This window comes from Hemicordylus capensis, chromosome 6, assembly GCF_027244095.1.
Source record: "Hemicordylus capensis ecotype Gifberg chromosome 6, rHemCap1.1.pri, whole genome shotgun sequence".
Classification (NCBI taxonomy): domain Eukaryota; kingdom Metazoa; phylum Chordata; class Lepidosauria; order Squamata; family Cordylidae; genus Hemicordylus; species Hemicordylus capensis.
In genome coordinates, this window is record NC_069662.1 from 155,374,362 (window position 1) to 155,662,719 (window position 288,358).

The 288,358-nt window shown below is 43.0% G+C and overlaps 3 protein-coding genes and 1 long non-coding RNA gene across 7 annotated transcripts in view; 2 read left to right on the top strand and 2 right to left on the bottom strand.

The window, feature by feature from the left end:
• Window positions 1–33,582: 33,582 nt before the first annotated feature.
• DNAJB6 (DnaJ heat shock protein family (Hsp40) member B6) lies at window positions 33,583–104,213 on the bottom strand. Of its 4 annotated transcripts, none has more exons than XM_053262579.1 (10): window positions 104,056–104,213; window positions 96,404–96,495; window positions 94,712–94,821; window positions 92,824–92,880; window positions 92,217–92,327; window positions 81,663–81,794; window positions 80,263–80,404; window positions 79,636–79,706; window positions 39,332–39,526; window positions 33,583–35,518 (listed from the first exon to the last, which is right to left on the bottom strand). In XM_053262579.1, the coding sequence occupies exons 2-10, from the start codon at window positions 96,466–96,468 to the stop codon at window positions 35,436–35,438; spliced, it is 966 nt and encodes a 321-aa protein (XP_053118554.1). In that variant the 5' UTR covers window positions 96,469–96,495; window positions 104,056–104,213; the 3' UTR covers window positions 33,583–35,435. The 4 variants fall into 4 exon arrangements, with proteins under 4 accessions (XP_053118554.1, XP_053118555.1, XP_053118556.1 ...); XM_053262580.1 differs by having other exon boundaries at window positions 103,925–104,063; XM_053262581.1 differs by lacking the exon at window positions 104,056–104,213 and adding an exon at window positions 103,121–103,758.
• A 170-nt stretch (window positions 104,214–104,383) lies between these two features.
• Window positions 104,384–137,124, top strand: LOC128330168 (uncharacterized). Its single transcript, XR_008309986.1, has 4 exons — window positions 104,384–104,710; window positions 108,220–108,367; window positions 132,234–133,890; window positions 136,332–137,124. It is a non-coding gene; the product is annotated as an uncharacterized LOC128330168 (long non-coding RNA).
• Window positions 109,897–202,146, bottom strand: UBE3C (ubiquitin protein ligase E3C). Its single transcript, XM_053262578.1, has 23 exons — window positions 201,752–202,146; window positions 192,536–192,589; window positions 187,930–188,004; window positions 186,770–186,916; window positions 185,367–185,482; window positions 184,858–185,015; window positions 183,858–184,011; window positions 183,249–183,469; window positions 181,309–181,463; window positions 178,790–178,977; window positions 168,827–168,913; window positions 167,275–167,432; window positions 165,996–166,228; window positions 155,460–155,564; window positions 154,185–154,272; window positions 151,171–151,268; window positions 145,474–145,606; window positions 142,729–142,976; window positions 125,845–126,057; window positions 123,465–123,653; window positions 123,287–123,353; window positions 121,875–122,005; window positions 109,897–111,584 (listed from the first exon to the last, which is right to left on the bottom strand). Exons 1-23 carry the CDS (start codon window positions 201,815–201,817, stop codon window positions 111,414–111,416), a joined length of 3,255 nt encoding a protein of 1,084 aa, XP_053118553.1. The 5' UTR covers window positions 201,818–202,146; the 3' UTR covers window positions 109,897–111,413.
• Window positions 202,147–281,910: 79,764 nt separating this feature from the next.
• The window catches only part of MNX1 (motor neuron and pancreas homeobox 1), a 9,511-nt gene continuing 3,063 nt past the window's right edge, over window positions 281,911–288,358 (top strand). Inside the window, exons 1-2 of the mRNA XM_053264954.1 lie at window positions 281,911–282,677; window positions 288,209–288,358. The exon at window positions 288,209–288,358 is cut by the window's right edge and continues 11 nt beyond it. Of these exons, the coding sequence (XP_053120929.1) occupies window positions 282,041–282,677; window positions 288,209–288,358 (787 nt within the window). The 5' untranslated portion in view covers window positions 281,911–282,040. The remainder of the gene's footprint in view (window positions 282,678–288,208) is intronic.

The window sequence follows — 288,358 nt, forward strand, 5'->3', positions numbered from 1 at the left end:
AGGTGCAGAAGTACACTTCCATGCATTTGGAAGGCTTGTATCCAAGTTCACTTTTTAAATGAATACAGTAGCAGGGAAGTAACATGTCTAGGGAGCAAGAGGTTGCTGGTTTGCATCCCTGCTGGTGTGTTTCCCAGACTATAGGAAACACCTATATTGGGCAACAGCAATATAGGAAGGTGCTGAAAGGCATCATCTCATACTGTGAGGGAGATGGCAATGGTAAACCCCTCCTGTATTCTACCAAAGAAAATCACATGGCTCTTTGGGTTGCTGGGAGTCGACACAGACTCGATGGCACAACTTTACCTTTAAGACCCAATGAAAGCAATGGGATGTGAGTGAGTCTTGACTAACATTTTTCAATGGGATCTACACCACAGCCTATTGCATTGCATGTCTACTCAGAAATAAGTCCCACTGAAGTGGGGCTTACAAGTAAATACACATAGAATTCTAGCTGTACAGTTCTGTCCTATTGATGCTTACTTGGAAATAAATCCTATTGTGTTAAATGGAGTAAGTTGGTTATGATGGCAGTCGTTGTTACTACCGGTAGTAATTTTACTTGGAGTGTTTATCCCGTTTTAAAAATGTTTGACCATTAAGCAACTACACGCTTGCTGTGCCATTTAAATAGTGTGCACTAACTGCCATAAAACTCCCTTATTCCAACCATCATGTTGTTCTGCTACTGTAGGCAAGTATACCATTGCAAACAGATACAATTGGGATCAGAACAGAATTGACAGTTTATTGTTATCACTATCCACCTTCTTCTGTGATTACCTTTCCTTTCCTATTTGCTGTCTCTTATTTTCCAAAACCAAAGCTCTGAACATGTATACACAGGTTCCATTTATTGCAGCTAGTTTAGGCTGAGCTGGGATTAACAAATGTCTTAAATGCCAGTCTATTAAATGTAATTGTGTAAAGGCAAATTGTACTTTTTAGCAAGCAGGTATTCTCCCAGATTAATATGTATCCAGTTGCAATTGATGTAAAATATTAATTTATTCTTTGTGCTTGCTTTTGGGGACGCTGTAGCCCGTTCCAGTGAAAAGCGCCTATTTTTCTAATTTGATGTGAATGTTAATACTGAGATTGCAAAACAGAATTTATTTTAATCTCCAAGGATTGACTGAAGACTGAACACACATTTAATTTGCATTGTATATTACTGATGAATATATATTTAAGATACCCTTTCTTATTTACATTTTGTTTTTATTCTTCGTTTTTGGCACACGCACACACAAATAACAAACACCCCACCTTCAAGCAAAACTGTGAAATTAGCCTGGAGATTTGTCTAGAACACACACACATATACACACACGGAAGATGCATTGTACGTGTGGCCATGTACAATGGCCACTCAATCACTGAGTGGTTGAGTTAGTGTGATGTTGCATGCCGAATCTCAATAAACATTCCAGATTCTCAGGGAATGGAGTTGCCAGCATCAAAATGTTCACAGGACAGCTTCTTTGAGAAGGGATAGTTGTCAGTTTGCTTGGGGGATTAAAATGTCATACTTGTTCTTTGGAAGAAAATAGGCTATGGATTAAAAAGCTGCCTTGGAAGGGGCCTCAGAAAGTAGGGGACCTATAAAGCAGAGGGCATAGGAGCAGGGCAGCTAAATGAAAAGGGCAGAGTGTTAATGGAATGTGATGAGATGAACTTCATAAGAAGAATGGTGCAAGAGACAAGCCAGAGGAAAAATCTTTAGGACTATGTATTAAGGAACTGAGCAGATTAGGTTACAGTACATCAAGACGTTGGAACTTGGGAGGACTCCTGTGCTTTAAAGTCACAGGCAAGGGATAATTCAGCCAGGAATTATGCAGCCACTATAGCCCTGAAACCTGGCAATCTGCAGATAAAGTCCAAGAAGGAAAGGCATCGTGTGGAATGCTAAATTCCACATATTAATTTGAACTAACTAGCCAATTGGTTGGCCGCAGGCCTTTAATATAGTGTCCTTTTCCTCCTCATTCCCTAAAGCAGGGGTGGGGGTGGGTGGGTTCCCCAGGTGTTGGCCGGCAACTCCCATCATCCCCAGCCATAATGGCTAAAGGATGATGAGAATTGTAGTCCAATAACATCTGGGGACCCAAAACTGGGAACCCCTGTTGTAGAGATTGCATTTGCTCCAACAGTAAAATGCCCACAAGGTTCAGGAAACGAAGACAGATATGGTAAGGAGAGCAAGCCCAGGCAAACAGACTTCCCATGAATGACAAGGCCGCTGTTTCCCTTCATACACTGTGCAATTCCACCACAGCTCAATCAAGCAGCTAAGATGATTAAAGTAATTTAGCAGCAGCGCATCTACCACAGACTGTTAAAAAGTATATCAACAACTAAACATAGCAGTGAAATTAAAAATATATACATTGGTCTTCTTTCCCTTTCCCTTTTGTTTCTTTGCCTTTAAGAGACCTGCAATCATATTCCCCAAGCTCTGTTTGTTGCCAAGATAACTAAAGCATCAAATGAAAACGGTGAATGTGGTGGTTTATCTGCAATCTTGCATTCCTAGGCTTTGAACCCTCCCCTTCAATCCTGAGACTTGCGATAAAAATCAACAGGCCTGGAAAGCTTGATAGAGTTGCAAACTAGCAGCAGAAAACTGCACGTGGACAAGAAAGATAATTTAAGTTGGAATCCTCAGGTCACCTTATTCCAAAGCAGCCCCATTGGTGTGAACTGCTACCAAAGGACGTTGGGAGTCCTCGCTCTTTGGCTATAAAGCAGTTACTGCCTCTGAGCTATCAGCAGGGAGTTCTTCTTCACACAGCATGCTTTCCTGCGAGTTTTCTGTGAACCCGAAGTTGTCTCCCCAAAATGGAGCAAAAAGTGGATTTTAAAAAACCCAACCCAGATATAAACCGGGCTGCACTCTAAGGCACAGTGAAAAACCCAAATTGTGTGTGAAGTGCTCCCCGATAGCTCACTGGGACTTTGGGGTAATTCTGCCCAATATGTGAATGCACACCCTCCACTCTGGAGGGGATGAAAGCTAAAGGGCTTTCAAAGTCCTGTGTGAAAAACTCCCAGGAGCGCTTTTCCATGAAATGTTGCTGACTTTTGAATTATAATGGCAAAGCAATTAGATAATTAAATTTAGGAGACCAGGGAATATGACACCCGGGGAAGGGAGAATCCAGGTATTGCATCCTAGAGGCAGGGAGAACCACCATAATCCCCTTCCCCAGGCAGGGAAAATGAGGTAAATTATTTTGGCTTTAGCACATGCTGCTTAACCATTTAGGGCTTGTTTACTACAGGAGTGGGCAACCTTGGCTCTCCAGCTGTTGCTGAACTTCCGGACTGGGAACTTCCGGACTGGGAACTTCCGGACTGGGATGCTGGGAATTGCAGTTCAACAACAGCTGGCGAACCAAGGTTGCTTTTTCCTGGTTTACAACCCTCTTTTCAGTAACCAATGAGAACAGGGTGGACCGCAAGATAATGGGCAGTAGCAATGTTGATATAAGAGCCATTCTTTATTATTAAGCACAATCCTGGACTATACCACTTCAGACTGCAGGTATGTGTGAGGGTTATATTTGAATATTCCCCCACATCAAAAACTCCCTGCATATAGTAAACTAGTGCATCAGGGAGATAACTTGATGCTTGGTGTGGTAGCATCAATGTGCAGGAAATTCTTTATCTAATGTGGATGAAATTAAAGAAACAACAACAAACACCTACCATGCCTCTTCGGCAGGGGGCAGGGCCAACTTATCCAGGAAGCAGACTGTTTTTTATTATAATTTATTGTTTACACAATCAGACAGGTGTTATTGACTGGTTTGTTTTATCCAGACATCGAGTCCTTCCCAAGGACCTGGGATGGCTGAATTTTATTGTCAGTTGTTAAAGATTTATTATTATTATTATTATTATTATTATTATTATTATTATTTCGATTTCTATACCGCCCTTCCAAAAATGGCTCAGGGCGGTTTACACAGAGAAATAAAAAATAAATAAGATGGATCCCTGTCCCCAAAGGGCTCACAATCTAAAAAGAAACATGAGATACACACCAGCAACAGTCACTGGAGGTACCGTGCTGGGGGTGCATAGGGCCAGTTACTCTCCCCCTGCTAAATAAAGAGAATCACCATGTTAAAAGGTGTCTCTTTGCCAAGTTAGCTGGGGTGCTTCTCTCACCAACACAAAGTAATCTTGTATAGATTTAAAGTAAAGTACAGTGTGCCATGGAGTCGATTTCAGCTCCTGGCGCCCACAGAGCCCTGTAGTTGTCTTTGGTAGAATACAGAGGGGTTTACCGTGGCCATCTCTTGCACAGTAGGAGATTATGCCCTTCTGCATCTTCCTATATCGCTGCTGCCCGACATCGGTGTTTTCCATAGTCTAGGAAACATACTAGCGGGGATTCAAACCAGCAGCCTCTGGCTTCGTAATGAAGTCATTTTCCTGCTGTGCCATTAGGTGGCTTATATAGATTTAACTAAGAAGTTATTCAGAAACAACTCCATTTTCTCCTTCTCCTTTCTCTCCCTTTGCATTTCTGACTCCACCCCTGACACTCTCTACAGGATCCCCACTGGGACAAACTTCTAAACAACGAAACATAAAAGATACTGGATATAATACAGCATAGACCTAGGCAGTTGCCTAGGGCACCAATTTGGGGGTGGGTGGGGCATAAACAGTGCAAGAAGATAGCACTTGCCCATTATTCTTTCTCTCCCTCCTCTTGTTTTGCACCCATGTAGTACTGCACAGTGGTGTCAGAATGTATTACTGCAGTCAACTCCCCACAGTCAAGTGTCAGCACATTCTGCACCCCAAAATACACAGATTTCTTTTCTCTTGCACCTCGGCCCCAATAAACAGCTAATGTCATAAGCTGTACTTCCTCTCTTGAATATGAATTGTCTGCCTCAGCATTCATTTCTAATAAGAAAGCATATCAGAATAGAATTCCAATTTAAAAGCAGCATATTTTTGTCTCTGAAGTGTTAAGAGTTTTGTCCCCATAATAGACTGGGAACTCTCTCCCACTGTATCCTCAAACCAGCGTGAGCTAGTCATCTGTGTGGGCTCACACACAAATGAGCAACCTGCGCAGCTCAAGTTAAAGGCAGGGCTTAACACTTTTCAGCTGGGAAGGTGCCAAAGTTAAATTTTGCCTGAGGCACTACAAATTCTAAGGCCAGCCCTGGGTAGGGATCTAAAAGAGCTCAAGTACTCTGCAAAGTCATTTACCCCTTAATCCTGCGTAACATGTTGACTAGCTGACCATATCAGAAAAAGCCCCAATTTCCATGCATCACCACTTCAAAAGGAATCTGTTTGTAATGTCATGCAAGTGTAATGTTGTGTAATGTAATGTTGTGCAAGTTGTTGCCTTCTCTGCACGAAAGTTCCTGCATCTCCAGAATTGCATCATTTCTAAACTGAGAGTTAAGTAAGCCAGAAAGCTAAAATACTGTCGTTTTCAAAGTATTGGACTGTGGGGGCCCAGGTTCAAATCTCCATGCTACCACAAAGTTCACTGGGTGAATTCGGACCAGTCACTGAGCATATCCCAATGCACATAGTGGATAAAGGGGTGAGGACATGATGCAGTAATAATTCCCTCCATTTACTTAGCTGGTTTTATTATTGCATTATTTTGCTTTAATATTGTATTGTATCACTCTTCTATTATCTCCTCCCTAAAAAGTGGGAAAGACTTTTTGTGTCAATAAATACTAACTCTTCATTCTCTCTCTGTAAGTTCATGTTCAGTATATTGGCATACTGGCCTTGCATTTATGCCTAGACATGGCTTAAGGACAGTTTATATACTCAGCAAAGTCAAGTAGTAAAGCTTGACCTGGACTGTACCACTTTGAGCCACAGTTGTGCGCTAGGTGTGGCTGTGGTTCACATGAGGGAGGGCCAACTGGCCTGACCAGCGCACTGAATGGATTGAGCATGCCCTTTAGAACATACCCGGAATCCTTTCCATCACATAGGGGCTGCGGGTCAGAAGGCCAACGTGGAAAGTGTAGGGAGAACATTTGAAATCACTGGACTTGGTAGTAGTTGAAATATCTTTCCACCTGGCAGCAGGGGTTCAAATAACCTGGGGGCCCCAGCTCCTGAGGGCCCCCCAGCTTCACCCTTCCCTATTTTCTTCATTATCTTCCTCACTCCGAGGGCCACCGGGGAGAGAGGCGAACATGAGGCCCCTCTCCCCTAGCTACGCCCCTGCCTGGCCGGTCTTTAATTTTATACAAAGCATGTTTCTTCAGTGTTAGGGTTTCCTTCCACCAATGCTGTTCAGCTAAGTCAACTCGCTTTGCTTTTATGTTCTTCCCTGATGCCCATTACCTGATAACATTTATCCTTCAGTGACAAACAGCCTTACTGAAAGACCAAGAGATAGTCATCTGTTAAGGAGGAAATGCTACATGTGATTATTCTTGGATCTGCTCTTTCTGGCCTGCTATAAATTGGTGACAGAAACGCCTTTTATGGCTGTCTCCCCATTATCATTCTCTCCCTCATCTTCCCTCTTTTGGGATAAAGATGTCTATGAGACACAGGCAACACTAAGTTCAGGTGCAAGAGACTTATGTGGCTTTAGTGTATGAATCACAGCTGCTGTGCCTTTTTCATAAAGAATGGGGATTTCCCCCCACCCACCCTGTGAGGCAGAGCTTTTTATATCAACATGGTCTTTTCAAGAGGAATGAGATTGTTCAGGCTGTGGTAATAATAATGAAAAGACTTTCCTGCTTTGGGGTTCATTTTCGTTTTATGATTACCCTCCTGAAATGGGTATCAGTCACATTTGCAGGAAGGTGATTTCTGCCTCGTTCGTTCTCCCCCCGTCCCCTCAATTCTTCGGCTGGTGCGTTACCCTCATTAAGGCCAATTGATCATCCGTGCCACATGGAAATGGGGAAAAAATAACAGACGACAGGTCACTGTGCATGATAGACTCAACAAGGAACATGGCTGGCAAGAGCAGCTTGGCTTTTGTGGGTTAGTTGGCTCATACGGACAAGTCTATCAATGGGGAAGGTGTCATATACAGATTTCTGTTTAGCAGACCTTTCTGTCTCAGGCTCCTCATTTATCATCATCTCCCTGACAGGAGCTCTGCCCTGTTATCCTGACTTGTATGTCATTTATCAGTGTTAAGTACAACAAAAGAACATCCCTTTAAACCCTCTTTAACTTTTCGCATGCTTTCTACCCTTGACTAATGGTAGCTGTCTCCACAGACCCACATATCCCATTTGGTTGCTTTTTGTTAGCTGCTCAATAATTGATTCAAATGGTCATAATGGCTCCTGGAAATCTGAAAATGGTTATATTCCTGCAGGACTCAAGTATCCTCCAAAATGAAGAGAGATTTTAAAAGAATTGTGCTGGCCTGGTTTACACAATTGGTCGAATTGAGGTTTAATATGGGTGGCCAGAAGAACAGCCCTGCTGGATCAGGCCCAAGGCCTAGCTAGTGCAGCATCGTGTTTCACACAGTGGCCCACCAGATGCCCCTGAGAAGCCCACAGGCAAGAGCTGAGGACACGCCCTCTCTCCTGCTGTTGCTCCCCTGCAACTGGTATTTAGAGGCATCTTGCCTCTGAGGCTGGAGGCGGCCTATAGCCCTCAGACTAGTAGCCAATGATAAACCACCTTGAGCCATTTTAAGGGTGGCATATACTGTATAAATTGAATGAATGAATGAATGAATGATAAACTTGTCCTCCATGAATTTATCTAAGCCGAATTTTCTTAAAGCCAATCGGGCTGTTGGCTGCCATCACATTTTGTGGCATATAATTCCATAGGTTAATTATATGTTGTGTGAAAAAGTACTTCTTTTTATCGGTCCTAAATTTCTTGACAGTCAGTTTCATGGGATGACCCTTGGTTCCAGTATTATGCAGGAGGGAGAAAAACTTCTCTCCACACTATGTATAATTTTATAGACCTCTATCATGTCTCCCCTCAGTCATCTTTTTTCTAAACTATAAAGCCCCAGGATTTGTAGGCTTGCCTTGTAAGGAAGGTGCTCTAGCCCCTTTTCTGCACTTTTCCCAGTTCTATAATGTCCTTTTTGAGGTATGGTGACCAGAACTGTCCACTGTACTCTAAATGTTGCTGCACCATAGATGTGCATAAGGGCATTATGATATTAGCAGTTTTATATTCAATTCCCTTTCTAATTATTCCAAGCATGGAATTGGCCTTCTTCACAGCTGCTGCACATTGAGTCGACACTTTCAACGAGCTGTCCACCACATTACCAAAATGGGTTACCAATATGAGCATGATTGTGTGAGCCCACACCAAGGTGTTTTATGGCCCAAGATGAATCTGAGATTTCTCCCTTGGCATGGGTTCACACAATCACTAATGTTGGTAACCCACATTAAACCTAGATTCAAACAACTGTGTGAACTAGACCACTAAAATGACCTGTACTGAGGGCATATAAACCAAGTAACATTCTGTAGGCCTAGCTGGGCCTGAGTTACTTAGAGAGCTGGTGGTAACTCAATGACAGAACACAGGATTTATCTGTAAAGGATACCAGATATAATCTGTAGTATTTCCAGGTAGGGCTGGGAAAGACCTTTGTCTATATTTCAGAGTTGCTGCCAGTCAATGTAGGCAATTATCAGCTGATCTGATTCAGTAGAAGGCAGTGGACTATGTACTTAAGAAATATTACATAGGGAAATGAGGAAAGATACATGTAAAATACAAAATGTCAAAAATATTTTTAAAAAGAGAGAAATATTACATATACAACTTGGTAGTATTAATTACTACAAGAGTGCTAAATAGTTTTAAGAAGCTAGGTATTGGATAAAACAAATATTTGTACCACAGAGGGATTATGGAATTAATATTTGTTAAAGACATGTTCCAACAGAATTGTCCAATGAGAAAATGCACATGGAATTATTTACAGCAACTGTCCTTGCTAGCCACTTGGCTTGTTATTTTGAGGGTTGTTTCCCCCCCCCTAATCTGAAGGATTTATTCTCTAAAGTCCCATCTTTATACTAGAATCCAGAGCAGAATCAAAATATATGAGAGAAATTGCAACAGAAAACAGACCCTTTAAAAAAGCACCCTACATTATAGCATCATTTTCCCCTCTCTCAGTCAGATATTTCCTATATACCAGCCATGTTTTATGACCTGCTGTTCATGTTCATTCATATGTTCTGTGGCAGTATTTTAGGAAATTAAATTAGAGCTAGTTTTACCTGTTAGCATGCTGGGGAAATGTGTGATAGTGTTCAGCAGGGGAAAAGGGCTTCAGTTCTTTTGGGAGAATATCCATATGCATTCCATGTCTGTTATTGATAAAGGTATAGTAAGGTGTTTTGCTCATTGCATAAGCCTGCATGCAAGTGCACAACCAGAACAGAGGGTTGTGAGCTTTACAATTGACCCTTGCAGCTGTGTCCTTAACAACAGCTTGATCTACAACAATTAGCAGGTGATAACATTCATCTTGAGACTGTAAGAAGCTTCAGCTGCTAAGTCCTAAATATTAGGTACAGTTATGGCACTGGCTGAGTTCCAGGAGACACTCATTTTTCCTTGTGGAGGGAGTATAGTACAGTGATAAAGCACATGCTTTGTACAGAGAAAGCCTCGGGTTTATTCACCGGCATCTCTAGGTACAGATGGGAAAGGTATATCTGAAATCCTAGGAAGCCACTGTCAATCGGGTTAGACACAGTATTGACCTAACTGGATAAATAGTCTGATTCAGTACAAGTCAACATCATATCACACCACATAATAAGGGTATTCACACAACCTACGCGGCAGATGGGTGGGCGGAAAGGCAAGGTTTTACCTACCTTCCCCCCAGATGATGAAACAAGGTTGCCTGGAGCGTGGACTGTACTCCCAGATGATCGGCGCTGTGCCAAGCAGTGAGGATCTCCAGTGGCCGGGACAATGTGTCCAGGCCTCTGGACATCCCAGAACGCACCACTCAATGATGCACCACTCAATGGGTGCTCTAGGCACCTGTCTCTGTGTGCTCGGGCTGCTTGCACACACAATCCCAGCACCAGAGTTAAGGGTGTACTGACGCCCTTAACCTCGGCTAAAGGACAGGCTAGGGAGTGGAGTTAGGCAGGCACTTAGCACCAAGATCTGTGCAGTTCCCAGCACAGCACAAGAGCAGCCTAACCCAGGCTGGGCTGACCTAGCCTTGGTGAGCCTGCTTGTGAGAACAGCCTTAATATATATAACTCTTTCAGCCCTGGAGAGCTTTTTGGCCTTGATTCATATGGTGTGTGTGTGTGTGTGTGTGTGTGTGTGTGTGTGTAAAATGGCATATTCGATTGAACATCTCAGAACTGTCAGGACATGGCTTTTTAATAAGCTCCACCCCTCAGAAGCTATTGTGGAGGTAAGGACCATAGCTCAGTAGCAGAGCATCTGCTTTGCATGCAAAAAGTCCCAGGCTCAATTCCTGACATCTCTAAACAGAGCTGGGAAATACTCTTCTGAAACCCTGGAGAGCGGCTGACAGTCAGTGTGCAGACAATACTGAGCTAGGCAGACCAATGGTCTAACTTGGTATAAGGTACCTTCTTATGTAACCTATGGGATTTCCCCGCCTAATGCAGGTCAGTGCGTTCCCTGGCCATGCCTCCTGGGCCCTGCCCCATTCAGCACTTGCCTGCAGAGGGCAGCACTGAACGTGAAGAGGATTCCTCAATATAGTGTGGAATACAGGTGATCAAGTGGTGTGGTCAGTGAGTATAGCCTGATCCAGACATTACACTGTACAAAAGTGGAGATGACTGTACACTCATACACATGTTTGTGTGAAGGACTATAAAGTAAAGGTAAAGTTGTGTGCCATTAGGTGGCTCGTCATTGGGTCTTGATTGATTGATTGATTGATTGATTGATTGAGTGCCATCAAGTCGGTGTCGATTCTTAGCGGCCACATAGATAGATTCTCTCCAGGATGATCTGTCTTCAACTTGGCCTTTAAGGTCTCTCAGTGGTGCATTCATTGCTGTCATAATCGAGTCCATCCACCTTGCTGCTTGTCGTCCTCTTCTTCTCTTTCCTTCAACTTTTCTCAGCATTATGGACTTCTCAAGGGAGCTGGATCTTTGCATAATGTGTCTATGTATGATAGATCTTCGCATAATGTGTCTATGTATGTAATGTGTCTAAGTATGATAGTTTGAGCCAGGTCATTTGTGCCTCAAGTGAAAATTCTGGATTAATTTGTTCTATGATCCATTTGTTTGTTTTCCTGGCTGACTATGGTATCCTCAAATGTCTTCTCCAGCACCAAAGTTCAAAAGCGTAAATGCTTTTTTTATCTTGCTTCTTCAAAGTCCAGCTTTCACATCCATAGAGTATCACAGGAAAAACCATTGTCCAAACTATTCTAATCTTTGTAGGTGTAGATATGTCACGGCATCTAAATATCCTTTCCAAGGCCTTCATTGCAACTAATTTTAGCTAGATGAGACGCTTGAGATATTAAGACTGTATTTAATTAAAATACATATACAAATTCTGCCTGACGACTCCACAAAACAGTGTGCAATATACATCTTCCAAGTTTCATTGCTAATGAATCCAACAGTTTCCATATGTTTTCCTTGGGAATCCAATTAAATTCTTCATTTTCAATATTGTATCAACAATTTCCTGTTAATTCTGGAAAATTTGTTAGCAGACAGGTTGATAAACAAAGTGGCTCTCATACAGCACAACAGTATGTGAATCCAGTACCACTGCAGGCACACTAGCTGCGCAAATGTGAAAATACTGTTACATGAGAGTTAGACCTTTATTTCCAATTGGCTTACTCATATGTAATTGACTTTGTGCATTTGTGCATTTTTTGTGCCTACAGCAGTAAAAGCATCACATACCGTTGTATGGAATGTGAGCCAGTAATTACTAATATCCGATTTACATGTGTTCTCTCGTTTTTTACTTTTCATATGTTCCCCCCACTTCCCAAAATGTATAGACTTTTAATTTAACTGATTCATTTTAAGTGAAACTGAAAATGGAAACTATATTTAAGACAGCAGCAACAGGTGGTTTTGTATGAGTTAAAGGTTTGTATGTTTGGTCTTTAAAAAAGACTTTGAATGTACTGCATACACTAATATTTGATAATTAATAGTTCATTGTAAGATGCCCTAGATATCACATTCAGGTTAAGTGGAGTTAATTTTAGAAATATAAATTTTAATTTTAATTCAGATCGCTATATATTTTATAGTTAACTTTCTTGTATGAACTTGTTTAAGAGTATTCCTACTGAGAGAAGGTATATATGGTAAATGAGCAAACAAACAGAATCTTCAATAGGACTGCCACATGTCCAGGAACCGGACTCAGTGCCCAGAGCATAGGAAGAGGGTCACATCCTGGATATGAAATGTCCAAGAGTTTGAGCAGGAGGATTGCTTGAACTAATTTTATACATTTTTCTGGTCTGCTCTCCAGGGATAGTAGCTGCATGTTGTCAGGATTTAAAAGCCCCATATTCTTACCCTTTTGCTGGCACCAGTGCTGCTTACTGGCTAGGCTGACTCTTTCTTTATGGCTCAGTAACCCCTTTCTGGATCATCCCTAGAGTTAGCAAGAGTGCTAGTAGGCCTCTGGGTTTAGCTGTGAAGTATACGGACAGAGAAAACCCCTTTTTCTCTAGTGGCCCTGTTGGGCACTCTTTCCAGTCCTGGTTTTAAAAAAAGCAAGCAAGGTTTTGTGTTCCCTCCTTTTATTTTGTTTGTCTATCTTTCACATTCATATTTAACTTATTTGTATACCACCCACTGCCGAAGCCTCTTTTATATACCACCCCATATAAAATGTCTGGGCAGTTTGCAAATTAAAACACAACAATTAAAACCTTAAATCATTTAAAACAAATTAAATAACTACCAACAAAACTTTAAAACATGATGAGCTAAAAGCCTGATAAAATAGGTGCATTTTCAAGAGTTGCATAAAACCATCAGAGAAGACAAGGTTCTGATTTCATTTGCGACCGTGCATTCCAGAGCCCTGGGGCAACCCTAGAGAAGACCTGTTTTGGGGTCACCATCAGACGAGCCGGTGGTAGCCGCAACCAGACCTAGTCCCATGATGATCTTTTGATGCTTGTGTCCAGGATTTCTTTCCAACGAATGTGGCAACCCAAATCTTAAAATTAATAGAAGCTGAGGTATCTTTTAAGGATTAAATTAACCCAGTGGGGTAGTCACACATTCAGAAGTCTAGTCATCCTTCATGACAGCCCCATAGCCACACCCACCCCAATGGCCACATTCCCGAATTCAATATTCAGTAATGTGGGGCATTCTGTTACAATAACTCAAGGAGAGATTCCTAATCCCACAAAGCCTAATGTGGTTATTCACTCAGAAGAGTGGTCTGGACTGTCACCCATAAAGGGCGGAGGATACTCCTTGGAACAGAAGACGGAAAGAATGGTAATAAAATCAATTGTAGTCTGCTATATAGGATTCCAAGAAGCCTTGGAGGGATTTAATGTTGGCTCTGCTGGTGATCCTGTTGACACTCTGGTGGAGAATTGGAATAATCAACTCACCAGGGTAGTGGACATGATCACTCCTGAGCATCCTCTCCGACCCGCTTCGAAACTGGCTCCTTGGCATATGGAAGAACTACGGGGGCTGAAGTGGTGAGGCAGGTGACTAGAGCACAAGTGGAGAAACACTCAACTCGGATCTGACAGATTACTACATAGAGCGCATTTGAAGATCTATGCTCAGGCAATACATGTGGCAAAGAAGCGATTCTTTTCCTCCCGTATCGTGTCCGCAAGTTCACGTCCGTCGGAGTTGTTCAGAGTTGTGAAGGTGCTTTTTAATCAACTCCAGCTGATATGCCAGCTGCAGCCGTTTCTTGAGATGAAATACCTCGGAACAGTGGTCCATATGCTAGTAACCTCTAGGCTAGATTACTGCAATGCATTCTATGTGTGGCTGCATTTGTACATAGTCCAGAAACTACTGTTGGTCCAGAATGTGGCAGCCAGGTTGGTCTCTGGGTCATCTAGAAGAGATCATATTACTCCTTTGTTGAAAGAACTACACTGGCTGCCAATACATTTCTGGGCAAAATACAAGGTGCTGGTTATTACCTATAAAGCCCTAAGCAGCTTAAGCCCTGGATATTTAAGAGAACGTCTTCTTCACCACAAGCCCCACCACCTGTTAAGATCATCTGGAGAGGTTCATCTCTGGTTGCTGCCAACTCGTTTGGCAGCTCTCCGTTGCTGCCCTTGGACTTGGGCATGCGCTCCCTGTTGAAATAAGAGCCTCCCCATCTCTGGCCACTTTTAAAAAGGCACTGGAGACACATTTATTCACCCAGGCTTTTAATTAGATTTATAGTTTCAAATTTCTAATGTTGGTTTTAAATGGTTTTAATGTTAATGGTTTTCATGTTTAAATGATTTTAAGTGTTTAATTGATTTAGTTTTGATTGTAATGGTTTTGTTTTTATTCTGATGTAAACCACCCTGAGCCATTTTTGGAAGGGCGGTATATAAATCAAATCAATAAATAAATATTCAGTTACGTAACAAACTGTTGGAATAGCAAGAGCACCATATTATTTCTATTTAGAACGCAAAGGGCTTTGCGTCCCTGCTGAGACCCTGGAGGCGGGCGGGGGGGTGGGACATTGGAATTGCATCCCTGCTGTACTACACCACTGAACCGACATTTATTGCTCCCAGTTGTGACTAATTTCTATCCTACCCTTCCTCCAAGGAATTTAGGGCAGTGTAAAAAGACTGATATTTTACCCCTCTATTTTTATCCACATAACCTACCTGTGAGGTAGGTTAAGCTGAGGGATGGTGATTTGTTGCCCAATGAACTTCACAGCTGCACAGGAATTTCAATCCAGGTGTCCCTGGCCCTAATCGAATTATCTAATCACTACAGCATTCCTCTTGTGTTTCCTTCTATGCCATGAAAATCAAAGGCTAAAATTGTATGACGTGCACACTATCAATTTGCATTGCACAAATATGGGTTGTTTTTACTGACTGAAAATGAGCAGTGAGTGCACATTAATTAATCTGCATACAATTCATATAAGAAATATTAATGGAAGAAAATCAACATGATCACAATCTCATTCAAATTAAAACACATACAGCAAATATTGATTTGCTCTATAGTTGGTGATATCTGCCAATATCCTACCTTATGTCTCAAAGAGGGAATGAGTTAGTTTTGGCACTGAAATATGATTATACAGCTACAAACATTAAGGCAGAATCCTTTCCCAATGTTCATTATCTCACTTCAATGCTGTATTAATTGTAAAATCAAGATAGTTTATCCTTTGGGTATTAGATTTGTCTCAGATAATCTACCACAGGTATGGTATAATCTGGTCTAATTTTAGAAATTTTTTTTTACAAAATGGCTGAATTATAGTAGCTTTAAAATGTCCCTTTAAACTATAAACTTCACCATGGCCTGCAACTCAATTTTTGCTGACCCAAAATATATCTTTACTTTAGTCTTTTGCCCATTCATTCATTCATTCATTCTCTCTCTCTCTTTCTCTCTCTCTCTCACCCACACACACACAACACACACCTGAGCCTCACTTATGAATTCCACATGGTTTAAGGTCAAACTACACATGGCAGAAAGTCCTGCGATTCTGTCTCTGACATTTCTTAAATTGAAAAGTAGCCATGGGAGGCTGAAATCCAACGTGGAGAACAGGCACGAGAGAGGAGCGACTTAATATTTTCTCCTTCTGCCATTTCTCTGCTTGATATTACCTCTTCTGATCCACTTTTCGCTCCTAACTTACTTTTAGGAGGCTCAAAAACCACCTCTCCTCTCTTACTTTCTTCTTCTAACCTGCTTTTCTCTATCATATATTTTATTATACAATAAGAAAAGCAGTTTGGAACGGCCAGTTTTGAACATAAGAACACTGAAAAAGCCTTTCTTGATCTAGTCAAAGCTCCATCTGATCCAGCAGCCTGCTCCCCACAGTGACCAACCAGATGCCTCCAGGAAGCCCCCACAGGCAGGGCATGAAGGCAATAGCCTCTCCTGCTGTTAGCCCCCAGCTACATATCCAAAGGTATACTGCCTCTGAACATGGAGGTTCCCCATAGTAATGACTAATAGCAATACATAGACATTTTCTTCATTCATTCATCTAAATCCCTTTGAAAGCTATCTAAGCCAGTGGCCATCATCACATCATGTGGCAGTGGGTTCCATACATTAATTCTGCATTGTGTGCTTTCTTTTGTCTGCCCTGAATCTACTTCCAGTCAGTTTAGTTGGATGACTCACCACATTCTAGTATTATGAGAAAGGCAGAAGAAACCCAGAACTGCATGTCCCACTCTTTCTATTGCAGTGGCAATAAATCTTCACTGGAGGTTTTCAAATAGAGGCGGAATGGCTGTCTATCAGGGATGCTGCAGCAGTTTTCTTCACAAAGCAGCAGGGTAGAAGACCCCCAAGGCCCCTTCCAACTCTAAAATTCTGTGATGCTATTCTACACTTTACTTTAAAGAAGTGTGAGCACTGCAAGATATTCCCCTGAGGGGGTGGAGCCACTCTGGGAAGAGCAGAAGGTTTAAAGTTCCCTCCCTGGCTTCTCCAAGAGAGGGCTGAGAGAGATTCCTGCCTGCAACCTTGGAGAAGCTGCTGCCAGTCTGTGAATACTAAGCTAGATAGACCAATGGTCTGACTCAGTATATGGCAGTTTCCTATGTACACATAGCTTGACCTTTAGGAGGGAAAATGTGCTTTCTAGTCCAAGCCACCTGAATTGCCACTTTTATGGTTTACTCTGTTGGGCTTCTGTGTGTATGTATTATTATTGTACTGGTCTGTGACTGTAATGAAGTATTTGAATTGAATTGCCACACCCCCACAAAGAAATTGTAGGCTTTTATACATCTTTTTCCTCTAGATGGTGGTCATTCAGACAATCAAAAATCTTGTTCTACCTAGGTTTGGGAGCTGTGTGTGCTCCCAGTTTTTGATTGTGTGAAAGCAAGGTAGGAGGACAACTTGGGTAGAAGTGATTGTGTGGAAGTACAGTAGGAGGAAAAGCTACCCAGGTTTTCCTCCTACCTTGCTTCTACACAACCGAAAATTGGGAGCACACACAGCTCCCAAACCTGGGTAGAACATGGTTTTTGATTGTGTGAATGATCTCAAAGTGTATCACAAAATGGTGAAGGTACTTCCACACCGTTTGGAAAACTTGATGCAGGTGTTGTTCATGACTCTGATTACTAGACATTTCTGAAAATCAGGGATTTCTATATCTGGCAGTAAAAACTCTTAGCAGACGACAGCATTCCAACAGAGAGCAATCAAAACCACATATGGGGTAGAATTTTGTCCTCTGGAGATTCCATTGTCCCTTGAAGAAGCCTAGAAGTGGGCAATTTCTAGCAAGAGCCAAGAATATGCATCCACATTTGCAGAATGTAAGCTGAATTTACCAGTACTTCAAATATTTAGCTGGCAATCATATTTTAAACAAAAAAAGGTCTGGAGCCCTTGTTGCAGACATCTATCTCTCCTGTGTGAGGAAAATTACATGTTTGCCACATAGGATTAATGATGAAGATTTGGTGAATACATCCTGCTGTCTGGAAGGAGCAGCAACACTTGAATATTACTCGGCACGTACCTTTGTGTTTGGTATAGAGAAGAGAAAGAGAAACGTAAATATATATACACAAGAAATGGAGCTTCATTATTGAAAGATGCCGAGTTTGACTAAAAATGAAATTTGTTTTCATTTAACTATCCCACCTCAAGACCTCAAAGCAGGTAATGAAATTACCATCAGAAAATAAAGCTTATAAAAACACCTATTATAGCTTCAAAAAATAAAGCTTATAAAAACACCTAGCTAAACCTTCCTCATGTGTGCACCCCTCCCCAGTCAAATAGGGCTAACATTACAAAAACTACCAGGACAATCTTAGGGATGTGCACAAACTGGTTCTTGAAGTCCCAGGTTGGGGAGGGGGAGTCTTTTAAGGAGCTGGGAGGGTGCCCTTACCTCCCCCACCGCTTTTCCTCTGCCGGTGCTCTCCCCAAAACCGTTGCCATGGGGCTGCAGCATACCTCCTTGCAGCCCTATTCATCATCATACTGGAAGTTGCTGATACACGTGCACACGGTGCACATGCGCATCTGCCACTTCCGGTATGACAATGAACCCCCTCTGCAATGATTTTGGGGAGAGCGCCGGCAGAGGAAAAGTGGAGGGGGAGGTAAGGACACCCTCCCAGCCCCTTAAAGGACCCCCTGCCTCCAAACCAGCTCAAACGCCGGACTTCGGAACTGGTTCGGCATGCCACTAAAGGAGCGCCAAACCGGTTCATGCACATCCCTATTGGATCTTGCCTCCCTATTCAGCTAATAACCAAGGTCATATAACACCCTCTGTTTTTAAACAGAGCTGGTTAATTTACTTAGGCTTCCATTCTATCGTGTGTGTATTGAATGTAGCTGGTTTTCCCTGCCTTTCTGTAGTAAACATGTCCCTCCAGTGGCCTCTCCAGAAACTGCACCGTAACATAATGCATCCCATATATCTGCTTGCGTTAAATAAGAAAACAACATGCTGTGGAATTTTTCCAAGAAAAACTGTAGAGTTCTTTTTCCATTTCAGGTTCACTGGCTGATGAACACCAAAGAAGAAGGAGTCTCCTATTATGAAGATGGTATTCTGAAGTGAGGAATAATGGAGTCCAATCATTCCATCAAGGAAGCAGTTATAAAAAGTTGCTCTCACGGTAGTATTGCATCTTGTGCTAATATAATTGTGTGTGAATACCTGTGGCCAGTAATCATGAATGACTATATCAATCTTATGCTGTCTCCAGTTTCAGAGGCAACATGCAGTTGCTAGGAAGTTACAGCTGTGCCCTATTCAGACATTAGGATGTATGTGCGCATCCAAGTGTCTGTACACATGCACATGTTATAAGAATGCCTTCACACTTGTTCATTTTAAAAGTGAACCTGGGTAGAGACCCCCATAAAGAAGTGAATGCTGTGCTGTGCTGCATTGAACATAATGTGTGAATAACTTCACATGAGTTCAGATCTGTATACTGTATGCCATACACTGTACACAGCTTGTTGAACGTACTGTCTGAATAGGGCTCAAGCGCATGCAGCAGTGTCAAAAAAACATCCATGGGGGTGCTGCACAGTATGTTGGCCTCTGACTTCAACAGTTTTGTCCATATGGAAACAAAATGTGCTTCGGATATTTGTCAATGAAGGAGAAGCAGCCACCACTCCTTTTCAAGCCCTGTTCAGACATTACATTGTATGTATGCACATCATGTCTGAATAACTGTACATGCATTTACTGTACACACATGGTATATGAGCTGAATGTAATGTGAGAACAATGCATCTATCACCTCCATTGAAGATGCCCCAAGCTAGGCAAAGAAGAAAACCTAGCTGGGCCATTCCCTTCTATGAGAAAGGCAGAAAATATCTGCTTAATTCTCCTTGTCAGTGGTCACACTAACATGCAGTACTAGAGCATCTTAAGATGGTAGTAAGCTATGGATTTATGAGAAAGGAAGACAGCTAATCACAATTTGACAAGTAGTTAAGGATATAACTGGAATTCAAGTCTTAAGTGTTTGAGTAGATTCATGCTACTTATAAAAAGACTTAATTCCAGTTCATTATCAACAGCAATTGGCTTGATTTGTCTCCCATTGACTTCCATAAAGTTACTTTAGGTTCAATATGAAGCAATTAAAGTCTACGTGTAATTCATAAGAATTGAAACAAGCCAGTTTGATCATCCATGGAATTAACCATGTGATACCAAGCACACTTACTCAGTAATAAGTCCCACTAAATTCAGTGGGATTTACTTTCAAGCAAGCGTGCATAAGATTGCATTCTAAATATCTGAATATACTTATTTGGGATTTATTATACTAGTGAGATTATTAGCTAATTTAACTTTAAACATCTGTTGAGAATCAGTTTGCGGGGGCTATTTCACACATGCATACTTATAAGTTGATTGGATGCAATATCTGGCAATGACTTTCATTTGTGAATGGGCTATCATAGCTCTACACTACACATAGAACTTTTAATTTAATCTCACATGATTTTCAGTAGGGTCAGTTCACACACGTTCAGTTAGCTTCCATGTGCAGAGAAATTATGGGATATACACTTGTTAACCAGGCCTCAGATTATTATGCATAGTTTAACAACAGGAGATATGATTATAAGTATTCTCGGATGCCTTCCAAAGCTTAAAGCAACAAGTAGTAGTTCTAGCTGATTATTCATCCTCCAAGTGTAATATGTTTACCAGGAGCTTTCGCGGAGTGGCTTTCTCCAGGCAGGATCTGGAGAGGGTAGATATACCCAGCTCCACCAAAAATCTTCTGGATTCTGTACAATGTCTTCCCTCTGGTTTAATGTTTGCTTCATTACTGTCATGAGCCTGACCTTGTGTCAGCCAAAACTCAGATCCTGAGGGAGATGAGCCCAGCAGCAACGGTGAACTGGGCAATGAGGAGCCCTAGGAACCTGGATGCCTGGAGATGGTCTCCTTGAACTGGATTAACCCAATGCATCAAATGAGAGGTGGCCTAGATACTGTGGAGTGCTCAGCTCAGAGACTGCCTCTTTAAGAATCCACATTCTGCAACAGATTGATGGAGACACTCAGGGCAAAGAAACATAACAGGGCTCAGTTGGAACTGGGACTCCTTGGATCAACTTATTCTCATGGAGCTCTCCAAGGTCCTGCAGATTACAGTAAACCAGACTAGATTGTCTTTGCCTTGTCTTGTCTTTCAGGCCCTTGTGAGAGACCAAGACAGGATAGTCTTGCATTGTTAATTGTTTTTATTTTTTGCATGGTTTATTTTAGTTTTATGCTTTTAATTTGTTTGCACATGGCAGTTCCGACTGATTGACAGTCTTTTCTGTGGGTCAAAGTGCTTCACCTTGCCCACAATGTGTCTTGAACAAGATTCTTTTATGCCTGCATGGATGGATGTACTTTACAAAGTAATGTACAAGAAGGAACACTATAACTGTGAAGGTTGCAGGCTCTAAATATAGATCATGGCCCCATCTGGAAGACCTTGTCTTAAGAATTGCAAAATGAGAGAGATCCTTTTCTTCTTTCAATCTTTTCCACGGCTGGGAATTAAGGTGGGGAGGCAGAAAGCCTTGCAAGTCACTGTAACAAACCAGCAGACACACGTGTTTTGATAGGCAATCGCCTAATCCACTTCTTGCCTGAGTGGGCTCTCCAATTTCTGCCTTAGAAGTGACAATTCCCTTTGGCTTTATGGAAGGTTCGTTCTTGTTCTTCTTTATTTGCTGAATTTGTCTCCAGGGAAATCTCAGAGGATCAGCTTTTTGCTATAAGAAATAACTCCCCCCTCCTTACCGTTTTACTCATTTAGATAAGCTACCCAATTCCATTAAATGTTGCTTTTGTGAAGGCTCCTTTTGGCTTCTTTGGACTCCAAAGTATTTGGTGCATCTTAACAGCATGATTTAGTGAGGTCAGCCTCTGCTGTTCTGGGCCTTAACTGGCAAACAACAAAAATGGCTCTCTAAACTGCTCTTAGAAGAAGAGTTGTGGAGGCTGCATTTTATCTCAAGGCACAACTGTGTAGAAGTTCTGGAAGGGTTTGGCATTGCCTGCACTTCCTAACTCTGGAATATGCTTGGAGTGGAACTGGACATCCATCCAAAGAAAAGCAATAATGTGCACTTCCAATCTCTGCCCTTCTCTGTATCATACCCTACTGGAGGCAGATACAATGCTAAAGGGGATACCAGAAGCATGAGTCACTTATGCTTCCTGTCCTTGCCCTCCATATCCACAATGCCCAAAGCTAATCTAAATGGGTGGAAGACTACTAATGCAACTTCAGCACAATGTTGCACTCTGTACAACCAGCTTTCTGTTATCACAGTAGATGGGCTACAAATGCCTTCCTCTTCTAGGATTCCTTTGGTGTTTTCAGTTTCATACTATGAGATAAATCAATAGTGCTAAATAGTGCAGTGTGTGGATGTGCTATACTAGTATGAATACATCTTCTCCTTGCTGGTCTTCCTACACAAAATGAAGGCAGGAAAAGCCGGGGTTTCTAGTCAGCTATATGGCTCTGTCACAAACCAGCATCCATAAAACATCACAGATGCCCCTCATTTGAATGAAGCTTTTGACCATTCTAAAAGTTGAGGTAGTAGACTGGAAATTTGCCTGGATTAAGAAAAAAAGGGCCTTTTTTACAAGGTGGGGTTTAAAATAGACCATGGTTACATAATGGTGTAACTGTAATGAACAGCTCAAAACATGAAAGGACCAGATAACAGCCTTGTCTTGACTAACATGCTGGTGAACTCCAGGGCAGCCAATCAGTACACCAGGTGGGTGGGACCTAGAGAGCAGTTATGGGGAATACTGGGAACTAGAAGGGCAGTTTTTGTTGGAGAGAAGCGTGTGCGGAAAGGCTTAGCGAGGGGCAATGGAGTTTGTTCCCTCATGGCCGAAGCCAGCATGGAAGTTTCTCTCATGAAATAACTCTGCAGATCCTTGAAAGACAGGAGGACAGGAAGCTTGAATTCTCCTCCGGAGTTTGGTGAGTTTGAGAAAAAGGGAAGTTTAGTCTAGGGAAAAGTTTGTTTAGTCAGACTTTGTGTTAGAATTTATATTTCTTTGGTGTATGTTTATTGCATATTCCTCATACTGTTTTATTATAGTTACCTGTAACGTAATTGAAATAAGAAACACTAGCCTATGTCTATCCTACATAGGGTGTTGCAAAAGACTCTATAAACATTTAAACGTGCCTAAAACAACCTATTTTTGTAATCTACTAAGTATTCTTAACTGTATCTAAGAAAGCTAGAAAGCCTCAGATGGAAGCAGTCTGCAGTACTTGAATAAAACTTTTTAAAGTCTTATATTTACAAGCCTCTCCAAGTTGGTTCTTATCTCAGGGAAATGGGGGCCAAAGGGGGACTTCTATGGTGCAATCATGTCCTCAAATGGTCAGAAGCTATCAGTTTTCTCAACATGTGTAGGCTTGCACATGGAAGGTTTTTGTTTTATTTATCCGATAGCAAAAGGGATTCCACCCCAAGCCCAGAGAGGTTCAAGCTCTGTCGATAAAATGGGTGGTGGTGACAGCAGCCTTTTGAACCTTACCGATAATACAAGATAGTTTTAGAAGCCTAGCCAAGCAGCTCAGCAAGGATGATCCAGCATTTATTTCCCTCATGTGAGCTTGCTCTGAGACAAAGGCTTTAATCAGCTACAATTGCTCACAAACATTTTGGATCTTGCAACATGTGTTAAAGACTAGATGCTTACCTAAGATGGACAGCTTCAGCTGTTCTGGTCTTGGGAGTCTTCTGATTTCAGGAATGCTGGTGGTGGTAGTGGTGGTGGTGATGCTCCTCATTTCCCCAAGCCGTGAGAAGAGTCAAGGGTTGTCCTACTGGCTATAGTTTATTGTAGAAGAGGGAACAATGGAGACTTAAAGGTGTCTTTGTAATGTTTGCTTTCTTTACAAATGTACGAGCACAGAATCAATGGGGAAAGAGGCAGTCCCATGAGGAAGAAGAGCATGCAGAGAGTAATTGGGCAAACCTCTAAGCCAGTGGTTCCTAACCTGGGTTCCTTCAGATGTTGCTGAACTACAACTCCTCTCACCCCCAGCCACAATAAATTATAGCTGGGAATGATGGGAGAATGATGCCCTAGGCGTAGGGAAAAATGGGGCTACTGGTTAGTAATATTGTCAGTACTACTGAGCTAGATAGACCAATAGTCTGACTCAGAATTTGTAAAAGAGATAAAGGTATCTCTTTTGTACCACTATAACCAAAGCACATAATCTTTTAACAGATAGTTAACATCATAACCTTGGTGACAACATAACCCCAGCACATCATTCTTTGTCATATAGGCCAATTCTTTCACAGTTGCTTCACGGATTGCCAGTAGATGGTGCTATGCATATAATGAAACTTCCTCTTCCTTAGTGTGGATTCCCTGTGGGGGTTTCCCCATGGTCATTTGCATGTGTGTTGGAATAGATCAGTGTCTGGAAGGATCCTGAGTTTGTGTCAAGTCCAGTAGACACTACAGTGTGGCCATGGAAAGATCCACCTCTCCCTGCAATAAACCACATACCTGTAACACCAGCCCATCAAGACCAACATGTCATGCTTTAACTTTGTTCTTGTTGCATAATTGTGTGTGAGTGATGAAAGCCATAAACAGCCCAACAAATAGTCAGATAAAAGGAAGGAGAATGCCCACATTAGAACTGGGACAGTAGTTCAAGATACAGTCACAGATACAATCCAAGAAGAATCCATGCATACATACAAGCAACCTTCTCTTCCTTCAGTGACCAGACTTCCTTATGCCTGTGCGCCAGACCTTTTTATTACAAAAAGTGTTGTTACCATTTTATGGATGCCCATCAATATTATTTCTGAAAAAACAAGCATATCAAAATGGAACTGCTGAACCAAACCAAAGTCCCATCCAGTCTAGCACCTGGTTCACATAGTGGTCAACTAGCTGCTTCTGCAAAACGCACAAGCCAAGCTCCATTGCCCTCCAGCAACTGGTATTCCGTGGTATATTGTCTCTGTGCATGGAGATTCAATCTAGCCATCATGACTACTAGCCAGCGATAGACCCTTTCGCTAAGAATTGGTCTAATCCCATTTGAACACTGCCTAAACTAGTAGTAATTGCCACATTTGTGGCTGTGAACTGAATTGTATAAATTAATTGTCCTATAAATGGATTATTTTCTGAATTGTATGAGAAATATGGACAGTTTTAGAAATGAGAGAGGGAGATAGCATCTATCAAGAATAGGATTTTATCTCCTTCTGGGCTTCTGTATTTCCTTTCTCCTGTTCTGTTCTCTCCTCTCCTCCTGAGCCTGACCTACACTATTCTCTCTTTGTAAAAATTGCATCATCACTTGTCCCATTTTTCATACATTCATTTTTCATATATTCATGGCTTCCCCTTTGAACCTATGAATATGTAAAGCTGTCTTAATCCAAGCATTGGTCCATCTAGATCAGTATTGTCTACAATGACTACCAGTGGCTCTCTCTAGGATTTCAGATATAGGTTTTCCAGCCTTACTTGGAGAAGATGCTGCCAGGGACTGAACCAAGGCCTTCCTGCATGCAAAGCAGATGCTCTGTCACTGAGCTATGGATCTCAATCCACATTCCCCCAAAGGAGTGAATGCCAGAGCAGTAATTGTGTCCACTGAACTAGGCTAGCTGTTAAAGAAAGAACCTTAAATGTGGCTGGTATATAAAACGCTCAGGTGTTTAGATGTAAACTTCTCCATTCTACAGTCTCTTTTAGTATTGTAGGCAACAGCAGCTGTGATGGAAAACTTCACTGGCAAAATTCTCTCTTTCCCGTCTGTACTTTCAGATGGAACCCAAGATGCTGAGCCAGTTTTATCCCTTTGAGTTTTGCAAACTTGGCCCAGTCTTTTAAAGAGAGCTGGAGATCTTCGACCCACGTGAAGAATATATGGAGGTAGCATATGGCCTGGGACGCTCGGAAAAGAACTCCAAAAGCACGGGTGCTTTCCTCTAAAGTTGCCTTCCAGTTTGTTTTATTTTCTTCTGGTACAAGCAAGATTGGGTGAGCGCCACCCCTTTTATGCTGCCAAGATGCAGCCTGCTCTTCCAAGAGAAGGGGAGAAGTCTGCTTTGTGCCAGTTGCTTAGGATGATAGCAGTCAGGAAAAAACCTAACCTAGCATCTGTGTGCTCACTAATATGTAAGAATTATAAGGGAGATGGATGTATTTATAATGCTTAGCTCCTAAATGCTCCAAAATTAGGAGCTGACATTCTCATACAGGGCCAGCCTAAGACATTTCACTACCAGCTCCATTCCCCCACCCCCTCCCCCCTATGGCACTGTGCGCGCACACCCCACACTGCTGCACACACACCTCAGCATGTTTTCTGCCTCAGCTTACCTGAATGAGGAGGGAACGCAGTGAAGGTAAGTGGGTGGTGGTGGTGATGGTGATAGAGAGGCCATCAGGTATGCTGTTCCTTCCCACACTCCTCCTTGGAGAATGGAGATGCAGGATGCAGAGTGGCAGTCGCACTGCCACACTGTGAGGAGTGCTGTATGGACCAAAAATCTTAGCACACAGCGAATCCAGCTTTCCAAAGAGGTAGGATAAGAATTTTTAAGCCCGATTACTCACAATCTGCCTCACATGCATCCAGTAAATACATGAGGGTGTAGTTCGACCTGCCACCCTCACCCCTTTGCTGCATATGCAGCATGCATAGTTAGATGCATGCATGCATGAATGAATGCATGTATGTATGAGGATACATTGGGCTTCTCGCTGGAACCCCAGGTGCTCAGGAGCCTTACACATGTCCAGCTAGGCTATGCATGCATATGGTCCTTTTCTTGTGCATGCTTATTGGGGTCAGGAAGGATTGAGGAATGTTGCAGGCTGGTGCAATCTGGCTGCTACCCCCTCATATTAACTGAATGCCCTATGGGTCTGTTGGAACAGCCCCCGGTTGTCCTGAAAAAATGCATATCTCTTTTGTGCTTGCAGTTGATTTAGTTGCTGACCTCTCTTGTGTTCTGCTATTGCTGTTGTGGCATTGTTATGCTATTTGGTTGCTTTGATGTTCGAGTTGGGAGACACCCCAAATGCACTCATCTGCTGAAGGGCGGGATGGTACTTTATTCAATAATTAGATAAATATTTGGCTACATTGGGAACAAGGTTGTGACATTTCACACTCTGCATTTGTTTGAGGCACACATACATTTGGTGCCATTTTGGGTGGAAGAATGGGATGTCTTCAGTGGGGGGGGAATCATTTTGTATCTCATGTCATCAAAACTTGTGGGAAACAATGTACTACAATGTCCTTGGCCACTGTTGCTGGGGATGATGGGATTTGTAGTCCAACATCTGGAGAACCAAGATTGAGAACCCCTGTGTTATTCACCTTTGTATACGATTGGAGAGAAAGGCTTAACACACTAGTAAAGCACCATAGTCACCTCTCTTTACATTTACCTCTCTCAAGAATCAAAGTACTGCCAGAATTATGTTTTGGAAACTATATACAATCTCACTGTTTAAACTGTCGATAGCAAAATCCTAGACTCTCACAATGTATTTTTGCATTATCGGCCTGAAATGTGTATGTTCGCCACACGGGGGCACATTGACATAAAACAACATCGCAGAGAGATATTGCAGATTTTTCTAACATGGTGGTTGGAACAAACGGAGGAAACTGCCTGTATTTCAGTTTTCCTTGATGACTACAGACCATCAAGTACCTGGCAGCCAACACATGTGCAGCTGTAAAAAAATCAGGAATGGTTCATATAAGCCATATGACTGATATACAAGGATTTTGTCTGTATATAATCCCTTCGAAATGTTCCAGGCTACAGGATTTCACAAGGGGAAACAATTGTAACATGCAAACCGACAATGAACTACCACTAGGCCAATACCATTTTAGGGTGGCCAGATCTACATAATCCAACAAAACAAAACAAAAACAAAAAGAACAAAAAATAATGAAAAGACGACACTGACTTGCATAAAAGCTGCATATGTTAATTCATATGTATAGATGTACATATGAATTAACATATGTTGCAACAGCAACATTAAGAAACAAACAGGCATAAAATGTCTGTCTAATCCTTTTGTGTGTCGTCCCCCCCCCCCCACCAGACCAAACTACCACAATCCTGGACAAAGCAGCAATCCGGATAAATTATGCCATATTAGATGTATTCCCTGACTCAATTGTCAGTAGGATGGCCAGGTCCACATTGCTAAAAAAGTGGATGGGGTGCAGGGAAGGGCATGGCCCCAAAAGAGGACTGTCATCTATAATACAGGACATATAGGCACCCTCTTTTTTACAAGTTTGGGGAATAATAATTTTTAGGAATTGGGTTGTATTATTTGTTTATTTCTCAAATGTGTAGATCGCCCCAAACTTCTGTTTCTGGGCGGTTTACAACATTAAAAAAATTAAAATGAAAACCTTAAAACAATTTAAAGTCACAGTCAAATTAAAAAGCTTGGGTGAAAAAAATGAATCTTTAGAGACTTTTAAAAAGTTGTCAGAGATGGGGAGGCTCTTATTTCAGCGGGGAGCATATTCCAGAGACTCGGGGGAGGGGAGGGGAGCAACAGAGAAGGCCTGTCCCTGCATAACCCCCAGACGAGCTGGTGGCAACTGCAGACGAACCTTTCTGGATGATCTTAATGAGTGGTGTGGGGCTCATGGCGAAGATAATGTTCTCTTAAATACCCTGGGCCAAAGCTGTTTGGGGCTTTATAGAGATGAAAGTTTGGGGCGGTGTACAAATTTGATAAATAAATAAATAATCAGCACCTTGCATTTTGTCTGGAAACTTATTGTCAGTCAGTGTCTCTTTTTTAGTATAGAGTTACCATAATTAATGGGAGTCTGCTTTTTGTGAGGGACAAAGTTTGTGAGGGACTTTCTATGGTTGGCTGGTCCCAATGGTTGGAATGAAAGTGAAACCAACAATTTTCTTTACAGGTATTAACCCTATGCAGCCTTAGAGTAACTGCATTCAAGACTGTGTTTCTGTGGTTGAGACGATACAGAAAAGTGAGTTCTCCTTGGCTGGATTCCCAGTTTGGCCTCTTAAGCAGTGAATCATTCTCAGGTGATTTTCCATTTTACCATTCTGCTAACCACAGGTAGAAAAGGCATGCTCATTAAAATACTACAAGAAATTTCCATTAACCCAACAGAAATTACGATGTCGGTAAACAGAAACACCCAATTCTTCCCCAGTTTCACAAGACATGATCCTGGACTGATTCACTTGTCTGTTCCTTCATGTCCCGTTGCTTATTTTGGCAGCAATTTAATACAAAAGATACAGAAGAAATTCCAAAATACACTGGGGTTAAAACTTTTTTTTAAAAAACAGGTCAGTGTTTCCTCAGACACGTAATATAGAAACCCAACTTCCTCATACCCATAATCTGAATTCAAAAGATTACTACTCCTGCCATTGCTGACCACATGCTCTGACCTCTGACCACATGCAATGTTGAGGACCACAGTAGTTCCTCAAGAGCACCTATAGCCCTATTTAGACATGATGTTGGCCAAGAGAGCATTGATCTCTACAGTATCTCCCTTGGGACACCAGTTAGCCAATGGAAAATGGGGGATCCTGGAGGCCTCTTGCCCTCTACTTTTATAGCCATGATGGAGGGGGAGGGCTGTCCTCCTCTTCCTGGGATAGGCAGCTTCTGGATCCAATGAGAAGGCCTGGTGCATCTCTGATGTCACACTGGTTGCGGGCCAATCTGGATTTGAGATTTCCCCCTCCAAACTTTATGCTCCCTTCCTTAATGGGCTTAAACCTACATGTCTAAAGGTGAGTAAACTCTCAGAACCCCTCAGACACTGAAAACTCTCAGAACACCTCAGACAGTGCCCCATTGGCTTGTCATTCTGGGGGTGGTTGGCACCCTATGTGCACTACACCACAACCTGCTCTGGGCCACCCTGGTGCCCCCCACATGGAGCTATAAAGCTGCGGAAATCCCCATTATTCCCTATGAGAAGAAGCTTAAAGATGCACCAACTTCAAAAATGCTTTTAAAATCACCCCTTTGCCCAATTTCTTTGAAATTTGGGTGGCAGCTTCTACCCATTTGGCACTATCATCCACCCCATGACCTGGAACCCCTTTTTGTCCTGAATCAACTTGGATTCAGAAAATTCAGGTACAAATCGAATCTGGGTTGATTCGGGGGGGGGGCAGATTAGGACCCAAAACAAATTGGGGGTGATTCAATTCGGGTACAAATTGAATAGGAAAAATCAATTCGTGCACATCCCTAAAAACAATAACCAAACATGTGCATAGCCTGGAATTCTTGCTTTGATTTAGAAAAAACAAGTTCAAAACAAGAAATCTAGACTAGGTAGTGTTTCCACCCTAGTAGTGACTGGAGATTTGTATGACTCATCTTGCTCTACAGTTGGGTTGGGTACAATTCACACATGAATGTTTGTCATGAATGTGTTTCCGTGTAGGTAATATTGTGAAACCCTGTAGCTCTCCGTGTGCTACAAAGAGATGCTTTTACATTGTGCATCAGGAATTGGCAAGAACAAGTAATACCTGCTAGTCAGCATTGTGTAGGTACTTTCCATCATGCTAATCAACTGTACAAGCAGTCTTCTCAAAAGTACTTCTCTGGGTTTAGAATATTATTATTATTATTATTATTATTATTATTATTATTATTATTGCTTACCTTTGCCAGGAGGAAATGTTCTGATAGCTTAGCCATTTATAAAGCACTTTGAGGGGGTCATACAGAGCCCGGGGTGGGTGTGTTTAGGGCCAGGCCGTCAGGCTAAATGTAGTATTTCAGCAACAGATCAAATCACTGGGAAGCGAGACCCTTGACAAGCAGTGTTAGGAACACAGGAAGCTGCCATATACTGGGTCAGACCATTGGTCTATCTAGCTCAGTATTGTCTTTACAGACTGGCAGCAGCTTCTTCAAGGTTGCAGGCAGGAGTCTCTCTCAGCCCTATTTTGGAGATGCTGCCAGGGAGGGAACTTGGAACCTTCTGCATGCAAGCAGGCAGGTGCTCTTCCTAGAGTGGCCCCATCCCCTGATGGGAATATCATACAGTGCTCACACCCGTAGTCTCCCATTCAAATGCAAACCAGGTTAGGAAAGAGGACAATTCATGCTTGCTACAATACTAGCTCTCTTGTTGGTCAGAACATTGCAGGGCTGCACAACTTTGACCCTCCAGATGCTGTTGGACTACAACTCCCATCATCCCTATTGGCCAGCCACTGTGGCTGGGGGTGATGGGAGTCGTAGTCCAACAATAGCTGGAGGATCAAAGTTGTGTGGCCCTGCTCTACAGAATGAACTGTATGAATAAAGCATTTTCTGATTAGATTAAAAAGGGGGAGAAAACTAGATCAGGTGATGAAAAAGAGAAAAATCCTCAAATGCCTATGAAGAGAACTTTTATTACTGACCGAACGTATTTCAGAAAAGCCTTTATCAAGGGCTCTTATTCCAATGTCTCTCAATAGTCAGAAGAGGCTTTAAAAAGAGACTTCTATTGCTTGTTATAGTTGAATTCTGTTCCTAAAGAGGACCTGTGCCAGTTAACTCCTGCTAACCAGGTAAAGAGCAACCTTTCAAATAGATGATTTCCCTTATATTTAGAAAATGGAAAGCAACTGGCCCTATTCAGTCGCAGCACAGCATTGCTCTACAATGCCTGAGGAGAGGGTGGTCTCTAGCAGAGAAGAGCTGTGGGCTTCAGCAAGAGATACCCATGAAACCTAAGGCAACAACGAGAGCTGGTCTTCTGGTAGCAAGCATGACTTGTCCCCTTAGCTAAGCAGGGTCTGCCCTGGTTGCATATGATTGGGAGACTACTTGTATGAAGACTGTAAGATATTATTTATTTATTTATTTATTTTATATTCCCCTCGGGATGGAGCCGCTCTGGGAAGAACATCTAGGTTCCAAGTTCCCTCCCTGGCTTCTCCAAGATAGGGCTGAGAGAGATTCCTGCCTGCAACCTTGGAGAAGCCACTGCCAGTCTGTGTAGACAATACTAAGCTAGATAGACCAATGGTCTGACTCAGTATACGACAGCTTTCTTTGTTCCTGTGGAACAAATGCAACATTCTACCCTCAGCAATGGAGCATGTCAAAGATCTACAGCCGAGGAGCAGCTCGGAGATGCTGCCTGTCCCTTGACATGCAAGAGGAAACAGTCAGAGGACACAGCCGTTCCATCACCACCCACCTTGCTGCTCGGCCAGGTGCTTCACACACCCAAGATGTTATCAAACAGAATTGATTTTGGTGTTGTGTGAACTAATGACATTCTAATAATGGGATCTTGCACCTCCTTCTTTTAGGTGTATGTTATATGTAGACTTCTTTGTCCCATTTTACATGGGTTGATCATTATCTTAATGAATGGTTATAGGTTACAATTCCCATCGGTATATTAATGTTCTGTACCAAAAGAGGGTGCCTTTGTAATGTGCACTTTATAGAAGACAGGCTTTGTGTTTGCTTTTATAAACCGGAAGAAAGGTCTTTGCCTTGAAATGCATTGGGCCTTGATATCAGCTGCCGTTCCCAATACATTTCATCCACAGGCACATCACTTGTGGATGTATATAGCTCAGTCCAGCAATTCTCAAAATGAGCAATAGGTTTGTATCATTAAGACACAACCTCCTCCCATGTTCTCTGTTTTAACTTCCACCCCCAGCCACAATTGACCTATCCTATATGTGTGCCATATGCACAAAATCAAGACGGCTCTACAGGCCAGAGGCTCCAGCTAACTCAAGCAAGGGCTCATCCACAAAGTGAGAGCCCCTCAATTAAGCATCCCTAGTTAGTTATACCGGCTTCCAAATCATCTGGCACACCTCTTAGTCCATCTCTAAAGCTCCAAAGAGAGACTGAGCAAGAACTCTTCCTCCTCCTCTTGTTATGTCTTGTTTTTGTAAGCCAAGCAAATAACTCATTCAATACCAGCGACTCATGGAACATGCAGATATAAAAGTCAGGGTAAAGAATGGTCTATAATGCTTGTACATTATAAGAGAGATACAGTTTTACTCAAATCAATAGAATAACAAAAAAATTGCCTAGCTCTTCTTTAAAAGTAGTATACTGACCAATTAGTATACTGACATTTTAAGCTTTTAATATTAATATTTTAGAGCCCTAAGCATCACTTAGGAATATATTTGTACATGGATTCTAACACATTTGCTGGGATTATATGTATTATTTGAATACATGCTTATGTGATTATACTATAAAAACATTTTAGACTTTAAAAAGGGAAATTTCTCTTTTTGTGGCAGCTCATGAAATACAGTGACAGGAATATCTGAACTCCAAAATGTGCCTTGCAGCAGCTACAATTGCAATATTCTATGAGTTGCTGGCTTGTAAGTTACGGTGTTCACATGAGCTGGGCACATAAGAACATAAGAGCAGCCCTGCCGGATCAGGCCCAAGGAGGCCCATCTAGTCCAGCATCCTGTTTCGCACAGTGGCCCACCAGATGCTGCTGGAAGCCACCCTAACCCTCTCCTCCATGAAGTTATCCAGACCCCTCTTAAAGCCATCCAGGTTGTTGGCTGTCACCACATCTTGTGGCAGAGAATTCCACAAGTTGATTTATGCATTGTGTGAAAAAGTACAAAATAAGTAAAATAAGAACTACATGCAAAGGCAGACCCTGAAAAGGAAGAATGCCAAAGAAAAAAATGTATGCAGAACTTCCTGTTCATTCAGTGGCCTGAATATTATTCTTTGGCGCCAGAAATAAGTCCGTACCTTTTGAATTGAAAACGAAACGAAATGTGGAATCAAGGGGCTTACTTTATTTCTTTAAATATTACTGGTTAACACTGCACAACACAATTCAGTGGTATTTATGTAACAAACAAAAAAAAGGTACAGTACTGCATCTTACTTCGACATACCATAGTTTAAATACCCTAAAGAGTTGCATTAGATTACATTTTTATAATATAAGCAAAAAATCCAAGTAAGTACCCCAAATCCTCTCGTATTGCCACCTTCCTGACCTAAGCTTCATTAATCAGGGACTAATTAAAGATTCCTCCAGGAAATTTGGGTTTCCAACAGTGCCAAGGAGAGTAAGTGTCGCCTAAATTACTGGCGAAGGGATGAGAATAATTATAATAATTTTTAAAAGGAACACAGGAGACCAAAGCAGCCGACAACCTCTACTCATGGATTAAGCTGCAAAAAGGCAACGTACTCACAATAACCATGCGTGGAAGTAGTTAAGGCAATGGAAGACTCCAACTTAGTACTCAGTTATGAAGTTAATGGAAGCCATGTAACATGCAATTAAACATTGATGGGGGGGGGAATGAAAAAAAAAATTCAAATATTTAATTTTTGATGCAAGTGTGTCCATGCCCTCCCTGCAAAATTTAACCGGAACTTGAGCCAACCAACAACATATATGGACACACAGGTATTCTAGATGAAAGTAATAAAAGGCCCATCAGTTCTATCTGGCTCAGCAAGACTCCACCCAGCTTATTTAGTCCTGCGTGCTGTGCAAGAGAAAGGGAGTTTTGGTGGGCAGGATGTAGCCCTAGATGCTGGGCAAGGGAAGGATGTGTTCCTTACCCACAATCCAGATGTTACTTTTCTAGAACTCTACCTGCAGCATCAAAACATGTTCATGACTGCTGATTTTCAATCAGTGGAAGCAACAAGCTATTTCAAAGTGCAATTGGCTTATTTGGAGTTTGGGGAACTATGATAAACCCACAAGGACCAGCATCATTAAGCAGTTCACTGCAAACCTCTTTCTGATTATTACAGGATAGTAAAAGTTTTTCCTGATGCAATGTCCATAAATCACTGGAAGAGAAGTCAACCTTTCCCTCCCCCCCGCCCCCCATTGGGGAAATGCAGGTGTCTGATCAAGTAGCTCAGCTGTTATGCTCACACAAGGTTTAACACAATTCTGATCTCATCCATGGGAAATTTTAAAAAAGAAATACAGTCAGGTAATTCTTACAACATGTCAATATACTCCCTGACCAATTGTCATGTAAAAAGCAAAAAGGATTCTGGGCAGCATCCGGACCAGTTATGGCTAAGCACATTTGAAATCAATGGGACAAGTTAGTCATTATGAAGTCCTATTAATTATTCTTAATCATTATTAACTGTTAATTTCAATGGGACTTAGTCATGACTATCTTAGTCTGGATGCTGCCCATTGTTTTACAACCTCATTAGACCTAGAAGAAACAAACTACCCTAATGTAGTTTTAGCTCCAAGAAAGGAAGAAGCCAAAAGGTTCCACAACGCAACATATCCCAAACTTCAAAAATACAAACACGTTTCTAGCCGGAATCTGCTTATTGTCATGTCTCCGACATCCTGGTCCTAAACACATTCCTCAGAATTCAGACCCACTAGTCCTCATGGGATTGGCTTCTAAGGAACATGCTTAAGCCTAGAGCATCGTACCGAAACCTTAAGCAAATCTGTGGTGCTGCTCAAGCATAATAGTGCAACTTTAGTGTACTTTAAGCAGGAGTCCTCACCTCCTTTGCTAAGTGAGAATAATCACAAGAAATATGCACCAGGTGTCAAGGGACGGGGAGGGGGGTTAAACCATACGACAGTACAGGGTCAGTATTTTAGGGCATCGGAGTCCGTTTTAATAAGGCGCCTTAGCCGACTTCTTCTTCTTCTGTTCCTCCCTCAGCTTCTGCTTCTTCCTCTTGCTGCCTTCTTTGTGTCCTGAGGAGACATGGCTCGTAAAACATTGTTCACATAGCAGATTTCCTTTCATTAAAGCTGAAGCACCCCCACTTAAAATGAGCTCTTCTTTAAGAAGGAAGGCACAAGCAATTGCTTAGGTAAGTGCAAAGTTCTCCCTGACCACTCACCGCTTCCTTAACAGTTGGTCTACAGGTATGCTTCTTTTCCTGGAGGAGGCTACATATATCAGGGAACTGCTCTGTGGCCTCCTAACCATGTTAAGGGTCCCCACCCCAGTGCCATTTGGTTTCCAAGGTGTTCTCAGGGCAGGTTCACACAGTTACTCAACAGGAAGGCAACTGGGTACATGTTGAGCACCCTCCTGGTCTAAACCCAAACAATTCCAGCTCCCAGGCCAGATTCCTGACATTTGCCCGAGAATCTCCCCAGATTCTCCACCCACTTGTCACCTATATTTTAGTTTGGACAGCGAATCTGGGAAGAATCTTGGGCAAATAATGGGAATCCAGCATGAGAACTGGACTTGGGCAGATTCAAGTGTCACCCCCAGTGCCAGTGTACACAATCACTTCCCTTTATCCACCCAGCTTCCTTGATGTTGGGCTGTTGTGTGAACTCACCCTGTAAGATACATTGTAGGCTCTGCTTCCTTCTTTCTCCTGCAACCTATCTGTCCCTTGCCATCAGCTGAGGTGAGTCTTTTAAATAGTTTTAATTTGGTTCTATTGTGACCAGCAATGTTCTGTTTTAAGACCATCTTTTAAAGCAGGATGCCTCTGAAGTTTGAAAAGATGTTAACAGAACATTTAAGGGACTTCAAAGTCATTCAGACTAACTCATTTCTGATCAAATGGGAATAAGTTTAAATAACAGTGTGATGTGAGTGTGTGGCAGGTGCATTTTGATCTTTGGCATTGGGAATCTTGGGTGTTCACAGTTGTGAGTATGGCATATGCAGTGCATAAATGCTATTCTCAAGTGTGAGGAATACACCCACTGATTTCAATTACATTTAAACAGCTGTAGGCCAAGGACACTGTGCCCAAAGCCAACCAGGTCTCTGAGATTCAATGGCATTGGGAATCTTGTGCTGCAGAAGAGCCACATCATCACTTAGATTAAGCCAATGTGCCTCACCCTTTGCCAGCAGCAGATCAAAGTCAAGCCTAGTAGGGCTAATTTGGAGGAAGTGACCATCCATGGGGGACCAAGTGGATTTCCATTTGAATAAATAAAACTCTGCTAAAATCTGTAGTCTTGAAAATTCTCTAGTGTAGAGTTTGCCGACTTTGGGTGGAAGCTCTATTCTTCAGACAGGCGTCCACGTTAGCCTTCAAAATTTAGCTCCCTCTTCCATGAGTACTTGTGTTTTACTATAACATATTTGAGTAGCTATTGGCCTGAGGAACACATACAAAGCCCAAAGACGAGAGGTGCAGCATGAAGCCTGGCATTGATCTCAACTTCTAAACACAATTACCTTGCCCTTACAAGTCAAATTCTGATTTAATCCCAAACCTGATAGGGCCACCAGAAGCCAGATAAAAGGGCCACATCCAACCCACAGGCCCCAATTAGCCACCTCTGCCTTTGTGTATCACATTATCTCCAAGCTCAACTGTTTTAATTAGTCTTTAGGGATCTCTGTCACTTATCACTTCAGTCAATTACCCAACCAGGGGAGTAAAGTTTTAAGGCAGCACATCTATCTTGAGTTGATCATCACCAGATGTGGCTATTACCAGAGCAGAACCTGAGGCCATATTGGGAGGTGGCATGGCCCATGGAACAGGGACTCCAATAACTATCAACAGAATGCAGGAACGTTGTAAGTGGGTCACCAGGTTGCCAACAGGGAGCAGCGTTAGCAAGGCAACAGAGTGAGATTGGATCAGACAGATGGATCTCATAGGCAGGGGTGGGGGCGGGGAACCACAGCTTTCTATCTTAGTAAAAAAGAAAAGAAAAGCGCACACACACACACACACACACACACACACACACACAGAGAAGGGAGCCAAGAGGGGCAAACACATGCTGGAGTTCTCCAGCAACATGAGTTAGAGCAGAGGTACCCAATCTGTGTTTGGGGAAAAATGCCCCACTGATTTGTTTATTACACTAATTATAACAATTACTGCCTCCAGCAATTGTCAAGAAGAGGGAATCTGTTGTTCACCCATCTATTGCTCCTTTTGGCATGTCAGTCCAGGCCGTGCAGTATCAAAAGCAACCGTGCCTGATCAGACGGATGTACTGACGAGCACCCTGAGCAGCACTGAAATTACAGAGGTTATGTAGGGGAGGTGGGCCAGGAAGAGCCCGGGGTTTAAAGAACCCTGAATAGGACTTTTCGATAAAAAGGGGCTCCAGAGCAGGGCTGCACAACTTTGATCCTTCAGCGGCTTTTGGACTAGAGCTCCCACAATCCCCAGGCCCAGTGGCCAATAGCTAGGGATTCTGGGAACTGTAGTCCACCATCTGCAAGAGGGCTGAAGTTCTGCAGCCTGCTCTAGAGCTTAATTCTAACCAGTTTCCTCTCACATTCAGTTCCTTTTAAGCCCTGCCAGGCAAAACCCATGCCCATGCCCACACACTTCCCTTTCCATACTGGGAACAAGGTGAGCCTTCACAGAACTCCTAGAGCAGGGCTGTTCTTGGACTACAACTCCGATCATCCCGAGCCACACTGGCCAATAGTCAGGGATGATGGGAGTTGGAGGACCAACGTTGTGCAACCCGGCCCCAGAGAGTCAGGGCGGTTTCTCACATGATCTAGGGCAACCGAGTCAGCCGGTCCCAGTTCTGGATGAGTGTCCTGGGATGAGACATGTATTTGTTGCCGTCAGTGTTTATATTTTTAAGTATAAAGCCATAAAGGTGGGAACTGTTCCTCTTCTCAGTTTAGCAATTCCACAAGCAAATTAATTGAAAATACATGATTTGTCCTTTACCTCAACTCTAACAAGAGTCCTGAAAGAGACCGGGGGAGGGATCTCTTGGGTGCACCTGCATGGGAAATGGCTAAGGCGTCCTTGAAAACAAGACACACATTTCCCCCAGAAGAATTCTACGCAAATACTAAGAGATTCCGCTTGTGCAGCCACCACTAGAGCTCTGCAATGTCTTGCTTTTTAACATGCACATGAAACAGACTGGGCCAGCGACTTCATACGTTATCCTCTTCCATGACGGCAGCCAGTAAAAACAAACATGGTATGAACAATGGATTATTCATGTTAAAGGTGCTTGTTAATACTGGATACCAAGGTAAATGTGACTCTTGCCATATTAATCTGCAAATTAGACGCTTTAGATCTGGCACTGATTGAAATGAATGAAATGCGGAGCGCGTCCACCCTGCGTCAGCTTCTCAGCTAAGCTGCGGACTTGCTAATTAAATTGAAGGGAGGTGAACGTTTTGCTGAGAAGATTCCATCAGTTCTCAGCATGAAAAATTCTGATTATTTGACAGTGGCCGGGGGGGGGGGGGGGGCGGCAGCGGAATCAATCCACCGAGTGTGATCTCTCTCTGCTTGCTGAAACCTGGATTTGAAGCCAGGTGAGCAAGCATAATGTCAGCAACCATGCAGCACTTCAGTGAGTTTTCTGCACCTCAGGGTGTAAGGCACTTGTGTTTTAGTCCTGGGACTGGGTAGGGTATTGTGGCCCAGGAGATTATTAAGCTGGTCCAAATACACTGGGGGGAAAATAAGAAAAGAGCCCCTGCAGTGCTATAGCATTAGGTCAGTATGCAGCAGCATGCTCTCGCTGGGCTCTGCGGCTTGGGCTTTTGGCCAGCAGGTTCTTGGCCCCCCCTTTTGTGCACACCTGATGAATAAAAGGGAGACTCCCAGCTGGTCATAACCAAGTCATCGTCCTCATCGCTATTACAGTGAAAGACGTGCTTGGGGTAGGCGGCAGGCTTGAGGGACTTTGGAGAGCGGACGCTGGCCGGCTGGAAGGGCAGGGCGTTTTGTCCTCTGCGTCTGCACTCCTCTGCAAAGGCTTCGTCATCAGCTACACCTGAAGTTGGGGGGAAAGCAGATCATTCAAGAGAGAAATGAGCTGGTCTTCCAGGAAGGCTTCACGGAAACAAGGAAAAGGCAGAAACAATCAAGTTTGTAACCCAACCTCAGTAGCCACCTTGAGCAAGGCACTTGAGCTCTTTACACGTCAGTTTCTCCATTTGTAAGGAAGGAGCCAATATTTCTCTATCCATCTCTGGACATAGCCGAACTCTCTTCATTTACCACAAATTATGACTGGCTTGCTGCATCTTATCATATTGAGACTACCATACCTGCAAGTCAAGATCCTTGGCAATGGTTAGGAAGCGGCCTTATACCGAGTCAGGTCATTGGTCCATCTAGATTATTTTCTAGGGAGGAAACTTGTAACCTTCAGCAAGCAAGCAAGCAAGCAAGCAAGCAAGCAAGCAAGCAAGCAAGCAAGCAAGCAAGCAGAGGCTCTTCCCAGAATGGCTTCATTCCCTAAGGGGAATACCTTACAGTGCTCATATGTAGTCACCCATTCAAATGCAAACCAGGATGGACCCTGCTTAGCAAAGGGGACAATTCAAGCTTGCTCCCACAAGATCAGCTTTCTTCCTCTCCATGGATGTGAAGGATGGTGAGGCGTAAGGCAGAGCAGGAATAGCCCATTTGCTTTCCAAAAGGTTCCATGGCCTGAGCACAGCACCCATGTGTGGAAATGCAAGAAGAAAAGTTTTAGAACTTTTCTAGAAAAAAGCCACACTAAATCTACCATGAGGCAAGATATTCCTGGTGAATTCTGCTGGATACAGATGCAGCAAGACTTGATTAAGTGATCTACTTCCCCAAGTATTCAGAAACAGTGTGTTGGGTGATCCCCACTAATCCGTCAGATGCGGAGGGAAATGGTGGTGATTTCACCCTGCCTTACTGAGCGTCGCCACCCCTCCTGGGCCCGGGGGGAGACAATGTGCCCCTCCTGCATGCTGGGGTCGACTGCGGCTGGCTCCTCATCTGCTGTGAGCTTTCACCGGCCCCAAACAATGAATTTTCGTGCAATTCGGGGCAACTCTCGCAAGACTATGGATCAAAGTCTCACAAGACATGGAGGTCTTGAGAGACTTGCCCCACGTGTCAGGGGCTATATAAAGGAGGCCCAGCTGAGGATGAGGGGCCAGATAAGGAGGGCTGAGGAGGCAGGAGCCTGATGACTCCTTAGGAAAACAGGCAGGACATTCATCAAGGGGCTCGCCTGTGAGAGTAACCGATGATGCCCAAAATGGACAAAGGGCTTGCCTGTCTGTGGGGGCCAAATTTCTGAGGCCAGACACAGGCCGACCCAAGTAGCTCCTGGCCAAACCCCTTTACACAGTGTCAAGTCAGGTGCTAGCTGAGGGCTCCTGAAGAATAAGACCAGCAGCTAGGAAACTGTGGCCGAATTCAGATGTAACATGACACTGGAGTTTAACAGGGTAGAGGTTGGAACTCCATTATGTTTGAATTCATGCAACTGTGGTTTCGAGCCCAAAGCAAGCTGTGGTTTGGCTTGCCAAAATCCAATTTGAACCTTTGGTTTGCACAAAGGTTCGCAGCTGAGACCTCTAGTTTGGCCGCCAAAGCATTATGTCCAATCCTGGCCAGAACCTCAGTTTCGTGCCGATTTTCAAATTGCAGTCATAGAGACGGCAACGCAGGGAACATGGCTGCTCCATGGCTGCAGTGCTTCTTGCTGGCCACCTCTCCGAGCAGCAGTCCCGCCCCACCTGTCACCTATCCAGCTAAGGAGTTGCCTGGCAACAGGGATGGTGCCACATCCTATCCCAGGCTGAAACAGAACATAAGCAGGGCACCCCATCATAGCAACTGGAGGGGAATAAACGGCTGTGTGTGTGTGTGTGTGTGTGTTGAGTTTAAAAGGCAGCCCCAATCAGAGAGCCCCAGCACCTTCCTCTTGGCGGTTTGCGCTCCCTAAGCTTACTCATGAGCAGGGCTGGTCACCAGGGTCAGCAGTGCTCCAGTGAAAAGGAGCAATTTGACATATGTGATGTTGACAGATGATCCAGGGTGGACTGCACTCGCTCAAGAGAGTGCCAGGCCATGTGGACACCCCATCACAACTCATGAGAAGAACCATCAGAGAGGAGGGGAGAGAATTGCCAAGCAAGATCTCTAATAATGTGTGGTGACAAAACCCCTTCTCCCATGGCTGCTCTCTCACAAGAATGCCAGGCCACTGGGGCTCTATATCAAGCCAAGTTGCTCTATGGAGGAAAGCCATGGGGATGAGTACCCCAGCGACGCACTCCTGTCTTGGTGACTGCCACTAAGTAGCTGTCAAAGCTTGTCCCCTGCCAGCCCTGGCATTTAAAGGTATCTAAGAGAGTGTCTTCTTCACTACGAGCCCCACCACCCATTGAGGTCATCTGAGGAGGACCGTTTCCAGTTTCTGCCAGCTCGTTTGGTGACTACACAGAGATGGGCCTTCTCGGTCGCTGCCCCGAGATTGTGGAATGCGCTCCCTGCTGAGATACGACCCTCCCCATCTCTGGCAATTAAAAAAAACACACCTGAAAACCCATCTTTTTGCCCAAGCTTTCTCAGCTTCCTAAATTTTTTGGGTTTTAATTTCTGGTTTATTTTTAAATTGTTAAATTGTTTTAAAGATTTTTGTATATGTTTTAAATTGTTTTTGTGCTATTGTTAACCACCCAGATACGAAAGTTTGGGGCGGTGTACAAATATGATAAAATAAATAAATAAATAAATAAATAAAATGCCGTTTTCGTGCCAGGGGCAGGCGGATGGCTCAAAAAATGCATGATTGCGCTTGGCACATCCCCTTCAAGATGGTGGCCATTCGCAACCACTCCTGATGCTTTACCCAGAGTCTGACCATGGAGCTTGCTGGAATTGGCCAGGGCAGCTAAGGAGCAGTGAAGGGCTCCCATCTCCTGGAACCAGAGGTTGGTGGGCTGTGGCTGGAAGAATGTCTGTGGTGCGATTTAGTTTCAAATTGAAACCGTGGATTCTCCAACCTCCAGTTTCGTGTTACATCTGAATTCGGCCACAGTCTAAAAGGCAACCATGACAGCAGTTAAGCACCAGCTCTGAGGAGAAATAACACTGGAGAAGCGAGAACTAAGATTAATAGGAAGAAGAGACAGAGATCTGCAGAGAGAGAGAGAGAGAAAGAAAATATACCATTGCTTGGGATATTTCTGAGGCAAGACGTTAAGCAGGGCTTTGTATTCAGTTTTTATGGCTCCAAAACACAGGGTTGAGAGTACAGCACTGGGGCCAGGATAAATATTATTTTGACATTAATTATGTATCAAGGTTGACATGACTTTAAGCTATACCAGGGCTGCCCAATGTCGGCCTTCCAGCTGTTGTTGGACTACAATTCCCATATTCTGCAGCCATGGTGATCAATTGTCAGGGACGATGGGAGTTGTAGTCCAGTAACAGCTGGAGGCTCAAAGTTGTGATGCCCTAGCTATACCACGCGTTAAAGGCCACAACAAAAAGCCACAACAAAAGTGGCTATCCAAGAAAAACAACACTGAAAGTCAGAATTTCAGAGATGTAACTTTTAAGTTCATGCTAGTTAATTGTAATTCGCACCCACAACTCTATTTAATAATGGGCCTCCTGGCAGAGCAGTCCCATGTAATATGCACTATGCTCCTAGGATGATGCACAATTAATCTCTTTAAGCAGAAAGAGATATATACTCGGGTACATATGCTTAGACATATGCTGTATAAAGCAGCTGCTCTGTACTAAGGGTGGGGTTCTCAAACTTGGATCCCCAGATGTTGTTGGACTTCAACTCCCATAAGCCTTTGGCCATTGTGGCTGGGGCTTATGGGAGTTGGAAGTCCAACAACATCTCAATCAATCAATTTGACCAGCAGAAGATAAAAACAGAATAGTAGCATTAAAAGCAGTATATGCCTGTCAGTAAAATTTAAAGCTAAAATCTTATAGTTGAACTAAAATCTATGAGGTGTTAAAATATTAATTAAAATATGATAAAATGTGAACATAAAACTAAAATCTATGGGAAGTTGTAAAACTGGAGTTAAAAATATGATAAAATGAAAACTGTATAACTGAGTAGCAGGGGCGGCCGTGCAGGCATGGGTTGTATCAGGCCACTGTGGCTGGGGATTATGGGAGCTGAAGTCCAACAACATCTGGGGACCCAAGTTTGAGAACCCCTGTACAAAAAGGTATCAATATGGATAGTTCAGAGCTGTGCCTTGACTTCTCAGTTCATTGAGAATGTCACCATATTTGCAGACATCATTCCCCCCAAAAGAGTCAACTCTCTAGTAAGCTGTCCGGTCCTTAGAGATCCACATACACTTGGCAAGGTGTTTGCTTTTATGAAGGCTGAACCTTAAGAGGCTTCATTCAGAAGCCTCCCCCACTTAAAGTTGATATTTCAGACTTCCTTGCTTTTGGATCATGTTACCATTTTTGATTTTCAGAAGTTACATCCGGTTGGCTGTAACCCCGCCCCGCCCCTCCACCCCTGACAGGTTGAGCTGCTGCAGGAGTCTAACTAGGCTGAGCACTACAAGACAAAAACAAATTACTTAGATGGTCCTAACAATAGGAATAAAATCTTCATGGGGCCAGCTGTACAAATGGACAAACACAACTCCGCAATGCTCTAATAACGGAAAAGCTCTCACGTAGGAAAGCTCTGTTTTTAAGGGTTTGCATCACCCCTTATAGCAAGATATGAGGCCAAAAGGAACAAGGTAGAAGGAGTAATACAGTAAGAAAACAAGTTGCCAACACAGCGACATCAAAAGAAATGGAAGAGGCGTTGGAATGTCTAACACAATGCTTAGTTCATCTTGTTAATCATTTTTAATAAGTACCCATTATACATGGTGTCATCCAAGGTGGTGCCACATTCTCCACGTATTTTCCCTGCTGCCTCACACACCAATGGGGGAGGAGGTAGTGAATGACTGGGACATTTTGAGATGAAGAGCAGCAGCAGGAGGGAGTTAAGGGGAGTTTTATCAGGGGTTTTCCCATCTCCAGCATCCCTTTTGGCTGCCCCTCTACCTTAATTTTATGATCAACTGCATACGTTTCTTAATTAGCTGCTTTGCATATGGCCTCATCAAAAAGTGAGATAAATAATCTCAATAAAATATTTATTTTATTTATTTACATCAGGGGTTCCCAAACTTTGGGGCAGCAGATGTTGATGGACTACAACTCCTATCAACTATGATGGGGACCGCAGGCCAACAAGCTATGACCCAAGGTTGGGAATCCCTGATTTAAATAATGTATTAATCACCTAAGCTCAAGGCGGCTTTTACAAATATGAAATAAACACAAATCAAATCCATAAAACACTAGAAACAATGGTGCAGAAACCAGACAGCAATACTAACTAAACACCAACTGAAAAAGGTGAGTTTAACTTTATACCTCTTCTAAGAGGCCAAAAAATGAGCGCTGCAAACCTAGGAAGATTGCCCCACAGCTCTGGGGCAACCAACAAAATCCTGGCTTCCAATGACAATTACTCTCACCTCATCTGGCATTGAAATCTGAAGCAGGACCTGCCTACATGATCAGAGGAGATGTGAGGGACAATACAAGGCAGAAAGTTTCTGAGAAATGTGGGGCGCAGGCTGTGTAGGGATGCAAAGGTGAGCACCAACACCTTGAATTAGCCTTGAAGCACAATGGTTGCCAAATGGATGGAAAATGTGATATCTAACCCACACTTACGGGAGTGCTGAGAAAAAAGAGGAAAGCGGATCCTTAAGTACTAATTCCTAAACAGATTGTGGACCACAGCAAGTTACAACAGGGGTCCTCAACCTCATTGACTCTTCATTCAGAGTCTCCATGGTTGCTTAGAAAATAAAGAGCCCATGTACCTGAAATACACTGGGAAATCGTCAGTCTTTTGTAAATTAAGCCTCTATGGCCTTAGCCCAGACATTTTGTTGAAAATGGGATTTTTTCGTGTGTGATCGGTATTAAAGCAGCAGATCTATGATATGGAAACACAGATCAACTGGTCTTTAATCCCTAAGGAAGTTTTCTTGGGATTGCATCCCTATAACACCAAACCTGTGCACTATTTAGACAAACTCTCAATTGCTAAATACCGCAGGATGTTTACACTGGCCTTATTTAATGTATTACCTTCAGGTGACCTGGAGGGTAGATTTAGGAAGATACCTAAAGAACAGAAAATGTGCCTGTGTGGTTCTTGAGACTGTGAATCAGTCTTTCATATTTTACTCTATTGTTCCCTTTATAGGGACTTTTGCCTTTGTTTTATTGCTCCATTACTGGTTGATTTCCCAGGGCACACAGACGTATTTTATATAAATTATTTGCTCTCAGATCAGGAAGAGATAACGACTAAGGTCGCAAAGTTCTGTGTGGCAGCTAGGAAAGTCAGACAACAGGTCACAGATCAAACTGTGTAAACAGGGTTTATTGGTTAGGCTGGAGTGATATATTAAATTTTGTAAATATTCCTGATTATTACATGTATGTATGTTCTAAATTTTTGGTCTTTGACCATAAATAAACTTGACTGACTGACTGACACTGGGGACGGAATATTGCTTCCATATGCTGCAACAGCTAGGTTTCGCCTCTCTATAATCAATGCACTATGCAGCCACCTAGATTTTTCTAAAGCTATCCCTAGAATGAGCCCTCAGCCTAGTCAGTTAATATATAAGACCATTCCTTAGGCACACAGTTGAAGCCTGTGGCTGCACCCAGATATCCCACTTCCAATCCTCCAAACCAGAGTATCTGAAGTCACATCCTTGCATGCTCTCTCCTCCCCTTGTGCTCTAACCTTCATAGAGTTCTTCCTGGCTTCGATAAAACCATGGTTTCCCAATTCATCTCAACCAGCAAACTGCCGTTTATGTGAGCCCTCCAAACCAGGATCGCAAACCTGGATCCAAGTGTGGTTTGCAAACTGTAGTTTCCTGGTTTAGATGCAATGGTAGCCTGTGGTTTGATCAAAACCAGGAAATATTCCATGAAGCCAACTGCACGGAAGGAGGAAGCAAGCAGGCACATAGTATCTATTTTATGGTTGTGAGCAACTCTGAGCAGTAGAAACCTCCACCCACACCTAGAACAAGTGCTGTGACACTCACCAAAAATCATCATTAAAATGTACGGTTAGAACCTTATCTTGTAATATTTCATCATAATTAAAGCATGTTAATGCTAAAGCATCATAGTGATGAACAGCTATTTCTTACAGTAATTATACTGAAATTCTTTACAGATGTTTTCCAACAGCATACTGAAAACAAAAAAAGAAGGAAAAGGTGGGGGGAAACCCCCCCTCCCCACCACATTGAACAGTATTGGCTTAATTCCTTTCTAACCTACTTAAAGTGCTCTTCTGAAAGTGTTATCAGGCAGAACTACCAGAATTCAAAGCTATCAGGCAAGCAATGGATAATTTGGATCCTAGAACTAGCTGCTTATTTGATCAGATTGTCCTTGCCATCGTCCACTGGAAAATGGCTTAAAGGCAATTCTGATCATGCTAATGTGTTAATTATTAACTGCAAAGCTCTAGATTATTTTCTTCAAGAAATACTCACAAGATGTTAGATACAAACTACTGAACTGCAAATCTCTTTTGGAAAATAATGTGCACTTTAAAAAAGAGAGAGAGAGTTGACATTTTACTACTTTGTTTTATCCAGATGGCCCAGTCCAAAATAAAGGTATATCACAAAGATGCAGAGGAGTTATTCTAAGGCAGCAAATTCTTGCTGAATTTGTCCCACAGCATGGTTTGAAGGCACATGATACACAACTTTGCTAAAACTAAGCATGTCTGGGTTTGGCCTATGCCTGGAGAGGAGACCAGGTAGAAATCCCATGTAATGTTGCCTTGAGTTCCATGATGGAAGAAAGGCAAAATATAAATGAAGTAATAAATGCAATTATTCTACTAGCTGACCTGGCACAGACCATCTGTGCGGCACTTTGGGGCCGGCTGTTTTCTCCTCCTTCTCCCTCCTGCCCTGGTCTCTCCTCTCTTCCCCTTCCCTCCAGCCCCGCACTCTCTAGCCCTCCCCCCTCCCATTCCTCCCCCCACACAGAGCCTCACCTGGAGGCGGGCGACCAAGAAGGGCACTGCTGCCCACCCACCTCCACCGTTTTTTCCTCCCTCCCGTCCGCCTGCCACCGCCACCGCTTTTCTCTCCTCCCTGCCCACCCGCCACTGCTTTTCTCTCCCCCGCCCTCCACCGGCCTGCCGCTTTTCTCTCCGCACCCACTGCTTTTCTCTCCCCCGCCCACCGCCACTGCTTTTCTCTCCCCCACTCCTCTGCCTGCTGCCGCCACTTTCTTTCCCCTCTCCTCCTCCCTTGGCCAGGCCTCTCGCCGGAACTCTCACAGTGTGTCACGAGAGTTTCACTGCCAAATCCTGGACACGCATGCCGACTAAGATAATTAATTATATAGATGAGGCTCTTACAATACAGCCTTAGAGAGAATCACGGTATCCTAGGTTCTTAGGGGAACAAGACAATGCTGCTGGTATGTGTGTCCTCCCCTGTTAACATCTAGTGGAAGACAACAACAAGCACCATGATGTGTGCTCAACGTCTCTTTCTTCCTGCCAAGCTGCAGCCAATGAAATGGAGCCAGACAGCATCACTTCACGCAACTTTCCATTTGATTGTACCAGGGGGAATGTGTGGGTCAGCAACAACCACACACTCTTGGTAATGGCCAGTTTGGGCCATAGATAGTTTCAGTGCCATGGAAGCATTTGGAAGACTATAGAAGATGTTGGACAACTTATTGGCCTGGTCTGCACAATTGTTCAAATCCAGGTTTAATGTGGATTATCACCCTTAGCATATGGTGTGAACCTACACCAAGGTGGTTTATGGCCTGAGATGAATTTGAGATTCCCACCCTGGTGTGGGTTCACATAATCATGCTAATGTTGGTCACCCACATTAGCTCTAGATTTGAACAACTGTGTGAACCTGACCCTTGTGATTACTACAAAAGAAGCTTCAGTATTTAAGGAGGCATAGGAACATAGTCTGCTCTTTATACTGAGCTCAGTATTTGTTCTGTACTGACTGGGAGAGGCTGCCTAGAGTTTCAGACAGGATTCTTCCCCAGCCTTACCAGGAGATTCCAGGAATTTAATCTGGGCCTTTCTGCATGCAAAGCAGGTGCTTACCAGTGAGCTATGATGCTTCCTTAAATGACTTTAGGCAATTAAATTTGTGCTCTAAGGAACAAATGCAACTTTTTTTGATTAAGGTTAACGTATCTCAAAGTCACAACAATGTGAATTCACTTAAACATCATGTTTGTCACAACCAGTAGAACAACAACAACAACAAAAATCCAAATTCCCTATGTTGTACTGCTTCTGAACACAATCCTCTTGCCTAGGGTGGAAGAAGAGAATGAAGTATACATTTTAGGCAGCAGAGGGCAATATTGCACTCTGAGAAACCATCGACAGTGAAGTCATCTGTCAGCACTTTCCTAGGAATGGGTTTTCAACATATGCCTAATAAAAAGGATAAAAAGGGTGTTGACTTGACAGCACATTTGCTGAAGATGCCCACTTCAAAAATGCAAACGGCAACTCTCCACAGCCGGTCTCAAAACAGTGCATACATCGATGGAAAGAGAAAAAGGCAGTTATCCTACAGGATTGGATTCGTGCTAATTAGATATAACTGCTGTGCGCTTGCTTCTGAAATAACATTCAACATGTGCTGTCCACACACTATGCGGCAGGGTCTGAGCCAGCACAGGCTGTTCTTAGCAAGCACCAGGAGTGCTGGCTTAGGATCAGAGTGCAGTCTAGCCATAGACCAAGCGGGTCTCTGTTCTACAACTGTACAATGAGTATTTCACAGAATTGCTTTGGAAATCAATGAGAAAGAATTTTGCACACTTGAAATGCTAGATAAGGAACTCGATTTATGGGGAGGGGGGATGAATAAATTAGCAGGAAGAAGAGGGCCTGTATGGCATTAACGTATTTTTGTTGCAACAAGATTAAGTGTTCTGGCATTTTAGTACATGTATGGTAAGCAACAGTTTGGGGATCCCGTGCATACATGACATTATTTATAGAGCACCATCTGTGAACATGATGCTGTACAAAGAATGAGAGGAGGGGTCCCTGCCCCAAGGAATTTACAATCCAGACATAGGCAAAAGAGAGAAAATGGAGGAAGGGCAGGGAAATGTAGGCAGAGGTAAGCGGGGGAAATATGCTACTCTAGTTACAGATACTGGTGGTATGTTATACTAGGGAATGGAGGCTAGGGGGTTATGTCAAAGGCTTCACAGAAAAAGTGGGTTGGGAACTGGAGGAAACAAGAGAGGGGGCATCACAGAGGTGTTTTGGGAGGCACAGGAATTTAGGAAGTTGCCTTTATACTGAATCACACCGTTGGTCCATCTAGCTCAGTATTTTCTACACTGATTGGCAATGGTTCTTCAAGGTTTCAGGCAGGAGTCTTTCCCAGCCCTACCTGGAGCTACCAGGGATTGAACCTATAACCTTCTGCATGTAAGCGTGAAGATGTACTGAGCAATGGCACCATCCTCTAAGTGGAATATTTACAGCACTCACATGCAGTTACGTACCCCAAAGCAAACCAAGGCGGACCCTGCTTAACAAAGTTGGTTCACGCTCGCTACCACAAAACCAGCTCTCCTCCGCAAGCATAAGGCTGAAGGGATCAATAGCAGGGAGGATCAAGCCTAGGATCCACTTCACAGAGAGGAAAAATACTTGTTTCTGCCTGCATGTGTTCTGTGGTACGGCCAACACATCATCAAAACAGCTTGGAGGGAAGATACTAAGCGAGTGCCAAGCTTACAGATCCCGGAGTATTTTTAGCATGGGCACGAAGTGACTTTTCAAAACAGATTTACTATCAACATATACTTTGGGGAGCTGCATTTTACACTGCCAGTGGCAGAGAGATTATATATGCTAGGAGGGCATAAGGTTTAGCATTGTCAGAGGAAGCTTTAAGGGATGAAGCAGCAATACATTTAGGCCAGCACAAAGCATGACAGCAGTTGGGGGTGGGGAAACACCGGCAGTGGGAAAGAAGGCAAAGCTCTCGCAAGATGGCACAGCTTCCTTTTCTACACCCTATCCTGAGGCTGCATCTCATTTCATTATATTGTGAAGAGGAAAAAAGAGCAAGCTTGTTTGCCCCGTATTGGGTAAGAAAATAAATGACAACCTTTGTGCAGCCCAGTTAAAGACACACACCTTTTGGCTCACAGTCCTTATGTATCACTGACTGGCAGAAGTGTGGCAACAATGCTCTCTAATTGTCCAACAATACTGGGCTTAGGCTTGAAAGGAAGGAAAGGAAAAGGAGGTGCAAAGGGCAGCTTAATCGTTTTCTCTTCACCTCCCCAAGTTACACACTACCAAGAGATCTTTCCATGTCCCTTTTTCTACCCATCACGGCCATATCAGTTCTCCACTGGGGAAAAACAGGGTGGCTGAAGAAGTGGCTGGAGCTGTATATACAGCCAGAGCTCTCACTTCGGAGTCTCCAACCAGCAGTTACTCCTCCCTTCAGACAGATGCATGCCTCATCACTGCTGCCATGCCTGACAAGACATGGGTACTAATTCCAATTATTAATGGAAAACGATCGATCCAGGAATTCCCAACAGATGTAGAATTCATTGCCACTAGATGTAAGGCACCCGTGACTTAAACTGACTGGACACACAGATAACCTCCACTTTCACTGACCAACCCAAATTATTTCAGGTACAACTTCTTTGGTAATGATCATCTTGCTTTAACAGACCATGCATTCTAAAACGACATGTAGGCATTTTGCCTTGTAGTTCTGGCTCAATCTGGACTGTGATTCCAGAAACTACGACAACACTTTATTGTGAAAATGGAAGGCTGAGACTTGCCTAACAAGAGTGGCCATATTCTTCCCCTCTCAGGCACTGTATTTTTGATTTTATTATGCTGAATTTTAATTATGTTTTATATTGGTTTTATTGTAAACCACTCTGACCTTTGGGTATAGGGCGGGCTAGAAATGCAAATGAATGAATGAACATTATGGTCAGAGATTTAACTGCCAGGTGTCTCTCTCTGAGCTATTTCACAAACACAGCCAAAGATATCCATGGATATGTAGCTGTTCATGGACAGATATCCAAAGATGTCCAAATGTCCACAGATATGCAGTTTCTCAAAGATGGGACGCCTGCTCTGAAGAACCATGAATGTTGGCTAAATTTCTACACTCTCTCAAAAATGCACCTTATCAGAGCTCAAGAGCAGTTTTTGCTATTCCCATTGACAGTCCATGGCTCCTTGATGTATCCTTTCTCTTGGCCACAGCATTTAAATTAGCAGCAGAGCCATCAAAAATTAGCTGATGCACAATTTAAGAGGTCAGCATCAATTAATCTTATACCAGGGTATGTACACTCTATGAGACACAGTTGTGGTAAATATGGTATTAAACGAACTTTTAAGGAAAGGAAAGACCCCGAGGTAGGGATTGGCAAACATGCAAAGAACACAGAAATGTGCATCAGTTACTATGCTTGTCATGGCACTGTTTGCAATTTATAAACAGAACTGGGAATATTTTGCCCAAATCTTTTGACAAGATTAAAAATAGATGAAGACTTACATAAATCTCACCTATACACACATACACACACGCATGCAGCACAGCTGAGCAAAGTGTTTATAGTAACACCAGCAATGCTATTTGCAAAGACGCTTCTGAATATTAAGATTTGTCTCTTCAGCTGGTATTTGAATTGCCAGGAAAACCCACCACACTGCAGCAATTCCAAATAAGGGAACACTATAAAAATCCATTTGCTTTTTAAAAAAACAAAACATGTACACACAAATGTGAATTTTTTTAATCATTATATAAATTCCTGACCCCCCAAAAACATGCCTCATAGATAAGAGCCAGAAAACATTCAAGAACCATTATGGAATGCCAGAGCATTTGTGTTTTAACTGGCTTTTTACAAGCTGGGAAGCAGCTTACGAATTCAATGTAGCATTTTAGCTGTCCTAGTGCAAAGTGAGAACGCTCAAAGATCTTTGGTACAAATTTAGGTGGGGCTTCTTGCTATTTGGGGTAGATGTTTTCCTTCAGCTGCAGATAACGGAAATCTAGAATGTTCTATGATCTTTCTTCACTGAAGGGTTCAGTGGACTATGGTTAGGTACAAGAGATAGCTGTTATTATATTTGTATTGTATATTCTTATTGAAGTTAGCCACCTTGAAGAGGTGGCAAAAAAGATGGGATATAATATATACACATCACTGTTTCTATGCTGCTGCTTCTTCTGGGCTCCTTTAAATTCCCAGGAACATAAAAGCTATGCTTTTTATCACAAGTCTGCAGTTGTCATTCTTTTAGCTGGGGATGGAGCACGGGTGTGTGTTTATAGTACAGTTGTTTGACCAACATGAAGAGTAGAAGATTGTAGTCTCTAGAGCTGAAGGTTTCCAGTGCAGGAAAGAACATCCACCTCTGAGGGTGGAGGATTTTTAGGAGGAGGACTGTGGAGATTTCTAACCCAGTGTTAAATTCTTCCTCTCAGTGTTCCGCAAATAAATTTTTATTGAGCACAAAGATGCAATATTCACAGTTGCAGTGCAACTCTGGTTCAACATGCCACGGACCAGTGACCTTGCTCAACATTCTCTCCAGAAATGTAAGTGAAACTCAAGTTATGCCATCTACATTCCTGCTTCTTCTAAGCTTCATGGGGTTCATGACATGTCCATTAGCTCCAAGGGCAAAGGGTGGTTACATTAACTTTCACTATTGCCTCAATTTTGTTTTTATGTCGTTCTTATACCACCCTTCCTCCAAGGAATTCGGTAACATGCATATCTTAACTACTAACCTAGTAAGTTGAACATATGGAGGTAGGAAATTGCCATGGACCAGTCAGACCATTGGTCCATGTAGCTCAGTATTGTCTATGCCAGGGGTGGACAATCTACAACTCTCATCATCTCCAGGTACAATTTATTGTGGCTGGGAATGATGGAAGTTGTAGTTCAATAACAGCAGGAGGGCCAGGTTTGCCCACCCTGACTCTACACTGACTGGCAGCTGCTCTGCAGGAGTTTAGATGTCCTCTTCCTCCATCTCTAACGACTTATAAATAGAGGAGACCACTAGGGTGGTCTCGGGTTGGGTTACAGTTTCCAGTGATAATTATGAAGACTGATTAGCGTGAGAGCAAAATTATATCAGGAAAGCATGAGAGATGAAGATGAGAAACAGAAAAGAGTATCAAACACTGATACCTGCTTCATGCATCAGGGACATTCACTGCTAGCTTGATGGATACCAATGATCTCTTTTTAGGACTTTCAAGGCGACTCATTGTGTTCCTATAGCCATGAGCAGCCCTGAAAGAAGCGGAAAATTCCCATTCTATCTGTGAGGTTTACTGCCTTTTGCAAAACAGTCTTAAAAGTCTGGTCGGCCTGTTAGATTATCTCCAATTAGAGATTGACTGGGGAAGTGTGACTCTGTTGATCCTTTTGGATCTCTGGGCAGTGTTTGATATCATTGACCATAGTATCCTTCTGGAGCACCTGAAGGAGTTGGGAGTGGGAGGCACTGCTCTGCAGTGGTCCTGCTCCTTCCTCTCAGGTAGGTTCCAGATGGTGTTGCTTGGAGATTGTTGCTCTTCAAAATAAGAGCTGTTGCACAGGGTCCCACAGGGCTCCATTCTATCACCAATGCTTTTTAACATCTACATGAAACTGCTGAGAGAGATCATCAGGAGGTTTGGTGCAGGGTGTTATCAATATATGGCCACCACGTGGCCAGCGTGGTGTAGTGGTTAGAGTGCTGGACTAGGACCGGGGAGACCCGAGTTCAAATCCCTATTCAGCCATGATACTTGCTGGGTGACCCTGGGCCGGTCATTTCTCTCTCAGCCTAACCTACTTCACAGGGTTGTTGTGAGGAGAAACCTAAGTATGTAGTACACCACTCTGGGCTCCTTGGAGGAAGAGCGGGATATAAATGTAAATAAATAAATAATATGCCAACAACACCCAAATCTATTTCTCCATGTCAGCTTCATCAGGAAATGGCCTAACTTCCCTAAATGCCTGCCTGGAGACGCTAATGGGCTGGATGAGGGAGAACATACCCAGGCTGAATCCAAGCAAAACTGAGGTACTCGTTTGCCTGTTCTGGATGGGGTTACACTCCCATAGAAAGAGCAGGTATGTAGACTGGGAGTACTTCTGGACCCAAACCTTTCCCTGGTCTCTCAGGTTGAGGCAGTGGCCAGGAGGGCTTTCTGGTAGCTTTGGCTGATATGCTGACTGTGTCTACTTCTGGAGATAAATGACCTTAAAACAGTTGTGCATATGCTGGTAACATCCAGACTTCACTACTGCAATCATCCGAGCCAATTCTACAGTTCCTTGCTGCTCTCTGACTCTAAGCCTGCCATCACATATAGTGTTGCCAGGTACTGTGTGGCTGCGATCAGCATTCGTCGACAGATGACAGGCAGCAAATCCTATCAGTCAATCTGACCTTCAGTGACTTTGGGCAGGCCCTAAAATTGCTCACGCACCTCCCTCTTTATTCTTTATAACCTTTAATCTGGCTGTTTTCCAGTTTTATTACTCAGCCTTTTAAGTATTTCTGTCTTCTCATGTCTTTTAACCTTATTACATCCACTTTAGCCCCCCCCCTTTTATGCCTTTCATGTGTTTTTATGACTTTTACTATTTCTCAGGCTTTTAGGCCCTCATGCTTTTGGTGTATTATCCAGTATTTTTTTTTAGTATTTTATAAAGATTGATTGACTAATACAATGCACTCGGTGTTGGGCTGCTTTTGTACATAGTCCAGAAACTACAACTGGTACAGAATGCAGTAGGCGGGTTGGTCTCTGGGGTGACCCGAAGAGATTATATTACACCCATTTTAAAAGAACTAATATACTGTCTCCAATACTTTTCCAGGCGAAATACAAATACCTAAAAAGCCTTGAACGGCTTGGATCCAAGGTATTTAAGAGAATGGTGCCTTCTTCATGAACTGTGCCACCTATTAAGATCTAGGGAGATCCAGTTGTGGTTGCCACCAGCTTAGTTGGTGGCGACTCGAAACTGGGTCTTTTCTAGGGTTGCTCCAGGACTTTGGAACACACTTCATAACGAAATTAGGGTCGCCCCTTCTCTGGATGTTTTTAAGAAGGACCTGGAAACATACCTGTTTAGTCAGGCTCTTAGTTTTAAGTTTTAGAGATTTTATCTGTATTTCAAAATGTTTTAATTGTGTTAATGTTTTAATTGTTGTGTTTTTAGATTGTGAATCACCCAGACACTTGTGTATAGGGCAGTATAAAATGTGTTAAATACATAAATAGAGAACCTCTTCTAAAAATTAACTGTGTCAAGTAGTCTCTACAATACTTAATCATGACGAAATTAGAAAGGGCCTTATACTAGCTAGTTGCCATGAGAGTTGTCCTGCAATAAAGAGAATCTCACATCTCAGCTCCGAAGAGCACAGCACTAACACACTCCTATTTTTGGAAGATTTGATCTGGCAGACCTAAGCCTTGGAATAACTATTTGGAAACCAAGCTAACTCTTATGATTAAAGAATGCCTAACAGTTTGCCAAACAAAAGCTCTGTGGGACCAACGAAGGCAATGCAGTTTGATATACAACGTGCCAAAGGTCACCGCCTGAACAGGACAAGCTTAGTTTCAGTGTGTTCCTCTCAGCTCAGTTCTTCCCACATGTTGAACAGACTGTAGCAGTGCAAACAAAATAAGCGTGGCTCTTGCAATTCTAGAAAATTATGTGTTACTGGGCTGCAACCCTATCCAATGTTAAGGACTGGCCAAGCTGTAGGGGATGCAGGCTACTGTAGATGGCCTTGTATTGATGCAATTCTCCATCTGGCACCAATGATTCCAGCAGACCACTGAAAAAAAGTTTGGCAGCTACAACTGGGGAAATCTCAGCTTGAACATTTGTGAAAGACCTTCACTGGTGGGCTGAAACAGGGCATAGTGTGTATGTGTGGGGGGATATGTGAGTGGCGAGGTTATTTACTTAATAGATTTGCATCCCACTTTTATTGATTTGTATTTACATCTTGATCTTCCTCCAAGGAGCCCAAAGCAGTATACATGGTTATGTTATATGGTATACAACAATCCTTAGTTCAACACTAAGCACTGCACCACACTGGCTCTGTCTTTTCAACCGAGGTCCTTAAGACAGCTTATAACATTAAATGGCTATTTCAAAATGAGGAGTTAGTATGCTTGCTAATCACTGCCAGAACATAAGACTATTATACTGCATTTGAGAGAGTAGTGGTTAGAGAAGGGGTGGGCAAATTTGGCCCTCCAGCTTTTGCTGAACTACAACTCCCATCACCCCCAGCTACATGCCTGGGGGAGATGGGAATTATAGTTCAAAAGCTAGAGGGCCAAGTTTGCCCACCACTGAGTTAGAGTGCTTGTGCAGGACCAGGGAGACCAAAGTTCAAATCCTCACTCATACCATAAAGGTCACTGGGTAATCCATTTTATCCTTGGGTAGATTAGGTTGAGAAAGTGGAAGGGCCACCCTGGGCTCTTGGATGAAGCACAGGATATGATTATTAATCAGGGTAGGGTGCACACTAGAAATGTGCAACTCCAAAATGCAAGGTGGCTGTGCACAGCCCATCGAACAAATAATGCAGTCGCTCCTGGCCACACACAAAGGTATATATGTGGTAGAGATACCAGAAAACTATGACTCACCCATATGAGTCATCTCTGGCAACTCTCCCAATCCCCAGACCAGTGTTTTCTGTAGTAGGGATTCCCAGATATTGTTGACTACGATTCCCATCACCCCTAGCTGCAATGGCCCTTGGCTGAGGATGATGGGAATTTTAGTCATCAACCCCTGGGAATCCCTGTTACAGGGAACACTGCTCCAGGCACACAGCTGTTCCCTGATCCATGCATCACAAAATCTCTTCATGCCAAGCAGGAACACTCCAAGACATAACTGGTGCCCAAGGAAAAGGACAATAGGACACCCTCCTCATCTGACACAAGGTGGCTGCTTGGTCTTCTCAGGCCATGCAGTGGCAGCAAAATACAAGCACACAGACTGTGACACCAAGCCAGGTATTGGTGGCCAAGGTGTTCTAGCTCAAGGGGCCGGGGTGGGAGGGAAGAGGGAGGAGGAGAGAAAGAAGGGGTGAAGTCTAGCAGAGCAAGGAAGGAGAAATGAGCAGTGTGCCCCAGCAGGATGAGGAAGGGTGGTGGCGGCAGCAAACGAACAGGATGTTGCCATGGTTGCAGGAGCCAAGCAACTGCCACCCCCTGCATCTGTGCCTGAGGTGACCACCTCACCCTGCCTCGCGGAAGGGCCTCCGCTGATGCCAAGACACAAGGCAGCATCAATACAAGGGGTCCACATGCAGAATGAAGGATAGGATATCTATAAGACAGAGCACAGTAGCTGAAACAGGCACAAGACAGAGAGCAGTTGGTCTCCTAGCTCTGGAAAACAGGGATGCTATTTTGTGGCTAATAAAAATATAAGTTAACTGGGAAGTCTTGAGTTCAAGTCTCACCCCAGCCACACCAAGTGGGCCTTAGACAAACTACTAAGTCTCAGCACCACCACGATCGCCCATCTGTAACAGGAGGATGATAACATTGATCTGTTTTATGTTACATGATTATAGAGCACTTTGCTCACTTGGAATGTTCTATGCAAATGCCATTTATCAACAGTAAAGCAGGTTTTATCTTTAGATAAACCTGGGCCATGCTTAATCATTTCCTTTGCAGTAATTTCATTGACTGATATTTGGCATTCAAATTACTGCCCACTGCCAGGTCAACATGTCCCAGAGGGATTTCTAGGTTTACTCTGCAGCTTGCTAACTGCAAGGTTTTCTGATTGGGGATTAATACGTCTGCAAATCCTAGAAGCACCCATTTTGGGAAGTTAAGGGCACAATTCCCATTCTAAACACAGCAACAGGACTTTCAATGAGAACTTTCAAAATCTGAAAGCAGACACCTTGGTTGCCCCCAGAAAAGCAACTGAGGTTATCTGGACTCTATTTCTTTAAGGAGCAATACTGAGATGGGAGTGGGGAGAGAAGAAGGGAAGGCAAGTGGGTGGGTAAGCAGCACTGTACTGAACCTTCTCACCATCAATAAGAGATGCAGGTCCTTTCCCGGGTATATGTCCAGGCTTCTTCATCTCGTGCTATGAGAGAAAAAGCCTGGAAATATACCAGAAACAGGACCTGACCACTCAGCCTTACATGCTCTCTCATCACCACAAGCCTTCATAGTAGCCGGGAGATCTGATGCAGCATAGATGTCCACAGCCAGCCAGTTTACGTTAAGCTTGGACTGAAGTGCCATGGACCATGGCATACCAGCAGTTTGCATTTAACAAAGTCCTTCTATGTTAGGTTTCTTAATCCAAAGATTTCCCACGACCCCATGTGTAATATGCATTTCTCCCTTTACGGTGATACGTGTGCATGGGAAAATAGTGTGGAAGGGCTACATCGATCAACCATAATGGGAAATGCCCCATTAACCACGGCAGGTTTGCTGTTATTCCTGGACTCTCTATAGGAAGAGGTACACTTGTCTATAAAGAGGCAGTTTTCCCTTGCTTCAAGAACAGAGACTGGACAAGCGGGTTTCCCACAAAGAACTGTAGGGAAACACTGTTGTGTGATATAGCTGCAGAAGTAGCTTGTACTCCAGTCCAATCATACTATTTGAACAGTATGCTAGCACAGTTTTGAAATTCCTTAGTTCAGGTTATGCAAAGTCAGTAATCACAAAATATTTGCCATTTATAGTCTAAATATTACTGTCTTCCAAGAGAATTAGTGAGGGCTCCTACTGGACCAACTAACAGTTTATAATGCAAGTTTTTTGGCTATGGCACTTGGGCTCCATTCTCACTATCATGGCAATCCAGATTAAAAAGTCAATTAGGTTGGTTGTGAGAATGCAGATATCCCAGGCAATCCTGGTCAAACTGCTGTGGTGAAATGACATCAGGGGAGGCTCGTCTGTGGCTACCTTCATGTCATTTGGTGGCCACCCAGGGACGGGCCTTCTCTGTTGTCGCCCCGAGACTTTGGAACGCACTTCCCGTGAGAATAAGAGTCTCCCCATCTCTAGTGGCTTTTAAAAGGGATTTAAAGACTCATCTTTTTACCCAAGCTTTTTAACTTTTTAGCTTTTAAATTTTTGATTGTTTATTATTTGTTTTAAATTGTTTTTAGTATTTGTTGTTGTGAACCACCCTGAGACCTTGGGTTAGGGCGGTATAGAAATGTGTCAAATAAATAAATAAATAAATGTAACCAGGACTGGTTAAATGTGGTTTAACCACAGTGGTTTGACCAGGATTGCCTGGTTTATCTGCATTCTCACAACCAGCTATGCGAAGCTCAGCAATTCTGGTTAACTCTTTAACCAGGACCGCTGTGATTGTGAAAACATAACTTTGGTAACAGAAATTCATAGTTACATGAAAGGAGCCTGCACAATGGCTCCTTCTCACATCTGTATTGCCCCTCAATAAAGTGGAACAGTGCTGCCATGGTGAAAAACTTTGGCGTGACAGAAGCAAAATGGCGTTCGGAATGAAAACTTTTGCTTATTTTTTGTTATCTTTTATTTTGAATACTTCTATGTACTTCGCCAGAGAGTTCAGCATTCCAATGCTATTAGTTCAAAGTTTCGTTTTGAAGAATCCTTTTAAAATGTTAGAGGCTACAGTAATTATTTATTTTATCTTGATCTTTAACCTACATGTAATCTGTCAGAGATGATCATGAACTTTGTATTTTCTGAGAAACCCCCTTGAAATTTTCAGCAAAAAAGTGTGACACCTGCAATGGAGAAGAGGAATGGCGAAGAAGATTGGCTTGAAGAGAAAAGCAGCTCTTCCATGGGTCTTTTTAAAACTGTCCTGCAATGCCTCATATTTACACATTTAACCAGCTTAAGTTTTACTTACAAAGTCCCAACTGGAAAGACTTAGTTTACCTGCATTTGGGAGGATCTGCCTCGCAGATCTTCCTTGAATTTATAGTTCCTTCTGTTTGCACAGCTGACAAAGTGTTTTATGACTGGACAATTATCTTCCTATTACCAACTATTTGAAGCTCTGATGGGGGAAATGAAAATGACTGGTGAGAATTGGCTGACTGTTTCGGCAGAGGAAAAGGAGGACTGTTTTCCTATGTTCTATCTGTTTTAGTGGAATCAGGACTTCTTCGTAGTTCAGTACCACTGATGGAACTGCTATTCAATCACAGTTAATGTCAATTAGCATTTTGTATTGGGATCTTAACTTTACTTTGAAGAATTTCTAAACTTGTTACTCAGCTGAGTTGGAGTGATGATGATTTTTTATTCTGGTGTTGCACCATGGTACTTTTGTTAAACACAGGGAGGGGAAATTGGCATGGGGGGAGACTGTTAATTGGTGTTTCACTTTAAGATAATTTAAGAAGATTTTACAAAAAGGGGTCTTTTTAGTTAGGTATCTAAATCTTATTTAAAAGTTTATTTGCTTTGGCTATATGTCTTTTGGGTGTGTCCTAGCAGAACTACTTAGTTTTTGGATAGGTAGCCACAGCGAGACTTACGCGGAAGAATTCTAACTGAAGGAATTGTACAGTATAGAAATTTGATAACCCTTTGTTCCCAGGCATAGAAGCTAAAGTCCAGGCACTGTTTATTAGTCTTCCCCTAAATGAGAGAGTGTCCTTGGACACTGGTTTTAAGATTTGATATTAACCCTATGTTATGTGAGTCAGCTGAGATGTTTACCAGCTTTTCTTTCTTTCTGTCTTTGTGCTGGGATAAATGAAAAGCTCAATATTTTTAGTGATGTATCTATCAGTATTTTATTTCTCTTTGCTGATATATTTTCAATATAATGGAATTATCTTTTCTCTTTTATTTCTCTTTCCCCCTGAGCTTGTTTTTTTCTCTCTCCCTCCCTCCCTCTCGCTCCTTTTTGAGGTCTCTTTTTTTTCTTTGTGGCTCCTTTTCTTGAGATATTTGACTTATTTTAGGGTTCATATATAGGTTTTGACTTAGAGTATAATTAAATATTATACCTTTTATTGCATTTCAATGTATTCCCTGTGATGATTGTTCCTTTTTTCTTCCTTTTAGCCATTAAGATTTAGGGAACTCTATATAGGAGTTTAGCATTGAAATAACCTACTCAGAAACTGAGATTTTTTTTTAATGATATACCCGAATGTTCCAATGACTTAAGGAACTGCTATATACCTTTATGGAAGAAACAATAATTAATGTAACTAAGTTAAGGTTTCATATATAGGTTTTAACTTTGAGTATAATTCAATATTATACCTCATTAATCGGCCTTTCCATTAGGGGGCTCTATATAACGGTTTAAAACAGATAATAACCTAGTTAGGAAATGGGATGTTGTATGATAAACCCGATAGTTTTAATGACTTAAGGAATTGCCACATATTTTTGTCCTTTGCTTCTTTATGTTTCTCTTTCATAGAAGAAACGAGATATATTAAGAATGGGGGAATTTTAAGTTTAAGGCATAAGATTATTGGCACTATTTTATTATATGATATTATAGCTTTAAAAAGACTACGTGTCGAGATATTTTATTTGGAAAGCTCAGTGTGACTTTTTGGTACTCTTAAGTCTTGGTTTGAAAAATTTATTAGTTAGCCTTAGCTTCTAATTGAAACCAAATTTCAACTTTTAAAAATATATACCTTTATCATATCTATTTTCTTCTTCTCAGTATCTTTTTTCACTTTCATTTCCTCCTATGGGCTTTTACTGGTTGTTATGAAAACTGTATAACGATAACTGTTGAATGAACTGCTTGTGATGCAAACAATCAGAAGGAAGCTGAGAAGGGGGAGAGATCTCGGTGTTATAGCTTGATAGCCTATTCTCCCAGTGGTGGGTTAGAGAGACCAGTTTTGGCTGAAGTTAGTCTATTTCTTCATGAAAGAATCTCTTTCCATTTATCTCTCCAGTTTTTTGTTTGCTTAATGAATAGGACTGCTGAAGTTTTAACTGGTTTCTGTCACTTACATATCTGGGGACAAGATGGGAATTTTGATTATAAAATATTGGTGGATAAGTGGTTCCGTATTTACAATATATGTACCTTTTCCTTATGGCAGAATTTGTGTTTTAACGCTTACATTTTCTTCTCCATTGAATTTTTATGTTTTAAATTGTTCTTTTGAGGCCAAGGTGAGAGTTCTATGGGAGGTCTGAGGTTCATTTTTCTCTCTGATTGGATTTAGTTTTTTAGACGTACACCCTATTTCTTACAGATTATCTTAACTCATTCAAGTATATGTAAATATTATTACTCTGCACACGTCTTTTTCCCTTTTCTTTTGCTTTCCTTGCTGTGGATGAGTCATTGCTCTAATTCATGTATGATTATGTCAAGCTCAGAGATGTAACCGGTCTTATTTCTATTACTAATAAAAACCAAAAATTCTATTTTTAAAAAGAAAAGAAAAGAAAAACTGTGGTGTGGGCTCCTTCCACATAATTGTGGGGTTCCAACATTATTGAGAGTGTCTGAAGGAGCCCCACTGCAGTGCCACCGAGAGCAATTAATCTATGGAATTCTTTGCCATGGGATGTGGTGATGAACACCAGCCTGGATGGTTTTAAAAGGCGCTTAGACAGATTTCATGGTGGACAGGTCTATCAATGGATACTAGTCTGGTGGCTATGGGCCATCTCCAGCCTCAGAGGCACAATGCCTCTCAATACCAGTTGCAGGGGAACAACAGCAGAAGGGGCATGCACATACCTCTTGCCTGTGGTCTCCCCAGAGGCATCTGGTGGGCCACTGTGTGGAATAGGATGCGGGACTAGATGGGCCTTGTGCCTGACCCAGCAGGGCATGTTCTAACACCACTAGACAGAGCTCTTCACACTCATAATGCAACAATGTAAGGTTCTCATCAGAGAGCTTCAAGCAGCCAGTTTGGTTCTAATATCTCACCTATGCTTTATTTTCATAATACTGATCCAGAGAATGGAAGTTTGGCACTTCAGTAAACTAAATAAAAACAAATGGTGTGGTGTATTTGCAGAGTTTCAGACAGGGAGCAGGTTTCTTCATCGTTATAGTAAAAGTATAATAGCACCCTAGCAAGGGAAGCATTGTGTTGAGTCACACCATTGCATTCTGGTAAAAAGAAAAGGAAACTTTTCCTGACAGGTCTCTCAGACCAACCAGTTCTCACCCTCAAGGTCAAATATTACAGTAATTTTCAAATTCCAGAACAGACTATACTGAACACTGTTGAAACAGAAAGTTACTTCAGATGTTGTTTAGCTGAAGTGTAAAAACAAAAAGAACTCAAAACTAAACCCATATACAGCTTTTCTCCTGGCAAAATAAAATAAAAATATCCTGGGTAAGTTTAAGCCCAATAACCAAAGTTAGGCCCAAACAAACAAACAAACAAACAAAACGGTTAAGGAGATTTTTTTCAGGGGAGAAAAGATAAAATTATAGTAATTTTATTAACACATCTCCTTGGCTTGTTAGTGCTAAAGAGGTACGTTTTCCAGAGCGAAGAGAAGCCAAAACCTGTGGAACTGGGTATGGATCTATTGGAAGGACACTTTTTAGGGCACAACAGAAGGCTGATTAGAAGCCTACAAATTTTGGCTGGCCTGGGAAACCAAATGAAACTGACTTATCAGGGCTTGTCCCTGACCTCATGCTGTGCCTTCAAAACCCAGTTTGAGCTGGGGCAATCCACTTGCTCCCCTCCCTGTACTCCAAGTTTGGAGCTGAAGAGGGAGCGGTTAACCACCACAGTGGCACAGGGCAATGAGGACAAATCCCAGCCTCTCCTTTCAAGGCTGCAGCTGCAGTGGAGGTAGGGATGGTCTCAGAAGTTCCATTTAGTACCCAAGGCCCTCTGAGCATGTCTGAAGCACAATGCAATCATTGTGATTACCCCTACTCCATCTCCAATATCAGGAGGAAGGCTGGGGGTTGTGCCTGTCACACTGATCTACTGTGGTGGTGATAACCAACCCTTCCCCAGTTCTAAGGCTGAAGCTCATCATTGTAAAACACAGAGCTGTGGATACTACTACTACTGATATTTACATACTACTTTTCAACCAAGTTCTCAAAGCGGTTTGCATAGGAAAAATAAATAAATCAGATGGTTCCCTGTCTCCAAAGGGCTCACAGTCTAAAAAGAAACAAGGTAGACACCAGCAACAGCCACTGGAGGAATGCTGTGCTGGGGTTGGATAGGGCCAGTTGCTCTCCCCCTGCTATACAAAGAAAACCACCACTTTTACAAGATGCCTCTTTGCTCAGTTAGCAGGGGTGTTGATCCCTCTCTTATGACATTGCAAGACTTGATTTTATTATAAGTAGTGTTAACTCTTGCTACTGTCGCTAATCCATACCAATTAATGAGACCTCAGTATGACTGCACCTATATCTGGGGAAATATTTAATAGGAAAAGACACACAAATGGGTCACAATATTCTGTTCATCCTGTGGGGAAGATGCAACTAGGAGAGGAAGACCCAGGCCATCAAGAGCTTGAAAAAAAAAAGCTCTTGGCTGCTTATCAAGTATCTCTGCTTCAGCCAGAGAAACAGGCCAGCCAATACTTTATCTCTGACTGAGCAGTCTTTATTTAGTCCGGCAGCTTTCAAAAAGGCCCCTTGGAGACACTTCTCAGCAGCACTAGTTATTATAATTTTTCACTCCTACTTGGATAATTATCTTAATTGCCTTTACTTTCATGATTACTGCTCCAAGCAGACAAGCGTTTGCCTCTACTTTGTATGTATTTGTGGCAGATATTCCTATTTACGACTCAAAGTAGAGGCAATGAGCACACTAAGCTCCTCGTAAAGACAACTGACTGCTCTGCCATCTCTCTGGAGCCACTGGAGAGAGAGGGGCTTATATAATCTTCTCCATTTTCTTCCTTTGGAACAGATGATTTTACTTCTTCAGGCAACTGTCATAATCTGAGGGGTAGGTGGGTCCAAAGTAACTCTACAGTGAAAGTGGAGTTGCTCTTATCTGCCAGAAAGTGTACGGATTGCAGATGTCAACTAGTCCAGAAACCCTATTTTAATGTAACCTAGACATCAGCTGACTGACAAAGCCTTCAAGTCTTAGCTTGCACTAAATGCCCTAGATCACTCACTCTGACCAGATATGCATCCTCCATTGAACATTCTGCAAGCAAACAGAAATAAGGTCAAATACGTTTCCTCAATAGCCTTGTACAGCCTTTAGGGCAGGCCTAATAGCTGTTTACCGAGGAACTGGCAACATATGTCATCCTGTCCTACTCCATGTCACCTGCTGAAATGGTAATTAAGAGGTGACATGAGACAGTCGCCTGTCTATGGCAAAGTTGCTACTGCGTAGGAACACAATGCAGATATTTCTAAATGTCACTCGCTTTCCTGCCTACAAGCTAGCCAAAGCTATCAAACTGCTGTGTGAACCCTGTGTGGATTTAACCCCTATCTCAACCTTTCCATCTGTTCATTTGCAGAGTCCTGCTCTGGGATTCATTTTTGGTCATGCTAGGGGGTGGCAGAACTCAAGGAGTGTAGGGGTGTGTGTGTATGCGCGTGTGCGCACGCCCACACCCACACAGACAATTAAATCTCTCATATTTCAGAGTACAAGTAGATGGATGTTCAGGAGAGGTAAGGTTAAGCATTTCCTTTCCTTTATCTACTTCCACATCTCTCATTTGCCTGAATGTGGTACAGATGCACTCTGTACCTCCACTCTATTTTGATGCATTGCCTCTCTCCACCCAAAACCAGATCCTGGGCAAAGGCAAAGCATGGAATGCACTGGGGCTGGAGTTCAGTGACAGGGTATGTGCTCAGCATGAAGGTCCTAAGTTCAATCCCCGGCATCTCCAGGTATAGCTGAGAAAAATTCTTGCCTCAAGCCCTTGAGAGTGGCAGCCAGTCTGAGCAGACAAGGCTGGTAGGTAGCCTCCTATGTCTCCTCGCTTCAGAGACTGAACTTTCAAAGATAGTCTCTCCATCTTTGGGGGAGAGGTAACTGAAATTACGGTCTCCTGCCCTTCCCCCAAACTGGTCCCCACTCACAGTGGCGCTCTTGTCCCTGGACTTTGGGAGCGAAGTCCAGGGCCTCCACACACCCTGGGGCCCCCCAAATCCTCTTTAGTCTGTCCTGGGTGGTGTCGTCACCTCTGGCCCACGCTCTGCCAGGCAACCAAGTGTGATTGTGACCTGCGCCGGGTGTTTTAGAGACCGAGTGGGGAGTGGGGAAAGAAAATATATGGGATGGGGATATGTTAAGTTGCGTGTTGAAATGTTTCTGCTAATGCATATTTGCATAAATATACCTGTTTTATATTCTTATATTCTTGTGAATTCAACTGCTGTTTGTGCCCTCAAAAACATGTTTAAAATAATGCATGTGTCAAGGTGTGTGTGTGTGTATAGGGGGGATGATGCTTAACTTGAGGAGGGGGAGGGGGGCTCCAGCATGGGATGGTGGCCTCCCAAGGACTTTAGGTCCAGGCTCCGAAATTACCTAGATGTACCTGCCCACTCAGTTCTTACTTGAATGTTGAGAAGCACACACACTCAGGCTTGTTCCCGCTGACATGATAAGCACACTAATGCTTTGTGATCTCATCTGTGACCGCTGTTTCATACAACCAAAGTACCACATCACATGCAGATGATTGCTGGTAAACACAGTAGCAACTTTCAGACTTAACACAACTATACTTCCTCAGCCACAATCAGATTATAAGCAGATGCCTGCAGCACAGATTTCAAGCTAAAATTAGAAGAAATTGGGTAGAACAATTCCTACTCTGGGAGTAAGTGAATGTGCAACAACAAAACCTATTCATGTGCTCAAAATGCACACACAAAATGTGTCCTTTAAATGACTTATTTGGTCCAGAGTTCTGTACATACACCAAATCAGTAACTGTGACAGCTTCCAAATTTTTTTAAAAAACACATTTCCAAGTAGAAATAAATTTCTTTCTTTCCTACTTCCCACGACAAAACTACCATCTGCATGACAATGTACTAGACAGCCAAATCCAAAATGAGCAATTTGGCTGTGCTACCATAGATTAATCCTTCTCCTGCTTCATTCAAGGAATCAAATCTTCATGCACTTTCAAGGGTTAACGAAGAACTAGTTTAGTGGGTATTCTGTCACAGCATGATCACCAACACCAATAAGGTGCCTTGCTCAACATTTTAAGCTATACTTATTATGCAGTGAACCATTAACTAAAAAGCCCTAGAATTTAATGTTATAAATAGGTTTGTACTGTATACACTGTGCATCCTATGTTGTATTCACAGATACTGCACCCCTAAGTACACTGATCCAAAGAGACATCAGCCTTAACTAAACTTCAGAATATTTTGGTTCCCATTTAAGTTTTCATGTGGTATTGCATATGATTCAAGTTCCGATCTAGTTAAGCATGTTGAACTGATTCTATCAATCTTTAGAAATATTTTTAAAAGTACATAAAAGCAGACTTGGGCAACCTGTTTTTGGATTACAACTCCCATCATCCCTGGCCTTTGGCCATTGTGGCTGGGGAGGATGGGAGTTGTAGTCCAAAAGCCAACAAGCTACCCAAGACTGCATATAAGCATTATTACACAGATGTGCTATAGGGAAAAGCCTAGAACAAATGTGGTTTCCTGGTCAGTGTTTTAATCTGTAAGAGTCTGATATGAGGTCAGGTAGCTCAGAAACAAAAAGAAGCTACCCACATGGGGATACTAGTATCTGGAGCACCCAAAGCCCAGTTCCTTCTTCTTCTGCCAAGTAAGGAACAAAATATATGTTCAGTGTATACACATCACTTTGGAAGATCACTGAAAGGACCATTAAGTTGTAAAGGACCATTAGTTGTTCCAGAAGTCAATTCTGCCCATCTAGATTAGGAGCCTATGGGCAATTCCAAGGGTAACGGAATCAGGCATGTTACCACTTTTTCAGTGATTGTAGCCATAAGCAAATTTTCAAACTGGTATTATATATACCCTCTGGCAAGAGAAAAAGGTAAAATTGTGCCCTCGAGTCGGTGTCAACTCCTGGAGACTACTCCTGGCAACCACAGAGCCCTGTGGTTTTCTTTGGTAGAATACAGGAGGGGTATTTATTTATTTATTTATTTATTTATTTAATTTTTATACCGCCCTGTCAGCAGTTTACCTTTGCCTCCTCCCATGCAGTGTGAGATGATGATGCCTTTCAGCATCTTCCTATATCTGGCAGCAGTGATATAGGTGTTTCCCATATTCCGTACTCTGGGAAACATACCAGCAGGGATTCGAACCAGCAAACTATTGCTCACTAGGCAAGTCATTTCCCCACTGGGCCATTAAGTGGCTCTGGCAAGAGAAAAGAGAAAAAATATATACACACACACACACTTTTATATTTCTCTAAAGTGTACCCGTGGCTAATCCCATGCATGGCAGCTCTTGTTAGAGTTCGCAAGCAGAAGCACCATGGTGATTGGTCAATGGGGATTCCATATGCAGATAGGGAGGAGGAACCTGTGACAGTTAATGTCAGTTGGAATGCAACTGTTACTGGTCAGAAGATGTTCTTGATTGTAGAGGAGAGAAATCTATATCTATCTATATAAAGGATAGTGGGCAGGGGTCTGTGAAGAGAGGGGCCGTGAGGGAGGAAAGGGCCCCTTCAGGAGGAGGCGGCTGCTGTTGTGTGAATTAGATGAGGCAAAAAGACGAAGATCTGTTAACTCAGGAAATAAGGGAGAGGGAGGGAGGGGAAGACAGAGGGGGAGAGAGAGTGGAGGAGAGAGAGAGAAAAAGGGAGGGGAAGAGAAAAAGAAGGAAGGGCGAGAGGTGGGCCTCAGCCCATCAGTGGCCGGAGGGAACGAGCGGCCATGGTGGTAACTATTGGCAGCAAGGGTGGGCCCAATCAACCACTGCTGCTGTTTGGGGCTACCAAGGCCATTGGCGGAGTGACACAGGCAGGCAAGGGATGGGCCCAGTCCTGTCAGCAGCCTGAGGGGAACGAGCGGCCATGGCGGCAGCGAGGAAGGGCCTGGTCAACCACTGCTGCTCCTGCTCCAGTGGGGAGGAGCACGAGTGGGGCTGAGGTGAGGGTGGAGAGGTCTCTGGGCATAGGGGGCTGCAGCTTGGCCAATAAGCACCAGCAACGCTGTGGCCATGACCAAGAGGGGTGAGGGGGGATGGAAGCAACCAGATGGGGTAGGAGGAGGAGCATGAGTGCGACTCAGGTGAGGGTGGAGAGATCTCTGAGGTGAGGGAGGCTGTGGCAGGGGTTGAGGGGAGCAATCAAGTACTAGCTGGCAGATGCTCTGTGCAGGTTAAGCTAGTTTTAACAAAATGCTTAAATATTATAGTGTATGAGATGTGCAAAATACGTTGGTAATGGATTGGTAATTCCATCACTGATGTATTTTTCACATTTCAGATGCTATCTATAATATTTAAGGATTTTAAAAAATGGCCTTATAGTAGTAGATCTTCTCCGGCCAGTAGGTACATATAAATATCAACTTGAAAATTTGCTTATAACTATAGTAATTGAAAATGCTAACACGGCCAGTGCTGTTACTCCTGGAATTGCCCCTCTGAGCCTGGGGATTGGGTGCTGGTAGAACATCTGCTTTGCTTAGGCCCAATCTTTGGCATTTCTAGGTACGGGTGGGAAGACTCCTGTCTTTCTTTGGGGAGTCATTGGCAGTCAATGTGGACAATACTGAGCTAGACAGACCAATGGTCTGATTTGATACAAGGCAGCTTCCTATGTTCAAGCCCATCTCCTCATAACTAGAAAGGAAGGGCCACAAAGACAGGTTGCGCCACCCAGTTCCTGCCAAGGAAGCATGCCTCTCTAGGCCTCTTACCCTCAGCTAGTTGAGCAAGGAGGAAGTATACACGATTCCTTGCCTCAGGCTGTGCCCTAGTTTGGCCCATGGAGCTGTCTAGCAACTACTGACCTGCACTGTCCTCCATACTAAATACGCTGTTTCAGACTTTCTTAATCCTGGCTGCCTGCCACTAACAAGCCCAAACTTGATGCCCAAGACAGCATCAGTTGAGGGATATTTTTCACCACCACACCCAACAATGAACTTTGATTTTCTTCCAGAATGTAAATTACATGACAGAAGCAGCTAGTACTATTATTTAGTTTGCATATGGACATCAGAAATCTAATATAGCACAGTGCTTTTGAGACTCCCACAAGAGAAGGTATGCCATTTGGTACAGCATATTTGTGCAACCAAATGAAGTGATTTATGGAAGAAAAAACAGCGTTACCATGGATCTAATCTTATGTAAACTTTCTAGGGAGGACACACATAAATGAAAGCACAGTTGACTGCCCTTTTAAGTACTAAGCAGCTATGATTTGAGAGGCACATTAGGACCTTATTTTTATTTTAAGGACAAAGAGTTTTTACAAAAGAAGAATCTCTAAAGCTATGGTTTTTAATTTATGAATATTAGATCAGTGGTATTTTAAAGCAGTGCCTTAACAAAAACATTAAGTGAATTTCCCAAATGACACAAATGGTTACATCTCCATTGGAAACAATTATGAAAACTGGAAGGACAGGAGCGTGGGGAGAAAAACCATATGAATGTGTACACACACACACACAAAATATTTATATTTTAAAAAGCTTATCTACAGGTTCTATATTGTACATTGGTGAGCATGCTCCTTGACCTACAAGCCAGTTTTTAGACCATGAGGGTCTAAGCTGAACACCCTTAGCAATGCAATATGCCTATAGTGATACATAACCATTGTGTGAAGTGGCAAAGAGGAAAAATGTAGGCTATTTTATATGGCTAGCGGCGGAGACCCATTTGGAGGAAACTGAAAGTGCTGTGATTTTATAAACTCACATTTTTTAAAATCTGCAACAATTATAATTATTGTTTATGACCCCATGGCAAAACAAGCAAAGATAAATGGAACTTAGCAAGGAATGATGGATATAAAAGTTAATTTTAAACTCACTGATGACCTAGTACTTGTAAAGTAACACTTTATACTTATGCACTAGTCAAAATTTTAGACAGTGCACACACTCTAGTGTGAACAGTATATATACAGCATCCTGCCCCACACATTCTTTTGTGTAATTTTACCTCTAGTTTACTGAGCTGCAGGAGAGGAGAGTTGGCCTTGAGGTAGCAAGCATGACTTGTCCCCTTAGCTAAGCAGGGTCCACCCTGGTTGCATATGAATGGGAGACTTGATGTGTGAGCACTGTAAGATATTCCCCCTCAGGGGATGGAGCCGCTCTGGGAAGCGCATCTAGGTTCCAAGTTCCCTCCCTGGCAGCATCTCCAAGATAGGGCTGAGAAAGATTCCTGCCTGCAGCCTTGGAGATGCTGCTGCCAGTCTGTGTAGACAATACTGAGCTAGATGGACCAATGGTCTGCCCCAGTATATGGCAGCTTCCTATGTTCCTAACCCACAGTGGTATAGCACTGAAGAAGGCGGCAGCAGTGCAGCTCTCTATGCTATAGCTAGTCTTGTGGCCCCTTACTCTTTTCCCAGAATGTTACCAATCTTAGCTGTCTGTGCCATCATTGTAAAGTGATTTACCATTGTGTTGCTCTGTGTAGCCATTTTGATTTTTTTTCCTTGTACAGTTCCCAGAAATATAAAAGAGCAAAAGTAGCCGTAGTACAAAAGCTAGCTAGAAGTGTTGTCCTGATGAAGCAGAACAGCTAAAAGAACCAACCCTGTCCCCAGATTATAAGGAATGAGAGCAACTATGTTAAAGAGATTTGGAACAGAGCTGTTGAGATAAACCAAGAGGTGAATTACCAGAGAAATTAGGTCAAGCATCTCAAGTAGTAATTAACAGAGCAATTTGTCCCTGGGCTGCATGTAACCCAGCAGAGCACTTCAAAGCAGGCTGTGGATTTGTTAGAATCCCATTTTCGAGTTAACAGAAGCAACTTTCTAAGCCATGCCTTAGCAGAGTTTTGAGTGCCAAAATGCATCCACCCCTAGTCAGTAAACACCAGTCATGTTCACACAAAGGGACAATTCTTTTGTCCATACAGAAGGCAAAGATATGATTCGGAGGATGGGAGCTACAGACAGACAAACTTAGGCAAGAGCCAAAAGACAAATAAATTACACATCAAAAGGTGAATTAATCCAAAGTGTCTCCCTGTGGCTATTAGGAATTGTTTCCAGGTGACAATGCAGGGGAGATTTGTACACTGTATATCTAAATTGATGCACCACAAATGGTTAACACAGGTACTTGAGGATGGTGCTAATGAAAGATTTTAGGAGGTCTTTTGTCGAGTCATTTGCAAGGTTGAATTATTTTGTATGACCAACCTTTGCCAGAGACTAAATGGTTTCTCCATCCCTACAGAATAGCTATGCATTTTTCTACAGGCTTCGTGGGCTAACCAAATAAGCCATAATAGTCTTTTTGTGTTTATTCTAAATAGAAAGGGTGGCTCCTGAAAACCAGGGCCAAGATCCAAACAACTGTGTACTCAATAGGGTTTCCTGAAATGGCACACACCCCAACCCAGACCCCATGCTATATAGCCAACTGCTCTGGAAATTGAGAGGGGTTTCCATAACTCACTTGATGTTATTCATGTAGTGTCTGAAATCACCCTTTGTTTAATTAAAGCTTCAGATTATGACTTGATGAATCATTCTTTATTCAAGAATCCAAAGGTACACCCATGTACTATATTTCTGCACTTTAGGCAGGGCTGTACGCACACAATTTAAGAACCAAAGCATCCTTTTTTAAAAAGTGAATTTTCTAACCCTTAGGAGAATAGCCTTGAAAGTGGATAGAAATCTGGTGAAATTTTAGAACTTAGAGATCAAGTTGATAAGGAATTTATCCAGTCAGGTGTTGGGATTCAGTGTTTTCCATAGATTTACTAGCAAAGGTAGAATTATGCAAAATTAGGAAGTGTGAACAACTTGCATAAAAATCATCAGTTTTTTAAGATGGATAATTTCGATAATTTCTCTTCATGCCAAATATACAAAGCTGTGCAGGGCATCAGGCTAAATAAAGGAGTCTTGCACATCTTCAGTTCTCCAGCTGTTTTGGACTACAACTTCCATCATCTCCAGCCACAGTAGCCAATAGTCAAAGACTGTGGAAGTTGTAGATCAGTATCTGCAGGAGAGCCAAAATTGTGCAGCCTTACTTTGGCAGTTAGTTCCAGGGGCAAGTCATGCTTGTTATTTTTGCTTCTACAGACCAATAGCCTTGTGACCCCCTTAAAGGCGAACACATTTACTGCAGCATTGGTTTTCATGCACTATAGTCCACTTCATCAGATGCACTGGGCTATAATAAAATTGCTGGTCTTTAAGGGCAGAGCTTTGCCAGAGTAAGCCATACTCTGAAGGTTTTAGACTATATACTGTTACAGGCTGATAAAAAACCCCTGCAAGTTCCATTCAGTCTTTGTTCAAATACTACTAAGTTTTCTCAAATGCACGCTAAGTTATCAGGTGCAGGATAAAAACACTTTCATTTTACAGATGAAGAAACTGAGGTTAGGTGGGTTACAACCGAACAGACCATTTTGTCACAATAGAACTAAGCATATTTTATGTCTAAGCACATAGGTCCAAATGTAAACCTGAAAATATGGTTAGCGAAAAAAGAACATTCCAAACATACTGAAACACCACAACAATACACAACACCACCAGACAAATGCCACTTGCATACAAACTACTATGTTTAGCCAGGCAGACAGGCAACAGAAAAAGCCCAGGTGCAAAAATGACAACAGCATTTCCATGTCAAGCCTTCCAAAATTAGTTGAGTCTCAGAATTTAGACACTTACAAAGCAGGACACTCTTCCTTTACAAAAGACAAGATTTAAAACAGGGACTATTTTAGCAATACCTTGTTGGAAATCAATGCCAAGGTACAATTGCAGCGTTCAATCTATGACTAGACAGAAGACAGGTTAATGCAATGCACTTACAAGGTAAAACTTTTAGAAAAAGACATAGATTAGCCAATCCCAGAATTATATGCTGCAGTAACTGAATCAATTTCCAAATACATGAAATAAAAAGTATTCCACATTCTAATGTAGGAGACGATTGCAGCCATGATGACCTATACCTGAATAAAATACAGCACTAAAGCAGGCAGTTACTGGTCTTTATAAAAACACTGGAGAGTTACCTAAGGTTTGCAAAGAAAAGATGGAAAGCTTTCATCAAGCAAAAGCATTGCAGAAAGTTACAGAACACATATAGCCACTTACCCAATAGGTTTATAACTGGTATGGTAAACACATAGCCTGCTATATTTCTGACAGCAACTATCAGCATAACCTACCATCTATTCTCAGGAATAGGCAGCACCAGCCAGCTGATACCAGCAAAATCCATAAAAGATATAAAGACACAGCCCACATTAAGCATAACAATGTGTTAACAGCAGTATCTGCTAACTTGCTGGCCAATACCCAAACTCCCCCATAAATGGAAAGACAAATGTGGGTAGGTAAGACTAGCTCCTTCTCTCCCAGAAACATCAAGTGTATCAGTTCTAGCCACACTACACTTCTGTCTAAACCAAGAACTACATAGACCCACCTATCTTTCCTTAGCTCCTGCATATTTTCATTTTCAGTTGCTTGTCTTGTCTTGCTATTCTTAAATTCCCTTAATTAGTACTTCAGCTACTTTGCTCTCTCATGCATAAACCCTTGCCTGTGGTTCTGCAAACACAGGCACAAGTGATCTGTAGTTCAGTCAAGGCATGAAGAAAGTACAGGAAGCAGCCAGGAAGCAATAAGGTGGCAGCGGCGGCAGCAGAAGCAAGAGTCAGAAGCTACACCACTGACAGGAGACCATGCCTACTGCCCCTTGGACAACAGGGACCACATTTGTGAAAGAAAAGACATTGTCTAACTCATTGGTTTTCATGACTCCCTTTTGCTACACAAATCCAATTCTAGCCATTTACATGGGCAAACAGTTTGCAGCCAAGTGATGCACTGATTTGGGAACATCATATCTGGAGGTACCATGCATAGTCTGTGGTTTGACCTGCATCTGTTAAAGATCAATTTGAAAATGATTTTTGGGCCCAAGTAAACTATAGTTGGTCAGTCTTCTACACATTTAATTAGCCTTCATTCATATATTAGGATTTCACCCATTCCAAGCAGTCACATCACCATAGGTGGGGCTTTTAGTGGGCAGGGGACCTATACGTCAGCTTCCTAGTAGCAATTTCCATGAATATGGCAGGATGGAGGTGTACTAAACTCACAAAAGCCAATCTAGGCTCATATGATACTTTCCCCACATGGCTAAAGCAATAGGTTTACTCAGTGTGTTTTGAATGGTAGGTTCCCTTCACTGGATTTTATTCTTACAGACCATTAGTTTAAATGCCTAGAACAAGGTACTGTCCACTGCAGATATGTGGTTTTGCTTGCATTGCCAGAAGTTAGCAGATAAAGATTAGATTCCCAAATGACTAGAAGCCAGTAAGCATGATACAATGTATTTGAAACAGGATACAAGCCAAGCGGTATACCAGGGCTGTGTGTATTCTCTCATGCTACACAACTGCAGAAATTCTTATCTGGCACAGAATTCAGCGCCTGAAAATACAGCTCTCAGCAGGCTAGAACACATATAGCAATAGCACTTACATTTATATACCGCTTTATAGCCGGAGCTCTCTAAGCGGTTTACAATGATTTAGTATATTGCCCCCAACATTCTGGGTACTCATTTTACCGACCTCGGAAGGATGGAAGGCTGAGTCAACCTTGAGCCCCTGGTCAGGATCAAACTTGTAACCTTCTGGTTACAGGGCAGCAGTTTTACCACTGCGCCACCAGGGGCTCTTACATATGGTACTGATTACAAGTTTTGTCAGAATTTCTGTAAGATTATGCCTCCAACTGAAGATCAGTGATGAAGGTTTTGCAGCTAATCTATACGTCTAATGCCTGGTGAAGTTTCATGTGAAGTTAAGTGATATGGGAGGGGCACTTTATTGCCTCATTTGCCTTCTTGACCCTCTACAAATAGGCAAACCAAGCAATGTTGCTTCTGACATCTAATTTTTAAAATAAATTCATACAAGCTGTATAGGATGAAGAATCTGGCTTTTCTTGACAGAAAATTCTGCTATTTTTAACTAGAGTACAGACAGCTCTAGGTATACTTGCTTACAGCACCCTTTGTGAAAGCACCCAAGTGTCTAGTTTTAGCATATTGTGGTTTCTGGAATATTGTGCAATATTTTATATTGATGCACTAACAATGTAGAGGAACTTGTGGGCTACGTTTCTGGCTTTTGTTCAGTAGTACAATTCTGGGTTTTAATTGAATAGTAAGATAACTAGTACTGCAGATTGTTCTTCAGTTGTGAATGGTGAGAAGGCACTGATTCTTCATTTCAAGTAATCTGTCAATACTCTCCTATAAGCAATTTGGAGACCTTAGAACAAAATGGAAGAGTCGACAGGAGTGCAAATTTGTATGTTGGTTTAAGTGGTTCATAGTTTGGCAAATCTGATTATTTGCCTCTCCCAACTTCATTGTCCTTCACCTTCATCCAGAAAGGGGCTTACAATTTGTGTCTATCCTTGGAAGCCTAGCCAAAAATCACACTTATCAGAATTCTGCTCATCTTGTCCCTACCTTACCCAACCCAACTGTACCTTTGTGTAAGCCTGTGTGGGGTCAATCACCTGCTCCCCTCCCTGGATATGACTTTGGTGCAAGAAAGGTGTTGGGACTGCCCAGGTGCTCCAGCAATGCAGTAGCCAAAGTAATTGCTGCCACCATCTGCAGCTACTGAGCTGGCAAGAATCCAGGCACTCTGGGTGACTTGGCAACCATGGCCAAAGAAGCTGCACCAGCCACTCTTCCCAGCTCTGTACTGGGCCCATTAGCTTGGCCTGCACTACCCAGGCACTTCAGGGCCTCAGCAACACAGCCGTCAAAGCACCTCCAGCTTCTTCCAACTTTGGAGCTGTGGAGGGGCATGGACTGCCACACAACTGCAGAATGATCCCCTACCCTCTCTCTGCAGTTTCAAGGTTGGGAGGCAGGTAGGAGGTTTGTCTGTCATCATTTCTGCTAGAGGACAGCAGCCCATTTATGATGTCCAATGCTAAGCAATCTGAATGTTCTAGAATCTGATAGGCAAAGGTAAGTGATGTGCTACTAAAATTTTAAGTGTGCATATACTTTAAGTGTATAGACATACACTTACTGTTTAAAGCAATACAGTCTTTGCTCAGTATATTGTGACTGTTTAGAGAAAATTCTGATCCCATAATATTTAATATCTCCTCTCCTAATAGTTATATTTGTCTACTTTCAAGTGTAGCTCAATCATTTCCATCTTAGAAATTAGGATAACAAAAGGTCAGTAAATCAACTACACCAGAGTGGTGTAGTGGTTAGAGTGCTGGACTAGGACCAGGGAGACCTGAGTTCAAATCCCCATTCAGCCATGAAACTAGCTGGGTGACTCTGGGCCAGTCACTTCTCTCTCAGCCTAACCTACTGCACAGGGTTGTTGTGAAAGAGAAACTCAAGTATGTAGTACACCGCTCTGTGTTCCTTGGAGGAAGAGCAGGATATAAATGTAAAAATAATAATAATAAATAATAATAACTGATAACAATTCAAATAGATTTAGAGGAATACTCCCTAACTGCCATCTTTTTCTTCCCAATGTGATCTACTGCCTCACAGCTGAATTTGACCTGGCTTAAAAAGGAGCCTGGCTCCCACTATTCTGGAAGAAGGCAGTCTACTTTTGTTTTTAAAAGCTTCTTAGATGCATTCCCAATTTTGCGTTTTACAGTAATCCATTTCCTCAGAGGAAAGGCAAGAATATGGCCATCTGCTAGGTCTTGTGCTGAGCAAAAATACCAACTGCAGAGCTACATTTAGGTAGCACTGGTTTAGAGACTGGCAATTCAAATCATTCTCAGTTCACAAAAATGAATTTAACAACATTGATTTGTATTGAAGTTACTCATTTTACTCAACTATCTGGTAGTATATTTTGCTATTTGGGAATGTTGTGCCTAACATTTAAGTGGCATCCAATTTTGCAAATATTCCTCTATGGAAGGGGGAAAACTTTGCATGAAAGCAATTCTTGAAAGCAAAATATGGTTATCATCCAAGTTACATAGGCGCACAAAAAAAGCTACAAATGTTACCCATGAAAGAATGCACCACAAACATCAGCATTTATTCGTTTCAAACGTTTTAGCAAAAATGACAAAATACCCAAGCTCACTAGGCTTCACTTTTGTTAGCCTAGGCTTAAACATTACACATTTAAGATGTCAAAACTTACTAAATTGCCAGCATTCATGCACAACTAGAAAACATCCTTAATTTGATTAAACCAGAAATGCACCATCAGTAACATATTAACATTATTCACTATTCAATACTGAAAGCTTGAAATTAATTTTGCCTCGGAAATGTTAACTTCACAGTAGATGTAAACTACCAGTTGGCTCACATGTCAAAACAAATGAAAAAGGAAAAAAAAGCACGATTCATGCTAGCGTTCGTGTATAATTTTGCCCTAGTACTAATGCAGGGTAAGTTTTCACTAGAATGTTTAATAAAAAGCAAAAGTGCATACAGAAATTTACAACAATTTTAAGGACAAAAAATGGTCCTATTCATATGGTCCCAGCAATTAACGCAAAGTCTGACAGTATCATGAGCTCCGATGAGCTGTTTATAAATACTTTAGATTACGTACAGTATAATGAAAGAGTTCATTTGAAATCTTCAAAAAATGTTCCTGTTAATCCTCAAAGGGTGCGCGTTATAGCTTAAAATTTCTGTTAAATGCGTGCGTTGAATTACTTGTTATCCAAGCGTAGCAGCTGCTCCTTACCATTTATTGTTAAAGACTTTAACTGGCCATCTTCTTCAACTTCTACTCTCTCTTGTCCATTCTCAACAATTCTGCAGGATAAAAATCCATTTAATAGTCTGAATAGGCACAAGGATGTCCATAATGTGATTACCACCAGATTGGCACCCGATATAGTTAAACTGGAAAGTTTCATTTTATACAGAAGTTTGGAACAATGAAATTTAGCAGCTTATGCTGCTAAAGCTTTTGAAGGATTTTCAGGTGAACCACCATTTTAACACAATCCAGATTCAGCAGACCTGACACTTTATTTCTATAATTAAATTAAGACATTTCCAGCCCATTATGGTTTAAACTTGGCACCTTAACCACAGGAAAATACATTTTCTAATTCTAATACACCAAGACAACACACAAAACTCAGAAAAACCAAGACAGAATTATAGTAGCAAGCTTTTGGATAGATGTGTCATTAGAGTAAGCAGTGCACCCACATGATTATTTCAAGTCAGTTCTGGCCAGTTTCTTAATCTACTTGGGCTAGTAAAACATAGAGGAGATTTTTAACTACTGCTTTTAAAAATGTACTATGGAAAACAGCTACATTACCAACATAATGAAACATCTGAATTCAAATCACTGTACCTTTTCGTAGTAATTTTTCTGCCGTTAACTATTTTAGTTGAAGTTGATACTGATTTGAAGTTACCCATCCCGCTGCCACCAAACGATGTGGAGGAAAATGAAGTAAGGCCTCCATGTCCCAAAGAACCAAATGAAGTAAAACCTGGTAAGGGAACAGCATGATGTATTTAATCAAGGCAGAAGGTGCAACATTTATCCAGAAAGTACTAAGAATTAGTTTCTTTGAGGCCAATGGCAATGCTAGGGATCAAGAATGTCAGGCCACTGTCAAGACTTCTGCAACCTTGGAAAAGAGGCAACTAAGGGGAAACAGAATCAAAGTGTATAAAATTATGTATGGAGTGGAGAGGGTAGATAGAGAGAAATTTTCCTCCCTCTCTCACAACACTAGAACCAGGGGTCATGGAAGTAATTTTTCATACAGCGCATAATTAATCTATGGAATTCTTTGCCAGGGGATTTGGCGATGGCCACCAGCCGGGATGGCTTTAAAAGGGGCTTAGACAGGTTCACGGTGGACAGGTCTATCAATGGCTACTAGTCTGGTGGCTGTGGGCCATCTCCAGCTTCAGAGGCACAATGCCTCAATACCAGTTGCAGGGAAGCAACAGCAGGAGAGATGGAATGCACATACCTCTTGACTGTGGGCTCCCCAGAGGCATCTGGTGGGCCACTATGTGAGAAAGGATGCTGAACTAAATGGGCCTTGTGCCTGATCAAGCAGGGCTATTCTTATGTAACCATGTTTAGAAAAACTGCAGCTATCAGAAGTTTGTGTAATTAGTTTTAGCTAAATATCAGCCAGGCTCATATCAGCCTGTCTTCAGCTTTTTAAGGCCCAGCTCAAGATGAGATTTGGGTACTTAGCACAATAGTTCCTTTAAACTAGGAAAATTAAGTGGGCAGAACTTACACAGTAAAGCATGCAAAGCATCCTTCATAAAAAGGTTGTGCAATTTGCTGGCTTAGCCAGTACTATGAGGTTTCTGAAGAGCCAGAGACAACATAATAGGCAACTTCCTATTTTCCTAATACACTAGCTGGGTTTTAAAAGTATAAACCTTCATCACATGGCAAGCCATTTTTGAAACACATGCAGCTCTCCAAGGTTTTGTTACATAGCCTTGGGGTGAGATCTGCAGTTCAAAGTGAAAAACCCACAGGGCAAGCTTAAGGCTGGGTAGACCTAAAGTAACTCTGGATACCTGCCTCAGTTCCCCCTCAGTTGTTTACTCCCATAATTCTAGCTCTTCATCGGTTCTGACATATTCTGTGGGCTCCCTCAAAGAAAATCCTACACAGTAGGACATAGTCTAAAACTTAATCTGTAATACTACTTCAGGATTTGTTCAGCTGGACGCAGTTTTAATGACACTGAATCACTCACACTCCCCTCCTACCTGTATCAAATGAGGAAAACCCACTCCCAAAGGCAGGGAATCCACCAAAGGCAGAGAAAAAGCTTCCACCGCCTCTATTTCTGTTTCCACGTGGTCCTCGTCTGTTACCAAAGAAGTCATCAAAAGGATCTTCTGTAAATCAAATGGAAGAGCCAGTTAGAATAGTTAGCCAGGGTGTTTTTGAACCAACACAAACATGAAACACCACACAATGGCTTGTAATGCAGCCCCACGGCATGGATTTCTCCACCCTGCCACCCTCTTTGGAGGCAGCCACTGCAGGAGTTCTCTAGCTGGGAGACACAGTGGATGTGTCTGCTTTTGTAACCATGAAAGATGACTTGTGTCATAGCATTACAAATGATCAAGGGTGTATCACTGCTATTTTAGTTTTAACCTTTTACACGTTCATAAACTTGGGAACTGGGAGAAGACACAAGGTATATTATGCCAATTAGTTTTCTAGCTTTTAACCAGATTTTTAATCAGCATTAGGAAGCCTCTATGGAGATATCTTACGACACTAAATCTAAACCTCAAAACTCCTGCTAACGTGGCAGGGAGGCACCTTTTAATGTGGTGATTCTCTTTATTTAGCAGGCGGAGTGTAACTGGCCCTATCCACCCCCAGCACAGTACTTCCAGTGACTGCAGCTGGTGTTCCTTTTTAGATTGTGAGCCTTTTGGGGACAGGGATCCATCTTATTTATTTATTATTTCTCTGTGTAAACTGCCATGAGCATTTTTGGAAGGGTGGTATAGAAATCAAATAGATAGATAAATAAATATTGTAGCTTCTCATAACAAGTTACTAAAAAGAGTCCAAAGTGAGATAGCTCAAGACAACCAATAAGAATGTTTCTGTCATACACAGTAACATACTGGTTGATTTTTTGAAAACTGACAGTAGATCTAATTCCAACTGTTTGGGGGGCATTTTAAAAACTGACATCTAGAACATTTCCTATGTTCAGAGCTACAGTAAGAAGATTTGTGATATGTAAGAAATATGCTTTCTTGGAGTGTATCTGCACCCCTTGGGTACAAGGAATGCTAAACAAGAGGTTATGCTCCAAATGCTTTATCAGGTCCAACACAAAGTAACTATGTAGAACAAAAACTTTTAAAGGTTTGTTCTTCCTCTGATATTTGCAAACATTACAAAAGTCATAGAACAAGGCTGGGGGAACCAAAGTTATACAAACAAATGCTTGAACCCAAAATATACAGTATACATACAAGCACAAAAAAAAGACACTCTACCAGATTTTGCAGACATTGGGACAGGGAGATTTAATTGTTAGGATCAGACAAATGTTAGGATCCTTCTGTCATGGGAGAGGTGAAATATAATTTTCATGACACCACACAGAACTCAAAGTGAAATGCAACGTTCTGTTGTAAGGTATTTTAATGATGTTTTTTTTTTTAAAGTTTCAAAAGCATTTATAGTCTTCAAGTAAAGGAAAGCATAACAAATTCCAGGCACTGTCCTCTATATGTATTTGAGCCTGTTCACACACATTTTGGGGTATATAAGGATAATTTTAACACACCTAATTGTATATTTCCAAATGGTTTACATAAGTACATCAATCAAGAAGCAAGGAGAAGCTGCAAGCTTGCTGCCAGTCAGTGTGTGGAACAGCCCTGCAGGAAACATTCCTGAAATTGTTAATCTGAACCCTAGGTTTGCTAGGGTTTAAGTTACGAACCTAAAAGCACGTGTGCATCCATTCAGACACCTACAAAGCTAGAGAAATCAAAGTCCAAGTGTAGTCACCTTGCAGATTAAAGAACTTTTTTGTCATTCTTTATGAGAGAAGCAATACCTTGGGACCATGCAGTCTTAAGGGTTGTAGCAGTTACATTGATGTATTCCAGTTTACTATCATTGGCTTTTGGAGGGCCATCACGCTGTTGATGAGGGGTTTGTTATAACACAAACTTGTTATATCTTACCTGTCAACATTCAATAAAATTGACTGTCAATTTTATTGAATGCTGACAGGAAAGATATAACAAGTTTGTGAAAACAGCCTCATATTTCCTAAACAGATTTTCAAATAGATCACTGCCTACAACTTAGTCACCCTTTCTACTCCTCGGCAACAAAATGTGACCATTTATTAATAAAAGTATTTGGAGCAACTTTGCATCTTTATTTCAGATTCTAGAAATTTCATTTAACTATTAATGATATATTTTATTTATTTCTATCTGTGTAAACCACTTTGGGAACTTTTGTTGCAGAGTGGAGTTCAAATATGCTTACTTAGCCCAAGATCAGCATTTGGAATGCCCAAATTAAGGCAATTAGATTAAAATATTTTAAAGAGGCTGAATTGATTTGAAAACTCTTGAGGGCCTTCCTAAAAGCAAACAGAGAAAGAGATGCTCTTATTTCATGAGGGACTGTATTCCTGGGTCACCTCCAAATGAACCACTGGCAACTGTAACTGGACCTCTCCAGATGATCTAATAGGCAACGGGGTTCATGACAAAGGAAGCACTGTCTTAAGAACTTTGACTTTCAAGCAAGTTGGAAAGGACACTTAGGTGCGATTGTGTCTACCTCCTAGTGAGCTGATCATTCCATATCTGCACTAGAGCACTGACAAAATCACTAGCAGAGCCAACTCGAAACCCTTCCAAGGCTTCTTGGAATCCTATTGGCTCCAATAACCTTCTCAGGTGGACCAACCTAATGGGTCCTTCACCCCTGCTGAGGTAGGTTGTGGTTGTAAGTCCTACCTTAACCAGATGGTGATCCATCCATGACAATGGGAGAAGACAGAAGTGCCCACCTAGGGAACACCATCCTCTGAGTAAAAGACCCAATCAAGCATGTGACCAGCATCATGTGTTGGTCCAGAAACCAATTGGGATAGGCCTTTAGTTCTCATGGCTGCTATCAACACCTGAGCCACTCCCGATAACCAGCTCCTAAAATGAACATTGAAGTTCCCCATCAACAACAACCTGGGCCACTCCAACACCAAATCCACAACCAGGTCTGTCAGCTCAGTTAAGACTCTGTTGGGCAGCGGGGTCATCAGTACACCAACAGAAGTCCCAGTCTATCCTTGGTTCCTAGACTTAGGTGCACACGTTCAAGATAGGTGAATTCCCTGACAGGAATCCTGGTAAGGGAGATGTTATTCTTATAGATCAGCCACCCCATTGCCCCATCCACGTCCCCTCACCTGTTCCACCACAGAGTAACCCACCAGGAGAAATTGTGGACAGAACTGGACCACTAGCCTCTCCCGACCAGGTCTCTGAAATGCACACCAGGTCAGCGCCTTCGTCCATAATCAAGTCATGGATGATCTGACTTATTTTGAACCGACCTGGTAAAACTATTTCTAAGTTTACCTACTCAAGAGAATAAAGAGAGTCCATTAGTGTCCAAAGCATCATTCACCAATATATGTAAATAATGCAAAGCCCATCCTCATCTAAAGGACACAATGGAAAACAGCATTCTCTGCATCGAGAGCAATTTATGTCCATATACTTATGTATACTCATAAAGTAATCCCTTAGATACTTTTCTGCAGCAAAACACAGAGGCTAATGTCTCAATTGCTAAGTAATCAAGGTGATATAGGGCAGCCATGTCTAGCTCCCTGTTCTAAATTGAATTAATGGGATGAAATCTCATTTGCCAATATCGTAGTGTATACTATAAACTTTATCCCAAACAACCAATCTTTAGCAGGGTCAATGCTTTTGATATGAATTTTTCAAGTATCACAAAAGAAACAGAAGGCTTGCAGCAAGTAAAGTACTGTTCAGACAAAATTCACTGCAGAATACAGCTCTTTACCCTAACAGATTATCATGTAAACCACTAATACAACCATCCATTTTATTCCTGCTAGTTAAGAATGACACATAAGCAAACTATAAAGGTCACTTGCATACAAATCAGCTATATTACATTACTGCCTACTATTATGCATCCATGCATCTATCTATCTCTATTTATCTCACTTTTTAACAAACATTACCTGGTGTTCATTCCAACAGAATTTTGCACTTCTTGGACAAAAAGTCATCAGGGAGAGGCCACAAGTCAACCTTGTTCTGTTTATAGCAAACTACTATAGTTCAGGGGGAACCAAGGCTTCTGTTCCACATTCCAGTTTGTTACCTTTTGCTATGATCATTCAGAAAGACTGACATCCAGACTAATGCAGCAGCAAAGTGCATTTTCCAGTGTGCAAGGGAAAGGGGTGTGCTCACGCATGCAGGGGAGCCATTTTATACCATCCCCACTTAAGATTAAATGTTTCAATTCATTCTGTGATATCAAAATAAGAAACACACTTACAAGACATGTTGTATGAGTGCACAGGTTTATGTATACTTCTACATGTTTGTGTGTGATTGACTGTACCCATGTTCATTTTAAAAACGAACCTTATAGGTTTTTCAAATGCATGGTAGATAGGAAGTGTACTGCTGTATACATTCAACATGCATGAACTGTACTTGTGTACAGATCTACACTTATGTACACTGCACCCAAATTATATGAGAGTTGAACGTAACATGTGGAAAGGGCTTTATGAATACTGGTAAAACATGCTCTATCACTGAGCTGTGACCATTATTTTTTTCCTTTACAGAAAGCAAGAGAGAATTTAAGCTGTTCTGCGAATCTAGAGATTTATTGATTTGTTTATAAACTGCCCCATCCAGAGGCTCTGGGCGGTGTATAACAACTTTTTAAAAAGACATAAAACCCACAATTAAAACACAATGCTAAAAACAATATAAAAACAATTCAAAAATGATTAAAACTATTTAAAACCTATTAAAATACTTTTTAAAACAACACTTTACAAGCCTTGGAAGGCCAGGGCAAATAAATAGGTTTTTAGGCCAACAGCGAGCCTAAACTGCGGATATCTGCCAGGAGTGCATTCCACAGACCAGGAGCAGCTACAGAAAAGGCCCAGTTCCGAGTTGCCACCAGACATACCAGTGGTAACTGGAGACGGACCTCGCCAGATGACCTCAACGAGCAATGGAGATCATACCGAAGAAGGCACTCTCTAAGGTAGACCGGAACCAAGCCGTTCAGGGCTTTAAAGGTAATAATCAGCACTTTGTATTTCACTCAGAAACATATCAGCAACCAGTGCAGCTGTTTTAAGACAGGCATAATATGTTCCCCTCCAGGTTACCCAAGAGACCAATCTGGCTGCAGCATTCTGAACTAACTGAAGTTTCTGAACTACGTACAAAGGAAGCCCCACGTCGAGCGCATTGCAGGAATCGAGCCTGGAGGTTACCAGCTGATGCACCACTGTTTTGAGATCATTCTCTTCAAAGAATGGACACAGCTGTTGAATCAGCTGAAGCTGATAGAAAGCGCTCCTGGCCATAGCCTCCACCTGAGATACCATGGTGAGGTCTGGATCCAAGAGCACTCCCAAGCTGCGTACCTGTTCCTTCTGGGGGAGTCCAGCACAGGAAGATCTAACTCATCCCTTAAATTTGGATCCCCCACAATGAGCACCTCCGTCTTGCTTGTATTCAGCTTCAATTTGTTATCCCTCATCCAGCCCATTACTGCCTGTAGGCAGGCATTTAGGGAGTGAATTCCATTCCCTGAAGATGATAAGGAGAAATAGATTTGGGTGTCATCAGCATACTGATAACACCCTGCACCAAATCTCCTGATGACCTCACCCAGCAGTTTCATGTAAATATTAAAAAGCATTGGTGACAGAATGGAGCCCTGAGGGACTCCATATAATAGCTGCCGTTTTAAAGAGGAACTGTCACCAAGCTCCACCATCTGGAATCTGCTTGAGAGATAGGAGTGGAACCACTCCTATCCCCAAATCCCCCAGTTGATCCAGAAGGATACCATGGTTGATGGTATCGAATGCCGCCGAGAGATCCAAAAGAACCAACAGAGCGATACTCCCTCTGTTGATTCCCCGGTAAAGGTCACCCATCAGGCTGACCAAGGCAGACTCAACCTCATAGCCCGCTCTAAAGCCAGTTTGAAATGGGTCTAGATAATCAGTTTCCTTCAAAACTGCCTGAAGCTGGTTAGCCACCACTCTCTCAATCACCTTACCCAACCATGGGAGATTGGAGACCGGCCTATAACTGTCTATCACTGAGGGATCTAGGGAAGGCTTCTTAAGAAGTGGTCTAATCATTGCCTCCTTCAAACAAGGAGGCATCCTACCCTCCCTCAGCGATGAGTTAATGATATTAACTAAGCCATCCCCAACAATCTCCCTGCTAGATAAAAGCAGCCAGGTCGGGCAAGGATCCAGAGAAATATCAAGTTGTAGGCCTCACCACCCCAAGCAGCTTGTCCACGTCATCAGGCATCACAGACTGAAACTGATCCAATCTAATACTGCAAGAGGGATTGCTGGACACCACCTTAATAGACTCTTCAGAAACAGTGGAGTCCAAGTCGGCTCGAATACAGGAGATTTTGTCCAGAAAGAACCTAGTTGTTCATAGTTAAATTTCCCCTTTGTTTGGTTCTTGCATGAAGAACTGAGATCTTCAAGTTGTACTGGTCAACTCCTAACAGCAAAGTGCTTTAATAAGTAACACTTCTGATTTTTCAGTGTGTTAACTTGAGTTGAATACTGCATACCAATTGACAATGCTTAATCTTAATAAAGCTTTTCTCAACACCCCAAACTTGAAAAACAGAACTAAATACACACATAGATATGGTCAACACCTTTTTAAAGAGACTATCTTGTACTCTGTTTCCTAATAAGTTCTTCCTGCACAAGTAAAGGAGACAAACGTTAGTCAGTTTTCCCTCCTTCCTCAATTACTAGAGTGACAGGAGGACAAAAAAACCTTTAGAACCTGAAACAGCCAGTTGTCTATCAATCTGCGAGTCTTCATCACTGTCTTTCAATATAATACACTTGTTTATACATTTCGACCAGTGAATAGATTCACTGAAGTAAGAACTTCGAAAAGCTGACGTATTAGCTCAGTCGATGGCACCTGGAATCTCAGACTTTCATTATATCACCCACTTTTTAATCTCACCCACTATACATCAGCTTTTGACCAGCTTGTTTTATTTATATACAAGCAGTTTTCAGCCCGTTAGAATAACGGACGCTAGTAGACCGCCCCCGCCCCCCGTCTCCCACGGGGCCGAGTGCGGTCGCCAGCGGGCCCAGTCCTTCCCAGTCTGCGGCGTCCACCGCCATCGGGGCCAGTCGCCCCGCCGCCACCACCTCTTGCTGAGGCCGCGGCTCCGCCGCTGCCTCGCCCATAGTCCTGCGGCCGCCGCCGGGGCCAGTCGCCCTGCCGCGGCCGCCGCCACCTCTGGCCGAGGTTCCGCCGCCGCCTCGCCCGCACTCTGTTCCCGAGGCTCTGCCGCCGCCTCGCCCGCACTCTCCTCCCGGCGTTGGCGGCGGCCGCTTCTCCTCGGCCCACCGCTTCTCCTCCTCCCGGCCCCACATGGCCGCCCGTGTCTGGGCGGCCGTATCTTTCACAGTCATTCTGGGCATGCGCTCTGCGCATGCCCAGAACGGCCGAGAAAGACACGGGCCGAGAAATGACACGGGATCACAATCAAGCCTTTTATTATAGAGGCTTGTAATATTTCTTAGAAATTTACCTTGAAACACACTAGGCCAAAACAGATCAATTGAGAGGATAAAAAACCCAACAGAAGTATTGCTTTGTATCACATTAAACATCTGCATATCAAATTGTTCCAAGAAATACAACATTGTTGCCTGAAGAAAGAATGTGTTGGGATCTTAAGCATTTAAGCATAGTTATTTGAAGGTAGAAACAAAAATGCTTTCGTTCCAGAAGTAAACGAGAGAGCTCAGATAGCTGTGAAATCTCCAAAAATAAAAAAGCTGTGTAGAAAGACTTTAAAATCTGCTCAACACATACACACAACGTGACAAAGATAAATAGTCCCATATTCAAGCAGAAAATTTCAACCATCTTGATGATTTTTTTTAAAACTTTCTTGATTTAAACACTTCTAGATTAAGCTTTCTGGCTGCTTGAATCTTAGATTAGAATAATTTGGTTAATGCTAATTTGCGTATTGTTCTATTCTCAATAACTAGATATGTAGTTAAAGGAATTCCTAGTTTCTATAAAGATAGCAAGGAGTTAGCATTTTTAAATGGTAGACCACAGAGGACCATTTTTCAGACCGACAGATGTTCCACATTGCCTTGGAATGGATAGAAGCAGCATCCTGTTAACTCATCCACAAACCTTTCTGTACCTAATTCTCCAAGGAGGCATTTTCAGTAACTGCTTAAATTATGTACAAAGCTCATAACCAACAAGTATTTGGGTCCTGCAGGTTAATTTTGGTTATAAATACTCATATCATTCCCAAAGCTAGTGAACCTAGGATATTGTTGTTTCTAACAGCATTTAGACCAGACTATGGCTAGCATAATTACTTTGTACACTATGCCAACTGAGCATCGTCAGAAGAAGAGACATTTTAGATTACTTAAATGAGTTTTATTAACTTAAAGGTTAATAATAATATTTTAAAAATTCAGTAGAATTCCTCCAACTCTGATTCTATACTTGTTTCTTCCTCCAGCTCCTCTAATGTTAAACTGCCAGGCTCTTCTATCCACTCTTCTGACACTAAACTTGATTCAAAACTTGCTGTAAAGCTTGCTTCCTCTTCTACGGTTTCTTCTCCTACTCCTTCACATTCCTCCTCCACCACTAGCAATTCCTCCACTTCAATAAATCCTTCAGCATATTCTTCCAACACCTCAATAAAATCTTCATCATATTCTTCATATAGTTCTTCCTCTAGCATTTCTTCCACCTCCTCTGCCAGGTCTCCTACTGACTCACTACCATACTGTTCCTCCAGCTCTTCTACAGACCTTTCTTCTGATCCTTCATTAAACTCCTCTGGCAGCCAACTGATAATCATTGAGAAGGAATCTAAGAAAAGTATCAATTGTATTTGTCAATTCATAAAGTACATTTCTTACTGAACAATGCAAGTCATCTTGAGTTGCAACACCCTCAAACTCATCTGTGAATTAAGTCCAATTTGGCCACAAATGGAAAGTGCCATTTTAAAAAGGTATGCAATATTTGAGTTTTGGTATCAAAAGGCAGTTCCTCTAATGAATTATGGTAAACTACACAGTTACACAGTAAATGGCGAGATGTGTTCCAGTTAAATAGAGTAGTTCAAGTTTTTCAGTGAATATAATTATGAGAGACTTCACTGGTGAACCTAAAGTGTATCAGTTTGATATCTTCACTTCAATTGCCTCCTGTTGCTTGCCAATACAGATAGCATTTCCCACTTTGTTCCTTGGGAAAGACTCTAAAAACCCATTAAAATATGCCGTGTGCATCCAAATCAATTTAACCAAATCAATCTTGTTCTAACTCACAAAGCAATGGTATATGCCATTAGAGAAATGGGGTAAGTAGGGGAGGTTGAGCTACTTCTTTTGGAAAAGAAATGTGATTCAAATTAAATGAGGACAAACTTTCAGATATATTATTTTCCATGCTACTTTCTCGACCAGAAGCAGATGTAACATGTGGTTCCTCAAAGATCAGTCCATGGTATTGGAAAGGAAAAGTAATCTGCTCCTCTTCCCTTAGGAGAATAACTTGTTGGTTATGAGGCTGTTACCTACTAGGTGGAATGGTGATGGTTTAATCTTCTTCATCTCTATTGTAGACGCAAAGGTGATATCTTCCTATCTTGACAGGTGCTGGTAAGGACGACACTCTGCCTGGCCACAGACATATCCATCGTTGATCAAGGTAGACTCCAGGAATGAAGGGATCAAGGTATGTTCCCCTTTGTATGTGTTAAAAGCATCTGCACCAGTAGAGTTTGAAGTACTTCTGGCTCATGTGTTACGGCTGGTTATGATGGAGGAGTGTCAGAAGAAAAGTGGTCAACAAGTTCATGAGTATCTTGCTGGCCAGTTTTCTATACTTTTAGTCTTCAAAGCACACTCTTCCCAAGCATCGATGCCAATCAGATTCCATTAACTCGGCTTGTGTTTTTCAACCAACCAGTAAACACTGCATGCAAGTACATCATAATATTTAGAAAGCAATATATATTTAGTCATAAAGAATCCTATTTATTTTTCACATCTCCTTGAAGCCAAACTCACTCCAAACCAGTTTGCAGTGAAGGTGAGAAGATCTAGTTTGCAGTGAAAAGAAAAGGTCAAAAGCAAACTAATTCTGAAGTCTTTACAGAGCACACTGAACTATCTACACAGACTGTAACCCATCTGTTTAACAGATTCATAGCAACCCAGAGATATCCAATTAAACAAAACCAGACTTCAAGTATGATGCCCTTTAGACAACATCAACAGTGAACACATGGTAAGAGTTGAGCAATAAGAAGTTTAAAAGATGGCAATTTTTACCACATCAACGCTATAGATATTTACAGGCAAGAAAAGACGGAGTGCAGTATATTTTAATACCAACTTGCATTTCAGTATGTTACATATAGGTAACCCCCCAATCCCAGTACTGAGTACTCACCAAAGAAATCAAATGAAAATGGGTCCCTTCCTCCAAAAAACTCCCTAAAGACATCCTCTGGATTCCGGAATGTAAAGCCATACTCAAATGGGCTGTCAAAATGACTTCCACCTGCAAAAAAGAGGCACTCAATATCACAGTTCTTCAAGCATCTAATGCATTAAATCTTCAACATTTGCAGTTTATACCATTCTCACTAAACACTCAATGTGAAGAACATTTCAGTCTGACTGATTCTTGGGTGTATTTTTTTAACTGTAAGAATGCCAACAGAAGAGATCTGGATCAAGAAAGTTTCCAACTTTTCCATAATTCTTTACATGTTTTATTTAAAAAGCCAAGAAGTCTATAAACTGAGCTTACGTAAAGAGTTATTTAAACTATTTTACTGTGGCTTCATTTCACACGTCACAAGACCTCATAGTTAATCTGTGCAACAAACTGGTTGTTTTTTCATTCTTTCAACAATTTGTTTTCTATAAATCTAAACTCAAATGCTAGTCTGATGGCAAACTACTAGTGCTTATTTGTAGCAACACTGCAGAAACATTTACTGGGAAACTATTTACCACATTAAAAAGAACAGTAGAGTTAAATCACTACATACCTCCTCCACCATTTAAGCCTTCTTTTCCATATTTGTCATAGATGTCACGTTTTTTAGCTACAAAGAAAAATGAATAGTTACAACACAATCTATTTTGATATGAAAGTTACCTTGATGTCTGGCAAATTTATCTTAAGACAGGTTTATCATATTTTCCAGAAACATGAAGACGACTACTTCTTTTTTTTAAAAAAACCTATTTAAAATCAGTGAAGAGAACAAGATGTGCAACTCAACTGGGTCCCAAGAAAATTTAAGCTATGTGTACAAAAATGGCTGAACAACTTTTAAAGGAGGATGATGCACAGGCTATTAGAATAGCTGGGAAATCTGAATTATAGATGTATAGCAAAATCTTCCTCCTCCTACCGAACTCAGCAATAACTATATTAAGAGTAGTCATCCACCTGCAAAGCGTAAGCAGGAATACCTTCATAAGATAGTTTTAACTCCATTAAGAAGACACATTTAAGATTTGTTTTTTAAATTAAGACAGACAATGAATTCATATAGGGTTTTGCAAGCTTTGACTTTTTCCTGCACCTATTCTTCACACCAAGACCCCAGGTATTCCTATATCATAATTCTATTATCTTTAGGCCCTAGCTCCTTGGATGTTTATATATTAGCCACGTAACTTCTGAAGCAGCAAAATCTGCCAAACCAGCACTATTAGGATTTAGTTTAGGGGTGCACAATGCAAATATCCTGGTGGGCCACAACCAATCATGACTGGGTGTGTGTGGGAATGTTCAGCACATTAATTATATTAAAGTTACTGAATATAAATGAAAGCAATTAGTTACTTATAAATTATGAGTTACTCGCGGCATCTGGAAAGAAGAGGCAGCTACTAGAACCTTTTTTTCTTCCCTGCCCCTCATGCACTTTCAAAGCTTGTAAAGGTTGATTTTGAAGGGGGTGTCCCCCACCAGGACCATGGGGCAAGACCATCATGTTTTGCACCTCACCTCAGGCACCACAAAGCTTTGGGCTACCCCTGGGCCACCAAAGAAGTCCCTGCCCTCAGGCCTTCTGTTGTGTACATCTGATTTAGGCTTATGATTACCAGTAAGCTTAAAGGGTACAAATGACAAAGTATGCAAGCTAGCAACGTTGCAACAAACACTAAGCATCTGGCTTGTCTCAGCTCTGACTGCAGATTTGTCATGAAATACAAGTGACATTTTGAATTATCCAAAGTAAAGAAAAAACTTACACACAAGAAGAGGTTACAAACTCTATTCCTTTCACCATTTTACTGAAGAAATACTGAACTTTGCATGTAGCAGCCATAATTCATAAGGTTTAAGCATGCCTAGTAGGAGGTTTACTTTCCCCACACTTTGAACAGTAGACTGCCATACCATATCAAAAACTGCTGTTTCCGAGACATAAGCTCAAAGCTTCTTTGCACATGGTGAACTAATTGTGCTGTTCTCTGGGTCCTGGGTAATGTGCTTTCAACATTTTTATATATCTCTACCATTATCCCCCTCTACTTGTACAGAATTCAAGGTGAAAAGGTTTAAACAAGCCCTTCTAAAAGAAGAAACGTGAAGAGGTTCCGGCTGCGAACTATCAAGGTGATCTGTACCTTTAGGGCTAAATCTTGAAACTGTTACAAAACCCAATTCGGCAACAAGTAACAGGAGACGCTCCAAAATAAGGGCAACTTGTGCAAGGTAACAAAATTACATTATCTTTCAACTTCTACTTCATAATTCTGTCAGTAGTTGTGGATTCTAATACTTGACATTCTGAAGCCACAAAGATGAACAAAAATTTTGTAACATGTAATTTTCTAAATCGGAGAAGACACAGGTCTCTGCTGTCAACCACAAGAGTAACTGGTGATTTGCTACCTTAATTTCCTTTTAATACTCACCATCTGACAGAACCTCATATGCTTCAGCAACTTGTTTGAATTGCTTCTCAGCTTCTTCTTTGTTATCTGGATTTTTGTCAGGGTGCCACTTTAATGCTAATTTACGGTACCTGAAATGTAAGGGGGAAGTTATTGATCCGAAGTAAAGTCACCTTTATTGCATTATTATTATTATTATTATTATTATTATTAATAGTTGTTACATTTTATATCCCGCTCTTCCTCCAAGGAGCCCAGAGCGGTGTACTACATACTTAAGTTTCTCCTCACAGCAACCCTGTGAAGTAGGTTAGGCTGAGAGAAAAGTGACTGGCCCAGAGTCACCCAGCAAGTATCATGGCTGAATGGGGATTTGAACTTGGGTCTCCCCGGTCCTAGTCCAGCACTCTAACCACTACACCACGCTGGCTCATGTAACCTTAAGTCACTACAAGTTACTGATCTTAATATAGGAATTTTATTCAAGACAGACTTCTGCCACTTTGTAGGGGATAAGGCCAACTAACTTAAACATTAAAGATCCAAGTTCATGGACTGAGGCAAGTACAATACTCAAAGAAATTAGTTTTTTTTGCATTTCTGAAAGCACGACATTAGAAATTATACTAGCTAAGTGAGCAAATACTATACACTACTCAAATCTTGTTCAGACCAGACTCAGCTTAAAGAGTTACAGGTTTTTAACATACACAGGGTTTTGTTTTTTAAAAAATTTTTTTAGCCCCACAAGCACCTTATAAGATATGCACAGCTGAGATATAGCAGTGCTACCCCATGCAACTGCAATACTGACATTAGCCCTAAAAATTAAAAAGTATAGATGAAAAGCTAGCCAAAGATTGTATTGCAATGCCCACAGAGATCTGAAGGCTCTGAGGCCGATTTAAAACAACAACAACAAATACACCTGAAGTTCAACAGCAGCTTGAGAATGTCAAATATTACTATTCATAGCTGCTTATCAGTGTTTAACAGTGCAATCCCAAGCATATTTACTCAGAAGCAAGTCCTATTTAATTCAATAGAACTTCATCCCTAGTATATGTAACAGTGTCTCAGTATCTTCTTGGAACAAGGACTGAATCACCAACTGCAGGCCAGAAGAGAATGCTTCAACCCCATCATGAACATATTCCAAACTATACTGTATTGTTGTACAGATTTTACTTGTAAGTCAGTTGTGGTTGAAAAGCAGGATATAAAACTAATTCAGCTATCATGATTTGGAGGACTGAACAAGCCAGTCTGTGTGTGCATGCATACATGCTCTCTCCTTCACTGTCATGTGTGGCTTAATAAGTAATTTACCTGGTTGAAGTAAAAACAGTTTTTTTCTGATATGCAAAATGGCAAACCATAGTTTGAACAACGCCCCTTCAACCATGCTTACAAACTGGTAACTATGGTTTGGAAGATGAGAAAAGTGAGGCGTAAGCACAGCCATCAAGTTATATATCCCAGAAGACAGGACCATCTATGCATTTCTAGATCTACATTATTTGTAGCATCACTGCCTCACACAAACTCATAAATCTATAAGTTACCGCCAAACATAGTAACTTGATCAGCAAATTTTTTACAACAACATTGATACATGTGTCTTATATTTCATTTTAGGATATATTCAGAACCTCATTCACAAGAATATGTATAACTCACCTAAAAGTTTTAAGTAAGAGTTTTAGTACTTACGCTTTCTTAATATCTTCTTGTGAGGCATGCCTGTGCACTCCTAGAACTTCGTAATAATCCACCATGTTTTATATCGCTTTGATAACAGAGTCCTATAAGGACAAGGCTTTATTTTAATACTTCCATTGCTACTGAAAAGCTACACTGCTACAATTGCTGCTTTGAGACAGCTAACCTTATCTTCAAAACCCCACCAGAAATCCTTGCCTCCTCGCTTCTGGTTCTTGCTTTTTTTAAACCAAACAAATCAACTGCCAGCATCGTGGAAAACAGACTCAAAATTCCTCTCTGTCCCATCCCACCTGAGCCCTTTTCATTTTTATATGCTTTCCTTCTAACAGGGATTCCCAGATGCGGACAACAACTCCCAGAATCCCCAGATGTGATGGCTTTTGCTTAAGTATTATGGGAGCTGTAGCCAACATATGGGAATCCCTGTTAGAGGGGAAACTGCTCTCAAATGACTTTCAAACACATTTTTAAGAATTTTTAGGAAAAGGATATTAGTTTGAACAACAGCAAGTCTTGACAAATTTTCTTTGAGCCAGTGTAAAAATTCAGCAGTCAGACTCATTTTTCAGATGTCTCCTCCCAAACCTATGACTGAATTTACTTCAAACACAACATTTTAGGGAGCAGTACAAAGCCTTCAATTTCAGCCCTCCACCCCGATCCTGGGAGGCCCAGACTGTAGGTGCCATAATTAGATTTTTAGGTGCAATGGTGAGCTGGCACCCAGAGTTTGAGTCCTGAAATACAGAACACTCAAGAATAATGACAAAGAAAAGTGTAGATAACTTTACCATGTTACCACACAGAAAATGCAATATATGCATAGATTTAACCATCTATAAGTGGCCTCCCTCCACCCATGTTTTACTGAAATATAAAGTGACGGTTCCAATTCATTCTCTTTAGTTACAACACAATGTTTAAAAATTGTACTAGAAAGTGTGCAGCTTTCTTGCGAAAAATAACCAGCCAGCATCAGATCAGGCAACATGGAAAAAATCCTCCTTCATGAAAATTCATCAAGGAAATAAAGCACAGAAAAGCTTAGGTCAAATTATTCACTGAGTAACTTGTTATATAGCAAGGCAAGCAGCTAGTCAGGATCTCCATGGACAACTTCAAACAACAGATTTCAGAAAAAAAGCTTATTTATTTATTTAGAGATTTAATATACCACCCAATCCAAAGACTCAGGGTGGTGTACAGACAACAGCATCCATGTTTTAAATTTTAAAAGGAGAGAGATTTAAAGGGCAAATGCTTTATCACCTTAATTCCTAAATAAAAGATTTAGGAAATAAGATTACTAAAAAGCCTCCTATTTAATGCTGTTAAAAGCATTAGGAGTATCTTGCAAATGTTGTGAGGCAAGATATATAAGCAAAAATTCTGAGACAGGAGCTGTTCATTGTAAGCACGTCAAATTTGTGCCATCAAGAAAATTTTTGCTAACTGATTCATAAGAATTTAAAGTTGCCATTACTTGCAACAAGTCAACCATTACTGCTGTTTGGAAAAAGTGAAAATCAAGGATGGCAGTAATGCCATTCATTCAGTCCTAATAGTTGGTGTCAAATTGTCATCTAGTACACATGGGATACAATTATAAATTAAGACCAATGCAGTGACCAATTAAACCACTGAATGGAAGGGAGGACACTGATCTACACAACAGTACTGACTATAAGATTTATAATTCGAGATAGAGCACGGGAAGCTACCTTTAAAATTCCAAGTAACTTTTTACACTGACTGATGTGCCTTCAATCTTACACAGCCATTTGTTTAAAAACAGATAAGTCATGCTGTTGGGAAGAAATTTGCTGTTACATTACAACTGAGCTTTTCCAAGCTTTAGTACATACATAAACACACCACAGCTGTAATGATTGACAAAGATCAAGTTGCTATTTAAGACCATTGCATCAAGTAATTCAGAGCACTAGATCATGAGCTCATATGTTGCCACACACCAGTCCCTATGCTTACTAGTCTTTGGGTGAGTTTTTATGCAAGATGTATGGGTGTGTTTGGCAGCCATCTAATGCCACAGTGGGGAAGTAACTTGTCTAGAGAGCAAGAGGTTGCTGGTTCAAAAGCCAACTGGTATGTTTCCCAGGCTATGGGAAAACACTTATATCAGGCAGCAGTGCTATAGGAAGATGCTGAAAGGCATCATCTCATACTGCATGGGAGGAGGCAATGGTAAACCCCTCCTGTATCCTACCAAAGAAAACCACAGGGCTCTGTGGTCGCCAGGAGTCAGCACAACCTTACTTTACTTATGGGTGTGTTTAAACAAGAAGGTTGCTGCTTAAAGACAAAAAGTTGTGCAAGTTTCCCCAAAGAGCTATTGAATGCTAAAGGCCACATGCCAAAAGATTAGTGGAAGAGCAGGAAGTTGCAACGAAGGCAGATATTTATTTGAAAGGATGGACAATAAGGAGAGAAATGGGACAGAATCAAATGACGGCCAAAAAACCACTGAAGACAAGGTTGTGTTGGGATGATGAAGAGGTAGCACAAAGAATTAAGTAGCATAGCAGCAATGAGGGCAGATAAGCATCTTTCAGTTTGTAATTTTGGCCCTATTTTACTAGTGTCAAATGGCTCACTAGTTTGACACAAACTAGTTGAGAGGAGTGGCTTGCTTAATTGAGTTTAGTGAGTTTATGAGAGAGGCAAGATTCAAAGCAGTGAGTCCTGATTTATAGCTTAATCTCTTAGCCACTATGTTACACCAGCTCTGTAAAAAGCACAGATACTCAATATGGAATTTCCACCGTGAAATCTGAAAGGTCTTAAAAGCAAATGCTGTTAAATGACACATAATTATGATTCCTTTCCCTAGCTATTTAACTTCCTCTATTAGTTTTGGAATTTCTGTAAGGCTGCAAAAATCCCAAGATACCAGTCGCTTTTCACACAAAAAATTTACAGGTCGTGTACAAGAAAAATCAAATGCATACAAATAAAATCATTTAATGCTGGCATCTCAGCATCTGCTACTGGTTACCCATTTGAAACAACTTGCAAGACCTACTGTTCTAATTAGGGTTTTGTTCAGTGTTCCCTCTAAGGCGTATGCACACGCTCTCAAGTTTTCTGATGTCTACTCAGTTAATTTTAGATCTCGCTCAGGCTGAATGAGGAAGGTCCCATTTTGAATGCATGTGCGCACGCACTGCCTTGATACTGCCGCTCAGAACAAAACTAATTCCACACACAGATTAAAAAAATAGGGAGAATGCTGGCTTTGTTGTTTTTACTTATCTACCTGATTGGTTTATTCATTCAGCTGTCATCACTAGTTTAAAAGAAACTGGCTATGACACTCTCTAACTAGTAATATATAACTAGTAATATAAGAAGTTACTAAATACTGTTTTGGAGACAAAAAATGGAGACATCAAATTATCCCTATTTCAATTTAACTCCACATTTCTCCAACTTGAATTTGGGCCCCCATTTCTCGGTTTTTCACCTTCTTAAACCATCACCAATAATCTCTTCCACAAATAAAACTGCAAGAGCAGATCTGTGGACTGGATTGTTAACCGAATGCTATCATGAAGGAGGATCGTATCATAGTGATTCTCTTCCTTACAACCACACACAGGCAACAGAAACAAAACAGTTCTTTCTATGCTTCCAGTTCCTTCTCAGTCAGGCAGGGATGAAGTCACCCTGACAAACCCAATGCAAATGTCTTCTGCCAAGGGGCATTCAATGCCTCCAGAACTTAGTTGGGGGCCACAGGAAGGCTCCATCTGTCTCAGGACCCTATCCCTCCTTAGAACTTCAGGCCCCACTTTTGCAGCCATCCAATATTTATTATTATTATTATTATTATTATTATTATTAATTCAATTTCTATACCGCCCTTCCAAAAATGGCTCAGGGCGGTTTACAAAGAGAAATAAAACAATAAGATGGCTCCCTGTCCCCAAAGGGCTCACATTCTAAAAAGAAACATAGGACACAAACCAGCAACAGTCACTGGAAGTACTGTGCTGGGGGTGGATAGGGCCAGTTACTCTCCCCCTGCTAAATAAAGGGAATCACCATGGTAAAAGGTGCCTCTTTGCCCAGTTAGCAGTAGGGATGTGCAAAACGTTTCGGGTACAGAACGATCTGTACCCGGAACAGTGAATTTCGGGTGATTCGGAGCCGAACCGAATCACCCTCTAAGAAATCCGAATAATTTCGGATCCGAAACGAATCAGCCCTGTTTCAGATTCGAAATATTCGGATGTTTCGGAGCTCAATTTAGTGGCCTTCTTCCCCCCCTCCATTTTGAGCAATGACGTCTATTTGAATTTCCCGCCTTTTTGCATCTCATTGACTTCAATGCAAAAAGGTCTGATGTGACATCTGCTCAAATTTCGGGTTCCAGGGGCAAAATAGTGGGGTGGGGTGGTAGTGCCTACTGGGTGGAGGCTACCATCCCAATTGCAAAGGGGTTGGGCAGAGGGCTGATTTTTGGTGAATTTCTGAAGTTTACGCGTCTTTAAGGTTCCCCCCATTAGGTATAATGGAGGGTGTATCGCTTCACTCAGGGGGAAAGCGGTGGCCTAGAGTGGTGTGGGGTTGGTGGTAGTGCCAGGTAGGGGCAAGGAAGCTGCCTGAATTTTTTCAAAGGATTTGGGCAGAGGGCTGATTTTTGGTTAATTGTTGAAGTTTACGTGTCTTTAAAGTTTTTCCTCATAATGTATAATGAAGCTTTCAGCAGCTCCATAAGTGCACTTGGGGGGTGCTGGGGTGGCCCAGAGCGAGTGGTGGTGTAGTTCACATGGGGTGCCAACCACCCCCATGGGTTTCTAACCCATGGGGTACAGGGTTCTGTTGTTTCTGAGGTATTCTAAGTGTGGATTCTATGATAGCAAATTAGAGTGGATTCATGGTGTCTCACTGAAAATCAGTTGTTCTATTTTATACATTTTAAGTATTAGTTTAAACCAGATTAGGTGACAGTCTTCACAATTCCAAGAACGAAAATATTTTAAGAGCACAAAAGCCAAAACGTTCAAAGTATCAAGTTTCAACGTTCAAAGAAAGTATCATGGCACAAGCCAAAAACTTGTAGTGCTTGTTGTCACCTTTGCATTTAAAGTCAACATGGAGAAAAGGAGTTTCCTTTATTAAGACTGTGCTATGCTTCAAAAGGGACACATTAATTTCTTAAAATAAAGCTAAATAAGTTGAATACCATTCCAGAACTTCTGGGGAAAAAATAGAATTGTACCAACACCACTTAGGTTCCAGAATGAACAAGCTGAGATATTAACATCATACACAAGAGCATTCTGAGTGTGGCGGGAAGGAGCAATATTCACCAATCCCTTTTACCTCTGATGTCCCCCCATTTTCTCAGGGGACATCAAAAGCAACAGAGAAAGAGTAATAAATAGCCCCTCCTCCCTTGCACAGGGAAACACTCTTACACACAAGCAGTGTTAGTCACTACTTGAGCCTCAGATAATATATGAAATACTCTGAGCACTGAGGAAAAATATTGTATAAATACAATATTTCAATTTAACCTTTAAATAAAGTTAAGCTTCAATTCCAAACACACATACCATGTAGTAAGTCTCAATGAACTTAATGGCACTTCCAGGTAATCATGCATTGGCTTAATCTTATGTTTCACTTTTTAAGTGATTGTTTTCAACAGATCAGTTCACTACACCATTAAACATAAAAACTCTGACTAGCATAAAAATTACTAGATTCCAAACCACACCATATTTCCTTTCTTGAAAAAATGACAAATTCTTGTTAACTACATGGCAGACAGTAAAAACTGAAGTGGACAAGAATATGAAAAGGAATAAGACATCCTGTTTCCACTTACAAGAGACTGATAAAACAAGGCAATTACTCCCTGCTAATTAGGCAAAGAGGCACCTTTAAAGAGGTGGCTCCGGGCAGGGGGAGAGCAACTGTTCTTTTCCAATTCAAGAACAGCATTCCCCCTCTAGCTATTGCTGGTGCCCTCTATTTGTTTTTTTATTGTGAACCCTTTTGGAACAGAGTACCACCTTAACCCTTTCTATGTAGATCACTTTGAGAGATTTTTTGCTGAGAAATATAAAACCACCGATCAACAGCTATCAGCAATAAATTCCAGCAACAGAAGACTGCAATCCTGTGCATACTTTCTGTGAGTGAGCCCCACTGAACTCAACTGAACTTTTCTTAGTAGACATGATTGATGCTAGAAAAAAATTAAGCTGCCTTCAGGGCTACAGTAAAGGTAAAGTGTACTGTCAAGTCGATTTTGACTCCTGGTGGCCACAGAGCCCTGTGGTTTTCTTTTGGCAGAATACAGGAGGGGTTTAACATTGCCTCCTCCCACAGAGCATGAGATGATGCCTTTCAGCATCTTCCTATGCCGCTGCTGCCTGATATAGTACCAGCAGAGATTTGAACTGGCAACCTTCTGCTTGTTAGTCAAGCATTTCCCTGCTGCACCATTAGATGGCTCAGGGCTACAGTACATGCCTTATTTCAGCCTGTGATGCAACAGCTTTGTTAAAGCCAAGCTGATCTTGGAAGCATCTGGGTGGGAGACCACCTGTGTAGACTACCCTGAACTCCAAGAAAGAAAGGCAGGACCAGAATGAAACAGAGCCTTGTAGTACTTAAAAGGATTATTAAGGCATAAGCTTTCATAGAAGCATTTCAGCCAGGCTTAAGTACCTGAAAGGCAACACCACGCTGTAGTTGCTTGCCTCTGAAGGTCCCACAAGAAGACTCCCTGCCACACCTTTTTGCATCAAGGAAACCTTCAATCTACAAGCAATTTCTGTTCCTCAGCCTACCACCATATGTCCAAGGGAGCTCGTTATGCAGCGTCTTTTCCCAACCTCCACAGCGCCCCTTTTGTTGTTTGGAGAAGTTTAGCAAAAGCGAACGACCGACATCAGGGCTCTACAACTCGGGTCCTCTGATGTTGTTGGACTACATCTGCCATCATCCCCGGGAACAAAAGCCATTATGGCCGAGGAAGATGGAAGGTGTAGTCCAACAGCATGTGGGGACCCAAGCCGGAGAACCTCTGGCCTTCCCTCCAGCCCCGCCCCCACCCCACGAGCCTACAACGATCCTGCACAGAGAATGGGAGGAAGATTTGCGATCTTTTGTTATTAGTATTGAGGACAATGAAAGTGAAGCCAGGACCATGTGATTGCATGAAGCGATTTTTAACAATAATAAAATAAAATAAAAATAAGGCCAAGCCCCTAGGTATAAAGAAAATAATAAAAGGAGATGAAGCCAGGCCCCGCAAGAGAGACGCAGTGAAGAGGGAGGAGTGAAGGACCTCGCCGGCCGCAACACCCCCACAGGGCCGCCCTTGTCGTCTCGCCTCCCCCCCCCCCACACACATACACACCGCCCAGCCACAGCCAATCACAAAAGCGCGCGAGCCCCTAGAGAGAGACGTCAGCACGTCGGCTGCGTCAACCCCCAAGAAGAGAGAGGACACCCCCCCCCCCAAATCACCTCAGCCAGTTACGACGACGCGCCCTCAGAAGCGAAGGCTCGCTCCAATTCTTCTTTATTACGGTTTATTCTCAGCAACCCCAACCGAAGGGGACCCGCAACGGCTCTCCCCGCCTTCCCGCCCCGCTCACCGGCTTGCCTGCTCCCTCAGCGACGGCGAGACACCTGCGCTGCGCGTTCTCAGGGCCTGCTTCTCTTTCCACGCTCTGAGAAGAAGCAGCAGCAGCAGCAACGGCGATAATGGCAGCTACGGCGCTTTTACCCTTCGGGCCGCAAACAGGAATCGCGTCACACGCAGGGGCGGGGCGGGGCAAACGCCGCTCGTCACAACGTCCGTCTGCGTCGCCTGAGCGGGAGAGGAAACCGGAAGGGAAAAAAAAGAGGTGTCTCCCCGTTTTCCTTCCGCCGTCCCTGGCACTAGAAAGCGGAAGTTTCTAGAATTTCTGGGGTTCGGCTGGGTTTTCCCCGCAGAGATAGGAAAAAGGGGACGCCAGAATGACACATCGTTGGGAGTTCCGGTTTCGGACGGGTTTTCGTTTCCTCGCTTCTTTCTCGGACGGAACTCAGTTTCCCATAGAAGTCAATGGAGAAATCCAGGATTTTTCTCCAGGTGTGATTTGTCAGCAGGTGCTTCTTACGCACCCGCAAAGGACCATCCTCGTTCTAGGCCTGGACTTCTTTCATGTCAAACACATTTTATTTGGGATTTTCAACCTTTAAACATCTTTTGTACACCCATCGTTAAACATCTTGTGTTACACCCTGTGTTGTAAACCGCCCAGAAAGGTAAGTTTTGGGCGGTATTAAAAAATTAATTAAATAAATAAATAAATGTACAGTATGGCTGCATACAAGTCAATGGAGCACGGAGACTTCTGCGTGCCGTTGAGCGCTGTATTTGGGCTTAGAGGGGGCTGTGTCACTCAGCTGATCTTCGCTGCAACCTATAAAATGCTTCCTATGTCAGATTTTGGGCTGGAAAACCACACGAGCCTCAGCCTCTAATATAGACTAACAATATTAACGTTTGCTTTTACATATTTCCTAAATTTCCTTTTAGGTTGTGAGCCCTTTTGGGACAGCAAACCATCTTCCTTCCTTCCTTCCTTCTTTCTTTTTCTGGGTCGCTTTGAGCACTTTTGTTGAAAAGCGGGATGTAAATATTGGCAGTAATATTATATTAACAGTGAACTGCATTCCAGACTCGTCGTAAGCACTCTCAGACACTCGATCCCTCCATCTCACTGCAGTATCGGGGTAATTCAAAATGCCTTCTCCCATAAAAAGCCGGAAATCGTAGCCAGACAATGAGATGGGTCACTCTAGTGTTTCTGTCTGAACCTTCTCGCCTCCTCTGCCAGCTCGGAAGAAAGGCTTTAGATGAGAGCCCCACCTAGTGGCTGTGAAAGAGTCCAGAGAAAGGCAAAATGAGGGGGAAAGCGGAGGGAAGTCTCCTCGGCGTTCGCAATAGGTCTGAAGGCTGGACACCATTTAGGGAGACACTATCCCCACGTGCCTACTTAAAATCACATGTAGTTTAGTCCTCAGAAACGTCTTAACTCGGGCGCTATTATTTCAATTGCTAGCGCACCATAGTGTTGCAGCTTAATATTCCAGGATAGCAGTTGTTTCATCAGTGGGAGCTGTAGATGATCCCCTGGGGAATCGCTCTGTATTCTTGAACGATACCATTACAGCAAAAAGTGACACCTTCCCACTAAGGAGAGGGAGCAGGTGCTGGCGAGAGCTGGCAGGTCGGAGAGTTGAGTTTCTAAGCTGCAGTTCCCATGGAGTGGTGCCTGCCAAAACCGAGGGCAGAGAGAGATCTGTCTTGAAGAAGTGCCTATTTGCTTCCATGCAGGCTCAGCTTGTATATTTATAAACTAAGCAAGTATATAATACTTGCCATAAGGCCATAACTCTTTACTCTCTGACCCTGGAGGTAAGCCCTAGAACTCAGTGTGATTCGTTTCTAAACAAACATGCATTGGATTGCACTATATACTGGTCAGCATGTGCCACAGAACGACGAGGTGCTCAAGAAAGTGGTGTGTGTGTACATAAGATGTGATATATATATATATATATATATATATATATATATATATATATATATATCATACACTCTTAATTTCTTCTAATGTGTACTTAGAATATATAAACAGTGTTTGTGTGTAACTAGTCAATGGGCTAGAAATATAAGGGACAGTAATTTTTAGTAATCATTATGTTCTAGGCACCTATCAATATCTGGTCACTCCCCACCCTCAGGCTCTAAGGCTGCCCGATTAATCTATAGCATCACAATGTTATTTTATGCAGAAAAATTATATAGAAATGAAGAGCTACTGGGGGTGGGACACACACGTTCTGTACCTGCACAATAGCTGCATGACAAAAGAAAAAGCTGCAACATTTTCAAGGGTAAAAAAGAATGTACTGTAGTTATACAGAACTGAGTGACACACACCACTATCACAGCTGAGAAGCTACGGCTAAAGTTCATTAATTAAATGTATAGACTAAAAAGGTGGTCCTGATTAATCAAGCACATTTATTAAAAATGTAGATTCATTTTGGTTTAATTACACACATCTGTTGTGGCTCGCATCATCTTGAGAGGTATCCTCTCACACGAAGGAATGCCTCTTCTAGGAGAGTGCCTAGTGCCTCCTGTCATATATTGATTAATCACATGCACAAAAACTACTATGAAAGTATCCTGTGTTTCTTCAGAATTTTTATTCATGTGCAGATTTAAGCTGAATACATACAATTAATAATCATAATGTTAGAGCTGGAAGGTACCTTGGAGGTCGTCTCCTCCAATTGCCTACTCAGTGCAGCATCCATAGCAGATGGCCATCTAAGGCAACTAAGGGGAGATAGGATAGATTGTGCATGGTGTGGAGAAAGCAGATAAAGACACACCCACCCCAGGGGTCATTCCATGAAACTGATTACCAGGAAATATATAACCAACAGAAGTCCTTTATACACAGTGCATAATATATATTCTATTAAATTCCCTGCCATGGGATGTGACAAGCGGCTTAATTCGTGGAGGACAGGTCCAGTGTTCCCTCTAACAAGGATTCCAAGATGTTGTTGACTACAGCTCCCAGAATCCCCAGCTGCAATGGCTTTTGCTTGGCGATTATTATTTATTAATTCAATTTCTATACCATCCTTCCAAAAACGGCTCAGGTTTACAGAGAGAAATAATAAATAAATAAGATGGATCCCTGTCCCCAGAGGGCTCACAATCTAAAAGAAACATAAGATAAGACACCAGCAACAGTCACTGAAGGCACTGTGCTGGGGGTGATTAGGGGAGTTGTAGTCAACAACATCTGGGGATCCCTGTTAGAGGGAACACTGGACAGGTCCATCACAGGCTACTCGTCTGGATGGCTACAGGCTACCTCCAGATTCAGAGGCAGGATGCCTCTGAATGCCAGTTGCAGGGGAGCAACCGTGGGAGAGGGGGTATGCCTTCATCTCCTGCTTGTAGGTTTCCCAGAGGCATCTTATGAGCCACTGTGGGAAATAAGATGCTGGACTAGTTAGGCCTTGGGCGTGATTCAACAAGGCTCTTTTTATGTTCCACTGTCACACAGCTTTTGCAATTAGGAAATTCCTCCTGTCTAGCCTTAGTCTGCTTCTTTAGAATTTCAGCTGATTGGTTCTAGTCCTGCCTTCAGGATTAACAGAACGAGTCTGCTCCTCCTATGTGACAGCCCTTCCGATACTTGATAGCCATATCTCCCCCTTACTTTTCTCTAAACATACCCAGCTCTTTCAGTCGTTCCTCATATGATCCAGATTCCTTGCCATCCTTTTTGCCTGACTCTGAGCCCATTCCAGACCCCAGTATTCCAAGTGAGGTCTAACTAGTACAAAATAATATAGAATGATTTTTTGTACTAGAAACATAACTGACAGTGGAGGCAGAGGAACATGCTCTCCAAAGTTTAGGGCAAGCAAAAAACTCTGCTTACTATCCCCCATCTTTAAGGCCATGTTTGCATATGCATTTCCAGTGTTTGGGGAGCAACTTACTAACATGGGCTCAGCTGAGGCAGCAAACAGAGATGAGGGTGCTAAAGGATGGAGACAAGAATAAATTGGGCCAAAACATGCAAAGTCAGCTGGGGAGGGGGAAAGTGAGGCTACTACCCACACATTCAACTATAGCCCATCTTTATTAAGAATATTTATGTTCTTTTCAACAAAAACACCACCTAAAATGCTTTATATAGCAAGAATGAGCAGATTGTTCCCTGTCTCAACAGGGCTCACAATCTGGAAAGCAGCACAAGGGAGACACCAGCAAAAGCCACTGGAGGAATGATGTGCTGGCATGAATTAAGGACAGTTGCTCTTCCCCTGCTCCGTATAAAGGTCATCTCTTTAAAAGGTGCCTCTTAGCCCATTTGGCAGGTATGATGTGTGCATTCTCTCCTTGTCAAGCACAGTGGTTCTCTTATGGCTTGGAGAACAGAGCCAAGTTTATTTTCTCCCACCCCTCGACTTGATCACCTTGCTCTGTGTGACCTCACAATTGCCCCTTAACTATGGCAACCTATCTTGGGATCAGACAGAATGGAAATGATGAACTTTAAAAAAAACCGTATTGTCCCAGCATGGTGTAGTGGTTAGAGTGTTGGACTGGGACCAGAGAGGCCTGAGTTCAAATCCCCATTCAGCCATGAAACTCACTGGCTGACTCTGGGCCAATCATCTCAGCCCAGCCTACCTCACAGGGTTGTTGTGAGGGTAAACATAACCATGTACTCTGGGCTCTGTGGAGGAAGAGTGGGATATAAATGTAATTTTTTTTAAAAAAATCTAGAAGGTACAGGCAATGCAGCCAATTCTATGTTTACCATGATATGCAGGGGTGGTGATGTACAAGTGTTCATAGACTTAGGACTCTAGTTATATTTCTGTACAGCTCTCCCTGGACCTGGCACACCCCATCCTGGACAGCTCCACTATCCAGTCATTTTGGGGCAAACCTATACCAGCCACAGCATGGTTTATTTGGAATGGTGGGTGTAGGGTAGGAATGATGGGTCATACCTCCCAAGTACCAACTATCATATACTAACTGATTAAAAATGATGCAATAGTTGGCCTACTAGAGGACTAAATAGCTTCTGTTTTTAAGTAGTATTACACGCAAACGTCTCTTAATGCATATTGGCAACAATTCAAAAAAACATATATACAAATAGTTCCACTCCACCTGCCCAGGGACAATTTGGACCTGTCTTTCTTGAAGAGTTGCCTTTCATAACACATGGCAAGTTGTCTTTGAAAACGGAGAAAAGTTTTTTGTTTAACATTTGTGATAGGGCAAAGAAAGATCCCATGGGGCATATTCAAACTCTTGGGTGCAGTTCAAGTAGCTCTCTGGATGTCATTCAGTGCCATTCTGCAATCTCAACCTTATCTTTCGTTTTATGTAATTTGGTAATTTAATGAGATTTTGGAAACAAAGTATATATACAAACTTGTTTGTTTTAATTGCTGTTTGTTGTAGTATTACCTGTTGTGCAGGTAAAATAACCCAGTGCCTTTGGATGGGGGGTACAGAAGTGTATTAATTAATTAATTAATTATGTGGCATAACTCCAATGAAACCTTGGAAATATTAAAAGAAAGTTTAATTTGCATTTTACAATTTATGAACCTGACAGTTTAGAAAAAACCCCAGATTAATTCAGTTGGGGGAAAATGCCAAAATATGAAATGTTTCAGGTTATAAATAATACTTTCTAAAGGAAATGTTCAGATTATGTTTTTAAAAAGACAGCAGTCCTGTTAAGGGTATCTACAAGCCTGCTTTGTTCCATAATCTATATTAAACACAAGCACACATACACACACACATGCACAGACACATACCCCTGTCAAACAGAATAGGCAGGATTTTTACGTTAAATAAAACAGCTTAGAGCAAAACCAAAAAAGAAAACAATGGTTTTATTTCTGTACATTGAGACTACAAATAGTATTTTTAACACTTCATTTCTTATCCAAATCATGAAATTATACATTTTATACTAACACTAGTAAACATCTTAAAATCACTCAGAGCTCTTCTGCACATTTAAAATATATTGCTGTTTACTGCTAGTTAAATATGAAATTCAGGATTTTCCTGCAGCAGTAAAATAGGTTTTGATTTATTTATTTATTTATTTATTTAAAGTCTAGAAGACCACTGATGGAGTGGCCTCCTGATTATAAAGTTCTCTCAGGTCTCTTTCAGTTGACAATAAAGGACACACTTGATTCTGCCTGTTAACTATTTAGGTTCCAATTTTTTTTTTTAATAAAAAAATAATTTAGTGAGAATTGCACATGAAGACAAATGTTGACCCAATGCTGTGACTATTTCTGAACCACATGAAACAAATGTTTCCCTTGGCAACCACACACAGAGTAAAGTAACACATTCCCTGCCCCCCTCAATGTCCAAGCAGACTTACTAACTGAGCAAGCAGATTAATAGCTGCTTTGTCAGGAAAAATATTGAAAACAGCCCAGTTTCTATCCCAAGCACAGTTATCCTGTATGGAGAAAACTAATGAAGGTATGTGAACACCTGCAGGCTTTCAAACACAAGAGATAAAGCCTGAAGCTTCAGTTCAAAATTGTTTTAATAGTTGTTACAGGTATTTTTCCACCCAGAGTCACAACTATTGTATGTACTCTATATGCCAAAGAAGTTTGATACATTTGGGGTGGGGGAGTCTACAGGCACAGAGGAAAAAATTAAACTGAGCACAGAAGAAACCATGGACAGTTACATCAGTTTGTAACAATGCCCAATTGATCATGACATTGGTTAAGGTAGTAACTGAAGAATAGGCATGCCTGTCCAGATTACTGAAGGTATTTCAAACACACACACACACACGAGATAAATGTTCTCTCTCAGTGCCTACCACGTTATTAAAAATGCATTTTGTGTTCAGCTGCAACAAGTCACAGGTGCTGAAAGATCTGTAAACAATTCCTGCCACTCGACAAAGATGTCATCGCTAATCATTTCGGAGCCTCTCAGTTCCATGCAAATTGCTTGCTTCCCTCTCCAAGGGGATCACCCTGTTTCTTCCCAGTGGGCTGCTTTGAACATTTGCTTTATTGTCAGCTTGTGGAGTTACTTGTATTTGAACAGCACAAAGCCAAAGCTTCATCTTTGGTTAATTTCCCACTAAGATGTTACTGTGATCAAATATGCTCTTTCTTGGAAAGCCTACCAAATTGCACACAGCGTTATTTTTAATCAGAACAAGGTAGTGTCAATGTAATGACACGCTAGTGAATGACAGCAAACTTAACATCTTGTGTTAAAACTGAAGCCTACTTGAGAGTTTGACAGCAAAGATGAACTGAAGAAACCTACACGGAATTCCCTTAATCTGCTTATTGAGTAGGCACTGATTAGTTCTTTAACGGAGCATTTGATTAAACTTCAGCTCAGCTCAAATCCAGCAGCACATTCAATGGCGTAAAGAAGCTTACTTCGCATAAGGTTTTCATCATAAAACTCTGGCAGCTTCAAGAGATTCATGCAAGTACTGGCAGTGGGCAATCTGTCTAAATCAGAGCCTCCATTGTGTACACAAAAGGCCGGATACAATTCCTGGGGGGAGAGAAAGAGAACACAAACTATTAGTGTAAATTTCCAGAAAAGGGAGAACAAAAAAACCCCTCATTGTCATATTATATCCAAGGACATCATATTAGCTTGTGGAGGTGCAAGAACCCTCTAATTGATGGCTTTCTAACATGTTGCCTGCTTGAGGTTCTGACCAGGATCCAAAGAATTCTTGAAGTACTTCCATGAGATTATTACTTATAAAGTCTTGAACAGCTTGGGCACGGAGAGCGCCATCTTCTTCATGAATCTCACCGCTTATTAAGATCATAAGGGGAGGTCCAGTTGCAATCGGCTCTCTTGGTAGCGATCCAAAACCAGGCCTTCTCTGGGGTTGCCCCAAAGCTCAGGATCATCACACTCCCAAATGACATCAGAATCTCCCAATCTCTGATTGTTCTTAAACGACTTCTGAAAACACTCCTGTTTTATCAGGATTTTTGTTTATGATGTTTTAAGTATGGAATTTTAACATGTTTTATATTATTTTTAGGTTTCACTTGCTGCTTGCAGTTTGTTTAAATTGTAAACCACCCTGAGATTTTATATAGGGTGGCATATAAACGTGACAAACAGTAAGTAGAGCCCAGAGTGGCTTGAGACTTTTTTTGACCAGCACTCTCCCCATGCTTTATGGCAAACTGGTTGTTGTTGTTGTTTAAACTGAGGGGAGTTTCAAAAGCAACTGGTGCCAGAGCATGGGGAGTCGGCTGCTCACTGTTTTACTGGGACAGCACAATCTTCTAGTGTAAACTTAAGCAGCCCTTTGGTTCCCAGAGTATATTAGAAGCCTCTTGTTGATTTCAGCTAACCCAGGGGGCTCCCAACAGGGTACTAGTACCCCTGGGGTACCTGAAGGGTTCCCAGAGGTACACAGAACTCCCCTGCCTCCCCACACTACATCCGCACTATTTGTTTATTTTTATTTATTTATTTAACATATTTTTATACTGCCCAAAACTTACGTCTCTGGGCGGTTTACAACAAAATAAAAACAGGAAGTAAAACATTTGTTAAAACAAAAAGAAAAAGTTTAAAACACCACAACAATTTAAAATTTTTAAAACAATATTTTAAAACAGCATTAAAACCATTAAAACAATATTAATTAAAAGCCTAGGTGAACAGATGCATCTTTAAAAACTTTTTAAAAGCTGTCAGAGATGGGGATGCTTTTATTTCACTAGGAAGCGCATTCCAAAGCCTCGAGGCAGCAACGGAGAAGGCCCATCCCTGAGTGGCCACCAGACGAGCTGGTGGCAACTGCAGACAGACCTCTCCAGCGGATCTAGGTGCACAGTGGAGTTCATGATGAAGAAGGCGTTCTCTTAAATACCCAGGGCCCAAGCTGTTTAGGGCTTTATAGGTTATAACCAGCACCTTGTATTTTGCCCGGAAACATATCGGCAGCCAGTGTAGCTCCTTCAATACAGGAGTTATATGGTCTCTCCTAGATGACCCAGAGACCAACCTGGCTGCCGCATTCTGGACCAACTGTAGTTTCCGGACCACATACAAGGGCAGCCCCACATAGAGCGCACTGCAGTGATCCAGTCTGGAGGTTACCAGCAGATGTACCACTGTTCTGAGGTCGTTCATCTCAAGAAACGGATGCAGCTGGCATATCAGCCAAAGCTGATAGAAGGCACTTCTGGCCACCACCTCAACCTGGGAGAGGCTTGGGCTCAGAAGCACCCCTATACTGCATACCTGTTCCTTCTGGGGAAGTGTGACCTCATCCAGAACAGGCAGATCATAATTGTCTCTCGAGTTCCAACCCCGCACAATGAGTACCTCCATCTTATCTAGATTCAGTCTCAGTTTGTTATCCCTCACCCAGCCCATGATCAACCCCATGATCGACTCCAGGCAGGCATTTAGGGAGGTTATGCCCTCTCCTGCTGATACTGACATGGAGAAATAGATTTGGGTGTCATCAGCATACTGATAGCACCCTGCACCAAATCTCCTAATGATCTCTCCCAGCAGTTTCATGTAGATGTTAAACAACATCGGAGACAATATGGAGCCCTGAGGCACATCATACAAGAGTTCAGATTTTGAAGAACAGCAGTCTCCAAGGGACACCATCTGGAACCTGCCCAAGAGGTAGAAGTGGAACCACTGCAAAGCAGTGCCTCCACTCCCAACCCCCTCAGATGCTCCAGAAGGAAACTATGGTCGATAGTATTGAAAGCCACTGAGAGGTCCAAAAGGACTAACAGAGTCACACTTCTTCTGTCCATTCCCAACTGGAGATCATCCATCAGGCTGACCAAGGCAGTCTCCATCCTATAAGCCAGTTTGAAATGGGTCAAGATAATCAGTTTCCTCCAAGACTGTCTGGAGCTGGGAGGCCACCACCCTCTCAATTACCTTGCCCAGCCACAGAAGGTTGGAGACAGGCTGAAGATCGCAAACGTAAAGCCAATGTGTCCTCAGTGATGTGTCTACTGCAGAAGGGGAGGGTGAAGACCCTCCTCCTCTGCTCCTGTTTGGCTGGGTATAGGGATAAGCTCAGAGGACCCCTCCCCTCAACTTGACCAACAGGTTTCAGAAAATTAGCATGAGTGCTCCAACTGAAATTAAAACTTGTCTCATTAATTTCAACAAAACTGCTTATGAGTAACTTAGTGTGGATGTGAGCCAGTGACGCAGTAGCCTCTCTCTCGAACTGTAACCCTTAAAGTTGTGTTTTTATGTATATAAGTATATAGTGTACTGTGATGAAACAGTGCAGGCCTACTTGTATGCAAATTGGCTTAGAGCTCTTTGGAGCTGTCAGTCATAAGAGAGACACAGCTGGAAGGGAAGTTCAGTGAGAGTGGGGGTCTGGACAGGAACATTCTCAAAGAGGAGTTCTGAGACTCAAAGGATAAGGCAGTCTAAAAAAAAAGAAAGACTGGGTTATTAGGACAGTTTGCAATAAGCACTGGGTGGTGTACAGTTCTGGGAAGGAACTGGATTCCAAGGTGAAAAGCCCTATATATTGTGTGTAAACTAACTATGTGCTGTGAGAAATTCAAATCATCAACTTTGTAACCAGCAAGATTTCAGCCCAACTAATCGGTACTATATTGGGCAGCAGCGATATAGGAAGATGCTGAAAGGCATCACCTCATTCTGTGTAGGAGGAGGCAATGGTAAACCCCTCCTGTATTCTACCAAAAGAAAACCAAAGGGCTCTGTGGGCGCCAAGAGTCGAAAATGACTTGATGGCACACTTTACTTTAATCAGTAGTGAAACAAAGAAACCTCAGATAACATCTTTAAATAAATATTCTTCTTGTTTTGTTTTAAAGTACATCTGACTGAATGATTTCTGTAACAAACCCTCCTGTCTGCAAAGCCATGTTATCAGGGTAAAGACACCAACAGAGTTCCAGAAGCTTCATCGTATAATTGGTGGCAGTGGAAATATAAGTACAGTATACAAGCCAAAATAAGTAACATCTAAGGTGAAAAACAACTAAACATCCCTGACTCAGACCAAACACTCTGTGTGTGTGTGTGTGTGCACACGCACACACTCTATGGAGTACCTGGAGCTGAAAGTTTGTGGCAAAAGTTGTTTAAAAAGGCTGGGAACTGAGCGGGGGCGGTTGAACTATAAGAGCTCTAAGACACAGTCCAACTCTAAATTTCTATGATTCATCTATTGCTCACTATTGCCTATGAAGAAGGCAGAACTAAGACATCCCCAGTGATGCCCAGGTTAAGCTACTGCTAACCGGAGAGGAATCCTTAAATGCATGTTGTGCAAGAAGTTCCCCGTTTGCATATATATGATTTCCCCCCCCCCTTGGCAAGGAGTTGTGTGACAATTGCAACATGCTGCACTTGTGCAAGAAGTACCGCATTTACCTGAATCCAAGACTACATCTTTTCCAAGTTCTTTGATGTTAGAAATTGGGGGGGGGGTCACTTTAAATTCAGAGTCTTGTTCCTTTTGGATAAATGTAGGCAAAATTTGTATTAAACTATTTTTTGAAGTGGTCTTAAAATTCAGAGTCGTCTTCTATTCAGGTAAATACGGTAGTCAGGAACAGAGATGAATTTCTTTGTTCAATGCCATGAGCTACTTCCTTACATGAGCACAACAGCTAGTGCAAGACTAGTCTGGACACTCTCAATTGTACTTTCACAAACTAGGTTATAGTGGTATATTCAAGCCATGGAATCCTGTTTCCTATGCTACTGCTAAAGCTAAGAAATCTGAACCCTAAAAGCACTTTAAAAAATCAGCTTAATGATTGTTGTATAAGTTTAAAGACTACTCTATAGGAACTCCAGGAGCTGGGAGAACAGCAGAAACTGTCTCTCAGCTAGAGAGCCATCAAGTGCAACCCAGATCTTCCCAATCTTTAACATTTTAATTTTTACTAGCTGACCTGGTGCAGAGCATCTGCGCCCCTAGTCCTCCCTGTCTCTCCTCCCTCCCTTCAGCCCCAGTATGTTCTCTCTTTCCCAGTCTTTCCCTCCCTCCCTCCCCCCCCCCAGCCCTGGCTTGGCCAAGCTCGGCACTTTTCTTCCCTGCCCGCAGGCCTGGCCAGTGCTTTCTCTCGCCACCTGCTGGCAGCGCTTTCCCTCTCCACCCGTGGCCGGCGTACCTATCTGGCAGCTGCTTGTGATCTCTCGCGAGAGCTGCCACGCATGGGATTAGCCATGGGTATGCCTTAGAGAATTAAATATACAGATGGTGCTTACATTTTAAAAACATTTGACAGCTAAAATCCTATTTTTAAAACCTTGGATTTTCGAAGTAGGCAGTATCTTGATACTCCAAACTGTAAACGAAACAGAGGTGCCTTGGGGGCACACATCAGTCAAGGATCATGTGTTGCTCACTTCCACTCTATCCAGCCACTTCGCCTCTGACAGAAGAAGATTGCTAAGGTGCAAATGGTTTCCCTAAGAGTTTACATACAGCTTTCCTTAACTCTCAGAAAGCAGACTCCCCCACAAATGGGGTGCAGAGGCCATTTATATACCTTGTCCACCGAAATGAAAGTTCTACTTTCATTGGCAAGAGTGTATTCATTTTGTCAAATGCTCTGGTGAAAGAAAATAGATCATCTGGTTTTAGAAACTGCCAAAAAAACCCTCCCCCATACCCCGTTAACATGCAAAGTTAGGAGGTTAATGAGATTTTAAGTTAAATTATTGTTTAAATGGAGGCCTTCAATGTATGTCGTAGCTAAAATGCTGTATTTTTAGTGTTCCTTTCAAAATGCTAATTGAATTTTCCCACTTTAAGCCTTAAAAATGTTAAAAATGAAGTTCTATATTGAAATGTCAAGCCAAGGGCACCATTTGTTGCATAATTAAATACTGGGCAACGGGAATCTGCAATACGAGGGAAGTAAGAAGCATCATCCATTTATTGTGTGACCTGATTGGGACTTAACCATTTTCAACTGCACTTTAATGATTTTCTTTTGTCTGTAACAATCTCATTTATTAAACTTATTAAACTTTAATTAGCTTTAGCATATGTTATTGTGAGCCCAAGCTGCTGGCAATGAATACTCCCATTTTTTAAAAAAAAATTGTCCAAGTCCTTTCAGTGCTATTTATAAGTAAAGTACTTCAAGACACACGACATTCTTCTAAATGAGTCTGAACTAACTTTAGTAAAGGTGAAAGTTCCACAATGTAGCACAGAGTAGATTTCAAAGCCAGGCTTTGAAAGTTTAACAGTAACGTTTCATTATCTTCTATTTTAACACAGCTATGTTCAATTAATTACTGAAGACATTCTGCACTAATTGCTGCCCTCAATATATTTCTTTCATTAAACGAATGCACTTATTCCATGGCAAATACTAATTACTACTTACAGTACATGGTGCTCTTCATCTTCAAAGTATTGCAGAAGCATTTATTACAGACACACTGAATCATACTGCTTCAGTGAACGTCTTATGTTGTGTAAAAGAGGGCCACATCTTTTCCATTTCTTGGGGCACAGCATTGGTAAAAACTTTTCTGCCCCAAATTTTGTAGGCAAACAATAACTGCTCTTGCTATTGGACAAGAGAGCATTACTCTTCAGCCTAAGTGGTTATCAGATAGCAGTAATGGCTGTCCATATATAGAGGAACGGTAGCAGTAATGCTCGGGAATTACTGTCCATATATAGAGGAATAGTTATTTTCTGCTTTACCTTTTTATGCCAAATAATATGCATCGATGTGGCAAGATTTCTCTGGGTAGACAGTGTCTGTAAGGGAGTAACTAAAGTGTAGAAAATTGAACCATTCCACAGGGTCGTTCTGTCATACCACTATGCACCCTCAAAAATATCCTGAAAAACTTTCTAAAAAACCCCAGCAATTAAACATAGTTGGTCTAGAACACAGTTTCTCAACCCCCGGTCCGTGACAAGTTGAGTGCCGGTCCATGCCGCCTCCCACCACCAGCAGCTTTCCCTTCCCGCCCCACAGCAGCGCTTTCCGTTTCTCTCCCTGCAGGGCTCCCTCTCCCACTCCCTGCCATGTTTGCCCACCCGCCTCCCTCCTCTGCCAGGGTCCTTAGCCAAGGGAATAGCCAAGGGAATAGACTTAACTGCGCAGGCACGCCTTGCAGCTGGGAAGCGACATCGGGCCAAACAGCAGGTCATGGTGTCGCTCTTGTATCAGCTGCCGCCGGAGGGAGGGAGTAGAAGGCTCACACCCCCCCACAGTTATTTCCTCAGCTGCGTGGCAGCCGAGGACCCTGGCAGAGGAGGCAGATGGGCAGGCAAAAATGGTGGGGAGGGAGGGAGCCCGGCGAGAAGAGAAAGCGCTGCTGGGGGCGGGGAGGGAAAGCTGCCGGTGGGGACCTCCAGAACGACAGGAAATGGACTGGGACGGGAGGGGGCGAAGCGGTGGGGAATGGACTGGGGCTCCCCTTTTACATCTCTTCTGTGCATTTTTATAATAGAAATAGTATTATTCTATCCCTATTACGTTTAGTAGTTTTAGTATTAATGTATTAATTAATTATATTGTAATAAGTAATGTAATAATTAATTAATTATGTAATGACTTTTAACTATTTTAACTCTTTTAAAATGCAATCAGTTTTAATTTTAGCCTTTTTATGATATGTATGATCATATACTCAATTACCTTGATCCCCATGCACTTTCTAACATGTAACTTTTAATTCATATACATTATTAGTCCTTTCAGTACCCCCATTTTACATGTAATTTTATGCTGGTCTCTGACTGTAATAAAGGTTGATTGATTGATTGATTGATTGGGGCAGAACGGAGGGTGAGAAGCGGTGGGGAGAGAAAGCATTTTATTTAAATAACAATGCATTTTATTGTTATGTATTATGTACATATTTTATTGTATTTATTTATTAGAAATTTTAATTCAATTTATTTCATTTTAATTTAAATTAATCTTGGCCTGCCAGAACTTCAAAAGTTAAATTTTAGTTAAATGAATTTTAATTAATTCCACTTTGATATTAAGTGTTACTTTATTAATCAGCAATGTGACGGTCCTTGAAACTCCGCACGAACAATTTAGTGGTCCTTGACTCCAAAAAGGTTGAGAAACACTGGTCTAGAACACTTAATAAATCAGGAGAGCTGGTCTTCTGTGTAGCGAGCATGAATTGTCCCCTTTGATAACCAAGACTACATGTGAGCACTGTAAGATATTCCCCTTAGGAGATGGAGCCACTCTGGGAAAAGCACCTGCCTGTTTGCATGCAGAAGGTTCCAAGTTCCCTCCCTGGCATGTCCAAGATAGGGGCTGGGAGAGACTCCTGCCTGCAACCTTGAAGAAGCCACTGCCAGTCTGTGTAAACAACACAATCATGGACCAATGGTCTGACTCTGTAGAAGGCAGCTTCCTATTTTCCTAACCAGATATAAAACTATTTCTCTTTTTGAGGAGCTATATACTCAGAATCGCCACTAACCCCTGCCTCTCCAAAATCTCATGGCATGTGCAGAGAACTCAGAGAAAGGAGAAGTATTGGCACTTGAACCCCATGTTTGCTGAAGGCAAGAGCAGCGTCCTACGGCTATTGCCTTCTGCAAAAGTCCCATGGGAGATAAAGCAGCCTCTTTCTGTTGAATGAGAGAAGCGTGCTTGGTACTGGTGGGTGAATTCATGGAATCCTGGTTTTATGTGAAGTCATCAAAGAGATGAAATGGAATCAAAGGATCAGCAAATTATAGAGTTGGAAAGGACCATGGAGGTCTTCTAGTCCCACTCCTTGCTCAGGGCAAGAAACTGCTACAGAATCTCTGACCGATGACTATCCAGCTTCAGTATGAAAATCTCCAGCAAAGGAGAGCCCACCACTGCACAAGGCAGACTGTTCCACTATCAAAGAGCAATTAGAATTAGGAAATTCTTCATCATGCCTAGCCCAAGTCTGCCTCTTTGTTGCTCTGAGGGCAGTATTAGATCCGGGGGTTGCAGTTACAGAGAACAAGTCAATTCCTTCTTCTATGTGACAGCCCTTCAAGAGACAGTATTTGAAGACAGCTCTCACAATGCATGACAAATCCCAGGAGACACTGGTGCCTAAGAAATTTAACTGTGACGCCAAGACTAGGAAATGCAGAGTTATTTAATAAAATATTGTCCCAGACAGCTCTCTTTCTGTTCTGTTACATGAAGTCCATTTCCCCTCCCTTTATGTCCGCAACTAAGCCTGGTAATTTTGTCAGGTGTCCACTGCCTGGCTGCTAAATTCTGGAGCTAGCTCCTTGATCCAATTGTAAAGGCCTGGGCTATCTTATCTGCCCACTGCCCAGGGTTCTCTTCTCCAGCCTAAGCACCTTTAAACATCCTACACAGGACTTGATTTCCAGACCCTTCACCATCTGTTGCCCTCCTCTGAATCCATTCCAGCTTATCATTCTTCTTAAACTGCAGGGCCCAGAACCCATGTGCAATTTGTTGTCCACTAAGTCACGTAGGTCCCTTTCATATGTACTACTACCAAGCCAGGTATTCCTCCCACCTAACCCTTGCATTCTGTCCTTATCATATAGCAAATGCATATGATGCAGGACTTTATATTTGTCCCTGTTGGACTTCATCTTGTTTGTTTTGGCCCAATATTCGAGCCTGGGCAGGCTGGACTGAATCTTGAATCTGTCTCCTAAGGTATTAGCTATTTTTTCCAACACTCGTCAGCTGTGCATCATGGTGTAGGAGTAAGGCAGCAAATACTGATATGCAGGATATTACATGACTTTGAATCCAAGTTCTTGCTCCTCCGATTCTGTAGTTCTCTGGATTTACCCTAGAAATTCTGAGCAAATACTCTGTTTTTCAAAATTCCAAGATATCGAACTCCTTGTCTAAGAGGCGTAGCTATCCCCTACTTTGCCAGCATTCCACCATTGTCTTAAGACTATTGTTTTCTAACAAGTTTTCCATTTATCTGCTGCCTAGTAATGTTCTGTTAGCTCTCTTTAGCGTGTTAATGTTCTGTTAGCTCTCTTTTGTGTGACACACAAAATTTTACTTATAGTAGTTTACATAGCTCTCATTCATATTCATATATATACACACACACATAAATATATATGAATATGAAAATGATTACATATGAGCTATGTAAACTACTTTGGGTACTTTTTGTTGCAAAGCAGTATATAAGTAAAATTGTATGCGTGTCACACAGATACACGCACACACACTTTCCCATAGGTTACATATACACACAAGCACACACACACACTTTATTGGACTTGTACCCCATCTGTCCACCTCCAAAATACATGCACAAATAATTGCTTTGACTTGGTCTAGAATGCTCATCTTATTTAATGAACTAGCTCATTTAGTATATAAAAGCAACATTTTCACTACTATTCTCTCACCCCCACACAAGTGTCCCACATACAAACTCTGTGTGTAGAATTCTTCCTCATGTGCATGGAGGGGAGACAACATCTGGAAACCCGCCCCCCCTTCCCTTTGCAGCTGCCTGTGCCTTCCAAAAATATGTCCCTGATAGTTGTGGGAGCTTCAGGGACATATTATCAGGAGGCACAGGCAGTTGCAGTGAGAAAGGGGAAGGAAGGGAGGAATTGTCCCCCAAAATGTCTGTCCCCTCCATGCATATTCAGAAGTGTTTCCCACATGTAGCTCTAATGGTTTACATCCAAACTACACTTAATCTTATAAGCAAATACTAAGTACATTGTGTAATTCTTTTTCTTAGTTTAAGGTTAAAAAAAAAATCATCTTCATTTTTTGAAGATTAAATTACAATTTATGTTAAACAAGAAGTCAGGAAAATGGATACCTTAAACCCCAAGAGAGGAGGCCGTGAGCAGCTTGTCACAAACTTGAGTAATTTACGTTTTTCTTCATCAGTGAAACCTTCTACAACTCTCCAAAAGATTTTGATTACTGGATGATCTGCAGAATAACCACCTGTAGTTGTTGGAGGGGAAATCAACTTGTATTAAACTGAACAGCATTGCACACCATTAGACAACAACTACAGTGTATTCTGAACATGATACACTTGAGTGATGAACCTGAAGAATTTAAGTGTGTCATGTAGCTGCTGATCTGAGATCATGCTCTGCTGCTGCAAGTGACTCTTTGTTCACATTTTTACAGCACTTACTGCAAGAAGCTAAGTACACACTGCACAGTCTACATTTGCCAGCAAAGAAATAGCATGTTCTAAGCCCACCTAGCACATCTGGACCGTAAGGACTGAGAGCAATAGAATAGCACATCCAATTTGTATAATTAGGAGCTTCTAGTTAGCTTTATCAGCAATGCAATGAATCTGTAACACCTACGAGTTTCCAACATGCTTATGGAAGCAGCCTAGAAATTCTGAAAATCAGCCAAATCATGCTGATGTTGTTCACAAATGAAGCACTAATGGAAGGAATCACGTACTAGTTTTGTCCCCAAGATTTAGTAGGTCTGGGACAGAACAAGTAACTGTTCTTTGGGACAGAACAATACCAAGAGGTAAAATGATTTGGTAATTGCAAGTACTTTTGTCTGAGCTCCACAGAGAAAGGATACAATAAAGATATCCATATATAATCATGATAGATTTAAAAAAATAGATTAAAATAACTCTTAATCTATTCAGGAATTTCAGTTGACTAATCATTTTGCCTTTATAATCTTTTAAGCTGATTAAGTTTAAATAAATTTGCATATTGTACTCAGAGGGTTTGTTTTTAAATACTAAGCCTTGCAGTGACTTATACTGTAGTGAACAAAAGCTGCCACTTATTGTTAGAAGGAAAGGTCATTTTAATATTTTATTCGTCATTACAGTAATAAAATAACCTAAAAACCCAATCAATTAAAATGTTTATAACAATATGAATGTATTATGGCACAGTATATTGGTATATTACACCTTCAGTATTCTTCATTTAAAAAAAAAAAATGTATGGCAGCTGCTCTCATCTACCATAGTGGCTAGAAATAAAATTGGACCAAGCAAGCACTTTCTGATGAAAACCTAAGAAAATATTTATTTCTGAGAGTTCGTGATTTGGAGCAGAATCCAGCTAAAAAGAAGGTTCAAATCCTACTAATTTAAATGTGAAAAGGTTAACCACATCCTTAACTCTTCCACTGAAATCAATGTGAATTAACCATGCTTCACTTTCCTGGATCGTATCATTGATTTTAACTTACGGTTGCTCATTTATCATTTGATTACAATGTACTTGCCTGAATAGTTTGTGAATGTTTTCAAGTCATCTAGACTAATAGGAACCTGGGCACCGGAAATCAAAACCTTGAATGAATGGGAAAGAAATGCTATATTTTAGTTTCAGAAAGAAAAAGTCAATTCTTTGTAATTTTTATATTACTATATCGCTGGTTTTCTCCATAGATTAAACAATACCTGAATTTCTTGTTGATCAAACATTCTAAGCCACTCAAGGTTAACGACATTGGCAAGACCTTGCCTAAATGCAAGGCAATGCTGTCTGATCTGTTTGTTTAATCTGTAGTCTGCCACAAGATGGATGTATGCGATTCGGTTAGCGCTGGTGACAGGAATATCCTTTCCACCTGGCTTCAGCTCAACCACCTATAAACAAAGACATGCATAAAAAAGTGCTTATCCCTCAGCAATATGAACATGAAAGTAGACTATAATAATAGTTTTTAAGACGGTAGAACTTTAGCTGTTTAGGGAAGGACCACACCTCAGTGTGGTAAGGATGATGCAACCAGGATATGCAGAAGACAGGCTATCACCAGCATCACTACCCCTTCTGCCAGATGCATCAGGAGCCCACACTGGACATGTTGGTGATGGAACACCATTCAGGAACATCACTTTGAACCAGGTATGGAGAAAAAAAATTGGCGGGCAAGATAATGGAATAGAACGGCTTGACAGTGAGACCATCTAGGTCAGTCCTACTCAATTTAGCCCCCCCCCAGCTGTTTTTGGACTACAACTCCCATAATCCCCAGCCCTAGTGGTCAATAGCCAGGGATTATGGGAGCTATAGGCCAACATCTGCAGGAGGGCCGAAGTTGAGCAGCCATGATCTAGGTGCTCTGTAATAACTGAGTGCACAGAATGCCAGTTACAGCCAAAAAGGACATCTGGAGGCAAACATAATTTTATTGTATATTTTGTGGCAATATTGTATATGGTGACAGTTTCATTGTTGGAAGCAACCATGTAGCACCTCCAAAAGGTTATAGCCTATTTTGTGCCATCTTCTGCCACTAGGTGGCACCACACAACTATAGACTATGCAGGTCATCACTATACATATTCATTTTAAAAAAATAGCCAAGTGACAAAGAACACCTTCCAAAAACCAACATTCCTCTAGACATCTAAAAGGCTTTATTGGCATGATGCACTTACAATATAAATATAAGCAATGTGAAGAATACTTGACCACAACTATTTTAATATATAATTAGGGATGAGCAAAAGCACCCTGTTCCAGTCAGAAAGTTTTGCCAGAGTCAGGAATCAATCAATTCCACTCTGCCAAAGACTCCAGTGTAGGGTTTTTAAATATAGGATAGATTTCCTAAACATTCTGGGCATGTTCAGAGGTCACATCCAGCAGATTCTGGCTCTAATCCAGTTTGTGAGACCAACCTAGCATGACCTGAGGTATCATCTAGCCATGCTAGCCCATTATTTGTATGCTTTTGAAATGGCAATGTCTCAGTGACAATACCAACCCCTTGGTATAATGGAGAAGAACAGGCACATGAGGCAGAGGCTCAAATGTCCTCAGGAAGTTGCCAGCACATACCGTGTTTCCCCGAAAATAAGACAGTGTCTTATATTAATTTAAGCCCCCAAAAATGCACTAGGGCATTTAGTGGTACATCAGAAATTACTGCTAGGTCTTACTTTCGGGGTAGGTCTCACTTTCGGGGAAACAGGGTATTAGGTCCTTCACCCAAGCTGCATATGATTTCTGGAACACAGCCAGAATCCACTGAGGCTCACATTCATGTACAGCTCAGATGTGCAAAGTCATCCAATCTTCTATAAGACAAATAATATTAAGAACATACAAACAGACCTACTGGATCAGGCCCAAGGTCTATCTAGTCCAGCATCCTGTTTCACACAGTGACCCACCAGATGCCTCTGAGAAGCCCACAGGCAAGAGGTATGGGCATGCCCTCTCTCCTGCTGTTGCTTTCCTGCAACTGGTATTTAAAGGCATCTTGCTTCTGAGGCTGGAGGTGGCCTATAGCCACCAAACTAGTAGACATTGATAGACCTGTCATCCGTCAATTTCTCTAAGCCCTTTTTAAAGCCATCCAAGCTAGTGGCCATCACCACATCCTGTGGTAGAGAATTCCATAGATTAATTATGTGCTGTGTGAAAAAGTACTTCCTTTTGTTGGTCCAAAAATTCCTGGCCTTCAGTTTCATGGGATGATTCTCAAGCTATCATGGTAGCTTAAATGTCTACCAACTGAATATTTTGTACTATGGTGATTCATGCAGCTGCAAGCTTTTTCTGTCAAGAACTTCAACCTAAAACTGTTTCCCCCTTCAACAATCAAACATGGTACTTGGCAAGCACCATTTGCCACACGAGTTGGCTGTCTGTGGTTTTGTGGTGAGTGTCAGTCCAAGCAGGGAAATGTATACTTTGACCAAGTTGAAAAATAGCAGTTGTTGCACATGTGCCTTATCACTATGACATCTGAATACAAATGTTGCTGAGAAATTAATAGTTAACTAGCAGAACTAGGAATGGAGAAGAAAAGAACAGGTCTCTTACCTGTGCCTCCCCCAAGTCATTATTCACCACAGTAAAGTTCAGCCCAAGTTCTTCCACATCCCCTTCATAACTCTTGAGGAAAAGCAAGTTTTTATACATTTCAGGATCCAGGGAAGCCAGGTGATGAATGTCCACATCTGCACTTGTCCCCAGCAACTTGGAGAGAAAAAAACCGGCAAATGGAAGCTCGACAAGCATGTTTTCATATAAAGCCTTTAAAAAAAAGCAGTGAAAGGTGAAAATCAATTGACTCATTTTGATATTAAATATTCAGGTTTTGTAGTGTATTCAATTACATTCTAGAAACTTCTACTAAACTCAATCTAAACATTTATCTCCATCTATGGTTTGGGGAGTGCTATCATTCATTTTCATATCTGTTCACGTGAGTAATTAGTCTAGCCAAGCCATGGCAGAGCTAAAAAAAGTCTTTGCTTTAATCATTTAACATTTCCCAAAATATGGGAAACCAAATATTCTCCTCATAAATCAAATGACATAAAGTTCATTTTACTCATCAGATGGCATTTATTCTCCTGTGACTATTACGAGTCAACTCTACGTTGTGAACAGTGCAACTAAACTCTCCCTTGGCTCTATTCTATCATAAGATAAAGAACAGTAATGCTGCACATAATCTTGTTTTAGGAAACCCCAAAATTCTGCAATAAAGTAAAGCAAACCCTGTACTAAGTATATTGAAGACAATAAAATATTACGCAAATTATTCTGTGCCCCATATCAAATTCTGAACTTGGGCAGAACTACTGAATAGAGCAACAAACGTGGGTGTGTGATACACATGGCATCCTCAGGGTGGCTGAAGACTACTTCTAATTATGAAAATTAAGTAATACTACTGTACTCTACCAAAGAAAACCACAGGACACTGTGGGCGCCAGGAGTCAAAATCGACTTGATGGCACACTTTACCTTACCTTTACATCCAAATAGATGCATAGACTGTGCTCAACCTATTAGGATATTCCTATTGTCCTACTGCAATTCTACAATGTGTTTTAATTGTAGCATATTAGGTTTTATTGTTAAACTGCCATAGATGTCTGGCATCTGGCTGGACAGAGGCATATCAAGCATCTTTTTTTTTAAAAAAAGCTGCTGCTGCTGCTAATGAACTAGCATCAGTGTTTGCAGTCTTTAAGATGGGTCTCCATAGGCAAGCATGGACCACTGCAATCAGACCATCCAGCAGCTTCAAAGGAATAAACTTTCATTTTGGTCAGCTTGCATCTCACAGAACGGAAGTTCCTTAATGCCAAAAATAGTAACTGGTCTCCTTCCCCTCATTAGATAAACCCCAACCCTAGCCTCTAAAGTAGACCCTTGACTAATTGTTGATTGGGCCTGTGTGAATCTTTGGCAGAAGTTTCATACTTTGCACAGTCACCCTGGCACCATGTCAACACCAGGAACAGGGGGGTCTTGGAGACCTCTTGTGCCCCTGCACCATCTTGGAAGGCATGCACCGAGTGCTGGGAAGTGTAGCCCTTCCCAGCTCTTTCTCCACAGAGCTCTTAAGAGAGGGCACCATCTGTCTTAAAGGGCCCTCCCAGCTCCGAGAAAAGCACAGTACAGTGCAGAGGTCAGCACAGAGGAAAATGGTTCTCACAGTGAAGGGTCTTTTTGCCGAAGTGGCACCCCACTTGAAAAATAGTGAAGAACACTGCTAAGGAGTTCCAGTCTCAATGCACATACTGACACTCCTAGTATTAAACTGAACGATTCACCACTCTGAGAGTCAACACCAGGCACATAGGACTTCACCTAGAAATGCAGAGCCAGTGTGGTGTAGTGGTTAGAGTGCTGGACTAGGACCGGGGAGACCCGAGTTCAAATCCCCATTCAGCCATGAAACTAGCTGGGTGACTCTGGGCCAGTCACTTCTCTCTCAGCCTAACCTACTTCACAGGGTTGTTGTGAAAGAGAAACTCAAGTATGTAGTACACCGCTCTGGGCTCCTTGGAGGAAGAGCGGGAAATAAATGTAAAAATAAAAATAAATAAATAAAATAGTGCGGAGCAATACATCCATCTGCGTCCACAGAGTCATGTCTAATAGTAGTTCTCAATTTAGTACTGGAAGTCAATGCAGAGTGTTGTTCTGGCTCTTCCCGCCACCCCCCACCCTTATTTCTGTGCTATATTCCCATCACCTCAAGTTGGTGATCATAGATGATTCATCATAATTACTAGTATTCCTGCACTATATACAAATATCAATGTAAACAAGGACAGAAAAGCTATTTCCTACAGTTTCCAAACACAAGACTTCAAAATTTTCTCATTTAAGATCAGGAAGTTGACTTACAGAACATGAAAAACCAGCAAATAGCATAACTCATTCAATCATGCCCCATCAAAGGTATCTTAATGTACAGGAGCTATGTAACATTTCAGACCGACCTACCACAAAGGAAGTATGGACAATGAGATCAAAGTCAAAGAAGACATTCTATAGGCACAACTGAAGGTATGAAAACTGAAACCTTCATTTGTGCAGCTGAATTTAAAAAGTAAACTTCAATTGTAAATCATTAATTTGCAGTTTGAAAGGTCACTGTTTGCTATTCTGAACTTGCAACAACTCCCACACCACCATCAATTTGCTAAATATATCAGAAGTACCTGATTTGAAAATGGAATTTCATCTATGACTCACCAAATACAAAAAAGTATTTGTCTTTTTAAAAAAGCAAAAACAAAAAGCAAGTCAGGTTTAAGCCTTTAAGGCATTTATATACAAGCACTAATAAATGATGGCCCTAAACACTATGATCACATCAGCTAAATGGATTATAAATTAAATTTCCATAATGTATGCAACTGAAATACAAATGTTGGCATAAATCAAGGTATTTTCTAAACACAGGTTAATTACACAGATTCAGGAACTGTCTATTTTCTATGCAAAATAATCCACTTACCATTTTTCATATAGGTCTTAATTCTTAGCCACATGTAACACTGGCTCCTAGAAGCCTATCAATAACTCCATGTCAAGTGAAAATAGCAATAGGTATATTGAAGGAACCTGCATGTTATTTTTCAAGTGTCTGTCTTTTATGAGTGTTTATTGCTGGAAATTGTGCCAAAATGATTTGAAATAAAAAGGATTAATTATGGTAGAAGCCTTTTAATATAAGTGAGTGCACTAGCAATGCAATTAATGCAAATTGTGGTGCTATCAAGAGAATAAATGTGAACAACATCACGGGCCATTTCTGTTTGCTGCCAAATAACTTTAGTAATTTACTACATTAAGAATCAATAAAAAAATAATGCTTTTCAAATGCACCTCTATCAATCTTCAGGTAACTCCACAACAAACGTTTATAACTTAATCTAAAAACTATATAAAGCATTTTTAAGCCACCTTGATTGTGGAAATTGGATTATTTTAATTAACATAGCCATCCAAAGCCAAGTCTTCAAAATATAGAAGGCTAAATTTTAAAAAAAGTAAGATGAATAGTTAATCTTCCAATTAGAGTAAAAGCTAAGTTTTGAAATGAACATCTCTCAAATGCACAGTAATTCTTTGGTAAGTTAATCGCAGCTGCACTCTGCTCTTTCCAGAGTGACACAATAAGCCATGCACTGGAATGAGTACATGCAGGCCCAGTCTTCCAAGATTTCATTAGCCACATCAAGTCCATGCTTACCTTTCATTTCCAAGCTAAGAACATACATTCTCTATATATTAGGGAAAGCCATCTAAGCTGACACTATTGGACTGGAACAAGCATTATGGGCATGATCCACAGCCCCTATTTCTTGTACTCCTGCTGTCTCTTTCCAGAACTACTAGTAACACAGGTGGTCGGTGGTGGTCATACAGCCACTGGGTCACATTGTATCAGAGCTTCCAGGTATTCTTATTTTCCAAGGCTCCGTCACTTGCATATAGGAACTGTAGATCACACCCCAAGGCTAGAAACCTAAAAGTCCTTACTTAGAGCAAAGCACACTCAATTAACCAACGAGACTTACTTTCAAGCACTTCAGATTAAGGCATTGGCCCCATTTCCATTCTAATATAAATCCTATATTCAGTACGAAAAACAGGTTGCTCTTCTGTAACTATTGATCTGGTAGAGATCCATCAACATCGATAAGAATGGGTAATGCGCATACGCTGGACCCTCGTGGTAGAATGCTGCAGCTCATCAAAGCAACTGAGCCCTGCCCATGCGCCTTCAGGGTGCTATTTAAAGGTGGGCTGGGCACCTGTTCTTCAATTCTTTGATGACCACCGTGGTGGACCATCATCTGGAATCAGATGAGTTTATCATCGAAGGAGAATAGCTTGCACACAAAATACACACATAACATAGCACTACTGCAGAGGGGTGGTCCGGGAGGGTCTTATGGATGTTGATGGATCTCTACCAGATCAATAGTTACAGGTGAGCAACCTATTCATCTGGGTAGAGATCCATAAGAATGAGTGTTTAGCCAGCTCCCCATGGAGGAGGGTGCAGTTGTAGCTATTGTAACACCCACTTCAAAACACTTCTCCCAAAGCTTGCCTTGGCAGCTGAGTGAGCATCTATGGTGTAATGTTTGATGAAAGGTAACTCAGTGGACAAAGTTGCTGCTTTACAGATGTCTGTGAAGATTACCGCTGATAGGTGTGCAGCCAAAGAAGTGTAGGCATGGGTAGAGTGGGCCTTGATTGCTTCAGGTGGTTAAACATTCTGTGTCTTGTATGCTAGCAGGATAAGCTCAACTAGCCATCTGGACATTCTGTGTCTAGAAATGCAGGAGCCTCTCACAGAGCCCTTGTATGCTATAAAGAACACTTGGTGGATCTGAAGTCCTTGGTGTGATCCAGGTAATATAAAAGAGCCCCCTGCACATCCAAGGAGTGCATTGCATATTCTAAAGAGGTAGAAGGATACCTGAAGACTGCAGGGAGAACAATGTCCTGGTTGAGGTGGGTCGGACACCACCTTGGGTAGAAAGTCTGGGTCCATACACATTAATCCATGGTTACTATGTCATGTGGAATGAGTACTGTTTGGACGTTATGTAAGATGTATTTTATAGAACTGTGTTGCTGTGTATGTTATTGCTTATAAGCCGCCCTGAGTCCTATGGGAGCAGGGCAACATATAAATCTAAATAAATTTAAACAAACACACACACACACACACACACACACACACACACACACTTTATCAGGATAAATTCTGGTGTATGGCAAATCTATCTGCAGAGCTGTCAATTCGCTTACACGTTTATCCGTAGTTATGGCCAGTAGAAAGGCGGTTTTCAAAGTTACAAGCTTTGTGGAGACAGAACTCACAGATTCAAATGGATCCTCTGTTAAAGTTGAAAGGACTAAGGATATGCTCCATGGTTCAATGGGTTGTGAATGGGTGGATACAAATTAACAAGGCCTTTTAGGAAAGCCTTACTATCTGGGTGTGAAAAGAGAGTATTTCAGTCATTGCCTGGATGTTTTGAAGATAGTGCTACTATATGCACCTTCAAAGATACATTTGCCAGCCCTTGTGATTTTAAATCAGTCAGCTAGAGGAATACCTCCTTGAATGTGGCCTGGGTAGGGTGAAAACCATGCATCCTTGCATAGGATTTGAATCAGAGCCATTTGCCTTTGTAATTACACCTGGTGGATGACTTCCTTTGGTTTAGAAGGATCTTACTTAAGCGTAGATTCTCCATGCTGTTTGGCGGAGTGCGAGAATGTCTGGGTGCAGTATGCTGCCGTTTTCCCATGTTAAGAGATCTAGCTCATGCGGTAGCCTCTGGTAGTGGTTCCTTGACAGTTTGAGTACCTGTGAAAACCATGGTTGTCTTGGCCACCATGGAGTCACCAGGATACCCATTGCTGGGGTAGTCAGAATGTTGGCAAACTGATCAGTGGTTGCAGAGGTAACATATGTGGGATCTCCTGCTGTCAGTCCAGCTGGAAGGTGTCTCCAGTGATTGTGGGTCGTGACCTGTCCTGGAGCAGAAACGAGTGCACTTTGAGGTGACAAAGAGAACTATGGTCAGCCCTATCCAACTCGTGAAGAGAGGTGTAATGTATTCTGTCTTCATTTCCCATTCATGGTGTTGTGGGAAAACTCGACTTAAGTCATCCGCCAGGATGTTGTCTAGTCCCTTTATGTGGATGGCCATCGGATAGACCTGATGCTGGATGCACCAATGCCATAATTGTAGGCTGAGTGCACAAAGACTTTGAGACACTATCCCTCCCTGACGATTGATGTAGGCCAGGACAGTGGTATTGTCTAACTGCACTTGTACAACTTTCCCCCATAGAAGTGGTAGGAAGGCTTTCATTGCTTTTAAGACAGCCAGTAGCTCCAGGAAACTGATATGTAATTGTGTTTCTTGAAGGGTCCATTTGCCCTGAATCTTGATGTGCTCCACAGTGGGGCCTCCAGCCTAGCAGAGAGGCATCCATTGTTAACCAGATAGGAGCCATCATTTGAAAAGGAACCCCTTCCAGCAAATTTCTGCTCGTCAACCACCAGGTAAGTGAGCATAGGATTTGATCTGGGAGCACTAAACGTAGGCCCTGATGATCAACTTATGGGCACAAGACCAACAGAAACCAAAGTTGCAACTTGAGCATCTTTAACCAGGCATATCGTATCACTGTGTTATAGGATGCCATAAGATCTAGAAGCCTTTGAATGAGTTGAGCCGGTTGAGATGGATGCTGCTGGAAATAGAGAACCAGGTCCCTGACGCACTGGAAGCGTTCCCAAGCTATTAAGCCTTCCTGGCTTGTGTGTCTAGGACTACTCCAATGTAGTTGATAACACCAACTGGCTTCAGTTTGGATTTTTTCCAATTGACTTGGATCCCCAAGTCTTGGAAAAGAGTTAGTATGTACTTTGTCTGAGAACTTAACTCTTCTCTGTCTTTGGAAATCAGGAGCCAGCCGTCCAGGTATGGATAGACCGATATACCCTAGGTCCGCAGGTAAGCTACTACTGCAGCCATACATTTTGTAAATACCCTGGGGGTAGTGGAAAGCCTAAAGGGTAAGACTCCATAGTGGTACACTTAATTTCCTTCTGCAAATCGCATATATTTTCTGTGTTGTGCCCTGATGTCAATGTGGAAATGTGTGTCTTTGAGATCCAGCGTCACAAGCCAGTTCTCTTGATATAGAGGAGATAGGATCTCTTGTAACACTATCATACAAAATTTTTGCACATGGACAAATTTGTTCAGTTGGCATAGATCTATGATAGGTTGTATTCTGCCATCCCTCTTTGGGATCAGGAAGTAACGGGAGTAAAATCCCCCCTTGTCTGTACACCCACTGTACCAGGGCAATGGTCCTTTTGGCTAAAAGCTCCTTTACTTCCTCCAAAAATGCTTGGAAGGTTTGAGTAAACCTCATCCCTGTAAATCTGAGGATTGTTCTGAACTTCATGGCATAACCTGATCTTTAGGACCCAGCGGTCCGATGTTATGTGGTGCCATGCAGGGGAATGGTGTGCCAACTTGATGGTGGATGCTGGTACTTTGTGAGACTGGTTTTGTCCCTTATTTGCCAATATGTTCTGGCCCCCAGTGGCGAGAAAAAGGAGGAGCGTAATTCTGACAGTGAGTGGATCTGAACCTCAAAGATGTTTCTGAGGCTGTCTGCTTTGTACATTGGGGTTGATTTGATTTCCTCTTGCCGTGAAAAGGGCGTTTGTGGTAAGGTTGGTACTACTTCCTAAAATCACGGTGCTCCTATTGTCTAATTGTGCACTTTGGTTTCAAATAAAGACAGTATTTGGAGTTGTAGGAGGAGGTAGATGTTGATGCACAAGTTTTGGAGGTGAATTTAGATTTTTTTTTTCATTTTCTCCTTCGTGGAGTCGGTGTCCTCACTAAAAAGGCCCTTACCATCAAAAGGTAAGCCCCCAGTTTTTATTTCATATCGCCCTGCAGGTTAGTGGAGCGAAGTCAAGCATGCCTCTGCAAGGGAGATTGCAGCTGCCAAGGAGAACGATTCAGACTCGGCCAGGTGTTTGGCAGTAATTAATTGCTGGTAAGTAAGTGCCGCTGATTTAGCCAACATTTCCTGGGACTGCTTTTTAAAGTTCTTCTGGAGAGAGGACCTCCAGAGCCTTCTGCTGATCTTCCCATAAGCCATAGGTGTATTTTGCTCAGTGCGCTGAATAGTTTGCTATCTTAACAGATAGGCACGAGGTGGAATAAATCTTTATCCCCCCAAAGTCCATTTTTCTTCCCTCTTTGTCTGCAGGTGTAGTATGTCTGTGACCAGACTTAGAGACCAGAAGTAGAGCAGTCAATGCCTAGGGAAGTTAGGCACGGGATGCTTTAGAAGATATTCATTGTCTTTTGCCTGAACATGATACAAACTCTCCAGTCACTTAGACGTGGGGGTTGGGGTGTGTATTACCTCTCATGCACATTGTGCAGCCCGTGAAATGACTGGGAGAACAGCCAGAGCCATGGGCTGAGTTGATTCAGACCTAGTCATAAAATTATAGACAGGGTCATCAATAGTGGCTAGTTCAGATTTGAGAATGAGACCCAGTGCTTTAATAATTTCCATAATGTGCCGGTGATATGCTTTCATCTCCTCATTAGGGGAGACATGAGTGGTTGGGGCCATGTCAACTGGAGGATCCACTCTGTTGTCTGGATTAGTGTTCCCTCTAACAGGGATTCCCAGATGTTGTTAACTACAACTCCCAGAATTCCCAGCCAAAGGCCACTGTCACTGGGTATGCTGGGAATTGTAGTCAACAACATCTGGGAATCCCTGTTAGAGGGAACAGTTGTCTTGATCTTCTGGACTGGGCTCGAAGTCAGAAGAGCCATGGTGATCAGAAGGTGAGCGAGACAGAGAAGGTGGTACATATGTTTGTGTCTCAATAGTAGTTGTCTTCCACAGAGTGGGAATACTCAGTGTGTATGTCCTAATCTACAGGCTTTCCTAAACAGTCTGTGTAGCTGTATCTTTTAAAACTTTGACAGGGGGCCAGGAAGCCGTTTGTGTGGCCACCGAGATAGTCTTAATCATAGGTTGTGATGGTATGGCTAAATTATCACCTCCAGTCAGGGTGTGTACAGCAAAATCCGAGTTGTCACTGTAGGTAGCGGTGGATATGTATACTACCATATCTTACTTCCAGGGTTCAATCATTCATTCGATTTCTATACCGCCCTTCCAGAAATGGCTCAGGGTGTTTTACACAGAGAAATAACAAACAAATAAGATGGAACCCTGTTCCCAAAGGGCTCACAATCTAAAAAGAAACATGACAGACACCAGCAACAGTCACTTAAGGTACTGTGCTGGGGGTGGATAGGGTTGGTCCTCTTGGAAGTCATAAGGGAAGCTGGGAGATCTAGTTCCCATAGGAGCTGAAGCCAGTGTAACCCCCACTGCTGATGAATGTGCAAAGCCACATGTATGCCATGGCGAGGAATCTGCCAAATGGGCAGCAGTCAGTGTACCTGGTGTTGTAGTTCTGTGGATCAAGGACTGCGTTGCAACTGGTTCCTTAGGAGTTCCCTCTTCCAGTTATTGTGGGGGAAAACCTTTGAACGCTGGAGCTGGAATTGAGAATTGAAAGCAAGGTGTGGGCACTGGTAGAATCTAATACTGCGTTCCTGTCCTCCTCCTTGACATCAAAAGTTGGTATATTGGTTTGGCATTGAGGAGTCACCAACCTTGATGCCGACAGCACTGGTGTGTTTAAAGTTGAAAATGGAACTCACACTTTTGGAATCGAGATCAAAGAGGTCTCTTCACGTGGAAGAGCTTATTGGAGTATGAGCTGGAGACAGAGAGCGGGCTCTCAAAGTTGACAATCTCAGCGTCAACGTGCAGTCGATGTTGAGGACTCTTAACGTTTTGATCCTTTTCCTTCAAGGTCAAAGTTCTTGTCATTGAGCGATGTTTGTCAACCCCGACATCAGAGGCCAGTGATTTCGAGGGCAGGGTCTGCAATTGTTTTCATTTCAACTTCAAACATTCTGGTGTCAAAGAGGGAGTGGACTTTGAAGAGATCTTTTGAATTTGAAATGATGCCAATGTTGAGCTCAATGTCGATGGCTGTGGTTTCGTAGAAGGAGACTTAGACGTTGACATCAAAGTTTTCAAAATCGATGATGAGGTCGTAAGGCAGGGTTCTCCCGATGCTGAAGGGCTTAGCACCTCATCATAAATGGTGACACGAAGCTGCAAGGCCTGATTATTTCTCATCTGCTTTGAGAAAAATAGGCATATCTTGCACGAAGAGACATTGTGCTCTTCTCCCAGGCAGATTAAGCACAAGTCATGGAGATCTTCTGAGGGAAGCTTGGCATTACAACCTGTGCACCTCTTGAAGCTCCGTTTTAGGGATATTCCAACCAAGTCGTAGTCAAAGTCCGTTCCAAATTTGAAAAAACATCAGCAAAGTCTGGAAGCCATTTCCAACTGATAAGTTTAATCCTATATTTTTAATCATACAGATAAACTCGGAAAGAAGAACTTAACTGATGAGGAGCGACAGCCCAAGGACTAAATGCAAGGGCAGATGGAAAAGAACTGTCGAACAAGCACCCGGCCCCACCTTTAAATAGCATGCTGAAGGCGTGTGGGCAGGGCTTGGTCGCCTCGACGAGCTGCAGCATTCTACCACGAGGGTCCTGAGCAGGTGCATTACCTATTCTTATGGATCTCGACCCAGATCAAAAGGTGATCTTCCCAACTCTCATAGAAAAAGAATGTTAAGAATCTGTTGCCAATGTGGACAGACCAAAACCAAACAGGATGTGGTCCTGACCAGTACCAACAGCTGAACAGAAAAAGTCAAGACAAAAACCAATTCTACTAAGCTGATAACAACCAATATGTGGATTTCATTACTAAGGACTAAATGCTGATAATCTGCAATTGTAACTGATATAGCCTATATCACAGTATAGAATTTTAAATAGCAAAACAACAAATTAGGAGAAATATGCACAATAAAATCCTTGAAACAAATAGGATTAAGAGTGAAAGTTCAGCCATTCCAAGTAGAAGACTTGAAAAACAGGAAGTGGGAATTCTGCCACACATTTCCACCTTAAAAGCAGTGGCTTTCATGTTTATAACCACTTTTCATAAAGTGGTGGCTTTCATATTTATTGGGGGAGAGTAATTGTCTCTATTCAGTCCTTTCAGTGGTTTTACTGGTGTCTCCTTTGTGCTTCTTTTCAAATTGTGAGACTTTTTGGGGAGAGGGAACCATTTTCTCCTACTTTCTCCTATGTAAATCACCTTGATAACTACCCCCCCCACGCTGTTTAAAAATGGTATATAAACAGTTAAAGAACCCTTCAAATCAGAGAACTATACTGTGGAAATAACTGCTCAAAAAGGTTTGAGTATAAACATTCCAATATTGACATGAAACAAAAATCGCACTCAGCACTTGAGCCTCTTGCTGCTTCTTCCTGACACAGAATCAACAGCATAAGCCCTAGCAGAACTTCACGGTATTTTTGATTTAAGCCATTGCTTTTTTAACCCACTGAAAAACATTCAACAATAAAAATCAGCTAATGAAATTACACCCTTTGCTGTTGCCATCTCCTCATTGGCTTCAGCCTACTACTGCTACTGCAGGCATATATGCATAGAAGTAAAACTACAGATGGGCATGGCAGGGCTCTTGACTGCCCGTCAATTCACGTGCAAATCTCCCAGGTGAAAGCTTGCAAATCACATTTTACACACATGTACATCTGTTTCTGTACACATAAACATGAGTCATCAGTAAGAGGCAATGTCCATATTAGGCCACAGTGAAGGAGGTGTATATTTTATGTCATTTGTTCAATCCTGATTGCAGTGAGAGCAGCTGAAGTTCTAGAGTGTAAGCATTCCTAAAGTGTGAAGGAATCCTCCTGCTGCAAGCTCATGAAGAAGTGAAAATTAGCTCTTAGAAGGAAATTACCAGGGGAAGGTATAACTCTATTATATGAATCACTTAATTTAAAAAAAAATTGTGAAGGTAACCATCATTAATCTAAACAGCAAGGAAACATATCAAGATGAATCAATATCTTCAAATCAGTAGAGTACTCATTTTCAGTAAGAGTTCAAACACGACAGTTTATTTCAGTAAATATTCTGCACTTAATTGACTTAAATGGACCTAGGTGTTTCTAAAGGCAAAAAAAGATCAGGATGCCATTACCACATACTTTAACTGTTTATTTATTCCCTGTCTAGAAGCCTGATTTAAGAGCTATAAAATGCAATCAGCACACAAACCAGAAGCTGGAATCATCTGCTAATGGAACTTTTAATTGAGAAGTGACCACTGACATGAGGTAATTCTTTTCATGGAGAATTGCTTGCAGAGACCCTTGTGCACTTTATCACAGTAAACAATCACTAACATATGCATTAAAGAAAATTTAAATACATTATGACCCAATAAATATCACAATCAATCAATACAATCTTTTCCCTCTTGAAGATTTAGTGTTAAAATACCACACTTTTAGTAGTCTTTTAGTGCTGGACACATATTTATAATGCTACTACTAAGTTTAGTCATTTGTAATGAAAAGATAATTGGTTCTGTGAAAGAAACTAGTATGTAGACGACTACCAGTTGTGTCAACCACGATAAAACAGTTATCTTTGTTCTCACAAACACCACACATTCCTAGGAGATTTAAACACAGAATCTTCTTCACCTCATTTCTGTGGAACAATACTGCCTCCTTAGTCTAAGACTTTGGAATCATTTATGCACTTAGAAGTTTAGCTGTATGACACTTCTCTGAGCTATTGACAATGATGGACTGGCTAGACCAAATAACTAAGCAAAATACCAAAAATAGTTTACCAAACATTAAGTTTTGTTTGTTTATGAGAATTTAAAGCCCTACAAAAAGGATTTTCAATATTTTTCTTTGATATTTGATTCAGGTTAGAACCACAGAATCGAAAACCCTGTGTTCTAAAAAAATACAACACACGCTCAGAACTGTAATCGGCCTCTAATTTACTCTGGTTATGTTCCAGCATTCAATTTATTTCTAAACTGAGGACAATCTGAAAATGGGGGTATGACATAAACATTTAATGAGAAGTTTTTCCTACCTACAGAAATGAAGTAATGGCAAAGCTTCCCCTCCTGCATTTATGCCCTTCATGAAGTTGTTAAAAGGTCCTGAGGCCCTGACATGAAAAGATGGCAATGTGAGATCTATTTCACAAACATATTTTAGGACAAAGGGGATTATTTTATTTGTTATACAACTATGGGTCATTATTATTGGGACCTAAAAAACTTTAGGGGGGAAATTACATTTCATCACAATGAAGGGCTTTTAGAGTTTTTAAATTATATATTGTCAGGGATTGAGTGCAATTTCTCCAAAAAGAACAAGAAACACACAGAAATTTTATTCTAGGAAAGAGATACATAACACTAAGTAACTTGGCTATCACTACTAAACGGTTATCTGAACACACACAAAATTTAAGTAAATTATTGAATTTTAATGTATTTGTTTCCTGATAACACCGAAACATATTAACAGAGGTCTTAGTGGCAACACTCTTTGCATTTTGGTTTATACAAATAAGGAATCGCTGTGGATGCCAGACTGCTTCCTTTGCAACATATGCAATTTATTTACACAAAAGGCTTTTATTAACATACTACTGCATTTCAGAAATTATTTGCAAATGGATAAAATGGAAGCATTTTATGATGAATAAGCATCCAGCAAGGTCTAAAAACTAAAACCACAATCCTGGCAGGGACTGAATAGTAAGGCCGTGCCTTATCTTGCTGCTGCATTCATCAACTTTCCAAACATGCCAGTTAAAGGGCGTTTCTGCACCTGGATACAGCTAATTGTTAAATAACGCAGTCATTTAGTGTCTTATGTAAACATGGAACAAATGCAGCACTATTTCTTTGCTTTCAAAGTGACAAGCAATCAATTTTCCCCTGATTTCAAAGTGTAAGAACAGTGACATTATTCAGTTTTTCCCCAACCAAAAAATAAATAAATAAAGCTCACCTCTGCAACCTGCATTTTATACTTTAAGTAGTTAATATTCAGGCAATTGGCTTCTGTATTTCAGCTGCTGGTATGGGTTTGTTCTATTTAAATGTTAAGGAAGCCTTTCCAAGAAGTTACAGACAGCTGCTAGATAACTATGCACTAGTGGCTTTTGGTAGGGTGTTGGCTAAGCCAGGAGATGGACAGCTAGAGTCATTTACTACATCATATAGATGCAAACCCAGAGTATAAACAGGATGCTACAGCTCATCCAGGCTTCCCAGAGAGTGCACCTCTAAGATACATATGTTTACAAGGACCTGTCTGTGGCATTCACACTTTATTTTCTAGATGTACTATTGTCTCAGGAGTACATAGGAACATAGGAAGCTGCCATATACTGAGTCAGACCATTGATCTATCTAGCTCAGTTTTGTCTTCACAGACTGGCAGCGGTTTCTCCAAGGTTGGAGGCAGGAATTTCTCTCAGCCCTATTTTGGAGATGCCTGGGAGGGAACTTGGAACCTTCTGCAATTCCCAGAGTGGCTCCACGAGACGCATCACGTCTCCCATTTATATCCAACCAAGGTGGACCCTACTTAGCTAAGGGGACAAGTCATGCTTGCTACCACAAGACCAGCTCTCCTCTCTTGTAAAATGTGCCTTTCCCACTCCATGCTACCCACAGTGAACTGAATGCAAATGCTGGGGTTAATGGGCCAACCAGAACTCTAGAGGAATAAAAAGCTTATGAGGGAGTCTTGCTCTATAGTGGTCACATCATGACTCTGTGCTGTTGTAATATATTGGTTACTGTTGATCAACACTCTCAGAGGTTTTGACACATTGGCAGTCGAAAAGAAACTGAAGAAAATGGTGCCACAACTGCCAGAAATAATGGATACACTGAACTCATGCACAGCAGGGAGGGGCACAAAGAGGAGCTAATTTGTCTATCCGGAAAGTCCCTGTGTAGGCACAGTAACCCACTTGTCATGAATGACAATGGATTACTATCCAGATCCCAACCATTTTTCTCCTTGATTGTGGAAAACCCATCACTATGACCAGGTTTGAGAGCCCATGAATGAAATCATATCCACATCAGAGTATTCAAAAATCTCTCAACCACCTTTAGGATTCTCCATCAACTCATTATTCAGATAGTATGGCAAAGTGACCAATACAGCAATTTATCTGCAGCTTTACAGTAGGGATCCTTCAGACACTCTAATCTAGAAGCTATTTAAGCACACTTTTCTTTCAGTCAAAGCACGTGCACAAATATTTAAACAAGTACTGAGCTAAAAATCTGAAGTGCTATCATGGACTAAAAGTAAAGTTTTGTCCTCGAGTCGGTGTCGACTCCTGGCGACCATAGAGCCATGTAGTTTTCTTTGGTAGAATACAGGAGACATGTGGCTTTTTAACTCAAGCTTCAAGTAAGCAGTCTCAGCAATTCAAAATATCAAACACAAAAGATGCAGCTGTGTGACTAACCATATAAATATTGCCACAACACTTTTACATGGACATCAAATGATGTGCCTTTCTCTTGAAACTGAGGGGAACAAAACTGTTTCCCCAAGTTTTTGACATTTCTGCAAAAATTCCATAAACATTTCTCACTTCTATCAACTATCATCTAAAATACAATGGCTGGCATCCAGACTGACAAAGCACTTGCACAGTGATAAAGTTGTGTTACTGCAAGAAGTTTGCAAAAGGTGTGTGAATTCAAAGGATGCTCAAAACTGTACGCTTGAGCAAAGGTTCCCTGCAAAGAGAGGAGGAATGCCACAGGTTGAGCACTCCCGTGCCTTTTTAAATTTCTCTCTATACTCCTCTCAGAGCTCTGCATCCATCTAACAACAATCTTTTAGTCAATCCAAATATTACATCTTTTGTCTTCTACTTCCATAAATTTTCTTTGATAACACCTTACATTTTGAATTCACTACCTCCCAATCAGGGGGTTAGGGAGCTCACCAGCAGCCGGGAACAAGGTCCTGCTGGCAGCTCCCATTTAGTGCACACAGTAGCACACACGTGCCCGAACCATGCACCCTCCGTCAACGTCAGATGCAGGGGGCATGGAATTCCTTTCTCTGACTCCTCGGCAAGAGAACCGCTGAGGAGGCCCCCACAGTGGGGCTGAGTGGCCCTTCCCCAATACTCCCTCCCTGCATCTGACATCAACTCAGGGAGGCGTGGCCATGACCCTCAGCCAACCCTCCCCAGTCAGCAGGGAGTCAACTGCCAGTCAATTGCCAATCCTCCCCAGTTGAAACACTGACTGGCTATGGGGTTTTGAGGCAAGAAAAGAAGCCACGAGCGAGCCAGCATTTCAGTGAAACACCAGCTGGAAAGAAGAGGGGCACATCTCACGCTCCTAAACAGAGAGTGCTTCATTCATTCACCACCTGGGTGAAAAGGGGTGCTCTGGGCGAGTGAAAGAGGATCCAAGACCCTGGCAGCCAAGGGACGCTCATCCCCACTTGCTCCATTGTCCCCACACCCCTACTCCAGATATACATATAATTCAATCCCTCCCACTAGCCATAAGACATATTTATTCTCCCAGACCTTCCCTAATTTGCTGCAATTTTAACTTAATGTCCCTCTTTCTGAATTGGCTGACACCCCTCCTCCCCTTTCCCTTATCTGTCTGTCCATTTAGATTGTAAACTTACAGGGAAGGTCTTGCCACCTCCCCACCCCCTATATTTTCATAACACCTTTTAAAAAATCTGATTCAGAAATATTAAAGATTATTCTATCCCATGTATGTGTTTCTAGTATTCAACAAATTCCAATGTATACATATGCATTTTAAAAAAAATCACCTACCTTTCCAAGCATCCTTCCAAGGAAATAGTAGTGCCTTGCATAAGAATCTCCAACAAGCATCTGTGCAGCAGGATTAGGGTAAAGCAGTCCTTCATTAGTGGTTTTGAAAAATCCCTGGTTAGGGTTAAACCCTGATTTAAGCAGTTCATTCAGAAATTCTCTAAATATTCCACCCCCATCGATACCGGCTTCATCTAGACCATGAGCATTAAGTAAATGAACACGGATACGTTTTTTCAAATCAGGTTCTGGCGAAAGGAAGGGGAAAAAATCACATAAGAATTTGTAATTACACATACGTCACGCACCCCCCCCCCCATTCTAAGCAGTTATTTGCCTTTAAAGGTTAGCAAAATATGAAATCTAAATTTCATGTGTACTCTTCAACAGTACCCCATATTAATAACCCAGGCTATACAGAACAACAATGCTGGTTAATTAGTCTTGTCTGGTTTTATATATGGGAGGCTGCAAACCAACTCCTCCCATACAGCAGCCTCTTTAAATCACACTATGAAGACTACCTCTTAATGGCAAGTAATCTGACTGTAACAACCCAACACTTGCAGAAGTTTATAGTGTTGCCCACACCAGAAACATTGCTAAACAAGTAATTTTGTTTTTAAAAAAATGTGGGCTTGAAACTGTATGGTGCAGGTTTTCTGCATGACCTCCTGGTCTAGACAAACAGCTCATCATAGTGTCCATATAGTCCGATTCAAAGCACCTGTCATACACAGGCTGTTTATGTGTACCTGTCCTATGTTTCAATTACTGGGATTATTCCTCTCTCCATCCCTCGTGTTTTATCTTGTGCTTTATTAATCCAAAGCCAGCATGGTGTAGTGGCTAGAGCATTGGGCTAGGAGACAGAGGCTCAAATCCCTATTCAGCATGAAGCTCACACCATGGGCCAGCCATGATTTCAGTTTAACCTAACCTACCTGATAGGGTTGCCCCGACAATAAAACGGAAAGGGAGAATCATGTACAACATCCTTCGCTTCTTGGAGGAATTATGTGGCATAGATTGTAAAAATCTAGCACTTTATTTTGCTGGGAAATTCACCTAGATCAACTGGAAACTTTTTTTTTTTTTTTTTGCTCGACCTTTTTCAGGCATCTCTTCAATGCTTTTATCTGTCCAAAGTATTTGAGGGGAAATATAACTCAGTCACAGAGATATTATCTTCCCCTTTGAAAGACTGTCTATTTTTAGCTGATCCTTATCATACCTATCCCTGAGCCCCTGGTGGTGCAGTGGTAAAACTGCCGCCTTGTAACCAGAAGGTTATAAGTTCGATCCTGACCAGGGGCTCAAGGTTGACTCAGCCTTCCATCCTTCCGAGGTCAGTAAAATGAGTACCCAGAATGTTGGGGGCAATATGCTAAATCATTGTAAACCGCTTAGAGAGCTCTGGCTATAAAGCGGTATATAAATGTAAGTGCTATTGCTATTGCTATCATAGTTCTGATCCACCAATAAGTTATGCCCAAGCACAGATTCTTGACACTTAACCCAGAGACTGTGGTCACTCTGTTGCAACATGACATTTTATAAATTTATATCACCACTAAGAACATCACACCTATATCTTACAGGTGGAGAAGAGCAGATAAAGTTCCCTAAAGCCTTCCTAAAGCAGATAAAGTTCCCTAAAGGTGCTTCCTCCCCTCTTTATGTGCATTGAACATTACTATTTTTTTTAAAGAAGTCAACAAAAACTTTAGGCTCTCTGAAGTTTGGAAAATCCACACATACTCTGTTTACAGGGTTAAGATTGCACACAATTACAAGAAAACTACACAATGTGGTTCCAAGTTTAGTCTGAGCACCAAACACACCAGCAGGAGATACAGGAATTCAAGCAAACAAGTTGCCTGCAGCCAGTTAAAATAATGATGTTGTGATTTATTTAAATTATATTTTATTAGATCCTCAAGGGCTTTGCCATTTGTGGTTTTTGGACTTGTTCACATGGGGCTTGCACTTATAGTGGGCCTGCTGCTCAAGTGTGAATAAGCCCTTAGAGACAACTCTGGTACTCAAACTAATTGAAACCATATTAACATACATTTCAGGGCACATACAGTTCATAACAAATGTCCAGCTTTAAATTGCTTTCTTTTACTTGTATTCTTAGGGACAGACTGCTACCTTCCTGATGAAGGCATGGTACTGCCATTTTATAAACATGGAACAATTCTAAACAATTTGTTTTCAGTGCATTCCATATTAGAGGACTATAAATGAATTCAGTTTTCAGAAGCTTTCTGAACTGCCATATCTAAGAACAAGGAAAGCTATCTTACCAACTCTATCATGGTTTTTTCCCACAGAGAGCGAGCAAGAGCACCACAGTATTATACAAATGAATTAGGAAAAATCCATAGATTAAGAGAGAATACAGAATAATGCCTATCAATTCTCAAATAAGGAACCCAAGTGAAATTAATATGCCCCCCCCCCCAAAAAAGTACAAATTCCAACAGAAAATTAGAATTCTCCCCCTGGCAGAAGGCTTTAAAAGAAAGAAAGAAATTATCCATGTTAAAAGTGAAATTCTAACTTAGGGTACAAATTTTACAGCTTCTTAAAATAAGTTGTTGTTCATCATATGATGCACTAACCAAACTGACCCACAATACAGATGCAAGGTTTGCATGTATGAACAGAGCATATGGCCCAGGACAAGTGATTTTATTACTTTTAAGTTATTTTAGCATTAATTTTTACACACAGTACCATTTTCAGGAGAGAGTTTGTCATATGCATCTTCATAAATATAGTTTCTTCTGATAGTGACGTTAATTCCATCCAGAAATGGACCTTCTCCTTGAACCTCCTGTTTGTCAGCATAGATCAGTCTTTGAAAGATCTTGTAAAGTGATTTGAGGAGGAGGGGGAAAAAGCAAAATTCTACAGTTCAACAACATTCTAACATGCACTCAAAACTGAGTAATAGAACGATAAGACTTTGTTAAGTATAGAAATCTAGAAGTTAAGATATGGAATGGTTAAGGATAGCAACCTTTATTTTAAAAAACCCTGACACGCCATAAGAATTGAAGTTTAAAGTTACAATTCTATTCCATATTACTCGTACATCTCTCACCAAAGCTAAAACACCACATTTTCCCTACATTTATCATTGTCCTTTTGGGAAACAGTGATTTATTTCTCCCATGAAACTATCTTTCATTCCTTTGATGAGACTAGTACACACTGATGGCAGCACAATTCTGGGAATTCAGTTTGCTAATTAGCTGAAAGCTGAAGAGCCAACAAAAGAACCTTAGAATTTTTTTTTAACTAAAAAGAAAAAAGAGCCCTTTTGAAACAACAGAAACTCTGTAGTATACTTCAAAGGCCTGATGAAATTTAAAGTAATAACCAAATTATAGATTGAGGCCAGAATCCAAAGAAATGTGCAACCCATCCTGGAAGTCCAACAGAGTTCCAGACTTGTACTTCTCAAACACATATTCCATCCCCAAACCCAATTAACTGAAACATGGGAGAAACATACATCTGTGATCATATGGGGTAAATATAATATGGCCAATTTCATGAGAGATTAAGCATGAGAAATGTAGTTTGCAGAGATTACTCAAAACAGAAAAACTGAGAAATTATGAAAGTGATGCTAAACTGTCTCCAATGCTCTTTAACATCTACTGTACATGAAACTGCTGGGAAAGATCTTCAAAGGAGTTGGTGCAGGGTGTTATCAATATGTCGATGACATCCAAATCTATTTCTGCATATCAACTTCATCAGTAAATGGTATAACTTTCCTAAATGCCTGCCTGGAGGCATTAATCGGCTGGATGAGGGATAAAAAAAAGACAATGAATTCAAACAAGAACAGGTACTGACTGTGCGTGGTTTAGATCTGCCTGTTCTGGACTGGGTTACAGTCCCACAAAAATAACAAGTATTATTTATTTATTTATTCATTAATTCTGAGTGGCATCCAGGACCTGGTGCGTGATGTCAGTGTCATCAACCCTTTAGGGAACAGTGACCATAGTGCCATCAAATTCAACATACATGCAGGGAGAGAATCACCAAGGAAGTCTAACACAGACATTTTGAAGGGGAAACTTCTCCAAAATAAGGAGTATGGTGAAAAGAAAGCTGAAAAGGAAAGTTAGGAGAGCCACTTTGCTCCAGAATGCATGGAGTTTACTCAAACCCACAATACTAGAAGCCCAGTTAGATTGTATACCCAAAAGGAGGAAAGGTACCACTAAGTCCAGGAGGATGCCAGCATGGCTAACAGGTACCGTCAAGGAAGTCATAAAGGGGGAAAAGTCTTCCTTCCGAAATTGGAAGGCCTGTCCAAATGAAGAAAACAGAAAGGAACACAAACTCTGGCAAAAGGAATGCAAGGTGACAATAAGGGAGGCAAAAAGAGTGTTTGAGGAACATTTAGCTAAAAGCATCAAGGGGAATAACAAAAACATATTTACATACATCAGAAGCAGGAAACCTGCCAGGAAGGCAGTTGGACCATTAGACAATGAGGGAGTGAGAGGGATTATTAAGGAGAATATGGAGATTGCAGAGAAGCTAAATGAGTTCTTTGCGTCCTTCTTCACGGCAGAGGATACTGAGCATATTTACCTGTTCTTGAACCATGCTTTTCAGGGATGGAGGCTAAAGAACTGAGTCAGATAGAAGCGACAAGAGATGATATTCTAAACTATCTGGAAAAACTGAAAACTAGCAAATTGCCAGGGCCGGATGGCATCCATCCAAGAGCCCTCAAATGTGAAATTGCTGAGCTCCTTGCTAAAACATATAACTTATCCCTGGAATAGGGCTCTGTACCGGAGGACTGGAAAGTAGCAAATGTAACACCCATTTTCAAAAAGGGATACAGGGGCAATCTGGGAAATTACAGGCCGATTAGCTTAACGTCCATTACAGGCAAATTGATAGAAAGCATCCTCAAGGATAAAATTGTAAAGCACATAGAAGAACAGGCCCTGCTGAGAGTGAACCAGCATGGGTTCCTCAAAGGTAAATCTTGCCTCACAAAGCTTTTGGAGTTCTTAAAGAGTGTCAACAAGTGTGTGGATCAAGGTGATCCAGTTGACATAGTATACCTGGACTTCCAAAAAGCTTTCGACAAAGTTCCTCATCAAAGACTCCTGAGGAAGCTTAGCGGTCATGGGATAAGGGGACAAGTACATGTGTGGATTGCTAACTGGTTGAAAGACAGAAAACAGAGGGTAGGTATTAATGGAGAGTTTTCACAACTGAGGGAAGTGGGGTAACCCAGGGATCTGTACTGGTACCGGTGCATTTTAATTGATTCATAAATAATCTAGAAGTAGGGGGTAATCAGCGAGGTGGCCAAATTTGCAGATGATACCAAACTTTTTCAGTTAGTGAAATCCAAAACGGATTGTGAGAGCTTCAAAAATATCTCTCCAAACTGGGGGAGTGGGCAACAAAATGGCAAATGTGGTTCAGTGTTGGCAAGTGTAAAGTGATGCACATTGGGACAAAAAACCCCAACTATGTGCTGATGGGATCTGAGCTGAGGGATCTTGAGGTTGTGGTGGACAGCTTGTTGAAAGTGTCGACTCAATGTGCAGCAGCTGTGAAAAAGGCCATGCTAGAGATCATTAGGAAGGGGACTGAAAATAAAACTGCTAATATTATAATGCCCTCATACAAAACTATGGTGTTGCCACACCTGGAGTACTACGTACAATTCTGGTCACTACATCTAAAAAAGGACATTGTAGAAAAGGTGTAGAAGAGGGCAACCAAGATGATCAGGGGCAGGGTGGATTTGATTTAAATCAAATCAATTTAAATCGCGATTTAAATCACTATTCAGTAAGACTAGATCATGGGTTTTTTACATAAAGACTCATTCTTGCTGGTATAATCTTAATTTTTACAACCAGATGAAGGTTTCATTTTTGGTCCTCTTCTAGATAGAAAAATTGCCCAAAATAATCTTACAGAAACCTCTGAAGAGTATGACATTGTGAATGGATTAATGGAATTCATTTACAGAAAAATTAAACATTGCATATATACAGCTTCATGTGAGATAATTAAAAAATAATCCTTATTTCATGATGATTACCTTTGGACTATAAGGTATCTTAAATAGAAAACTATCTTTAGATAGTTTTTCCTCAAGAAGTGTTTTATTTTTAAAATCCGATTTAAATTTTTTTTAAAATCTGATTTAAATTTTAAAAATCTGATTTTTAAATTTTTTAAAAAAGATCATTGATTTTTATCCACCCTGATCAGGGGCCTAGAGAACCTTTCTTATGAGGCAAGGCTACAACACCTGGGGCTTTTTAGTTTAGAAAAAGGACTGCGGGGAGACATGATAGAAGTCTATAAAATCATGCATGGTGTGGAGAAAGCAGCTAGAGAGAAATTCTTCTCCCTCTCATATAACACTAGAACCAGGAGTCTCAATTGCCAGGAAATCTAGGAACAGCAAATGGAGGTACTTTTTCACACAACACATAATCAACTTGTGGAATTCTCTGCAACAAGATGTGGTGACAGCCAACAACCTGGATGGCTTTAAGAGTGGTTTGGATAAATTCATGGAGGAGAGGTCTATCAATGGCTACTAGTTGGAAGGCTATAGGCCACCTCCAGCCTCAGAGGCAGGGTGCTTCTGAGTACCAGCTGCAGGGAAGTAACAGCAGGAGGGAGGGCATGCCCTCAACTCCTGCCTGTAGGCTTCCAGTGGCATCTGGTGGGCCATTGTGTGAAAAAGGATGCTGATGGGCCTTGGGCCTGATCCAGCAGGGCTGTTCTTATATTCTTATGTGTTTCAAAGACAGATTGGAGATGGTGTTTCAAAGACACACTTTGGAAAACAGAGAGCTTCAGGCTGTGGGAAGAAAACTTTGGGAGCAAGGTTTAAAGTAAAGAAACAAAAACCTTGAAATCCCCAGTATGTGTGCATGGAGGGACTTGTTCATATACAAGGGTCTCTTTAGAGTCTGATCAATGTTCCTAAAAATATTTTAAAAAGCAGTCTTTAAAAATGCACACTTTTTAAAGCCAAAGAGCAACTGAAATCAAAGAAAGTTAAACAACATTGCTGCTTACCATTTTAAATGGAAAATGGAATGACAAGATAAGATAGATCACTGGCTGGCTTCAGATGTTACGGAACTAGGACAGAATGATTACTTCATGATTACTTCATGTGATGTAGCCTTGGGTGCATGTTCAAAAGGAGCCAGTGTGGTGTAGTGGTTAGAGTGCTGGACTAGGACCAGGGAGACCCGAGTTCAAATCCCCATTCAGCCATGATACTTGCTGGGTGACTCTGGGCCAGTCACTTCTCTCTCAGCCTAGCCTACTTCACAGGGTTGTTGTGAGAAGAAACTTAAGTATGTAGTACACCACTCTGGGCTCCTTGAAGGATGAGTGGGATATAAATGTTAAACCCCCCCAAAAAAACAAACCAAAACCAAGAGAAGAGGGGATTCTACTTTTGATCCTGGCTTAGAACAAGCCAGAGTCCTCTTGTTGTATTCGAACCAGACGATCCTGGCTTTTTCTAGCAATAGCAATAGCAATAGCACTTACATTTATATACCGCTCTATAGCCGGAGCTCTCTAAGCGGTTTACAATGATTTAGCATATTGCCCCCCAACATTCTGGGTACTTCTAGCCAGATATTCAAAATAAACCAGGATACAAAACTGGGATTGGACTTAGGCTTGATTTAAACCAGGACTGGAAGTAGAATCCTTCCTCCCCTCAAGCACAAAAGGTAAAGAGAGTGGGTACACCGAGGGCTGGAGGATGTCACACAAATCAGGATTCAGTTCTGACTTTGTGTTGCTTCTGAACTAGGCCGGAACGGATTAAGCTTTTTGCCACCTGTAGGCAACCAAAGATTTGTCGCCCCAGCTTGAGGGGCTCGACAGGAATCCGGCAAGGATTCCCCTTTACAAGTAAAGGGCTTGGCGGGGGGGGGGATCTTTTCCCCATATGCAGAGAGCCCCAAAATGGGCCTAAAATGGCCTGACCTGTCATTTGGGGAAAAAGCAGGCCCATGAGAAGATCTCTCGCCACCATCCCCACTGTGCTGCTACCATCCTTCCACCATCCCGATGCACAGTGGCGGTTTTTAATGGTAGAGAAGGAAGATTTAACTTTCCCCCAACCCAAGCCCTTTACTTACACACCACTCCCAAAATTTGCTGCCCCTCAAAATTTGCCACCATAGGCAAGTGCCTATATTGCCTATGTGTTAATCCGCCCCTGGAACTGGGCCATTGCTCATTTCTGTATTGCAATACACAGAGGGTCCAGTGGGCAAAGAGGCACACCAACCTACACTGAGTGTGTGATGCCCAATTCCATTGTTTAGCAAGATACATTGTTTTACACTTACATTCAAAAATACATGAGTTAGAAAGATGAAGTACCTTTACTCGTTCTTCAAAAGGAACCACAAAAGGTAGCTCAGTCAATATTGCAAGCTGCCGTTCCTCAGACACAGAGAGGGGTGCTGGATCCAAGCCCACTTTTAATTGAAATTTTTAAAGAAGAACTCAATGTTAATGTATAAACAACAGTATAACAATTGTTTTCTGGTTAGTGAGGGCAAGGATTTCAAGTGAACCAAGCTCACTGACCATCCATAGAAAATATACAACAGGACCCAAAAGACTACATGGGGAGCTTCTACACATGGAGCTGAACTTGGTAGTCTCTCTTCCTACTGAAGCACTCAACATGTTGTTCCTCAAGCTCAGAGGAAACTGGGAGTGGCTTCTGATACCAAGTAAAGTGCTGTAGTCAAGAAAGGGAACTATGGAAGCCCCAATGGGTGCAGAGAAACACATGTGCACTCACAAGCCAATTTGGATCCCAACAATGGCAACTGGGACTTGCTACTTGTTTAAATAAGATAGACATTGTCTGTGGAATGGGCAAAATTGTATACTGATGAGACCCAAGACCAACCAATATGGCTAAAAAAATGAAAACTCCCAGAACAAAATGGTGCAGAATTTTCAATATCCTGGCATATTCTAGAAGGCCAGTATTTTGTGGAAATGGTATAAATTCATAGAAAAGCTGGTATAAGGAGGCAGAGGTGATGTTCAGAGTGGCAGTTCTTTGGCATCTGCAGAGTAGCAGTGGATGGATGGCTTATCACAAAAACCATCAACATCAACGGATACTATATTTTTAAGCTCCCCAAGTAACTTTTAAGTAGAGATATTTAAAGTGTCTATTTAGTGCAAGAGAAACATAAGAGACAAGGAACGTCTGGCAAATACCAACACAGCAAGTCCATGGAATTTTTTGGAAAAAAGAGTGCTTTGTTAATTTTTAGTAAATATTTTTAACTATAGTCAATGTATGCAATCTATTAAGCTAAGGGTTAAAAGCATTTCAAACAGAAAGTGCATGTACAGCAAAGGTAAACCACTATCTAACTTCAACAGTTCAATTATTCTGGTCAATTAGTCAATTTTATCTACACTGCCCCATCAACGTTTCCATCTTTAAAAGAGAAATATGGGATGGAGTCATCAATACACAGGACATTTAGAACTCAAGAGCTTGCCATTTAAGTAAATGAAAAAGCACAAATAAACATGGCCGTATGTGATTCAGTGCCTCTTTCACACTAATTAGTTTTAGCCCATAAGGAGTCAAGTGGGATTAAACAAATCATAAGCACACTGTTGTGTGCTTGTCTTCACACAATCATGTTGAACACGTCTTTTTTTTTTCGTTTCAAGGACATTCACTGATCACCAAGACAGAGTGGAAGATGAAGCTTTATTTCACCAAGAAAATGAAGTACAGGTGACACTGATCTTGAATACAAAGTTATAAGTACACAGGTGAGAGAGTAGCTTCAAAGATAAATTATTCCCATTTGTTCCTGAACCTTGAAATTTAATTAGAGTAATTACTTGTGGTTACTTGGTGAAGCTCCCTGCTACTTCAAATGGTCTTGGGCAACATCTTCAGAAATGTATGACCCACCATAATGGTACAACTTCACAACTATGCACATTGCCAATTGTTATATTTCAAGTAACTGAAGGGCAGTGCAAAGTGGTATTGGTCTTGGCAGGCTGCCATTATTTATATGGATTTTTAGGCGGCCTAATACAAGCAATAACAGATGAGTAATGCATATGCGTTACTATCCTAAGCAAGCCCGCCCCACTGGTTGTATCTTAACCTTTTGCACAGCATGCCGCTCCATGCTAGCTTCAATTCCTATTTAGGATTGCACCCTCTCTCACACACACTCACACACACTAAGCAATGATGAAGGGGTGTGTGTGTGTGGAGAATTAAACCCATCAGCATTAACACATCATCAAATGTCAGCTCAAATGTGAAGGTCAATCAACAGTTCCAAAATATGCTCAAGGCCTGAGTGAGCTTCAAAAGGTGTTCCAGAGTTGTAGGACAGTCCCTTTTGTTCTAATGTGGCATAGTGATAGAATTATATAAGAATGCACCCTTGGCTGATGAGGGAGAACACAGACACAACATTTACACAGTTTGACATGAACTATTGCCTTTACATTATCAATTGTGATGTAGGGAGGGGTTGATTTTAGGATGCAATACATGTACTGGGATAGGAATTTTGAAGAGATCGTGTTGAGTACAAGTGGCTACCTCTCTATGAGAGAGATGAGCCTAAGCCAGAGTTTCTCAAAGTGTGGGTCCCCAGTTGTTATTGGACTTCAACTTGCATAATCCCCAGCCCCAGTGGCCTTTGGTTGGGAACTGTGGGAGTTGAAGTCCAATTACATCTGGGGACCCACACATTGAGAATCCCTGGCCTAAGCCAGATGGATGTTTGAGGGGGCACAAACTCTCTGAAAAGAGCAAACAAGCCCAGGGGAAATGTAGCTTCCTTGCATTAGAGGTTAAGGTGCAGGAATGTTTGGGAGATGATGAGTTTTTAATCAGCTGTAATTACACCCTTATGATACCCTAAGACATTTCTGTTGGATGAAGTGACAATGTCCAGGCATGAGCAAAGCTACTTTAGTAGATATTTTAAAGTGTGTGGTTTTTATATTCTAAATTTTTCATATGCAGTTTTATACATTGGTATTTGCTTTCATAAAGATTTGGGCTCTCTGATGCTCTATGGGTAGGTTATAAATTAATATTAAATCAATAAAAGATGGCCATTCTGCCTTGCCTTAGGAAAGTGAGCTGAATGAAGATTTGGGTTTTATTTGTTTATTGTAGAGCACACAAATACAAGTAATTTCATATAGCAGAGTTTTAAACAAGTGCCAATATTGCCACTGGAGAATATTATGACTGGAGTACAAATTCTCCTAAATTCCATACTGAGACTGGGAAATTCCTGCAATATGCTCTCCATTTATAAAGAAAACATCGCATCTTCAGTTACCAAAGCAAAATGGTCAACATATTGTCTTACCATCCAAAGTAGACTGCAAGGGGCCTATTCTTCCCATTCTTCTCACTCTCCACACATGTCTGGCTGATGGCACATAAAGCTGTGTAACCTAGCCGTTTATTAAACAACATAGTTAATGATCTCAAATGAAAAGCTTAAGATTAAAATATCTCCAATGAATTTAATCATCTCTACAAACAGATTTTCAAACACAGTGAAATATAAGCACTACAAAGCAGCATGTTCTAGGAAAATAGACACCATGTATCAGCATAATATTTCACCCAAATAAGCAAAACAAATGTTGGTATTGAAAATACAATAATTCAGTGTTCAGTTTTTAGTTGCATCCCTTCTTATCCTAAAGGGTGAATTTGTATCAGCTCTACTTTATCCTGCTGCTGAATCCCAAATGCTGGTTAAACATAGGCCTGTTTGAAGCCTTATAGATAGCCAATTTTGGGGATTGGATTCCTTATTATGGTTATTATGAAGACAAATATTTATATACTGCTTTATGGTTGCAATACTACAAACACTTCCTTAGGTTAAGTCCCACTGAATAGCAGAATTTTATTCTGAGAAAAGACACATTAATTCAACCGGGGTGGAACTCAGAATGGGCCCAGTCTACCTAATTGTGTTGAACAGGCTCAGCCAACTTAGTTATTAAGTCCTCCTTCCACGTTTTTTCTTAGATACAGCTTAAAACCCTGGAATGAGTCTCACTCTAGAGAGCCACAGACTTCTGGAGTGTGCATTCCAGGCCCTGGTTGGGGGCGGTTCTCAGATTTCCCAACTGTAGGCTTCTAGTATAGTACTAGTAATGCCTTGGTGCTGGAAAATGACAGAAAGCATTCACAACTTGATTAGGCCATTGTACAAGAACCCCAAATTTTGAACAAACTTTACTGATTTTCAGGTGAAACATGTTTGTCTTTGCCCATGCTTCCTACGCACACCTACAAATTATACCACCCCAGCCACAAAGGGTTCCGAGAGCCTACGTTCTTCTTGAGTCAGAATTCTACTCCTGGAATCAACAGTGTATATAGCCAATGCTTTCATATAAGGAACTGAAGGAACTGAAAGATAAGGAACTGAATGTAAAGGGATGAATATCTAAAATGTGGTGCTTCAGAGTAGAGTTAACATGTGTACTAGTTTTTAGTGACGTATATATATTCATAATGATTACTGCCAGAATTCAGATTTTGTTTTGAGTTTAAGTGTTTGGACATAGTTGAACAGAAAAAAATCAGAACTGAAAAGGTTAAGAAGCCACTGCGTTATTACCTTATCTGCTTTAATGTTTTCTTGTTCTGATAACCAGTGATTTGGTGGACAAAAATTCCGTCTCGTATCTCTAGATTTCAACATCTTCACTAAGTTAGTGATTACCTAGATGGCAGAAACAGATCTGTTCAGTATTACATGGTATTATGCAAAAACAGACAATTGTACTAACTATAAAAGATGACCATGCAGCAACATTTTAATATATAAAATCACAGGAATTCTGCTACAGCTATTCTTCTTGAGGTATGTGATTAAACTGAGAATCTGGCTTTCGTTCATTACATAGTTTTAAGTAACAAACTGCTTCCTGGTGCAGCCAAGTGAGATTTCTCAACACATTAAAAAGGAGTTCCTGAAAAATCAGAACAGCTAAATAATTTGTTCCATTAAGAGAATTCCAGTAGGAAAGGCAATTCTATCAGGATCTGTCTAGTACTACTCACAGGACCAGTTCAAATGCAATGAGAAACCATGCCTCCCCACTACATTCAATGCGACTTCTAATTCTCCCAAGCTCACATGCTCCCCTCCTTGGCTCCAAGGTAGAGCTGTGAAGTTAACATCCTGGTTTATTTAAACCATGGCTCTGTGGCTCAACTGAACACCAGTGTGTCCTGAATACAATGCAAGAAAGGAGTTGCCCAGGTCAGCATAACATCAGCTCCCAGTCCAAGTCCTTACTGGCTTGTAAGGACTGTTGGGGAAGCCCCTCCCATACCTTCCCAGGAGAACTGAAAGACTTGTGTGCCCTGAGAGGAAGACAAGAGAGGAAGCAACCAGACCAGGGAGTTCTTATTCTCAACTCCTGAAAAGACAATCAGTGGCTTAAGATAGTGCTGTTTTGTAAGTCTTATGTAACTTCTGTATTTATTTTTAATATTGTAAATCGCTTTGGGTGCCTTGGTCAAGGCAGAAAGGTGGTATAAAAATGCAACAAATAAAACAAGTTGTTCTAGTAAGAACTAGAACAAACTACACCATTGAGGTGTCCCAATGTGTCATTACAACCAGTGTTCCCTCTAACAGGGATTCCCAGATGTTATTGACTACAACTCCCATAATCCCCAGCTGCAATGGCTTTTGCTTGGGGATTATAGGAGTTGTAGTCAACAACATCTGGGAATCCCTATTAGAGGGAACACTGCTTACAACTGTACCTGATTTGGTTCATATTGGTCCAGGCATTGTGAAGTTGATAGTGGGGGACGGACACACAGACAGAATGCTGGGTGATCTCATAAGCCTACTAGAAAGTAGGCTAAAAGGGCAAACTCTGGCTTCCAAACCAGGATTAGAAGCCAATATCAAAGTACGGCTTCACATCCTGATTTGGAAGGCAGAGTGATCCCGTAGTTCCTGGCTTTCCATAAGCTGTGGTTTAAATTAAATGGGGTGTTAACTAGTATGAGCCAAGGAGCTACAGGGGACGGGGAGCAGCAAGTGTGGGAATATGAGAGAGTTAGAAGCTGCATTCACACACTGGAAAACCATAGGCTTCCCATTATGTCTGAACTGGTCCATCAATGAAATGCCAACACATGAATATTTAAAACCAGACAAAAAGCTGAGGAACTTTGAAATTCAACATGTGTTTTTCAAGTAATCATTTCAGTAGTGTGTGGACTGGTGCAATAGTGGGTAGATGTCAAAAGTAGCAAAGGAACTTAACTGACATTCAAGACCTTTTTAAAAATATATTTTTGTGAGGGTTTTTTACACTGGAAAAAATTATGGGGGGGGGAATACCATTAAAAGATGTGTGGTTACTTAGACCAGGAGTTCCCATCCTGTGGTGCTCCAAACGTTGCTGAACTACAACTCTCATATAGGAGTTCTAGTTCAGCAACATCTGGAGGACCATAGGTTGGAAACCCCTGACAAACATTTTTTCACAGCCTTGCCCTTTATAAAATTCAGTGCAGGAGGTTGGCCAAGATGTTAACTAAAGCACTAGCTCAATTAGTCCCCCAACTGCAAACATCACAAGGAGATACTGCATCTAAAACCTTTCAAGTACCAAGGGAAGCAATTTGAAAGACATTCAAGGAAATAAAAGCAGAGAATGCCTTGGTTGCTTTTTACATGGATTGTTTCTGCAAACCTGCTCAAACACAACTTCTTTTTAAAGGGAATTTTGCTTGGGGTTTTTATTTGCAAAGGAACCATTTTCAATTCAAAAATTAAGTGATCTAACTTTTAAAAATGTGTTTCCTTCAGTTTTTGAAAATCTGGTATTCTAAGAACCAGGGTACAAGAAAATTGGAAAAGTATCCTTTTCTATATACTTGAAAATTCAATGCTGAACTGAAATGGGGTCCTCATTTCATAAAACCTTTTGCCCTCTGTGGAAAGGAGCTCCCTGTTTCAACAATCTGTTAGGGGGCATACAAAGAGGGATGAAAATGTTTGCTTCCTTTGAAGCGTCAACTGTGATCCCTTCCCACTCTCTTGGCAGCACTTTTCCACAAGAGGAGTATGCGCAGCCGATTGCCTCCTTTAATGTGGCAGTTACTACTTTAAAGAGAGGAACTTAGCAATGTTAGGCACTGTATAACACTATTCCTTTCTCTTTCAAGATAAAGGTCTTGCAAAGAAATTAAGAAATCGTTCTGTATACTGTTGCACACAAAAAGCAATTTTTTTGCAAGGGTGGTTTGCCTTTCAGTGGGTGCCTCAGCCCTCCATGACAGCTTTTGTGCTACAAGTCAAACTCCATGAAAATTTGGAGCAATGCTGCTTGAAACCTTAAGCCCTACAGATTATTCACCTTGATAAGTTACTGTTTGATCCTATAGTCACAGAACAGAACAGAAGTTATGTGAGAAGACTGACCATTCCAAAGACTCCCTTTTTATAACAGCACCACACTGAATATTTCCTTGATATAAAGGAAAGTATTCATTGGGACAGCTCAAGGGACAGAGGGATTTCAGGATCACAGATTCATCTTTTTCACAGAGTTTTTACTTCCCTCAGCAGGAAACCAGACCGCAAGGCATAGGGTCCTAACCCTTTCCTTTCTGTCCATCTGTTCACACCCACAGGATGAGAGCAATTGTCAAATATGCCAATTTTTGCTCTGGTTGCATCCATATCAGTTATTTTTCTTAAGCTACAATGGGGCACTAGAAATTTAGCATACTTCAATGTCAGTCTCAGCTGTTTACTTCCATATGAACCTGGCTCTTCCTTAAGATCTTCTAAGGGATTACTCCAGGTCCCTCTCTTCTAAAGGGAGGGAGAAGGGAGGGAGTGCCAACCTATGGGCGGCACTCAGAGACAAGCGGCACTCAGAGACAACTCTTTCTATAGGGGTGCCTTGGTTGTGGAATTATGTCCCTTAGTAAAACTCAGCTGGCTCCAACTTTGCTAGCCTTTCGGTACCAGCTAAAACACAAATGTGTTCTCCTGAGCTTTAAAAATAGATATTTTATTACACTGACTTTTATTGTTGTTGGTTTACTATATTTTATTGTAGTTCTAATGCTTATAAACTTAGTTTCCATAACTTTTAAAAGGTTAAAACGTTTGGTTTTTACTTTTTAGGTTTTAACTTTCTACTAATTTGGGGGGTGTTTGTATTAGACGCCTTAGAAACCTTCAAGCTGAACTGTGCAATGAAAGTCTTAAATGATCAGGGTGAAGCTGGCTGTTTCACACAGAGAAAAAACAGGTTGCTCACCTGTAACTGATGATCTGGTAGTGATCCGTTGACATCCATTAGAATGGGGTTCTGCGACTGTGAGGAAGCCTCTCGGTGCCGAGTTCCACAGCTCCTTTTCGGCGCCTGCGCCCCGCCCCATGTGACCCCGTGGCTATTTTAAGACGGGAGGAAGCGCAGGCAACTCAGTTCCTTGGAGCAGTCAAGAAATCTGATGTAGCAGGTAAGTTCTACTATCAAAGGTAAGTACTACTGTGGAGAGGAGGTTCAGGAAGGTCTAATGGATGTCAACAGATCACTACCAGATCATCAGTTACAGGTGAGCAACCTGTTTATCTGGGGCGTGATCCGTTGAATCCATTAGAATGGATGTTTAGTTAGCTCTATAAAGGAGGAGGGAGCAGTAGAGTTATTGCAACACCCTTTTAAGGACACTTCGCCCAAAATTCGCCTCCACCGCAGAACGTAGGTCAATAGCATGATGTCTTACAAAAGACTGTTCAGAAGACCAAGTTGTGGCCTTACAGATGTCCTGAAAGGATATGCCGGACAGGTGAGCTGCAGATGCAACATAAGCCCTTGTTGAATGCACTTTTATGGACTTAGGAGGCTGTACTTTGTGCAGATTGTAGGCCAGTAGGATGGTTTGCACAAGCCAGTGAAAGAGTCTTTGTCGGGACAGGGCTTGTCCGATGGTCTTTCCCTTGTAGGACACAAACAGTCTCTTTGACTTTCTGAATGTCTTAGTCTTTGAAAGATAAAACAAAAGTGCTCTACACACATCCAAGGAATGTAGAGCCTTTTCTAAAGGTGTGCTTGGGGAGTTAAAGAAAGTAGGTAGCTCAATGCCCTGGTATATGTGCAAATCTGTCACAATCTTCGGTAAGAAAATAATGTCAGGGTGTAAGAGTACCTTATCCGGGTAAAAGCGGGCGTAAGGTACATCCATCTGAAGAGCTGTACGCTCGCTCACCCTATGAGCAGTGGTAATTGCCACCAAGAAGGCAGTTTTCAAGGATGTTAATTTTAGACTAGTTGATCTCAGAGGCTCGAAGGGTGATTCAGTTAAGGCTGATAGGACCAGAGAGATACTCCACTGTTCTATCAGTTGCCGTATAGGTGGATAAAGGTTAGTGAGGCCCTTCAAGAAGCTCTTGCATGTAGGATGGAAGAAAACCGTTTTGCCGTCCCATCCAGGGTGCCTGGAAGAGAGTGCGGCAAGGTGCACCTTAATAGACCTACTGGAGAGTTTAGATGTTTTCAGCATGGTTGTAAGTAGTAAAAGTCTTTGCTGTAAACTTGGACTTCTTCATCTTTTCCACTGTAGCATCCGTTTCTTCCGAGGAGAGGCCCTTGCCGTCAAATGGAAGGCCTTCGATTTTGTCCTTCATATCTTGCTGAAGGCAAGTGGACCGCAGCCAGGTGTGGCGTCACAAGGTTATGGCCACAGTGATGCATCTAGACTCCGACTCCACTAAGTGCTTAGCGGTGCTAATAAGCTGTTGATACGTGAAGTCACCTGCTTTCTGCAGAGTTTTGTGGAATCATGCTTCAAATTCCTCTGGTGTGTGTCAAGACCTTTTTCTAGGCTCTCCCAGAGACAATAACTATATTTTGCCATACAGGCGGAATAACTGGCAATCTTGACTGAAAGACAAGAGGTGGAATATAGCTTCCTGCCCAAGACATCCAACTTTCAGCCTTCTTTGTCTGCAGGAGTGGTATGTCGCTTTCCCGATCTTGAGGTCATGGCACAGCCAATCCCCAAGGAGTTAGGTACGGAATGTTTAAACAGGTAGGTGTTGTCCTGTTCCTGGACCCAGTAGAGGCCTTCCAATCTCTTTGAAATTGGAGTAGAAGTGTGAGGCACCTGCCACACACATTGTGCAGCGTTGGAGATTACTGGAAGAAGAGGTAAGGCCACAGGCTGAGCTGTTTGGGACCGAGCCATGAAATTGTAGATGGGGTTGTCTATTGTTTTTAGATGGGATGTCAGATAAAGACCCAAAGCAGCTGCCATCTGTTTGACATGGGAATGATACACTTTCAATTCCTTGGTAGGCGAGACATGAAAAGGCGCTGCTATGTTTGGAGAAGGATCAGGCTCACCAGCTTCAGTAGATTCGAAATCCGACAAACCATGATGACTATCATCAGAAGCAGCTGCCAATGGAGAGCGCAGAGGACCACCCCTGCCCAGGGATGGTAAATGTGAGTCCATAGATGGAGAAGACTCATCTGTCTGAACAGCTGTAGAACACACCTTCCACATAGTGGTCTTCGTCTGCTTAGCAGACATCAGCTGTAGAGTCTGTGTGGAAGCGGTGGAGGACTGCACCTTCCAGGCTGGTAGGACAGGAGGGGCGTCCCCCACAGACAACGTACAAATTGGTAGGTGTAGGTACCAACTTGGGGCATACAAGCGCCTAACACGCTCAGCCTCCAAGCCCTACTCTCATCATAATCATAAGCAAGTCCTGGCAAGGTTGCCCCTGGCAAGGCCGTTTGCGCTGACGGGGAAAAAGCATGGGTGAAACCACAAGTATGCCACGGTGTCGTTTTAGCAAGTTGAGTTGCTCTCAACAGTCGAGGCGTGGGGTTCACAGGTACTGTAGAAGTATCGTCTTCCGAATGAGGAAGACCTTTAAAAGTAGATGGAGTGGTTGTGTGGGAGTCTAGCATAGACAGAATAGATTGGGTCATGCCATGATCCAAAGGTTCTCCCTCGGTATCAGAAAGGTCACCCTCTTCAAGTGCAAAAGTCACTGGTGCTCGAAATCGAGGGTCACCATTGTAATATTGGCTGGGGTATTTAAAGTGGAAGCCGATTCTTCATCTCTCAATGCCGACTGAGAGCTTATTGGAATCAGCGCAGGCATCAAAACACGAACTGTTGGTAACGATTGTGTCGATATCTAAGTAGCTGGTAAATCCAGCATCAAAGGTCGTTGCTCCGATGTTGAAGGTGGTGTCGACATCGAAGCGTGGTCTGTTGGCTGCTTCAATGTCGATGGATCCATCGGCATAGATGTTGATGTGTTTAAAATAGCTTTTGGTGTCGATCGTTGTTGCATTGATGTCTGAGACCTTGCTGACATCGGGCGTGATGTCAAAAAGGACTTTGATGTCGTAGGCTTCGAAACAGAAACAAAGACCACATCTTGAACCAATGTCGGTGATGGCATCGATGTCGACAGCTTCCGTGTCTTTTTGACAGGTTCACTGGCGGTCGCCATTTTGTCCCCTGCCTTTTTGAGACCTTCGGGGTTTTAATGGTGGGCAATGAGGTTTTCACTGGCTGGAACCCAGGGCCCACGAGCCATGTGCCTGAGGTGACGATGGCACACCTTTTGACAAAGACAAAGGTGCGGTCAGAACATCATCATAGATAGAAGCCCTCAAACGAAGCTCACAATTTATCCGTGTTTGTTTGGAGAAGGACTGACAAATTTTGCATGTTGACGTGTTATGGGCTTCCCCCAGACACAACAGGCATACATTATGGGCATCTTGTGAGGGCAATTTTGCTCTACACTTTTCACAACATTTAAAAGTTTTATTTTGTTTAGGGGTATCCATATTCCCCCGAAGCGGGATCAAAGTGCACAAATAAACAGAGTCAGTCCGTTACTCACAAATCGCCGTCTTAACACAGTCCAAGGTCGAAAATGACAAGTATCAGTCCAATCAGTCGCCAAACAGAATCGGTAGCGTAAAAAACATTAGTCAATGTACAGTCCAAGGTCATAATAGCCAGGAGAAGACAGAAGAATTTTAGAAGAGAATGCTAGTAGCAAAGGAACCAGAATGAGGAGCTGAAGAAACCGAGTGAACAGCACTCTACAGCAATTGCAAAGGAACTAAGGTGCCTGCGCTTCCTCCCGTCTTAAATAGCCACGTGGTCACGTGGGGCGAGGCGCAGGTGCCAAAAAGGAGCTGTGGAACTCAGCACCGAGAGGCTTCTGCACAGATGCAGAACCCCATTCTAATGGATTCAACAGATCATGCCCCAGATCTGAGGGCGTGCGTCACACTTCCTCACTTGGAATTGAACTTGCACAGCATCCTTATTTTGTATAAAGAATTACACTGTATCCTTATTTTGTATAAAGACAGAACCAAATGGAAATCTTTAATTTTACATTTGTTGCTCTAAGCACAAGTAAAAGAGGGGGTGAGTTTAAAAAAAAAAAACCACTAGTGAAAAGGGTGAGATTTGAAAAGAAGAAAGTGTGCAATTTTAATAGAAAGGAGAAAAAGAAAGGAAGAGGTGTCATTTATTGCTCCACTTAAAGCAGCAAAATACTTGGGCCAGTACTGCAAATAATTTATTTCTTATGCAAAACTTTACCTATACATGTTACACAGCTATAAACAGAAAACTGTTTATACTGATCAGGAGGCCAGAGTGGAAGATCTTGTACATTTCCATATTTTAAATACATGAAGCTTTGAGAGAAATCTTCTGACAAATCTCTTTTCGCACTTTTCATTAACCAGATTCAATGTCACGCACTGAAATCTTTCCAAATTTACTAACTGTACATATGCATTATAAAGATTTGATGCACGATAATCAATCAATCTTTTACATAGATTTTAAACACAAAATACTTAGCTAAATTGATGTAATAATGAGTTAAAGAGTACAAAGACATGGCATGGTTTTCCTAACATACAAAAACAGACACACTGGGACGCTCTTTCACAGCTAGCAAACAGTTTACTGGATAATGAAAAGACATGTAATTAAATTAAAATTGTGCAGTCACATATTAGATCAATCTGCAAAACTATAAGTTTAGCGATGCATTAGTACAGTATTCAACACAATCAAAACATTATCAGTTACTCTCATCACTAGTAATGTCCATAATGTTCATGCTCATAAGTGAAATGTGTTGTAAAAATCGGGCAAAATGGGTAGGATAGAGGCTATTGTAGACTTGTAGAATGAATAAGCATTCCTTAATTAGCCCATCAGGTTAAGTGCAAGCATTAATGGGCCTTTCCTAAAGTCTAGCATGACATCTTTCTCCAAACATGGCCAAGAAGAAAGTTCCATTAGCAATATTAATACAAGCTTAGTTGATCATTTTCATTCAATTAACTTCTTTCAATTAAATAGATAGCTTGACAAAAGCAGTGATAAAAGACCTGAAGGGACGGCTGATGACTCGAACTGAACATTAGTGTGCGAGAGGTCGCCGGTATTAAACGGACTGTAAATCTAGCATTCAATTTGGAAAATGCATTTCTTCTGCTTCCACTCCTTTAATGAGTAATTTTAGCTGACTATATGTGTTTGCTGCAGAAATTTCATTGCAAGTCAAGCACTTGCTTGCGCAACAGTTATATTCTTGATTCCCACCCCATCTCCATAGTGTTCTTCAGACTTGGGATTCCCTGGGGGGACGGTGGGGATGACACCAATTGGGTAGAATACTAGCAGATATTTAGAAATGCTTAATACAAAGACCAAATTCCTGAACAGCTGTAGTTGTGAGTACAGCCCCTGAAACACTGACACAATTAGCAGACAAGGGGTATTTGGCTAAAGCTACACAGCCGCTTCCTAGATTCCCAAAATGGGTTTTCTGCAGTAGGTAAACGGGACTACACTTTGTGTCCAACACAGACTATTGCCCACAAGGGTAAGAACAGATTGGATGTTCAACCAGCTCTAATCCCAGAGATCAAAACTGTGTGGACAGGCATAACTTCCAAACACTGAAGGGACTGAAATCCCCAAAGCCCAGTCATACATGACTCCAGTTGCACTATAGATTATGTACAGTTCTCTCAGTAGGGTGAAAGCAATCAAAGAATGTAGACTCCATCACTGTAAGCAAATGATTCTAAACTTCAGGGGCTCCATCAATGCAATTCATTTTTGTAAGGCACCCATCAAACTCCTAGCTCCCTGGCTCCCACTGTTGAATTGTTCTAAACTGTTAACAGCCCAGATGCACAGTAGTACGATTCAGAGAAGCCCTAGTAGTCATCTGTTTGGCAATTACTGCCCTAGAATGTTTATTCCACAGGAACAGGAATAGCCTCTAAAGAATGCAATAACTTTTGGAAATCATGATATGCTTAATCAGAACGTAACGTAACATTCATTTGCTAAATAAATTCCTCCCTCTGGACTCTAAGCTGCTCAAGAATACTTTCTTGAGAGGAGAGCTGATCTTGTAGTAGTAAGCATGACTTGTCCCCTTAGCTAAGCAGGGTCTGCCCTGGTTGTATATGAATGGGAGACTAGTAGTGTGAGCACTGGAAGATATTCCCCTCAGGGGATGGAGCCGCTATGGGAAGAGCAGAAGGTTTCAAGTTCCCTCCCTGGCTTCTCCAAGATAGGGCTGAGAGAGATTTCTGCCTGCAACCTTGGAGAAGCCGCTGCCAGTCTGTGAAGACAATACTGAGCTAGATAGACCAATGGTCTGACTCAGTATATGGCAGCTTCCTATGTTCCTATGTTTACTTGTTGAAAGATATATTGTATTCCTTACAATACTAAGATCCATCTCTACATTCAAATAATGATAAAACCCCATGTTTTGCAATAATCATTAAAATCTGGGGCAGCATCCAAACTAGTTAGTCTTGACTAAGCACTGCTGAAATCAATGGAACAAGTTAGTCATGACTAACTAAACCCCCATTAATTTTAATGGGACTTAGTCATGAATATCTTATTCTGCATGTGGTCCAGTTAAGAACTAAAGAGCATAACATTTTAGGCACTTGGAAATGAAACACCTCTCTATTACCTACATCTTAGAATCAGATGCATCTCCATTATTAATGTTTATGAAAAAAGGTTCTGCCACTGGTTTTAGTTCGCCATATACAATCAACACCATGTATACCTTAAAGAGCTGTATCCATCGTTTTTGTTCCGTTTGTATACACTGTTGCATTTCTGTATTTGTGGTGACTCCAACACTTCTAAATGCTGCAATGTATTCTTCACGAACTTCTGGCTTGGTTTCTGGATATGCCAATTTAATAATACCTAAGCAAGCATCTCGAAGGCAGCGTGATAATATTACCAATTCTTCTAATGTAAAAGGCATCATTGATGATTGTCTTTGACCTATAACTATACAATATACAAATCATGATTAGGAATGTAATTCTTACTTTCTTGGTCATGAAGCACAAGCTAAATTTTGGATCTACATCAATGAGACTAGTCGGAACTCTGTCTGCTCTGTAGTTGAAAATTAGCTACTCATCCATACTATCAAGCAGTGTTCTCTCTAATTTTTTTCATCTATGTGCGGAATGAGTTTTGTTCTGGGTGGCAGTATCAAGGCAGTGTGTGCGCATGTGCATTCAGAGTGGGGCCTTCCTGATTCAACCTGAGCGGAATCTAAATTTAACTGAGTGGACATCAAAAATTGTGTGAGCGCAAGCACATGTGCACACCTTAGAGGGAACACTTCAATCAAGTGAAAAATTAGGCTTCATCATAAATGTATATACATGTATCCAATACAAGCAATGCAAGTCACCTAAAAACCTTTCATGTTGCATTATCTACGAAAATAGCAACATTTTAATTCTATCTAGAGGTATATTTAAATGAGGAAGCTCCATAATCCTCTTTTTCTGGTTCCCTGCTTGTGATAATTGAAAGAGAATTGTTGTGCACCTGCAAACCACAGTGCATGGCTGGTGGGTTGCTTTAGGTTTGATCGGTCACAAGTTGTGCAAGCCTAATCTAGAGCCTTACAGTGAATTCAGAATCATTTTTATTTCAAGTTTTTTAAAATAGTATGAGAAATGGGAGTATAAAACAATGGATTTTACTGCATAACAAAAAAATAAGGCTACTAGTAATCACTCAATTTTTGTCTCGGAGTTAAACACATTCTGTATTTGCGATCTAATACATAAGTTATATGTACACATTCATTCTGTATACACTGGACAGCATCCAGTTAGTCGTGATTCACTCCCATTGAAATAAATGGGTGTAAAGTCAGTCATTACTAATTTGTCTCATTGATTGATTTCAGTGGTGTTTAGTCATGACTAACTAGTCTGGATGCTGCTCACAGAATGCCTTGCCCACAGTAATTTGCATGTTGAAGCTAAGTGTTGCCCTAGACAAAATCTGCAGAGGAAGATCAAAGCTCTTACCTTCTATAGAATCACCAAAGAATTCGTTATCATGAATAGAAATAAGTGAGTGGCTAAACAATGAACTAAAAAGATAAAAGATAGGGATGATCCTACTGGAATCTTCTAAAGACATTGGTGAACCACGAGATATCACCTGAAGAAGTGGCACCATAGACCTTCACACAGAAACAAAACAAAATAAATCACAACTGTCAGCAATGTAAACATGTTAGGTTGGAGGAAGAAAGGTCTTATGCAGGATTTTATTTCTTATGTCCCAAACTGAAAACAAGTTGTGAAATATTGTCTTTTAGAATCAACAGCAACCACTGTTATATTTAACAGGCAATCCACAACACACTGATTCTAATAAAGTAATGCTGACATTTTACATAACTTTTTGTTTATTACACATATTATTCTCAGGACAGTTAGTATGCATTAGGCCTTTGTAATGATTCAGCTTCGAAGCGGCAAAGCTGAATCATGTGCACATTGCCCTTGTCCTCATGCAGAAGCTGCCGCTCCCACCACTTAACTCCACAGAGTGGTCATGTGCACTGTGCCAAGGAGGGCCTTTAAGAGGATGTGAAACTTCCCAGTGACATCTTGGAAGTCAAGATGTCTTCCAGTGGAAGTCAAGATGTCATTACCAGTCCCAGTGACATCTTGGAAGGTGCACAGTAAGACGCACAGGGAAATGTCATTCTTCCCAGCACTTTTCATATAAAGCCCTATGGGGCCAGGGGCCATGTGCACATGATTTGGCATTGATGCTGAACCTTTGCACAGGCCTAATATCTATATGCCACCCCCCATTTAGGTATTGTTTGTTATCTGAATGCAAAAGTTAAAACTACATTAAAACTGTTAGAAGCCATTTTGTTAATAGCCATGGAGAAGACATTAACATAGCAGATCAAATGGGAAGACTAACATTTAAAAAGTCTTAAATAGCATGTACGTTGACAAATGAGGTACACTAAAGTTGAGACAAAAAATCCAAAACTATTTTCCAAAGGGGCAGGGGGGAATGCATATAATGGACCATCAGTGTTTCATGGAATTGATATAGACAGATGCAAATAAACTTCAAGATCAAAAGCCAGCACATCCAAAATATGGTTAAGGGCGTTACAAAAATAATTTCAACTTATCCATGACAAACCAAACCAAGATTACTAGTTGCTAGCATACAATTTAAGACTGTCATCCAATTAAAGAAATATTACTGTATTAATCCTGTGAGTTTCACTTAGTGAAATTTGCATAAATCTGCATATGAGAAAACACAATAGTCAGGATCCAGGCTGTTAGTCATGACTCAGCATGACTGAAGTCAATGAGACATGACTAACTTGTTCATTTCAATAGGATGTAGTCTGGATCCTGCCCAATAGTTCTAAAATAAAAAGAAGCAGACTTCATTTTCAGTTTATGCATGCATGTATTATGGCAGGCCTGTTAACAGCACTACTTTACAACTGCCATTTATTCTCACAACTCTATTGGACTCTGTACAGTACATGCTGCTTTATTCATATTTAGATTTTTAATGAGTACTACATACCCAGTAATCATTTGTGTCGTCATCGAGGAGATTAAATACCAAAGATGCCTCAGAAACCTGGCATTAAAAGCTAAGCTGTACAGAAGTCTAAAAACAGAAGGGGGGGGGGGGAGTTGGGTTTTTTTATTACTACATCAAGCAAAGAAAGGAAGAGAACAACAACAACAACCCGACTTCTGCTCTTGAGAAGTAACTTGTGATACATTTTTATAATCAAATGTCAGAGATTCCTTTCTTTCAGTGAAATGTATGGCAGTATTTCCTAAACCATTGCTTCCCCAACATTATATTCTTCCTTTTTGGGTCTTTTGTTGCCACATCCAGCCCTGCCTCCCCTTTTCAGAATCAGGTTATTCAGAAAGTCTTCTGCTGGTTGCACTAGATGAATGGTGACTACTTCTCCAGCAACTTAAAGGGAAAACCCTACTCAGTTGCCAATTTTTTGTTTGACGCTTTGGAAGGGCATTGCATTTTTTAAACCAATAAGCAAGAGGAAAACTGACAAGGAAATGTTGGAATAAAATACATCTTGTGAGTCATATACAAAGTATCTCTCTAATGCTCTGTACACATTTATTCCAAAATAATGTTCTCACACACAAACTATTTCCATTATTAGTCAAGCAGTTTTATTCATATCTGGTTAACCATCCAAATGTCTTTTGCAGTAAGGACAATAATGCCCATTTACTATGCTGAAAGTAATCACAGTTGATCTGCTTAAAGTTAACCTACTCTTCACCAATCAGCAGAGCGCTCTTCCACAATAGAATTCATTCAGTCCTCAAGTTATTTTAAAATGACAAACTTTAATTACTAAGCAAAAAACTGTGGCTGAATCAAAATATTATGGAATGATCGATTAATCACACATACAAATAGCAAACTCGGACAGTTGAGTGTTTATCAGATTGGAATTAAAATGGGCCTACCCAAAAAGAAGTGGGATCAGACCCCACTGCGCACGTGAAACATTATTCCCTGCTAACTGGGCAAAGAGGCACCTTTTACCGTGGTGATTCTCTTTATTTAGCAGGGGGAGAGTAACTGGCCCTATCCACCCCCAGCACAGTACTTCCAGTGACTGTTGCTGGTGTGTGTCTTATGTTTATTTTTAGAATGTGAGCCCTTTGGGGACAGGGAGCCATCTTATTTGTTATTTCTCTTTGTAAACCGCCCTGAGCCATTTTTGGAAGGGCGGTATAGAAATCAAATTATTATTATTATTATTATTATTATTATTATTACTAGAAACATTAGTCAGAATGTCACTAGTGTATATATATTAAACTGTTACGTTCATCCTTAACTCTGCATCCTCCTTATATTGCATTACTTATGTGCAATAATCCAAGATACCTCTTCCAATACATATGATCCTAATTCTCTTGAGAATTCTTCTAAATTTAAACACCAATTCTACATACAATTCTGCATTTGTAACTAAGTAGCTTAATTTTCTACTTGTATTTGTTTCACAGTTAATAATACTGTAAAACTCTGAATGACTAACTCAAAATGGGGAAAATGTACTCAATGGCAGTTTGAACTACTAGGGCTGCAACAGGCATTTCTGTTGTATTTATTGTATGTTTGTTAAGTTAAGGGATGCTTTAGCTCTGTCTCTTTATACAGAACAGCTATTTTATGAGAACCCTGCAGATTCTCTAAGCAGGCATCTAATTGTTCACAAAGGGTTCATGATTTATATGTATTTGGCAGAAGGGTATTTTGGGCACACTTTTTTAAAGTGTCAAATTCCTTCTGTGCAATGGGAGAGATTAAATGACCCATTAAGCTTTATTTAGCTGAGGCGCAGCTATAAGTTAATTAGTTAAAGGCAAGATTTTCAGTCTAGGTCATAAATTGAGTCCAGTTTCCCACTGAGACCATTTAAGTTAATGAAGAGAATACAATGGAATGAGACAAGCTCCTACAGTCTGATAAAGGTCACTACAGCAGGGCAGCATATTTTGACACTTCCTTTAAACTGGAAGGTGTCACAGGTAGAAGATAACAGATGTGACTGCAATTAAATGAGATGAAATGAGCCATTCAAGTCTACTGGCATACAATTGTAAATTAAGGTGGGTTTGCTCTTCTGCTAATGCCCTTCTGTGACTTCCATCAGTCAAAGCTGTGCCAATAGGCAAAAATACTTCTAGTATTTTAATACAATGGTTTGGGTTTGTTTTTAATTTTTAACTAGGACGTTAAAAAAAAGTCAGAAGAATAATTTCATGATACATTTTTAAATGTTCTTTTCAAGGTGAATACAACTTTCATATGAAGTGCAACTGCTCCCCAGAGAGCCATTCTGAAAAGCTTCATTCCGCAGATTTCCCACAATATAATTACAGTACCAAATATTTCAGAGCTTCATCTGCCCATAGGAGAAAATTAGTTCCTGAATAACAAGAGAGCAGCAAATATATTATAATGATGAAGCAGGGTATTAGTGATTACTCAAAAGATGTCCAGTGATTGAAATGCACATCCCAATATAATGGCTGCTTAAGTATCAATACAGCTTCCTTGAATAAGAGGGGCTTATTAAACCAGTAGCATGTTTCAATGTGATGGTGACTCATAAATGTGATGGTGGCTCATACCACCCTGAGCCATTTTTGGAAGGGCGGTATAGAAATCGAATAAATATAATAATAATAGAAAATAAGCACGGCATTGTGGGAAGAGGCTATCATGCTGCATGGTAACCTAGGAGAGGGGCCGCCACACCATTACCAATAGGCATTGTGATATGGCAGCAGAAACAGAAAAAGGCATCTGGGTCATCACTGTGTAACACATATCTACTAGTTGGCCAAGGCGCAGATCATCTGTGTCTCTAGTTCTCCCTCGTTCTTGGCCCCCCTGCCACGTTCTCAGTCCTCCTCTCCTCTTCCCTATTCCCCCTCCAATGTTTTTTCTCTCTGCCCCCCCACCACTTTCTCTTCGCCCCCCCGCACCACTTTTTAAATGGTATCTACGTGCCAATTTACTAAAAATCAAAAGGCACTTTAAAAGGAATGAATACTTCCAATGGGTTATATCGTGTATCTTGTATATACATGAAAGGAAAGTAAGTTGTTTTTCTCCAGTTAGAATGTTGCAAGTTTAATTTTTAGTTTTAATAATAAGACATGGATATTTTGGTTAGCATTCAATGTTGTTTGGCTCTAACCTGTAGTTTTTAAGTTGTGCCCTCGAGTTGGTGTCGACTCCTGGCGACCACAGAGCCCTGTGGTTGTCTTTCGTAGAATACAGGAAGGGTTTACCATTGCCTCCTCCTATGCAGTATGAGATGATGCCTTTCAGCACCTTCCTATATCCCTGCTGCCCAATATAGGAGTTTCCCATAGTCTGGGAAACATACCAGTGGAGATTCGAACCAGCAACTTCTTGCTCACTAGGCAAGTCATTGCCCCGCTGTGCCATTAGGTGGCTAACCTGTAGTTTAGTCAAAGCCAAAAGTGGGGGCTTTAGTTTTCCTCCTTGTGCATACAGAAGCGAGTGAGCACATGGCTTTCCAGGCCTCATTCTGATCATGAAAAGTCATTGTTCCCCATTATATCTGAACAGAACCACTTTGCTGTTCTGTCTGATGTGCAGAATCAGAGTCTGAGGGCTCCTTGTAGGTCATCTAGTCCAACCAACACATTGGTCTTCAACTAGTCAAGTTGCATGCTGAGCTACAATGGATTGAAACAACAGTAACACTACCATGTTGGTATTTAGGGAAAGGGAACAGACAGAAGACAAAAGTGAAAGACAAAGGATGACAGTGCTTCTCATTCCACAAAGAAGGAAAGGTTTTGTAGGTACACCTCCTATATGACAAGCTGCACCTGACCAAATTCCCTCCTTTGCATCCAGCCACCCTAAAGAAAATCAGAAAGACAGACACATGCAGTTAAAACAGACATTACTTTTTGCAACTCAGTCACTTGTTGAAACTTTGTGCTAAGTGGATCCCGTGCCAGACAAGTCTGCCAACTTCAAAAACACACACACACACTTACTTAAGCTGGTCACTTCCATAATTTGTGTGAACAAGATCACACAAAAGGGCTGCAGTTTTTTAAGAATTGTTCCTCGGAGGAAATAGAGGCTGTAGTCATGCAATTAAGGCTACAGAGACCTCACTCATTAAGCATCCTTCCTACACAGTTCACCAATAAACCACAAGTCAGAGCAATGGTGCATTTAAATCCCGTAATTACTATCCAAGGCAATAGACTAGTTGTAATAAAGGCAGGCATACTAATTCAACTTTGGCTATGATCTCCAGGTCTCACATCCTGCTCCAATACATTAGTTCACAAAGAACTAATTACCCTAATCAAGTGATCACAGTTTCACTGACATCTTACTTCCTTGAGCAGCTATAAACACCAGTGGGCTAAAGAGATGGCACCAATTAGTTTGCTGTAGCAGTGTTTACAAAGCAGTTTGAATTAATTACTTTCACAGCATTCCAGAGATACCAAGGGTCTTTAGGTTACACCCAATAACTTTATTGGTTACCAAATATATGCAACCTGATGTATTTAAAATCACAGACAGGTAACTACACCACTATATTTGAACACAAGCTACCTAACACAACTACCATAGCTTGAATGCTTCACTATTTTATGCAGGCCCACACCTAAACATCTCAATTGTTCCTATTAATCCTTCTCACACTGAGCAAGCCTCTTAAAAGATAAGGACCAGGATCAAAAGTCTCCACATGAAAGGCTTCATATTTCTGCAAGCTGGTCTTGCAGTATTGAACATGAATTGTCCCCTTTGCTAAGCAAGATCTGCCCTGGTATGCATATGGATGGGAGACTACATGCGACCATTATCTGCTGTAAGAAACTCCCTTTAGGGGATGGGGGTGTAGCTCAGTGGTAAATCATCTGCTCTCATGCACAAGTTCCTTCCCTGGCATCTCCAGGCAGGACTGAGAAAGACGCCTGCCTGAAACCTTGGAGACCCACTGCCAGCCTGTGTAGACAATATTGAGCTAGGTGGACCAATGGTCTGACTAGGTATATAACAGCTTCCTATGTTCCTATGATTGTTTTTGTTTTAGTAAAGAGCTAACCACACCCACCCTATGCTATATCACAAGCTGCTTTAGAAGCCCCCACCAATTTCAAAGCAGTTTGCCATGAGGAATGAGGGGCTACCATCTGAGAAGCCCTCTTGGCCTCATGGAGTTACTTGCATTGTTCTTTGGATCCTGAGATAGCTGAAGGCCACCATCTATTCAGCCAAGAAAAGGCTACCTTGCCTCAGTAGGAGGTGTTACTTAGCAACTGCTGTCAGCAAAAGACGACTTACCTCCACTATGGGCTGACAAATTCCAACTGCTCAGCCCTATTCCCTTGCTTTGGAAAGTTCCCGCTGGAGCTTTCTGGAAAGCGGTAGATGGAAGATAATACCAGACAGTGACTGGGGAAGACCAAGGATGAGGGCAGGAGGTGCCTTCTGCTGGAATAATCCTCGCCACATGTAGAAATTATGCTACTGCTATCCCAGACAGACTTTAGTTTGATTTTATTGAGAAGCAGGAGATACATTTTCAAAGAGTAACTAGCCATAAGAGCAGCTCTGCTGGATCCGGCCTAAGGCCCATCCAGTCCAGCATCCTATTTCACACAGAGGCCTACCAGACGTCCATAGGCAAGAGCTGAGGACATGCCCTCTCTCCTGCTGCTGCTCCCCTGCAACTAGTATTCGGAGGCATCTTGCCTCTGAGGCTGGAGGTCGCCTATAGCCCTCAGACTAGTAGCCATCGATAGGCTTGTCCTCCATGAATTTATCTAAGCCCTTCTTAAAGTCAATCAGCCTGGTGGCTGTCACCACATCTTGTGGCAGAGAATTCCATAGGTTGATTATAAGTTGTATGAAAAAGTACTTCCTTGTGTTGGTCCTAAATTTCTTGGCAATCGGTTTCATGGGATGACCTCTGGTTCTAGTATTATGAGGGAGAAACATTTCTCTCTATCCACTTGCTCTACACCGTTCATAATTTTATACAGCTCTATCATGTCTCCCCTCAGTAAACATTTTTCTAAACTAAAAAGCCTCAGCTGTTGTAGTTTTATCACGTAAGGAAGGAACTCTAGGCCCTGATCATCTAGGTTGCCCTCTTCTGCACCTTTTCCAGGTCTATAACATCCTTTTTGAGGTAAGGTGACCAGAACTGTACACAGTGCTGCAAATGTGGTCATAACATAGATTTGTATAAGGGCATTATGATATTAACAGTTTTATTTTCAATCCCCTCCCTAATTATTGCAAGCATGAAACTGGACTTTTTCACAGCTGCCACACATTGTGAACAAGCTGTCCACCATGATCCCAAGATCTCTCTCTTGCTCAGTCACTGAAAGCTCCAACCTCATCAGTGTATATGTGAAGTTGAGATTTTTTGCCCCAATATGCATCACTTCACACTTGCTAACAATGAATCACATCTACCATTTTGTTGCCCACTCCTGCAGTTTGAAGAGATCCTTTTGGAGCTCCTCACAATCTGTTTTGGATTTCACTACCCGGAAGAGTTCGGTGTTATCTGCAAATTTGTCCACCTTGCTGCTTCTAGAGCATTTATGAATAAATTTAAAAGCACTGGTCCCAGTACAGATCCCTGGGGGACCTTATTTCTTACTTCCCTCTATTTAGAAAACTGTCTATTTATTCCTACCCTCTGTTTCCTGTCCTTCAGCCACTTACCTATCCACACATAAACCTGTCAACTTATCCCATGACTGCTAGGTTTTCTCAAGAGCCTTTGGTAGGGAACTGTCAAAAGCTTTTTGGAAGTTCAAGTATACTATGTCCACTGGATCACCTTTATCAACATGCCTGCTGACACTCAAAGAACTCCAAAAGGTTAGTGAGGCAAGACTTGCCCTTGCAAAAGTGATACTGGTTCTCCTTCAGGAAAGCCTGTTCTTCTATATGCTTAACAATTTTATCTTTGAGAATGCTTTCCATCAATTTGCCTGGCACAGACATTAACTGTCTGTGATTTCCCAGATCCCCTTGGATCGTTTTTTGAAAATCAGTGTTACATTGGCTATTTTCCAATTCTCTGGTACAGAGCCTGAATGTAGGGGAAAGTTGCATATTTTTGCAACAAGGTCAGCAATTTCACGTTCATTACAATTTCAAGTTTATTAAGGACTCTTGGGCGGATGCCATCTGGCCCTGGTGATTTGTTAATATTTAATTTTTTCAGACAGTTTAGAATGTCATCTCTCGTCACCTCTATCTGACTCAGTTCTTTGGTCTCTGTCTCTAAGAAGCTTGGTTCAGACACAGTTCAGTATCCTCTGTTGAAGACATATGCAAAGAACCCATTTAGCTTCTCTGCAATCTCCATATCCTCCTTAAATAATCCCTTTCACTCCCCCTCATCATCTGACCAACTGGCTCCCTGGCAGGTTTCCTGATTTTGATGTATTTAAAGAAGTTTTTGTTATTCCCCTTGATGCTTTTAGCTAAATGTTCCTCAAATTCTCTCTTCGCCTCCCTTATTGTCTCCTTGCATTTCTTTTGCCAGAGTGTGTGTTCCTTTCTGTTCTCTTCATTTGGGCAGGCCTTCTGATTTCTGAAGGAATTCTTCTTCCCCATTACAGCTTGCTTGACTTGTTAGCCATGCTGACATCCTTCTGGGCTTAGGGGTACATTTCCTCCTTCATACATTCTACCTGGGATTTCATTATTGTGGTTTTAAATAAACTCCATGAATTTTGGAGCATAGCGACTCTCTTGATTTTCGTTTTCAGTTTCTTCTTATGAAGTTCAGAGTGTCTGTGTTAGACTTCCTTGGTGATTCTCTCCTTGCATATATGCTGAATTTAATCACATTATGGTCACTGTTTCCTAAAGGTTCCACGACACTGACATCTTGCATCTAGCCATTTTTTAACAAGCCTGTAGTGCTGCATTTTGATGTCAATTATGAACTGGCCAGGCCCATTCCAAAATAAACAAAACAAGTCATATTGCTATAGTTACAAAACTGCTCTATTATATGAACTACAATATGTTTTATTCATCAACAGCCAGTGAGACAAATTCCACTTAAAACTGCCTTATACAATATCTGACGTTATTCAAAGGACTATGGGATGTATCATATGTACTTTATGAAGAAGAACAAGTGCTTGCTGTGGATTGGCCACTGATGAGAATGAACTTTGGGTGTTTTTTAAAAAAGTTATCTCTATATATCATTCTCTAAGGCATACCCATGGCTAATCCTGTGTGTGGCAGCTCTCAAGAGAGTTTGCAAGCAGAAGCACCTGATTGGGCAGTGGGGATTCCATATGCAGTTAGGGAGGAGGAGCCTGTGGCACCGTGGTGACTGGGCAGTGGGGATTCCATATGCAGATTGGGAGGAGGAGCTAGTGATGGTTATGGTCAGTTGGAATGCAACTGTTACTGGTCGGAAGATGTTCTTGATTATAGAGGAGAGGAATCTATCTATCTATAGCTTATCAGGCAGGAGTCTGCGAAGAGAGGGGTCATGAGGGAGGAAAGAGCCCCTTTGGGAGGAGACTCCTGTTGTGTGAATTAGATGAGGAAACAAAACCTGTTAACTCAGGAAGGGAGAGAGGAAGAGGGGGAGAGAGAGAGAAGGGAGGGGAAGAAAGACAGAGGGGAAGAGCGAGTGGAGGAGAGAGAAAGAGAGAGAAAGAAGCGAGGGGAAGAGAGAAAGAAGGAAGGGCAAGGGATGAGCCTGAGCCTGTCAGCGGCCAGAGGGCAACAAGTGGCCATGACAGTGCCTATTGGCAGCAAGAAAGGGCCCAAAACCACTGCTGCTGTTTGGGGCTACCGAGGCCATTGGCAGAGGCAGGAAGCCAGGCAAGGGACAGGCCCGGGCCTGTCAGTGGCCTGAGGGGAACGAGTGGCCATGGAAGTGGCGGCAGCAAGGAAGGGCCCGGTCAACTGCTGCTGCTCCTATGGAGAGGAGCAGGAGTGGGGCTCAGGTGAGGGTGGAGAGGTCTCTGGGGATAGGGGGCTGCAGCTTGGCCAATAGGCACCAGCAATGCTGCAGCCGCAAATGAGAGGGGGAGGGGGGAATGGAGTAAAGGGGTGGAGGAGTGACCAAGAGGGTTGAGGGAGATGGAAGCAATGGGATGGAGGAGTAGGAGTGCGGCTCAGATGAGGGTGGAGAGATCTCTGATGTGAGGGGGGCTGTGGTAGGGGGTTAGGGAGCAATCAAGTACTAGCGCACAGATGCTCTGTGCGGGTTGAGCTAGTTGTTTTTATTATTTTATAAAGCTTTTAGGAAAAATTCAACATGAGGGTGTACACAGTTCCACCGACACACAAAACAGACCAAAGGGGGGGGGAGTTTATAACCCAGCTGATCTGCTTCACAACAGTATGAAAAACACAGCACCTACCCTCTAAAATAAGTTAACTTCTTCTCCAGCATCAGAAATAGAAGGAAAAGCACCTGACTATGGTATATGGGAGGTATTAAGACTCATGAGCTGTATCCATCAAGGTCCTGACTAGCACTATTTTCTAGAATCAGAAATCTAAGAAAAGCCTACCAGTCACAAGAGCCTATCATATCCAAACATGAAAAGCTATTTGACTCTTGATTTCTTAGCACATGGAAGACACCACCAGAGCCTTGTTTTCCAAAGATTTCTCAGCAAGCACATAATCTTAAATGATGTTCTTCTGGGATATGAAAGCTGCCTGTTCTTCATTTTATGGATCCACCAAGGCCCGCCCACCCTGCCCCTAAAAAAAACCTGCCCTGCCCTGTTGTATAGAGTACTGCAGTACTCAAAAGGTTTAGTCTCTAGGGTTTCTGAAAAGTAACCTTCCAACTGACTCATATCATAATTGATGACAAACCAGAGATAACACAGGATCAATCTTATAAGCAGGCCTGTTAAAACACACACACACACACACACACCAATCTTTTGCACTTGCCTGACTTTTGGCACCATCATCCGGTGCTGCACCATCAGTGTGTGGCAGATGGAGGCCATCAGAGTGAAGACTTCTTCACTAGCTGAATCTCTCCAAACCATGTTTAGCAGAGTGTTTGTCTGCTGCTTTGTATCCAGTTTTGAAAGACACTCCTCTGTTATACACTGGACTGATATTCTTCCATCTCCCTGTAAAACAACAGAAAGCCTTTTTAACATTTCCAAGTCACTGTTTTGGATATAGAAGCATTTTTTGAAGACCACAAAAATATGCAGAACTCAAAAGACAAATAATTTATTCCACCAACAGCAGCAAACCATTTTAAATGGCTTTAGAAGTTTGTCTCTATGCTTCTGAACCCCACAGTACTCACACAAGGAAACAATGCTGGCCTGTAGCTGGCTGAGTATACCATTGAAAGCTGACCACCTGCAAATCAGCAACAACTCTGCAATCTGCCTGACCAGCATTCTGGTCATTCAAGGTAGGGAAAGTGTAGCCTCTGCACTGAGAAAATATTTATATTGTCCCTTCTAGTAACACAGTGCTAATTCATTAATATGGAAAGCTGCCAGGAAAATCCTAAAATAGTTTAGTACCATTCTGAAGAATACATCTAGGTACATCAAAGTACATCCACAGTTTGGTCCCCTCCCCATCACTCCTGTAACCCCAGAAGCCTTTCAATTAATTTAAATGGTCTTCAAGCAAGCTGAATTCATTTTACATGTACACCAGCAGATATCGACAATGGATGCCTTTAAGCATTTGTTCAGTCAAATGTATATGTTTGATCCTGATTTTCAACATATTAGGCCTGGATGAGTAAAGAAAGCTTTAATGTATCAGTTACCTAAAGTATGAAAATCTTGATTTCCTACAACGCATTGACTCTTGTTCTACAAAGCTTTCAACTACTTTCTTGGTAAAATTACTAAATGTTACTTACCAAGTACTCTAAACTTCTTGGTAATCTATACTAAGCAATTATTGCAGTTCATATAACTTTTGCATTTTGTTTTTAAAGTATGGGTGAAATCCATGTACACATCCTTCCCAAGCACAAATGCAAAGGATTTCCACTATACATGGGCAGAAGGCAAAAATTCCTCCCAACAGCACCTCCTTGTACTGTTAAACGAAGTCTCCTGACTCAGGAAGGTGGCTTGGGTGGAGGGGGCTGCTGCAGAAAAGCTTAAAAGCTCCCCACTAAGCTTAAAAGCTCCCCACACACAAGCCGAGTAGCCATTTGCATTGCCAGTCTGAATCCCAACTTGCATGAAGCAGTCTAAGAATGAGCTTTTAAGCTCCCAGACTCGAAGACAGGTCTTAATAAGTCAGTGATCTTCACTATTTTCCAAATGGGGCCACTTTGGCAAAAAAAACCCCAATCAAACCACAAAGCCTTCAGTGAAAGCCATTTCCCAGGGTGCTGACCTCTGCACAGTACTGCAGAGAGTACTGTGCTGGGAGAACCCTTTAAGAGAGTTGGAGCCCTCTCTTAAGAGCTCTTGGAAGGGCTACATTTCCCAGCACTCTGTGCATGCCTTCCAAGATGGTGCAGGGGCTCAAACGGGCTCTGTTTCTGTGAGAGCCTGGCCTGCCCCCCCCTCCAGTGCTGGGCAACGTGCAACACTGCATGATGCCGGGGTGCGAGGCAGAGTATTCAGCTTGGCTGAAGCTGCACACAGGCCCAAACAAACGAACAGTCAGGGAGACACACTTATGACTGATGGGGGTGGCCACTAGCCCCCAGGCATTACAATGAATAACAGTGCACTAAGTACAATTATCTTTCCAGTTTACTTGAATATTTCAAAGCAAGATTTACAAAAGCACAAATGAGAAACTTAATCATAAAGGCTTAATAATTCTCATAGATTTGAACTGTTAAAGCAGATATTGAAACTGCAACAGTAGTAACCAGTTCATCCTTTATGTTGTAAAAAAAAAAAAAGTACCTCCTAGTATATGCTCTAATGCTAACATCAGTAGCTTTAAGATCTGTTCACTACCTGAACTGACAAATCAGACTTCTATTTATAAATCCATAGTGAGGCTTTTATATACAACCTCACTAATGATCTTTCTGAACAGCCATTAAATCCTTGCTCCCATTAGAATTCCATTCTCTTCCTCAATAAATCACAGTACATTATGTAGCCACCTGTGAAATGTGCTACCAGACTGCAATTGGCATGCTTAGCCATAAAAAAGCCATTGCAAGGCAGCCTGCAACAAAACACCTGGGAATGAAAACACAATCCTCGTATATGCACTGTTCAAGTGTGAGAGAGTGTATGTGTGCACACGCGCGCACATGTGCACGTGTACCCACACACAGACCTTTAAATTGTCCGCTTGTGAATGGGACCAAAGCAAATATAAGGTAAGAGGACTAATATTACCATTGCAAGGGGGGGGGGGAATGAGGAAAGAAATGAGTTATAGCAGAACAGGCCTACTCTAGCTTGCATATTGCTGTTGTAGAATTTCTTCAAGACCACTTTAACACTTACCGTCATGGAAGTCATTTTACCAATTTCTCCATCCTCATCTTCAGAGTCGCTGGGTGAATCTTGACAATCTGAACCTGATGTAGATACAGGTAACTGAGAAAGAAACATCTGGAGTACTCGCAAATACACAAGTAGCCCTTCTTCTGAAAGGAGTCCTATAGTTAAAAGAAAATATTACCGTTAAATGGATTACCTAGAAAACACACACTTAGTAAAGATCACTTATGAAGAATAAATAGGTTTACCGATAAACTCACTATTTCAAATTATATTCACTCTGTAATATGCACTATGGTGATCATCTCTCTCTCTCTCTCTCTCTCTTTATTTATTTCTCCCAGGGGTGCCATGGAATGTGCATCCCGGCAAGCCATCTGATTGGCTGGGGAGCAGGCCAATGGCGGCAGTGGGCAGGCCTGCTGGGACTGGTTGACAGGCACAGTGGGAGGCAAACAGCAGCTGTGGAAGCCAGCGGTGCGCCGCAGAACCAGTACTCGGCCCCGGCTGTGGAGGCAAGGCAGCAGTGGGCCCGGCCGTGGCGGTGCAGCAGTGGGCCGGCCCGCTGGAAATGGCTGGCACTGGGAGGCAAGTGGCGGGCTGCAGAGCCGGTACTCGGCCCGGCAGCGGGCCTACGGGCCTGGCTGCAGAGGCGAGGCAACAGCGGTGGGCCCGCGGCGGAAGTGCCTGTGGAGCCAAGGCGCCTGTGGGAGATAGGGGCAGGAGGGAACCGGGCGGCAGAACTTCCCTGTTTGCCGCCAGGGAGGAGGAGGAGCGGCGGCCTTTTTGGCCGCCCGCCACCCGGTAAGGAGGGCCTGGCTTGTGGCAGCAGAGGTAAGGTACTCAGTGCGGGGAGGGGAGGGCAAGAGGGAGGGGAAGGGAGGGCAGGAGAGAATTGGGTGGGAGGGAGGGAGAACAAGAGAGAATTGGGTGGGAGGGAGGGCAAGAGAGTGGGGCGGGAGGGAGAATGGGGCAGAAGGGAGGGGGAGGGGGGCAAGAGAGTGAACGGGAGGGAGGGAGAATGGGGCAGGAGGAAGGGGGGGGGAACAGCCGGCCCCAAAGAATGCACAGATGCTCTGTGCGGGTCAGTTAGTTTGTATATAATGTATTTGGGGGTAAAGGTAAAGTTGTGCCTTCGAGTCACAACTTTGTCGACTCCTGGAGACCACAGAGCCATGTGGTTTTCTTTGGTAGAATACAGGAGGGGTTTTCCATTGCTGCCTCTGAGCAGTATGAGATGATGCCTTTTAGTGAATTAAGTGTGGTTGATAGGCCATGCAACATACAGATTTGTAATATCTTGAGAAATTGAGCACACTCTCTCTCTCTCTCACTCCTAACAGTCATGATTGACAACAAACTTTAAAATTCAATACAAATGAACGCTAATGTTGAAAACCAGAAGGCAAGCTTAAAAAGAAACAAAGCATTTTTCACTCTCTTTTAATTTTGCAATTCGGGTTTTTCACAGTTTGAGTCAACTGATGAAATTGCAAACATTTCTACTGGCCAAACCTACTCGTGAGGATAATATGTGATAATGCATTATGTACATCACCCCTGAAGCCCATGAAGGAAGGGCACAAATGTAACAACAACAACAACTAGCTGAACCAGACGCACAGCATCTGCGCCTCTAGTTCTCTTCTCGGCTTCCCTCTCGCCCTCCCTGCCCGATGGCCACTGCTCGGCCATTCCCCTGACCAGCAGTTTCTTTTCCCACACCCGCCTGTCCCCATCGCTATCTGGCAGCTGTCACGAACTCCCACGAGAGCTGCCACACATGGGATTAGTGACGGGTACGTTTAAGAGAAATATCTATATAAATAATAATGTCTCTGTAAAGCACCTACATGTAAGAAATAAGAACAGCAAGCATCAACAGGCTATTTCAAACACAATATATAACATATACTTTAAATGATTAAATATGTTTTTCATACCTAAATACGTTTCACCAATTGTCAGAACACAGTAAAAAAGCCATGGAGCTTTTTCACTTTTTCGTGAATGCCTGTTTTCTGTTAACAATAGTGCATTCAGAAAGAGTTCATAAGGGAAACAGGTCTGCACATCTGCAAGTGCTGGAATGATGAAATGGAATATCTGATCTGTAAAAGGTGCTGCCAGGAACTCTTCTGTAAAAGCAGCAAAAATCTGTTGCCTGCAGCAGATAAAGAAAGTTTTGTCTTTATAGAAATGGTAAACATAGCTTTTCACCAGTACATCCACAATGTGATTTAACTTACAAGTCTGAACATATATTTTACTCATCTATTAAATTGTAAAAGTTCATTTCATTATTTCTATATTATGCCACTTGTCAGATTATTTAGAGTGAACTTCTGTCCTTTATATTACAACTGTTTGTCTATTTTTCTTTGACTGAATAAATGGGCAGAAAAGCACTTAGAGGTCATTTTAAGACTAGAAGCCTCTAGAAAGATTTAGTAATTCTACGGAGCACTACAGTAAGCAGACACTCAACACTAAACTAATGTGCACATTTGCCCAATTCAATCCATAGGAACAGAAAGGAGTCCTGCACTTACTTGGCATCTTCTGGACATGAACTATAATTAAAGTGCAATGGCTTCAGAACATTCTCTAGCAATATTTTTGCAATAGGAACCCGAGAGACATCAGAATATTCAATACTTGATGGAAGCTTGTTATTTATTAGCAGATAAAGGGACCTGTAGTATCCTGAAACAAAAACACAACCTAAGTATGTGTGCCTATTTTAAGGTACAAATTAATTTTTGAGTAAGTACTTTAATCTATGCCAAGGATCAGACAACTGCAGTGTGAGTGTGCACACACACACACCCCATCCTTGTGCCATCCCCAAAACCTACAAACTGCAGTATAAGTGGGCCTAAACCCACATTGCCAGATTCACTTAGATTTCAAGCCGTATAGAAATTAAACTGGGGGGAAACAGGAAATGCAAACTGACTAATCTAGTTAAACATATCCAGTAGTAGTTTTATTTACAAACACAAAACGGTGTTAATTAAAGCACTGGCTCTTCAAGCACCTATCAAATTTAATCTTTCATAGGCCCAATATTCTATGAGTTCATTATCACAAAAAGGAATTCCTCTAGCTTATCACAAGGAGTTAGTATTCTCTAAAACAAAATGCAGAAACTAGGTGCAAAGTGACAACAGTCTGTCGAAAGTTAACAAATAACTTTTTGCAAAAACTAGCATGTTTAGAAGTTAAGACATCAAGGTATATACTTCACTTAACACATTGTAATGGATGTGTTAAAACTGCCGCCCTGTAACCAGAAGGTTACAAGTTCGATCCTGACCAGGGGCTCAGGGCTGACTCAGCCTTCCATCCTTCCGAGGTCGGTAAAATGAGTACCCAGAATGTTGGGGGGCAATATGCTAAATCATTGTAAACCACTTAGAGAGCTTCCAGCTATAGAGCGGTATATAAATGTAAGTGCTATTGCTATTGCTACATGTGGCTCAAAAACAGCTGATAGTAGTTTCATGTTCAAAATTCAATACAATTCTGAAAGTCAACAATTACACTAACCTTTCTGAATCACATAGTGCAAGATTTGTTCAATAACTGATGCAACATAGTTAGCATCTTGTAAAACAGGCAAATAGGTATTCTCAGACGAAAATACTTCAAGCATCCTCATGGGAAGTGCAACATTCAGACTGTCATCATTGCAGTTTTGCAGCAATCTGCAATGAAATAAAATCTGTTATTCAACCAAAATCCCGCCTAATACAACCCTAATAAGCAAACAGTGAAATGAGTTTGCACACTTCAGACTTATGAAGGAAACGTAAATTGTGATCCCTGATTGCAAATGGTCACAGAATAAGTGTGTACTGGTAAAGTATAGGAGTTTCTGCCCTCCCACCAGTAATCCACTCCAAGGTGCTCTGCTGCTGCCCATACAGCAGACTGGAGTCAAAGACATCATGCTGATCATTTAACACATTGAAGAGACATCTGCAACCTTAAGTGAATTACTTAAGCAGCAGGTCCATGGTTTATTCTGCAGCATCTTTTAATTAATTTATTTTTACCTGCAACATAGCCCCAACAGCCTTTTTATCTGGAATAGGCATGTAAGTTTGTCAGGGCCATCGAGCTGCTTCACAAACTGATAATTTTGTTTAATCAAGTTTTGACATATCCATATCTGAAAGGAAGAAACAAGAACATCAACCAACTTAAGTGCTACAACATTCTTTAAAATGTTAATGCTGTTTTTTGTGTGAAATTGAGAGTGATGGTCTTAATGGTAAACGCATGCAGCAAAACAGGGAAGAAAAGGCACTACTCTGCCTTTCCGTCAGGGGTACAGCAAGGTTAGAGTAGGCCCTGAGACAAAAAGAGATGTTGGGCCCCTGCCCCCACATCCCATGGCCTTCTTTTTCAGAAGGGCACAAGGGCGAGAGCACAGAGCAAGCTTTGACCTAGATGGCAGACTCACCTCCTTCGAGGTCCAGGGATATCCCCCCGCCCCGCAATTGCTTAATTGTGGCTATAAGCCCTGCCTCCCCTTCCCCTCCCAACAAAGATCCCCAAGTAAAAGATTTCTGCCCATTATTTACAAGAACATTCGTTATTCCTCCATATGCAAATGTAAAAGGCTTCAATAAGCCTTTTGCGCGCGCACATTGCGTGTACGCTTCACGTCTCCGCGACGTGCATGCCTACAAACAGACCCATGTGCTCCCACTGTTGCCGCCAGCCCTCCAGCCACCTCGGGGGAGATACAGCCCCTCATGGCCCAAGCCGCGAGCACGCCCCTTTCCCTCCGCCGCCCTAGCACTGCAAGAAGCACCTCGTCCTTGCCCTCCACCAGCGGAGCGCACGCGGGGCCCAGCGCAAAAGACTCGCCGCCACCACCACAGCTGCAGTTACAGCAGCCCTCTCACCTTCCCGTCCCGGGGCTGTGGGACGCACACCCACCTGCAGAGTCTGCCGATGACCTCCTTCTTGGAGGAGATGTGAAGCGCGCGCAAAAGGCCAGTTCAGATAAGATGATCAAATCAGGCAAGCCACTGTTTTCAGTGGTATCTAAATTGGGCAAATTACAGTTTGCCTGAACCAGGTAGGAAAGTGGAGCACATGAGGTGGAAGGAGGGAGCACACACAACTGAGGCAAGGCCTCAATATCCAAACCATGGTTTGGCTTGTGAACTGTGAACTGAACTACTTGTGAACTGAACTAGTGTCCAAGGGCACACAGGAGAGGGGTGGGTTTTTTCTGGCTGACAGCATCATGCCCGATATCTCCCCCATTCAATTTGGGAGACTTTTGTGGCGATTCTTTGAGAAGGGGGGTGGATGCCTAAAGGCCATTCTATGCAAGAGGAAGCAACCTAAGCCACTCACATACTTCTAATAACTAAAGCAGTTTAAAGTTTAAAAACATTCAAGAAACTGAAAAGAATCTTCTTAGTCAAAGCTCAGTACTTACCAAACGCTTAGAATCTTCATTATGTCTATAGAAAAACAGAAGCTGGCGCACCAGAAGAGTCAGGTTTGCTCCATTGGCCGTGGAGAAACTTCCTCCAGATTGTGCTAAATTAGCACAGTGATCAAATTCACTCCTCTGAATGGAATACTTAAATTAAATAATAAATTAAGTTACTGAAATAAGGACACACAAGCAGGATTTCAATATACTAATTTGAAAATGTAATTTACTAAGTAAGTCACAAAATGAATAATTGCATGAGTTGAAATTAGGTTCTAACAGAGCAAACATATGCATGTTTACTTGGAAGTATGACCCACTGTCCCAGTATGCATAGGACTACACTGTAAAGTTTCCTTCAACATCAATATTTCAATAAACGAGGTTTGTGCTTATACAATCATAAGATTGGCTTATATATTAAGATAGTAGGATCAGACACCAACACTCAGAGTTTGGGCATGGAATTTCCCATAATTTTAAACATAACCCGATCTAGAATTGCCATCATCTCTACATATCAGCTCCATATATTCTATGGAAACTGAGGAACTCTCCAAACTAGAATTTCAAGTGAAGAACTGAGATTCATTTTGAAAGCCAGATGAACCAAGAACAAGATCAGTTCACAGGTAAGAATTTTTAGTAGATTTACATTTTATTGCAGTATTTACTGCATTGATGTGTTTCCCCCAAAGATAATACTAGCATCCATATGAAGATGCTCAGGTTCCATCATAATGCATATTACTGCACTTTTATAGAGACCAGGGTACAAAGGACAAGTGTAGAGTTCCTTCATGCCCCCAGCATCTCCAAGACCCAGTCCCTAAGCATCTTGAAAACCAGCTTCCAGAGTTTCCCATGCTGCACCGACATGATGCCCAACATACAAGCTATGGGCTGTCAACATGGCTATGAGACATAGACCCTCCTCTTCCCCACTGAGCAGGAGCAGCTTTCAGGCACCCAGCACAGGAGATCCACTTGTGGAAACTTGTTTCAGCACATTAGTAGGACCACGGGATCTGGACCAATGTCCAACACAATAGGAGGAGGGCTGCAATAGTGACAACAGCAACAAACAGACTGCTGTCATTGCAATCTACTGCACAAATTCAAAGTTCTTAGAAAAATTAAATCATGCAAAAAATGCCTACTTGATGTTTTCTGTCCCTGTACCCCCGTACAAAGGATTGGATGATTATTGCATTTTTCAGCCTTCTCCTTTCTTCCTAAGGAGATAAGACAAAGGTCAAAATAAAATTTGCTGCATTGTAGATAATAATTTTTAAAAAAACAACTTACAGACATTTTTCAAGGAAAGCACTTGTGAATTCCCTGAATACACAGGCTCCTTCAAAAGATATTTAACATCTGCATTAGTATAGACCTTGTGAGTTCTTCTTTAGCTCTAGGAGCCAGAAAATAGACAAAATTACCAGATTTAGTGAGCTACTGTGAAGGAGGAGGGTAAATGGGATGCTCTTTATCCTCTTTTCAAGTAGCATAGTTCGAACGGAAACAGGGCTGCCTGGGACAAATTGAGATTTTGGTAAAACAACTCTGCCTCTAAATACCCTAGTCTAGGCACCACAGTTATGTTTCTAAGCACCATGGCTTCCTGGCACCTGGGATCTACCAAGTTCTCCATTAGTATTGCAGATAAACACAAGTGGCAGAATAAGAATTGTCACAGCTCAGTCCATTTTGTACCTACAAAGCATGATACAATGCAGTAGCCTAAGCAAATCTAGGGCCATGGAACCTTTATGCTTAAAGACTTTGAACCATTCTTCACCCTTCACTTACATTTCACACACACACGCTTTGCTACCTATTAAGAGCAAGGAGCTTTTTTCAAACTGTACACTGATGTCATGCACTCTCCTTTGCTATTACTAGAGTTCTCTTTGTTCTATGTACATCTTCAAGACTACCATACAATGTAATAAAGCATTTCTTGCAGAATCTGAGAAAATAATGCAGTTTGTTTCTTACACACACACACGTCTCTAAGTTCCTAACCCTTATGCTGAAGACTTAAACCAAATAAAACAGTATTTCCCAGACTTTTTCATCCTGAGAAATACTTATATTATAAAACAATGACAGTTGGTCACACTGCCCTCCCAACACAGACACACCTCCCCCCCCGCCTTTTTTGCAACAGCAAAGGTGCTGTGTAGTTTATTTGTTTGTTTTAGCTTGACTCCTCTGGCCCCCACATTGTCAGCTTCAAAAGTGCAGAGTTGACTGGTGCATTATGAGATGGATGAATCTGCTCCAAAAGCAAGGAGTTTAAACACCCCACTTTTGAAGCAGACTTAGAGTGACACCGGCCACTGTCCTGCAACCCACTAATGTGCTACAAAAGGCTAAAACAGAGGTTTGGACAGGGTTTCCCACTGTTCACAACATCAGCATACTACACAACTCCTTGTCTCTCCTAACTAAGACAACGACTCCTCCATTCCATATCCACTATCCATGTTTTTGCACAGCTGTCACTCAGAACGCTGACCAGAAACTTCCTAGTGATCTGGGGACCAGACAATGGAACAGATCATACAAACATATATGTGAGTTGGGGTTCCCAACAGAAAATGTAGATTTTTACAAGTTACCATGGCTGTATCTGTGAGGGACAGATATGTGAAGGAAAACGATGAAGACAACAGAAAGGGAACCAAATGAAGAAAGGTCTAGCCCCAGAAAGGGAAGACTACCAGTAAGTTTGGACTGCGAACACGGAAAACATTTTAACTTTAACCAAGAGGGGCAACAACTGATTTTTGGTATTGCACAACTCAATTACAACACAAGATAGTTACATTCCTCTGCTCCACAGGCACAGGTTTAATCCAATAATACATAATTGTCCTTTAGTGACCCATTAATTGCAAGGTGGAAGCACGAGGTCAACAATGCAATTCCATAACATTAATTTTTAAAAGCTGTCTGATTTTGATATTTTCTTCCATTACATAATATACAGACACATGTAATATGTTTAGAAGTATATCTGAGGAATAGAACAGAAACCATTTCTATGTATATGCAGAATCCTTGCTTTTAATGCACATTTTCTGCCTCAAACCTTAACAACTGCATTGCCTATAAATGAGCTGCCATTATTTAGGGCCAATAAACAAACCGTTTCCACAATCTTCTTTATATATAATTCTCTAAGACATACCAAAGAAGGGAGACTTAACAGATTGCTCAAACCATCGCACAATATCCTTAATTTCCCATACTAGCAAAATAATGCTCAGGATAATCCAATGCAGATTAGAGCCCTACATGGAAAGGGAAATGCCGGATGTTCAAGCTGGTTTCAGAAAAGGCCGAGCAACAAGAGACAGCATTGCAGAGGCACACTGGATAATTGAGAAAGCCAAAGAATACCAGAAGGAAGTCAATATGTGCTTTATTGACTACAGAAAAGCCTTCGATTGCATCAACCATGTCAAGTTGTGGAATATCCTTAGGAAAATGGGCATCCCAGAACATCTCATTGTTCTCATGAAAAACCTATATGCAGGAGAGGAAGCCACAGTCCAGACAGAACATGGTGAAACAGACTGGTTCCAGATCGGCAAAGGAGCAAGACAAGGCTGTATACTTTCTCCTTTACTCAATGTATATGCTAAACATATACCGAGAGAAGCTGGATTGGAAGAAGATGAGCATGGTTTTAAAGCTGGAGGAAACATCAATAACCTGTGCTACGCTGATGACATGATAGCTGAGAGTGAGGATGATCTGCAAACTCTAGTAATGAAAGTCAAGGAGCACAGTGAAGGAATAGGAATATAATTAAATGTAAAGAAGACTAAACTAATGACAACGGGTACAGCAACCAGCCTCAGAACTGACAATGAAGACACTGAAGTGGTGAATAGCTTCTGCCGTTTAGGATCGACCGTCAACAGTAAAGGATCCAGCAGTTAAGAAATATGCTGCAGACTAGCACTTAGTAGGGTAGCAATGAAGGCCTTGGAAAGGATATTTAGATGCCGTGATATGTCTACACCTACAAAGATTAGAATCGTTCAGACAATGGTTTTCCCCGTGATACTCTATGGATGCGAAAGCGGGACTTTGAAGAAGCAAGATAGAAAAAGCATTGACGCTTTTGAACTTTGGTGCTGGAGAAGACTTTTGAGAATACCATGGACAGCCAAGAAAACAAACAAATGGATCATAGAACAAATCAATCTAGAATTTTCACCTGAGGCACAAATGACCAGGCTCAAACTATCATACTTCAGACACATTATGCAAAGACCCATCTCCCTTGAGAAGTCTATAATGCTGGAGAAAGTTGAAGGAAAGAGAAGAGGACGACCAGCAGCGAAGTGGAAGGACTCAATTACGACAGCAATAAATGCACCACTGAGAGACCTTAAAGGCCAAGTTGAAGACAGATAATCCTGGAGAGAATCTATCTATGTGGTTGCTAGGAACCAACATCGACTTGACGGTACTTAATCAATCAATCAAGACATACCCGTGGCTAATCCCATGAATGGCAGTTCTTGCAAGAGTTCAGAGAGCTGCCGGATAGCCACAGGAGGGGTGGAGGGAAGAAAATGGTGGTGGCGGCAGCCAGCCGGCCAAAAAGCAGCAGAGGCGGGCAGGAGAAGAAGCCAGCGCTCAGCCGGCCAGAAAGCGTGGGTGGGGGTGAGAAGAAGCCAGCTGGCCAGCCAGAAAGCAGAAGAAGCCGGAGCCTGGCTGTCCAGAAAGCGGCGGGGGGAAAGGTGGCGGACAGAAGAAGCTGGCACCTGGCCAGCCAGAAAGTACCGGGTGGGTGAGAAAAAGCCAGCCAGCCAAAAACCGGGGGGCAGGGGAAGGGAGAAGAGGCCAGTTGGCCTACCTGCCAGAGAGTGGGGAGTGGAGAAAAAGAAAAAGGTGGTGGGCCAGCGGGGGAAGAAGACAGCGGCGGGCGGGTGGGCCTGCTGGAGGCACAGATGCTCTGCACTCGGCCCAGCTAGTTATAGTTAATCCAGTTACAACAACTGCATGAAACCCAACCACATCATCATCACCACACTCTGCAGTACTGGGAATAATAGATTCATAATCACCGATTCCACCAGTAAACATATGTACTCTCTCAAGTATGGGCAGCACTGCACATAACTGTATCCAAAACTGCCTGTCAAGGTTGCTGAATCATCACACCCGTTCATGCAACTCTGAAAATATTGACACAGCACATACCACTTTAGCAGGGCAAACCGATCATGTGAATCAACCCTTCCACTGATTTTTGTTGTTGTTGCTGAGTCAGGATTAGTATACAAGCTAGGAATTTTAAGGAATCATATTTGCATTGATTCCTTAAAAATCAATTGCCATTTCAGCAAAATGGGACTTCAGCAATATATATATAATACACACAGGTATACCCACAAACACACACACCCCCAAACTATTTTAAACTTCAAAAATTCAGCAGCTACAAAAACAGTAAGGTGGGCTGAAGAAGGAACTATTCCAATAGTTTTGTCAATACATGCAGCCTAAACCTAATAGAGCAAATAGCAGTTAAGGGAAACGTCTGCACTGACTCTACCCCACTGCTAATGCTAAACTAGGCTTCCAGTTTAACCAGAAACTTAAACCATAGTTTAAGGTTAGTTTCAGATTCTTGTTATGCTTTTTCACAGCTAATACAGTGAAAAAAATAAAATGAAAAATACTGAACACAATTTCAACTGGCAATGCCTATTTTATAAGGGTGTACTTATATCATACCTCTCGTTTCCGTCTTTCCTCCTGCGTGCGGTGTAACAAAGATGCCTTTTCCTCCTAGAAAAGAACAAACATGATGCACTGCTTTCATCTGAATAAAATGTATTTGGATTTTTTTGTATAAAGGGAAATATCGCTGAAAAACAGGCATTTGCTTTGAGAAGAACACATCTACCACTCAGTGTTAAGCAGGAAACTTGATGCATCTCCTCTCTGTGCTTGAACCCAAGACAAACAGTTTAACAAAACAAACGTATAATCTTGTCTACTGTCTACCTCATGGTCCTTGTTACCAATATAAGTATGTATAACTCTTCCATTTCTGATTTTAAAATAGAGTTATTAATGTAATGTATTATTGAGTCACACGCAAATCAACCAAATCAATCAACATGGACTTATTCCAACTTAACAGATATATGCATGAAATCCGCATAAATCTCCACAGCTAGGGATGAGAAATACCCAACGGAAAACCTGGCAAGCGGCTGCCAGTCTATGTAGACAATACTGAGCAAGATGGACCAAAGATCTGACTCTGTTTAAGGCAACTTCCTATGTGATTTCCCTCTACATAGAAGAGTGTCAGAAATCAGTATACAGAGTAGAAATTAAGCCATGCATGTTACCCAGTAAATATATGTTGCAACTAGATTACTTTAAGTTCATGCAATGGCTTCTCTCTAAGAACCATGTAACCAGTTAGCATTTGTATAGCACTTTGAGCGCGCAAAGCATGTCCTATTATCTTCTTGTGATCCTTACAGTAACCCTGTAAGTTAAGTATTATTGCCCCTGGGGAACTGAGGCTGAGGGGAAGTGGCCTGAGGCCATCTAGTGAGCTGATGGCAGCGGCAAATTTTAGTATGCTCTTCCATCCTCAAAAGGATCCTATATGCATCCCCTATACCCATCTTGTAATCAAGCCAAAAAAACTTACCCGCCCACAAGTGTTTGTACTCGCCTGTTGCAAGAGTGTTGGATTATTTCTCTCTTTTACCATTTTTTCACCATGCCTCTGTGGGCAATGGCAGCTCAAGCTGTGCTGATAATGTTCCTGGAAGCCAGCGTGTGCTGGGCACTACTAAATAGAATACGCCAGGAAATGACACTGGTTCCCTAATCAAATCAATTGGCAGTAGATGCATAAGAACAGCCCTGCTGGATCAGGCCCAAGTCCTATTTAGTGCAGCTTCCTGTTTCACACAGTGGCCCACCAGATGCTTTTGGGGAGCCCACAAGCAGGAGTTGAGGGCAGACTAGTAGCCATTGATAGACCTGTCCTCCATCAATTAGGGTTGTGCCTGGAACCAGTTCGGAGGCCCTTTATGGACCTCTGAACCGGTTTAAAAGTCTGGCGGTTTGGCCAGTTCGAAGGTGGGGAGGGGGCTAACTGTGCCATTCAGCGGACACTTCCGGACACTTCCGGTCCATGATGTACCAGGGCGGCAAGGAGGTATGCTGCCACCCCGTGGGACCGATTTTAATGACAGCACTGGTGGGGGGAATACGGCAGCGGGGGGGGGGGGCAGGGAGAGCCAGTCCTTAAAGCTATCCCCCCTCACCTTCGAACGGGCAGTCATTGGTTCTGTGCACATCCCTACCATCAATTTGTCTAAGCCCTTTTTAAAGTCATCCAAGCTAGTGGTGAGTACCACATCCCATGGCAGAGATTTCCATAGATTAATTGTGCGCTGTGTGAAAAAGTACTTCCTTTTTTTCGAAGTACGGTCCTAAATTTCCCAACGTTCAGTTTCATGGGATGGCCCCGGGTTCTAGTGTTGTGAGAGAGGGAGAAAAATTTCTCTCTCTCCACTCTCTCTAAAGGTGAAGTTGTGTTGTCAAGTCAGTGTCAACTCCTCGCAACCACAGAGCCATGTGGTTTTCTTTGGCAGAATACAGGAGAGGTTTACCATTGCCATCTCCCACAGAGACTGAGATGACACCTTTCAGCATCTTCCTATATCGCTGGATATAGGTGTTTCCCATTGTCTGGGAAACATACCAGCAGGGATTCGAACCAGCGACTTCTTGCTCCCTAGGCAAGTTACTTCCCCGCTGCACCATTAGGTGGCTGTCCTCTCTCTCTCTCTCCTCCATGCATAATTATATATATCTATATCTATCTTTATCATGTCTCCCCGTAGTCACCTCTTTTCCAAAGGAAAGAGTCCCAGATGCTGTAGCTTTGCCTCATAAGGAAGGTGTTCCAGGCCCCAGATCATCTTGGTTGCCTTCTTCTGCACTTTTTTGAGTTCTACAATATCTTTCTTAAAATACAGTGTCCAGAACTATATGCCATACTCCATATGTGGCTTCACCATAGATTTGTATAAGGGCATTATAATACTAGCATTTTTATTTTCAATCCCCTTCCTAATGATCTCTAGCATGTAATTGGCCTTTCCCACCGCTGCTGCACATTAAGTTGACATTTTCAACAAACTGTCCACCACAACCCCCAAATCTCTCTCCTGGTCAGTCACCAACAGCTCAGCTCCCATCAGCACATATGTGAAGCTGGGGTTTTTTGCCCCAATATGCATCACTTTACACTTGCTTACATTGAACTGCATTTGCCATTTTGTCACCCACTCATCCAGTTTGGAGAGATCCTTTTGGAGCTCCTCACAATCTATTTTGGATTTCACTACCCTAAATAGTTTGGTGTCATTCAGAGCGTACAAAAGAAAGACAGTGTGCGACATTAATTTATGGAATTCACTGCCATTTACCTGAATCCAAGTATTTTGAAATTAGAAATCAGGTGGTCATCTTAAATTCAGAGTCTTGTTTCTTTTGAGTAAATGCAGGTATAACCTGTATTTAATCTCTACTTTTTAAGGGGGGGGTCATCTTAAATTCAGTGTCGTCTTCAATTCAGGCAAATACGGTAAGATGGGGAGATAGCCACGGGCTCCAACAAACTCATGAAGGACTGACATTGGGTTCTAGCATTATGAGGATAGGTTCCAGTATTATGAAAGAGGGATAAGCAATTATCTAGCCACTTATGCATAGTTTCATAAACCATTTTTGTGTCCCACTTTACTAAGGAAGGAGGGACTTAGTAGCTATGCTCAAATAGATCTCATGGTTACAAGGTTCTTATAGGGAGCTTCCACCTAATAAACCAGTTTCCTGGAAAACACAATCTGTGGAAATAAAAGTGAAACCATATTTACAGAGCTTGTAAGGAAGCTGTAAGAGGGTGAGAAAGTGTGAAGGAATCTACCTATAAATCTTCCAGCTACCTTGGATCACAGTCCTGTATTTATGCAAGTTTTCAGCTGGTACACACAGAAAACGTTTCAGTCCATACAAGATACCGTTGTTTTCACCAATGCTCCACACATGATCTAGGGTCAACGTTTGCATTGCCTTCTCCCGCGCAGTCTGAGATGATGCCTTTCAGCATCTTCCTATATTGCTGCTGCCCGATATAGTACCTGCGGGGATTCTAACTGGCAACCTTCTGCTTGTTAGTCAAGGCATTTCCCCACTGTGCCATCAGGTGGCTAGTGGTAGCAAGCATGAGTTGTCCCCTCTGCTAAGGGAGATTTCATGTGAGCAGTGTAAGATATTTCCCTTAGGGAATGGGGCCGCTCTGGGAACAGCACTTGCATACTTGTATGCAGAATGTTCAAAGTTCCTTCTCTGGCATCTCCGAAGTAGGGCTGAAAGACTCCCACCTGCAACCTTGGAGAAGCCCCGGCCAGACTGGGTAGACAATACTGAGCTAGATGGACCAATGATCTGGTCCTTCCTATACAGCTTCCTATGTTCCTATGAGAACTTTTTGTTGAAAAGCACCATGTACATATTTTATATTATATTATATTATATTATATTATTACTATTTATTTACACAGTCAGACAGGTGTTATTGACTGGTTTCTTTTATCCAGACATCGAGTCCTTCCCAAGGAACTGGGATGGCTGAATTTTATTATCAATGTTGTTGCTGTTATTATTATAGATATCGTCCCAGAATATAGGCTGTTCCCAGTAAAGTTGCTTTTTGTAATTGGCTGATGGTGATTTCTGTGGCCCCTATGGTGTTGAGGTGCTCTTCAAATTGTTTTGGAATTGCACCTAGAGCGCCAATTACTACTGGGATTATTTTGATCTTTTTCTGCCACAGCCTTTCAATTTCAATTTGTAGATCTTTGTATTTGTGATTTTCTCTATTTCTTTTTCTTCTATTCTGCTATCCCCTGGTATTGCTATGTTGATTATTTTAACTTGTTTTTCTTCTCCTTGACTACAGTTATACCTGGCGTATTGTGTGGCAGATGTTTGTCTGTTTGTAGTTGGAAGTCCCATAATATTTTTGCATCTTCATTTTCTACCACTTTTTCAATTGTATGGTCCCACCAATCGTTGGCTATAGGTAGCTTGTATTTTTTGCAGATGTTCCAGTGTATGATCCCTGCTACCGTGTCATGCCTTTGTTTGTAGTCAGTCTGTGCGATCTTTTTACAACAGCTGATTAGGTGGTCCACGGTTTCATCTGCTTCTTTACAAAGGCGGCACTTGCTGCTTGTTGTGGATTTTTCAACTTTTGCTCTTATTGCATTTGTTCTTAGTGCCTGTTCTTGTGCAACCACTATTAAACCCTCTGTTTCTTTCTTCAAGTTGCCATTCTTAAGCCGTTGCCAGGTCTTGGTGATGTCTGATTTTCTGGTTATATTGTGCAAATATTAACCATGCAGTGGCTTATTTTTCCATTTTTCTGCTCGTTTCTTGACTTGTTCTTTCTTGTAGGCCTGCTTTCTTTCATTGGTGTTGAATAGTTTCGCGTTATTGACCATTTTCAGTGCATCTTTTTCACTGTCCTTGATATATTCTTCAAGGCCTCTTTTCTCCTGCTCTACTGTTTGATGGACTTGCAGCATTCCTCTTCCACCTGAGCTGCGAGGGAGGTATACCCTATCTACATCACTGCGGCGGTGCAGAGCATGATTGATGGTCATTATTTTCCTGGTCTTATGATCTAGCATCTCTAACTCTGCCTGGATCCAGTCTATTATCCCTGCAGTGTATCTGATAATAGGTATAGCCCAAGTGTTTATGGCTTATATGGTGATCCCGCCACTGAGTTTGGACTTTAGGATTTTTCTGACTCTCCTGATGTATTCACTTCCAATTTTTCTTTTAACTTCAGTGTGTTGATGTTGTTATTGTTATTGCAGATCTTTTCCAGAGCTAAATCTGACAGTTTACTGGGATTACTTCCAAATATACACAGGATTTCAGCCTTAGTCTCCAAGAAAATTACCTTGCTTAGTATCCTTGTATGTGTATAGAGCACAACAAACTGAAATCTTTCTCTGATCCCTAAGCAGATAATTTCATAGTGCATGTGAGATCCATAACTGAAGGTTTGGGATTAATTCTTCTAGGTTCTATAAAGGCTATATTTTGAATGTCATAGCAACGATTTAGTATGACAAGAAATATATAAATTTCAAAATAGGAAACTTGATTTAAATCAGTCATTTAAACTGATATTGTATTGGTGATTTAAAGTTGCCTTGATTTAAATTAATCCACCTAAGCAACAATGGCGCAGCGGGGAAATGACTTGACTAGCAAGCCAGAGGTTGCCGGTTCAAATCTATATCAGGCAGCAGTGATATATGAAGATGCTGAAAGGTATCATCTCATACTGCGCGGGAGATGGCAATGGTAAACCCCTGCTGTATTCTAGCAAAGACAACCACAGAGTTCTGTGGTTGCCAGGAGTCGACACCAACTCAACAGCACACTTTACCTTTAAGCAACAATGCCTGTATGAACCAGACTGAAGAATATGAATGGCATAAGTTGTTGAGCCTAATCATTTTTTTAAAAACTAGGTTGATAAAAATTGATGATTATTTGTTCATCCTTCATTGCTGAAGGGAAACACTTATTATGGCAGGCTGTAAAAGAGACCCCATTTGGGAATATTTTAATGAAGCTCCTGTATGAGTAAGAAAGGCATGCATGCAAAATGCAAACAGTGCAACAACAAAATGCAAGGCCTGGCTGCTTGAAACAGCATTGTGAAAAGTGTGTACCTACCTTCTAAAAAAAATCAAACCTACATATTGGTTATATTAGACAACAAGAATGTACCTTTATAGAAAATGATGATTAAATAGTGATTAAATCATTAAAACTGAGTCCTTCTGTGAAGCAATTTAAATCAATTTGATTTAAATCAAATCAACCCACTTTTTAACTGGAGTCTTGCGCTTCCCAATATGTAGGTTAAACAAACATATTCAGGCTACAATCCTATGCACAGCCAGTTATGCGAAAGCTCACTGGCTGACATCCTGACTATATTCACTAGAGGAAGTCCTACTGAAACTCCTGGGTAGTACTGCACTACTGAGCAATATGTCAGTCACTGACATATCAGTATTAGGGATGTGCACGGAACCAGTGGGGGCCGGTTCGACAGCGGGGGTGGGGCAACTTTAAGGGTGGGGGAGGGTGTACTCCCCCCCTTGCTCCGTCTCCCTCACCAGTGCTCAGTTTTCATCAAAGTCCCTCAGGGCAGCAGCGTACCTCCCTGCTGCCCCGTTGCCCTCTTTACTGGAAGTAACCGGAGGTACTCGATGCACCTGCATGTGCTCGGCACGTGGGCACACTGCAATCTTCGGGTGCGTGAACATGCATGAAGGTGCGTCAAGTACTTCCGGTTACTTCCGGTAAAGAGGGCAACGGGGCGGCAGGGAGCTATGCTGCTGCCCTAAGGGACTTTGAGGTAACAGCACGGGCAAGGAAAACATGGCACGGGGGGGGGAATGTACCCTCCCCCAACCTTAAAAGCAGACACACACTAAATATCGAACCTTTGAACTGGCCAGTGTGCGAACCTGGTTCGTGCACATCCCTAATCAGTACGTCAGTCACTGATTTTAAATCTTAGCATTGTGGTAAATAGCAGATTTTCGTAATCAGGATGGCAGTTTAAACCTGATTCATGGGAATAGGGTAAGCAAAGCCTGAATGGGACCTTTTCTAAGTATATCATCATACTAATACATCATACTCCACATTGCTGGATTGTTCTTTAAAATCCAACAGTGGTTTCAATGCCATTTATGCCTTCATAATCTGATGCCAAAATATGTAAAAGACCTAAAATACATTCCTGAAAGGCAGGCCATGCTCTGTCAATTGCCACTTTTATACATTAAGATTTATTCTATCTCTAGTGCACAAAACAATGTAATACCATGTACGTGATCTAATGAGCATAAATGGCTTTTAGCCATCAGATGCATCCACAGAAGGAGGCAGTTCCTCCATAATTCAGATAAAGAGCTACAAATACTTAATATATTTTTGATGTGCATCTGATTCATTAAGATGTGCCTTAGATAATCCTGCACAGCAAAGTGTATGCTGTGGTATTTATCACAGACTAGATCAATATATTCTTCAAAAGCCTCATTTGATACATTTAATATCAAATCCTTTGGGTACCCTACTAGTGGGCAAAGCAGCATCTTTTGAAAGTGATGGCTCTCATATTTAGCAGGGGAAGAACAATTATTCCAATTCATCCCAGCTCAGTGTCCCTCCCAGTGGCTATTGCAAGTGTCCTCACTTTTTTTAAAAAAAGTTTGTTAATTTATTTGGAACATAGAAATATCTTCTCAATCCTTTGCTACATAAACCACTTTATGAATTTATTTGTAGAAAAGCTGTATACAATTATTCTAAATATTTTCAATGGCAGAAAAAAAATTGCAAAATCAAAATGTTTTCATTCTTATTAATTGATATAATACTTTCAGCATGGAAATTAGCTTTACAATTTTATTTCATTAGATCTTAGATTTATCACCCGGACATCTTTAAAGCAGCCTAATCAGTTCTTGATTTTAGGTCAACTTCAATCTTAAAGGATGAGCAAATATTAATACGCATCAAGTTACCATTACAAACATGAGCAATGACTGGCTTTTAATTGCTTTGGCAAACCTGTTTCTATAGAACCTATGCATAACAATCCTTTGAGGAAGGTAGGTATTGTTACTCCCATTGCAGACAGGAAACTGAAGCTGAGAACCAGTGATCTGCACAAGGCCTCTAAATGACTCCAAGACAGAAAAGAGATCTGAAATAAGGCCAAGTTCAATTGTGCTACTGTTGAGTCATGATACTTAAAAAAAAAAAAAAAAACCACCCAAAGAACTTTAATCCATAATATATAAAGTTACATTATATTATTTGAAGTTACAGGTGCATTAGCGCCTCGTTTCCAATGAATATCCTTTTTTAAAAGATTCTGGAAACTATAGGTGGCTGCTGTACTGCATATGGACATTTTGGGTGGGTATCCTGGTAATACATCAGTATCAAACAGATCTCTCTTTCAATTAGAATGTTGGGAAGAAAAAGAAAGAGAAACCTAAATTCAAGGGGAAATCCATCCATTGCTGTCCAGTATGTTTGACACATCCAGCTTGGGCTTTTCTTACATAAAAAGCAACAGATATTGAACTCCAGTACTATATAGGAATCTAGGCACTAAATTCCTAAGCAAACCCCCTCATTCAAGGTCGCTATAACTTTCCCCCTACGTTATACAGTAGCCCTATGCAACATGGCCTATTCATTGCTCCTTACTGCCTCTGGCCTCCCTTGCAACAATTTACATAGGTGTCACAAGTGTGACCCGATAACTCACAAGGAGACTCTTGCAAAGTTGCATTAGGGAAACCTGGATAAGTGGGCCAATGGTCTCTCTCTCTCTCTCTCTGTGTGCAGTGTGTTGTTAGTGAGGATTTTTGCGCCACAAAACATGCCCATCCAGCTTCTCTTTTTAAACTCTCCGCACAACATACTCTAAAGCAATCAGCCGCAAATGAATTCCCTCTCCAGGACTTCCCCATAACAACAGAAACAGAAGCAGCATGTTGCTGGAAGACACCGGGAGCAATTAAGGGCCTCGGTCCTAGATCTGGAGGAGTGTTTTGGTTTGGGGGGAGAAAGCAAAGGATAGGTGGGGGGGCATGAGAATAGGGGGGAGGTTTCCTTAGATACACCTTAGTCACGCCTGCCTCGCAGCAGGGCCCCACCAAGCCTCTCTGGGTGCAGCGATCCAAGTTAGGCAGGGCGGGGGGTGGGGGAGAGGGTTCAGAAGGAGGGGAGCAGCCGCAGGGAGAGGCTGCTGCAGGAGGCGAGACAAAGCGCAGGGCTCGAGGGGCTTACCTTCTTGCTGGCTCCTCCAAGAGACACCTTGGGCCTGGTTTTGAACTCCCCTTCAAAGCTGAACATGGTTCCTCCAGCTTATCCACCTCCCATCTAGAGAGCAGCGCTGCTGCCTCCTCCTAGGCGGGCGGGCGGGCAGCAGGGAGCTGCCGGTGGAGAGCGAGGCGGGGGCGGGACGGGGAGGGGGGGCAAAGCACCAGGAGGAAGCGCCAGCTCCAGCCTCACCCCTCTCGCCCCACTGCTGCTGCAGCCTCCTAGTGCCGGCAGCCGAGGCTCCCTCCACCTCCGCCGCCGCCCGAGGAGGCTGCCTCCTCTTCCCAATATGCTTCCCTTCCGGGTCTCCTGTCCAGCAGCCGCGGCTCAGTATGGTGGGCGTGAGGGGCAAAGGGGGCTCGCTTGGGGGGGGGGAGTGCCTGACTTGCGAGTGGGGGGGGGGGAAGGATCAGCCGGTTCCTGAAAGAAGATGGCCGCCGACTGCAGCTCTCTCCGCGCGCTCCCGCCTCGCAGACGGCCCGGGCGCGCTCGCGGCTCGCGTCCCCGGCGCGCGCCCACCCAGTGGTGATGGAGAGGATGGCAGGGGTGGAGCCTCTGAGGCGGCGGGGCGGGGCTGGAGCTGTGGGTCCGGCTTCCGCTCTTTCCTAGCCGCCTCTTCTTTGCTTTCCCTCAGCCCAGCCTTCTTCTGGCTTCAGCTAGGCTGGCGTGTAGGGCTGTCTTCCTCCTCCTGGGGAAAGGGGGAAAAAGCCTGGTGAAGAAAAGGCTAGAGAGTCGTCCGCCTGCTTCCTCTCGAGCAGCTGCCATATACTGAGTCAGAGCATTGGTCCATCTAGTTCAGTATTGTCTTCACTCTCTCAGCGTTATCTTGGAGAAGTTGCCAGGGAGGGAACTTGAAACCTTCTACTCTTCCCAGAGCGGCTCCATCCCAAGGGGAATATCTTGCAGTGCTCACACTTCTAGTCTCCCATTCAGATGCAACCAGGGCAGACCCTGCTTAGCTGTGGGAACAAGTCATGCTTGCTACCCCAAGACCAGCTCTCCTGCCTATTCATTGAGGGGCAGCCCCAAAACAGCAGCTGGGTTTTAGAAGGAAGATTTTTTTCCCCAGCCCCCTTTGAGTGAATCCAAAAAGAGTGTCCTTGTTCGGTTTTCAAGCCTGCAGCTGTTAGTTCGGTTCAGAGAGTGAGGGAGGTGGGGAGAGTCAAGACAAGAGTTTCATGGGCTGTGTGGTGTGCTGTTTTGAGACGTTTTATCATTGCATGCAGCCCCTCATTTATCTGTTGTCCACTCAGCAAAGGGATCACAAGACCATGATGGGCCTATCCACCCCTGCCTCACTATTGTTATTATTAATTAATCATCCATCATCATCTAGCTCCTCTCTATTGCTTTTCAACAACAACAACAGTTCTCAAAGTGGTTCACATAGCGACAAGAATGAGAAGATAGTTCCCTCTCCCAAAGCGGCTCACAGAAAGAGCCTAAAAAGAAACACAAGGGAGACCCCCACAGCCACTGGGTGCTATGCTATTTTGTGTGGGGGTGCATGCCACTGAGATGGTGTGTTGACTCCTGGCAACCACAGAGCCCTGTGGTTGTCTTTGGTAGAATACAGGAGGGGTTTACCATTGCCATCTCCTGCACAGTATGAGATGATGCCTTTCAGCATCTGCCTATATCGCTACTGCCTGATATAGGTGTTTCCCATAGTCTGGGGAACATACTAGCAGAGATTCGAACTGACAACCTTTTGCTCCCTAGGCAAGTGACATCCCCACTGCACCATTAGGTCTGGTGATGTATATAGCAATTCTATACTGGACTGAATACGGGCTGTTACTTCCCCCTCCTCAGAATGAGAGAGACCTGCCACTTCAAAATGCCCCTCTTTGCCCATCTGGCAGGGGCAAAGTCTTTATTCTTCTCTTATGGCCTTGTCACCATGAACAAGGGAAATAAATCGGAGCAAGGGGATGGGGCTGCACTGTAGGTCAATAGCAGAGCATGCTTTGCATGCAGAAGTTTCCCATTTCAATCCCTGGCATCTCCAGGTAGAGATTTTTTTTTAAAGTCTTAAATCTGGAGGGCTACTGCCAGTCAGAGTTGGCAATACTGAGTTAGTTGGGCCATAGGTGGATCTGACTTGGTATAAAAGAGCTTCCTATGTGCCTCTATTTCCTATGATCAGAGCGTACCCAAGTAGCATATGTAAATGTTGACTGGGGCCAACTTGATCATCAAGAAGTCTCATCTGTATCACAGCCATACACAGAAGCTGTATCCTAGGCCACCCAAGACCTTGCTTGAGCAACAGTTGTTTCCTGGTTCTTGGCTTATTATTTATTTATTTATTACATTTATAAACCGACCCATCCAGAGGCTCTGGGTGGTGTACAAAAACTTTTAAAAAGACATAAAGCCCACAATTAAAACAATGCTAAAACAATATAAAAACAATTCAAAAATGATTAAAACTATTTAAAACCAATTAAAATACTTTTAAAAACAACAACATTTTATAAGCCTTGGATGGCCAGGCCAAATAAATAGGTTTTTAGAGCTCTCTTAAAGGCTGACAGCGAGCCTAAACTGTGAATATCTGCTGGGAGTGCATTCCATAGACCAGGAGCAGCAGCAGAAAAGGCCTGGTTCCAAGTCGCCACCAGACGTACCTGTGGCAACTGGAGACGGACCTCTCCAGATGACCTCAATGAGCGATGGGGATCATACAGAAGAAGGTGCTCTCTAAGGTAACCCAGACCCAAGCCGTTCAGGGCTTTAAAGGTAATAACCAGCACTTTGAATTTTGCCCAGAAACATGTTGGCAGCCAGTGCAGCTGTTTTAAGACAGGCATAATATGGTCTCTCTGGGTTACTCTAGAGACCAATCTGGCTGCCGCATTTTGGACTAACTGAAGTTTCCGAACTATGTACAAAGGCAGCCCCACGTAGAGCACATTGCAGTAGTCGAGCCTGGAGGTTACCAGCTGATGCACCACTGTTTTGAGATCATTCTCTTCAAGGAATGGATGCAGCTATCGAATCAGCCGAAGCTGATAGAAAGCACTCCTGGCCATAGCCTCCACCTGAGATACCACGGTGAGGCCTGGATCCAAGAGCACTCCCAAGCTGCGTACCTGTTCCTTCTGGGGGAGTGTAACCCCATCCAGTACAGGAAGATCTAACTCATCCCTTAAATTCCGATCCCCCACAATGAGCACCTCCGTCTTGCTTGGATTCAGCTTCAATTTGTTATCCCTCATCCAGCCCATTACTGCCCGTAGGCAGACATTTAGGGAGTGAATGCCATTTCCTGATGATGAAGATGATGATGAGGAGAAATAGATTTGGGTGTCATCAGCATACTGATAACACCGTGCACCAAATCTCCTGATGACCTCACCCAGCAGTTTCATTTAAATATTAAAAAGCATTGGTGACAAAATGGAGCCCTGAGGGACTCCATAAAATAGCTCCTGTTTTAAAGAGGAACTGTCACCAAGCTCCACCATCTGGAATCTGCCTGAGAGATAGGAGCGGAACCACTGCAAAGCAGTGCCTCCTATCCCCAATTCCCCCAGGCGATCCAGAAGGATACCATGGTCGATGATATCGAACGCCACCGAGAGATCCAAAAGAACCAACAGAGTCACACTCCCTCTGTTGATTCCCTGGTAAAGGTCATCCATCAGGCCGACCAAGGCAGACTCAACCCCATAGCCTGCTCTAAAGCGAGTTTGAAATGGGTCTAGATAATCGGTTTCCTCCAACTGCCTGGAGCTGCTTAGCCACCACTCTCTCAATCACCTTACCCAACCATGGGAGATTGGAGACTGGCCTATAACTGTCCATCACTGAGGGATCTAGGGAAGGCTTCTTAAGAAGTGGTCTAATCATTGCCTCCTTCAAACAAGGAGGCATCCTATCCTCCCTCAGCGATGAGTTAATGATATTAACTAAGCCATCCCCAACAATCTCCCTGCTAGATAAAAGCAGCCAAGTTGGGCAAGGATCCAGAGAACAAGTGGTAGGCCGCACCGCCCCAAGCAGCTTGTCCACGTCATCAGGCATCACAGATTGAAACTGATCCAATCTAATAGTGCAAGAGGGATTGCTGGACACCACCTTAATAGACTCTTCAGAAACAGTGGAGTCCAAGTCGGCCCGAATACAGGAGATTTTGTCCACAAAGAACCCATTGAAAGCATCACAGCAGAACAAAGTCCCTGGGGTTGGTTCGAATTGGAAGGAGCCTGAATCAAACTCGTCACAACCCGGGACAGCTCTGGCTTGTCCTCTGACTGCTGCCCCCAGCTCTATCTTGACACCTCCCAACCCCACCTAGGGGCTTTGCCAGATCCATAGGCAGGCAAGGTCCACCACCCAATTTTCTCTGTTCCCCACCCAAGATTTTTTACAAACAAGTATTTGTTTAAATAACTGGATGTTGCTTGAACACTGTCTTAAGATGCCAGAAAAGCTGCCCCCCACATTTTTGTGCCTCCCCAACTTTTAGCTGGCTATGCTTCTGTGTTTTGCAATATAAAAGTTTTCCCTCAACACACCTGCCTCTCATTATAATTATAGGCATGTTCCCAATTAGAAATAATCCTGATAATAACTGGGGCAGGGTTCTTTTTTCTTGTCCTTCCTGACCAAATCATCACTATCAACTTGGTTTTTGCACATGAAATGCTCCAAGCACCTGTTGTTCATAAGAAGACCAACATTTCAATCTGGTTACCATATGGCATTGATGCCAGAGCAAGAAGCTATACTCTTCCAGCAGGGCTGTTCTTATGTTCTTAAATGGCAATTGGGGCTTTGGCAGCCATGGAAATGAAGCCTCCTTTCCAGGGGAGAACTTGGAATTAGTGGAGTTCTGAGTGGTAATTTACAACTGTAATGTAACACTTCCTGAGCTTCCTTTATAATCTTGTAGTCGTTAGTGACTTACTGTTACCTAAAACTATAGGCAGAGAGGCTGACTCTGTTAGTGACAGGTTTAATTGTTTTCATAAATTTTTCATTCAATACTTAAAGAAAAAAAAATCAAATAGTAAGAAATATCACACACAGTCATCATTTTATAACCTGATTAATTCAGCTGATAAATTTTATTAAGACAATTTATTAGATCATTGCATGAACATGCTTTGAGTGTACCACAAAAATTCATTAACACTAAACAAAAGTTTAACAATGCTGACATATCACACAGTGCTGACAGTGCTAATAACCTGTTCAGTGGAAGGGAGGCCTTGAGCACAGCAAAAGGCTTTCAGTCTGCTCCTGGGTGAAAATCTCTCTGGACTGAGACCAATGTGTTTAGGAAAACAATACAAGAATTTATCTGGAATCTACATTCTTTAAAAGAGATTGGTGTTGTTTGTTTACATAGCTAAATTTCTTAAATACATATTTATTTATTTAACATATTTCTGCACTGCCCAAAATATGCATCTCTGGGTGGTTCACAATTAAAATCATTTAAACAACAAATCAATCAAACAATTAAGATCATTTAAACAAACATTAAAATCATTTAAAACCCAACTTTAAAAATATTAGCACTATTAGAACTCAAGGTTGACTCAGCCTTCCATCCTTCCGAGGTCGGTAAAATGAGTACCCAGAATGTTGGGGGCAATATGCTAAATCATTGTAAACCGCTTAGAGAGCTTCGGCTATAGAGCGGTATATAAATGTAAGTGCTATTGCTATTGCTATAAATCTAATTAAAAGCCTGAGTGAATAAATATGTTTTCAGTGCCTTTTTAAAAAATTGCCAGCGATAGGAAGGCTCTTATTCCAACAGGGAGCATTTTCCAAAGTCCAGGGGCAGCAACGGAGAAGGCCCATTCCTGAGTAGACGCCAGACGGGTTGGCGGTAACCGCAGATGTACTTCTCCAGATGATCTTAACAGGCAGTGGGGCTCATGGTGAAGAAGACGTTATCTTAAACACCCAGGGCCTAAGCTGTTTAGGGCTTTATAGGTAATAACCAACACCTTGTATTTTGCCCGGAAACTTATTGACAGCCAGTGTCACACAGGAGTGATATGGTCTCTCCTAGATGACCCAGAGACCAACCTGGCTGCTGCATTCTGGACCAATTGCAGTTTCTGGACTACATAGAAAGGCAGCCCCACATAGAGCGCATTGCAGTAATCCAACCTAGAGGTTACCAGCATATGTACCACTGTTTTGAGGTTGTACATCTCAAGAAACAGACGCAGATGGTACATCAGCTGAAGCTGATAAAAAGCACCTCTGGCCACCACCTCAACCTGGGACACCAGGGAGAGGTTCGGATCCAGAAGCACCCCCAGATTGCATACCTGTTCCTTCCAGGGGAGCATGACCCTATCCAGAACAGTCAGATAAAAATCGTCTCCCAAGTTCCAACCCTGCACAATAAGTACCTCCGTCTTATCTGGATTCATCCTCAGTTTGTTATCCCTCTTCCAGCCCATTACTGCCTCCAGACAGGCATTTAGGAAGGTTATGACTTCTCCTGATGATGTTGACATGGAGAAATCGATTTGGGTGTCATCAGCATATTGATAGCACCCCAGACCAAATCTCCTAATTATCTTTCCCAGCAGTTTTATGTTGATGTTAAACAATATCGGAGACAATATGGAGTCCTGAGAGACACCATACAAAAGTTCAGTTTTTGAAGAAAAACAGTCTCCAAGAGACACCATCTGGAATCTGCCAGTGAGGTAAGAGTGGAACCACTACAAACAGTGCCTCCCACCCACCCACCCCAACCCCCTCAGACATTCCAGAAAGATACTATGGTCAATAGTACTGAAGGTCTCTTAGAGATCCAAGAGGACCAACAGAGTCACACTCCCTCTGTCAGTTAACACATTATGATGAATATTATCATATTATCATCCTTACTAGGGCAGTAGTGTTTAGTCAATTAACTAGTTATTAAATAAAAATAATTTTAATCAACTAAAGAGAAGCCCCTAGTTAGTTGGTAAGCAGATTTTAAAACACTACAGTTATTGGCTGTCATACCGCACAACGCTCCACCAGTGCTTAATGCAACACAGGTTCTGCTGCGTCATCTGAACACAAGTTGTGATGTTGCAACTTGAGCAAATGCTGAAGTTGTGCAAGGAGATTTGCATGATCACATGGCCATTTGAAAGACTGGCCCTACGGTCATGCAAGTCCCTTGCACAATTCTGGAATTTCTGGAAGTGTGCACTTTTAGAACTTGCATTAGGAAAGTGCAGCAGCGCCCATGTTGTGCTAAATGCACACAGAGCATTCCGCAGTATCTTAGCCATTTTTAATACAAATTCTCATGAAACTGTTGCTGACTAGCACCGTCTTAAAAGAGACAGTCGCTTCTCTGTGAGTGAGAAGACAGAATGCTTCCTCCAAGCATGCTTCCCCCGCTTTAGAATAGTTTGTTCTCATATGCAAATATATGCAGATCACTTAACCCTTTGACTAACACTTGTTTCAGTACAGATTCATTAATTGACTCAGAATTTGTTAACTGCTTAACAGCCTTAATTTTGATTTATTTAGACTCCAACTCTACAACTCAGGGCTGTCCCATCCACTAGGTGCACACAGGCAGTTGCCTAGGGCACCATTCTTGCGGCAGGGGCAGGTCTTCAATAGCCATTCTCTGCATGGTGACTGGGGCAGTGGCAGCTGGGGCAGGGGGCAGTGAGGAAGGCAGATTAGGCCTTTAGAAATCCATAAGACCACTGCTGCCTGCCACCCACCCAGCCTGCCACCTGACCAGCCCCTGCCTCTCACCTGGCTGATGTGCATGCATGGCCAGACTGACCTCTGACTGCATATTATTTATTTAGTTATTTAAAGATCTAATATACTGCCCAATCCACAAACTCAGGGCAGTGTACACAGCAAGAACAGCATCTGAGATTAAAAAACAAAACAACCACTTAAATAAAAGGGCAAACGCCGGCGGAAAAGGAATGTCTTCAACAAGGATTTAAAGGCTGAAAGGGAGGAGGCAGACTGAATAGAGAGAGGGGGGAGTTCCTGAGTAGGGGGGCAGTAACAGAGAAAGCCCTTCCACGGGCCCTAGTACCATGGACCCCTCTAAGACCAGGGACCGAAAGAAGGGAAACCTGAGAAGATCTCACAGGATGGGACAGGACTGGCTGGGAGAGGTGGTCCTGAAGGTAAACAGGTGTTAAGCCCTGAAGGGTTTTAAAGATGATAACCAGCACTTTGAATTGGCCCCAATGCAAGTGCAGCGACCGCAAGAGAGGTGTCACACTATCATATCTTCTAACACCCATAAGCAGGTGGGCCACCACATTTTGGACCAGCTGAAGCTTCTGAGTCTTCAAAGGCAACCCCAGGTAGAGCGCATTACAGTAATCTGAACGAGAGATGATGAGGGCATGAGTTACCGTTGCCAGGACCTGCTGGTCAAGATAGGGTCTGGCAGACCAGCCAAAGCTAGGCAAAAGCACCTCTGGCCATGGCCTCCACTTGCTGTTCGAGCAGGAGCCATGAGTCCAAGTGGACCCCCAAGTCGTGAACCACCTCCTTCGGGGGCAGCGCAACCCTGTCCAGAGAAAGAATCAAATTCGGCAATTGGCCTGGTCGAGAAGTAAGCAAAAGCAACTTAATCTTGGTGGGGTTAAGTCTGAGTTTGTTTTGGTCCATCCAGACTCTAACAGCCTCCAGACACTGGGCAAGCACAGAATCAGCATCTCTGGAGTGCCTCTGGGGTGGCAATATACAGCTGGGTATCACTGGCATATTGATGGAATCTCACCCCAAACTGGTGGATGACCTGTCCCAGTGGTTTCATGTAGATGTTAAAAAGAATGGGTGTGAGAACCAAGCCCTGAGAGACCACATGAAGGAGCGGCCACAGGGCAGAGCACTTGCCACCAATGCACACCAACTGAAAGCACCTGCTAAGGAAGGAACGGAACCACTACAAAACAGTGCCCCCAATACCCAACCTGCGCAAGTGCTCTAGAAGGATACCATGGTCAATGGTATCAAATGCCGTTGAGAGATCTAAAAGGACCAAGAGGCGGGCGCTACCCTCATCAAGGTCACGATACAAGACATCAACCAGAGCAACCAGTGCTCGTGCCGTGGCCTGAAACCTGACTGGCAAGGATCTAGAAAATTGGCTTCATCCAGAATTATCTCAAGCTGGGCACATACAACCTTCTCCAAAACCTTCACAAGAAAAGGAAGGTTGGAGATTGGTCTATAATTAGCAAGGACCTCAGGACTGGAAGAAGTCTTCTTCAAGAGAGGGAGCATCACAGCCTCTTTTAAGGCTGCTGGCACAGACCCCTCATGAAGAGAAGAATTCACTAACTTTCGAAGCCAGGATCTTCCCACCGGCTGCTCTAATAAGGCAGGAGGGGGCAGGGGTCCAGGCTACAGGTTGCAGCACCCATACCAGAGAGAGTCCTGTCCACGTCCTCAGCCTCGACAAGCTCAAAAGTATCCCAGATGACATCACAAGACAAAGTCTCCGTCATCTCATCGGATCCTGTACAATTGGAGTCCAACTCCCACTGAAGGTGAGTGACTTTATCAGCAAAGAATCTAGCAAAGTCATCATAGCGGCCACATGGAACCTCCACCAGATCTGCATCCCCAAGCAGGGAGTGTGTGATCTGGAATAAGGCTGCTGGTCGAGAGTCAGCTGATGCAATAAGAGCGGAGAAGTAAACAGACTTCGCTGCCCTTATTGCCACAGAATACTCCCGAAGATAAGAGAGTAACTGTGGTCGGCTTTGGCATTAGTTTTCCTCCAGTGGTGCTCCAGGCATCTCCTAAGACACTTCATCTCCCTAAGCCCCTGAGTAAACCAAGGAAGCCAGGATCCACCAATCCTGAGAGGCCGCTTAGGGGGAATCTCATCCAGTGCCCTCGTGGCCTCTGTGTTCCAGGCCACAACGAGCTGCGCTGAAGAAATGCCCACCAGATTGCTGGGAATATCCCCAAGAGCCCTCTGGAAACCATCAGGATCCATAAGGCACCTGGGGCGGACCATCAAAGTGGGTCCGCTGCCCTTGCGGAGGCAAGGAGCAGCGGTAATCTGCATACAGATCAGGGAGTGATCTGTGCATGAGTGGCAGGTTATCCTAGTAAGGAATTATCCTAGTAAAGATTACTTATCCTAGTAAGGATAATTAATGAGTGGCAGGGGTGGAGCGAGGAGCAGGCATGGGCTCTGCACAGAGATGAGTAGAGGGGAGAGGAGGCGAGGCAGGCAGCAGTGGTCTTACAGATCTTTAATAATCTGCTTTCTTCTCCACCCCACTGCCTGAGCCAGCTGCCAAGGATAACTTTGGTGCCCCCCTTTCAGTTAAAATTATATTCTATACATCACACAATATAATTTTAATGGAATGTGGTGTTTTCCCTGCTAACTTGGCAAAGGGGCACCTTTTAATGTGGTGATTCTCTTTATTTAGCTTGAGGAGAGTAACTGGCCCTATCCACCCCAGCACAGTACCTCCAGTGACTGTTGCTGGTGTCTATCTTATGTTTCTTTTTAGATTGTGAGCCCTTTGGGGACAGGGATCCATCTTACTTACTTACTTACTCATTCATTCATTCATTCATTCATTATTTCTCTGTGTAAACCGCCCTGAGCCATTTTTGGAAGGGTGGTATAGAAATCAAATTGATGATGATGATGATGATGATGATGATGATGATGATGATGACGTGGTGGTGGTGGAGGGAGAAGCCATATTTTGCCTAGGGTGCCCAGGGTCTGGCCCTGAGCATACTGCATTTAAAACTGTACCTAGAAACAGAAGACACAAATACAACCAGAAGATAAAAGCACATGAGATCTGTGGTTTCACATTCTGCACTACAAGGTTGTGAATTTAGCAGTGTCCTTTCATTAATAAATCCCATCATCCATTTAGCTGAATGTCACTTATTCATGATTAAGTGCATTCAGAACTGAGAACTTGAAGCTGTAAGATAATTTGAGGCCTGGTATTGGTGCATCAGAGAAATTAATATAGATAATTACATTAAACAAGAATACAGGCTGTGGTTACTACCAATGGGTTTAGATGACTGATTGCCATTAATGTTAATTAATTGAAGTTAATTAATGGGCGCTTTGAGCTGCATTGGCTGCATGCACTTGCACAAAACCCAAATGCTAACAAGTCAGCAGAAATAGGCATTCTCTGCTTAGTGCTGAGGCAATGCCACTGACAACATTCCCATCAGATTCAGCAGAGTCAGGGTTTCATTTGTGAGTCTCACCTTAACTTAGTAAGGTTCTGCAAGGTTCATCAAGGTTGGAGGGGCCCTTGGGACAAGATTTGAACCTCACCCTGCCTTCACCACCTCCCTGCCTTCATTGGGCAGTGGCAGCAGGTAGTGCCTACCTGTTGGGACGCTCGGCCATAACTCAGCCTCTCTCAGTCACACCTGGATGATGTCACTGGCAGTGTTATCTCTAGATTTTTTCATCTGTGTGTGGGATGAGTTTTGTTCTGGGTGGCAGTATCAAGGCAGTGTGTGCACACATGCATTCAGAGTGGGACCCTTCTTGATTAAACCTGAGTGGAAGCTAAAATTAACTGAGCAGACATCAAAAAATGTGTGAGTGCACACACAAGCGCGTGCCTTAGAGGGAACAGTGGTTACTGGCCACACTGTCTCGGTGAGGCAGGACCCCAATGCCAGCAAAAATAGGCCTGCATTAAAGGGACCGCCTGTTCTTGCTGGTATAGGGCAGCTCTGCCTCACCAAGCTGGTGTGGTTGTTGGAGAGTGTGACCCGACAGCAGCTGACACAAGTTGGGGGGTTGAGTGTCCAGTGGAGTGGGGGGCAAGGTCATAAACTCAGATCTAGGACCTACTCACCCACACACACCCAACTGGGGAATTAGAGGGACACTGAAGAGGATGAGATGGGATGGGAAGACGCAGACCCTGAGTGACCCTGTGCTGCCAAGGAGAGGGACCCATGACAGCACCTCCACCACAACCTCAGGACTCAGCCTGCCTTCATCCTTGGACTCAGATGAATCTGAGGATCTGCCAGTCCTAGCAGCAGTGTCCCCTCTAACAGGGATTCCCAGATGTTGTTGACTACAACTCCCATAATCCCCAGCCAAAGGCCATTGCAGCTGGGGATGCTGGGAGTTGTAGTCAACAACATCTGGGAATCCCTGTTAGAGGGGACACTGCCTAGCCAAGCCCCTCCCCCTCCCCTGCTAGAGCCAGCACTCAAGGAACTCCCTTTAAGAAAAAGAGCCTGGACCAAGTATACAGAGGTCACAATAGAGACATCAGTAGGCACATAAAAATTTCCCTTCTCTCCCATTCCCAACAACCCCATTCCCAACAATCACAGCAATTCAAACTCTACATGCCAAAAAGAACATGTAAGTAATTACAAAAAATTACAAATAAAAATCACAAGATACCATATTTACCCAAATCCAAGACAAAGCCCCCCCCCGGTTCTTTCCTGTTAAATAGGGGTGTGTGTGTTTCATCTTAAATTCAGGGTCCTCTGTATTTAACCTCTCTCTTTTAAGGTGTCTAAAATTCAGAGCCTCCTTCCATTCGGGTAAATATGGTAGTTGAGTCGGTTGATTAATGAAGAAGACCCACATGCACAACTCAAAATACTTAGGTGATGCAGGGAAGGGTGACCTTCCATTCCAAATCCACATTTGGGGATTGATCAAGGAGACATCTGTCTACTCTCCCCTTTCTTCAAAGTCTCGCTCCACTTCCTCAGCTCTAGCCCTGTTCCATTTTGGCTCAAAGATTATTAACCTTCTAGTTGCTGATTCTCTTGGCAGAATGGTTTACAGCAGGGGTGCTTTGGCCATTGAGGCTGGGGCTGATGGGAGTTGTAGTCGAACATCAGCTGGCAATACAAGTTTGAGAACCCAGATTACAACAAACAACAACAACAATGACAATAATAGATTGTCTTAAATGATTTTTGCTATGAGACCGCACTTTTAGGGAGTGTAGAGAGCCAATTAGGGCCACCTACTGCATTGCAGTGTGGAAACGATCTGTGCAGATGGTGGCTGCTGCTCACATATCTCTTCTTTGCCTATCTGAATCTCAGACTACAAGTATAAGCACTGTAAGATATTCCCCTTAGAGGATGGGGCCGCTCTGGGAAGAGCACCTGCATGCTTGCATGCAGAAGCTCCCAAGTTCCCTCCCTGGCACAGGCTCGGACTGGCCCACAGGGCAACAGTGCACATTCCCGGTGTGCCCCACCCACAGGGCACCCCTGCGCCCTGCCACACTTGGTAGCAGTGAATACTCCCACCCTTAAGTACCCATTATGCTCAAAACCCGGCACCCTCCCCACATACATTCCACCGCTCTCTCAGTGCCCCCAGTCCGGCCCTGCCCTGGCATCTCCAAGATAGGGCTGGGAGAGTCTCTTGCCTGCAGCCTTGGAGAAGCCGCTGCCAGTCTGTGAAGACAATACTGAGCTAGATAGACCAATGGCCTGACTCGGTATATGGCAGCTTCCTATGTTCCTAACTAGAACATGAGAGGCTCTCATATATCCATAACCCATTTTTATTGTTATGCCTATTACGTTAAAACAGCTGAATTCCTCTTATCAAAACAACGTGTTCGCTTGTGATCTATTCAGTTACAGATATGGGGCGGGGGGCGGGGAACAACCTCAACCCCTAACTTTTAAAAAAACAATTATAGCCCATTTTGCAGATCAATTTTTGTCAGGCCATTGGAAACATTTTTCATGAGGTTCCAAATTGTCTTCAGTACTCTGAACTAGTGACCCTTTATCGGTCTAGTTTTGGGCACTCCCAACACATCTCCACTGAAGTTAAATAAATCAAGAACCTTAATTAAGAAAGACTGGCAGGATTGCAAAAGCAATGAATTAGTTTGTGCTCTACCTGAAGGATCACCAAAAAAAAATATTAAAAAAATACAGTAGTTACAATTAATGGATTTAATTTTAAATGCCAGGGCCTCTGTCTGAATCTGCTTGAGGAGTCTATTTTGGCATTCTTATTACTCTTTAATTATAATTGATGTACCTGGAGAAAATGTCAGGTAGTGTAGATTGTAACACAGATGCTTGTCTCCCTTAAGAGCTCACAGCCCTTGTTTGAGATAGTCAGTGACATGCAACAAGAATATAATTAAATCCAAATTTATTAGGGTAGTTAAATGTCATAATTAATCCTTTGGCACAGTATATAATCTATGAGCCGGAACTTTTTAAAAGTAGAGTATTTATGTTTCAAAAAAAGTCGTTATAAATGTTTTCCGTCTTCCCTGACCCTGGCATTGTCCATAAATGACTTGGCTTCCCCTACACAGTCTCTGCGGTTCTTCTTTTTCATCTTATAATCAGGGGCATATCTAGGGTAGGGCAGGCAGGGCACGTGCCCCGGGTGCCACTTGAAGGGGGCGCCATTTAAAAATTTTTATTTTTATTTTTTAATTAAAAATGGCCACCAAAAACAAAGTGGCCACTGTGCATGCTCAAATGGCCTCTGTGAGGCCCTAGGCCATGCCAGGCCTCGCAGAGGCCATTTGAGCATGCACGGCAGCCATTTTGTTTTCAGCTGCTATTTTGGAATATATATATATATATATATATATATATGAATGGCCACCGCACATGCTCAAATGGACCCTGCAAAGCCCTAGAGGCCATTGAGGGGAGGGGGGAACCTTTGCAGACCCACCCCAAAGCCTTTAGGAAGCCCCCAGAGGGGCTACAGTTACTTTTAAAAAAGAATTTGATATGTCACTGTACACATATTCAGTTTGGCACTATGTACAGAGAATCAGGGCTTGTGAATAATGAGCTGAAGCTTATGAGCTAGGATTGTATTCATTTGCTCTTACTTTGCTTATTGTGATAAGTGAGTTAAATGTGTCTTTCTGAAATACTACAATATATTCCAAGCAGTGACACAGTTTACTCTGCATATCCTTTAATTATTTTCAGAGTATCTGGGAAAAGTCAAATTCTCCATTTATTTTTAAAACTTATGTAATAGTGATGCTACAATGCATAGTAGAGAATTAGACATTAGTTTTCCAAGTACACCTCCACATAGTATTTGGGTATTTCATGAGCTCCAGCATACTGAAATTTGTAGTTTTCCAGCATTTTTTGGTCTGGCTACGTCCACTGCTAAATAGTTTTTGAAATATTAAAAGATTAACGAGCTTGACTTGTATTTTTCAGCTGATATGATGGTAAAGTAATCTGAAAGATGGATGTCAGATGTTTGGACAGGGGGCGCAATTTCAGTGCTTGCCCTAGGCGCTATTTTCCCTAGATACGCCTCTGTTTATAATAAAGTAATTGTGTATCTTCTAGGCATCTCCCTTTTTATTTCTGTTATTATGTTTTCTTTAATAAAGAAATACAAGCAACACCCATCAGCTGTATGAAGCCGTTGTATTCTTTATAGGAACATAGGAAGCTGCCTTATATCAAGTCAGACCCTTGGTCCATCTAGCTCAGCATACTCTACACTGACTGGCAGGGGCTCTCCAAGGTTTCAGATTTCCACAAGTCCTACCTGGAGATGCCAGGGAGTAAACCTGGGACCTTCTACATGCAAAGCAGATGTTCTACCACTGGACTATGTCCCCATCCCCAACATAAAAAGCTGCCTTCTTGTGTCAGAACATAACAATACTTCCTGTACCGTTGATATATTTTTATAATTACAAGAAGCTTGCCCCAATCTGATAAAGCAGGACACATTAAGGTTCTCAAGCTTTTTCTTCACCATTCAATTGAAAATTGCATTGCTGGGGGTCTCAGCAGACCACTTAATAAAGTGTTGTTGTTGTTGTTTTTTAATTTCACCAAGCAAGGCACATAACTCAAATAAAATAAACATCAAGTGCGAGGTGAACTGCAGATATTCTCAACTGTTCTGCAAACTTTCTGTGGAGCACCTCGGTGGAGCTTGCAGGCCGCAGTTTGAGAAGCCTCAGGATTAGGGCATGCTTGCCTAGGGTTCTCAGTAAGTTCTCAGGGTTGGTTCTCAGTAAGTTGGTTCTCATGATGGTAGACTGTAGGGTTGTAGCTATAACTGAGCAGATGGGTTGAAAGAACAACACACACACCCCGGCTCCTGAGGGGCCCCCAGCTCCACCCCTCCCTATTTTCTTCATTATCTCCCTCACTCCAAGGGGCCGCTGGGGAGAGGGGTGAACATGGCCCCCTACCCACTAGTTATGTCCCTGGTAGACTGGGTAGCACTATCAGCTTTGAGAGCTGTGTGTGCTTCTGATTTTTGGTTGTCTGTGAGCAAAAGCCTAGGCAGGAAAAGAGGAAAGTGACTATGTGAGAGCTGGGCACAGGCTCCAGTGACATTTCCTCCCCCTTAAAAATATGCTGGGGGAAAGTGCTGGGTAGGACAGTGCCGTTGAAACCTGCACTCACCTCCCATATGATCCCCCTCCTCCTGTCTAGATTTTGCTGAGCGACATCCAAAAACCAGGAGCAAGCAGAGCTCCAAAAACTGTGCAGGTTGCTTGTTACTAATTTTAGTATAAAGTGTCAATCAATAAAATCATGTTATTATATGCATATTTTTTAATGCATGTTTAGATCACCAACCTCTCCCTTTCCTTCAGCATAGCTCTTGCTACTTTAAATATCAAAGGTTCTCCCAGTCAAAAAGCAAGAGTCTCTTAGCATCCAACCAACATGCATACCTATACATAATATATTGGGCAGCAGCGATATAGGAAGATGCTGAAAGGCATCATCTCATACTGCGCAGGAGGAGGCAATGGTAAACCCCTCCTGTATTCTACCAAGGAAAACCACAGGGTTCTGTGGGCACCAGGAGTCGAAATTGACTTGACGGCACACTTTACCTTTACACAATAAGAGAAGCAGGTGTTAATAGGCACTTGCTTGTTCTCTTAAAATGATGGCACAAATATTGGCCTCAGTTAGGACATCTGAACTTAGTTTTAAATAAGAGGTGTCCACAGATTAAGTATGCATTATATCCCCTCTGTTTTAGGCTTAAGATGAAAAAGAACATGGCTGCCTAAATTACACCTTTCTGTGTAGGGAGATACTGACAGCATGCTTTGTTTTATAGGGAATTGTTCTATAGTTCAAAGCCATAAGGTTTTGTGTTGTATTTTAAAGATCTACAATAAATATATTAATTAAAGCAATTAGAGTAATGCTCCGGATTAATCATGTGCCAAATGCCACCATGTCTGCTTCCCAGATTTATTAAGTTGATCTTCCATCGATGGAAGTGCAACGGGCAAATGGCCCGTTGCCTTTTATGGCTTCCCAGCAACATAAACAGCCTTCCCTCCCCCCAATCACTCATGTGACCTTTCTCCAGGGATCGTTTTGCCACTGCTCAGCTGACAATTGTCACAGCTGCTCAGCTTGTGGCTAGCCTGCCCATCAATTGGCACTCAAGAAGAGGGTTCTGTTCTCACCTCTAGGCGCAATTATGGAAACAGCGAACAATGAAACCTTCACTCTATGAGAATTGGGGTGGGGTGGGGTAGGTTCTGAAGAGAAAGAAATGCCTAAAAAATGGGAAGGGGGGAGAAATATGAGTAGTAATGCATAATGCCTTGCTTTCCAGGGCTGCAGGGCTCCAGAAATGCCCCCTGAAAACCCCCAAATGAGCTGAATTTTCAGCAACAAAATAATTCTTTAAAAAAGAAAGCCTCAAAATGGCTCCGTGCTCTAAAATGGTGGCCAGAAGTGACACTGGAAGTCATTTCTGCCCACTCCGCATCTGCAGATAGGTAAACTTTAGCTTATTTTCGCACTGTGAATAAAGAAACTGGGTCTCTAAGACTAGTCCGTGTATTTGTAAAACTGTGGTTGCTGGAACCGCAGGTGACAAGGGCCACTTGTCTAGAATATAAGAACAGCCCTGCTGGATCAGGCCCACGGCCTATCTCATCCAGCATCCTTTTTCCCACTGTGGCCCACCAGATGCCCACAGGCAAGAGCTGAGGGCCTGCCCTCTCACCTGCTGTTGCTTCCCTGCAACTGTGAGGCATCTTGCCTCTCCGGCTTTAGGTGCCCTGTAGCCATCAGACAAGTAGCAAGGCCCTGAAGTACAGATGTTGAGGCGGGTCTCACGATTGGTGAGACCCGCCATAATGGGGTTAGTGGAGAGAGCAGGCTTAGTCCGCTCTCCACACAGACAATTGTCCAGTCTGCCCTAGGCAGCCAGATTGGCTGCCCACACAACTGCTGGCTCCATTACAGAGCCAGTGGGGGCTTGGGAGTTCAAGGGCCACACATCCCCCGGAAGTTCCAGCATGCTCTACGTGAGTGTGCAGAGCATGCTGGAGAGACCCCCCCAGCCAGGAGGCTGCTTTTTAGCCTCCTGGTCGGGGGTCTTCTTGTGAGTCGCCATGGCGCGGAGCTGTGGCGCAGCAACACATGATCCAGAAACCCCGGTTAGTGGAGCACTCCGCTAACCTGGGCTAAGGGGAGAGCTTCGCAAGCGGACCTGCGAACCCAGTGGTTTACACGACCAGCAAAAATTGGGCTAGGCTCTCTAGACCGATTTTTGCAGGGTGTGAGAATAGTCTTGTTGTGTGTGAGTGATGGTAACCAGGGCTATGGACACACACAAAAATTCTGTGCCAAGGTAACCCAAATTCTGAGGCAAGAAAAACTGCATTTTGCAACCTGTATAAATTATGCATCTGTGGTGAGTAGCTAGGGATTAACAAGGCCTGGAAATCCACAGGAGGCCTGTGACTGGTAGCCAAGCCAAGCCTGAAACCAACCAAATTCAAAAGGAGTTTCCCCTTCTCATTTTAGGAGGAGGGGTCAATAGCTCAGTTTGTTTTGTAGCTACTCTCTGCGTGGTGGTTCAGTCTGTCTGTGGGAAGCTGAAGAGAGAGCAGCCAGAAAAGGCTGCCCTCTTCTGCACCTTCTCCAGATCTATAATGTCCCTTTTGGGATATGGTGACTGTAACTATACACAGTAGTGCAAATGTGGCTGCACCATAGATTTGTATACGGGCACTATGATGTTAGCAGTTTTATTTCCAATCTCTTTCCTAATGAGCATGAGTATGGAATTTGCCTTGTTCACCACCTTATTTTTGTTTAGAGCTTCTTTACCAGATACAAGGGAGGATCGAGCTCCTTTATCCTTTAATAGAGATACAGAAGAGGATTTTGTGGCACCTGCTGCAGGCTGTCCTGCAGGGATGGGGAAGCTGCACTTGCCAAAATTCACTCTGCATAGTGATTAAAAGCACCATATAGGAGTCCTAACCTCATTTGCACTTGGTCACCCTAGAGAGAAGTTCAAAAAAATTACAAATAATTCTTATCTACTGGTAATAACTAGTGATGTCTCAGAAGCCAAGAGAGACTTGCTCAAAAGATTTCCAGGGATCACTTCAGTGCCTCAGAAAACTCTCTCCCCTCCACAAGATTAGCAAAAGCAAAATAATTACAATACAAATTATACAAAAACAAGAAATCCTACAAAGTTGCTATAGCAGTGTGCGCACCAGACTCATTGGGTAGACCCCTCCCTGGTTACAGGGTGACTGAAGGACTGACACCCACTAAAGGGATTGGTCTTCCAGGCTGGCAATGCTTGCTGCCACTACCTACTCTCCTTTAGTGCAGGGTCCTTACTCCCCTTCCCCTTGGGTAGAGTAGGAGACCCTGACCACCCACTGTCCCACTGGAATCAATTAAGAATTATCACAAGACAGGTGCAAATTGGTGTTACATTGACTACTTTCCAGTCCTCCAGTGCAGAGTCTGATTGTACAGATAAGTTACATATTTTTGCAAGGTGATCAGGAATTTCAGATTTGATTTCTTTAAGAACTCTCGGGTGGATGCCATCTAACCCTGGTGACTTGGTAATTTTTAATTTGTCAAGACAGCTTAGAATGTAATCTCTTTCCACCTCTGTTTGACTCGGTTCTTCAGCCTCCATCCCTGAGAAGCTGAGTCCAGGTGCGGTATATACTCAGTATCCTCTGCAGTGAAGACAGATACAAAGAACAACTCTGCAGTCTCCATATCTTCAATAGTCCCATTAATTCCTTCATCATCTAATGGTTCAACCATTTCCTGGCAGGTTTCCTGCTTCTGATGTATTTTTAAAAGTTTTTATTATTTCCCTTGATGCTTTTAGCTAAATGTTCTTCATACTCTCTTTTCACATTCCTTATTGTCTCCTTGCATTTCTTTTGCCAGAGTTTACTTCTCTTTTCTGTTCTCTTCATTTGGGCAGGACTTCCATTTTCTAAAGAAAGAAATTTCAGTCAATAAATTATTCTGGAGCTGAAAACAATAGCATAACTCTCCTTTCCCCCTACAGTAAGAGAGTTATATGTAGCAAGTAGGCCAGTGCAAGATGCCTTTGAACAATTTGCCGAGTATATAATGCTGCATCACGAAGAATAGGATCCAGGTGCCTAGGTTAATGGAGACAACCTGCATTTCAGGCATTAGGTAGAAGTATGGTCTTCCATATCAGTTTTCATATTCTATGCATGCAAATCTTCAAGCAAAAAAAAAAAGGGGGGGGGTTCCAAGGAGAAGGAAGATGTTGAGGGTGACATGTTGATATAGCTGCTTGAATTGCTTCTTAATTTCCAATGGTTTTGAGCAGAAATAGCTTTTGGGCACTCTCCCAAACTGTAATATATACTAATAATGGATTGTTGAGAGTCATTCGCTACAAGCATAATGTAGAAAACATATCCTGGGCAACAACTGCCCTTTACACATTGTATTTGGTAGAATCCACTTTCACTTCAATAAATTTATATAATGTATTCCAATGCCAAATACTAATAACACAGCTGGCTAAAGAGTAACATGCGCTTCCTATATCATCCCTCGTTGGCAGAGGGGGGGGGGAATAATCATAGCAGAGTGGATGCACAGAAAGTATAATTATATTCAAAGAGCAGTTATTGCTGTACTTGCATTAACCTTGTGAGGCTCACACCTCAAATGTCTATATAATGTATTTAACCTTGCATTTGATAATGAAATATGAGGAATAGATCCACACAGTAGTAATGCTGTGGATGGTAAGGGATCCACAACACTTTCTAGTCTAGTTTTGGGTTGAAAAATGGACAAATAGCATTCATTTATTGAGATTTCTAATTCCCTGCCTTATCCCATGTTCTATAGAAAATACCAAAACAAAAAACCCACATATGCTTGTTCCATTTTTCCGTCACAAAAACGGTGACTGCTTCTTTCCTTTTTGAGTTTGCTCCTTAGGGCACTCCCTGTAGAATCCTGTCTTTTGGAAACTGTATGTATAATACAAATATTTGCATCTAGTAAGTACAAAACACGTGTTGGACTCATTCACCAGACTGGGTTTCACTCCACTACAAGGTACAAGTGAGTGTTTGTGAGTGACTGGCGTAGGTCAGGCCTAGGAGGAGGAGGAAAACAATACACAATTCTATGCCAAGGAAAACTGAACATGGTGACCTACAAATTATGCAAATCAAGTAAATTTGCACAATTTGCGCATCTTGGGACGGAAGTCTGAGAACCCTTGCCTAGGGCCCTCTGTGTTCCCCAGAATAGCATGGAAGCTCCTTCCCTGTGGGCAAGTACATGCCTTACAAACAGCAGTGTATGTGGATGAACCACCTGCAATCACAAGGGTGTTTCCTATTTAATCATTGGCCTTGCTCCCAGCCAGGCAACATTTGGGTGGGAAAAACCCCTATGATTGGCCGCAGCATTTGACCTTAGTCCTAGCTCTCAACCCCAGGGACAAAGCTCAGGGGAAGAAGAAAGAGATGGAGACTTATTGCAGGACCACTTTCAAGGCTCAGGTTGGGAAAGGATTGAATAGGAAGCTCAGATGGGTTTTTATGGGGGAGGAGAAGATGAGATAAGAGAGGGGTCTCAGAAGTGGGGAAAGGTTGGGGGTATCTGGACTTGCTTTCTCCCTAAAGCATTTAAGACAGAGGAATGAACAATTCTGGAAGCAGAACTTTCAGGGTCCTGTAGATGGTGGTTATGGGGCCTCTTATGATCCTGCTTCGCCATATATGACTCTAATTGAAGAAATAGTTCAAGAAGCTGGAAGCGAGGAGAAGACAGGAACAAGGGGGGAAATCCTGCTTTACATTCTAGGAGATGACCTGGCAACTCAGAGGATGCAAGAGATACCCCAGCCTGAGACCAGAGAGTGATGGGCAGCATTCCCTGTGGAATTAATAAGAGAATCAGAGCATTCCAGCAGGAGGAGAAAGAGAGAGCCAAAAGACAAGTAAGGCGGGAGAGGGTGACGAAACCTAGGCTGCTAAGAGAAAAGACTCCTCTCAAGAGATAATTCAAGGGAGGTGAAGTAACCTCACATTGGACCTTTTTGTTCCAATAAATGAGGTGGTTTGTTGCCCCCATATTTAAGTTTAATCTCTTTGTTGCCCTGTGCTCCCTGGCCACGCCCCCAGCCCCTTTGGTGTAGAATTGCTGCCCTGGTGGGGCAAGGGTCCCACACACCGACATACCAGTGGCACAGGGCTGCATCACCAGGAAGCAGTTTCCAAGCCACAGGAGCTGCATGTGAACAGTGCATCTGATACTTGATGTGCTTCCACAGCAGAAGCACATCAGCAAGGTGGCACAGTATTCCTCCAGTTTGCTGCAACATCAAAAGAACTTGCTCATCCAAACTCCAACTAGGCATAGAGCACTCATAAAATACTTCTGTTATCCATGCATTTAAAAAATCCTTATATTTATTATTTATTTATGTATTTATTAAATTTATATACCGCCTAGTATAAAAATCTCTAGGCGGTGTACAGAATTAAAACATACAATATAACACATTTAAAATTCATAAAAAGATAAAAATTATAGATAAACACACATTAAAAACACATTAAAATTTAAAAATCAAATCTCAGTTGAAGGCCGAGGAAAACAGATACGTCTTCAGGGTCCTCCTAAAAGCAAACAGAGAAGGAGATGCTCTTATTTCAGCAGGGAGCACGTTCCAAAGCCCTGGGGCAGCCACAGAGAAGGCCCGGACTGGAGTTGCCACCAAACGAGTTTGCAGCACCTGTAGTCAGACCTCTCGAGATGATCTTAATAGGCAACAGGGTTCACAGCAGAGAGTGTTAGTCATTAGAATTTTTTTTTTAAACTGCAACACATAATAGATTGTTATCCATCACTTTTGACGGAGAGTGGATTCTACAATGTGTTTGCACAGTATGAGCCTCGGAAAAGGAGCCAAAAAACGGAGTGGATTTTTCTCCCCCACAAAATGATTGTCTTAATGCTCCTTGCCTTGCCCATTAAGTGATCAAACTTTTCATCTGTGGAATTTTAAGTTGGTCACTTGGCTTTCCCGGTCTGAAAGCTTCCATGCATTCTGGCATTGCCGAAACCTTGAAAAACTAAACAATCTTCATGTCAGCTTGAGAAAAAAATGTTACTGAATATCCACTTTCAGATTACAATGCTCTAAAAATTAAATTAATAATTCTGGGGAGAGGTTTTGGTTGCACGAGTCTCAGCTGTGGAACTGATATTCTGTAAGGATATCTGGAATCTTTCAGTCCAGAAAAGCCAAGTGACTGACTTAAAAACTCCACAGATGTTAACTCATTTAAACTTTTACCCCAGCCATTCAGGAGTCACTCATTTCTGCCAGAGCAGAAGCTGGAGAAGATCACCTCATTAGAACAGGATCAGAGCTGAACCAGGATCAGCGGGGAGACAGGGCTTCCCAAGGGAACATAAGGACAGCCCTAAGGATCAAGCCGAAGGTCCATCTAGTCCAGCATCCTGTTTCCCACAGTGGCCCACCAGATGTCTGTGGACAGCCCACAGGCAAGAGCTGAGGGGATGCCCTCTCTCTTGCTGTTGCTCCCATGCAACTGGTATTTAGAGGCATCTTGCCTCTGAGGCTGGAGGTGGCCTATAGTCACCAGACTAGTAACCACTGATAGACCTGTCCACCATGGATTTGTCCAAGCCCCTTTTAAAGCTATCCAAGTTGGTGGCCATCACTACAGGTGAAACTCGGAAAATTAGAATATCGTGCAAAAGTCCATTCATTTCAGTAATGCAAATTAAAAGGTGAAACTGATATATGAGACAGACGCATTACATGCAAAGCGAGATACGTCAAGCCTTAATTTGTTATAATTGTGATGATCATGGCGTACAGCTCATGAAAACCCCAAATCCACAATCCCAGAAAATTAGAATATTACATGGAACCAAGAAGACAAGGATTGTAGAATAGAACAATATCAGACCTCTGAAAAGTATAAGCATGCATATGTATTCAGTACTTGGTTTGGGCCCCTTTTGCAGCAATTACTGCCTCAATGCGGCATGGCATGGATGCTATCAGCCTGTGGCACTGATGAGGTATTATGGAAGACCAGGATGCTTCATTAGCGGCCTTCAGCTCTTCTGCATTGTTTGGTCTCATGTCTCTCATCCTTCTCTCGGCAATGCCCCATAGATTCTCTATGCGGTCAGGTCAGGCGAGTTTGCTGGCCGATCAAGCACAGTACACTGTATACTTTTCAGAGGTCCGATATTGTTCTTTTCTACAATCCTTGTCTTCTTGGTTCCATGTAATATTCCATGTAATATTCTAATTTTCTGGGATTGTGGATTTGGGGTTTTCATGAGCTGTACGCCATGATCATCACAATTATAACAAATTAAGGCTTGACATCTCGCTTTGCATGTAATGCGTCTGTCTCATATATCAGTTTCACCTTTTAATTTGCATTACTGAAATTAATGGACTTTTGCACGATATTCTAATTTTCCGAGTTTCACCTGTACATCCTGTGGCAGAGAATTCCATAGATTAATTATGCCATGTGTGAAAAAGTGATTCCTTTTGTCAGTCCTAATTCTTTTTTAAATTTTAATGTGCTATTAATTTGTTTTTATCTATTATGATTTTATCTTTTTATGAATTTTAAATAAGTTATGTTTTATGTCTTTAATTCTGTACACCGCCTAGAGATTTTTATACTAAGAGGTAGATAGATAGATAGATAGATAGATAGATAGATAGATAGATAGATAGATAGATTCCTGGCAATCATTTTCATGGGATGACCCCCTGAGTCTAGTGCTGAGGGGGGGGGGGGAGAGAAATGTCTCTTTATCCACTCTCTCCACACCATGCCTAATTTCATAGACCTCTATCATGTCTCCCCTTTGTCTCCTTTTTGCTAAACTAAATAAAAAGCCCCAGATGTGCTAGCCTTGCCTGCTATACCCTGCCCTGAGAATGAATTCCAGGATGAACTCACTAGCCTCAGAACCAGTGCCTCAGATGGATTCATCTCAGGACTCTCAACCCCACACAGTTACCAGCGGCTCAACAAGAGATGGCAAAAGGGCTGGTTCCATGCATGCATGGGCCCTCAACATGTAGGCACTGTGGACCCCCCATGAGGAGTAGTTTTATTACTTTGCGAGGATGGGTAAAACTGTAACAGTGGATGGGGTGGCGGCAGCTCGCTCTGCTCTCATCAGTGAGTGGGGAGGAACTGGAGCAACAGCTACCACCACCAACAACAACAACTGATTCCCCACTTGCCAGCGGAGAATCTGAAAATGGAAGGGGTTTTTATTTGCTGGTGGCAGCTCCAGTTCTAACCCTTCCCAATCAGTAAATGTGGCTCAGAGGAGCCTCCACTGAAGCTCCATTTACTAAAGGGGAGGAGGGTGAGAAGAGGAGGAGCTGTCACCTTCCCTGAGTCTGTGTGTCATCACCACGTCCTCTCTGGAGGGGCCATAGCTTAGTGTAGACACTTGCTTTGCATGCAGAAGGTCCCAGGTTCATCTCTGGCCTAGGTAGGGCTGTGGAAGAGCAATGCCTGCAACTCTGGAGAGCCACTGCCCATCAGGGTAGACAATGCTGCACTAGATGGATTAATTGTCCAAATCATCATGCATTTATAATTTATATGAAGCAGAATTTGCTGACAGGGAGAACAGGAGATGGCTGTAGCAGTGCAAGCCTGTCTCCAGAGAGGCTCATATTGCTGTTGCTGCTACACAAAGGTGGGCGCTGGGGCTTCATGGGTCAGCTGGGTGATTGCTCTGATGGACACAGATCCCTGGGCTGGTGCCCAGCCTTGCTGATCCATGATGCTGGGCTCGGCCGGCAACAAATCCAAACCGAAGCTCAGACCTGACGGTGCTGTGCTTACCTGGCAGCATGAAGCATCCAATTTCAATGCCTAATTTGGGAGGTTCATTCTACTGGGAGGTAAACTCAGAAGGCAACCACATAATTCTGCTTCATGTGCAGATCTTGGCATGCCTCTATACTATGTCCCCAGAATCAACAACTCACCCAGTTCTGGAATCCAGCCAGAAGACTCAGTGGATGAATCGGCCGGGGGTGGGGAGGGGAGGCCCCTTGGCCCAGACCCTCAAATCCCACTCCACCAGAACCACGTGCAGCAGGATCAGTCCCAGCACCCCTCCACAGCATGAAGATATGGCTCTGTCCTTATGTTCTGACTCAGAGAAGTTCCCTGAGGACCCAAAAGCGAAGAGGCAGAGTTGGTGCCTGCAAAATCAGGCAAATCCCTTTTAAGCCACTGAAGCTTCTGTGGATGTGGTCCAACGATCCTAACTAAAGAACAACTTACATCAGCCTGCAGTTGACTCCAGACTTTTGATGAAACAACATCTTACTTGCGCTGCTATTCTTCAGTTCAACTTCGACTGCTCTGAGCTGTCCAAGGTCCTCGACTGACTCTTGCTCTTGCTTATTGCTGTCAGAGGTCCAAATTCCTCCCGAGACTCTTGCCCCCACCCAGACCCAATGGAACCCCCAGCTCAGTTAGGGACACCCCTCCACTTCAGCCAGCAGATTAACACATGGTGTCTACTCTCAATGCAAATTGGAAAGACCCTCCTTTAATGATACCAACTGGTCTATGGCATTTAATCCAATAAGCAGCAAAGGTTAAGAAGCTATAGTCATTGCCTGCCCCTCAGCAACAGAAGGGTCAAGGATGTTGACCAGAAAATCTGTGGGAGGAAAAGACAGGAAAGAAATTGGAACAACAGGCTGGGATCCCCGTTCCGCAGTGACAGCACTTTGTTCCATTCTTGGCTCTGTGTCACTCTTGCGATTATCAATTAGACAGACATTTTAGGAGCTACAAAGATTACAGTGGGAATATAGCTTCATCTGTCATTTTATAACAGCAACAGCAGCAATCTGAGGTGTTTTAGCACTCCTCAGGTCAAGACTTTTAAAGGGAATTATTTATTGCTGCTGATTTAGGGATCTGCATGGTGCCAATTAATCAATTTCCTCAGTATTCAGAATTGACAATTAATTGACATTTCTCTCACAGTCTGGCAATGCTTTTTCAGATTGTGGATGACAATTAAAATTTTTCCCCTTCCTGGATTGGAAGAACACTGCATCAGAAAAGAGCAAAAAGGAGATCACTCATAAATGAAAGGTATATTGCAAATACCACACATGGACACCAAATAAATACCACACATGGACACGACTACTACCACCAGTTGAATTCCTATTGATCTGGCCAATCACAAAACAAAAAGCAAGTTAGTATTTTTAACCTTCTGCTCATATATAGCAAGTTTGTCTAAATGCCTCAACATAACTCGACAGTTTGCTGTCACACCTGAGTGGTAGAGCATTTGTTTTGTGTGGAGAAGGACTGCATTGTTTTGTGTGGAGTTCAGCAGGGAAGTGTGTGGGGAGGCACACAGGCGGTCCCCTTTATCACAAAGGAAACACCCAGCATGAGGAGAAGGTGAGTACTACCCAATATTTGTAATTATCTTGGAGGACAGAGTTTAGAAGCTTTAATTAGCTGACAACAGCAGCCAAGACCTAGCTTCCAAGTAAACAAGTTCTATATATTCTACATAGCCAATAAAACCAGTTATGAAGGTAGAACACCAGCAGGGGAGGGAGTGCTCTCCAGTGTATTGCACGGAGTATTGCATGTATGACTATCTGCCTGAGGGGTTAGAAGTCAAGGGTGTGTGCTCGGTTCAAAAAGCTGTTGGCTCTCGGGGAACAAGTTCGTTCCCTCAAAGCCAAGTTGGCTGACCTGGAGAAGCTCAGGGAGGCAGAGAGGTATTTGAATGAGACCCTCAGGGATGTGATAGAGGCATCCCCCTCCCAGGCTGATAATTCCTCTGCTGTCATGGAGAATGAGGGTCTCAGGGAAGGAGGACTTCTGTCTGAGGAAGAGGGAAACACTCCCTTAACAGGGACCCCTTCCTTGGGTGATGTGCCCTTATCCTCTCCCACAGAGGATACTCCTCCAGGGGTTGGAGGCCTCTGAGTAGGATTCAATCATTAGGACGATTTGATCATTAGGGGCATAGAGAGATGAATTTCTGACCACGTGTGGACTGCACGGTGATCTGTCTGCCTGGTCCGAAGATTGCAGATGCCATGCAGCATTTAGACAGGCTGTTAGGCAGTGCTGGGGAGGAGTCAGCTGTCGTGGTGCACTTCGGCACCAACAATGCTGGGAAATTCAGTCAGGAGGTCCTGGAAGCTAAATTTAGGTGGTTACATAGCATATTCCGAAGAGGAAACATATCAAAAATGAGGGGACTGGTAAAAAGAAAACTGAAAGGGGAAGTCAGGAGGGCAAAATCGCTCCAGAAAGCATGGAACTTAATTAAAAGCACAATAATAGAAGCTCAGATGGAATGTTTACCAAGACACAGAAAAGGTACCACCAAACATAAGAACAGCCCTGCTGGATCAGGCCGAAGACCCATCAGTCCAGCATCCTGTTTCACACAGGGGCCCACCAGATGCCTCTGGGAAGCCCACAGGCAAGAGCTGAGGGCATGCCCTCTCTCCTTCTGTTTCTCCCCTGCAACTGGTATTTAGAGGCATCTTGCCTCTGAGGCTGGAGGTGGACTATACTCTTCAGACTAGTGGCCATCGATAGGCCTGTCCTCCATGAATTTATCTAAACCCCTCTTTAAGCCACCCAGGCTGTTTGCTGTCACCACATCTTGTGGCAGAGAATTCCATAGGCTAATTATGAGTTGTATGAAAAAGTACTTCCTTTTCTTGGTCCTAAATTTATTGGCAATCAGGTTCATGGGGTTATTTATTATTATTATTTCTTATATTTCTATACAGCCCCATACAAAAAAGTCCCTGGGCAGTGTACAATCTCGAAAAACCCATTAAAACATGGACACAATTAAAACAATTTAAAAATACAGAAAAAAATGCTGAAACCTGAAGCTTTAAAACTATAAACTAAAAGCCTGACTAAACAGGTACGTTTTCACGTCCTGCTTAAAGACATTCAGAGAAGGGGAAACACTAATTTTATTAGGAAGCGCATTCCAGAGTCCCAGGGCAACTCTAGAAAAGGCCCGGTTTTGAGTCACCACCACCAGAGCCGGTGGCAATTGCAACTGAACCTCTCAGATGATCTCCATAGGCAGCAGGGTTGATGAAGAAGAAGGCGTTCTTTTAAATTACCTCTGGTTCTAGTGTTATGCAAGAGGGAGAAAAATATATCTCTATCAACATTCTCCAACAATGCATGATTTTATAGACCTCTATCATGTCTCCACTCTTTTTTCTATACTAAAAGGCCTCAGGTGTTGCAGCCTTTCCTCATAAAGAAGGCGCTCCAGGCCCCTGATCATCTTGGTTGCCCTCTTTTGTAACTTTTCCAGTTCTACAATGTCCCTTTTAAGATGTGGTGACCAGAATTGTACGCAGTACTCCAAGTGTGGTTGCACCATAGTTTTGTATAAGGGCATTATAATATTAGCAGTTTTATTTTCAATCCCCTTCCTAATGATCCCTAGCATGGAATTGGCCTTTTTCACAGCTGCCGCACATTGAGTCGACACTTTCAACGAGTTGTCCACCATGACCCCAAGATCCCTCTCCTGGTCAGTCACCGACAGCTCAGATCCCATCAGCATATACTTGAAGTTGGGGTTCTTTGTCTCAATATGCTACACTTGCTAACATTGAACCGCATTTCACTACCCTAAATAGGTTAATGTCATCTGCAAATTTGGCCACTTCGCTGCTTACCCCAAGTTCTAGATCATTTGTAAACAATTTAAAGAGCATTGGCCCCAGTACAGATCCCCAGGGGACCCCACTTCTTACTTCCCTCCAGTTTGGAAACTGTCCATTTATTCTATGGTGTGGCCACATTGGGAGTACTTCGTACAGTTCTGGTCACTGTATCTTAAGAAAGAGATTGTAGAACTGGAGAAGGTGCAGAAGAAGGCAACCAAGATGATCAGGGGCCTGGAGCACTTTCCTTATGAGGCAAGGCTACAGCATCTGGGGCTTTTTAATTTGGAAAAGAGGCAACTACGGGAAGACATGATAGAGGTGTCTAAAATTATGCATGGAGTAGAGAGAGTGGAAAGATATTTTTTTCTCCCTCTCTCACAACACTAGAACCAGGGGTCATCCCATGAAACTAAGGCCAGGAAATTTAGGACCAACAAAAGGAAGTACTTTATCACACAATTAATCTATGGAATTCTCTGGCATGGGATGTGGTGGTGGCCACTATCTTCGATGGCTTTAAAAGGGGCTTAGACAAATTCATGAAGGACAAGTCTATCAATGGCTTCTAGTCTGGTGGCTATAGGCCACCTCAAGCCACAGAGGTAAGATGCCTCTGAATACCAGTTGCATGGGAGCAACAGCAAGTGAGAGGGCATGCCCTCACCTCTTGCCTGTGGGCTTCTCAGAAGCACCTGGTCCAGCATCCCTTAAAACAGGATGCTAGACTAGATAGGCTTTGGGCCTGATCTAGCAGAGCTGTTCTCGTGTTCTTATAACACATTGACCAGGAGGCCACTGACCTGAGCTATGGGCCCTCAGAATTAAACAGTCCCTTACTCCACTTTCTTTAGAAAAGAATTGGTTCACATTTCAGTTTGGGCCCATTTGCATTTTCTGGTCCAATGGGATAAGTGATATGTCAACTAGGAACCTGGACCTTGTTTATGAAACTCAACCTGTGGGCATACAAGAAAGATATTTTTTCCCCATCAAAAAAGTATTTTTGTTGCTGGCATACTGATAGAAAGGTAGGGGGAGAAATCAGACTTCAGGACCTTAAAAAAAAATCATTGTTCACAAACCTATGAAAATTGTGTAATGACAGAAGAGAAAATCTCCAACATTTGCTAACATCAAGCCATGGAAAATGGAGGTGCAAATGAGAACATTAGCATCTAAGTAGATTGTTAAATGTCTAGAAACCAAAACAGTCACAGAACAGCAATAAAGCAGCTTTCCAAATGTGACTGGAGGATATCCATAAAGAGGATATTATGAAAAGAACTGCTCAAATGTGCAAGGATAATATAGTTAATGCATTACTACTTTTATTATTTTATCATCTTTCATTAATTTCTGGCTTTGTTCCTACAGGATTCAGTTCCATGAAAGGAGCTTTTAGTAAAATGTCCTCAATGAAACTACCACTTAGATCCCAAGAAAAAGGTTGAATCAAGGTTCATGTGACTTCTTTAAAACATCTATCCCACTACCCATGGCGGTAGGAAACCATGAAATGGATGTGGTTTTTGTTGAAGCATCAAGGTCAGAACCACAAACTAGTATCTAGGGTGACTTACTCATAAGAACATAAGAACAGCCCTGCTGGATCAGGCCCAAGGCCTATCTAGTCCAGCATCTTATTTCACAAAGTGGCCCACCAGATGCCTCTGGGTAGCTCACAAGAAGAGGTGAGGGCATGCCCTCTCTCCTGTTGTTGCTCCCCTGCAACTGGTATGGAGAGGCATCGTGCCTCTGAGGCTAGAGGTGGTCTGTAGCCACCAGACGAGTAGCCATTGATAGACATGTCCTCCATGAATCTGTCTAAGCCCCTTTTAAAGTCATCCAAGCTGGTGGTCATCATTACATACCATGGCAAAAAATTCCATAGATTAATTATGCACTGTGTGAAAAAGTATTTCTCTGTCCTAAATTTCTCAGCCTTCACTTTCATGGGATGACCCCTGGTTCTAGTGTTGTGAGAGAGGGAGAAAAAATTCTCTCTGACCACTCTCCCCACTCCATGCATAATTTTATACACTTTGACCATGTCTCCCCTCAGTCGCCTCTTTTCCAAGGCAAAGAGCCCCAGATGCTGTAGCCTAGCCTCATAAGGAAGGTGCTCCAGGGCCCTGATCATTTTGGTTGCCCTCTTCTGCATCTTTTTCAGTTCTACATTATCCTACCCTAAATAGTAGAGGGCCACCTAATGGCGCAGCGGGGAAATGCTTGACTAACAAGCAGAAGACTGCCGGTTCAAATCCCCGCTGGTATGTTTCCCAGATTATGGGAAACACCTATATCTGGCAGCAGCAATACAGGAAGATGCTGAAAGGCATCATCTCATACTGTGCAGGAGGAAGCAATGGTAAACTCCTCCTGTATTCTGCCAAAGAAAACCACAGGGCTCTGTGGGCTCCAGGAGTCGAAATTGACTTGATGGCACACTTTACCTTTATCTTTAAATAGTTTAGTGTCATCTGCAAATTTGACCACTTTGATGCTTACCCCAACTTCCCGATCATTTACTAACAAGTTAAAGAGCATGGGTACCTGTACCAATCCTTGGGGCCCTACTTCCTACTTCTCTCCATTGTGAAAACTGTCAATTTATTCCTATCCTCTGTTTCTTGTCCTTCAGCCAGTTACCGATATACACATGAACCTGTCCCCTTACCCCATGACTGCTAAGTTTACTCAAGAGCTTTTGTTAATAGGCAGTGTTAATAGGAAGGAGATATATACCCAGTCTTTGTTGACAGTGCTGTCAGCAGACCATCTTCTTCATGGCAATGAAGTCAAATAGGCAACAGCTGGATTAGATTTTCAGAGGGTGTGTTTTCTTCACCTTTGAGACCCTACTGCAAAGAAAATTCAGCAGGTGATACACATCTTTGATGAATGCATATGTAATGCATTGATTGAATTAATATCAGTTGGTATTCTGAAAGTAAGGAAGACCATGTGGATCTTTGAGTCTCTGCTGTCAACCATTGTGTGGCAAGCAAAAGTCTCAGAAAAGAAGGGAGAGAGGATTCTGCCTTCACCCTGGTCTTCAGCCTTTTCTGTAAACTCTTCATGAAACTCCGGTGAGCCTTGGGGGATCCTCCTTGGCAAGCTCAAAAATGCAGCCTCTCTGTAGAAGTGGCAGGAAGTGGTAGAAGTCTTCTCCGTCTGAATCACCCCAAGAATTCCCACCTTGAAGTCTCACAGTGTCCACAGTTAGTCCCATCTGCACAGCAGCTTCCTGCCAGTCAGGTCTCACATCTTTTTAGAAGCACATTACTTGCAGGTGGATCCCACTGAAATAAGTGAGACAGTGCCAGGCGAAGTGCATGGTGCAAAATGTTGCACATGCAGCAGGTTCCTCCTCTCTTCTATTAGATGGAGCACATGTAAGGGTGCTCCACATTGTGCACCAAAAGTGTTTCCTCAGTCCCACAAGAGTTCCACTGGAGCCACTGAAACATGACAGTGTTTAATGGTTGTTCAGGTGATTACCACAGATCATTAGGGTCCTAGGTGCTACATCTGACAGACAATAGCCCTATTCAGACATTGAGGATGTTCTCACAAGCAGCCTAGCCCGGTATCTGCATGGATCCCTGAACTCCCACCCAACCTAACCCCATTCCTTGGCCCAGCTCTTAGCCAAAATCAGAAGGCATGAATGTGTCCTTAACCCGGCTGCTAGGATTGTGTCTCCCCTCAGGCTGCACACAGCCCGAGTAGACACAGAGATGGGCCTAGAGTGTCCATCTGTTGAATGAATCCCCCAAGGCACTGCGCTCATCACATGTTGCCTTGTGGGATATCTGGAGGCTGGAAAAACGAATCCTGGCCTTTGTTGGTCCACGCCGCCAGGAGCAGCAGGGTCATGTGGGTGCTCAGCTCATGTGCTGAAGAAATGAAGATTGATCATCTGGGGGAAGGTAGGTTGAACCCTGCCTCTCCACTCACCCTCCCTCCTCAATCCAGTATTGGTCATGAGAATGACCTTAATATGTTGTATGAGTGTACAGATGTCTATACACACATGCATGTATTTATGTGAATGCCTGTACCTAGAACATAAGAACATCCCTGCTGGATCAGGCTCAAGGCCCATCTAGTCCAGCATCCTGTTTCACACAGTGACCCACAAGATGCCACTTGAAGCCACAGGCAGGAGCTGAGGGCATGCCCTCTTTCCTGCTGTTACTCCCCTGCAACTGGTACTCAGAGGCATCCTGCCTTTGAGGCTGGAGATGGCCTCTAGCCCTCTAACTAGTAGCCGATGACTAGTAGCAGTAGCCAATGACTAGTAGTAACCGATGACTAGTAGTAGCTGATGACTAGTAGGCTAACTAGTAACCCCAAGACCCCTCTCCTGGTCAGTCACCAATAGTTCAGATCGCATCAGCGTATACCTATGTTTATTTTATTAGTGACCGTGGATACAGGTATTTCAAATGCATGGTACAGAAAGGAAGTGGACTGCTGAACTTGTGTACAACATACAGTAACTTGTGAATAACTCTACCTGTGTACCTTGTACACTCATAGTACGAGTGTTCAACATAATGTCTGAATAGGGCTAATGTAAGATTTATAAATTAAACAAGATAACCCCCTGTCTAAACACTGCACAGTTAAAACACATAATTATTTGATTAAAATATCTGAGGGAGTTATATCAGATTCTAGAAACTAAGAGATTATTAAATTTACCAAGGTTTAGAACACATTGTCAAATTAAATTATACTAAAATATTTGAGTTTACTGTTCAGTATGTTTTCTTATCCCCCTGTTTTCCTCCACCTATGATCACTCTAACCTTGTAGTGTCACAGATGTTACACTACACGCTTATGTACTATGTTAATTCATAGTTCACATAGTTTGGAAAGCAAAGCCCCAGTAAAGCAGAGCACAGAGGTCTGAGTTGTCAGCAGAGCGCTGTCCGTGGTTCTGGCTCCAGACCCTAAGAAGAAGACATCATCAACCCTCAGTCTGAGATCTTGAGTGTCTGCAACAGCAACTTCTCCTGCTCAGATGTGGAAGGGACGACGACGACAAGGATTTTCAGCAATTAGCTAAACAAATGGTTGAAAAGAAACATCATCATCAACAACAATAATATTTATATACCACTTTTCAACAAAACTTTCCACAGTGGTTTACATAGAGGAAGGAAGGAAGGAAGGAGGGAAGGAAGGAAGGAAGGAAGGAAGGAAGGAAGGATTAAATGTATCTCTGTCCCCAAGGGGCTCACAATCTAAAAAGAAACATAAGAGAGACACCGGCAACAGTCACTGGAGGTACTGTGCTGGGGTGGATGGGGCCAGTTGCTCTCCCCTGCTAAATAAAGAGAATCATCACGTTTAAAAAGTGCCTCTTTGCCCAGTTAGCAGGGGTAAAGAGTTAGAACAACTCACTGCTTCCACAGTTATGCAGGTTGCAGCTAGGCCAATACCTCACAGCTGCTCTAGTCTGTATTTTGGATTTCGTAAGCCATTTACACATCAGAGCAGGATTAATGTGGGTCAGCCTTATCATGAAGTAAAATGAAGCAGTCTTCATGAAGCAACAGATTATAGAGATGACACTGGGTAACATCCAGACTAGTTCACCATGGGTAAACACCTTTGAAATCAGTGGGACAAGTTAGCCATGGCTATATTAAATTCCATTCATTTCAATGGGACTTAATCTGGATATCACCCACTGTTTTTCTGCTTCCAAGCTCTACCTGTGTGTCATTAAGAAATGGGCACTGGGTTCAGTGACTCTGGTAGGGGTCAGAGAAAATAAAGTGGGGAAATGATTTGAAGAATAGCAAGCCAGAGGTTGCCGGTTCGAATCCCTGCTGGTATGTTTCCCAGACATATGGGAAACACCTATATATTGGGCAGCAGCGATATAGGAAGATGCTGAAAGGCATCATCTCATACTGTGTGGGAGATGGCAATGGTAAACCCCTCCTGTATTCTACCAAAGAAAAACCACAGAGCTCTGTGGTTGCCAGGAGTCGACATTGACTCAACAGCACACTTTACCTTTAAAAGCCTAAAACAATATAGGGAATATTTAAAAAGGCCTACTAGAATAATAATGTCACACATTCAGAATCACCCTCCTTGGACCTGTCAATGTTTTTCTTGGGGGCAAGCTTCAGCCAATCCCCACTTAACTTTGCAGCCACCTGTGCCTCCCAAAACTATGTCCCTAAGGTTTGAGGAACCCTCAAGGAGATAGTTTCAGGAGGCATAGGTGAATCAGAGTGAAGGGGGAATTGCTAAAAATGGTCTCTTCCCTCTCATGCAACATAAAACCCTAGTAGTCAGTGGATGGTTAGTCAAGACAACATGTTTAATCTATGTTTCAAGACCAATAGGGAGGTTGCCAGCCATAGTTCAAGTGGCAGGGCATTCCAGAGGAGGGAGCAGCCACAGAGAAGGCCTGCTTGCCTTCAGAGGGCTGCCAGTTGTCTCAGCAACCCATGCAGCTGTGGATGTAATTGCTCAGCTGCAATCTGCATGACTGTGGAGTGTGGTCAGCTGTGGGTGACACGGTTTCTTTTTAACTATTTGTTTGGTTATGTGCCTTCTCCCTAGGTCAAATATCTATGTTTGCTGAGAAACGTCCAGCCATGTAGAGATCTAGATCTTTATTCCCTCCCCAGAGGCTCTAGCCCTTCATGGGGGATGGGACCTCTCCAGGACATCACAGCTGCTAATGACAACGTGGCTATAAATCTGCGATTCTCAATTCTGCACCATGGCAAGCAGGAAGTTTTATTAACTACATTTCCAAAAGCTACCAGTTTATTTCTTCTTTTCCCTTTAGGCTTGTTGAAATTATAGCGCTTGTAAATTTGGAGGGCTGACAGAAGAGAGAACAGAAATGGGTTTTGGCCTGGTGCAGCAGCATCTTTTAACTGAACACTTCTCTAACTACCGATCCTTTGCCCATGTCGGCACCTGATTCCACAGACAACGTGTGTCTGAAGAGTAGTTGCAGATCAAAACATCTCTGGGAATACAGATCCAGTGGGGCCTTTTAAAGGCAGCCGATTAAGAGGCGGGTCTCACGATCAGTGAGACCCGCTTTGAAAGGGCTTGTGGGGAGAGTGAGCTAAGCCCGCTCTCCGCGCAGATGATCAGCAAGCCCTGCCTGGGTGGCCGGATCAGCCGCCCACATGACTGCCGGCTGCATCATGGAGCCGGAGGGGGCTGGGGAGTTTGGGGGCCGCGCAGCCCCCGGAAGTTCCAGCATGCCCTGTGTGAGCGCGCAGAGCATGCTGGAGAGACCCCCGAGCCGGGAGGCTGGTTTTTAGCCTCCCGGTCGGGGGTATCCTCATGAGTTGCTGTGGTGCAGAGCCGCGCCGCAGCAGCACACAATCCGTTAACCCTGGTTAGCGGAGCGCTTGGTCCGCTAACCTGGGCTAAGGGGCGGGCTACTCAAGAGGGTTAGCCACTTGTGAACCACAGGGCTCACCTGCGAGCCCGGTGGATTACACGAGCAGCAAAAATTGGGCTAGGCTCGCCTCGCCCAATTTTTGCCGGTTCTGAGAATAGCTTCTAAGTCTCTGTGCAGATTCCATTTCCCATACAAATTCTGATTTTTTAAAAAAAATTATGTTCCCTGCATCTCTAAACCTGATGAGGTTGAGATTTTTGCCATATATAAAAGTAGTCCATATTCATTCAAACTGACTGAGGTTGTTCACACAACCAGGCGGGCGGGGTGGCCAGCAGGTGGGTGGGGGCGGGAAAGGCTGGTTGTACTCACCTTCCTCCCAGACATGCGCTGGTAGTTTCTGGGAGTGCAGACTGCGCTCTCAGATTATCTGCATTGTGTGCTGCAGTGCAGAGCTCCAGAGGCTGGGATGACACATCCAGGCCTCCGGGAATCCCACAATGCACCACATGCCGAGTGCAGTGCATTGAGAGATTCCCCCAGGAGAATGGAAGCAGCCCGGTTCGCACATGAGCAGCAAGCCCGGATTAATGGAGCGCTCACTTCCTTCACCTCGGCTAACAGCTGGGCTAAAAAGCTAGGCTAGGCCGTGCTGCCCCACCAGGGTCGGGCCCGGTCTGGGCAGTTCTCACATGCAGCCTAACCCAGACTGGGCTTCCCTGGCCTGGGTTCAGCTGCGCATGAGAATTGCTGAGTCCTGTTGAATTCTGGGCCTTCCCTTCCTTTGGGTCCTCTGGTTGCCACTGGTTGCAGACAACTGTACAGTGCATTCCAACTTTTCCTTCTGACTTCAAAATCTTGCTTCGGAGTTCATTTCTGTTGTCCCTCTGATCAGATTTATAGCTGCAAACATATTCTGGGCTGGAAAGCTGGGCTTGTGGTAGCAAGGAAGAATTGCCCTCCTTTGAAAAGCAGGGTCTGCCTTTGGATGGGGGAATACATGTGGAACACTATAAGATATTCTTCTTCTTAGGGGATGGAGCCATAGCTGACTGGAAGAGCATCTGAAGTCCCAGGTTCACTCCCGGGCAGCATCTCCAGGGTAGGGCTGGGAGAGACTTCTGCCTGAAACCTTGGAGAGCTGCTACCAGTCAGTGTAGAGTAGACAATCCTGAGCTAGATGAACCAATGGTCTGACTCAGTATAAGGCAGCTTCCTGTATTCCTATTCTATTGCTTTAAAAAAAAAAAAAAAGCTTTTCTTCCTGTAAACATTTCATTGACTTTTGTTTCTTCCTTTATGAAGATTCTAGCTGCTGGACCTTTGGTGTTTTCTAACACTTTGTATCCATGCCAAAAATACTCAAGGATCTGCTCTTCTCAACATGAAATATATGCCTGCTATACTATAGTAGGAGGAGGAAAAGGAAGAGGAAGAAGAAGAAGAGACCCACGGGTTCAAATGCTCAAAAAGGCAGCATTGCCAGCAGCTAACAAGCACTTTGTTCCAGAACTGGACAGACTGACAGTCCAGCCTTCTCTTGTCTTCCTTTTATGTGTATACCAGAAAATACGTTTATACATTATCGATTAATGCTGGACTGCAAGCCAAGCACACACGGAGCCGAAATGAAAGCCCCAGCATGATCAGGGCCAGAGATGAATGTGGTGCTGGGACAGATCCACAGGAGCATCAATCTGAAGGCAGCATCTGATGCAAGCTGGAGCCTGAGCTGAGAAATCTGTCCCATGTGGAAGGACAATGTGGATGCAGGCCGAAAGAAAGGCTAATGGGGAGACTGGCAGCGTAGGAAAGGAGGAGCGGGCAGAGAGATAAAGGAGGTGTAGCAGAGCCACCTGGAACAAAGTGAGGCCAGAGCCTGGCTGTTGCCCAGGCAGAGATGCCATCAGTCTCTAGTGTTCTCTCATTCAAAGGAGGACCAACCTGAGCAGTGCTTCAGTCTTACCATTCAAGGAACATAACATTAGCATAACAGAGAGGCAGACTGAGCTAAAGGCAAAGTGTGCCATAGAGTTGGTGTCGACTCCTGGCAACCACAGAGCCCTGTGGTTGTCTTTGGTAGAATACAGGAGGGGTTTACGATTTCCTCCTCCCACACAGTATGAGATGATGCCTTTCAGCATCTTCCTATATCACTGCTGCCCAATATAGGTGTTTCCCATAATCTGGGAAACATACCAGCAGGGATTCGAACCCGCAACCTCTGGCTTGCTAGCCAAGTCATTTTCCCGCTGCACCATTAGGTGGCTGCTATTAATAGCTTAATCCTGAGCCAATGCTACCTTTTGCTTCTTTGCAGAAGAGGAAACATTGGTGCAGATGTTAGGTCTAGTGTGCCCTCACAGATTTTCTATAATTTTGGGCAATAGTTTCTGGCAACACCAAAAGATTAAGCATCAAAGCTCATCAAAGATCATTGGGCTCAACTATCTGTAGCAGCTGTCATGTTAAGGTGTGTAAAAAGGTGCTTAGACTTCCTCTAAGAAGAGGGAGGGCTTAGGCAGCTTTTACCATAATCAGCTTGATGGCTTCATTTTCTTTCTGTGCAAAACTGACAACAGCCATGCTAATGGAGCACCTCAGACCTAACACTGCCACCGTTTGTGTATAAAATTATTTTGCTGCACTGCAAACTAATCTACGAAAAGTTAATTACCTGGAGAAACTGAAAAATCTATCTTCATTTACAAATGCACATGAGATGAAGCCTCCATTATTGTAATGTATTTACACTGTCAACTCAGCCTAAAAGGGTATTCAGAATTATTGCCGGAGGTTGAAACCTTACAGCCCACCTCTGCAAACCATTCATCATAGTTGTAGTCTTTACTCATCTGAGTAGCCCCATTTGAGTGCATTGATTTACAAGCTCCATGCTTTTGTTTTACAGATATATACTACCCATGCTTAAAATTAAAATGGCGTTTATTGCTTTAAAAATGCACAGCACAAATAATTCCTCACTGGCTTAAGAGTTGTACATATTTGGTTGGGGTGATCTAGTGCTCTCTCTCTCTCTCCTTGTTTGGTGACACAGTAAACCTGATGGCAAATCTAAATAGACATTTCTGTATATTTATTGCTCCACAGGGACCATAGATGGATTTCACCTCACTTTGCTACGCCACGAGCAAATTATGTTGAAATCCTTCCAAGAACTGAAATGATACGTTTATAAATCCTCCTTATCGAACTTCTGGCCTCAGGTAACTTTATTATAATAAAACATTTAGGTGGCTTTTCATTTATTTTGGACATGGCTTCCGCTTACAGGGAAAGAAGTGTCAGCCTTTTGTAATTTCACCTCCATATGCTGAATTTTAGGCTGCAAAACAAGCATGCGTCAGATAATAAAATCACACTTCCGTGTATCCGATATGTAATGAATTTCTGCATGTGCTGTTTTATTCATTAGGTTGATTTATGGACACTTAAAGTACACAGCTGCCTTAAACAACTTAAGGTTGATTGGTCTGGAGCTGCACCATGGACCAAGATAACACTGGATCTCTGCCATCATTTTAAACAATAGTCTGGATGCCTGTGGGGATAAACAACCTTGGTTTAAAAGGTTTAGGTGATGGAAGGAAAAGATGCCAATTCTACTTATTTAAAATGAAAGCACAAATACTATGAACTTGGCAACAAGACTGAAGGTTTATCCTGAATGTTCACTCTACAGAAACTTAATTCTGTTAAACTAGGCTGACTTTCTATGAAGTGAGTCTTTAAACAAAACAAAACAAAACCCAAACAACCACTCAAACCCTCTAGCTTAGAGATGTGACATTGGGAGATCCGTCATGGAATCTCTTGCTGTTTTTGAATGCTTTTATGACAACTGCAGGACCCCTGAATTCAATTGGGATAACATATCAAATGATGCTCTTCTTTCAGAAAATACTCTCATCCTGCAGAGGCTATTTGTACAATTAAAACAGTAATTTTCAATCTTCACTGAGGACAGATCTAACAATGGTTCAGCCGAGACAACTAAATAGATTATTGGTTTGCATTCAGAGACACTGGGCAGCATCCACGCTTGTTAATCATGACTAAACACCATTGAAATCAAGGAAACAAAGTTAGTAATGCTTAACGTATTGTCAGAGTTGAGCTTCAGGCAGCAGGCAGTAGGCTAGAGGCCAAGACTGGGAGAGCCATGAAACCAATCAGGGTAGAAAGCAAGTCAAGTAGACAGTCAGGAATAGGCAGGCAGCTGGTAGCCAGAGTGCGGAACATGCAAGAGGTCAAGCTGAGTAGACACTCAGGAATTAGGGGTCAAGCTGATGGCCAAAGGTCAAGCCCAGCAGATAAACAAGACTCTGGGGGCAAACCACTAGCCAAAGAAACATGCCAGAGGTCCAAGGAAGCAAACAGGAAACAACCACACAGAACAAGGAGACTTTGATACTAAGGCAAGGTTGGTTCCAAAGGCAGGAAGTTATTATGCTCTTCCTGTTTGGAAAGAGAACCAATAGCTGGTCTCACTGAGTGGGGCCAGGCTAGAGGTCCAAAGACTCAAGTACTGTTGCAGTGCAGCAATTTGCCACAGAGGGAAGTCCCAGCCCAGGAAGAACCTTAGTCTGGAGGCTGCCCAATGTACACTGAAATATTAGATACTGGGGATAAGCAACAAGGGTTGCTTACTGACTACTTTCATGCCTTGTTTGTGTGCTTTCCTTGGTGACCACTGCTGGAAGCCAAAATGGCCTCTTTTTAAAGCTTTATTTCCCTTGAAGTGTTTTCATACAGTTTTGAGCTTACTGAAGATGAACTAACCAACAGTTAACATATATTGGCCTGGTTCACAGAATCATCTGAATCTAAGTTTAATGTGGGTTACAGACATTAGCATGATTCCATGCCAAGGCAGGAATCTCAGATTCATCTTGGGCCATTAATCACCTTGGTATGGGTTCACACCATCCTGATAATGTCTGTAACCCACATTAAACTTAGATTCAAACAACTGTGTGAACCAGGCTTTTGTCTTTTGATTGACAGGAGTAAAAACAACAACATACCATCATTGGTCAATATTTATCCTCTCTCTCTCTCTCTCTCTCTCTCTCTCTCTCTCTCTCTCCCCCAACCCCTGCCTGCCAACATTCTCCTTCTCCTTCCCTCTGTCTCTCCCCATCTCTCCTTTTTATTTATTTTCTAAATAGTGTGACCAGGTGTATGTTGTGATACCACCAAGTCATAGGTCCATATCTACCTGTTGAGGACCAGTTCACTGGAACACAATAAATATATTTGCAGCACCTTTTCTCAGGGAATTTAAAATTATCACCAGCTTATTATGGTTTGGTAGTGTAAATATGTGTTGAGTTAATGCAATTGCCATGCCTTTTAATCTTATCTATACCTTACATGCTTGCTCTCAACCTTTGCAGTGGGTTGTAGCTTAAGTGCCCTGCTACATCAATTACATTCCTATTAGCATTTCAGATCTCTCTTTTCATATAACATTATCTGAGTGCAGACATAGGAAATGTCAATATTGTCTTTCCCTTCATTATGCTAATCACACTGTGTAATTTACCAGTTTATGGTTCTTGAAAAGGAGAGGGAGATATTTATGCTGAGATAACATTTCCAAGAAGTTGGACTGAATGGAGGCAGCTGCAAACCACACAAATATGAAAGCTCGATGATTGGTATGAACTCAGAATTGCTTGTGAGCTGTAATAATACATTAGCACACACCAATACAATCATCTGTTATTATTTTAAATACTTTGCTTTTCCATAGCAGTGTTCAAAGTGGTTATATAACAACACAGTGTCCTGTAACAGGAGAAGGATATCCCATTGATGATGCCTTAGTAAAGTAGGCAGCCCCACACAACAGACAACACCAGAGGGTTTGGGGGGGGGTGTTAAGGGGAAGAAAGCTCTCCAGACAAATAGCTAACACAGGAACATAGGAAGCTACCTTGTGCTCAGTATTTTCTACACAGACTGGCAGCAGCTTCTCCAAGGCTGCAGGCAAGAGTCTCTCCCAGACCTATCTGGAGATGCCAAGGAGGGAACTTGGGACTTTCCCCCATGCAAGCATGCTGGTGGTCTTCCCAAAGTGGCCCCATGCCCTAAGGGGAGTATTGTACAGTGCTCACATGTTGCCTCCCATTCAAATGCAAGCCATGACAGACCCTACTTAGCAAAGGGGATAATTCATGCTTGCTACCACAAGCAGAGGCGCTCTTACCCCTGGACTTTGGGGGCAAAGTCCAGGGCCTCCACAGTCCCTGGGGGTCCCCAAATCCTGTTTAGTCTGTCCCAGGTGGTGTGGTCACCCAGCTGAGCATGATAATGCTTAATTTGAAGGGGGGGCTCCAAAGGCCTTTAGGTCCAGGCTCCAAAATTACCTAGGTGCACCTCTGACCACAAGCCCAGGTCTCCTCTCTCTGCTGCCCCCCTCCCTGTGCTTTTCTTTATTTTGTATGTGTAAAGTTAAAGTTAAAGTGTGCTATCGAGTCGATTTTGACCCCTGGTGCCCACAGAGCCCGGTGGTTTTCCTTGGTAGAATACAGGAGGGGTTTACCATTGCCTCTTCCCGCGCAGTAGGAGATGATGCCTTTCAGCATCTTCCTATATCGTTGCTGCCCGATATAGGCATTCTCCATAGTCTGGGAAACATACCAGTGGGGATTCGAACTGGCAACCTTCTGCTAGTTAGTCAAGCATTTCCCCGCTGCACCACATGCCTACTTCTGTATGTGTACACACACATATATGGATCCCTATGGGCTCACTCCTGTTTATGTTTAAGATGCGGACGTTAATATCAAATGCATAATTATTTTTTCATTGAGAAATCTAACATGTAGGACAAGATTAACACACACACCTCAGAAATGCACTTTGCCCCGAATAGCGTTTCCTCCACCCCGGTGCCGCAAATGTGCCACATCCGCTCGCACTTGCCTTGCACAGAGCCAGTTGCTTTCCCCCAGTGGTAACAAGCCAACCTGCTCACTTAGGAAACCTCATCCAGGGTTTTGGACTGGGGAAGAAGTCTATGCAGTAGGAGTCAAGGAAATAACATGTGGCTGTGGCAGGAGCAGGCTTTAGCTAAGAAAGGAGATGGGGGAGAAGGACACAGAGGTGAGGAAGGGGATACAATACATTAAAGAGTTGGGAGATCCCAAAATCAGCCTCTGACAGCACCATTGGAATATTGATTGGAAGGTCTTGTGTGTTAGGGTTGGTTCACACAAGCAGCAAGAGAGGTGGTAAACTTCTGTCTGGACTATACCACTTCAGGCAGCAGGTAAGGATTCACATGATCTCATGCACCCTTTTTCATGAGGCTGCATTGGCTGCAACCTCAGAAAAAACTACCAGTCCCAGAAGCACCTGCATACATACACACCGCCCAGGACCTAGAAGGAAACTTTAAGTGGTGGTGGGGGGGAGTCCCTTTTTGACCAAAGGCATGGAAGGCTGCTCTCACTCTTGCCATATGCCTGCTCCCTCCAGAGTAAGCAATGCATGAAGTATTCCGTGAAGCAATGCAACTTGTCCCCTGTCTTGATCACAGGTAAAGGAGGAGGAGGTATCGGGGGGGGGGGCATGTTTCCACACAGTGGTCAGATCTCCGGTGGAGTTCCACCAGGAAAGCAGGGAGCCTCCTGATAGTTCCAGTTGTCAGAGGCACCTCCATAATGTCATGACAGAACTTCCTCTGACCAGGAGTGTAACTATAATAGGGCAAGGGGAGACAGTTGTCTGGGGGCCCACATGCCCCAGAGGCAAGTCACCACTATTCAGCCTCATTTAAGATTTCTTTACTTCATGAGCTGAGCTTCAGTGAGGGGGGGCATTTTAAAATCTTGTCTCTGGGCCCACTCCAACCTTGCTATGCCCCTGCCTCTGACAATCCAAACTAAGAATTCAAATACCTGTTTAGCTATTAAACTCGCTGGGTGACTCTGGGCATACCTCTCAGCCTAACTCATTTCACATGGTTGTTGCAAGGATAAGCATAACCATGTGCACTGCACTGGGCTCCTTGAAGGAAAAGCAGGATATAAATGTAAAGATAAGTAAATAAAATAAATTCCCAGCAGCAGATATGTTGGGACTGACATGGTGGGACCCATGTGCAGTCGAACCGGGTTGAACCAGTTCAACCTGGTTTGACCTGGTTTGGGGGTTGAAAGGGCAGGCAGAGGGTGGGCGAGAGGACACCTTACTACCGGCAGCAGTGGGGTGGCAGCAGCTCCCCCAGGCCTCGCTGGTGCTCCCCCCCAGCAGTGTGGGACAGCAGCAGCCCAGTCCTGGGGCCATTTGCATGACCTCTGTGCATGTGTGGAGGTCAAATGTAAGGTAGTTGAAAGGGCGGGCAGGCAGGTGGGTGAGAGGGCACCGTACAGCGGCAGTGGGGCGGTGCCTCCCCCAGACCCAGTCAGTGATTCCTCCAGCAGCATGGCTAATAAAGGCCTGGTTCCAGGATGCCCTCTTACCACCTCCCCTCACCTTCCAACCTCCTTACCAGATTCCCCTTTACAAGCACAGCCATCAGAACCAGCTCAAACTCGTTGAACTGTGTTCGATTCGAACCGGTTCTGCTCATCACTAATGGGGCTGAGACTGCCTTGCTCAGCCTGGTGGATGATCTCCAATTGTCTACTGACAGAAGGAGTGTGACTCTGCTGATCCTTTTGGATCTCCCAGCAGCTTTCGATACCGTCGACCATGGTATCCTTCTGGGTCGCCTGAGGGAGATGGGATTGGGTGGCACTGTTTTACAGTAGTTCCATTCCTACCTCTCTGCCAGTTTCCAGATGGTGTCTCTTGAAGACTCCTGCTCTGCAAAGTGAGAACTAATGTATAGAGTTCCACAAGGCTCCATACTGTCGCCAATGCTCTTTAACATCTACATGAAACTACTGGGAGAGATTATCAGGTGGTTTGGTGCAGGGTGTTTTCAATATGCTGATGATACCCAGATCTACAGTGAGGGAAGTAAGTATTTGATCCCCTGCTGATTTTGTCCATTTGCCCTCTGACACAGAAATGACCAGGCTATAATTGGGATGGTAGGTTTATTGTAGCTGTGAGAGACAGAATAACAACAAACAAACCCTCAAAAGCCCAGTGCCCAAAAGTCAGCGATGGATTTGCATTGTAGTGAGGGAAATAAGTATTCAATCCCTTCACAAAAGATGTCTTAGTACTTGGTGGCAAAACCCTTGTTGGCAATCACAGAGGTCAGACGTTTCTTGTAGTTGGCCACCAGGTTTGCACACAACCCAGGAGGGATGTTGTCCCACTCCTCTTTGCAGATCCTCTCCAAGTCAGAAAGGTTTCGAGGCTGATGTTTGGCAACCCGAACCTTCAGCTCCCTCCACAGATTTTCTATGGGATTAAGGTCTGGAGACTGGCTGGGCCACTCCAGGACCTTCATGTGCTTCTTCTTGAGCCACTCCTTTGTTGCCTTGGCTGTGTGTTTTGGGTCATTGTCATGCTGGAATACCCAGCCATGACCCATTCTCAATGCCCTGGCTGAGGGAAGGAGGTGCTCACCCAAGATCTGACGGTACATGGTCCCGTCCATCGTCCCTTCGATGCAGTGAAGGTGTCTTGTCCCCTTAGCAGAAAAACACCCCCAAAGCATAATGTGTCCACCTCCATGTTTGACGGTGGGGATGGTGTTCTTGGGCTCATAGGCAGCATTCCTCCTCCTCCACACACGGCGAGTTGAGTTGATGCCAAAGAGCTCTATTTTGGTCTCATCTGACCACAACACTTTGGCCCAGTTCTCCTCTGGATCATTCAGATGTGCATTGGCAAACTGCAGACGGGCCTGTACATGTGCTGCCTTGAGCAGGGGGACCTTGCGGGCACTGCAAGATTTCAGTCCTTCACGGCGTAGTGTGTTACCAATTGTTTTCTTGGTGACTATGGTTCCAGCTGCCCTGAGATCATTGACAAGTTCCCCCCGTGTAGTTCTGGGCTGCTTTGTCACCGTTCTCATGATCATTGCAACTCCACGAGGTGAGATCTTGCATGGAGCCCCAGACCGAGGGAGATTGACAGTTATTTTGTGTTTCTTCCATTTGCGAGTTATCGTGCCAACTGTAGTCACCTTCTCACCAAGCTGCTTGGCGATAGTCTTGTAGCCCAGTCCAGCCTTGTGCAGGTCTACAACCTTGTCCCTGACATCCTTCGACAGCTCTTTGGTCTTGGGCATGGTGGTGAGTTTGGACGCTGAGTGATTGCTTGCTTCTATGGACAGGTGTCTTTTATACAGGTACTGTAACAAACTGGGATTAGGAGCACTCCCTTACAGAGGGTGTTCCTCATCTCAGCTCGTTACCTGCATATAGTGAAAAGACACCTGGGAGCCTGAAATCTTGCTGGTTGATAGGGGATCGAATACTTATTTCCCTCACTACAATGCAAATCCATCGCTGACTTTTGGGCACTGGGCTTTTGAGGGTTTGTTTGTTGTTATTCTGTCTCTCACAGCTATAATAAACCTACCATCCCAATTATAGCCTGGTCATTTCTGTGTCAGAGGGCAAATGGACAAAATCAGCAGGGGATCAAATACTTATTTCCCTCACTGTATTTCACCATATCAACCTCATCAGGAAATGGCAAAACGTCCCTAAATGCCTGCCGGGAGGGAGGTCGTAATGGGCTGTATGAGGGATAAAAAACTGAAGTTGAATCCAAATAAGATGGAGGTACTGACTGTTGGGGGTCAGGACCCAAGAGATTGTTTCAATCTGCCTCTTCTGGATGGGTTACAATCCCCCTGAAAGATCAGGCACGTAGATTGGGAGTGCTCCTGGATCCAAAACTCTCTCAGGTTGAGGCAGCAGCCAGGAGCACTTATTATCAGCTTTGGCTGATACGTTAGCTATGCCCATTTCTGGAGGAAAATGGCCTTAAAACGGTGGTACATAAGCTGCTAACCTCCAGGCTCGACTACTGTAATGCACTCTGTGTGGAACTGCCTTTAAATGTAGTCCAGAAACTACAATTGGTACAGAATGTGGCAGCCAGACTGGTCTCTGGGACAACCTGAATAGACCATATAACACCAATTTCAAAAGAACTGCACTGGCATTCCAAGCAACATACTAAGTGCTGCTTATTACCTATAAAGCCCTAAAAGTCTTGGGTCCGGGGTTCTTAAGATAGTACCTTCTTTGTCATGAACCCCGTCACCTATTAGATCATCTGGGGAGGTTCGGTTAGGGTTGCTGCTGGCTCCATTTGATGACTTGGGACCGGGCCTCCTTTGTGGCTGCCCCGGGGCTTTGGAATATGCTCCCTGCCAAAATAAGAGCATCTCCATCTCTGTTTGCTTTTGGGAAGACTTTCAAGACACATCTGTTTTGTCAGACTTTTAAATGAAATTAATTTTAAATGGTTTAATTGTTTTTATCCCATGAAATTGTTTTAACTTTAATTCTGTGAAATTAAGAACATAAGAACAGCCCTGCTGGATCAGGCCTAAGGCCCATCTAGTCCAGCATCCTGTTTCACACAGTGGCCCACCAGATGCCGCTGGAAGCCTACGGGCAGGAGTTGAGGGCATGCCTTAAATTGAGCCTACAGGCAGGAGTTGAGGGCATGCCTTTAATTGCTTTAAACAATTTAAATTGTTTACATTGTTTTTACTCTGTTTCGTATTTGGGTTTTAAATTGTGTACGGCTGGCTCAGATGCCTCCTTGGGACTGCCCTAGGAGTCTAGGAAGGGGTGGTTCAAAAGCTACCATTAGAGCTCATCACCTGCAGCCTGTCTTGTTGACTGACCCAGGTTTAGACACAAGGGAAATGGATGTGTGCCTTTAGTGGACGCAATTTCACAGTAATCTCTCCTCCAGAGGGAACTTCTCCTGTGAAGCTGTTTAAGAACTACCTGCGGTGGAGCATGAGACAACCAAAGTGAGAAAGTCTAGGTTCAAGTCAACCTGATCATTACACCTGGATTTCCCCCTCTTGTCCCATATGATGGCAAGCGGTAAGTGGTAAGGAAAAGTCACTCAGCACAAGAAGATAAATTCTTTTCTTTACTGCTTCTTCACAAATTCCGAGGCTGAGCCATGATGCTGCTGAAGCCAAATGTAACCCTGGGAACCATCACAACAACATACATGTTCAGCGTTAGACACAACAGATTCATCAGGTTCCCAGATGATCCTAATGTGAACTAAGCCAATCCATTCAATATAAAGCTTTAGGAAGGCTCAGTATCAAACCATTGTTTTGTCAATAAAATGTCCTCTCATTCATATAACTTCCTGCTGCTTGAATGCTTTTGCATAATTAATTCTACAGCTGCATTAAGCAACATTATACACAGCATTAATCAAAAAGAATGGTCAATACCAGGATCGTATATAAAGGCACTGAAGGATACAAACTCACTTGACACCAAGATCTTTTTTCCCTCCCGAGGTTGACTCCCAATCAACATAGATCTTCATGAAGGCGATCATGATAATGTTACTGTGGCAGCAAATGTGACATGGAACAATTACAGGGCCTTTCAAGAGGGTAAGTTAAATAATGCAACAATTGTGTAACTGTTGTTCATTTGCTGTGCAAAATCCAGATATTATGATTCAAGAATTCTCTCTTTGATTTTCGGAAATTCTGGGAAAAGAAGAGTTTCAACAACAACACAATGATATTCTTGCTGGGAAAGTGAAGTCATTTTTTACAAATCCATTTTCCTACCTGATGGATCAAAAGAATTACAGATTCTGTACATTGTACCTGCTTGCCAGCTGATCAGCCTGTTTATTTGTACTGAACAGGTATTACACAAACATAATTACACTTAACTTAACACACCGGAGCCTGTCATAGAGATTTTTATGGAGCTCAGGGAGTATCATCTGACCCACCCTGGCATATTAGCACAAGTAGACCTCATAAGAATATAAGAACAGCCCTGCTGGATCAGGCCCAAGACCCATCTAGTCCAGCATCCTGTTTCACACAGTAGCCCACCAGATGCTTCTGAAAGCCACAGGCAGGAGTTGAGGGCATGCCCTCTCTCCAGCTGTTATTCCCCTGCAACTGGTACTCAGAGGAATCCTGCCTTTGAGGCTGGAGGTGGCCTATAGCCCTCCAACTAGTAATTGATTATAGACCTCTTTTCCATAAAGTTATCCAAACCTCTCTTAAAGCCATCCAGGTTGTTGGCTGTCACCACATCTCGTGGCAGAGAATTCCATAAGTTGATTACACATTGTGTGAAAAAGTACTTCTGTCTGTTGGTCCTAGATTTCCTGGCAATCAATTTCATGGGATGACCCCTGGTTCTAGTGTTATGTGAGAGGGAGAAGAATTTCTCTCTAACCACTTTCTCCACACCATGCATGATTTTATAGACCTCTATCATGTCTCCCCGCAGTTGTCTTTTTTCTAAACTAAATAGCTCCAGGTGTTGTAGCCTTGCTTCATATTAGTTGCCCTCTTCTGCACCTTTTCCAGTTCTACAATGTCCTTTTTTAGATGTGGTGACCAGAATTGTATGCAATACTCCAGGTGTGGCCACACCATAGTTTTGTATAAGGGCATTATAATATTAGCAGTTATATTTTCAATCCCCTTCCTAATGATCCCTAGCATGGAATTGACCTTTTTCACAGCTGCCACACATTGAGTCGACACTTTCAATGAGCTGTCCACCATGACCCCAAGATGCATCTCCTGGTCAGTCACCGACAGCTCAGATCCCATCAATGTATACTTGAAGTTGGGGTTCTTCATCCCAATGTGCATCACTTTACACTTGCCAACATTGAAGCGCGTTTGCCGCTTTGTCGCCCACTCACCCAGTTTGGAGAGATCCTTTTGGAGCTCCTCACAATCTGTTTTGGATTTCACTACCCACAAGAGTTTGGTATCACCTGCAAATTTGGCCACCTCGCTGCTTACCCCTACTTCTAGATCATTTGTAAACTGCCCAGAGACATAAGTTTTGGGCGGTATAAAAATATGTTAAATAAATATATAAATACATTTATGAATAAATTAAAAAGCACCCGTCCCAGTACAGTTCCCTGGGGAACCCCATTTCTTACTTCCCTCCATTGTGAAATCTCTCCGTTTATCCCTACCCTCTGTTTCCTGTCCTTCAACCAGTTAGCAATCCACACATGTACTTGTCCCCTTATCCCAAGACTGCTAAGTTTTCTCAGGAGTCTTTGATGAGTAACTTTGATGAAAGCTTTTTGGAAGTCCAGGTATACTATGTTAATTGGATCACCTTGATCCACACACTTGTTGACACTCTTGAAGAACGCCAAAAGGTTCGTGAGGCAAGATTTACCTTTGCAGAAGCCATGCTGGTTCTCTCCCAGCAGGGCCTGTTCTTCTATGTGCTTTACAATTTTATCCATGAGGATGCTTTCCATCAATGTGCCTGGAATGGACGTTAAGCTAATCAGCCTGTAATTTCCCAGATTGCCCCTGGATCTCTTTTTGAAAATCAGTCTTACATTTGCTACTTTGCAGTCCTCTGGTACAGAGTCTGATTGCAGGGATAAGTTATATATTGTAGCAAGGAGGTTGGCAATTTCACATTTGAGTTCTTTAAGGATTCCTGGATGGATGCCATCTGGCCCTGGCGATTTGTTAGTTTTTAGTTTTTCCAGACAGTTTAGAACATCATCTCTTCTCGCTTCTATCTGACTCAGTTTTTAGCCTCCATCCCCAAAAAGCCTGGTTCAGGAACAGGTATATGCTTAGTATCCTCTGCCATGGAGACGGATGCAAAGAACTCCTTTAGCTTCTCTGCAACTTCCATATCCTCCTTAATAATCTCTTTCACTCCCTCCTGCTTTTGATGTATTTAAAGAAGTTTTTGTTATTCCCCTTGATACTTTTAGCTAAATGTTCCTCAAACTCTCTTTTTGCCTCCCTTATTGTCACCTTGCATTTCTTTTGCCAGAATTTGTGTTCCTTTCTGTTCTCTTCATTTGGACAGGCCTTCCAATTTCGGAAGGAAGTCTTCTTCCCTTTTATGGCTTCCTTGATGGTACCTGTTAGCCATGGAGACCCAGCTCCTTGCTATTAGCCATGGAGACCCACCTCCTTGCTGGGTCTCCCTGTAATTCTCCCGTTTGGCCAGAGCCAAGCAGAGGCACTTTTCCCTCTGGACCTCCAGGTGAAAGTCCAGGGCCTCCACTACCCCTGGGGCTCCCAAATCCTCTTAAGTCTGTCCTGAGTGGTGTGGTGGCCACGCTGTGCGGGGCGGCCAAGTGGTGAGGGTGGAATCTGAGAACTGCAGCCACCCGCAGCCCACCCAATCTCCCTCCCACTGTATGCGGCCAGGATTGTCAGGATTGCCAGTGCAACATGTGGTATCTGCAGGCCAGTGGGTTGAGTATATTCCTTTCCTTGAGCATATTGTGGTGGGGAAATACTGCATTTAAAATTGCGGTGTATAAAATACTGCATGTGACGTGTGTGTGTGTGTGTGTGTGTGTGTGTGTGTGTGTGTGTGTAGGGGGTTGATGTTTATCTTGCAGCAGCAAAGGGGAGCCCCAAAAGGCTTTTAGGTCCAGGTAGGGATGTGCACAAACCGGTTCAGAAGGTCTGGCATTTGGCCAAACTGGCGGGTGTGTGTGTGTTAACCTTTAAGGAGCAGGGCGGGTGCTCTTCCCCACCCCCCCACCACGTAGCAGCATACCTCCTTGCCTCCCCAGTCAGCGTCCTCTCAGGAGTGGCCGGTGTGCGTGCGCACCGCTCACTTGGGTGGCAAAGAGGTACGCTGCTGCCCTGCGCCTTCGATCTTCATCACAGCACCGGCGGGGGAAATGTAGTGGTGGTGGGGTCAGAGCACCCTCTGTACTCCTTAAAGGTAACCCCCCCCACACACACACACAATGAACTGGCGTGGACCTGGTTCATGCACATCCCTAGGTCCAGGCTCCAAAATTACCTAGGTGCACCTCTGGAGCCTAGTGGCAGTGCACAGGATGAATCTCTCAGGTCAACAGTTTAAGACCCACAATAGACTTCTTTCAGGTAGATCCTGAAATCTACTTTATAGGCCTTTTGTGAGGATGAGATAATTACATGTATGCTACTTAGAGAAAAGATAGGATTCATTCATATCAAACAAAGTTATTGAAGGTAGTTCTGTTGTGCAAGGGGAGGCCCTTGGCAACAGCTTTCCAAATCTCTATCTACCTCCAGTCCCTTTTTCTGGATATGTAACCCCCATGGGACACAGCAGATTAATGTAGGTTTGTGATCCTCTAGATCAAAACTGACATCTAGATATTTTCTTTAAGGAACTTTGTTTCACCACCTCTTGGGAGTCCATTAAAAGTTAAGTCCTACCCATCTTGCATATGGATGACTGTAAGAACTGCCTTCCTTGAGCCAACCAGGGTCTAGTAGTCCAACTCTCCATTAGGTGTAGCTAGTCAGCTGCATCTTGACGTTCACAAGCAGGACATGAAGACAATGTAACCATCCAGCCTCTCTTTATTCACATCTGACATTCAGAGTTATAGCAAGTAAACACATTTGAAAGCTGTACTGTGGATAGAAATACCAGTGAACTAATCTGAAGTCATATGAGCAATGGAACCAATGTACTCAAGAAAACTGGTATGAACATGACAATTGGGATTTGCCCTTCAAAATGATGCCATTTGTTTGGAAAGTAATAAAACTAACTTTAAATGATCTTCCGGACCTTCTTCAGCAAAGATCATGTCTTGTGAAACTTCATCAGAACAGCCATTAATTCAGTTGCTTCCTTCCAATTACTTTCCAAAGCAAGCCAACTCAACGCACGGAAATTAATGCGACAAAATGTTACCTTCTCCCTGGAAAATTATAGATGTCATGACAACAAATTGCTGCCGTCCACACAAATAAGCTAATAAAGCCGCAAAATGACCGAGATTTATTTTATTTGTGTTTGATATTTTCAGTGTGTCTGCATTTTAAATGCATTTTAATGTAAAGGTTAATGCAGTTTTAATCAAGGTCAGATGGCTACTCTAATGGCCTACTCTTTTAAAACCTCTTTAGCTGGCTAGACAGATATTATTAGCACTGAGTGCCATTAGGGCGGAAAAAGCATGCGTTTGAGTCAAATGATTCTTATACATTAAATTAATTTTCAACCCAAAATTACATTCATTACATACATTTTCAAAAGTTTAAGAAAAATGGCATTATCAATATATTTCCCATCATGTGCTCCTGTGAACTCCCCACCTATCATCTGTAACTATATTAACGGGCCAGCTGCTACTCGGCCTATTAAATATTGTTTCCGATCCAGTGGTGCCAACCTCTAGCCCTCTGTGGAGCGATGTCGGAGTTGCAAAAATTAGGGCAATTAGACTGCCCCTTCCTCTGTTATTGATCACTTCCAAAGTGAGGAATGATCATATTGGTACCAAAATGGTAGCCAAAACCAACAGTATTGGGTCTTAGTGACATGTCCATTTCAATGCCTGCAAACCTATGTCCAAGTTATAGAAACCCCAGGTAAGGCTATTATTAGTTTACTCTTTTGTTGTCCCAAGGGACAACAATCCAATCCAATGGAATGGAATCCCATGCACTGAACTAGTATTTATAGGCAAATTGGATTCTCTTCAGAAACGATAGGTTTCTTTCCTAGTATGGTATTACATGTCTAGTTATGTATGCTTGCTATGCTAATGTTGTCTTATTTATCCCCAGTGACAGCCATTATGAATGGATCATTCCGTTCTCATCTTGCATACACTTCAGCTCTGCTTAGAAATATCAGAGATCTATATCTTGCATTTCTTGGCCTTTGGGCCCTTCAAGTAAAGAAGCAGCAATTGGCTGCAACTCCTTGCCAGGCGCATGCTTGGTGATCCGAGCTGTAATCCTTCTTTCCAATGTGCCAGCTTCCCATGGAATGTGAACATGAGGAAGTATTCAGTCATGCAGTTCCATCTGTGTAAAGGTAAAGTGTGCCCTCAAGTCGATTTCAACTCCTGGCGCCCACAGAACCCTGTGGTTTTCTTTGGTAGTGCAAAGTGGTAAAAGCCTGTATCACAGGATTCTTCTCATGGCACAGATTGGCCTTGATCTCTTGAATACCCCCAGCATTGCTGGTGCCCAGTATACATACCTATATTAGACTTTTGCAAAAGGCCATTAAATGCCCACCAAAACAAATGTACTGTACTCGCTCCCTGTTTGATTCCAGGACCAATTAAGTTGTCTTGGAAGCTCAAACTACCCGCAGAGATTCTGGGAATGTCAATTTCTTTTACAGTTCCTTCCAGCACATACATTGCAACTCCACCTTCCTGGTCTATCCTGGTCTACTCTTTCCTTAGCATAGATCCTTGGATAACAATATCCCAATTATTTTTCATTGTTTCAGGTTTTGCTCATTCTGCCATTTAGGGTTCTGATTGAGGGTGGAATTGCTTTAGTCTATTCCCAGGACAATATATTTTAGCCAGATACTTTCTGAAGGCTGAATCAGGCTTCAAACAGCTAAGGAGTCTCTTCAAAAACATACAAAATGGATGGGATGTGTGTATGTGCTATTCACACTGCTGTTCAGTTCTCATCCACTACCTTAATGACTCAAGCACTAGTATTTTAGGGCTCCCCCACTTAATAACAAATGTACACTTATAAGTAGACAATCCAGCCAAAATGAAGCATACTATTAATTCCATTCCATGGAAACATGTATTTAAAATTAAATTAATGTTAAACTCAGTTTAAGCATGTATCTTTGAAATCAATGAGACTTCATTAAAAACCAGCGCCTGATAGATAGCATTGTCCCCCAAACAGTTTTTAAAAAATGTTTCAGATGTTTTCCAACTCTGCTTCAACTGCCTGTTTACCTTCGGCTAAATTTCCAGGGTGTGGTATGGTCCCTAATCCAGAATAATAGCGATATTAGGTCATTATTTTGGTGTTTCACTTTTTAAACCCAATTGGCTTTTGCGGAAGGGATTTTGCTGAATGCAAATAAGCACCTTATCAGGCGGAGGATTCTCTTCCCCACCCCACAATGGAAACGCCTTTTAGAGTTTTAGTCAAAGGTCATCGCAAACATTTGGATCAATCATTGCCTTAGATTTGTTGCTTTGCGCGTTTGGAGGAACCAAGAAGGATTCTCGCTTCCTTTCCGATTAATCCACTGTGACAAACCCAGGTGAGGAGCTGTTCGTCTCTCTCTTAGATATGCGATGGCCATGGCTGCTTTTTATTCCAGACTCGCTGACACGTAGCTCAAAATGCAAAAATGAAAGCAAACATTCCCTATCACGCTTAACTTGGAAGTAAATCGATAAAGTCAGTTGGAGAGGAGAGCTGGTCTGGTGGTAGTAAGCATGACTTGTCCCCTTAGGTATGAAGGGTCCGCCCTGGTTGCATGTGAAAGGGAGACTAGAAGTGTGAGCTCTGTAAGATTTTCCCCTCAGGGGATGGAGCCGCTCTGGGAAGAGCACAAGATAGGACAAGATATTTTTATTTTTATTTTTATTTTAGGACAATATTTTTTTAATTGAACCAACAAACTGGGCTGAGAGAGATTCCTGCCTGCAACCTTGGAGAAGCCGGGCCCGTCTGTGAAGACAATACTGAGCTAGATAGACCAATGGTCTGACTCAGTGTATGGCAGCTTCCTAAATTCCTAAATCAATGGGCTTACTTACAAGTGACTGCAGGGGATTACCATGAGGGAATATCTGCAACTAAATTGTAGTAAATCGGGCTCAAGGATGCTTGTTTAAACTTTATCTGTGTATCAATTGATGCCGGGACCTTAAGAGTCTAGTTGTAGGAAAGGCTCTTTGAACATCAGTAGAGCCAATTTCTGCATCGTTGTAGTGACGCTTGAGATGCTCTGGAACACAAGCATGCGATGCATGCAATCACACGCCAATGTGCAGTTCAGAGCTTTCCTTTTTAAAAGCCCTGTAATTAAGAATGTATTGTTCTTGATTGGGGGTGGGCGTGGATCTTGGCCTTAAATCTGTAGGGTGTGCAGTATAGGACTATTGATGGGGCTTAGTGTGGACTGCATTATAATACAGTATAATACACCTCACCTTTTCGCTCAGCAGTCGTCGCCCGCCCAGTCCCCGTAAATTAAAAGGTCTGCGCCCCCCTTATTCGTATTTATATCGGTGTAAAACTGCATGTGCACATTATATGCCTATTCAATATACAGTTCACTGAATCTAGGCAGACACTCCCGCATCCTCACAGCAGGGGGTAGAAGTGCTCATTTTGCTTGCAACTCCTAGTTAGCATCATTAATAAGTGATTCAGAACACTTTGAAACGGATTTTCAGGTAATGAACAGTACAGTTTAGCAGCGGGTTTGCAACTAGCAACATGCCTGCAAAATGAGATGTTCCTTTCATCCCCCTCCCTCCTCAAAATCCGTGTAGGGATTATAATAACACAACGAATTTCGAAATAACTCCGTCCGAGGTGGGGGAGGCATTTTCGGCCGCTGCCGGCCCCTTAAGCTTTTCCTCTCCCCCGACCCCCGCTCTCCCGTCCCCCAGCCGGGATGAAGACGGACTCTTCCAACCAACTGTTGAAGACGGATGAGAGCAGAGTCGTTAAAACCCGCATTATATAGTTCTGCCTAGTACCAAATTACGTGGGCTGGCCCATATATTTTAAGATTGCAAACGGACTCCACTCGTTTAAAATACTGCAACGTCGATAGGACTAATTAATTGGAAATAAGAAAACGAAAGAATACAATTAAACGAGCAGAGAATCATTTTCTAATTTAATAGAGGGACATTTATAAAGATCACAAGCTAAAAGGCAGGGAATGATTCTATCGACATTGTGCTAAATCAGAAAGAAGACCCAACTTGGGGGCTGGAAGGAGCTTCTGCGACCCATTTTGGATCGTATTTAGAGCTAATCAAAGATCGCTGCCCCACCATTAGCTTGCTCTCCCCCGGCTACTATTTTGACATCTGCAATCACCGTTTCACAGGGAGATTTAGGCTCTGCCGGCTTCCAGGCCCCGCTGTTTTAGAAACCGCAGATAAACACGCGAGTGCATCTCGTAAGCCTCGTCTGCATTAAGCGCTCGACGCGAGCGACGCAGAAAGGCCTGTCAAGGGCAAAGTGAAATGGTCAAAATGAGAAGATCGCCCCACTTACCCTGCGGTCTCTACAGGGTCCCGCTTCGGCGTGTCGCTGCTTTATGAGTGCCCCATTTCCTACTCGTAATTTATTGCAATAAAACAGACACCCGGGGTCCTCTTAAATTGTCTTTTCATAATGAATAAATTTAAGCGGGCTAATTAATATCTAAACTAACCCAATTTGTCAACTTGATTTGTATTTTAGTTAATTGTGAAAGTAATTACCACACGGGCAAATTAACAGCTTTCTGGAAATGACCGAGGCTGGGGTTTTATTTCCTTCCTGGGTGAAGAAAATGCGTTTTTTCCAAGCTCTTGATGTGATGAATAAAAACCATAAATCTGGATGATTGGTGCAGGCAAAGTCTAAATGGCTTCATATTTCACTTTAGGTTTAATAGAAATATTCATGCTCCGTTTTAATGAAATTAAATCGAGGTGGGGGGATGGGGATATCCGGAGAGACTAGACTTAAAGGGACATGTACACAGTTTCTTACCCTTTTCCGTGGGTGGGGAGGGGCGTGTTTTGATGTTGATTGTGGTTTTGTTGGTAACATTCCGAAAGGCGTTCTCAACAGGTGATCAAGGCAGAGACGTTTCTGAAAAGCAAATGCCTAGGATATAAGAGCATCCAAAACGATGTATTTTCTGGGGGGCAAAAGCTCTGTCTTCCACGCCTGGTCGATATCCCAGAGAAGCCAAACCAAATTGCCAGATTCTCAAGCGGCCCCTGTTCCTCTGACTTTACCTTCCGCTACATCTTGGAGCCTTTCAGATGCCACAAAACTCTTCTCTGCTTTTTGCTTCCCCCCTTCCCCGAAGAGGGAAGTTGTGCCACCTGTTTACTGGTTGGATCTGCTGGTGGTGGGACTTCTGCGACTAACGATTAAAGAATATTTATATACCGCTTCTCAACAAAAGTGCATAATGCGGTTTACTGTTTTGTTTTGTAAGGAGGACTGTTGTAACCTAACGCGAAATGGTTTCAATAATACTGTATTACGAATCTGCCCTAGTGCTGGAGAGGGCTGTGAAAGTTTGTGAATGTACATTGCCTTATATTATACGCGCCTACATTTGACGTGTGTGAAGCACCTCTGCTTCAACTAAAAGCAAAACATTTCCAAATAAACGTGTGCCTACGTGAGAGATACATTACCATCCCTTCCCAAGATTAGCTTCTCTCTGTCCTTCCTCCATAAAAGGTCTCACTGTTGCATAGAGGCCCCAATCCAAACTAAGTTCCAAGTAAAGCACTCTGTATAATGCAGGTGCGCAAGAGAGAGACTTTGTCAGAACATGAGTGCCGGCTGCAGATGCTTGAATGCAGTTGTGCTTGGGGGAATAACAGTTACCCCTGCTAACTGAACAAAAAGACACCTTTTAAATTAGCCATTCTCTTATATTTGGGGGGGGGGAGCAACTGGCCCTATCCATCCCCAGCACAGCATCCCCCCAGTGGCTGTTGCTGGTGTCTGCCTTAAGTTTCTTTTCCGATTGTGACCCTTTGGGGTCAGGGGACCATCTTCTTTATGTATCATTTATTTTTCTATGTAAATCGCTTTGGGAACTTTGGTTGAAGAGCGGTATATAAATATTTGTTGTAGTAGCAGGTACAATTCTGATGATCCCGTTTTGAGTTGTGCAGTCTGGATCTGTGCCAAGCTTGAGCTCGGAAGCAAGCCTCATTGAGGGTTACTTTCAGGTAAGCATGCCTAGGATTGCCGTTAAAGGATGGGAGGATAATAAGATACAAATAAGTTCGGCTTCCCAGCTCTTCAGTCTGCTTCTGTAGCTTCACATATAGTAGCGTTAAATGCACACTAACAGTCAAAAAGATGGCCAGTCGAAATAGAGGCCAGTCGAAAAGCCTACCTAAACGCACATTTAAAGTTTTTTTAAAAATATTAAATAAAACCACAAATAACATTTTGCAAAATATGGTGGAAGTCAGGACAGATCTGATAACACTTATCTGCATTTTGTTTTAGGATTATCAAATCAATGAGATTTTTCAGTTTCGTATCAAAGACTCTACAAGCGGAAATTAACCTTCCATTCATTCATCTCTCTCTCTAACTTACTTGCCAACTTTTCAACCAGAGTTGCTTGAGGGGCAACTCAAGAGGAAAGATACTTGGGGCGGGGGGGGGGGCGGTATCTGCTTAGGTGTGTGAGGGGGAAAGTCTTCAGATGTTTAGGGTGGGGGATCTGCACCCTTGAGTGAACCCTGGTGATAAACCAGGGCGGGTTATAATGTGGGTTAGAGGAGAGCTAGTCTTGTGGTAGTAAGCATGACTTGTCCCCTTAGCTAAGCAGGGCCTGCCCTGGTTGCATATGAATGGGAGACTAGAAGTGTGAGCACTGAAAGATATTCCCCTCTTAGGGGATGGAGCCGCTCTGGGGAGAGCAGAAGGTTTCAAATTCCTTCCCTGGCTTCATCAAGATAGGACAAGATATCTATATCTATTTTAATGGGACAAGATTTTTTTATTGAACCAACAAACTACCAAAGCATACAGTACATTACCAAAGCACAATTATATACAAAATGGTTGTTTGTACATCATATATCTACAAAGATTTACAAACAAGGGTTTGGTAACCCACACAGGGTTATAAAGTATATGCAGGCAGTACTGTAAGGGGGGGGGGATTATAAGGCACATCAGGTAATGGGTTACATCCAACGTCCATTTCCACAATTTGTCCCATTGCTGTTTAGAAGAGATACACTTGTCTTTTTGCACATAACCATACAAACTTTTCCAGAATAAATTTACTGTCTCATCTACGTGAACCAAGATAGGGCTGAGAGAGACTCCAGCCTGCAACCTTGGAGAACCAGCTGCCAGTCTGTGAAGACAATACTGAGCTAGATTAGTTTCCTATGTTCCTATTGGATTAGGACCAGGGAGACCTAAATTCAAATCCCCATTCTTCCATTAAACTCATTGGGTGACTCTGGGCCAGTTATTTCTTTCAGCTTAGCCTACCTCACAGGGTTGTTGTGGGATTAAAATAACCATGGACACCCTCTGGGCTCCTTGGAGGAAGAGTGGGATACAAATGGAAACATTCATAAATTGCAGGCTCATTGTTGCCTGCAACAGTGCTAAGGGACAGCCATAGAGGCTGAACAATTGGCCACCTTCTCCTAGACATCTTCAGGCAAGATTTCCAAAGACGTGGAGGGAAGTCCCTCTGGCCATCTCCCCAAGCGGGCGGGTGGCACAGCTTGCCTGGCTGCCTTGCGGGGCCTTGTTGATTTCCCTGGAGCAAACCAGGCTTTGAGGCAGCCTCGCTGGGCGGCTGATGAATGGACAAAACCTCATCAGCGTTATTGGGAGGCGGGTTAAGGGCATCCGAGTGTCGCTCATTCTCTGCCTGACCCTGCTCTTGCATTAAGGGAGGGAAGGCGGAACTAGGCAGGAAAAGGGCCCCTGTCGAGGGAAATGGCTTCCCTGGGCCAGCTAATCTATAACAGAAGGCTTCTCGAAGGAGCCCATTGATCAGCCAGGTTTTGCTGGCCTGATTAGCTCGTTTGCAAAAATGTCTCCGCTGCCTAGCAGCGCTTTGGCCACGGTGACTGTCCCTCTTTTGTGGCTTTCCATGGAGTGTGGCTCCAAATTATGGAGACCCCCCTGGGAGAGGTGAAATGCTCTTTAGCAACGCCCCCGTGCTGTCCTGAGCTTTTAACCTCTGCTGTGGTCTTAACTTATGCTAAGGTTTTCATGCTGCCATATTATAAGCAGAGACGCGCCTAGGTAATTTTGGAGCCTGGACCTAAAGGCTTTCGGAGGGCCCCGCTCCCCTGAAAATTAAGCATCATCATGCTCCTCTGGGTGCCCAGACTAAAGAGGATTTGTGGGCCCCCAGGGACTGTGGAGGCCCTGGACATCAGCCCCAAAGTCCAGGGGTAAGAGCACCTCTGGTTAGAAGTATTATTTTAATATGTATATATCACCCAAACGTATATATCAACCAAAAAAAGTTCACAAAGTGGTTTACATAGATGAAGAAATAAGAATAAGATAGCCTGTGTCCCTAAAGGGCTCACAATCTATCCATTTTATTGGTTATTGTTTTATTTATGAGTTTCTGGTTTGTGAACCCCCCTGGGAATCCTTGTTGAAGGGTGACATAGACATTAAGGGAGACACATTTTCTTCCAGGTCAAACCTCTATCATATCCCACCCGCCAAAAAAAATACAAACCACTAACTGGGCGGACTGACATGTTAGAGGTATATAAAATTATGTATAGTGGCACAACAGCTGGAAGAGGGAGAGTTCATTTTCCTTCTTCATAATACTAGAAGAACTTGGGATCTCTGAACAGATAAGATAAAGTATTTCTTCACACAAGGTATATGCAAAGTAATGTGTGGAACTCACTGCTACAAGATAATGAGTTTAGATGGCTTAAAAGTGGCACTATGGCACTAGTTTAGATGGTTTAATTGTAAAAGTTGTTTGCACAAGTTCATGGAGGATAAGACAGAATGGCTCTATCAATGAGCCAGTGTAGTATAGAGATTAGAGCAGGGTTTCTTAACCTGGAATCCATGGAATAGGTCCAAATGATCAGTGGAAAATCTTTCTTACACCAACATTAATTTGCTTCCTAGTGAAAGTGCGACCCTTAGTACTTATTTTTCCTCTTTAAAATTTTTTTTTATTACAATATATAAATGGTGTGGGTCTGTAGGTGCAGAAAGGTTAATAATTCCTAGGTTGGAATGTTAGACTAGGCTGGTTTCAAATCCCACCACGTTCACTGAATGACTCTCAGTCTACCTCACAGGGTTGTCGTATAAAATGGCAGGGGCAGTTTACTGTGCTCCTTGAAGGAAAGGTCGTGTACAGATATAAATACCCTAGTCATGATGGCCACCCTGTGTTGATGATTATATCATACGACCAGCCAACATACCACTGAATACCAGTTCCGGGGGGGTTTCAAGGAGGGAGGGTTTATTACATCACGGGGAAATAACTTGATTAGCAAGCCAGAGGTTGCCGGTTAGAATCCCCGCTGATATGTTTCCCAGACACTGGGAACCAAACAATGTGAAACACCTCTATCTGGCAGCAGCAATATAGGAAGATGCTGAAAGACATCATCTCATACTGCGAGGGAGATGGCAGTGGTAATCCCCTTCTGTATTCTACCAAAGACAACCACAGGGCTCTGTGGTCGCCAGGAATGGACACGACGGCAGCACACTTTACCTTTACCTGCTTGTGGGATACCTGGAGGCCTCTGATTGGCCCCTGTGGGAAACAGGGCGCTATTCTACATGAGGACCTTTGATCTGATCCAGCAGGGCTCTTGTTTTAAATTCCTGATCCACCTCGCCTTGTTCTGCCAACTTTTCACGAGGATTACCCAGGAATCAGGGGCGAAAAGCAAACAAACAAACCTGCCCAGACTCCAGCCTATACCTATTTCAGAAACAAGAGTTCTGATCTGCAGAAATCCGGAAATGAACGTTTTCATGAGACAAAGATTTACTGCAGATCAAAGGCCTGTTAAAAGGACAGTTGCAGGGGCTGGTTCAGAAGCGGACAGCCCCGATCGGCAGCGGGGGTCCAAAACGTCAGGCCAGGGTTTTCATCTCCCTGGGATCCTTTCAAATTCAGAAGCCACTGAACCTGCAAGCAGAGTGGTCGAGGATCTGCGCTTTCCCAGGTTCAATCCCTGACAGCATCTCCTGGGAAAGACTCCTGCCTGAAACCTTGGAGAGTCGCTGCCGGTCCGCTGCAGAGGCCATACTGAACTAGATGGGCCCGTGCTCTGGCTTGCCATAAGGGGCCGCTTCCTAGATTCATAACAGAGACGACCGACCGTAGAGTTGCCAACTTCTCAATTTGCCCCTGCTGCTGAGTTTAATCATGGCCTGATTTGTAAGAACGAAGAAGCTCATTTCCGGCATGTCAGTCATTCTCCGCTGATTGCTACTACGGACCAGAACACGACTACAGGCACAGGACAGACTCGGGAGCTGGCTGAGTAGTCAAGCGGGCGCTCGACTGAGAGGGTGGGGGGGAGCCGTGCTGGGGCTGACGAGGCCAAACCCTTAGGGAACATATGGGGAGCCTTAGGAAACATATGGGGAGCCTGGGTGCGACGAAGCATTTCTTTTTTCACAGTATTATTAGGACTTGCGGTCGCCCCATGGCGTTAATTGGTTGTCAGTTCAGGGGTTCAGCCAGAAGACAGTTCACCCGGAGTAAGTTTGATCTCATTGCCTGTGCTGTCAGTGACTGAACCCCAGCTAACTTGGCAAAGAGGCACCTTTTAACGTGGAGATTCTCTTTATTTAGCAGGAGGAGAATAACTGGCCCTATCCACCACCAGCACAGTACCTCCAGTGACTGCTGCTGGTGTCTATCTTGTGTTTGTTTTTAGATTGTGAGCCCTTTGGGGACAGGGATCCATCTTATTTATTTATTATTTCTCTGTGTAAACCGCCCTGAGCCATTTTTGGAAGGGCTGTATAGAAATCGAATGAATGAATGAATGAATGAATAATAATAATAGCAGCCTTGGGGAGCTGGTGTAGGGCGGTGCCTGATCTAGGAATCGGAAGTCCTTTGGTCAAGCCTGGTCCCTGCCCTGAATTCACTGGATGGCCCTTTAGACGAGCAGCTCCTTCGCAGCCCCTCCCATCTGCAGCATGGGGAATAAGACTTTCTTTACAGCAGGGTTTCTCAACCATGGGTCCCCAAATGTTGGACTACAACTCCCATCATCTGTTGTGGATGCAGGTGATAGGAGTTGTAGTGCAACATTGTGGTGTAGTGGTTAGAGGCAGCGTGGTGTAGTGGTTAGAGTGCTGGACTAGGACCGGGGAGACCCGCGTTCAAAACAAATCCCCAATCAGCCATGAAACTCACTGGGTGACTCTGGGCCAGTCACTTCTCTCTCAGCCTAACCTACTTCACAGGGTTGTTGTGAGGAGAAACTCAAGTATGTAGTACACTGCTCTGGGCTCCTTGCAGGAAGAGTGGTATATAAATGTAACAACAACAACAACAACACGATATCTATAACAACAGCAACAACATTGACAATAAAATTCCGGCATCCCAGGTCCTTGGGAAGGACTCAATGTCTGGATAAAACAAACCAGTCAATAACACCTGTCTGACTGTGTAAAATAATAATAATAAATAATAATATATTGCCGAGAGTTCAGAATCCCTGCCTTACAGGGTTGTTATATTAAAGATCACAGGAAGACACTCCTTTGAACGCTTGAAAGTGTTAGGTGAAAATGCGGATGGGCTATCCATTCGATCGGCAAATGAATCCTCTGCGTCTAGAGGCAGTATACCTCCGAACACAAGTTGCCAGAGCCGTTCAACGACAGGAAGGGTTTCTTCGCTTTATGTCCTCCTTGGAAGCTTCTCAGAGGACAGGAGGAGAGCCGTGGGAACTTTTCTTAATGGGAGGACCACCTAGGGCGTCGAGAGCTATCGCCAGCGAGATAAAGCCGCCCGCCTCCCCTTTGTTCGGTTTCTTTTTTCTTCCCGGGCCCCAAATGCTGGATCAACACAGGTGCACCCGTCAGATCTGAAGAGAAGCCAAGCGACCCAGAGTTCAGTGATCGGTCTCGACTTGGAAGGCGTCCCACGGAAGGCAAAGTTATGCCTCTCCAGGTTATTTATTTTGACTGAATTGCACACTGCTAGACAACGCGAGTCTTAACTCTTCTAAAGGTGCCATGGGCTGATAATCCTCCTGAGTCCAGTAGTGTAGGAAAAGCGGTATACAATTTTTTAAAGAGAAATTAATAGGGGCTGCAAGCGCAAATGAGAGCAGAAACGAAGTCCAGCCGCTCAAGGATTTGGAATAGCTGACGGTGTTGACCACGGAAATCAATGAGAGAAGATGAAATGAGGAAGGGCCTGCGACCCTAAGCACGCTTACCTGGGTGCACAGCACGACGTCCTTCTTTCCAGTAAACATGCATAGCATTGCGCTGCAATTTACTTCCACCTCAATAAGTTTAGAATATTTTATTCGATTTCTATACCGCCCTCCCAAAAATGGCTCAGGGCGGTTTACACAGAGAAACAACAAATAAATAAGATGGATCCCTGTCCCCAAAGGGCTCACAATCTAAAAGCATCCTAGTTGAGAAGGCCAGAGACATTTTGCAATGGCTTGTCTGTCAGGCCACATTAATTCCAGAGCAGACCCCACTGACTTCAGGGCGAAGCACAGGATTACAGGTTAGCTTCAACTTCAACAGCTTTTCCAGCAACTCTTTTCACAGAGGCCTGATCAGCAAGGATGAACAACACTAAAGCTTTTCACAGTATGGCGACACACGTTGTCACCTGTTAATTGTTGCAGATCGAGGTGTTAAAGGCACAGCAACAGGAGCCAGTTGAAAAGTTGGCAACCCTAGTTTCGTGGAACGAGTCATTAAGCTTTAGGTACCTCTCAGGTGGTTTTCGGCTTAAAGCAACCGGGTTTTCTTTCGATTAATTGATTTAGGCTCAGATTGTGAAAGAACCAGTGTGCGCGAGGAATAGATTACACACACACTTTCTCTGCGTGTGTCCCCTACAAGGCAAGATCTTCCACGACAGTGACAGCCCTCCCCTCGATTAACCTACGTTATGATGTTTTAATAAATCGAGAAGGCTCATATATGATCGCGGTCACCCCGTCCCCCATCCCAGAATTCATAAAAATTAGGATTCGGCAGCAGAAGGGGGCGGGGGGAACCCTCAATGCTTAAATCATTCAAGAGGCACTTAATACTAAAGGCGAAGAGAAACCTAGCAAATGTAGACGATCGAGCAGGTCGGAGTGGTGGGGGCGGCGGAATATGGTGTTTGGAAAGAAACGACCAGGGTGAACCTTCCTTAGACTAGCGGCTGGTTAACCGTGGGGTGAGGAGAGCGCATGCGCCTTGGGACCTGACAGAAAAGACCTTTCTGCGCACAAAAGACCAGTCCAGCAGAAAGGGTCACAGCAGGGGCCCTTGAAATGGGTTCATTAGCTAGATTCTCTCTCTAATTCCCAGGAGGGTAAAGACTGGGGCTCGATCCAGAGAAATGCAGTTGCGCTTAAGGTGGAGCTTTCACGCACAGTTACTTAGGAGTAAGACCCCTTTAACTTAATGGGACTTACTTTTGAGTAAACATACAGAGGATTGCGCTATAATGCCCTTCCAAAAATAGCTCAGGGCGGTTTACAAAGAGAAACAACAAATAAATAGGATGGCTCCCTGTCCCCAAAGGGCTCACATTCTAAAACGAAACATAAGATTGACACCAGCAACAGTCACTGGAAGTACTGTGCTGGGGGTGGATATGGCCAGTTACTCTCACCCTGCTAAATAAAGAGAATCACCACGGTAAAAGGTGCCTCTTTGCCCAGTTAGCATGGGTACTTAGGAGTAAGACCCCTTTAACTTAATGGGACTTACTTTTGAGTAAACATACAGAGGATTGCACTATAATGCTCACCTGGCACGTTTACCTGGAAATAAATCCCACTGGATACAGTGCACTTACTTGCAAGTAGTAAACATGCATAGCCTCTCCCAGAGGTGTTGGAAGTTAGTCACAACTCCTTGACCTCCCCTGGTTTTCAAAAACGAGACGTGCCACTAAATCCTTCCTGTACCCATTTACTTAGAATTAATTTCAGTTTTGTTTAGTGCCAACTTACTTCGAGTAAGTGTGCATAGGTCTGAGGCTTTAATTCTGACTTTAGCTCCATGTATCCCTTTTCTGTTGCAACCTTCCTAGCAAGGTTGTCAGCTTATCAAGCAGCCGCTGGTGCTGTGCCTTGGATCTGCAGCAGTCAGAGGCGCTCTTACCCCTGGACTCGAGCCGATGTCCAGGGCTTCTACAGTCCCTGGGGAGGTCTTAGAAACTATACTTCAAAGGCACACTTCTTACAATGTATGTTCCCAGCTAGCGCTTAAAATAAATTCTTGGGCTAAGTATTATGGTAGCTGATCTCACAATAACCCTTTGAGATGGGCTGGATGAACAGAGGTTTGAATTCAGCTCTTCTCAGGTCAAGGCTGCAATTCTATACACAGCATGATGCATAGGATGGAAGGAAGGAAGTCCCAATTTTAAAGATGTGGCCACTCTAGAATAAGCTCCCAATAAACCCCATCTTTGTATTTCTTCCCCCCTCCAAAGAGCTCTGGGCATCCTTCATGGTTTCCTGCCTTCTATGTTATCCTCACAACATCCTTTTGAGGTAGGTTAGGCTGAGAAAGAGACTGGTTGGCCCAAGATTACCCAGGAAGTTCTTAAGTTGAGAGGGAATTTGAATGCGAGTCTCCTTGGTCCAAGCATAGCATAATGGTTAGAGTGTTGAACTAGGATCCGGAAGACCCGAGTTGACTCTGGGCCAGTCATGTATCTCTCAGCATAACCTACCTCACAGGGTTGTTGTGAGGAAAAAATAGCTCCTGAGCTCCTCAGAGGATGAGTGGGATATAAATGTCATACATACATACACACACACTTCTCTGCATTCCTGAAGAAATGTCTCCCAGAAGGACCCCCCTGCTGCTGAATGTTGCAGGAGGGAACAGTTATGCTGAGGAGGGAGGAGACAACTGTGGCTGGCATGGTGAGGCTGGGCTGGGCTTCTTGCCTCTCCCTCTCCCAGAGACCAGCCCCACCTCCTTGGTCTTTCTTTAAGCCTGGATACCCAACAAGAAAGGGAGGTAAAGTGTGCTGTCAAGTCAATGTTGACTCCTGGTGACTACAGAGCCCTGTGGTTTTCTTTGGCAGAATATAAGAGGGGTTTACTATTGCCTCCTCCCATGCAGTATGAGATGGTGCCTTTCAGTACTTTGCTATATTGCTGCTGCCCAATATAGGTGTTTCCCATCTGGGAAACAGTTGTCATTGTTCCCCATTGTCTGAGAAACATACCAGCGGGGATTCAAACCGGCAATCTTCTGCTTGTTAATCAGGCATTTCCCCACTGTGCCATTAGGTGGCTTAGAAAGGGAGGAAGTGGGGTTTCTGCCATTTAAAGACAGGCTTTTTCCAGCTGCAGGGAGGGGTCAGAGAATCTCTCCTATCCTTCCTAGGATGAACCAATCTGCCTCACCCCCCCACAGTCGCCTGATGGGGCTGTGAAGGATTTTTCTTTTCTTGCTGTAGCCCTTTGGCCTTAGGCATGGGTCTTTTTTGCCCTCACTGGAGTGAGGGGGAATCAGGGCTGTCCTTAGAGAGCCCTGGCAGGGTGCAGAGCCCAGGGCAAATCAGCCAGTGGGGGGGGGCCCTTCCAGTTAATTCTAATGGGGGTTAAAAGAGTGGGCCCAGGGCTGTTGCCCTGCTTGCCCTGCCCTAAGGACAGCCCTGGGGGGATTATTAGCAATTTAGAAATAGAAATAATAAAATAATAATAATAATAATAATAAGAAGAAGAAGTAACAACCAATAATTTGCAAGAAACAAACCAACTAATGTACCATGCAGCAACAATAACAACACAAGAGCTCGGATATAAGATCAGTGGACCTGTAAAAAAAGAAAGTAGAACATCACCTAAATGGAAGATTAGATTAGAAAATAAAATCTCCAGGCTTAGATCAGATGCTAGTAAATTGAAAGATATGAAAGACAAGAAGCTGAAGAATGAAAACACCAAACAGTATCTGATCCAAAAATACCACCTCGATTCAAGGAAAATTAGAGAAGTCCTGGAAATAATAAAGCAGCAAATAACAGCAGTGTCAAAGAAGATTAGCAGGTATGAAGCCAGAATTACACAACACAGGCAGAATCTCCAATTCCAGTCGAATCAGAGACGTTTCTACCAAAGCGATCAAACAGTTCAATCACATTTTGCAAGGAGGTGATATTGAACAATGGCTAACAACTGGGAAAACTCATCTCATCATGAAAGACCCAGCAAAAGGTGCAGTTCCAAGTAATTATAGACCGCTAACCTGCCTGCCAACCATGTTCAAATTATTAACTGGAATAATAGCAGATGAAGTGATGCAACACTTATTAACTAACAAACAGCTTCCAGTTGAACAGAAAGGAAATTGCCCGAACACCAGAGGCACAAAAGACCAGCTGCTGATTGACAAAATGATTTTAGAAAATTGCAAGAGAAGAAAAACAAATCTAAGTGTTGCATGGATTGACTAAAAGAAAGCCTTCAATTCATTGCCTCACACATGGATACTAAAATGTTTAGAAACAACTGGTGTCAGCAAAAACATTCAGATATTTATTATTAAAAAAAGCAATGAGCATGTGGAGTACACAGTTAACAATCAATGGCGATACACTTGGACAGGTTAGCATTAGAAGAGGCATTTTCCAAGGGCACTCACTATCCCCTCTGTTGTTTGTAATCGCCATGACCCCACTTTCACAAATACTAAACAAAACAGGCCTCGGATACCAAACATCTAAAACATCCAGTAAAATCAACCATCTGCTGTACATGGACGATCTGAAGTTGTATGGAAAGTCCCAGTCATAAATCGAATCACTGCTAAACACTGTCTGTATATTCAGTAGTGATATAGCAATGGAGCTTGGACTAGACAAGTGTGCTGCATTAATAATGAACAGAGGAAAAATAACAAAAACAGAAGGAATAGAACTGCCCAATGGAAGCAAGATCAAGAACCTGGAAGAGAAAGAACCTTACAAATACTTGGGCATTCTCCAGGCTGATAACATTGCACACACTGAAGTTAAAAGAAAAATTGGAAGTGAATACATCAGGAGAGTTAGAAAAATCCTCAAGTCCAAACTCAATGGTGGGAACACCATACAAGCCATAAACACCTGGGCTATACCTGTTATCAGATACACTGCAGGAATAATAGACCCAGGCAGAGCTAGAGACGCTAGATTGTAAGACCAGGAAAATCATGACCATCAATCATGCTCTGCACCCCCGCAGTGATGTAGATAGGCTATACCTCCCCCGCAGCTCAGGTAGAAGAGAAATGCTGCAAGTCCATCAAACAGTCGAGGAGGAGAAAAGAGGCCTTGAAGAATATATCAAGGACAGTGAAGAAGATGCACTTCAAATGGTCAATAACGCGAAACTATTCAACACCAATGAAACAAAGCAGGCCTACAAGAAAGAATAAGTCAAGAACCGAGCAGAAAAATGGAAAAATAAGCCCCTGCATGGTCAATATTTGCACAATATAAGTGGAAAATCAGACATCACCAAGACCTGGCAATGGCTTAAGAATGGCAACTTGAAGAAAGAAACAGAGGGTTTAATACTGGCTGCACTAGAACAGGCACTAAGAACAAATGCAATACTGTAAGAGCCAAAGTAGAAAAATCCACAACAAGCAGCAAGTGCCGCCTTTGTAAAGAAGCAGATGAAACCATGGACCACCTAATCAGCTGTTGTAAAAAGATCGCACAGACTGACTACAAACAAAGGCATGACAAGGTAGCAGGGATGATACACTGGAACATCTGCAAAAAAATACAAGCTACCTGTAGCCAAACATTGGTGGGACCATAAAATTGAAAAAGTTGAAGAAAATGAAGATGTAAAAATACTATGGGACTTCCGACTACAAACAGACAAACATCTGCCACACAATACACCAGATATAACTGTAGTCGAGAAGAAAGAAAAACAAGTCAAAATAATCAACATAGCAATATCAGGGGATAGCAGAATAGAAGAAAAAGAAATAGAAAAAATCACCAAATACAAAGATCTACAAATTGAAATGGAAAGGCTGTGGCAGAAAAAGACCAAAATAATCCCAATGGTAATTGGCGCCCTGGGTGGAGTTCCAAAAGACCTTGAGGAGCACCTCAACACCATAGGGGTCATAGAAATCACCACCAGCCAATTACAAAAAGCAGCTTTACTGGGAACAGCCTATATTCTGTGACAATATCTATAACAATTGACAATAAAATTCTGGCATCCCAGGTCCTTGGGAAGGACTCGATGTCTGGATAAAACAAACCAGTCAATAACACCTGTCTGACTGTGTAAACAAGAAATAATAATTTGGCATAATTTGATGCATATGTCACAACTTTGGTGGGCAGGTTAGGTGGGTAGCAAACTCTGAAGGGGCTGCCCCTAGGGGTGCAGGGCAGAAGGGACTGGGCTGCAATTCAGTCAGCAAGGGGGGCTGGCCAACAGGCTTGGGTCAACTCCCAGCTGGGCAGCTGGGGGCTTTGCCGTGGCCCATAGCCCTGCCAGTCTACTTGGCCCGGTCCCCAGTGAGGGGGGAGGGTCTGCCTTGAACCCGATGAATAGCTGTCAGGGTCAGACCAGAGGAGCTGGGGGGGCAGGGCGCCCTTACCTTGCTATCCAGGATACATACGTTGCTAATCCAGGCCTGCTCACCTTTGGCCCTGCTACAGATGTTGGCCTACAACTCCCATAATCCCTGGCTATTGGCCACTATGGCTAGGGATTATGGGAGTCATAGGCCAAAAACAACTGGGGGTCCCAAGTTGAACAGGCCTGTGCTAATCTTTAATAAAGTTGTGGCCAGGTGCTTGCCTTGTGCCTAATTCCCATTACCTCTTTGTGTCGCCTCTTCCTTCATATTAGCACAAACAACCTTGATGCCAGGCCTGCTCAGCTTTGGCCCCACAGTTGTTTATGGGCTACAACTCCCATAATCCCCACCCACAGTGGCCAATAGCCAAGGATTATGGGAGTTGTAGGCCAACATCTGCAGGAGGGCTGAAGTTGAGCAGGCCTGCATCAGAGGAAGGTTGTCACCTCACAAGCATGTTTTCAAAAGCAGCATCACAAACAGAGTGCCAGCATAGCATAGTGGTTAGAGAGTTGGACTACGACTGGGAGTTCGAATCCCCATTCAACCATGAAATTCACTGGGTGACTCTGTCATGTAGCTCTCAGCCTAACCTACCTCACAGGGTTGTTGTGAGGATAAAAAATAAGCATGTATGGGAAGAGCGGGATATAAATGTAAAAATAAATAAATAAATAGGTGCAGATTCCATATATCATCTTATTGCCCCTTCAAGAGAAGCTTCACCTATTAATTCCTGCCTGCCAAGAATTTATTAAAGGCCCAGAATAATCCTGTCAGAAGAAAGGCACTCACTCTCAACCACTTCCTTCTATTCCTACCAATGGCTTGATCTTTAAGAATTAGCAGATAGACCTTTTCTCAGGATGGAGCTAAACGTTTAGCTCCTCATTGCCGGCCCGCTGCTATTAAAGGAACAGGAGCAGACATCATTTGTGAAAGTTGGCACCTTCACACCTATCTACCTAAAGACAAGGTCTTAGCGGAAAGGTCTACTAAACAGGAGCGATATTACTCCCAAGCAGGCGTCTGTGTCTCCGCGGCTCTCCATTTAGGAAAATAATGGTGGCTTCTTCTCCAAATGGCGTGCTTTTCCCAGGCCTTTCAATTAAGGACGACGTAAAAATCGCGATTCCTTCCGCTGAGGGGGCAACTCTATAGGTTTACAGCCTATAGAACTGGAGCTAATAATAGGAGAGAGTCGAAGTAGGAAGTCGTTTTTCCTCTCATTGCCTTCCCTTTAATCTGCTTCCAAAGCGGAAAGCCTGGGAGATTAACAGCTTGATCTGATAATAATCCTGTTAAAACTGTCGTTCTGGGTTTTAACCCCATCCTGAAGACAGGGCGCGATGACGTCACAGATGCCCCAGGGAACGGATTTCCCAGAAGGCGTTTAGGATACGGATCCTTCTGCACGCAAAGCAGATAGCCTAGCATTGAGCTACGGGGCCGTCCCCCTGCTCGTCTGCACAATGACAGACTCCGATTAAGAAGTGGGCAGCCTTCGCTTTCCCTGACACAGATCTGAGGCTTCCATCTTGCAGCATTGCTCTAAGATTGTGCCCAGCCCCATTTCAACGACCAAGCCCCTTGCAGGTATTCTCCCTCTCCCCCCTGGGTCTGTGCATTACTCTTATTTAACAGCCCAGGCTAAAAGCAGCAAGTGCCAACACCCAGAAAGACTCGAGTGAATGTGATAATTACGGCGTAGTACTGCGTAACTGTGGCGAAGGAAGCCAGGTCAGGTCCTATGCATTTGGTGTAATCTTTCCGCTATGCGCGGCAAAAAGGTAATCGGTGCTTTGAAAAGGTTTTCTTTTCTCGCCTCTCCGCTCCATCGGACGCTTGTTGGCTGCAAAAGTCCATCTTCCTAGTTGTAGCAGCCGCCATTCTTTTAAAAAAAAAAAAGGAGCGGGGGGTGGATTCAACAATAAATCTTAGCCTCTAAGAAGGTGGGCTGGAGAGGAAAAGGAGGCGAGGAGTGCATTATACAAATGAAGCGATGTGCTTTACACAGACCCATAATTTATAGGTCGGCGTGTGGGGAGAGAGACCCGGGAAGAATTCTGATTGACTCTCACCGAAGACTTGACGGCGATTAGATCACAAGCCCTAGAACGCATCGGCACCTAAACCGATTCTTCCAGGCGGGTGGCGATCCTTCTTTTTCAGGAAAGCGGCCCAACCCACCCACCCCCCGCAGCATTTGAGGAGCCGCCCTCCTAATTTACTGAACTCTATCCCTCCCAAACCCAATAAGCCATTTTTTCAGTCCCCAAAATCTCCCCCCAAAATCTAAGTGAGGAATTGCTCCTCAGGCGTTCGCTGTCTGTTCCCCTGCTCTTTTCCAATAAAATTTCGATGCTGGGAAGTTTTGTGTGGCCGACGTCCATTCCCCGCCCACAGCGCATGAGTTTAATTAGCAAATTAATAAGTCAGTTTGTGTTGCTTGAAGGAGCTGGGGCTCGTTTGAGAAGAACCGGTTAAAGGGTTTGTGACGGCTTGATGATGCCTTGGGTCCAGCCTGAGCCGCGTGTAGAGGATTCAAACTTTATTTCGGTCATCAGTCAGCAAAAAGAAAACTCGCTGATACCTGTTTACTGTGTCCATGTGAAGGATGAATCGCCCTCCCTTGTTTCAGATCACATGGGATTGTTCTTCAAGAACATAGGGATAGTGGAAGCTGCCTTATTCTGAGTCTGACCATCGGTCCACCTAGCCCAGTATTGTCTACACAGACTGGCAGCAGCTCCAAGATGTATAGATTTATAAAAATAAAGGATCGCAAACTATTTCCAAATATAGCCTCTTCTCTGGTCGTGTTAGTTTAATGGAATTCAACGGCATTCACTGTTCCAGGACAGGTTTTTAATCATATTACTTTTCGCCCCCTCCGCCGTATGTTTAACAGAGACAAAGAGCAGAGTTGCCAACTTTCAACAATCATCTCTAGTTATCTCTTTAACAGCAGCTTAATCTACATTGATTATCTCTATGCTCTGAAAAGCTTCGTTCCACAGACCTAATCACGGTTAGGGGTGCAGTTAAAGAGTCTGGTTGAAAAGTTGGCAACCCTAAAAATAGGGCTCAGGCCCAGGAGGAAACAATTGGGACAAACGCAGTGCTTAGGGAAGGGCAATGCTAGAAATAAATTATTTATTATTATTATTATCATCATCATCATCATTATTATTAATTTTATTAGGCACAATGTGTATGGAGCGTTGGGTGAATGTGCATGGAGTACAGTAGAATAGATCCCTGCCTGGAGGGGCTTACAATCAACACTGGAAGGCGACAGAGGAAGAAAACAGAAAAGGAGGCAGGGATAAGTAAATACACCATTATTTCAGGAGCACAGGCTCAGTAAGGCGGGGGAACCTAGAGCTCTTTAATATATAGTAGGGGAATATTAGCATCTGGGGTGGGTGGCATGAAATGACTTTCGTAAATGATGCATCTGATGAAGTGGACTCTGGACCAGAGGTTCCCAGCCTTGGTTGGGTTCCCGGCGTTGCTGGCCTGCATTATCCCTCGCCTGTGGGGGGGTGAAGTCCAACAACATTTGAGGACGCAGAGCTGGGAACCCCCTGCTGTGCTCCAAGAAGTCTTATGCTACAGTAAGTGCGTTAGTCTTTCAGGTGCCACAAGCTTCTGTGTGACTGCTGCCAGAGCCCACGGATGTACACGCCTCCTCCCTGCTTCTACCTTGGGGCAATTCCAATGGTGAAGGAATCGGACACGTTACCACTCTTTCAATGACTGTAGCCACAAGCACATGTTCAGGTATACCCTCTCTGGCAAGAAAACATCTCCTCGTATAAGGGCATATTTTTACAAAGCCCTTGAGTCTTACAGATAGTGTCTGAAACATGCCAAAAATACTTCGGTAACGGAATCAGAATTTTTAGACATTTTTGATCGCGTTACCGATGTATTTTGCATGTTTCAGACTCTATAATATTTAAGGGTTTTGTAAAAATATGCCTTTATAGTAGGAGATGTTCTCTTGCCAGTAGGTATATATAATATCAACTTGAAAATCTGCGTATGGCTTGAGTCATTGAAAAAGTGTTAACATGCCTGATTCTCTATAACCCTTGCAATTGCTCCTTGGGAATCTTTCTCCCACACTTCCAATTCTAGATGTGTGTAGTTTTTGCGTTTGCCTTGCGAGAAGCGAAATAACCCTCTGCATCTGCTTCGAGGTATTACCGTCACCTCACGTGCTCTAGAGCGGAGTTCTCACATTCTGAACTTGTTTCTGGGGCCAAGCTCTTAGTCCCAGTTCCTATTCAATCTCCATCCCAAAAGCTTCTCCGTTGTTTGCACGAGAGGAGGAAATCATCCTGAAACTAATATATAAGGGAGAGCGTTTGCCATATGATTGATGACTGAGTGGCCACGCGTTTGAAGTGCTCTGTAAACGAGAGACATTCTTATTGTTTTGTAAACATAATTAGCCGATGATGATTATGATGTTAAGAGGCACGATCCAGCCAGTGTCCTGCACATTTAATTCCTAAACGGGATGTCTCTTGCATCGCAATCCCATGCACAGTAGTAGATTACACACCCGTCCGTAAATCCTATTGTGTTAAATGAGACTTACTCCCAAGCGAGTGCGGCTAGGATTGCAGTCTTTGGAAGCGGTAGGACACAAATATGTTGCATCTTGGCTGGACACTAGATTACTGGCTGGTGCTCTCTGCTGTGGTTGTTGTCCTAAATATCCCCATCTTCTAGCTGGTCACCTGCGCGCCAACTCCTTTCCTAGGTCTTCTTTCGCTGCCCCATAGCCCACGCTTCCGGACCACTTCGCTTTCTTGAGACTTCATGTGGATCCGAGCCCCCTAGTCTCACAGTGGAGCAAAAGGTGAAACCGGTTTTACTAAACCCTTTGACCTCCTGAGGCCGTGTCTTTTCTGCAATCAAAGGAAGCTGGGCCCTACAGCCACGAAGTCAGACAAAGTGGACTATTTTGCAGAGAGCTTTTGAAAAGAGAGGCGGGGAGGGGGGAGTTTGAGGAGGACCCGAGGCCCGCACGCGTTATCCGTCTTGTATCATCGACCTGACCTTCCGTTCACATTCCCGGTGGCGGCGGCGCGATTCTTCGCCTCCAATCTAGCCCGAAGGCGTTGGTGGTTAGCAGTTCACTGCTTGTTGGCTTCCTTTCTATATTTGGCTGTGTTTGTATAAGATAAGTGGGTTTAATAACACAATTGACTAAACTTTTATGTTGGTGTCGGACCTGACTCGCTGACCTCGGCGTGTCGATTCTTTCCAGCTCGTTAAAAAGCTGTTGGCACCACGGAGGCGGCAGATCTTTCATTTAAGGTCTCCAGGAATTGGAGGAGAAACTGGAACGCAACATCCTGCGCGTATGTCATCTATACATCGAATGGGCAGGACGTCTTGGAGTCGGATTTTCAGGCCAAGAGGAGAGCGTGTGCAGTTGCTGCTGGAGAAATGAAACCGGTGGGTTTGGGGATGGTAAAGCGAAGACAACACTCTATTTGATAAGGGGGAGATTTCAAAAGAAAATGAAGTGAAAGTCAGGTCTTTCACACAAACTGGCGCCTAAGCATACTTGCTTGTGAGCAAATCTCACTGAAATCCCATTGAAACCAAGTTCCTTGAATTTATTTCAGGTAAACTTGGTTAGGATGGGCCCTAAGATAACTGGAGGGCCTAATCTTCATTTGGACGTGATATTTATCTGGTGTGACACAGTACGGAAGAATAATAAAACATAGCGGGGAAATTGAGCTTTTGCGGAAGCTACTGGCATCCTGCACTTATGGCAATCTAAGAAAAAGATTGCGAAAACGGGTCAAAAACATTTCCAGTGACCAGCGGCTGGCAGCCAAGATCAAAATTTAGGTCTTGGATTAAAATGGGCAAAGCATTAGCCTAATCTCGTTTTCCTTCGCTGGCATCACCGCCTTTGCATCGTTAAGGAAAGATTTCTTCTTGTAGCATCCGCATCTTTCGGTAGGTATAACTCAGCCTCCATCCCTTTCATTCCTGGAGAGTAGGACGTTGAGGTTCCTCAGCATTCCAAAAACTGGCAACGGTCCCTTCGATGGGCCTTATCTCAGTGGGCCCTTTTGGATAGGTCCATAACTTGGTTAAAATCTGGGAGGGGGGAAATTTGATCCAAACGTACGTCCCGAAAAATACACGTCGGAAGCAAAAGCGATCAAGATGTTTGCGAGTCTCGCGTCCTTTCAACTCCTAATCGTCACATTTCACCCAGGTCGTGACCTTCGGCATCAATAGCCCTTTGATCACTGAGAAACAAAATTATACATAGAAACAAAAATATTTACTCCGCCCAAAAAGAATTCTACCTCATTGGAGTCTAACGTCAGATCTAATATTATGTGAACTTCCGAAGAAGGGAATTGGGAATTGCCGTAAGTGCATACGATGTTGCTATATATAAAGCTGTGCAAGGGAGACGGTTACCAGCTCAGCATTTTACACAACCTCTAGAAAGAGGACAGGTTTCCCCAGTTATTTGGGAAGTTATTTTACCTCTTCCCTTGGCACTATACATTGTAATGGTCCAAAAGGCTTTCTCAGTTCTAACAGCTGAGAAAAATCAGAGAGATTTCCTGCTTTCGATAATTTATTAATTAACATTATGGCAGGTTGGACTCCAGGGTAGACATGACTTCATATTTTAGGGACTGGGGTGCCCAGTTTAGGGTGCAATTTCTTGTGAACTGTTGAGGATAGACACGGCACCTATCTAATCTCTTTCTTTCTTCTCCCTCCCCATCAATGAGTAAATCCGTCTGATGAAGAGCACTGACTAAGTCGGAAGCTGACACATTCCTAAGGTCGGCGGTCCTGCAAAATCGCTCGCTTACTCTTGCCTTTATTATTTCGTCTGAGACTAGCCCCAAGTGCCAAGGAAAGGAGCAGGAAACTACCCAGGTGGGCAGGGCCAACATTCCAGGAACGTTGACAGGTGTGTGCCGCGGCCAATGGGCTGCGTGGAAGCCCAGCTCCGGCCACCAATGGCGTCCTGCCTTGCCGCAGGGCCAATGGGAGCCGCATCTGAGCCTTCAAGTGTGTGGAGTTCGGAGGCCCGGGTGCTTTGCTGTCTTGCAGGGAGAAAGAGCGGGGTTTCCCCCGTGGGCTGCCCTTTGGCTTGGGCACTGGCTGCAGGCGCGGGGTAAGGGGCGCCGACGCGCTTTGGGTGGCCAGATGCTGGGCTTGCTCTTGCCCACCTTTGAGAATCCTCATCATGCTGGTGGCCCGGTGAGCTCTGCTTCCTAACTGGGAGGGTGGCGCTGGGCGCAGGCCCGCGGGAAGCCCGATGGAAAACTCCAAGAATTTCCGGATTGATGCGCTCCTGGCGGTGGACCCTCCCAAGGTGGCCGTCTCGGCGGCGCAGACTTCGCCTCTGGCCTTGGTCACCTCGCTCTCCTCCGGCCACAGCAGGTCCAGTTCCAGCAGCAGCTCCAGCTCCAGCTGCAGCCCGCCGTCCTCAGCAGATCCGCACACGGGCGGCTCCTCGGATTGCCTGAGGACTGAGAGTCCTTCCCCGCCTCGGATCCTCGGCGCGCATTGCGGGTTGGTGCCCAAGCCGGGCTTCCTGCCTGGAGGGAGCAGTGGCGGCGGCGGCGGCGGCGGAGGCGGCGGGGGGCACCATCACCACCATCACCACCATCACCCGCACCCCCACTCGGCCCTGGGACTGCACCCCGCGGCGCAAGGCGGAGCCGGCCTCCACCCTCAGGCAGCCCTCTACGGGCACCCCATGTACAGCTACCCGGCGGCGGCGGCGGCGCTGGCCTCTCAGCACCCAGCCCTCTCCTACTCCTACTCCCAAGTCCAGCCTTCCCACCCTGCGGCCGATCCCATCAAGCTCAGCGCAGGCACTTTCCAGCTGGACCAGTGGCTCCGAGCCTCCACCGCCGGCATGATCCTGCCCAAAATGCCAGACTTTAACTGTGAGTATCTCCGTCATCTCTGCCCCTCTCCGCTGAGAAGGGACATCTAGACCCCCTGCAAAGACACGAGTAGCATAAATATAGGTGGCTTGAGATGCATCCATTTATTTATTTCTCACATGGGTTTACCTCCTAATATCTAAATCTCTAGGCGGTTTGATAGGAAAACGATAGCAAGGAAACTCACGCGGGTTCCACTGTCATCTGCTAGCCGCAGCCAGGCGGTAACCGAGGCCTAACAAAAAATCGCCGGCACGACTCTAAAGGTGGGCATCTTGATGGCGGGTTTGGATGCTCTGGGTGAAGGGTGGCCTGCTGGGCCACTTGAGCATATTTAGGACCGGCTGGTCGCGAAGAAACGGAGATTCTGAAAGACAGATCTCTTGCAGTTGTCTCTTAGCGCGGTCCCTTAAACCAGACTTAAAGGTAGATGTAGCTTACCTATCTATGGCATATAATGCGGTTCGGCATTGCACCAAACTGTTGCACATTTGCACATGTCTTTCTTTCTAATCGCTCCCAACAAAGGAGAGGATGGGATTGTGAATGGAAAAAAAGATCAAATATTGTATGGAAGGCACCCAGTTTTTGGAGCCGAAGCAAGTTCTGCCCTGCGCCAGTGGAGTTTCCCAGGAAGACCCACCCATGGCACCCTTCCCGGGTTAAACTTGTTGTTGTGAAATTTTGGTTTGGTTAGTTTCATTCTCCTGTTGGCTTACAAAGAGACGCTATCTGCATTTGGCGATGGCTGCAATCAAAGCAAGGCTAACCGCAGTGAAATCCAATTGATTTGTCTTAGGCATTTCCTTAACGGTCTCCCTGTCTAAATGGGACCTGGAAGTGTTTACATTTGGCTGGATTTGCGTCACATATTCCTTCTTATAGCGGACCACAATCAAGATTAGATTGGGAGAAATAATATTAACTGTCCCTACCCATATGGCTAAAAATAACTACTTAAAAATGTAATGCAGTCCCTGCCATAATACTGATCCTACTTAGGATAAATAAGCAGCTAGGCCTCGCGAGGATATTTCTTGCAAAATGTTTTTGTCCTCTAAAACTCGATTTTCCTCCTTACCTTACCTCACTGAGAGTATGACTGATTTTAGCAATCTTTTTAAATTAACCTTGATTTTAAAAAAAATCTGAGCTAAGAAATTTTCCCTTTTGCAGAGTGACAAAGGGTTCATTGTCTTTCCGCGGCCCACCGGCGTTTTATTTATTTATTTTAGATCAGAGAGAAAAATAATTAGGGAAGCTGTCAGAATTCTTGCTCCCACAATCAAGTTGCACTTGTGAACAAACAGTCAAAAGCGAGACATTAAGGGAGGCTGGGAAGATCGCGGAGTGGTGAGAAAACCCGCCTCTGTGGAGTTGCTTGCAAGTGCGAGACGCCGGGGCTTTAAAAACATGAATTAAAAGTTCTGTTGTAATAGATGTGAAGAGAGTTACTCCAAATAAAGCTCATTGTCTCTCAAAATATTGCTTCAAATTAAGTTAATGGTGTCCCCAAATATTCATTCAGCGTTACTGGGTTCGATCCAGGTCAGCGTAAAACAGGTTTAAGACCCATTGCACGTTTTACTGACATGAAAAGAGGTAAGGCTTCAAAGTGTTTTCACTCACCCGCTCCACGGGACTTAAACATCCTGTATGGGTCGGATCGGGCACAATAACAGCGGTAGCACCTCACCTGGCAAGGTGTTTTGATTAGACTATGACAGGCTGCGGTCTCAAGAACGCCGATTTACTTCCGAGCAAACCGAGTTAGGATCAGATTACACAGTTGCACTGCGCTTGGATTCAGTCTGCATTCCAGGGGATCCGGCTGTTGAGACCCAATTCACGTTAAGGTGAACATTATTTTCAAGGAAACTTGTTTGAGGGTTATCATGTTCCTTTAGAACCCGCACCCCCCCCCCCGCCGCACCATACTAGAGGTGGGGATCGCCGAAGATTAAAGCATCTCTGACCCAGCGATTCTTCTGTGGAGATCCATCAGTCCATTGAGCAGAAACAATCGGATTTCATTCCAAAGCGACTCACTGCCGGATTAAATGTGCACCCACCAGGGAGTAAATTCTATTGAGCCCGTTGGGACTTGCTTCCCAATCTCATAAGTGTTTACTCGGAAGCAAGGCCTGTGGCGTTTCAAGGGGTTTCTTTCCAAACAAGTTTGAGATTGTCGCTTGCGTTATAGATAGGATCGGGACTATTTCTAGCAAGGTTTAAGCCTGTATCACGGAATTAATTAACAGAAATTTAAGTATTCTGGCTTCACAGGGCTGTGGGTGACAGTTTCATGGTCCCAAATCAAAAGACATCCAACTACTGTATTTACAACGCAGTTGGACTGGAAAGCTGGGCCGAGCTTTCTTCTCAGCCACAATTAAATTATTCATAATTAAAATATTTGCCCTTTATCAAGGCGATTCTAATCTATAAAAGCAGACCAGTTTAGGAGATGGCAAAATCCGATTCCAGTCATGTCTAGAAACAAAACAATTCTGGTCTTTTTTCCCTCCTTTCCTTTTTCTTTCTCTGTTTAATCACTGCCCTCTTCTTTCTCGTTCCCCACCTGCCTACAAAAGATGCGTGCTTGTTTGCTTCCAAAGTCACTTGGAATACAGTAATCAGTAATAACTAGCCTCCCCCGCCCCCCAGTTAAGGCAAGTCGGGGATGGATCTCGTTCCGGAGTCAGAGCGCTCTGGGGAATCTTTCTGCTGCCGGGTCGATTCCTCAAGAGTCCCCTTTTAATTAAAAGTTCGGATCGAGGGTTAGGCTGGGGAAAAGAGCACTCTGGGTTTTTTTAAGGGGGCGTTACGGGGCAGAGTTTATATCTGCTGCTCCCTGAAGATCGCTCGCTCCCCCTTTATAATTATTGTTGTTCAGCTCTTGGGAAATCAAATACTGGTCGGACGAGAGAGAGCGAGAGCGCCTGGCGGGCACTGGACTTGCCCTCACCATCCATGGGAGGCCCTGGTCCCTTCTGGAGCCCAGAGAAAGCCAAGCGGGGGAGACTGATCCCGACGTTGTTCCCAGGGCTCTAAAGTCCCGAGCCTGGCCTTTTGCTGCGGATCAAGGCGCCGGCTTCATCTCTGGCCTACGCCCGCTGTCCCTAGGTCCAGACCAGGCCTCCAGAGAAAGCTTCAGTAACGCCTCACTTTTATTTTATTTATTTTTTTAAGGGGGAGAGACACTTTTTACGGGGGGGAGAGTATGGGGTTATAGGTTTGGCAGTGGGGTTCAATAAAATGTGGGGTAACCCCTCAAGTGTGTGTGGGGGGAGGGGGGGCTGAATCCCTGGAGGTGGCCACCATGCTTTGTGGGCAAATATTTGCTTTGTGGGCAAATAGGAACTGAGAGGTGGAGAGAAGAGGGAGTTCCCCGGCAGACAGGGCCCGTGAGAGTGGTTAAGGGATGTATTCTCTGTAGCTAGACCGACCTGTACAAGGCCAGGAGAATCTGCCCCACCAGCAATAGCCTGCTGCAAGGCAATTAGTCTGTCCCAAGTACACTGGTGATACCAGCCAAAGAGAAGAGCAACTCAGGATTTAACCAAAGGAATTAAGCACGGCACGGGTGAGTGTGGCCCCATCATACCTTGTTTAGCATGTTGGTCTGTTCGATTAGGTGCGTGTTTTTCTGCCTTCCTTTACTGATTTCTGCAGCACTTTTAATTAGGCAAAAGAGCTTTTCAAATCTTTACCTCCTGATCTATTCTGCCGTCAGATTCTCCGTGTCTTCACTTCTTGTCTTGCTTTCCTTTTTTATTTTGCTGAGAGAGACTCCTGCCTCCAACCTTGGAGAAGCCGCTGCCAGTCTGTGTAGACAATACTGAGCTAGATGGACCTATGGTCTGACCCAGTATATGGCAGCTTCCTGTGTTCCTTTGGTTTTCCCTGTCCATGAATCACTCTGCTTGACATTAGAATGCTACGTTCCATCAAGGCCCCAGGGTTAGGGCCATCTCTCAGAGGGGGAGATGGGCTGGATCCCTCCCCCTTGCCTCCACCTTCACCGCGGACATGAATTTTGAGCCCCCGTTATCTATTATTTTCATTTTTAATCCGAGTCTAAATTTATCGTTCACCGTGTCTAGATATATTCCAGAGAGGAATCTGTTACTCTGGATTGCATCAGCATTAAATGTTGTCATCGACTTAAAACGTTATGAGCGATTGGTTTGAGACAGCCGCCACCACTTCTGACCAGTGTTTGACATAATATAATATACAGCTGTCATTGAGCAATGCTAGGCATGTTTACTCGAAGAAAATCCCACTGTGCTCAATGGGACTTCCTCCCAAGTAAATACAGCTGCTGCTCCTTAAAACCACAATGCATTAATTGTAATCCTATTATTATTTTTACATTTATATCCCGCTCTTCCTCCAAGGAGCCCAGAGCTGTGTACGACATACTTAAGTTCCTCCTCACAACAACCCTGTGAAGTAGGTTAGGCTGAGAGAGGCGTGACCGGCCCAGAGTCACCCAGCTAGTATCATGGCTGAATAGGGATTTGAACTCAAGTCTCCCCGGTCCTAGTCCGGCACTCTAACCACTACACCACGCTGGTGTTTGGGGCCTCTTTATTTTTTGTGCGGAGGGGGATACAGAGGAGCAGCATGAGGAGATACAGGCGTTGCTCTCCTTTTCTGATAATATGGGAACTGGAAGGTTATCCAGGGAAGGAGGCGGCAATGGACTGAGGACAGAGAAAAGATCCCAGGGCATGAAGTAGGTCCTTACATCGTTACCAGATGGAACCGCGAGATGCAGTGCCGAGGACCATAACACATAACCCTGGCCACCTCCAGAGACGTGTGTGTGTGAGATAGGCTGCAGTCCTATCCACACTTACCTGGAAGTAAGCCCCATTGAACACAAGGTGTTCTGAGGACAGAGGACACATATACGACTGGTCCTCTGACGCATTTAATGACTACTCTGTTAGCATCTATTAGTCAAGTTACCGAAAAGGAACCTCACGTGCGAAACAAGCTTACCTCTCGATGTTGAGAACGGGAAGACTAGAAGGTGCGGACTCCCAGAGAGGCACCTGGCGGGCTGGTGGACTGGACGAGGCAGTTAGACGGAGGACGCGCCCCGTCCAGCCCATTCATATTCCGTTTCTCAGCCTGCGGTCCCCAGATGCTGCTGGATCACAACGCTCATCATCCTCAGGCACAACGGCCAAAAGGAGCGACGGGAGTTGTAGTCCAACGACATCTGAGGACCCAAGGTTGGGATGAAGCCTGGTCTGATCCAGCTGACTTGCTTCCCTCCTTCCTCTCCCGCCCTCCTCCTCCTCCTCCCTCTTCCTCCCCTTTCATGACTGGGGTGGGGTTGGAGTCTCCTTCTCCCCAGAAGAAACCAGGAAGCAGCAGCACTAGAAGCAGCCCATCCCCGAGGGGAACGTGGCAGCCGAGAAAGGCTGCGTCTGGGGAGCGGCTGGTGGTTGGTGCGCGAGGGCTGAGTGAGGGCTCTTCTCTGACACTGCCTTCTGTGCTTGCCTCTCCCGCAGCCCAAGCGCAGTCCAACCTGCTGGGCAAGTGCCGGCGGCCCCGCACCGCCTTCACCAGCCAGCAGCTGCTGGAGTTGGAGCATCAGTTCAAGCTGAACAAATACCTGTCCAGGCCGAAGCGCTTCGAGGTGGCCACGTCCCTCATGCTCA

Coding starts and splice junctions, on each gene's coding strand:
- DNAJB6 (XM_053262579.1), bottom strand. CDS start 96,468: ATGGTGGATTATTACGAAGTTCTAGGAGTGCACAGGCATGCCTCACAA. Junction 94,822..96,403: donor CAAGAAGATATTAAGAAAGC/GTAAGTACTAAA, acceptor CTTACATTTCAG/GTACCGTAAATTAGCATTAA. Junction 80,405..81,662: donor GTTTTCCTCATTTGATACAG/GTAGGAGGGGAG, acceptor TTCCCTTACCAG/GTTTTACTTCATTTGGTTCT.
- UBE3C (XM_053262578.1), bottom strand. CDS start 201,817: ATGTTCAGCTTTGAAGGGGAGTTCAAAACCAGGCCCAAGGTGTCTCTT. Junction 154,273..155,459: donor AAAACATTAAAGCAGATAAG/GTAATAACGCAG, acceptor ATAAACGGCTAG/GTTACACAGCTTTATGTGCC. Junction 151,269..154,184: donor CTTGCAGTCTACTTTGGATG/GTAAGACAATAT, acceptor TTCAATTAAAAG/TGGGCTTGGATCCAGCACCC.